Below are 251820 nucleotides of genomic sequence, written 5' to 3'. Positions count from 1 at the left end.
GAGCCTTTTCATTTTTACACATGTCTACTGTCTATGTGTTCAGGGATCTATTTCTCAAAACTGAAAGTTACAAGTTACAAGCGGAAGTCTCTTTTCAACTTGTCATGATATTATCAAATTGTAACTTGTAGTTTCGAGAAAGGGGGCCCCAGGTCTGCTACGCGATTGCTACACCGTAGCGCGTAGAATTGTTCCGCTTAGCCGTGTCAATAACAGTTTCAATATTTTATCGTAAACCATTATAAAAACAAAAAACCGTAATGTAATGAAACTCGCATACAGGTACTCCCACCGTGTAAATGGGCCCTTTATACTCTTGCATATTCGAACGGCAAAAAAGGGTTACGAAGTTTGCTTTGTAATTCATAATGTTTCCTCTCAGTAACATTGCACTCAGTTATCGTTGATTTATCCTATGCTGAAATAAAACTATGGAAACGAGTATATCGCGTGGAATGAATTTCGAACATCCCGACGTTTTACCTTTACAATCTCGACAGCGCTCATCATGGTCAATCCCATAGTTTTGTTTCATGAGTGAGAGTAACCGAAGACGATATTATCTTATCATATATTATTTAGGTTTATTTTATCGTCATCGTAGGTTTATTCGATTCTAATAGCGTACTAGAGTTTAAACCTGGTTAGATGGATTATCTTTCAGAATTTAGAAGGGCCCAAGAAGTAATAAACTCTACTACGCTAACTTCACGTACTTAATACTTATTCTAACAATATAAAAATCTTTGGTGTTTCGTGATGTTAACCCTACCTAGAATATTACAAACATACACCCAAGCATACATTTCACGTGATTTAAAAATTTACAAAATGATTAGTAATTTTTCGTACTTACTCCCCATGCCTTAAGAGCTATTAATCCTTAAACAATAGAATTCAACCTCGCACGAATTGGGAGCCGATTAATAGTAGGCATTTGTTTGATAGAACTCTCTAAAGTAGCATAAAATGCCATACGTATAGTAATGAAAATGCATGAAGAAATGCGACTATAGATTTAGTCATTTGCAAGTTCTCGTACTTACAACTTGCATATGCATATTAGTTTAGGCCAGCAAGATGCGATACCGTTTCGTCTAATAAAATGTTACGTAGATCAACGGAAATTAGAAGTGCCATTGATATCAGAGTTCGTTTCTAGAAGTCCCTGTTTACGTTTAGTGTTTACTCTTGAAAAGCTACCTTACCACATTTATTGCCAGTACTTCATAACTGAGAAATACCGATACTTCTTTGGTACTTTCCCGATATATGTAAACATTCGCTTTGATTACGTTAGATCGATAAAATATAGTTTTCTATGAGAGCGGCTTTTCCCTTATCTGCCCAAATGTAGCGCTTTAGGCAACTGCTTAATTTCCTTATTGTTGGACAACGATTGAACGGATCTATCAGAAGTAGGTAGGTACTTCATTGCAGAAACAATAGGAGCTTTTCAGCTGGTTAGGGTACATTGTGAGTCCAGCAGTTGACTACTGCCGTAATTTGACTAAAGAAGCGGGTATGCCATCTCGTAACTTATCTATCGGAAGTACTTCATGGCAGACACTAGCAAGAACTTCTCGATGAAGACATCAAAATCACGCAGCTCACCCGACCGGTGTGGGATAACGCATCTTGCAGATACCGGGTCTCTGATACCATTTTGGATTCATAAGGAGGTGAGACTAGTTCGACGTAACTTATCTATCGGAAATACTTCATAGCAGACACTAGCAGGAACTTCTCGATGAACAGATCAGAGTCGAGAGCGGCGATGTGTGCGGCTCGGCCGACTAATGCGCTAGCGGTGTGGGGCAATGCGTGTTGCACGTCGTACCGGACCACAGACACGGAAGACGCTCGCGAAGCCAGTGGAGAGACCATGTTGTGGACCTGAGGAGGCAAAAAAGCATAGTTGGATTAATTGCTACGGATGCATAGAAATCGGGCACGTATTGGAACAGCAGAACTATGACCACTTATGTGAGATAATGGTATGTAGTGTGGGTTAAACTATTGACTAACTCTTAATTTGACTTAGAAGGCTAAGTATAAAAAAGAGTAACAAAAATCGGAAAGTCATTATAAATATTCTCCGTAAGTTTGCCCAACAGTGATGCTCTTGTTCCGAAGCTGTTATCATAATGAGTTAATTACAGATGCATAAAACGTTACTGACGACGTCGAATCGACTGCTCGTGAGAAATATTAAAACCATCTTAGAAGTGAAACTTTTATCTTACCATTTCTCTGTACGCCTGTCCCAACAATGACGTATCCTTCGCCGCCGCTTTACAGAGCTCAAGCCGAGCTGAATGCAGAGGTACGTAGCGATCCTGTCCTGATCCGCAGAGTAGAATATGCTTGAATTGGTGAAGTTGACTGCGTTCGCTGAGACGGTAGAGGAACGAACGCCGCGGGTCGGATGCATCACGCAGTGATAGTTGGAGAAGGGAGCCTGACTTTTTCCATTTTTGCATAAACCACATGCCTGACGAAAAAAAAGAATGCAAACTCATTGTCAAGATATAAGTTGTTAACATCGATGTGTGTAGTTGAGAGTAGTATCTTACCTGCATTGACTAATCCACTGGAATTATACAGCGTTCCAAGATGAGGTCCGCTCAAAGACAAGAAAGTATGAAGCTTGCCAAGGAATGGCTTCATTTGCGGCCTGGCTAGAGCGGATCTGATGATAATTGTGCCCAAAGAGTGGCCTACGAAGCTTATTCGAGCTGGCTCGTTAGAGTTTTGTATATGCGTAATAATTTCTTGAACAAGCCTGGAAAGGACATAATTAGAAATTAGAGATGCAATAAGTATTTACTTAAAGTCGCCGTCAATAGAACTTGTGAACAATGTAAACAAACCTTTTAGTCAAAATGTTTTTAATTTTCATTCTTGCTCATCAGATACTGGCTAAATCCATGTGTTATTTAATCAATTCATATCACATTATGATCCTCAACCTTTAAAATAATGAAATTGTGCTAGAATATTGATATTTTATAGAACGGTTTGTTTACACTGTTGACAATTTCTATTGACGGCGATTTTAAACAGGACTCGGCAAAAGTTGCAAGCAGAAGAATCGACTAAGATCAGCTGGCCTAGCCGAACTAGGAATTGTTTATGTTATGTGGCGATCGAAACGCAGTCTGAATTCGTCGCGCCACTATAGAAGAGCGATGGGAGCAAAAAGCTTACGAAGTGTAAGTGATTGTGACGTTGGCTAGGTATTCTAATATGAAATCTATAGTAACGGAGATTAGAAGCCGTAATAAAAGGCAAAAAACTTTACCTGTCTGTCATGGTGTCGAAATCAGAGCACATTGGATTGTGATTAGGTATTCTAGCCGTAAAATAAACATTGGTTGAAGCCGTAATAAAAGGTTGTGAAATAATTTAAAACGATTAAAAACTTTACCTGTCTGTCATGGTGTCGAAATCAGAGAAGGTATCTCCTTGATTACGCTCAGACATGAGGAAATCTAATCTAGCTCCTGGTAAACCTAACTCTAGGTACGTCTTCACTAAGCGTAGGTCTGCTGCGTTACCGTCTAGGCCATGCACGCAGATTATTAAATGCAGTCCTGAAATATAACAATAGTATATCAATATGATGCAAGAGTTGAAACAGTACCTAAAGCCAAACCCAACATGGATTTTTTGCATGGGACTTACAGTTACTTGGAGTTATGACTTTTTTGTAAGTTGAAAGCACTGAATGCAATTTAAAGATGGATAAAAGAGATTTAGGGCCAGTTGCATCAACCACATTTGACACACAAATCATTGTCACGCAGTCTGCTGACGTCTATGGAACTTCCCATACAATACAATTTTACGAACGCTTTTTAACGATGACAGAGGGTTTGATGCAACCGGCCCTTAAAGACAAATGTTACCTTCTGGATTGAACATCCTGTATTCGTCACTAATATGGAAGTATGGCAGAGAGCCCTCGACTGGTAGCGTGAAGTCGGAGTAGATGGCACCTGGATACTTCACACTCTGTCTGAACTCTTCTCTGCACTTGACGAAGAGGCGCTCTGATTCCGCTAATCCAAAGATGCTGATGAAGTTGCTTTCACGTTGCTCTGAATTTTTAAGTTGTGGATTAATGAAGGAAGAAAAGGCAAGAAAGGTATGAAAAGTAGTGTTTGTCAATCTATAACTTATCGAGGAAACATTTTCTCCATGGGTGCTTCAATTTTTGTGCTTTTAAGTGATGAGTCTAAATTTTGACATAAAAAGCAGGCAGTGCTGCTCAAAAGCTAAATATTATAGTGTTAGTGCAATAAAGCGTACCTTTGTTATTTCCATTCTCATTTCGAGAGGCTAATTCGCCAGTACTCTGGCTTTTATTCAGCGTGCCACCAGAAGAAGTACCATTCGAGGTGACTGATTGGAGAGGTCTAAGTTTTCGGCGCTCTCTAATACCTGATGCGAAGCCGAAAATATTAGTTAGTAGCAGAAGCACACGAAATATACAAACATAGGTATTTACAATATTTTAAATAATATAATTGCAATAATACCTTCACAAACGTGGTACAATGGATTGTCTAATTCGAGGGTTGACGGTTGGACCGATTGTTTTCGAGGTGTTTTAGAAGGAGTAGACGATTTGCTGCTCTGTCTGCTTAATTTTGGTGACTTCGTTGTTGGTGGGTCCTGAAATTATGTTATCAGTATTAATATGGGATCGATGTTACTATATTTTTACAAATGACCTATTTGATTATTATGTTGCGAATACTAAGAAGACATTTACCTTAAATTCATCTGGAGGAGGTGGGGCATCTCTAAATTGCTGCGGTGGAGGTAAATGCTCGTAATCATTTTCAGCCTGAAAATGAGCGAGATCGATTTCAGACCTCGCTCTGTTATGATACTTTTGTACAGCCGCAGCTGATCCGTTTGATTTCTTGTGGCTTTTGCAATTACGGTCAACTGTCAGACTTCTGATTTCAGCTGCTATCAGTTTTTCAGTATATTCGATTCGGTCTTTTAATACTTTCTTCACTTGTGGATTACCTGACTTCACTGGCTCTTGTGACAGCTTTGGGGATATCTCCCGTCGTAAATATGGATGTAAATTATCACTGATTGTTTGTGATTTCTTTACCATCCCCTCATTTGATGTTTTAGGTGTGCAATTGTAAGATTTTCCTTGAATAGCACTAAAAGAATTATGTCTTTGGTTAGTTTTTCCCACGTTTGCTGGCATTTGCTGAAAACAGCTAGCCGTACATGTGTCTGAATTACAACCAGCATCTATTCCATTACTATGCATAAGTTTGTTATATTCACATTGGCTATCCGTGCAAATAGAGTCACTGCAAATTGTACACTCTTCACACACTTCTTTATCACAGCATTCAATTTTCTCATTTGGATTGGCCTGTGCTACTTTTACAGCTAACTTTAAAAGTCTTTCTCTAAGTTGATCACCGTTAAGAACTGTTCTTTTGAAATCACTGATAGTTTCACCTTCAACTTTTCTACCATCAACTTCATCATTGGTAACTTTAGAGGCAGTCGAACTCACAGGAGGAGGGAAATTTTGGTTTAATTGACAACTAGCGTTATCTGGAGTCGAAGGTCCAGAACTACGCCCACTAGATACCCATCCGCTCTGTTCACTTAAGCTTGATGTCGAGTTGCTTCTGCTTCTCTTTTCCTCTTTATTAGAAAAGTTTTCAGGCGGCAATATTTTGAAGTCCTTATCGGCGATGTCAAGTGGTGGTGATTCGAATGCTGGCGGTGGCGCTAAATTGGGTAATGATTCAGATCCAAACGTATTATTAATATTGGGTTCATCTAATACAGAAGCCGCACTTCTGCAGTGACGCAAAAGTTCGGGACCATGATCTAAACTGTAGGGCACACTTGCTGATGATTCCAGTCTTCTTAACTCGAACGGTATACTATCACTGCTGGAAGATGACGCGGCTTCAGACATTAGTTGGGTCATCTTTTCAGAAGGTTTATGCTTTGAACGCTTTTCTGGTTTCCCACTAGATCTTCCACTTTTAGGTGTGGCTATACCGGACTTAGGTGTTTGTCGTCCTGATTTTGGAGTTGCCAAACCAGATCTGGGGGTAATGGCTCCTGATTTGGGAGTTGCTTTACCTGACCTTGGTGTTCCTCGATCAGACTTCGGCGTGCTACGATCCGATTTACACTGTCGGTCTGACTTACCACTGTCTCTTGATCTAATAGAATGGTGACTGTTCAATGAATCACGACTTGAATTTACTTTTGAGTTTTCTTTCGTGCCATGATTCAATTTGGATTCTTTAGACCGGCTTTTCTTATGCCTTACTGATGGCATTGTCGAATGTGGTGTAGACGGTGGGGTTTTCGAGTAGGTTGATTTTGACGTTCCGTCACTGCTTCTGTCTAATGTCATTACAAATCCGCTATCATCACTACTTTTACTCGATTTCTTCTGGTAGTTCTGAATTAAACTGCCTGTGTTAAAATCGTAGCTCCAGTCGCCTTTTTGCAGGTAATAGTTCAATTCGTGTCGCAGTTGATTCCTAGCCGCTTCGATATCAATTTGCGGGTTCTCCATATTTTGATGAAAGACATGAGTAGAGTTAGACCTATGAACATGTTTGTTAGAAACTAAGCTAGTCTGATCAGTCACTTGGTTTTTACCACTAACCGGTGGATAAGAATTACGTGGAGGCAACATAGGACGGGGTAAATTTACACTATAGCCTCTTTGGAATTCTAAAGGATTACGAATTATATTATTCACTTGCGGAGTACCCTGATTACCGAAAGTATAACCGTACACTTGGTTATGATTAGTTCGACCGTCGTACTTATATCCTACGTTATGGAATACTTCATTGTTTATTCCGTGAGGTGGTTGTATATTAGGATTAAATGGATTTTTGTACTTTTCTCTGAATTCGCTTATATTTCTCCTATAGTCATCCCCTTTGGATCCACATCTGGTTGTGGTGCTGGTGGGATAAGCGGTGGTAGTGACGCTACGAGGTAAAGTGGTAGGTTTAATTTGTTGTGGCGGTAGGTATGGTTTGGGAGGATAGTTTACTGAGGTATTAGAGCTATTTCGTAAATTTTTCACAAGCATCTGTTGCGAATTATTAAGTGGTGCCATTTGTGCGACTCTCAACTGATCTAGTGACTTGCTGTGTCTTGCCGGGAGTGTACTGACGCCACTAGTGATTTCATGTTTCTGATGGAACACCTCGTTTGTGTCACTCTGCTCTTTTCCTTGTCGAGACGTGTTGTTATTTTTGGTTACATCTAGGAGAGTGGAAGTGGAGTATCTCGACATCTGTTGTCCCTGTTGAATGGAACAAGAGGCGAAAGCATTGTTAGGCGGCAGCTGGATCTCGCTTATTTGATTATTTTGCACAATGTATCTATTACGTCCAGTGATTTCTACTTGGGGCGTTTTGTTAATTTCGAGTACAGCTTGTTTCACTATGTTCCTCTTGGGCGATCCACTGGCTGATTTTTGGGGGGTAATGGTGAGCGTGGCTTGTACGACACTAGATCCAGCGCTACTGGACTTGGGTGATTTGAACTGCGGTTCTAGAACATCCATGATTGCCTTGGGTAGAGTGAGCGTAACACGAGATGCCTCTGATGAAGGCCTTCTTGAATCCATAAGTGAGCTTACACTACAACCACAGTCTTCACTTAGGGGATCTGTGCACAAAAATGGATCTGGAAGAGAAAAACATGCAATTTTTATATCGGTGTTCTGAAAAATCTACTTAATACTTATATCCTATTCAATGCTAAATACTATGAGTTCATAAATATAGCATAGTCATAGTAGTTTTATCTCGATATCCATAGAAAATAAACTTACCACTTCCAGATTTACTCGCATTCGAATTCAAAAATGAACGTCTCCTTGCAAACTCTGCGGTGTCCTGGTATCTGCAATTAAAATTATATTTTTTTATTTATTCCCGAAATTATCAAAACCAATTTTCTAAGTAGGCTGGTCATCTAAGTTAAGTAAATATTTTGCATTATATGCATTAGGTATCCGATTGATTCATTAATTTCATTATCATTATCAATGTCACACATCTACGTCGATCATAATACCCACCGAGTTTAATCACAGTTTGATTTGGACCTTAGATCGAATAAAGGACCTTCGCATTTCAAAGGTTCTGTAACTTACCGGTCTTCAAAAATGATGGGCATGATATGCGGGTCTCCATCCAACGCGATACAGTGCACAGGGAGGGGCGGCAGCAATGCTAGATAGCGGCTCCTTCGTGCCGCTTCACCCACGCTCTGGTACGATTGGTAGTTGCTGTCGTAGCAGCCAGCTAGCGAGTGCCGCGGGTTGTCCAGCACGAAGAAGCACTCCGAGAAGCGTTTGATTCTGAAATTGGGGGATTTGATTAGTTGGGCGCTTGTTTGACAGCAAATGGTTGTAACAAAATGTTCCTAGGGTAGTTTTGCATTTTCATGGTCTATTTGTACAGATTGAGTCTATAGCACAGCAGCGTATAAGATATTGCTGAGATCTGGGTACCTAGCCAATATCAAAACCCCTACATTTTGGAAGCGTTTTTGAGAACTAGCTCCCTAATGAGGTATGCCGCTTACCGTAAAGCGTGGTGGCGCGCAGCGAGCGCATGATGCACGTGGGGCCGGTCGGAGGTGTGATGCAAGAACGCGCGCCAGCGCAATGTCACTTCTGCGCAAAGTCGCGCGATGTCATGCGCTGCACCCATCGCCCATTCCTCTTCTTCACCCGCTTCTGACTTCTGAAAGGAAGAGTAACAAAATTTCATACAAAGTGCAACTGATTAAAATCACAAATGGGACTTAATCTTTATTTGGAGGTAAATTACCTTTCGAGGACGGCGTTGACCCGTGGTCTCGGAGAAGACTGGTTAAAGTAAACATCAACATCTTGTGCGAGTTTGTTAAACCTAATGTGTTAACCTGAACCCCGTTTGTAATTTTAATAATGGATAAAATTCGTTAAAATTATTAAAATCAACATGCAATGCCACTAATCTAAAAAATCAAAAACAATAGTGCAGAACAAAAGACTGAATGCCACAGCTTCAATTACCTTGCCAATATCGCTGAGGTCTTTAATCCGCTGAGCTACTTCGCCGACGATGGAGTTGGACGATGACTCCTCGGGAGTCAGCAGCGCGCCAGTGGAGCCGCAAATGGACAGTGCGTTTTGGAGCCCTTCCAAGGAACCCAGCAGAATGCCGCATACTTCCGCATGTACTTGTCTGGACAAAAAGTGACTGATTAGTTTTTGACTACGTCTATACTATATATTTGAATAAGATCCATCTAATACTGATAAGTAAGTACATATTGGTTTCAGCCTCCTAAAGACTAACCAAGTCCGAAATTTGTGTAGAGTCACGTCTATAAATATCTACACACATCGAAACTATAACTGGGGAAGAAGGTTCATAGTTGAATACGTGTACATATTTATGTAGCTGGCCGTACTCATAGAGGTCAGCCATTAATCAAAGTGTTTCCCACGTTGCTGATACTCCGAATGGAAGTAGGTCGAACGCGGCTACCGCATGCATCCGGGTACCTATCCGGAGTTTAGCGTAGCTATTAGCTACCAAGTGGATGCTGATAGAGGGGTGTGGGTGGATCAGGCTTAGACGGAAATGACGAAATGGCCTGGAAGTATTCCGCGGGAAGCAGTCAACTGAAGATTGTGAATTCAAGGGAAGAGGTCTTTATCCAGCAGTTACATACAATACAATACAATACAAATATTCTTTATTGTTCACCAATATAACAAGATTACATCACATAACTTTAATTAACTATGGTAGACAACAGGCGGTCTTATCGCTAAAGAGCGATCTCTTCCAGACAACCTTTGGGTAGTGGAGACAAGACACAAAAAACAACTGATTTGAGTAGGTGATGCAGTGAGTGATAGAAAACGTCAAATAATCTTAATACTAATAAACATACATAAATAGGAATTAAAATAAACCTAAATATACCGTACATATATAAATACTATAACAACACAGCTACGAATGTACATAGATCAAAAACAATGCGGCCAATAGCGATAAAGGAAAATGAAACAGGACCATCAATAAATATTGTATTATGGAATAGATAAATAATGCTCTTTTACTTGACTTTTAAAAATGTGAAGAGACTTAGCATGCCTTATGTCAATAGGTAATGAGTTCCACAACCGAACTGCCTGGAAAGTAAAGGAATCGTTGAAGAATTTAGAAGAAGATGACGGGACTTTAAGAAGATAATTTCGGGAAGATCTGATAGATTGAACAAAACTAAAGCGGTCTTTGAGATAGCGAGTAGTTGAAGGGTTAAACAGTATATTATAAAGGAGAGAAACTATATGAAGGTTACGTCTGCGACGAACGGGGAGCCACTTCAGCTGCGATCGAAAGCTAGACACATGATCGAATTTGCGCAAACCAAAAATGAAACGTATACAGACGTTCTGAATACGATCCAGCTTATTGAGTTGCTCTTCGGATAGATCAAGATAGGAAACATCAGCGTAATCCAAGATTGGAAGGAGCAACGCCTGAGTAAGCGCAATTTTTGTGGGGATAGGAAGAAAGTTGCGAAGTCTCCTCAGGGAAGCCACTGATCCAAACACCTTCCTGCTAATTTCACTAAGCTGGGGTACCCAGGAAAATGTACTGTCCATAATAATGCCTAGATTTTTCACGTGACCAGAGAAAGGAATTAAAACTCCGTTGAAGATTAGTGGTGGCAAAGTACCAAGGTCCAGTCGCGATATCAGCTTAGAGCTCCCAATAACGATGGCTTGAGTTTTACTAGGATTAACATTCAGTCCGTAACTGTTACTCCATTCACAAATTCGTTCTATCTGTTCAAAAAATATAAGGTTATTAGAAGACTCAAAAACTCAAAAATAAGCGGTCCAGAATTTGTGGCATACGTCGGTATCTACATTTGCTTTCGGTAAAAATTCCAGTGAAAATTCAGTAAAATTTACCTGGCAAAAGACTTAAACTCAAAGTAAAAAAGTCAGTGCACTGCGTGGGAGAGTAGCCTCATTTCACACTCTGGTGCTAAATGCAGTTTGACACAAAAATACCAAGGAACTGCATTTTTTCACAGTAAACACTCATTACGAGTATATTTACCTGGCGTGTGCAATCTTGCTGGAATTCCCGCCGGCGCATTTGGCACTGGAGCCAAATAGCATGTTCTCTAGGCTCCCTGACGCTGTGAAGTTTGAACCGGCGTTCTTCATTAGCTTACCCCATTGTTTGCTTGAGCGAGGAGTACTGAAAAGAAAATATATTACATTAATAAAAATGCTTGCATAAAACACTTTAAGTACTGTGACCACAATAATTTAGGTAATGAGAACCTTTCGATTCATGATTCATGTCGCTGAGTTTCTGAATTGGATCTTGAAGGCAAGGATACCAATGGAGGCAAGCATACCCGACCGTATGCTTTGTACGAAACCATTGTGGTAAATAAGTTACTTTTTACAAATGATTATTTATTATAATTGGCTTTTTTATTTCGTCAGTGATCGAAAATCTAATCAGCAAGTAAAAAAAACTTCTTACAACACAATAGAATACATTGTTCATTACTTCATAATATGTATTGTATACTTAAACTGTTAGTTTATAAAGTGAAACACCAAATATGATTGAATTTAAAACATAGTCAAAATGTCTTACCAGCTTTGAACATAATGCATGATGCTTTTCCTTCACGGGCAGACATGCAAAAAGGTAAAAGATTAACGTCTTGTTTCCCCATTTCTCGCAAATAGATATGCCAATAGAGACAGGTATCCCACCCCTAGTCAATACCTAAGTGTTATTCAAAGTTCCGCGCAGTTTCCGTTACTCACTTGATGTAAGGCTGATGTAACGCAACTAAGCTGGTATGGATGGTGATGGAAACAGCTGAGAGATGGAAGTAGTCGAACAGCACAGGCAGGTGGTAATGCAGGCCCTGCGCGGGTTGGAAGTGCAGCTTCAGCACTCGGCAGGAGACGGGGGCTAGGGTGCTGGACTGGGCGCCCTCGCTGCACCAGAGCTCTACGCCGAGGCTCCATTCTGCGCGTTCTAAGGAATCTTTTAGGTTGCGGCTGTCAACTGTAACAAAAAAGTTTCTGCTATAGTAAATGAACACGAACGGAAAACGACGCTTACAAGGGCGCATGAAGAGTAGCGTCGTCGTCAAGCATATACACGCTTTGATTACTTTGAAATGAAGCAGTTCTCATACGTTTGAGCTCCGAATGAGCGTCTTTTTTGCAATTTGGACACTGGATTAGGTGCTCGTAGGGCGCTTTTCACGAGAATCGTTTCTATGCATTATTTGGAAGACACATGAAGATGCTACTCCGTCGTTAAGAAATATGGGACAGTATAGTGCCATTACGACTTAGTGAAACTTGGAAAGGGGAATGAGACGAATTGACAAAGCAAACCTCGACAAGCAGCCAGCCTGCCGATGGAACTAGCGCTGGTAGCAGAGTAAAAATGGCGCATTTAAAGCTTAAAGAGGAAAAAGAAAAACTCACCAAGCAAATGCGCTCTAAAATGCACGATGTCTCGCAGTGTGACCTCCTCGTTCCTGTACATTATCTGAAGGCCCGTGACGCCGCCAGCCCGCCGATGAGGCTAGCGTTGGCGGCGGGCCGACCAGTGCGCGCGGCCCCATTGCCGCTTGAGACTGACGCCTCGATGTGGACTGGGATCTTTGGAGACACGCGGAGGCCCACGCGGACTTGGTACAACCTGGAAATTAAAAAAAAAAAACTGGTTAGAGATTGTATTCTCTCCTCAAAGATCTCCATAACGACCAGTCGCCAGCTGCCCTCAAATTATGAGTCTCAGAAGTCTTCAAAAAGAATCGGATGAGGATAGATATTATTTACAATATTTGGAGACTCATTCTGTATTTGTTCTTTATGTTGTGTTTGAATTTTGCCACCGGAATTGAAAGTTTTCATTTCAGACTTTCTCCAATAAAATCGGGGAAAGCCTGAAAAGAGGCCGAGTCAAGAGCAGCCTAAACCGGAAAGCGGGTACCTATGATGAATATTATGAAAACGAAAGCAGCGAAAAAGGAATGCCAGAATAGCAAATGGAAATCTGCCATCTGTGCCTGTTGTCAAACAATCGGCTATAACCGATTAATTTCGGTTACATCCCTAACACTATAGCAGGTATTTTTCGAGTAATATGCGCTGCCTGCTAACAATCTGGCCCACCAAGATACCGTATAGCGTTATCGATTCACTGGCGATGAATAAGTCGAACACAATACACCGGAATCATGCACTCTTTTGTACTCTCTCGTATGTTAGTAACATAATGAGGGGAGGTTTTGTGTATCCGAAGAGGACAAAGCGACATCCACCACCAGTGGAAATTCTTTTTGATTAACTAATTATTATAGTCGATATATTGTTTTGTGAGGTATGTCTTTAATAAATGATCATTAAAATGTTTTCTGGCATACTTTTATTACTGACTGTCCTTTCTCGCCTTTGCGTTGCTTATTTTATCAGGTAGGTACTCTTCGAGTTATTAACGAAAAACCGAAACTCGTGTTAATCTCAAATCTTCATCTGTCGAAGAGTTCCTTTGGCTATCTTTCGACTCCATCATCCGATATTTAGTATTGTCAACGCATTATGCTAAATTTCATCTCAATCAGCCAGGCAATCATGGTCGCGCGATAAATGATAAAACATCAGGCCGTTCCTATCGCACTATTTGTAAGTGCGATAGGGACGACCATGATTGTCTGGCTGATATTAGGAAGTGGTTCAAAACCACATTTGAAAAAAACGCAGTAAAGCTAAGTCAATAACAGCGTGTAAAAATGTCAAGCACTGCGGCATTTACATTTTCCAAAACGACCGAACCAATTAGAAATTCGTATAAAAATGTAGCACCAATTCAATTATTCCGCCTCCTCGATTGGCATCAGAAAACACGGCAAATACCACTAATAGATGGTAGTCCCCCGGGAAATCAAGTGCAGCGGCGTGTCAAGAGCCGCGATGAAATGCACCGTGCATAATTTATTTCTGCAGAAATGCAACTACCCTCCGCTCCCGAAATTGGAAATTTCGCTACATCATAATCTGACAGGCGGCGCTCGGAGCCGGGTTGGAAACGTTTACTTTAATAAAGCTCTTGTTGCCTTCATACTTTTATATGGATCATTTTCGTAATTGAAAATTGTTCTTTTTATACCGACAGTTTATGCATCGTTGTTTGCTTCGGGAAAAGCATTCATAAACTCCGTTGGTGCATGCATAATCGGATCGGGTAACTTATTAACCTTGTCCAGTGCAATTACACAAAACATACTCCTTGAATATACCGGACACTACACAAGTTTTTATTACAATATTAAATTTTAATTCGTAATCGTCTTGAACGTCAGCATCTTCCGTACCTCAAAAGTTTTGCGGAATCTTTTCTGTAATTAAACAGAAACAGTTTATTCTCCCCTCACTAGCTCGGAAACACGTGTTTTGTCCTTTAATACCACCTAAACGCATTTATCCACTAAGTGGGTAAAGTAATTTGACCAAATAACGTCAAATTAACTGCTTTAAAATTGACAAAAAGGTTCTTAAAAAGATGATTTACCACCTGTATGGAAATTGGTCTGAATAAAGATTTTTTTTTTTTCCTATAGTGAGGGGAAAAGTTTTGAACGTCAAATGTATTTTACTTCCGTAAAAAACTCAAAGTTCATGATTTTGCGGAATCTTTTCTATAATTAGACAGAAACAGTTTATTCGTTTGGCTCCTCAAATGAGTTACGCGCGACCTGCTACAACTCCCTTACCAAATCAGACATGAACTTCGTAGCTTGTCACATTGTGATGGGAACTTCTTACAAAGTTTCGCGCACATGACTCCGATACACAAAAGTTACTATGCAACTAGTTGTCTCAGAAATCCTTCGGGCGTCAAATTTACTGGTACTTGGCAACTGCGAGCAAGACGTTAACTTCGTAGTGCCTTTCCGGTGCCTATAACTTTACGACAGTGTCGTATTTGTAACTTGTAACGTGCTTGTAACAGTTGTAACAGTTATGAGCCCGTATAAACTTTGAGGCTTTTGATGTCCACTTTAGCCTAGTTGACAGTTAACCTGCCTATTAAGGCGGACTTTAAGGGGAAAGGGGACGACTTCTCCATGCAAATTCCCCATTATTTATTGTAAATTACACAGTACTTGTAGAATTCCATGGAGGAATATAGGGATTTCGTCTTACCTCGTGGGAACCTAGCCCTTTATATACTCCTCGCGTATTTTATTTTAGTTTCAGTAGACCCAGATACTTGTCTTATTATGTTTTTGTATAGATGGTTAGTTTGGTATAGCGAAACCGCACCCGTAGGTTAAGAAATAGGTTCACGTCAAACAAAAAAAAAAAAAAAACTAGAAAATACGACGGTAAAATGCATATGCCAAGAGCGGTTATATTCGCCCCACGTGTTTAATGCTAAGACGGATTACGCTGTCAGGGCAAACTGGGCTTACACAGGCTGACCTATTTGGTATTTCTATATAGGTCTGTGTAAACGTAGGCATAATATATCTTAAGCAGATAATAGTTTGGTTAGTGTAGGTACCAACTTGTATTTTATGACAAAAATATGCCGGTAAAATATAACAAAAAGGCATTATAATACAATCAATATATTTATCAGCTTTACCTTTATGTGGAAGGGGAAAGCGACCGAAGTGGGCGAGGAAAATCGAAGAAAAGGTAGATGGACTGTTTCAGCGATGATATGAACGAATGCAAGTGAATATTTAATGCCATCTCAATCATCTCATCCGATAGAGAGCATGGAAGAAAAAACATAACTTCGACCAAGTAGCGGGCCGCTAAACATTATTTTTTAGCAACTTTTGAGACTAGGTGGCAGTGATTTTTAATTACTAATTAAAACCGTCTTCTTCAAATGCGATGGTGGTAATAAGGTGGTTATAAATTAAATTATTGGTTTTGTGAGTATCTGATATGACAGGAAATCGTCTATTTTGGACCGATTTCTATATTGACTTGCATGGGGTTATAACATAATATAACAGTCATTGTGTTCGATCGCTTCACGATTTTTAAGTATGTAATAGAGTGATCGTTAATAACAGGTTAAAAGTAATTTGATTTTCTCTCGGCCCTTACTTTGAGAACCCCTGACTTGAGCTGCACGTGTTACTTTGACAGTGACAGCAGTTTGTTTACGTTTATTCCGTTCAATTCGTAATGGGAGTATAGGTATAATATACTTTCATATAAGTACAGTCAACCAGTTGGAACTCTAGGCCATTGTAGATTTATGTCACAGTGACGTTATAGATCAGATTGTAAGAATTCTCTTGCTGCTTGTCATTTTGACATGGTTGTAGTGTGGCCTAGGATTCCAAGTGATTGACTGTACCTAGCGTATCATATGACACCTAAGTTGTGGAAATCAAACGTCACATTGACAGCCGTAAATATAATTATCGAGATAGGTCAGTGATACTAAATCTATTTCAATCAGCTGTCGGTCGTCAACCTTTGGCAGGCACCGTCTCGTCTGTTGATAACCAAAACTAAAACTAACACAACAACCAAATAGTCTGACAATCAGTTAGAACTTAGAACTAAGATTGACAACCGTGGTTTTATCACTCAACTATCACTACAAATTATAAAACAAAGTCCCGTAAGTTTCAATATAATTATTTATACATTTTCATAGCCCAGAGGAATCTTTTTACGACATAGAGAATAATAATATTTATCAATTCACTACTACAAAATTACCAAATTCTAAATACATTATATTGTACATACAATCACGCCTGTATCCCATAAAGGGGTAGGCAGAGCACATGAAACAACTAAGGCTTCAGTGCCACTCTTGGCAAATAAGGGGTTGAAAGAAAACGAAACTGTGACATTGCAGTGACAGGTTGCCAGTCTCTCGCCTACGCCACAATTCCAACTTCTATCACTAGAGTACCCGATAAAAAATCTGTCCTAAAAAGTGTCCCGAATCCTGTCAGTCCGATTTTTCTAAACGCGTGAACAAATCAATTCTGGTGATATCTCAAAACGAAAATATTTCAGTACACAAAGCCTTTATTTTAATAAACTTCTCAAACCACCTGCGGCCGACAGCCGAGGTTTCCCGCAGCTTGCCGTAGTTGCATTGGCCCGACGTGCCAACGTTGACAGTGGTCATACATGTACATTCCCGAAAAGTTTATACATTTGGATCACGTCTCCGATTTTGATAAAAATTGGTACGCTGATTGAGTCCGTGATGCTGAGCAAGATCCATTAGGTTTCCCAAAATGTCCTATGTAGTTTGTATGAAACCTTCCTTTTTTGTTACCAGATTTCTATACATTTTCGGTAACAAAAAAGGAAAGTTTCATACAATCAACCTAATAGGACATTTTGGGAAACCTAGTGGATCTTGCTCAGCATCATGGACTATCAGCCTACCTACCAGTTTTTATCCAAATCGGAGACGTAATCCAAATGTACAAACTTATCGGGAATTGCTGACATATGCATACTGCATAGTGATACAAAGTATTACAAAGTAATACGAATTGTCTCATACTATATCAGGATTTATTTTATTTCATTCGACATGACATGATTTTGTTTGGTTCGGGTATTGCTTGTAAGCGTCGTAGGTATATTATCAAAAGAAAATATTCCTGAACACAAAGCCTTAGACGATACGGTAGGGGTAAATTCTCCGTACAAACGCTCTCGACTATTTCCTCCCTGGTTTTTGTTGAAGATAGAGCAATGATTTTTTCAACACAGATTGTTATTATTTTTATCTGTGTCGGACCGTTTTGATTTTTTTGATATTCTGCTTTTTAAAGACTCTAGAGCCAATCAAAAATTTCCAAAAACGGCCTTTTTCATTGTGGCGCAAAAAAAGGTGTGATACTCAAGATTGGTAACAATTAACCAAAAAAGCTAAACGGTCCCGTAGATTATTTCATTGTTATTCAGATTCTCATATTTCGTTCCGATTGATTAAGTGAACAGGCATCTTCTGGGCGAGCTCACTCCATCGTAGGCCACGTCTTTGCCTTTGGCTAGTCTGTGGTCAAAAAAAAAAAAGTTTTGAAGGAGGAAAGAGTCGAGAGCGGAACCTCGATTTTAAAGATTTTTTTGAAATATCTTTTGACTGAGTAGTTCTTAATGGACAATGTTTTTTCGATAAATCTAGTTAATAATACTTGTATATTTAACTAAAATTCCCAAGTTGAAAGGGGAGCCCCCTTTCCATTTTAGCATTCTCGCTACCGTATCCTCTTAATAAACCTTTCAAACCACATGCGGCCGACAGCCGAGGGTTTCCGCAATTTGCCGTTGGCCCAACTTGGCCACTATAAAGCAATACCAGGCCCCGTAGCCGAATGGCATTTCTCCGACGCCAAACGAAAGCGATACGCCGCTGGCTCTGTCGCGCCAATACGCAAGCGCGATAGAGATAGATATCTACTAGCGCTTCGTTTCGTGAGCGTTTCGTGAGCGATTGTGCCATTCGGCTAGCCACCCAGTTGTCATCGGTGTGCGTCACCTCGTGCTATGTCAGGTTTTATTTTATTTTTTTATTCGACATGAAATGATTTGGTTTAGTTCGGGTAGTGCTGTTACAAGGCTTCATAGCTACCTATATTATTTTAAAATATCTTTGTTTGAAAATTGGTCATAAATGTGGTTATATTAAAACAGTTTATTGCTTATACATTGTGATAGAGGTAAGTTCAGTGAGCTGAACAATTGCATGGAGAAATTATGAATGAATTCATCGACAAATTGGCCATGCAATTTTGCAGCTTACCTACATTGTATGTTATATAATTTTTTCACTGGCACCTTTTAATAAGTTACAAATGTAACATTGCTTTAACAACTCTAGTGAAGTTCCTTGCAAGTTACACTTGTAATGTACCTAAAAGTAGCGCTCATAATGTTTCTGGTATATAACCATTTGGTATGTTGTGTCAATAAATCACTGGCAACTTACTAGTTTAGTCAAAAAATAATATTGCTAGAACTTGCTAATTGCACGTCATGAGTAAGTAACTCGTGAATCGTTCGCACAACATTTCATAGGGATATTGCAGGGAAATTAATTTTTGTGGTTGATAAGGACGTCGCAAATACAAATGCACGCAAGGTGCTCTGCGAGCTGCGTGCGGACCGCAGCGAGCCTGGGCGGGCGGGCGGGCTCGCCCAGGCTCGCTGCTGTTCGTGTGCAGCTTAATAACTAGAAACAAATAAAGTCAAACTTTAAAAATACCACACACAAAAATCATTGATGTTTATAAAACAAAAACATGGATATACAGCCAACATAATTTATTTCATTTTTTTTCTTTTAACCCTTCAGACCAGAAAACCAGCACCATACTAATGTACAGTGATAATACTTATTTATACTAATGGTGTTACATATTTGAATTGACAATGACATATCTATTATAATACACACAAACACATTTTAAAACAGTGTGCGTGAATACTACTACTATTATTTAGTGCCTAAAAAATCGAAAAAATCAAGGTTTTGTTCTCCAAAACCTAACCAATCGTAATCAAATGTTAAAATCTGGATGATAATGATTGTCTGTGTCGGACTGTTTAGTTTTTTGGATAGTCGATGTCAGATTTGAATAGGTACCACGCTTATCTTTGCAGCTGTGTCAAAATAAAATCAAAAGAAGCAAAACAGTCAGACACAATATGAAGTATTGGTAAAAGGGGCATTCCACGAGAATGTCCTTAGCAAAATACAATTATTCTAATACTTCTGACAACGCTAAGAAAGCGATTTTGTGCCTGACCATCTTTCATGACTTAAGAGTATTTTCTCGAGCTTCACTGACTTGATTGGAGTAGCTGCCTTATATACGTATTTCGTAAAGGATATTCTCGTGGAATGCACTAAAAACCAAGCTCTAACTTAAAAAAAACCAATGAAAGATACAGTCGAGAATATTTGTATGAAGAAATGACTATTCCTGTTTCCTCTTAACTAATACGCACATAAGTTTTCATGAAAACATGTTTTTTAAATCATAAATACAAAATACAAACATTTATTCAGCAAGTAGGCCACAAGGGCTCTTATACACGTCACTAGCCACAGCACATGAAATATACATAATAATATGTTTAAACTTTCAGACTGAAATACATGATAAACATTTACATTACATTACATGAAAAACATTTAGATATAAATACAACAGCCAATACCTGGGTACACTTTAAATTTATAATAATCTTCAAAAATAAACCAAAAACAGAAATGTAGTCTCTGTACTTAATAATACTAATAAAAAGGGAGAGGTTGTAAATTCAGAAAGTTTACAGCTTTCTGAGACGATGTCGTTCAGATCTATCTCTGAATCAGAAACCTATAAATACCTTGGTATGTCACAGTCGTTGGGTATTGAGGATGTTGGCATTAGACAGTCGGTGAAGGAGCGCTTTTTCAGTCAGCTCACAAAAGTCCTTAACAGTCTTTTGTCAGGAGGCAACAAAGTGCGCGCCTTTAACGCCTGAGTAATGCCTCTACTCACTTACTCTTTTGGCATACTAAGGTGGACACAGACTGAGCTGGACGCCCTGGATCGGAGGGTCCGGTCACTGCTTATCACACACCGTATGTTACACCCGCGCTCGTCTGTTATGAGATTGTACATCCCACGGAAGTGCGGAGGTCGAGGCTTCCTAAACGCCAAAGATCTCCACAACCGTGAGGTGTACAATCTCAGGGATTACTTCCTTAACAACGAGTGCGGGATGTATCGTGATGTGGTGGCAGTAAACGGAAACCTCACGCCGCTCTCCTTGGCGAAAGAGAACTGGCGCAAACCTGTGGTACTAAGTACTGCGGACCGCAAGGCGGTATGGGAGAGCAAGCAGCTACACGGGCGATTCTACAAGGCCCTCACGGGACCCGATCCCGAATCTGCTCGCATCGGTGAACTGGTTACGATTCGGGGACCTCTTCGGAGAAACCGAGGGTTTTGCCTGTGCAATTGCGAACGAAGTTATGATGACGAACAACTACCGGAAATATATCCTGAAGGAGGGTACGGTCGACATTTGTCGGGCATGCCGCCGTCCCGGAGAGTCACTCAGGCATATCATTTCCGGTTGTTCTCATCTTGCTAACGGCGAGTACTTGCACAAACATAATCTCGTAGCCAGGATTATTCACCAGCAACTTGCTCTTCAATACGGCCTTGTGAACCGCGAAGTACCGTACTACAAGTACTTACCTGCGCCAGTTCTCGAAAATGGTCGTGCCACGCTCTATTGGGATCGATCTATTATCACTGACAGGACTATAGTAGCCAATAAGCCTGACATTGTGATAATAGATCGACCGCAACGCTGGGCAGTGCTCGTTGACATCAATATCCCCCTTGATGAGAATCTCGTGAAAGCCGAGAAGGACAAGTCCAGTAAGTACCTAGACTTGGCTCACGAGATAACCGCCATGTGGGATGTTGAATCAACGATCATTGTTCCGATAGTCGTTTCAGCGAACGGTCTCATAGCGAAGAGTCTCGACCAACATCTTAAGAGACTCTCGCTAGGTGGCTGGATCAAGGGGATGCAGAAGGCGGTGATCTTGGACACAGCACGGATAGTTTAACGGTTCCTCTCTCTGCGGCCCTAACCACCGGCAGCTTGGGCCCTGCCCCGCTGCTGGCGGCACCCTAGGTTAGGTTTTTTATAATATGTTTATATGTTTTTATTGTATATTGTTTTGTAAATGTTTTTATATTTTATTTTTATATACATATTGTAAAACACCTAACCTAAGAAAGAAAATAAATACTGAGAATAATAATAAAAATTAAATTGTTATGGGATGTGACAAGGGAAGGAAAACTTTGATCGTTACATGCTTATATCACAAAAGTGACGATTACAAGCTTATTAAATCGTAATAACCTAATAAGTATTGGCAACGTGCGTGACAGAGTGGCGCTGATTGTTATAAATACACGTCATCATGGGCTTGTCCAACATCAATGCCAGCAGCGGCCGTTGGATTGGAACTAACTTTAAACCATAGAATTTAATTTAATATGGAAAAGCCCACAAATTGAGAACAGCACCAGTCATGCACCTAGCGAATAGCTTTTTATACTACTTATAAGCTGCTCCTCCTTTGCTTACAAAAAAGTCTGCCGAAATTCACGGGGGTGAGAAAATAACACACGCAGAATAGTACATTACGATACAAGTGCGTAAAAAAGGAAGTACGAAACGAGTGGCGATAAATTAAAACACGACCGAAGGGAGTATTTTAAATCGACACGAGCTACGAATTTCCTTTTGGCACGTGTATCGTGCGACGTTTTTCAGTACAGATGGCCATCCGAAGTTTCGACCTCGCACTAGTGCGTATAAAAACACCATCTGTACTGAAAAAGATTTTTGTCAGTACACACGCACATTTTGATAAAAATATGACACATTATCCTGGTGAATATTATTAGTATAAACTCTATTATAATCGCAATTAAGTTAATTCTTAAAAATGATTGAAGTCTAGTCTCGATGGAGTTTTAATAAGCTTTATAGTCAGTGATCGGAATAGACAGAGTACATTTACCTACACTTGGTAGAACATATAAAAAGTAGACTTCCTTACGACATTTTTTTTGCGTAACTAACGTCCCGGGAACCTACCGTAATTAATATAGTTCTAAATAGGTCAAAATACACTGCAAACTGACCTAACTCGAAAATAAAATATTAAAAAAAACGTTGTTAAACTATTGTCCACTAACTTTTTAACAGATAAATAGTTAATTAAAGAAATTTAAAAACCATGACGAGTGGCGGAAAACAGGGTAGCACGCCCAACTTTTAACTGCCTGTCGGGGGAAATAATTCGTGTATAAGCGAATTTTGGCATAGTTGTAGAGAATGGTGTCTTAATTCACATACTCAAAGTACTCTTGGGTCGGGGTGGTAATGGTGGTATGGAGGGGAAAAGACGGACAATAATAGTTCATTGTACTAACGAGAGTAAGTTGGCTTGCTGGAGCGATTTAAAGAGTCGAGTTAGTAATATTCATACTTCCCGAGTTACGCACAATGTTTTTCATCACACTTGCATTATAAAAAAAAATCTTCTCTGTCCATCTTTTCCTCTCCATATTTCATGATCCCAGATAAAAAGTGAACATATTTTTTTTGTAGAGAATTTTCTGAAGATTACTTGTGTCTTGAAACATTTTTTTCTACGTGGCACAGTTTAAGAAGTATTCACGAAAAACTAAAAAAAGGGACTTTTTCCACCCCCCCCTACCCGTTATCTCCATCCAAACCCCCGAGTACTTTGAGAATGTGGATTTAGACACCATTCCCTACAATTATACCAAAATTCGCTTATACACGAATTAATTCCGATGAGGTAGGCTTCGTTGAGTGTGCTAGGGGAGGCCTTTGCCCAGCTGTGGGACACAATATAGGCTGTTAAAATAGTATATTATGATACAAGTGCGTAAAAAAGGAAGATCGAAACGAATGGCGATAAATTAAAACACGACCGAAGGGAGTGTTTTAAATCGACACGAGTTACGAATTTCCTTTTCGCACTTGTATCTTACGACGTTTTTCAGTACAGATGAGCCTCCGAACGAAACTTCGGAGTCCGAAGTTTCGACCTGGCATATAATGAACCACTTCTCGCACTAGTGCGTAAAAAAACCACCATCTGTACTGAAAAAATAGTTAATTGTTTTACAAGGGGGCAAAGTTATTGTTTAACTGCACGTGCCAATATTGATACTCGAGCAAGCGAAAGATTCCAATATGGCAAAATAGTACATTACGATACAAGTGCGTAAAAAGGAAGTTCGAAACGAGTAGCGATAAAAATCTTTAAATCGACACGAGTTACGAATTTCCTTTTCGCACGTGTATCGTACGACGTTTTTCAGTACAGATGAGCCTCCGAAGTTTCGACCTGGCGTATAATGAACCACTTCTCGCACTAGTGCGAAAAAATACCATCTGTACTGAAAAAATACTATCGCAAGGAAGTCATTTCGTTTAAAAATAAATATATCTACTCTGCCTATTCCGATTACTGCTTATAGTACAAGAACTTATTTAGTTAAAAATAGAATAACTAAGGAACTTATAAATTTGGTCTTCTAGAAAAATTTACCGTGTAACAACATGCACTGTCTAACACAGTCCGTTCTCTATTGGGAAAAAGTGAATTTTTGAGTAGAGCATTGGCGTTTAGTATGGGTATTATGTTCTGCAGGAAAACAAGAAAATTTGAGGAGAGAAGTGTGGGAGGGCAGCCGGGACAGTAACCTGCAGCTCCAACTCCAGGGAATTGGGCTGAATGAACGCACCAGCGATCGACAGCCCGCCTGTATCCGGCCAGGCGTCCCTACACTACATCTACATCTACATGGGTATTATACACGTCCTCCCGAGTCAAACAAGACCGGTAGCCACTTTGAACTCCGTGTCCGAAGGGGGAGAGGGGGTCAAAGTATGGAGCTCCTGCTGCTCAGAAAAAAATTCTGGCCGATTAGTTTGAGCTTTGAGTCAATTTTAGTGTCATTTTTATGTAACTACTTTTTTAGGGTTCCATAGCAAAATATAGCACAATATTTATTAATAATGAATTTTTAGTAGCCACGAAATGCAAACAAATCCTCATATTTCCGTATTTTTATACTAATCATGATTTTTAAAAAATATTTCTAAAAAGCCTATTTTATTAGTAATCTTTGATGATTCTAATATTTGATGTAAAAAATATTGAAAGTACTGCAACGATCGCCATCGCAGCATAGGGGACAGCATAAAGATTTTTAATAATCATTATACTGCGCCCCGAGTGTTACCCACGATCAAGAAGAAGCGACGTGTTAACTTAGGGTATATCGTACTTCCTCCATACTTAATTTTATAAATAATATTTGTTAAGGCACTTGGGCGTGGCGTGAGGAAGTAACAAACACGGTATGCTCACAAACTTTTGCCTTTATAATATTACTGTGATTTTTAATCTTCTTCAATTTAAAAACGAAGCGAACAGTTTAAAAATGACACCAAACTTGACTCGAAAGTTCAAAACTAATAGGCCAGAATTTTTTTTCTGAGTACCGGGAGCTCCATACTTTGACCCTTTCGGACACGGAGTTCAAAGTGGCTACCGGTCCTATTTGACTCAAAAGGATGTATATAATACTCATACCAAACACCATGTCTGTACTCCAATATATATATATATATACCTCTCTATACAAGCATGCCTAATAGAGAATGGACTAAACAGTACAAACTGACGTCTCTTGAGTTGGGTCTCAGCAGCATGTTGAAACCATTACATGTCTCGAAACTTTCCTCCGTTACATTTGGAAATGTCTGCCTTACAGCACCTGTAAAATTTATAAAATGTTAGAAAACCTTTAGATATATTACTAGTTTTTTAAAGGTGCGCGGGGCCCGAGGGCCCCGCGGTCTTTCTTGTTGCTTTTTTGTTTTTTTTTTTGCTTTGCTTGTTTGTTTTTTTGCTTTGCTTTTTTGCTTTTTTGTTTCTTTGCTTAGCTTGTTTGTTTTTTGCTTTACTTGTTTGCTTTTTTGCTTTAGCCTTTGTCTGCTTGGAAGCACTCTCTGCCCGCAGCTCGGCCTGCGGCCTTCGCGTGCTTGGGAGCCTGTCAGACACGCTCCGGGCCTTCGGCCCTCCGCGTAGTTACTGTGGGGGTTGTAGGGAAGTTGGAGCTTAAACACGACCCAATAGTACGACCCGTCGTTTCGCTTCTCTAAGACACTTTTACTATTGGGTCGTGTTTAAGCTCCAACTTCCCGGTCCGCCGGCGAGCCGATCAGGGACGCTCCGGGCCTTCGGCCCTACGCGGAGCTCGGCCTTCGGCCTTCGCTGGGTTTCGAAGCTCCGCGTCGGGCCTTCGGCCCGCCGCTTCGCTTGTTAAGATACTTTTTGTTATTGTTTTGCTTGGGAGCACAGTCTGTACGCAGCTCGGCCTGCGGCCTTCGCGTGCTTGGGAGCACTCTGCCCGCAGCTCGGCCTGCGGCCTTCGCGTGCTTGGGAGCCTGTCAGACACGCTCCGGGCCTTCGGCCCTCCGCGTAGTTTCTGTGGGGGTTGTAGGGAAGTTGGAGCTTAAACACGACCCAATAGTAAAAGTGTCTTGAGAAGCTCACGACGGGCCTGCGGCCTGCGGCCTCCGGCCCGTCGTTTCGCTTCTCTAAGACACTTTTACTATTGGGTCGTGTTTAAACTCCAACTTCCTGGTCCGCCGGCGAGCCGATCAGGGACGCTCCGGGCCTTCGGCCCTACGCGGAGCTCGGCCATCGGCCTTCGCTGGGTTTGGAAGCTCCGCGTCGGGCCTTTGGCCCGCCGCTTCGCTTATTTAGATACTTTTTGTTATTGTTTTCTTGGGAGCACAGTCTGCACGCAGCTCGGCCTGCGGCCTTCGCGTGCTTGGGAGCACTCTGCCCGCAGCTCGGCCTGCGGCCTTCGCATACTTGGGAGCCTGTCAGACACGCTCCGGGCCTTCGGCCCTCCGCGTAGTTACTGTGGGGATTGTAGGATTGGTAGGGAAGTTGGACCTCCGGCCTGCGGCCTCCGGCCCGCCGCGTCGCTTTTTAGACACTTTTACTTATATTTTCTTGCTTGGGAGCACTGTCTGTACGCAGCTCGGAACTTGGACCGGAGCAATGACCGTCGGGCTGTAGAACGCTCCCTCAGGCTGGTAGGGAAATTTGACTTTGTCCCCTCTCGCCGCCGTTTTTGACTTTTCCAAAAATTTTTTTTCTCATTTCTATTTTTGGCCCCCGCTCTTACCACGTGCCAAATTTGAACGCGCTCGGACCGAAAATAAAAAAAAAAAATTCAAAGTCGGCCATTTTGAAATTTTGTAAATGCCATTCGATGGACCTCAGATAACTGTACAACATTAGCTTAAGCACTATTAACCTTTTTCCTACCGTTACGGAGCTATGGGGATTTAAAAAAAAACCTCCATACAAACTGGTAGGGAAATTTGACTTTGTCCCCTCTCGCCACCGTTTTTGACTTTTCCAAATTTTTTTTTCTCATTTCTATTTTTGGCCCCCGTTCTTACCACGTGCCAAATTTGAACGCGCTCGGACCGAAAATAAAAAAAAAAATTTTCAAAGTCGGCCATTTTGAAATTTTGTAAATGCCATTCGATGGACCTCAGATAACTGTACAACATTAGTTCAAGCACTATTAACCTTTTCCCTACCGTTACGGAGCTATGGGGATTTAAAAAAAGGACCTCCATACAAATTTCAATTGGCCTTCAAAGGGCGCCATTTTGAATTTTTCAAAATTTTCTTTTTGTATACTAATCTTGGGGTGGCTGTCTACCCGTGTGCAAAATTTCAGCGCGCTCGGACCATTTTGAAATTTTTCAAAAAAAAAGTCGGCCATTTTGATTTTTTTTTAATGCCATTCGATGGACCTCGGGTGACTGTATAACATTTGTTTGAGCACTTTTCACTTCTTTGTACCGTTACGGAGCTATGGTAATTAAAAGAAAAACCTCCATTCAAATTTCAATTGGCCCTCAAAGGCCGCCATTTTGAATTTTTCAAAATTTTCTTTTTGAATACTAATCTTAGCGTGACCGTCCACCCGTGTGCCTAATCTCAGCGCGCTAGGACCATTTTGAAAATTTTCAAAAAAAAAAGTCGGCCATTTTGATTTTTTTTTAATGCAACTTTTTTCTACTCGGATACCTGTATGACATTTGGTCGAGCACACCCCGGCTATCTCTTACGGTTTAAAAGTTGCCATACAAAATAAAAGTGGCCAGTTTTCCCACATTTGTAGCACTTTTCAATTTTTTTTTATTTCATTCGAATCAAGGCCGCTTGGAGATTCTACGACCAAAATTTGAGCACTCCACGATAAATTTGAAAAATCGTCAAAAAAAAAAGTCGGCCATTTTGAAAAAAAAATGGCGGCGTCAAAAACTGCCCAGGGTCCTCTATGACATTTGGTCGAACACTCCCGGCTAACTCCAGCCGTTTGGCCAGGCCGTCCAACATTTTTTTACCCGGAACCGGTAGACCGACGGTCTGATCTATCCGGGGTCGCAGGACCAAACTCTATACGACCACACCAAACACTGCCACCTTCAAATCCCCCTTCTGCCCATTTTTGGAAAAATGTCAGTCGGGTTGTAGCTTTATATTATATAGATTTTAAATCAATTTGTACTAAACGCATATGAATAAGTCTTTTGCAAAAACATCATTTTTGGCACAAGCTTTTTTATCGCCGACTGTACCTTTCTTTCAACAGTTGTCTACTGCTCTCCGAGATGTTTCTAAAAACCCCTTTTACTCAATGGGGATACGACGTTTCATAACAAAGTTCCTATGACCACCTTTCTGCTCCATCATCAGATCAGCGCCATGATACCATAATATTGCATTGTCACATGATTTACATATGCATGCAAAATTTCAGCTCAATCGGAAACCGGGAAGTGGGTCAAATTTAGCTTCTACGTTTTGACCCAAACTAACACTAACACACTAACAAGGCAAGTTGAATAAAAGCTTGTAATAAAAGATGGACATTGCCCTTTATGAAAGGTTCATAAGTACTTACGTTTTAGAACATTCGTCAGTATTAGGGTAGATGATGAAATTGTTTTTCCCTGTCCAGAAGTCATCCCACAAGATTGGTTCCAGACAGCAATTGATGCAGTCCCGTTCCTTGCCTCCTTCTGTTTGCCTTAGCATATCCTAAAAAGAGAAAAGAGAGTCAGTGTTATTCAATCCATAATTACTTCAGCAGAAACGGGCGATTTACTACAGCAGGGGTCAATTCTCCATACAAAAGCTCTCGACTATTTCCTCCCTGGTTTTTTCAACACAGATTATTAATATTTATTATCATTTATATATGTGTCGGACTGTCGTAGGATAGTCAAAATGGGTCAACAATTAGCCAAAAAAACCAAACGGTATGACACAGATTATTTCATTATTATTCAAATCCTCAAATTTCATCCTGATTGATTAAGTTTTAGAGGAGGAAACAGTTGAGAGTGGAACCTCAATTTTTATTCTATAAATCTAGTTAATAACACAAACTAGTAAGAGATTTTTGCTATACCCTTTTCAGGGTCCAAATATGTACATATTGTAAAAATTATATGGTATGCAAATAAAAAACAATAGTATATTACCTAAGATTCCCTAATTGAAAGGGGGAGCTCCTTTCCATTTTAACATTTTCGCTCCTGTTGCCCTTCAATGCAGCCCGTGGAGCAGCCGTGACATACTCCATGTTATTATGAGCAAAAGTAACAAACTCATACCTAAAGCTGAAAATATAAAATTAGTTGAATAAATCAGCATCATTAATATATTTACACAAGTAGAAGTAGTTAGTTTCAATTAGATTTGAATGGTTTTCTCCTCATACCATAAAATTTATTCTATCTAATCTATCTCATATAATCTAATTAACAGGATAACGTTAGAGCGGGCAACATGTCCCACTGCTGCTGGCTTGATTAGGCCTAGATCAGCATACCTAGGGCATTTTATTTTTTAAATAACTAAAAACTAAACCAAACAAACAAACTCGACCTAAATCAATAAATAACCAGAACTGGCAGGCAAGCATGGTCGTGCGATAAATGATAAAACATTAGGCCATCCCATGCTTGCCTGCCTGGCGCTAAGAATAAAACACATGGACGCCTAACGCAAAGTGCAGTTAACTCGATAGAACTCATTTCATTCAAAGAATCCATACAAAACTTAAGAAACAAAATACTTACTATATGATCCTGGTCTGCATTCCGTGGGTTTCCACTCCGTTCTATATGTGTCATCCGACCATCTGCTCGTGGTTTCCCGCCACCTCGGCCACCCAGGCTAGGTCTCCACAGCAATACTAGGCGACCCCATTGATCGTCATCTCTGCGAAAAATATAGCCGGTCCATTCCCACTTGAGTTAATCCTTTTTGCAATGTCGGTAACTTTATTGCGTTGGCGAATATCCTCATTTCGAATTCTGTCTCGCAATGAAATTCCTGGCATCGCGCCCTGATAGCTCTTTGCGCCAGTCTGAATTGACGAATTCTTCCAACAGTCAGCGTCCATGTCTCCACGTGTCCACTAAAGTAACACAATTTGTAAAATACCAAAAATTACTTAAAAAACGGACGTCGGCAAAAACTAATTACAAAATTTACAAGTCAACAACCATCAAAAAGGTAAGAAAGATGGCGGACTGGTGGCGCACTCGCAGCGTCGCAGCGCATGTTCGTGGCGTCACAAGGGGCGTCAGGGTTACCAACTTAAATGTTTTACCACTACTTTTTTGTTTTCGCTACAATCCTTACAAAATTTTATAAAAGCAATACTTTGAGAACGAGGTATTTATTTCATTTATTTGTGTGGTATTAAATACGAAATTGCCTATTTTGATTTGATTTCCTAGTAATTAGTCTCATTTATTAGTAAGTATATTTAAAGAAGTATTCATTTACGTAAAATATGCATGCAATGCAATTAAGAAATAACTGACAAATAGTTTTGACCTACTTTAAATTTTTTCATATTTATTAATTTTTTTTAACACGGAGTTTGTACTAATGGTATCTCGAATAAAAGATAACATATTAAATGATAATGAAAGTTGGAATGCACTGCACTGCACATATTATGTGCTGAGCTGTGCAACAATAATAATTATATCAAATTCAAGCACATCTTATAAGACTGGGGCGCTTGGTATGAGCAACGATGGCAAGGCTATACGAGTACATTACATTTAGTTAGAAATTGAAACTTTCTGCCCGTACATGGAATATAATATAATACAATCTTATACTTTTAAACGAGCAATTCTTGTATATTTATTTATACTGACGATCTCGGAAACCGCTCTAACGATTTCGCTGAAATTTGTTATGTGGGGGTTTTTGGGGGTGAAAAATCGGTCTAACTTATCCTTACGTCCCGGAAAACGCGAATTTTCGAGTTTTCATGCGTTTTTCTTCGCGCGCCATCTCATGTGCAGTAGTTGTACTGTTAAGACAGAATTCTTTCGGTCGATGTAAGTACTATTTATTGCAAACACTAGATAGCGACACAGGTCAAGGCTAAAATGAATAGAAAAATACACTATTTGAGTTTTAGTGGCGAAACGCGCGCCATCTCGTGTGGAGTAGTTGTGTTGTTAAGACTGAGAATTCTTTCGCTCGATGTAGGTACTATTAATTTTTGAACTAGATGGCGACACATGTCAATGATACGAAACAAAACCGAGCGAAGCTCGGTCACCCAGATATTTATATTAATAAGTGACACATTTACACTTTGCTACACCCGTATCAGGGTCCATGTATGTACATATGTATGTGGGCCCATGGGTGTACAGAATGAATGAGGTATGCAAATAAATTCTCTATAATATTTTCAAGTTCCTATGGGTACAAAATATCGTGAGTGTTTTTTTTTTAATCTTATTCTTCACATAATAAAAAATTGTAACCGGTTATGAAATTTGGTCGGTTATTGCATTCCCTAGTCTTAAGCACGCCATAGACAGTCTGAGAAATTCATAATCTTAAAAAAGATTTGCATCCAACCTGTCAGTTCATACTGACAGAATTTTCAGATTGAACTGACAGGTTGCATACAAAAAAGGTTGCATAAAAACCTTTTTTTTCCACACTGTGGCGTGGTGTGCCTTAATTAATACGTGCAGCAGAATAGGCAGATTTCTAGCAAGTAGTTTTTTAAGCTGTCACTGTAGTATCTAAGTCATAAAAATAATGAGTTCAAGTTTAATTGGTTTTACATGAAAACTAGTGCCTGTGCTATGAATGCGCCACCTACAGAGCTGAATTTTTTTATTTTTATTTACAACATATCTGTTAAGGGTGCGCAGCTCGCCCACGGTCGTCGAAGTTGCTCGGCAACTTACGTATTTGTATGAAAAGTTGCGTCGCTTCGTGAGCGATCTCTCATCTGCATTTCTTATTAAACAGCGTCCATCAGCGACGCGTCGAATCGCATATGAGAACTCGATTCGACACAGTTCGATTCCGCCTTAAGCCTGGCATCCACTAAGGGCACTAAGAACGGCAACAGAGTCTGAAAGAGACAGTCTGAAAAAATCATAATCTGAAAAAAGATTTGTATGCTGACACTGACAAATCTGTCAGTGTACGTTTGAACTGTCAGTTATGCATACAGTCTTCATTTCATAATCTTAAAAAGTCATAATATTATCGCTAGGAGGTAGGGCATAGCGAATGATATTCCGCTTTCTGTGGTAGGGCACACGGATATCGTCTCGCTCGAATCTAGAGCAGAGCCCAACTGGGGAAGTACCTCCGCCTTACAGAAGACCGCAGCCAAATAGCACTAGACCCTACTCATAGTGTTGTGTTCCTGCCGGTGAGTAAGGCTCCCAGAGCTCAACGAGGGTGCGGGGTGCTGACGACGGGAGGACTTAAGGAAATAATTTGTTCCGTCTATTGTCCTTTGAGTCGTTGGCAACCCAAACCCTCCTTTGAACTTGTGCACTCCTTTTTGCTGTGTACTTATACTTAACACAGCAAAGGGGAGTGTACAAGTTTCTAATGGGGTGGCCACGCGCATGTGACACTCTTTGAGTTGCAGGCATCCATAGGTTACGGTAACCACTTTCCATCAGGCAGACCGTATGCTTGTTTGCCACAGACGTAGTATAAAAAAAATGAAATCAGATCGAGTGCAATGAAAATTCAGATTATTCGCAATCTGTCAGATCGATCTGAAAAAAAAAACATAATATTAAAAAATAACACGGACAGTTGCTAATTGTATGGAAATCCGTGCACTAGATCTGTCATACAAATCCAAATTCAGATTATGAATTTTTCAGACGGTGGACGCCAGCAGGCTTTCGAGACGGTCAATTTAAGTGTTATGGCTCCTCGATGATTCCGTTCATCCAACTTCAATGTTTAGGATACATTTTTCTACATTGCCGGCTTTTTTACTGCCGAGATTTGGTTGACCGTCTTTAAACAAAGAAAAATGTTTATAGTGAATTAATACTTTTAATTAATTAACGCTTTTATATCAGAAATGCACAGAACATTGAGAATATTTTGATATCTTTAATTCATGCATTCAGGTTTACCGAGCGGTTTAACTTCAAAAAATTAGAGACCTTTTCATAATCTCCGAAATTCTCCGATTGTATCTGATCTCCGCTAGAGGCTCAAATTCTCCGCAAATCGGAGAAAAATCTCTGAACTGACAACACTGGTCGTGCTATAATTACGTTACAGTGCTGTCAGCATAACAAAAACTCCTTGACGTTTCGTTTCGATTGACGAAATATGTGAAACCATATAACTCATTTTCAGATTTTACACTCTAGAATGTTAAAAAGTATTTAAAGTGCATATTTTACCATCACATTGTATTTAGTATCGATTCACTTTAAATGTATATTCTTTCTACAACAATTATTAATGACACAAAAATACTTTTTAAAATATATTATGAAATTTTATGTGGATCAAAACGTAACTCAAAATGTAGTGATTATACAGATCTGTCAGTGTCAGTTTGAATTGTCAGCCCTACATGAAGTGGAAAGAATCAAAGAACAAGAAGAAGACTTGTTTCAGTATTGGTAAATTCACCATTCTGGAAAGCTAAAGAAACACCTGTTTGTCCACCAAAGAAAACCTTATGTAAGTATAAACCATATTCTTTCTTTTAGTATGAATTGTTTATATTGCTAAATACCAGGGGCCCGTTTCTCGAAAGACGGGCCACAGGTCTAATAATATAATAATTATTTATTGTTAGTTAATCTACCTCTTCTATTTTACAGTGGATCCTCCCATCATTTGAAGGAAGCAAGTTCTGAGACAGAAGCAAGAGCACATAATTATAAAAGTACAAGTACAGAAGGCTCTGCACTGTCATCATCATCAACCTGTCAACGGACTGCATGCAACTTTGAGTTCTATTGTGCAGGGAGACGGTCATCAAACTCTAAGCCAGGACTTGCGGCTGCCGGAATGTATGAAAGAAAAGTTGAGTGAGCCTCCCCTGGCAAGAGTATATTTGTAATAATCAGGTAGAACCATCACAAGCAGAAGACTTCAAATTCAGTACCATCATTGTTCAACCACAGGATCTATACTAATTCTAAATATTTTATTAAATATATTTTAGTTTTATTTGTATAAAGGATTGCATCTCTAACATCTCTTCTAAAAGTTCTAAATATAGTGACTACTTTATGATTGAATGGCTTTCAATATCATTAAAAGCAACCTTATTTTCAACCTTATTGCACAAGTCGGGGACAGCCAGATCTAAAAAAATAAATATAGGACATTCTTACTCAGACTCACCGAGTCCCATGATAAGCTCAAGAAGGCTTGTGTTGTAGTGTAGGTACTTATATACAACTCTTATACACTTGGAAGACATCCAAGACTCAGGAACAAATATCTGTGCTTATCACACAAATAAATGCCCTTACCAGGATTCAAACCCAGGACTGTGGCTTAGCAGTCTAAGTTACTACCGACAGGTTGGTTGTTATTGTTACTTATGAGAATAAGGACATGTCGCAATATATTTGGCATTCACCAACAACTTGATAATGCTGTATTTAACCATGAATCATTGTCTCGTTTTTCTCTTTTTCTTTAATTTTTGAATCATAAATAACTTAGTCAATGAGGGACATGTGTTAGAAGGCCTTTATTTGTACATATAAAATATTTAGAAGAGGGAATTAAAGTAAAGTGGTAGTCATATATTATGTTGCCTATCCTAAGGACACCCCAGAGGTGCAGAGCCCCTACAAGATTCTTTCACGCCATTCTGTCTTGAGCAACCATCTGCTGCTGGGTGATGACGAAATATTAGTTGAATACTGGAATAGTATTTATAATACCTAAGAAAATTTCAAATAAATAGTAGTTGAAACAAAATTACTCGAACAAAATTTTTTGATGATTTGTTGTCGATGAAAAGTTTATCGGCGAAACAAGGGTACACTATGTGTGCCATGCCTAGGAATACCGCCTTCTCCATCTGACCTATTCATCAGGGTCTACAGAACCTAACTTCAAGTTGGGGAGTAGTACTCCCCAGTCGGACCCCTTTTAAACCCATATTTCTGGTAAACTACATGTACAGTACATTTAATTTCCGACGAGGTACAAGAGGTACGTCAGAGGTACATTCCACCATGGTAATCTGAGCACAATAAAGCGAGGTGGTACGGCTGCAGAGTATCACGCCGTGGCTTCGGCTGATGAAAACATCCAGCGAGCCCGATTTCGATCGAACGTCCATGCGCTCAAGGCCACGTCCACGACCTTCGACCGATAGTTTGCACGGTTAAGTGTATATTCATTATCCAGATCCGCGTCCACGGTCGCGCGACGACGGACGTCCGCGTAGTATGTTCCTAGCTTTAATCTCAGAACAGAAAACTATTACAGCTAGGAACATACTACGCGGACGTCCGCCGTCGAGCGACCGCGACCGCGACCGATCAGTGTGCACGGTCTTCGGGACGTGGCTTCGGCTGACCAAAACATCCAGCGAGCCAGATTTCGATCGGACGTCCATGCGCTCAAGGCCACGTCTGCGACCGTCGACCGATAATTTGCACGGTTAAGTGTATATTCATTGTCCAGATCTGCGTCCGCCGTCTAGCGACCGCACCTAAAGAATAGGATGCATATAGTTTACTTTGTTCTTATTTATTGACAGACTTGTTTGACAGAGTAGGTATAGTTTAATCAAGAAATAACAATTTTGAATTTTCTCGAGAATAACCGAATGTGAAATCTCCAAAAGAGGAGTAGAAAAACAATGTAAAAAAATCTAGCTTAAACATTTACACTGTTTATAATTTACCGTAATGTTATGCCCTTATAAATAGACTCATTGAAAGAAAGCTAATTTTGTGATATCGCAGCAAAATTATAAAACGTATATTTAAAACGGTCAATGACTGTAATGTTGATGTTAAATGTTCAATAAACGTAAATATTACAAATTGGTGCAACATTGAGAAATGAATTCTTTAAAAAAAGCAATTGCTGTGACATTGTATTTATAATTACCTGTAATGTTACAAAATAAATATGCCGGTTATATCAAAAGGTTTTATTGAAGTAAATCTTAATTTGTGATATTGCAGCAACTGCATAAAACCAATATTTCAAGTGGTCAGTTGCAGTAATATTGATTTTGAACATTTGGGAAACTTTAAGTTTAGACATTGAAGTAACATTGAAAACTTGATGTTTAAAAGTTAATGTTGCTGTAACGTTGCATATGTAATATAGCTAATACCTTGTTGCAGCAATGTAATAAATGAACATTTAAATAACTTGTAATCAAAACATCCTTGCAATATTATAATATTAGTTTTCATTTGTCATGTTACAATAATATAGCACTACTAATTTTCTGAAAGTTTCAAATTACCAATAAGTTGAATGTTGTTGTCATATTTCTCCGACCTTACATTCTAAACTTACAAATGTGAGGTATGTAAACTTACTGCAAGTTATTGTAAGTTTCATGCTCAGTGGGTACTGTACCTACATGATAGTAATTGCGTATTTTTTCGACCGCAAGCTTTTATTCCAAAAACAAAAGTAATAGATTATTTGAAAAAAGAAAAGACAAAATTCTATAAAAAACACACAAGGAAGGCATAGCAAAGAAAGGCAGAGAAGCCCAGACTAGTTAAATTAATTAACATTATTTGAAAATAGCATAAATATTATTTAACTACCTACCTACAGCTTTCCTCAAATAAACTGTCGTCATATACGTAATAAATTGTTCTAGTATGAACCCATCACTGCCCTAAAATAGATACAATAGAGTATACAGAGTGTGTATTCCATACGGGCGAATACTTGAATAACGATTAGTATTGGACCTAAGGAGCCTACTACATGGTATTTTTATTGAATAGATGAGATTTTTTTTTTCATACATAATAATTCAGCACGCAATGTATTACGTCCACATCAATTAGCGTACCTACCTACGTAATGACATAAACGTCATTACGACATGACGTTTATGTCATGTTAAGTTAATATGGACGGCGTACATTGCTGCTTGGTCAGATTTAAAAAATAATTACTCTTAATTAATAACACTTTTTAATAAAATGATTATACTATATGATTTGTATGGTTAGATACTACAACTGGATACATTATTCGCCCGTATGGAATCCACAATTCCACACGCTGTAGATAGACGGACAATAAACTGTCTCCCCGCCTACTTGATGTAGGTCGAGAGGGCCAGGTAAATATATGTATACTCTCATATTATAATTATACGTGTAGATAATATGAGTGCCATGACGTCAGAGATTGTGTTTTGGGGCGCACTATCGGATATTAAGGAGGTGGTGGACAAAAAACACTCAAAAAGTCGTAAACAATAACCGATGGTTTCTAGCATAATTCATATGCCGATTTCGATTAGATACCTGAATGTTCTAAATATTTAGCGTTTTAGTTTTTCTCTTAATCTATCTATATGTTAATAATCAATGTAAATTTGAGTCGAAATTGCAAGAAAGTTTTTTATGATAAAAATGTAGTAAGGTTAATACGGCTAAGTGTGTCACAAGGGGAAGTGTACAGATTTGTCATTTGTGACATTATGACACACTTAGTCCGTTTTCACATTATCCGATCCGATATCAGATGGAAGGGTTTCAATGGAAAAAAAACAATATGGCGCGTGTAATGTATGGGATAATAGGCCCGACATCCGATATCGGATCGGGTAATGTGAAAACGCACTTAGGTACCCGTATCGACCTTACCTAAAACATACCTACCTAAATTAATCGAGTAAATGTAGTAAGATTTCAATTTAACTCAAGTAAATTATAAATTGAAATAGATATCATACACGAAAGAAAAAACGGGTCTTCAGCTTACGCGGCTAACGTCTTTACCACTAGACCACATGCCCGCCTGAAACGCGTCTAGTGGTAAAGACGTTAGCCGCGTAAGCTGAAGACCCGGGTTCGATTCCCGGCTCGGCCACCAGTGGGCCTTGCCGTTTTTTCTTTCGTGTATGATATCTATTTCAATTTATAATTTATATATAGTAGTGTGACTTCTTGAAAAAATAACAAATCAAAAATATTCAATAAAATAATTTGATTTGTTCCCTAGTTGTCACTCAAGTAAACTTATTTCTAATTCCACTGCATGAATTACAATAAATAAGGTAGCAAAAAAAAAAAACCGTGTGCAAGACCCTCGCTATACTTGACGTATAACGATAAATTTCAGTCCCAATTAAGGGGCTTACCTACATAATAGGAATTCATCATGATCAATTTGGGGTAAGGTCAACGACCTCTTAACTTGTTGGGGTTGAATCAAATTACTGTTTTCAATAGGAACTCGGAGTATTACTTATCTTAAAATCCTTCCTTAACTTAAAATTAGGAAGTCGTATTGATGACGAGTAATGCACTTTGACACACACTCATACACTTGACGAGTAACCGTTTAATTAAATTGAGATGAGTTAAGATCAGTTTAATTATCAAAAAGGCTTTTACCTACCTAGTTTACTAATAACAGTAATAACAATACAATGTGCGTTTCTCCAGAAACTTCCTGCCCCGAACAGTTAAACTGTAAAATGAATTGTCGCCTGCAGTATTTCCGGCCTGACCTTCAAGAAAAGAGCGTACACCCATCTTAAAGGCAGGCAACGACCTCCAAAACTTCTGGTGTTTCGGGTGTCCATGGGCGGCAGTGATCGCTTACCATCAGGCGACTTGCCTGCTCCTTGCCTCCTATTTCATAGAAAAAAATGTTTGGAAGGGTTGTCTCTCTTTGAATAGTTTACAAAAAAGTCCAGGAGCTATGGTGGATATCTTTGTCTTGTGTAGCTTTCTATGTTCAGTTTTGACGTACATAGAAAATGAGTACATAATTTATCTCGAAGCTTTATTTACGTAACTACACTTACGTAAGACAGAAAAATTGTGAGTACCTAAGTATTTAATTATTTTATTTTATTTTTAATATTGGGGACACCTTACACAGCTCAACTTAGCCCCACACTAAGCAAAGCTTGTACTATGGGTGCTAAGCGACGATATATGTACATACTTAAATTATTAATTCAATTTAATTATTCATTCGTTGTCCGTAACATGGTGAAGACTAAATAAAATATTATGAGGGTAAAAATATATAATATCAATCGGAATTTTCCTGAAAACTACAATCAGTAGGGGCTGTCGCCTATTCGTCCACACGTGTGAACCAGTGATGAATAATACATTAACCCGATATGTTTAATGCATGGCGGCCTGTTATTGTTTTTCCTGGTTCGATATACTCATTATTGGGTAGTTAGTAACTGTCACTAATTTCGTTAGTAGTTCGCTTCGTCACCATTTACTATTAAACGAATGTTTGTTTTTGTGCTAGACTACCATCGATCATGATGTCACGTGCATAATAGTTATTTGTTATACAAGGGGGCAAAGTTGTATTTTAACGCCGAGTGTGGAATTGAAAAACGAGCAAGTGAAAGGATGCTATAGTTGAACCACGAGCGAAGCGATCGAATAGAATCCTGAACTTGCGAGTTTTTTAACACACGTAAAATACATTTGCGTGTAACAAAACTTTTCCCCTCACTATAGCGAGCAAACTACAACGCAAAAAATGCGTTTACCACTGCTTCCAGTAGTTCCACAGGTGGTAAATCATCTTTATTACTAGATTCACCTACTTTTATCAATTTTAAAGTAATTAATTTGACTTTATTCAAGGTCAAATTACTTTACCCACTAGTGGATAAAATGCGTTTTTACCCGCTGGTATTAAAGGACAAAACACGTGTTTCCGTGCTAGTGAGGGGAAAAAGTATTTCATGTTTCATACTCGTAGCAAGTAAATGTTTCATAGCAAAAACTCATTTTATCCATGTTTTGTGAAACATGGATAAAATTATTAAATAATCTTACACAGATCGACCTAAGTACCCAAGTAACAGACATTTGCTGTATAACAGCTGAATAAATTGCTTAGGCTGTTTAAATTTCACTGAATGCTACTATGCAGCTGAAGGTTCCTCTGAACCCTCTTATAACAGTGCTAAAAGCGTAAAGCTCCGAATAGACCCTGATGTGTGCAGTTATACAGCTATCTGTGCTACTTGGGTAGCTGCCGGCCTAGCCAAAATGACATCGTTGACGTTAGACGCCGATCAAAATGCAGTCTGGCTCTGTCGCCTCAATACGGAAGAGCGATATAGATAGCTACGATAAGGTATTATCGTAAGAGTTTATGCTTTTGGCTACGTGCCCTGGAAAGAAATTCTTGTACTTTGTGTACTACTCGACAAAATATCCAAAACAATCTATGTTCAGCACACAAATAAACTGGTACTTATTACGGAAAGCAGAGTAAGTTTATTTGAGAAAGTAACTACATTTATGTAGAATTACCGAATGCTCGTCTAAAATATACATCGTCTCAGCGACTTACTGTCAGTACAACTTGTCCATGAAATAAAGCAGAAATCTCTAAATTTAACACAAAAACAATATGTTTGTTTTCACTGAAATTAGGTCACGGAACCGTGGCGTGTGCGCATCTTCGAGTTTCACGAGGAAATTATAGTTGAGAGGCGATTTTATTAAGTTGTTGAAATACAGTAAACATTGTAAAAATAGCCGTGACTGTGACACATTCACTCGATGTTCAGATGGTTCAATAAACTCGTGTGGAAATGCTTTTTTTACATAGCAGTGTATAATAATTTCAAAGTTTTTATATTTTTTAATGTGTATCTAGGTATTCTTTAATTCAAAATATAAATAAATAATTGCAGACCAATGTATCTCAATTTGGTACTTAGGCCATTTTTTCAAAGTTGTTTTTTTTGGATTTGGAAAGTTTATGTGGCTTCCACTCAGAATCGCGAGCTCTTTCAATCCTAATAGGAGAAAAAAAGTGTCCCAAGGTTTTTTCCAATTCCGTTAACATTTTTTCATACATTTTGTATGGTGGTAACGGAATGAAAGGTTTGAAAAATGTATGGAAATCTTGGAACAATTTTTTTCTCCTATCAGGATCGAAAGACCTCGCGATTCTGAGTATGAATCGCGTAAAAATACCCCTGTTACAAATACGTGTGGATGGACGGACAACTTTGAAAAAATGGCTTACTTACAAGAACTATAATTACTGTGATTGTATCAAATTCATATTATTCTTAGGAATGATTTGCTAACAAGGAAATATTTATACTCTCACTAAATATAGAAATATTTGACAACCTGTGATAGGTACTTTTGATTACAAGAAGTAAAACAAAACATACCTAGGTACCTATATTTTTTAAACCTGTAAATTAAATAATCTCATAATAAAAAGAAGTATATATCACTAACCCAAGGACTTATAAACTTGAAATAAAGCACGACCTTGTCTCTAACCAGTGTCTCCAAACTTTTACCCCGTAATCAGCATGACTGTCAAAACTTATCAACTTCCCGAGTGCGACTTATTTTGTTTTTCGCCTATATCACACCCTGTCTTCTATTACAGCGATGACTTGTCGCAATCTCATAGTTTTCTTAGAATTTCCTCTCTAAATTCAACCTAATTTCACTTTGCTGAGGTTCCTTGTACTTTAAAAATTTGAAGTGAGTTACGTCCTTTAAGCATTATTTTATGGCACCGCAGCATGTTTTTACGATAATACTTTATGGGCTGTGTTTTAAGAGCCCATCTTCCTTGATGGCTGGCCTGCTAATCCATGCGAGCGACATCTATCGGGTTTTAAACGAAATTACAATGTAAAGTAACCTTTAAAAAAATCGTATGGCTATATGATGCTGAGCAAGTTACCCGTCCGTCCGTCCGCGGATAATCTCAGTAACCGTAAGCACTAGAAAGCTGAAATTTGGTACCAATATATATATCAATCACGCCAACAAAGTGCAAAAATAAAAAATGGAAAAAAATGTTTTATTAGGGTACCCCCCCTACATGCAAAGTGGGGGCTGATATTTTTTTTCATTCCAACCCCAACGTGTGATATATTGTTGGATAGGTATTTAAAAATGAATAAGGGTTTACTAAGATCGTTTTTTGATAATATTAATATTTTCGGAAATAATCGCTCCTAAAGGGAAAAAAAGTGCGTCCCCCCCCCTCTAACTTTTGAGCCATATGTTTAAAAAATATGAAAAAAATCATCAAAGTAGAACTTTGTAAACACTTTCTAGGAAAATTGTTTTGAACTTGATAGGTTCAGTAGTTTTTGAGAAAAATACGAAAAACTACGGAACCCTACACTGAGCGTGGCCCGACACGCTCTTGGCCGGTTTTTTTGTTACCAGATTTCTATACATTTTCGGTAAGAAAGTAGGAAAGTTTCATACAATCAACCTAGGACATTTTGGGAAACCTAGTGAATCTTGCTCAGCATCATGGACTCTATCAGCCTACCAATTTTTATCAAAATCGAAGACGTGATCCAAATGTACAAACTTTTCGGGAATTGCTGACGTAGAGGATGATTGGAAAGAATTTCCTTGAATGATTTTCTGATATTCTGTGGGTCATTTGCAATTATTTGTGACCAGTAAATCAGGGGTATTAATTGTCAAGCGTTTGCTGTGACCACAACATAATAATATGTGAGCGTGTTTAGTAAAACTTCTCTCTTTGTCGTTTACCATTAAGGCGAGATTTACTTGTATCTTGTGGTTCTATACTACTTATTAATTTGACACATTACTAGGGATTAAACGATGCTCTGTCGAGCATGTAACACCATTTTCGTTCAGCTTTTCTATTATGATATTAATGATTATTAACCAAATCGATTTTAAAGTTTATTCAAGCTTCGTGCTTAAGTGCCGATAAAGGCAATGAAATACCTTTTAATAAATTATTCGTAAAAGAAGCTCGCATGCAATGCATGCAGCATGCAACCAGGGTAATTAACCTAAGTATTGCTCATAAAACGCTTTATTTCTTATTTACTGTAATATTTTGAGATTGTAAGAAAAATTAAGTTTATAGTCGAAGCTTTTGTTGCACTTTATTGTTTACACCATAAGACAAGCCGAGAAAATGGTGGATAGACTGAAAGTACTCAAATTGGAAAAAGGGGGCAAACGACCGGAGCAAAGTTTAAATAGTGTAAGAAAAATTGCCATTCCCTACCAGGGTGCCATGTGATCCCTTGTATCTGTACCTATGTAAACGACTTTGTATACCATGGTTTGCAATAAATGCTTATCTTATCTTATCAAATAAAAAGCACTGTAGAGGAGGCCAAGTCCCACAAAGGGTTGTAGCGCCACAGGATGTAAGTAATTAAGAAGTTATTGTTTACAAGCAGTACCTAAGGAATTTGGCAAAAAGATTGAAACGTTTTTTTTATGGGATAGGAGGCAAACGAGCAGACAGGTCGCCTGATGGTAAGCGATCACCGCCGCCCATGGACACGTCGGAGTGGGCTTAGTGATAAGGGCCAAGTTTCCCCCCTCGCTAGGGGAGGAAAAAGAAACTATGATTCCCACACATCATAGTGCTCGTAAATGTTCTCTGGTAAAAAGTACCTAAGTAAGTACAAAAAAAACATTCTTCGTTTCGCGTCAGTCGATTATTACTCGTACATATAATCTGACGCTTTCTCATTTACTGGTCGAGGTCTAAATTCCTATTATTTTTCCGTCCAAAGAAAGTGTAAGTGGCAACTCCGTTTAGCGCAGCTAACGAGTACCTACTTTAAAAAGAGTCCACTATCAGGTCGCCGGATTTCGCCGGACGATACCGTCCTGCTAATGAAAAGCACCTTTGGGACGGTTCCGCCAAGTATCAGCTGGCGGCCCTGGATGCGATAGAGCGTCGGGCGCATAGAATCTTCGGCGATGACCCTACTATTAAGGCTAAATTGCAGACCCTAGAACATCGCCGTCGAGTCGCTTGTCTGTCGATATTCTACCGGATACATTCTGGGGAGTGCGCTCAAGAACTGCACGACCTAATTCCTCCTTCTCCTTTCCATCTTCGGACGTCCAGGCGAGGGGAACGAATGCACCCGTATGTGGTTAGTGTTCCATTTATCCGCACAAAACGATTTGCCTCATCCTTTATAATGCGGACTGCAAAGGAATGGAATGCGCTCCCAGCATCGGTGTTCCCAGAAAAATACGACCTCGGTCTCTTTAAACGTAGAGTGAATAGGCTATTACTGAATCGGTGAGCTCCATCTTAGACTCTGTCTTCACTTCCCATCAGGTGTGACTAGGGTCAATCGCCGATCAGTCCATAAAAAAAAAAAAAGCAAAAAGTGACAGCGCCGAATTGACTGGCCTTTATCTTACAACGAATTGACATCAATCTGTGGGTCTCCCCATTCAATTCCTTTCTGTTTTGTGGCAGTAGTTGGGGAGTTTATTGAAAAACCTTAAATTTTTTGACCAAAGCATGAAACTTGGCACAGTTGTTCCTTATATCAAAATAAGCCGATTAAGATCGGGAGCCTTCGGGAGCCTCCCCCCTGGGGCCCGGGAGGGGGGGTCAAAGTACCGCTTCACCCGGCTTGGTTTGAAAAATTCTAACTTACCCCGTTTAGTTAATAGGTCATGTTTGGTATCGTTTTCGAGTAAATCAATAACGTAGAATTCGTTTTTAGTACTAAAATTATCATTTAATGGTAAATAAAATAAAAAAAAATTAAAAAATTTGAAATTTTCATCCATGATTTACAAATTCAAGTCATCATAAATGACAAACTGTTTGCTTTTTCTATAAATAAAAAATATGACATGATAGCCTATTTAATATAGATTATAAAAAATATAACTTTTATCCACCTTTACTAACGTTAAGTTCCACAAAAAAATTACTTTAAGACGCGCGGCGTCGGTACGCCGCGAGCGTAATTTTAAAATGCCTTTATTTTAGAAACTCTATTAGACCCCGTTTAGCTATTAGGTCATGTTTGATATCGTTTTCGAGTAAATCAATAACGTAGAATTCATTTTTGGTACTAAAATTATAATTTAATGGTAAGTAAAATTAAAAAAAAATTAAAAATTTGAAATTTTCATCCATGATTTACAAATTCAAGTCATCATAAATGACAAACTGTTTGCTTTTTCTATAAATAAAAAATATGATATGAAAGCCTATTTAATATAGATTATAAAAAATATAACTTTTATCCACCTTCACAAACGTTAAGTTCCACAAAAAAATTACTTTAAGACGCGCGGCGTCGGGACGCCGCCGAGCGTAATTTTAAAATACCTCTATTTTAAAAACTCTATTAGACCCGGTTTAGCTATTAGGTCATGTTTGATATAGTTTTCGAGTAAATTAATAACAAAGAATTTATTTTTGGTACTACAATTATAATTTAATGGTAAATAAAAAAAAAAAAAAATCATCTATAATTTTCAAAATTCAAGTCAACAAAAATGTCAACTGTTTGCTTTTTCTTTAAATAAAAATATGATGTAAAAGCCTATGCGTATGTCACCAAACACCCAGACAAGTTTGGTGGAAGCTTCCTTCACGAACTGCTTGGTGTCTGATGACCATGGTCCAAATGTTTCAAATGCAATTGCCGCAAATATGTAGTTGTTTTTTAAAAATGCATATTTGCGCGTTTAAACTGGGCGTTTTGCAGCAGCAGTCCCTGGTTTCTGGGCCGAGCGTTATTAGACGTTGGACGGAGCCAAGGTATCCACACAGGTCACGCCCCACGCCAAGGGTCGTCCCAGAAACCAAGGCAAAAGCGAGCAACCATCAGGCCGCTTTCCGTCTGCTGCTGACAAGCCGACAGTTTCGAGGGTTGTCGGTATGTTCGCTGTGCCGAGAGCCTTGCGGATTAAATCGTTAAGTGCAGCGTGTCACAAAATTCGGCCAGCAATAGACTGGCAGTGGAGTCCGTGGTGTCCTAATGCGTCGGCAGCAAGGGTGTGGTTGGCATGTCTTTAGCCCCAGTCTTAGACAAATGGCAGTATATGATGAAGTAAGGCAGCCTCGGAAGGAGGTATGTTCTCCAAGTGTCGATCTTTTCTAGTAAAGAGGTTCTTCCGGCACTCATTCACTGTTGCGTAAGGACCCTTGATCTGAAACAATATGTGCATTGTCATTTTATTTAAACAGATTCTGCAACTATCAAATTACAACATTTTGGTGGATCACCTTCACTATTACACACTTACCTATCATACAAAATAATTACAAACTTTAGTAGAATCTGATTAGCCTATCTATGATATTGCTCCATCTCGTAATAGTTTGAAGCCTTGGGTGGCCATGTTTCTCCCTTGTTGATCGTTTCAAGCTGCGTTTATCGTACCTAACCCATACTATGTCTAATCTAGAAACGTTTTCTTTTGGCTTTGAAGCTTAGCCAGGCCACTCAAGGTGTCAAACTATTACAAGATGGAGCAATATCAGAGGCAAATCAGATTCTACTAAAGTTTGTAATAATTTTGTATGATACGTAACGTAAGTGGGTAATACTGAAGGTTACGTGATCCACCAAAAAGTTGTAATTTGATAGTTGTAGACTCTAAAATGATAATGCACATATTGTTTCAGACCAAGTCGTTGCGCAACGGTGAATGAGTGGTCGAAGTACCTACCTCTTTAGGTACCAGAAAAGATCGACAATTGGAGAACATACCTCCTTCAGAGGCTGCCTTGCATCAGCATATACTGCGCACAGTGTACCAGGGGCCCATTTCTCGAAGCTACAAGTTACAATTTTCAACTGGTTGTCAATGTCTAATATGACAAGTTGGAAAGAGACTTCCGCTTGTAACTTGTAACTTTCAGTTTTGAGAAATGGGACTCAGGGCGTTCTTGTTTGGAGTCAGGCGTTGGTGCCACACCAAAATTTGCCAAGTCCGTCTTCTTGGGGATGGAAGGAAGAAGGAGACGAATGGGTACCACACTGGTCAGACAACACTGAAGTGGCCAGTATATGCTTAGAAGTTACAAGATGTAAATGTAAATCAGGTTGCAAAAACCGATGCAACTGCATAAAGAGGGTAGAGCCTTCTTTATGCAGTTCCATATGTACCCAGCTATGTTTCTGTGAAGGGAATGTATAGTATGAGTATGAGTATGAGTAATCTGTCAATTAGGACACCACAGACTAAACTATAAGTGCTAACTTTTCAGTGTTGGATACTCTATGGCAGTTCCGACTCAATTATAATAAGCTCATTATAATTGACTTTAGTTAACTATAATAATTTCAAAAATAGAACTTCATACAATTTCTATACTAATTTGCGATACCTGGCAAATTTTCCTGCATCTGAAACACATTTTTTTTATCTGTCGCGTTATCGGCCAATCAGAGACGGTTATTACAAACAATTGGTTGCTAGGTAATTCGATGTTGATACAATGGTGAACGACTCTATTGACATTAATTTTAACTTGCATGAATGGTGATATTTCCGTCCATTGATGATGAAGATGATGACTCGTAGAAAAAGTATTGTATACAATAGTGATATAATTAAGCTTTTCACTCTCGTACCGTACTACACATGGTACTCGACTGAAAAGTTTTGTATTATATCACGATTGTATAAAATACTATTATATAAATTTCTTTCAGGATTCACTACAATGAATAAATAACAGGTACAGTCGGTCTTTAGATCGTGTGGTCCGACCCGAGTGTTGCCGTTGTCGACACCGGAGTCAATAATAATGAATCTTTTTCTATTTATGCATTAACACACCTCTGACACTGGCGATCAAATATATGAAAGAGGCGCGTTCCCCGCACACAGTCTAAGCTCGCGTAGGTGAACGCGTACTATCCTTTGTGAATAGGCTTTAATATCATATTTTTATATTTATAGAAAAAGCAAACCGTTTGACATTTATGGTGACTTGAATTTGCAACTCACAGATTTTTTTTTTTTTAATTTCATTTAACATTAAATGGTCATTTTAGTACCAAAACTAAATTCTACGTTATTAATTTACTCGAAAACGATACTAAACATGACCTAATAGCTAAACTGGTTGTAATAGAGTTTTTTAAAATAAAGGCATTTTAAAATTACGCTCGCGCGTCCCGACGCCGCGCGGCTTAAAGTTTTTTTTATGAAACTTAACGTTAGTAAAGGTGGGTAAAAGTTATATTATTCATAATCTATATTAAATAGGCTTTCATATCATATTTTTTATTTGTAGAAAAAGCAAACAGTTTGACATTTATGATGACTTGAATTTGTAAATCATAGATGAAAATTTCAAACTTTTAATTTTTTTTTATTTTATTTACCATTAAATTATAATTTTAGTACCAAAAATGAATTCTACGTTATTGATTTACTCGAAAACGATACCAAACATGACCTATGAACTAAACGGGCTATGTTAGAATTTTTCAAAGCAAGCCGGGTGAAGCGGTACTTTGACCCCCCCTCCCGAGCCCCAGGGGGGAGGCTCCCGAAGGCTCCCGATCTTAATCGGCTTATTTTGATATAAGGAACAACTGTGCCAAGTTTCATGCTTTGGTCAAGAAAAAAAAGGTTTGGCCTTTTTTTGTCGATAAACGTCCCCACTATGTGGCCAGAAGGAGAAAAAATTATTCAGCAAATTATTCAAAAATAATCAATACAAACCCCTATTCAATTTCAAGTCGCCCCTAATTTGGACGATTTCAATAGGTGAACAAAACTGTATACAAAGATTTGCATACGTACGTTAAATCATGTAACCTAAAGAACGCCGTATACTTTTAAAGCGAGCTTCAATCTCCTTATCGAATCTTCGAAAAAAAAAACGTAAGAAGATTTGGCAATATTGCGGAGCGCAGGCTCTTCATTCCATTTGAAGTTAGACAGGACCCGGCGAGGGGTCTCTCAAACAATACCCTCGGCTCCAGAAATCTCCCTAACTAGTCTCGACAGTTCCACGTCATAACATGCTCTAAGGACCCATCAGACTGCATGTGTTTATTAATAGTTATGTAATTGCAGAACTAGGTTAACAAATGTGGACGCAGTTTATGCCGTGTTTTTCAATGTTATCGATTTGGTGTAGATAATAAGTCACTGTCAAGGTGTTTGATTATTTTTTTAGTACGCTGTTGCGGCCGAGTTTTAGCCTAATCCCAATTTTAGTTTTAACAACTAGGTACATTCAGCAATCAGGACTAATTGAGTTGTAAGACTTGTAAGTAAAGCAGTAAGAATGTGTTTTGTAAAGATAGGCAGGTATTACCTATCTGCTAGTGCTGTTAGTTAGCTATAGTTATAGTTTCATTAAAATTTAGTGTCTAGAAAAGGTTAAAGGTTGTATTCAGTTTGTAACTTGATTTTATATCATTCAGGAGCGGAACCTTTCTTTTTTTTTGTAGATATGCTTAAGGTTGAAAATGGTCCTCACCCTCTCTGAAAGAGGTCGACATTGTAGAACTTGTAGAGTTCCACGGAGAACTCGAAGGTGGCCTGCAGGTCGCTCATGGTGGGGAGTGGAGGGCGCGGGCGCGGGCGGCGCGGCGCGCCATATCGCCCGCTAGCACCGCATCCGGGCCCGCTCGGGCGTCACCACATGCACTGACACACCTGACACAGCACTTACGGGCGCGGCCCGGCCTCACGCGAAAATAACGAGCGCGAGCCGGCTACGACGGCCGAGCGGCACTCAGTGCCAGAGCCAGGAATTCATTTTTAATAGTGGGAAGGACGCATGCGCGGAGCGTGCAGACCGCGCCGCCGCGCCGGGGCTGCAGTGCCGCTCGGGCCCGACCCGCAGGTGCCGCGCTAATCCATCTAGGACTCACCGCTTACGGGCTCGAGCCGCCCTTTCGTAAAGGTTGCTTTACCGCCATTTTATGAATAGCCTTTATTGCGAGCTTAGCTTTAGGCCGCAAAAGCCCGACTCTCGGATTTGGTCGCGGATATTTTCAGATGTTTCCACGTGTGGCGATATTTTTAGATCAACACTTTCGCGCCCACGATCAAATTGAATGTTACACCAGCAAAGTCGTTTAGTAAACCTTAGAAATGTTAGTAAATTTGGGTATACGTAAATTTACGTATTTTATTTTTGGTCACAGCCATGACTCATGAAAGTCATGAAGCAAAACTGTAACAAACAATCCAAACGTTCATTGGCAAACACTTACGAATGCTATACCGTCTGAAAGTACAGTCGAGAAAATCTGTTGTTTAGCAGTTTGCAGTTCAATCATATATCGTCACTACTTTTAAAAAAACTTGTATCTTCGTCTGTCAATGAAAATAAAATTGTAGTAAGTATGTATGGAATGCATATAGACTTACTGCGTTTTAACTTTGAGGAACAGCGTGAGATACGAGGTTTTTTAAAAGTAGTGACGATATATCGTATTGCGTATACTTACGCTAGGAGACGTCCAATGTAAAGTGAACCGTGAACAACTAAATATTGAATTTCCTAATAAAGCAATATTGGAAATAGATTGATTGAGGGTCCTAAATCGTACGGCCCTTTATAAGTATTAAGCATTTAAGTACACAAATACAAAACGATTTCGACTTTATACCAAAAAAATAGCCGACGGGCTACTAACTAGGTAATAAGCAGACATTAAACGTCGATACGACTCTACATTATCCCAAAGTTTTCTTGAGAAGATGAGGAAGGTCTGGCGGCTCTGGGATTTTAGTCCAAAAGTACGCATTCGTTTTGTATTTGTGTGAATACTAAGGCGTGCATGTTAGGGGCTCAGTATAGTATATAAAAGTTGCGAAGCTCACTATACTTGTATTAATTGCCTATCGAAGCAATATCCTGCCAACAAAGGGTAAACAGTCGTCACCCCACGATTTGCGTAATCCCCAATAAGGCCGGCTACAAATACACCTATCGCCCACTTCTCTAATAATAGGAACATAATAGGAACAATACGATTAAACATGCTTGTTGAAGCGAACTGGGGTACATGTTTTACAATATAATACAGTACAAATACTCTTTATTGTACACCTCAATACAGGAAACAACATAGTAAGTATAAACAACAACTTAGAAGAGGTAAAACAAGAGGCGGTCTTATCGCTAACAAGCGATCTCTTCCAGACAACCTAGGTTTACCTATTTAGGTTTATGTACCTAATGATTAATGAAATTTCATTATATTCATCTATTTTTATTTAGGGTTAAGAATTTAAGATTGTCACCATTCGTTTTTCTTCCGTGATAAGGAGTAGGTATCGTAGAAGTTCATGGGATTTGGGTTCAATTGCCACTGACATTGCCTTGACAAAATTTCGTTTTCTTTCAATCCCTTAATGAAACTTGGGTATTTTTTGGGAACACGGGCATAAGATGTATCATCATCATCATTCGCTTATCCTTATCACAGTCATCAAGGGTCGGCGCAGCGAATCTTTTTCTTCCATACATCTCTAGTCGTCGTTTCATATCATCTCTCACACAGTTCGTTCACCTTTTCCTCGGTTTTCCTCTCCCGTTCCTTACTTCCTTCAACATTTATACCTAATACCTTTCACATCACCAGACAATCGGCAATGCGGCATCGCTTCACGGTTAGTATTCCAAAAATACGCACTATGCGTTTCGCTTCAACATTTATTTTGCGAACCGCCAAGGAGTGGAATGCTCTGCCTGAGTCTGTGTTTCCACATGAGTACAATCCAGGTCTCTTTAAAGCAAGAGTAAATAGGTATCTCATAGGTAAGCGTGCTCCACCGTAGACCGCATCATCACTTACCATCAGGTGTGATCGTGGTCAAACGTCTACCTATTCATACTAAAAAAAAAGAAAACATCACATGACTTTCACCCCTTCGTATCACATGTCCATGTATGTACCTACCTATTTATTTTACGACAAAAAACGTAAGTATTTACTTATGTAATTTTCTGACGATTTTTATATTTTAGTTTCCATTTGCCTGCCGCTATTTGGTCAAGGTATACCTCTACTAGATAGGTACTAAATACTTAGCGCAAACCGTACCTAAAAGGGTAATGAAACTTCAATGCCCCAAAGTTGGGTGAAAGGTCAGAGGTCATGCTCGAATAGGTCGATACAGAGCGTCAGTCAGCAGAATACCTTGAGTTTTCGTTGCATACTAACGAAGTCAGGTAGGTACTATTACTTATTCTGTGGCCAGTGTTGCGTAGAGAGCATTGGCATATATTACTTCGCTTCGTAAGGACATGCTATACAAGTATTCGAATGGTGCCGAAAGAGACGTAAAAATCGGAGAAATCCCTTTGGCGCCAAACGAGCTTTAGTCGTGTCGCAACTTACACAGTATGAGATGTCTAGTCCATATAAATGTATATCGATGGTAAAGTGTATACCGTGACCTTATTTTATTAAACACTAACATTTTTTTATTATTATTTATTGATTAATTTATTAACACAAAATGTACCTACATTTATCACAAAACATATGTCCCACAAAACGGTTTTTACAGTTTGACTGTGGGACATAACATAATACCTACTAACTATGTCCTTGTTAACTGACTTTCTATACAGTTTGTTCTTTCTCGATTAATTTTTTAACAGATAGGTAAGTACCTACTTTTAAACGTGAAAGTTTAAGGTAAATTATAATAATTTCTATAGTTTTATGTCATGTTTAATTTAGAATAACTTTTTTTCAATATCCTTTTTCAGATGCAGCTGCAAAAACGAAAAAGAATACGAGTATTAAAATGGTTTTCCAAACTACCAATGTTCTACAAAGCCTCGCTCATTCCAACTGCTTACCAAGAGCTTAGGGCCTATTGGGACTTTCGTAAATTGCGGTTATTTTTTTCTCTTATTACACCTCTGGTACATGATCAAGATTTTTTATATCAAGGACTGAAAGGGTAAACACTAGGTAAGTAGATAACTACCGTTGTTGGTGGCCGAGTATCATTTGCGAAACGAACGTCCACAGACTTCGATGTTTGAGTCACCTACACACCTATATTACCTATACATAGAATGGGAGCCGGTTGGGCTGTCAAGAGAGCGTTTTTGGGACTACCAACTGATTACCGTCGAATGGATCGACACGAATTTCGCTGGGAAGACAGTCTGTGTGGCGGCGGATCTGTTTCGGCTTCATGTTTGTAACTGGCAGGAGTTGCGCAGAATCGGGACAGGTGGCACGCTCGCCTTTCGGATGCCAATATTGGATCTTCAGAGTCAAAACAGTTCCATACAGGTCTTGAGTTCATATTAGGTTGGTCAGAGTTCTCGACTCTGCAACGATTGCAATACACGGCTGCTTGCCAGTAGTTCGCGGCCGTACAAAGTAACTGTGACAATGGCGCGCGACGACAATGCTGCTACGGCAGCTTACTATTCTATAAGTTTACCAGGCATTCGTCTCTGTTGTCCAGGGGACTCTAGATACTGATAATAAGGTAAGGTTAGCTTATAATTATGCCTACAGTCCTTTTGTAAAGACAATTATAGGTTAGTAGTTAATAGTAATTTAGCTTTCATATGGTATATATACGGTGCTCAGAAATCGTGAATAATCGTATATAAAATCTTATATGTGTTATATAGAGTACAAAAATATGACGTGGAAAATATTGCATAAAAGATCGAACCAGTCAGATACCAGGGTGGCTAGCCGAATGGCACAATCCCTCACGAAACGCTCACGAAACGAAGCGCTAGTAGATATCTATCTCTATCGCGCTTGCGTATTGGCACGACAGAGCCAGCGGCGTATCGCTTTCGTTTGGCGTCGGAGAAATGCCATTCGGCTACGGGGCCTGAAACTAACCTAGTTCGTTTGTTCCTTTCTATCACACTAATACATCGGAAAGGGACAAACGAACTTTATCGGCTTGATAACTTTAGTGAACGTTTATGAATAAGGGGATTAGTACCTACTGTATCTACTGATCTTAGAGAGCGAGAGAGTACTCAATTACAATAAATAAAATATGAATATTGGGGGATGCGTTACACATATAAATACTTAAGTAATTGTACCTTAAAATTATTTGCGACAATAAATGACTTTTTTTTTTATACAGATGTAGTGCGACTGCGAAAGACTTAAATACACTGTAATATTGTCTTCGGTTACCGCGATAGTTACTCTTGAAATAAAACTATGGAAACGGATTAAATCGCATATAATGAATTTATACGTCGGGATGAATGAATGAATTTATTCATCCCGACGTTTCGAACACTTTACAGCATTCTTGGTCAACGAGTGACTGAGGAAAAATTACAATGTGCAAAAGCTACCCACATACAAGAAATATTAACGAACCATGACCATAAATAATATAGATTTTTAAGGCAGGTCCACACACTATTAATAAAGATAGTTATACAATATTCAAAAAAATTACCATTAAGTACTATGTTAAAAAACAATTAATCAATTAATCTACACAAAATTGACAAAAACAAACTGCAAATGTCCAACACCATACAACATAAATGCCTCACAGTCTTCGTCGTGCTTGTTCCATTATCAGATGTACTACTGGATCCCAAGCCGGTGGTAAAGTAAAGCCATCTTCTCAATTAAAGTTTAGATATTTCTTGATCTCAATGGCCTCGCGCAACATTCTGGGTATATACCGCTTCTCCTTAGCAAGAACCAGAGGTTTGTCAAACTTTATAGCATGATTGACTTTATCCATGACATGTCCAGAGACTGCAGACCTTTGCCGACGGTGCTTGACGTCCGCTATGTGTTCCTTCACCCCGGATGAATTGTAAATTCATTATACGCGATTTAATCCGTTTTCATAGTTTTATTTCAAATACACTGTGTTTAGAATTACACTATAGGCTTCTTTTGTGGTAATGAGGTGAGTCGAATGCTCGGTATTCGATGGAATATGCCCTACACTCAGCATATTGCTGCGGCAAAAGAACAAAATGTTCCGTGGAACGTGATTTATGCCACCTAGATACTTAAGTACGTACGTACTAAAAGCATGGTACGTGAACACAATCATGTAACAGTCGATCCTACCGACTGCGCCATGTAATGTTCTGTAATTAATAGTTATTTGTTTTACTAGGGGCCAAAGTTGTTGATTAACCGCACGTGTCAATATTGATACCCGAGTAAGTGAAAGATTCTAATTTTTAATATATACAGTGAAATATTCCAATAGGTTGAACTTTTACGCAAGCACGAAAATATCTTCTGCAGTTTCATAGGTTCTATTTTATAGAAGTGGAGATAAATTTTTATTTCGCGTTTTGGGTGTTGGTCCCAGTAAAAGTTTCGTTCACCTGCATTTACGGGTTACAGTAAATGGTTTTCGTTAGTTTACATACTGTATAATATTGGTTCTAGAAGTGGAATCTTGAGCGTTGCGAAGGTTTCAAGGCGCGAAGGTTAAACAAACTTTGCCACCGAGTAAAACACAAAAAAAATCACCATACCAACATAAACAAAATACTGAGTATAAAACAATTAATTAAATCCATCAATTTATTAAGTATTTATGATTCAAAATTAATTATTTAAATATAAATTCTACCAACCAGTTTTAGACATCAAGTTAATATTTGTATGAATTTACCTGCACTCTTGTGGACAAAATGCAATTTCGCTATCTGTATTCTAAGAACAAAGAAAGCCTTTACCAGTTGGTGTGGCGAAAAAATATTAGTATTGCATTGAGTCTATTATATTATTTAGAAATAGGTACTTTTACAAGTTTACACATGTTACATTGAACAGTCATCATTCGCTTGCCCTTATCCCATTCATTTCGCTTCCATACCTGAGCATTTCTTTTTTTTTATAACAAATTAAATTATCCTCATAGAAAATAATTTAATTAGTATTTTTAGTAGACACACTACTATTTTTAACTATAAACTGAAATAAATGTCATATACAAAGAAAAAATGACCAAGGCCTCCAAGTGTCCAAAACTTCTTTTTCTATTTCTTTTTTTTTTGCCACTTTTATAAAGTGTGACATTTTTGAAAATAAATATGCTATTTCTACTCAGAATTACTAGCCTTTTCAATCCTAGTAGTTAAAAAAATTGTCCCATACGACTTTTTCTTATTTTGTTACCATTTTCCGTACATTTTGTATGGGGTAACAGAAGAGTCGTAACAAAAATGTATGGAAATTCTGGGACACTTTTTGTCTCCCAGTGAGATTTAAAGTACTCGTGATTCTGAGTACAATTGACCTAAAATTCCCTAAAACAATAAAAAAAAAATTATTGGCAAAGAAAAAAGAAATGCTCATGCTCACCTCCATATCATCCGTCATCTCATCATTCACTTGCTTTCGCACATTTTTTACATTGAACAGTATGGCCAAATAATATACAGACTCAGACGAAGGATACTATAGACTTGACGCAAGCGTACACCCGTAAGGGACAGATATAGAATAATGGAGCGAATTTAAGAATCACTTTAAAAATGGCTGACAGTTTACCATAAACAACCTACGTAATTTGGGCGGATAATAAGCTTGACAAGTCACGTCCTTATTGTTTGCCACAAACTCGTTTGTGGCAACGGCGGAAAAGTGAAACTATGACAAAGACAAAAAATAACATTTTGCTCTCTGTCACTCTTATTATAATTTGTATGTGACCATCTCGTTCGGTAGTGGTATTATTATTTGGCTGTCTAGTCTATAGTATCCTTTGTTTAAGTATACAGAAATAACCTTCTGTCATAAATATCATAATCGTATAATCCAACACATATTACGCACCCCACATATACACCCTGTTTTTATTGAATTCCGTTAACTTTAAGGGAAGGTTCTTTAGATATAATACAATTAATTTCTCTAAGGAACTAGCGTCTGAACTCTTACATTTATCGAGTTATTAAAAAATAAAGATAATTACTGAACACGTGTGTGACAGCCTTTACCAATTACTAGTGTTATTTGTTTTGACATGTGCCGTCAATCACTTGACACTAACTTAAATTTTATTCTTAAGGGTCTCTCACACTAATAAATTCATTCATTATGTATGAAAATGATGAATTTTTTTTTTGCGAATTTAACTAAAACTGTTATATAGGGTGGTTCCTGATAATGAACCTAGCTACGCGTCGAATTTAACGGAAAACAAAAAAAAAAACACGGTGTATATGTGTGCTTAAATAATTATATAGGTATATTCTGTAACGCGTAACGCGCTCGATTCCCTAGGTCCTGAGATGACGTCATGACGCCTACCTTTGGCATAACACTATAGGATGCCCTATTTTTAGACATGGTATATTTATTTGTGAGTAAATTTTAGGTAAGAGTTCTTTTTCTGGATTTCTATTTTGAATGAATACCTAGCGAGAGGTCTAAAATTAGAAGCTTTGATTTCATGAGTACTTCTACCTGACTACTTCTGTTATTATACAGAGTGGGGCCTGTAACAAAGGCGAAGAATTGAACTCTAGGTGTGACAGAACAAGCATTTGATTCGTGGTCTTGTTCTTGTTTTTTTTTTCTTAAATAATACTTACATTGTCAAGGCAACTGGAGACTTCTTTGCTCGACCCTTGGAAAGCATTCATCCAACGTTATTTCACTGGATATTTTAAGTAATTCACTGTGGTACTTGTCCGCATGTCTTATCATATTATCTCACATAAAATTCACTATTATTTGATGCAAAACAGGTTGGGAAAGTTTATTTACCAACAAGCTACGTTCACATGGACGGAATACTGACACTGACAGTTGACAACTGAGTGGCGTTCCAATATTGCATCTTGGTTTCAAATACAGGTCAGGAAAGTTGACAATGATTAATTTTGAACATAATTCCTGGGAAATATATTTAGAATGCAATATTTGATGTAACTTTTAGAAAGAAATTTGATATTTTACCACGGATTTGATATACAAAACTGGATTAAAACCTTTGATAAAGTAATATTTGTATATTTATATTTACCATAATATAAAATGTTTCCTTACGTACTAGAAATCAATAAAAGATATCTCCACCTTGCTCTAGAACACGTGCAATCATGCAGGTGTTACTGTTGAGAAGCAAAAACGTACATGCTGAGATGTCTTGGACATTAATGCCTAAGGCGTACGACTTAGTAAACAAAACAGTTACGACCTTTTTCTTATAAGTGTAATTTAGCGGCTATCCATTGTTATTTGTCGCCAGTAGCTCTTTTGTCACTCTTTTGTAGCCCTTTTGTAGCCCTTTTGTAGCTCTTTTGTCGCTCTTTTGTAGCCCTTTTGTCGCTCTTTTGTCGCTCTTTTGTAGCCCTTTTGTAGCCCTTTTGTCGCTCTTTTGTAGCCCTTTTGTAGCCCTTTTGTAGCTCTTTTGTCGCTCTTTTGTAGCCCTTTTGTCGCTCTTTTGTCGCTCTTTTGTAGCCCTTTTGTAGCCCTTTTGTCGCTCTTTTGTAGCTCTTTTGTCGCTCTTTTGTAGCCAGTCGCTCTTTTGTAGCCCTTTTGTCGCTCTTTTGTAGCCCTTTTGTAGCCCTTTTGTCGCTCTTTTGTAGCTCTTTTGTCGCTCATTTTTATCTATAAAAGGGCCGGGGCGAACCGTCGTAGGGCATTCTTCAAATATCAACGAGACTAACAGTGTCCCTGGCTATCGTGTATTATACTGGTGAGTGAAGTTATTCTGCTATTGTTTCTCTGTTTGTACTTACTTGGAAATTATTCTAAGTGATTGTAAACTTTGAAATTGTGTCTCTGTTTGGTTGTGCGAAGACAATATCTTTGTACAGTTGAACTTAGGCTTGTAGTGGAATTACTTTACTGTCAGTTGGGGGTTATTTTAGTGTTCTATTTATAGTGTAGTGTTACATTTTAATTAAGTGTAGAGTTATTTGTAGTTTAACGTGTATAGTGAAGTTTCTACGCTGTGATTTCCTAAGTGTCATTAAGCAATACAAAGACTGGGTCGATGTATGGCTGAGATTTGGGAAAGCATCTGTGTTTGATTTTATAGGAAGTGATTCTTGTAAAGTTAAGCCCAGATCATAGTAATTAAAGGAAATTTCACTTGTCGGTTTATTTAAGAGTTGTGTTAGTAAAATTGAATTTAGTTTTCTGTGGGGATATTTTGCTATTTTACTAAGCCAGGTCATTGCTTGGGCAGACAGTTTGCCCGACTAAGCGCTTCTTACCTAACGGTGCCAAAAAGGAGCGATTAGGAGTCTTTTGTTCCAAGTCTGAGGAGGCTTGGCGTCTTTTTTATACTTACAAAAGGCGAACATTCCTCCCTGGTCTCAAGGTCCAGCTGCTAGATGGAAGTGAGGACTTTCGCGATTGAAGGAAGACATTAGGAGTAATCCTTGCTCACTGAAGTCAGCAGTAATTGAGGCTAGGTCTTGTATTATATATATTTATTTACTCGGTGCTCTGGGTCACGATGGTGCTGGTTGCTGGGGATTTCGGTTGTGATTGATCCATACCTAAACGACAAAGTTTTGATCGCAGCTGGGTCTCCTCAAGTGACTGGTGTTGGTGTGTCCTAGAATACTGGATATATACACAGATAGGGCGGTCTACTCTCTGCTACCTAGTCTGCGGACGCAGAGGGGGATCAGAACACAAGCCTATAGGTTGCCTATCTCAGCTTCGCTGGCTGAACTGTACAGTTCTAGTAGGGATACACTTGTGCATATTCTGAACTCAAGATCTATGGTAAGTGATGATCTGTGGTTCAGATATGCTAGAGTAGGGAAATAGATAGGATTAGGGTAACGTCACACACTATTTCTATGAAATTAGGGTTGTTTTACGATTGGTCTTGAAGTATAATTGATAGGCGTGTATTTCTATGGATTAAATGGACTTTAAATGTGGTGTTTACTATCTTAAAATATGTGGTAAACTGGTAATTCATAAAATCTCTTAATACTTAATTTATCTGAGTGTAATTAATAATTGTGGTAGCAATTTCTGATCTCTCGGTGTAGCTGCGGAACGCTAAGTGTTGCTAACTGTTTATTCAAGGTAAATTCTATCTAATTGGCTAGGGAAACAAACTGTCTTTGGAATAAAAGGATTTGTTTGTTATAGGGCCCAGTGGCATGCGAGCGCCGTCCACTGATGGAAAGTCAAAAGCTAAAAAAAAAAGTTAGTAGACTTACTTAGTTCTCATAAAAGTTAGCGACTACTCGGTGTTTCGTTGAAACATTAGAAAGATCGAGAAGTTATGGTCTATTAGCAGTATTGGGGATAAGGGGGGTTTAGCTAGGGAAAAAGAAACAAAACAAAAAGGGGTTAGTTCGTAGATAGATAGCCCTTCAGGCTTATTTGCTTAGGATCCTGATAAAGTGGTTTGATCAGGTCAGGGGTCCCATACCGTATCGCAAGCCCTTGCCCAAGCCGGGACCACTAATAAGGCGTAGCGGATGATTACAAAAATATTTTAAATATTCATATCACAAGTGCTGCAATAAACTAGTTCAAAACCAAAATATTTACATTACATCATTATTCTTATTATAACTTCCTATTTCTGTAATGTTTTAAATTATATTATGCTCTAACAACAGGTTATTTATATTTATAAATTAAAAAATAACTAGAGTTCAAAATATAGTCGTTACTCATTAAAGGATCTGGGTTATCGCGGATCACATCGAAGGGTTCTACATACTCGCACTAGACGATGATGAAGGCCAAATTTACGGGGTATAATTAAAGGGAGGTTAACCATACTGATGGTTAGTCAAGTAAGTAAGTAAATAAGTAAGGTGAGCGGAAGTTTAGTTACATAGGCTATTCTCCTTATACTGATCAACATTTGTTCGGCGACTTTTAAAAATAACTTGTATTTTGATTTTTATCACCCTTGAAAGTTTTTTCTAAGAGTTTTGTCATAGATGTCATATATACCATAGATCAAGCAAATGTATCTACTTAGCGTGTCAAATGAACTCAGTGAAATCCACTGAGTTGTCCGTCTTTGATCGCAGCTTGCAGCTTTCGAGCGTAAATTTTTGTAAGTTTGTAGTGTAGTGTGACAACCCTGATGATATATAACTCATCTCATACAGAGTGACAACCCTATGCTCATGCAGCTGTGTGTTATGGATCATAGAGTTTTACGATGTAATTATAAGTAATCATAAAGTTTATGGTATAATTAAAGTAATGATTATGGGTCATAAAATATACAATAAAATGTAATGTCAAAACAGATGGGAATGACTATTGACCGTGACCAGGATAGTATATAAGCACGATTTTTATTGAATAAAAAAAGAGTATTGACTTGACTTTTGAGTTATCATTACACCCGAAGCACCCCACACTTCATGGCGATCCTGCCAGTCGGGCTGCTCGAGCACTAACCATCTGCTCGAGGCAGCCCACCCCGCCCGCGCACTCCGAACTACAACCGCGCCAGCTCAGCCTCCACGGCGCACGCTCTGAGACAGTATCACCCAGCTACCACGTCGCCCCAGCCTACCATGCGTAAGCCGAGCGCCGCTAAGTCACCAAGCCACGCTAAGCCTCGCCGCAGCTAGTATACCAGCAGCACCGACAACAAGGCGGCCGACGACAAGTGATTATGCGTGCCGAGCCAGTCCACCGCAGCATCGTCGACCCACGTCCCGCAGCGCAGCACCGCGCACCGTACCCGCTCCAGCCATGGACCACACGGTATAATATAATCTGTATTATTACGTCACCAGCGTACAATTTACACTAACAATGTTTCTTTTTTTTTTTCTCCTTATTAAGTTTTCTATATACTTTTTTAATAAGTTTTTATATTTAAATAAAAGTTTAATTTTGAACTGCAAAAAAAAAAACTATATTAATATATTATTATAATCTTAGTTAAGACCCTTTGAGTTATTTCAATTTAATGTCATGAAAAAATCGTTTCTTGGCATAACAATGTTCAGATTTTTTTTTCTAAGTTCAAATTGATTTAATATAATGCCATCCAGATTAAATTACCTAAGGTAATGGCGCCTATTAACGTGGTACTTAGGCAGATTTCAAAAGATACCAAAAAATTAAGGGTATCAAAGCTCATTAACGACCACAAATATTTTTTTTATGGAAGAGTATTTATTGAACTATTAGTTTTGAAGAGTTTTAGGATCATTTTAGTTTATTATATGTCATAAAATGATTATTGAAGCCAACATACCTAAATTTTCTATTACCGTGGTAATGAACAGGTTGCAGTTCTATTAACGCGAATTGAGATTTCATTACCGAGGGTATGAATGACAGTGTTTTTCTGCCATCGGTAAATAGAAACCCATCTCAAAATTCGGAGCTTAATACCGACGGTTGAATATACAAATTATGACAAATACATATACCTATACTATCCTCCTTTATGAATACCCACAGAAGACTCAGTTTCACCTAAGAAATCTGTACTTACGGTACACTAAATGTCATATTTTGATACAAGACTAATATGTCGCTCGGTAATAGATACTTCTATAGGAACCCATTACCGACCCAAACAAATATTGCATGGATCGGTAATAGATTCTTATATATTCTATTACCGAGGGTTATCTGATCGTACCATCGGTAATAGGCATAAATTGGAGTATTATAAAATCTAATTCCGACCCATAAAAACAAAGTCATACAGATGTATTTTCATTACAAATCAAAATAAAATATTGCAACCTTATATTAAAACCAAGTTTACATAACTGGTAAGTAAGCATCATACTTTATGTCAATGTTTAAAAAAATTGACAAATTAACGGTTTTCATAGAAACTACGAAATCAGTCATGAAGTTTTTGCTAAAAATTAAGGTTTTGTTGAATAATTTTCATACCGCGTAAATAGTTCTTTGATAGCGTGAATAGATCAAGATTGAAACAACTGTAAGACATTATATAACTGATCACATATACTTAAAATAAAGCAAAAAGAACTAATATCACTACTTTAACTATTACCGTGGTATACCACAGTAATAGAATCTACTCACGAAATGGCGCCTTTCACCGCTGTCTTTTAATTTCCACTTTAAACACATTTCCAGGCTAAACAATACGTAAAAAGTACTCAGAAGTCATGTAGAAAACTATAAACAATAATTTGAAATGCATAACTTTCACCTGTTTGCCATAATTATTACGTAAACTACTAAATGAGATTGGAGTTCACTTATGTTTAGCGTCACACGTCAGTATGATACAACCTCTTCTCGCGGCCCCGTGTTAAAAACTGTCAAATAGCGAGCGTCTTCTTTCATTCACACTCTCTATCGCCTATATGTGCGTTAGTCAACTAAACAGGCTTCCTTTGTGTGAGTAACTTTTTTTAAGAAATTGGTCGGTTTGCCTATAAAATGCGTATTTGCAAATGCGGCGGTAATGGACGTCGATTTCGATACCCGCGTTGATAGCCGCCGTTACCTTACTTAGTGTTTTGTAAACTAAGACAGACAGGATTTCCAAGAACGCTTAGCCTGATCCACTTTAAGTTTCTGAAATCTTCTTGTATATGGATGTTTTTGAATTAGGTATTTGTTTATGAAAGGAAAAAATGAAGGTAATTGATTAAAAATAGGTATGTCTATCGCACCATCGGTAGCCCGAGAGGCTTTGGGCGATACATAGGCAGGGTACGCCAGGATACAAGCAGGTACGATATCCTTGACGGCTGACCATGATTCGATCGAGAATCAATCGTGGAGACCTATGGACACACACAAATAGTATTGTGTGATGCGTTTAAAAGCAATGCCTGAATGTATGAAATATACTAGAGTATATTGTAATCGCCAGTGTGAGCGATAATTTTTTTTTTCTTGTATCCTGAGCAAATAAATATGTATTGAGCTGAGTAATAGCCATAAATGAAAATGCGCTGTGTACCCTTACCGTTTGTGATGCATTTAGTCTGCACCAAGGACGATTATAAAGGACCAGCAGAGTCCATACTAAATACCGTACCCCGTTGGCAGCCGTAAATCTATGTCACTAGATGTCACTAAGAGTGTCATTTGAATAAAAATGTCGTTTTTTTTTTAAATACGTACGCGGTAGTTCAACGGCATTACAAGTGATACAGTGAAAAGTATATAGATGACGCTAGGGGCCCGTGTCATGTTTCAGTCCCTGTTTACAACGCAAACCATCGTTCTTATTTTGAATTATGACAATCATGCAAAAGAGTACCATACTGTCAAATTTTCTATCTCTTTCATTTTGAGCGTGACGTCAATGATTAGTAATATTACTTTCAATATATTTAAAATTTAGATTTTAATGAGGCCATTTCGAACGGTGTTTATGATAGATATCATGTTGACAATCAATCTCCTGACCGTCTCGCTCATACCAATCTTATCCTATATTTGAACGAGTGCGACCGAAACAGTTGAGTATTATTGAAGATTTTTGAATGTCTAAAATCTTATTGGTACTTAGTTGTCGAAAACCCGCTTTTTCCATAAAGTGTTGGCGCGACGTCAAGTGGGTGATAGGCGTACGAGCAAGTACGCGTTGGATGGTCGACTATAAGCCATAAGTACGCATACCTGCTCGTATCGTACGTTTATCACCCACTTCAGACTGCGTTTCGATCGGCGTTTAGCGTCAATGATTATCAGCTCGGCTTCATGGCTTTACGAACCTTAGCTCGGACCATCGAATATGAAACTTATAAACTTCTTTATACACAAGGGTATAAAGAAGTTTATAACCAGGTGCTCCATGACACCATTGCACCAATCTGTCGCCAGCACCGCTACACTTCAACGGCCAAGTCACACAACATCCATACTAATATTATAAATGGGAAAGTGTGTGTGTCTGTTTGTTTGTCCATCTTTCACGGCAAAACGGAGCGACGTATTGACGTGATTTTTTAAGTGGAGATAGTTGACTGGATGGAAAGTGACATAGGCTACTTTTTGTCTCTTTTTATATCCCCCACTTCCTTAGAATGGAGGATGGAAGTTTGTGGAGAGATTTTCGAATTTAACGCGAGCGAAGCCGCGGGCAAAGGCTAGTTAACTATAATAATAAAGAAATCGCAGTAAGGAACTTTATGTAGATTTCATTACTTTTTAGAGATAAACAAGCAGCTCCATCGAGACGGCTATTTTTTACAGAATGTTTTTGGTGGGATATACATAGGCATAGGTATATAACACTAACAAGGTATCTATTGTCTTAGTCCGTTTTCACATTATCCGATCCGATATCGGATGTCGGAAGGATTTAAATGGAAAAAATCCAAGATAGCGCCTGTAATGTATGGGGTATCAGTCCTAAATCCGATATCGGATCGGATAATGTGAAAACGCATTTAGTCTCATTAATTATTACTTATATCAGAGTTTCACTAATTATTTCCTTTTATTCATTTATTATCTCAGTTTAGGTTTATACGAGTACCAAACGAGTATAGTATACGAGTAGAAAATATATTACCAAAACAATACAAACTATCATTAATTTATTATAAAAACGTAATCCAAAGTGCCACACCTGGCGGCCTAACTATCGGCGTTGTGTCCAAGACGAAGCCTGACCGACGAAGCTAGCAAGTCTCTCTACATGTTAGCTGAAATACTGTCAAACCATTCACTGTGATTACTCAGATTATTATAAGCAAAATGATCTTCGAATGAACTTTCTGGACAATTGAGATGCATGGGCGCAGTCGAAATCAGCTCGCCCCTTCAGCCGTGTCCCGTTGAAAATCGGAAAGATTCTTTTCCTTAGCACATTAAATTTAATGTTTACAAATTGGATTCGCCTTCTGTCACCTAAACTGGTAATTTTATGTATGAGGTCATTGGTCATACAATTATTAATTTATACAGTTATTAATTCTGTATCTCTACTCGCATTGCTGCTGCGATTCTAAAATATTTAATATCCATATATTATGAATATTCAATAAATCATACAATGACATTTGTGATGTGACATGGATGTCAGATGTCACTGGATGTCACAATGATTGCGTTTTGTTGAACGTATTTGAGCTCAACATATAGGTTTATTATCACTAAGTATATTATATTAATGAACAACGAAACGGATGTGACATTTTCCTAGTCCACCAACGTCATCTAGTCATTTTATTTGGCAATAGTTAGACAACATGCGAACAAACTTAGCCAGCGAAGCGATCACAACTACGTCGAGGCCGACCAAAAAATATAATTTGTAAAAATTATGTTTTGAGCCAATATTTTGATATTAAAATAAAGTTTTTTGATAGTTATTCATAGTATAATATAAAAACAAGTAAACATATGTGTGAAAATATGTTTTTTTCCACTCCCGGGTTACGAAGCAACGCCATCTAGTTTTAAAGCAAAAACTAAGCTTTTTTCAGGGGTACGCTTTTTTGTATGGGCTATATCAGTCTAGTATTAAATGGTCCTTGGTCTGCACACAAAAATACGGTTAAAATTGTTTTTATCCCTTTCAAATAAATACAGAAGTCAATATGACAGGCAAAGACAACAGATCTAATGGAAGATTGTAAAGTGTTTATGAATAATGTCATTAGTAAAATTGAAACATATTATGATCGGATGACACCATCCAAGTAAGGAATTGCTAAAAAAAAAGACAATCTCACCCAAGAATCTTATATACATACTGGATGTTGCACGCCGAACATTACTTTGAAGCCAGAAAATTTGACCTTGAATTACGTCACGCCGGTCTTGCATCTCTTTCTTTAGGGTGTCCATGATTAAGCATACATTAGGGATATCCCGCGGAATTTGACGTATTACATCTCTCGACACAGGCTTAAAACCTTTGAACCTCCGTTTTGACAATATTCTCAGCTTGATATGATATTGATATGTGTTAAAATGTCAAATATTAATATTAGCGCCATCTATCTGAGCGTACCTACCCCAAAGGTGTATCGCCATCTAGCTCACCGTACCTTTTTCTGTATGGTTTTGAGGTACGTTTTTTCTTAGACTTTATCTGTCTATACGGAGTTACATAAGTATTTGTCTTTTACTAACTGACACCTGTGTTTATTAAAGCATGCAATGGAATATATATTTTAGTGTTTTGGTCACTTTAAACCATCACAATAATATTTTGGTAGTAACTACTGGGAAAACTAATCCCAGTAGCTATCAACCCCCGGTGTGGTAATTAACAATGTGGGGAAATCCCAGTAGTTAGGACAGGTAAAATTTCTAAATTTCTTTCTGTGTCATAATCTTCAGGCTTAAAGTGCAAATCTGCAAATTGTCGAACGCTCTGAAACATTTCCTTTTATCGGTACAATCGACAGCCAACAGCCAATGCTGCCTCCTTCCTTCATCTTTTGGAACACTGAAAAGTTTAATATTATTCATGTTAATTGTAAAGACATAAATTATATAAAGTTGGTATTATTATACTGTGATATGAACTATGAACATAGAAACCGTACCAAGTTGATAGATTTAGCTCCATTCAATAAGAGTAAATACCATGCAAGAAAAAAGATTGGTCACCCTAGTCGTAAAACCACACATAGCATTATTTTTCTTTAAAGGTCATATTTATCGTTCTAAACCTATTCGTGGGAATTTTGATATAATTTGAGACAATGAAAACAATATAATGATAAGAAGTAACCAAGATTACAAGCAAAATAGAAGAAAATTTATTGCCAGTGAGGTTTATGAACATTTTGGTAAAATAAGTACTTACTTGTGAAATTTTACGTCGGATTTCGGTTTCCATTTACTTCCACAATGGTTCACTATGCAATATATAGCTCAGAACTTAAGTAAATCGTCGAAAAACGTTTATTTTGCAAAATAAATCTCTGAATCGGTGAATGAATTTTGACAATTCTGACATATCGGGCATATTTTTTTATTATTAGTGTTCCCATAGTACGCAGGAGGTAAATACCGGAGAAATAAGGTTTTTGATTGAGTTTTTTTTTGTATAATACAAAGAAAAGTAAGTCAATTTGATTGAAGAATGTTTTATACGTTTTTTTATTAACTTATCTGGCAATACATCACAGTGTTGGAATGAGATAGAACATAGGAGTAAAGGTGAATGAACCTGGCTTCAACTCATTGGTCGGCACGCACTATCCAGAGATATATATAAAATTCTTGTATTAAAAATGCCTCGTTACGTGATATTTAATTGATACAACACAAAAAAAAAACCGGCCAAGTGCGAGTCGGACTCGCCCACCGAGGGTTCCGTACAAACTTTCTTTCAAACTACCTAGTAAAAATAATCTCATATATTCATATAACTCTAACGACTTGACTAGAAGACAAAAGTATAGGCACTAATGAGTATTATAGTATATAGCGCCATCTCCCGGTCAATTTGCTAACTAATTTGCGCGACCTGGTTTTTCAGGGATAATTCTTTATAATGTTAACCGATTTAAACAGTTTTTACTTTATTGGACAGAAGATGGTTTACGTAACATCTCGTATTAATTTTAAGTACGATATATATCCGCAAGGGTGGGTAAATTGAAAGTAAAAATCTGAAAAGTTTTTTGTGAATTAAAAAAAAAGTATTCAAAACACGATTATATTTTTCCTGTAATATATAGCATAAAACCAATGTTTACTAAAATTTTCATAATTTTTCGTTGGTAAACTTCGGAGATAAGGGGGGGGAACGGTATTTTTTTTTACATTTTCCTTCAAAATTCTTTTTTTTTCCACAACAAAAAAATTATAAAAAATAGTTTATTTACGTTCAATTTGAGATCTTTCCAACGATACCCCACTTGACCTATTAACTTGAAATTTACAGTTTGCCCCCCTTTCATTTTGGCCATTTTCTACAATTAAAATTAATATATTAAAAAAAATTATACCTTCTATTTGTAGAGGTTTACAATGTTCACAACTATTCCAAATTTCAAGTTGATAGCATTAGTAGTTCTCGAGATATTTAGGAATGTGACAGACGGACAGACAGACGGACAGAGTCGCACCGTAAGAGTTGTACCTTTTTGGTACGGAACCCTAATTATGAACATTCAAGGGCCTGAGACATATTTAAAATCACAGGCAAGTAACAACTTCAGTACAAAATCTGACACGCTCGGCCGCCATACAAATAGATGAACTTGTTTCTTCGGTTTAGGTCATTTTCGTCTTGTTCCCTGTTCGTATATTAAGTCGTTTCCTAGTTCGTCGGTTTCCCCGTTCGACTTTTCCCCGTTCGTCTATTCCCCTTTCGCCTATTACCCCGTTAGTCCTTGTCCCCTTTCGTCTGCTCATCCCGGTTTCCCTGTTCGCCTGTTCCCCTTTCGTCTGCTCATCCCGGTTTCCCTGTTCGTCAGTTCCCCTTTCGTCTATTTTTTTTTAATACTACGTCGGTGGCAAACAAGCATACGGCCCGCCTGATGTAAAGCGGTCACCGTAACCTATGGACGCCTGCAACTCAAACAGTGTCACATGCGCGTTGCCACCCCATTAGAAACTTGTACATTTCCATTTGCTGTGATAAGTACACAGCAAAAAGGAGTGTACAAGTTCTAAGGAGGGTTCGGGTTGCCGACGACTCAAAGGACAATAGACGGAACAAGTTAGTTCCGTAAGTCCTCCCGTCATCAGCACACCGCACCCTCGTTGAGCTCTGGCAGCCTTACTCACTATTTGGCTGCGGTCTTCTGTAAGGCGGAGGTACTTCCCAGTTGGGCTCTGCTCTAGATTCGAGCGAGACGAACTATTGAAGTATTTCCCTTAGTTTATAAAAAAATCCTCCTGTAAGTATGTGTGTCTACGTTAATCGTTACACATAATTCGTGTATTATTGAAATCGGACCACGGGTCTCGGAGTAATCAGGTAACATACATAAAATGGGGTGGGGTGGGGTGAGGCATTGGCCGTTAGTCTGGACATCGCGAAAGCGTTTGATCGCGTTTGGCACAAAGCACTTCTTTCGAAGTTACCATCCTACGGGCTTCCCGAGAGATTATGTGTTTGGGTGGATAGCTTCCTGGCAGACAGAAGCATAAAGGTCTTAGTTGACGGTAAATGATCTGACTCCATGCCTGTGAATGCTGGTGTTCCCCAAGGTTGTGTGCCACCTACGCTATTCTTCTTGCATATCAATGACATGCTGCAAACCAGCGGCATTCATTGTTATGCGGATGATAGTACGGTTGATGCTACTTACACCGGCCGCACCAATATCTCTCGGGAAAACGTCATCGAGAGCCGGAACAAACATGTGTCTGAAATTGAGACCTCCTTGAAAGAAGTCTTTGAATGGGGTCGACTTAACTTAGTCCGATTTAACCCCACCAAGACACATATTTGCGCGTTTACCGCAAAAAAGTTAGAGTTTGGCGCATCACCCTTTTTTGAGAGCACTCCCCTCACTGCCACAGCCAGTATAGGAATTCTTGGCGTTGACATTTCGAGTTCAGTCCAGTTTCGCGGTCATTTAGAAGGTAAGGCCAACCTGGCCTCAAAAAAGCTGGGTGTGCTCAATAGATCGAGACAGTATTTCACTCCGGCCCACCGCCTTCAGCTCTTTAAGGCGCAGGAGTACTGTTCTCATCTATGGGCAGGGGCACCTCAGTACCAGCTTCTCCCTCTGGACCGCATCCAACGACGAGCGACTCGAATTGTCAACTGCCAGCATATCTCCGATCGGCTTGACCCCTTGGCGCTGCGTAGAGATGTGGCCTCGCTCTGCATTTTCTATCGCATGTATAACGGGGAGTGCTCCGAGGAATTGTTCGGATTAATCCCTACCGCTTCTTTCTGCCATCGCCCTACGCGACAACATTTCCATCGCCATCATTTAGATGGCTGGCAGTCCTCAACTGTGAGTTTCTCCAGAAACTACCTGCCCCGCACAGCTAAACTGTGGAATGAATTGTCGCCTGCGGTATTTCCGGACCGATGCGACCTTCAAATCTTCAAGAAAAGAGCGTACACCCATCTTAAAGGCCGGCAACGCACCTCCAACACCTCTGGTGTTTCGACCGTTACCGATTTTCACATACTTTGATTTATCATAGTAGGTGTTCAAAGTGACCACCGTTACAATATTCAGCAAGTTCACTTCATCTTTACAACAGTGTACAAAAATAGCTATAACACCGTTGAAGACCTAAAAGTAGCCATAGAGTCAACTTTAACGCAGATTCACCACATGAAGATACAAAATGCAATAGTAAGATCGTTACCTAGACGTGTTGAATATTGTATTGAAAAAGACGGTGGTCACTTTGAACACCTACTATGATAAATTAAAGTATGTGAAAAAAATGCATTTTATTCATTTTAGACATTATGTTTCTTAGAGATATTTACTGCTTAAGACCTACACAAACGATATCTGAATAGAAATAGTGTAAGTTTATTTTTTCAAAACAACCGGGTTCGATTCCCCAGCTGGGTACACTTTTTTTTTTTAATTGTATGAATGCAGTTTTTCTTTTTATCAAAATCGGTGACATGGTTCCTAAGAACAAATCTTCGTATGTCTTATAGTTTCAGACTTTCCCATACTGACCGATTTGAATGGGCCACCCTGTATACTTTATGATTAACTTAATGTCCCCCGTCACGATAACTCTTGACCAAAAAAATAATATATACATACAGTCAACCATACAGTAAACAGTAGGTCCGACATAAGTTCGGTACAAAGTTGGTGTAGGTACCGCCTGAACAATTCCGGTGCCCATGGAACCTGCGGGTGATGGATCGGGAGTCCCATCACTCGCCTAAACGAGGTTCCGAGCTGGAAGGCCCTCCCGTGTTCCGAGGTCCTTCAGCGGAGTAAGCTGCCTAAGCAGCCTTGGAGAAGGGCCCGCAAGGGCAACGCTGACGGGGTATCGGAGGCCTACAACCGAGTGCCCGAAACCCCGTCCAAACAGCGAGCGGCGGAACGCCCCAGGGGGTTTAGTCCGTGCGAGTCGGACATACCCACTGGCTCCTCCCGGGCCAGTGGGATCCATAGTGGATTCCCCTTGGGTCATAAAAAAAAGGTACCAACTTACACAGGACAGGATCATAATTTAATTTAATAAATTTAATAATTGTATTTGTTTGGTTATGGGAGGAGGTCACCCAAACTGCCCAAGACCGGAGTAAATGGAGAAATATGATTGAGTGACGTCACGGACGGTAACACGCACTGTCTCGCTCGCGGTACTTACTCTTATTAAATTAGTTATTGTGAGCTTTACCTGCTTCCGCAGTGATCGGTGTGTGTATTTGTGTACCCTTACGCTGTGTGAGTGTGCGCAGCCAGCGCGCGCATGTGATAGTGCAATAAAACTGATAACGACTGTTTGTATCACTAAGTGACTTTTTGTATGTGGTGGGTAGGTGTAGGTACTTATAACATAAGCATAAACAGTTCCATAATATATATATATTTCTCTTATAAAATCTGACGCTTAGAAATAAAACCTACAAACTTTTAGAACACCACTGATATAAAGTAGGTATAATCACGTATATAAATTTTATTGACACCGGACTGATATTCGCGCCATCTAGTGGCACCTGTTAGAACTTTTTAGAACACTTGCGATCGAGATCTATAGCGAGCGAAATGGTCGTGTGTGCCGCGTCTTGTGGTAAACCAGTGGCGCCAACTGGTGTGGCGAGATGCAGTTGTGGCTTATCTTACCACAAGAGCTGTGTAGGCATGGGGCTGAATGCGCGCGTTCCAAGTACGTGGTTGTGCCCGACGTGCAAAGCGGCGGCGCCTCGGCGGGACAACTCCGACAATACGCCGGTGAAGCCAAGTGGAGCCGGCGAGGAGGATGTGCCGCTGGATCAGCCGCTAGATGTCGCTGTACAGCTGAGCTTGCTGCGTGCTGACTTCGGCTCTGTGCGCGACGAAGTTGCAGGCCTACGCGTAGAGGTGGCGCGCTTCAATGATCTCCTTGGCAGTGTCACCGGCCGTCTAGATGTCTTGGAGGAGAAGGTTAGGCGGTTGGAGGAGCGACCGGTGGAGCCTGTTGTCGTAGAGGTAGGCGACAGCTCGCCATCCGCGGCTACGGTGGAGCTGCGGCAGACAGTGGAGCGCCTTCAGCTTGAGCTGAACGACCGCGACCAGGACGCTTTGCTGTCCGACCTCGACATAGGCCACGTCCCGGAAATAAAGGGAGAAAGCGTTGTCCACACAGTCACCGTCCTTGCGGCCAAGTTAGGTGTGACCTTGGAGCAACGGGACGTCGTATTCGCCGAACGAGTGGGTGCGGCGGACCGACGGGCCGGGGAGGGGGCCGAAGGCGAGGCCGGGGGCCGGCCGCGTCGCGTCGTCGTGAGGCTGGCGCGGCGGCAGCTGCGCGACGAACTGCTGCAAGCCGCCCGGGTGCGGCGCAACTTCACCTTCACCGACGACAGCCTGCCGGGGCCTCCGCGTCGTGTCTTCGTCAACGAGCGCCTCACACGCACCAACCGGCTATTATTTCATAAAGTGCGCGAGTTGTGTAGGCAGCACCAGTGGAGGTTCTCGTGGACGAAGAGGGGCCGCATTTATGCCCGGCAAGGAGAGGGAAAGCCGGCTTGCCCCATTCGCTCTGAAACGGACATAGAGCGTGTTTTTGGTACCAGCTCCGTCTGAGGTCTGGGTGGTTATTAATTTCAGTAGCTTTAGTTTTAGTCTAACTTGTTTCGCCTCTCTACTTTGGCACGGCAATTCTTTCTGTCATATCTTATATATATTTGTTATTCCTCATTTTATTATTATATTGAGCTCTTTCAGCTTAATGTCAATTATCTCTACTGTCAGGTGGTTTGATATTTATAGCCATAACAGGCAAAAATAAAACACTTAAAATTGGTTTGTATAATGCGGGTTCTCTTGGCACAAATCACGATAATTTTATAGCGGCTATTACTTGGCAAGACGTTGATGTGCTGGCGATCAACGAATCATGGTTAAGAGCGGGCGAAGAAGGGCGAGCACCAACTCTCCCTGATTATACTTTTCGGCATATTCCGAGACCACAGGGCGACCGGTCACGTGGTGGGGGTGTAGGATTTTATATCAAACGTCAGATTAACGCTCGGACCTGGCCCCATCCCGTCGACCCCTTGCATAGACTGGTAGAGCAGATGTGGATCACGTTTACTCTCAACGGAAGGAAGCTAGCTATTGGTACAGCATACCGTCCACCTTGGATGGATCTTCAACTGTTTTTGGATGCTATAAGTGATTCAATTAGTTCAATGCGTAACTACGACAACCTAGTTTTATTAGGCGATTTTAATATTAATTTATTGAATAATCCTGACACTAAAACTACTCAACTTATTAACTTTACCACTTCTTTTAGCTTAACGCAATTAGTGTCTCAGCCTACGCACTTCACTGAGACCAGTCAAACACTGATTGATATTGTATGTACAGACTTACAGGCTAAAAGTACAGCAATAGACCATGTAGGCTCTCTGTATGGGCATTGTCTTGTTGTGTGTAGTTTTAATGTCAAGCGTGAGAAACCTAAGCCTTACCATGTCACCTACAGGCCTTTTAAAAATATATGCGAAAAAGCTCTAGATGTGGACCTGCGGGGTGTGAGGTGGGACATTATATCTAAACATTGCAATGTTAATGACATGGTAACAGCCTTTAATCAACAAGTTCTTGATCTGTTTGATGTGCACGCTCCTCTTAAAACATCCTTGATTAAAGCGCAGTCCTATCCATGGATTACTGATACTGTCAAATTCATGATGAGGCTGCGTGACGGTGCTGCAACAGATTATCACAAAAATCGAACTGAGGTAACTAAAAAATACTATAAAGACCTTAAATCGGTTGTAAATAAAGCTTTATATTCTGAAAAGGTAGCTTACTTCAAACATAACATAAACAATAATATTAATAACCCTCAAACCTTGTGGAAAAACTTAAAAAACACTGTGTTGCCTAAAAAAAATAAAGAATTACCTACTTCATTTAATAGTCCCGGTATGATAAACAAACATTTTCTTGACCTGCCTGGAACTTCAGATGTTAATTTGTCGCAGCTGACCTTTTTTGAGTTTAATAGGTTCAATGAGTCTGTTTTCTATCTAGAAACTATTAGTTCTAACCAACTGATTAAAATTATTAAATGCATAAAGTCTAATGCTGAAGGTATTGATAAGATAAATCTAAACATGCTTATTTTAACTTTTCCATACACAATTGAGGTCATCACTAACCTAATCAATGCCTCCATACTTACAGCTACCTTCCCTGATATCTGGAAGCTAGCAGTTGTGACTCCCATACCCAAAGTATCTAATCCCTCCATGCTCACAGACCTAAGACCCATAAGTATACTACCTTGTATGTCCAAAATAATGGAAAAGGTTGTATGCACACAGTTAACCGCCTACTTAGAAAAGAACAATATTTTACCGGACGTCCAATCAGGCTTTCGAAAAGGTCGTAGCACCGTCACCGCCTTACTTGATGTCACCGACAACATCTTAGATGCTCAAGATAAAGGTTTGTGCACTATTTTAGTCCTTCTTGACTTCTCTAGGGCATTTGACTGTCTGAATATAAACCTTCTTCTATCCAAACTGAGCTACTATGGTTTTGACCACCATACTGTAAAATGGTTTGACAGTTATTTAAAAAACCGATCACAAATTGTAAAAGTGTGTGGTAATGATGGTTCCTCACTCTTTTCTGAAAAGGCGGAAGTAACTAGGGGAGTTCCGCAAGGATCGGTGCTCGGTCCGCTCCTGTTCATATTATACTCTGCTGATATAGGGTCACACATCACACACAGCAAATACCACATCTATGCAGATGACATCCAAGTGTATATATCATGCCGGCCAGCAGACATTGACAGTGCTATTGAGAAACTAAATCGAGATCTTGCAACTATCGCATCATGGGCCACAGATAACTGCCTACTGCTTAACCCGAACAAAACTAAATACATGGTATTTGGCAGCAGGCAACAATTGGCTAGTGTCACTATTCCACAAAATATTATGTTGTCAAACTTTCCAGTTGAGAGGGTGTATGAGGCCCGTAACTTGGGACTCCTGATGGACTGTGGACTGCGCTATGAGAAGCATGTCGCTGAATCCATCAGAAGTTGTTTTTACAAACTCAAGGTTCTATATAAAATTCGGCCTTATATAAGTGAAAACCTACGTTGTCAATTAGTTGAGTCACTTGTATTATCAAAATTGAATTATGTGGATGTAGTAATTGGACCTAGACTTCTTGCAAGAACAAAAAGACTCATTCAACGTGTTCAAAATGCCTGTGCTCGCTTCTGTTTTGATATTCCGTTGAGAGCACACGTGACTCCGTTTCTAAATAGCCATAAGATCCTCAAAATGCAGCATCGACGAAAACTTCACTTGGCCTGTTTGCTCTTTGGTGTACTGAAGTTTAAAACACCCCCGTATCTCTTCAGCAAGCTCTCTTGTATTAAGCTTCGCGAACGCCGTAACTGTGGGCTTCAATTGTTAACGCCGCGTCATGCTTCTGCAGCTTTTCGAGGAAGTTATCGCTATTCTGCCTCGCGCTGCTGGAATAATGTGCCTCCGCCATTGAGGAACCTGCAAAGTATTTATAGTTTTAAAACCAAGCTTAAGCAGTACTTATTAAACCACCAACTTAGTCAAGAAAACTTGAGACTTGACACGAGCTGTCTGTAGTTAATTACTCATTTAATATGTTTACCACTTGTTTTTCGCTCCTTCTGCAGCATGATTATTATGCCGTCGATGTTATTCAGTATTTTTTATCATCCTGTAAACTTATACATTTGATTTTTAGCTTTCACATAAAATTACGTATAAAATTACGTTTGTTATTGTCTTGTCAGAACCTGCCTTTTAGTTAGTGTAGCTACCGCTGGCGCTAGTTGCAACTAGCAATGGCCGCCTTAATGAACAGCCATAGTATGGTACGATCAAACGATGGAACGCTGTGTGTGCGATCTGGTGTATGACGCTTTCCTTTTTTCTTTTTATTAATTTAATGTGTTCTGTCCTGTTCTGTTTGTTATTATTATTTTGTATACTTAGATCTTTCTTATATCACAGCCTGTTGTTATTTTTCTTGTAATGTTTTCAATTTTATTCTTTTTAACTGTAGTCCATTCTTCTTGTATCACATATATTTTGCATTTCTTCTGTCTGTTACCCTCCGTGAATCTTTCTCACTTGATGGTCTCATCGGAAGATCAGCGCTGGAAGTCACCAGCAACACGCTGAGATGAGGCCATTTCGTGGCACTTCATTACTTTCTGTCTTGTTGTTATTATGTGTTCTTTGTCTTGTCTGTGTTCACGAATAAATGTTTATTCTATTCTATTCTATTCTATTCTATTCTATTCGAGCCCTACACCCCAGCAGAGGGTAACAGGATGCAAAGAAGAAGAAGAAGATACTCCTTTTTTGAAGAACCCATACTTACTGTAGTTCATTCCCCAGCCGGAGCGTCCGCGGGAGGAAATTCCTCTGAAACCGCACGGTGCGCGAGTGCGACCATTTAGGTTGCAAGGTGTGTGGATGATCGCCCTTTCGATGGCGAACTGCCCGGCAGGATAGCCCGTCATATTTAAGACAAAACAAAGAAAAGTAAGGGGCTAATCCCTCCTCCTCATCTCAGAAAAACCTACTTTTAAGACAATTATTTCGAAATTATATTTGTCAAAGTACCTCGACTGGAGCTTGGTCCGTTTCTTCTACGTAAATCTAATTCTGGTGAGTTAACTGTGCGGTCATAAAAAATCATGTAAACAGTCACTTTTTTAAGACTCTAAAACATCCATGTGATTTGACACCACGACAACGTCTTAATGAATAGGACAAACAATAATGGCGTCACATTGAAGCTAATATTGTATTTTGGACGAATGAAAAATTAAAACGAGGAATTAAAGAACTTCATAATTTTTAAAAGTCACTGAACAAATGTTGATCGAACTATAATTGGAGAATAGAAACGGACGAATGAAGTTCTGATTAGACTTCGCCTTTGTAACAGGTTTCTTCCCTACTTCTGTATTTGGAATGAGTCTATTTGTGACAGACAACGTCAATGCAACAATAATGCGTCATTGAAGCATTTATTTTGGAAAAATTTTTAAAGACTTCATTGTTTAAAAGTCACTTTTTCAGTTATATCTTTCAATATAAATATGAGACGCTGCTGCGTCAACAAGGTTTTCTATTGTAAGTATTTTTTTTTTACATCTTTAATATAAATAAGAGGTAATCTGTTACAAGTACGAGATAATACTGTGGTTTAGCATTACAGAAAGGTCCTTAAATTGAAATTGTAATGAGGCCAAATTTATCTATAACTTAACCACAAAATTAAAATTTTTGAAAAACCCCCGACTACGGCATAGTAGACCGATTTTCATGAAACATGGCTGAGAACACTCCCGACTAACTTAGCTTTCAGACAAGAAAAACTAAATCTAAATCGGTTCATCCGTTCGGGAGCTACAATGCCACAGACAGACAGACATACACGTCAAACTTATAACACCCCGTCGTTTTTGCGTCGGGGGTTAAAAATACTTACAAAAAAATGCGATGGTCTTAATTAATTACATCAGCAGTTCTCAAAAAGTTTGTACATAATTACATATCCACGTCAGAAAATTTTAAAACATTTAGTAATAGGTAGGTACAAGTGCGTTTTCACATTATCCGATCCGATATCGGATGTCGGATCGATATCCCATACATTACAGGCGCCATCTTGGATTTTTTCCATTGAAATCCTTCCGACATCCGATATCGGATCGGATAATGTGAAAACGGCTTAAGTCGACTTTCGTAAGATATATGTGTTACAGGATAATTGTTATAATTAAGAAAATATAGATACTAGAGAACTTTAATGACAAAATAAAACTAATAAATACCTCAATTCATCAAAAAACCTTGGTAACAAAATAGGAATAAAATAAAACAAATTTAACTTTTTCCTTAATTTTTGTACAAACTTATTGAGAACTACTGACCTCTATTTTGCTATCATGTAGATTTTTAAATAAATTCTCACTACAAATAGTAAGTATGTGCAAAACAAAATTTAAAAAATAAAATAGTGTCCATAATGGGACTCATTCATAGGCATTCAGAACATTTTCCTTTTTGAAACACCTAGTTTTCTGTAAATAAAAGTACAAGAGAGTTTTATCCTACTGTATTTTCTTTTCAGCTATATTCGGGACACGGCGCTCCATAAACAGTGCGAATGAATATTTAACAGGATAGCCTTGTACTGGTGGCAAACAAGCATATGCATATGCACTAAAGTCTATACAGGTATAACTATGTTTCATTATGCTTTGCGTATTATAATAGTAGAAAAAAAAAACTATGTAAGGCCAATTCAACTCAATATAATTGTCTAAAGTTATTCTCATTTTTAGGGTTCCGTAGTCAACTAGGAACCCTTATAGTTTCGCCATGTCTGTCTGTCCGTCCGTCCGTCCGTCCGTCCGCGGATAATCTCAGTAACCGTTAGCACTAGAAAGCTGAAATTTGGTGCAAAGTGCAAAAATAAAAAATGGATTTTTTTTTTATTAGGGAACCCACATATAAAGTGGGGGCTGATATTTTTTTCATTCCAACCCCAACATGTGATATATTGTTGGATAGGTATTTAAAAATGAATAAGGGTTTACTAAGATTGTTTTTTGATAATATTAATATTTTCGGAAATAGTCGCTCCTAAAGGAAGAAAAGTGCGTCCCCCCCCCTCTAACTTTTGAACCATATGTTTTAAAAATATGAAAAAAATCACAAAAGTAGAACTTTATAAAGACTTTCTAGGAAAATTGTTTTGAACTTCATAAGTTCAGTAGTTTTTGAGAAAAATGCGGAAAACTACGGAACCCTACACTGAGCGTGGCCCGACACGCTCTTGGCCGGTTTTGTTTACTGAAAACAAAGTTCCTCTTTAACATATTTTTGTAATATAAGAATGGAGAGTGCTGTCGATTATATTTATTCTAAGTAGGTATAACGAGGCAAAGCCCACTAGGATTTTTGAGATTTAGGATAATTAAGATCAGGACATTCAGAATACATCACAATCAGGACAAATAACAACGTTTTGTGAAAACGTCCCTTTATTGCGTCTGGGTGCAGATAGACCAAAAAGAAGATGATGCGACGACTTGAAATCATTTTATCCGAATTGGTGGGCAGTGCCGAAAGTGCCAGTGATAGGGTTGAGTGGAGGAAAAGAGGAGAGACCTTTGTCCAAGAGTGGGACACTAAAGCAAGCTAAAAAAAAAAAAACAGGTGCGTGGAGTCCCTCAAGAAGTGAAACTTCATAACATAATAACCTCAAAAACATGTTGCCAAGTGACTATCACGTTTTTGCGTTTAGTTACGTCACATACACATAACCAACCATTCCACTATTGAAAACCATTCTGGGCATTCTGTTCTGTCACTGACTGAGTGAATAAGCGAATGAATGGAATGAGTGAGTCGCGTTGAGCGAATGTTACGTGCACTGACAGAATGTTACGCGCTGAGTGAGCGGCATTTCACGCAAAGTAACAATGACTTGAGTGTTACGCGCTGTCAGTTGGAAGTCGCATTATGTTTCATTTCAAAAACAATTCTATCTATTGTAAATATTACATAATTAATAATGGTGAATATGTCCATTGTTTGTAATAAAGTGCATTAACGTAATACGATAGTGACGCAGGAGCTCAATAACGTAACACAAGCTCGTCACTGTAATAAGAGCGCATTGTTTCATTTTTGTAACGTAATATTCTTTATTGGTAATGAAACTTACAGGTCATAACTTTTACCATATTAGATACATATACCACATATTTATGTAATTACATCTAATACACATTATCTACATTTTATACATTTGTTCAATAACTATACATTTTTATATAGTCTGCGATTCTTTACATATAACATTATTATTTATTATCATTAATATTTGATTATTATTAAATTGGATTATTCATATACATTGTTAGTATTATCTTTATATTCAATGAATTCTTTATGACTGTAGAAACATTTTTCTATGAGCCATTTTTTTAACTTGTGCTTAAAACTTGGGAAACTAATATTAGCCTCTATTATAAACTAGTACTGTAAATACGCGCAAACCACCAGTATTAACTACGTTGCTAAATAAATATAAATACAGTATCTACAGGAATTGTACAAGAATGTCCTATAATACCCGCCCGTTGCAGGTTAACCTGTATAGGGCCATTTTTTCAAAGTTGTCCACCCCACTTTTTTGTAACATGGGTATTTTATACGCGTTTCATACTCAGAATCGCGAGGTCTTTCGATCATGATAAGAGAAGAGAAAAAAAAATGTCCCAAGATTTCCAGGACACATTTTTCAAACCTTCCATTCCGTTACCGCCATACAAAATGTATGAAAAAATGGTAACGGAATGGGAAAAAACCTTGGGACACTTTTTTCTCTTATTAGGATTGAAAGAGCTCGCGAGTCTGAGTGGAAACCACATAAAAAATTCCAAATCCAAGAAAAAGTGGTGTGGACAACTTTGAAAAAAAAAAAATAATGCCCTATAAGCGTGTTTTTTAGGTATTTGTTTATTTTTTTGCTTTAATTTTTTTTAAAGCAGTTTGGGATAATCTATGCACATAATCATAATAAAAACAGCGTACACAAATAAGTGTGTTTACCTATTAATATTCCCGGACAATACTTTCCAGTCGTAATCTTTTATTTTCTCTTCCGGTTAGGTATTTGCATGGCATTTGAATTTGAATAGTCCTTCTCGCACTCGGTTTTTTCATATATTACGAGTAATACAGAGTGGGGCCTGTAACACAGGCGAATAATTGAACTCTAGGCTATTCTCCTTATACTGATCAACATTTGTTCGGCGACTTTTAAAAATAACTTGTATTTTGATTTTTATCACCATTGAAAGTTTTTTCTAAAAGGTAATGTATTGCGAATTCTGTTAAGTCTAAAGTGTGACAGACAACGTCAATGACAACAATAATGGCGTACATTGAAGCTAATATTTATTTTGTATGAAAAATTAAAAATTTAAAGACTTCATAATTTTTAAAAGTCACTGAACAAATGTTGATCAGTATAAAAAGAATAGCCTACCGTTCAATTCTTCGCCTTTGTTACAGGCCCCACTCTGTATATTATCTACGAATTATAAGTAGGACATATTTAAAAACGCGTAAGGTACAATAATGGAAAAATTGTAAAGCATGGAAAAATTGATTAAATCGATTAAGTAATTGAAATTGACCTCAGTCGATTTGCCCCGTTGTTGTTAGCCTATTGTCCACAACGCAATCGAACCCAAATCACACAGTCAACTTCTATGACATCCACGGGAGGAAGCGGGGACGGACTAACCGTCACCAGACGGGCCAACAATTAGCAGAAACTTAACTTCTCATTAGCAGAAACGTCTACAATCGATGCCACTATAGGCTTACTCCCTTATTCATAAATTATCAAGTTGATAAAGTTCGTTTGTCCCTTTCTATCACACCAATACGTACGAAAGGGACAAACGAACTTTATCGGCTTGATAACTTTAGTGAACGTTTATGAATAAGGAGGTCTGAATATATTGTAACTAGTTTTTGCCCGCGGTTTCGCTCGCGTTAGAAAAAGACAAATACTGTTTGTCTGTGTTTGTAAGTGGAATGGAGACAAAAGTAGCTTATGTCACTTTCCGACCCTTCAACTCCATTCAATAAATTACGTCAATTTGTCGCTTCGTTTTGCCGTGAAAGACGGACAAACAAACAGACACACACACTTTCACATTTATAATATCAAGTATGGATTACCTAGGCAGGGTCAGGCAGAGTGTGGATTCTGATGGAAACACTAGTTGTTCACGTGGTGAGCAATATAATTAGAGTGACATGTTTACAAACACGAGAGTACAAAACTAAAATATTCAAACTGCTGTCATATAAGTAATAGATTTACTTTATGCCAACACTAGCTTTTGCCCGCGGCTTCGCTTGCGTTAGAAAGAGACAAAAAGTAGCCTGTATCACTTTCCATCCCTTCAACTATCTCCACTTAAAAAATCATGTCAATTCGTCGCTCCGTTTTGCCGTGAAAGACAAACAAACAGACACACACATTTCCCATTTATAATATTAATATGGATAGTACAAAAATATGCCACCTCCAATAGTAGGAAATGTCTGCCTTGATCCAGAGGCCGTGAGTTCAAGTCTCACTCGAGGCAGACATTTTCCACTTTTAAAATTAATTGTAGGTACTTTTGTTAAAATACGATTCCGGAACTCACGTTAAATCTACGGTCTAAAAGTCTTTCCACTACTCATATCGCAGCCTCGCATCTCTCTTTCCATTTTAATAAGAAATCGACTCTATAATAAATGTTGTAAGATATATTATTAAGTGTACAAAGAAATAGAATACGATATAAATGATGTTATTAGTGTCTTTTGTTGACAGAGGAAGCTGGAGGTTCTACGTCCGCGATAAATATGATTTAGGTGAGGTACAAAGCTCAGAACTGAGGTTATTCAGTTTATTTTATTTTAAAAGCAGTTTTTCGTAGTTCAAGTTTTGAAAGGAACATTCCAGTTAAAGCTACCTAATATTTAATAGGGTGCATTTGGGTAATTTAGAAGCACAGAAATGCTCGGGTAATTTCGAAAGGGGCGTGCATAAGAATTTACGTACTAGGCCGTAGCACACCGTAGCACGTAATATTTAATCATGACGGAATATTTCAATCATTTTACAAACTAGTCTGTAATATCTTACCTGTAATATCTTTGAATCCAGAATTATTAAGCTTAAAACATAAATTAAAGTTTTCTTTCAGTAATATAGGTCCGGGATAAGTGGCGTACGTGAAGGGAGGCCTATGCCCAACAGTGGGCGATTAATGGCTGAAATGATGATGATGATGATGAATATAGGTCCCCTATCTACAATATTTACGGTACTTTCCTTTCATATCACATAGGGAGAAGCCCTGTGTATTGGAAATTAATTTTTTCATTGAAAATTACCAAAGACAATTCGAGGTAAAGAGGGTCTGAATGAATTTAAACAAGCTTTGAACATGTACCTGATAGAAAAAGCCTACTATTCGATCAATGAATTTATTAATGAATGTAATGAATGATTGCACAATCTTATGTCTCTATTGTTGTTATTATTTTATTTTCAATTTAAATACTGTTATTGCTTGACATGATTATATAAAGTTACTTTTGATATTTGCAATTTGTTTATTTGTCAGTTTAGTTTAATTTTATGCATGTAAATGTGTTTAGCATAAGTATTTTTTTATATCGTACGCCGAAAGGCACACCATGGTCGGACTTATAATGTAAACTGACACCTATTGTAATGTAATGTAACCCATGATGACGAAATAAATGAATTGAATTGAATTGAATTGAAATTATTTGAACAATTTTAATTAGGTGCGCCCTTTCATTATTAGCTGTTTGTAATTGGTTAACATCTTTAAAATCTGAGTTTTGAATGATTCACGGTTATTTTCATTAGACTTATATTGACCGGGATATAGACCGTGATTACCTTTTTGATTTTTGTCGAGCTCCCGATATTTCGACGCAGTTGCATGCATCATGATGTAACTAAACCTCCGCTCACCTTACTTATTTACTTACTTACTTGACTAACCAACAGTATAGTTAACCCCCCTTTAAATATACCCCATAAATTTGGCCTTGTGATCGTCTAGCGTGAATAAGTAGAACCCTTCGATGTGAACCGCGATAACCTAGATCCTTTAATGAGTATCAGCTGTATTTTTGACTAATATTTAAAATTTTATTTATTTATATTTTAACGAAGAATAAAGGTTATTGTAGCATAATAATATAGTGTTATAGAAGAGTATTTTATCAGATTTAGGCCTAGAAAGTTATATGTGAGAAAATTAATAACGTGATGAAGAAATTTTAGAATAAAAGTTAGTGAGTGAAACATACATGCAATAAATATTAAAAAATATTTTGGTAATCATCGGCTACGCCTTATTAGTGGATTCGAGTTGCAGGACTGCCTTGCGTTGCCGTCTGAATCCCCTAACCTGATCAAACCACTTTATCAGGCATCCTAAGCAAGTAAGCCTGAAGGGCTATCTATCTACGAACTAACCCCCTTTTATTTTGTTTTGTTTCTTTTCCCTAGCTAATCCCCCCTTTTCCCCAATACTGTTAATAGACCATAACTTCTCGATCCTTCTAATGTATCATCAAGGCTCCGAGTAGTTGCTACCACTGAGAACGAAGTAAGTAAGTCTAGTAACTCCTTGAAGCTTTTGACTTGTCATCAGTGGACGGCGCTCGCATGCCACTGGGCCCTATAACAAACCTATGCTTTTTATTCCAAAGAATAGTTTGTTTCCCTAACCAACTTGATAGAATTTACCTTGAAAACTAGTTAGCAACACTCACTGGCTCGATGCTACATGAAGAATCAGAAATTGCTACCACAATTATTAATTTCACTCAGATAAATTAAGTAATAAGAGATTTTATAAATTACCAGTTTTACCACATATTTTAAGATAGTAAACACCACATTTAAAGTCCATTTAAACCATATAAATAGTAATAGTTAAATTATTTCTCCACAATACACGTTGACCAATTATATTTTAAGACCAATCATAATAGAACTCTACTTTCATAGAAATAGTGTGTGATTCTACCCTAATCCTATTGTTTTTCCCTACTCTAACATATCTGAAACACAGACCGTCACTTACCATAGATCTTGTGTTCAAAATATGCACAAGTGTATCCCTACAATAAGCTGTACAGTTCAGCCAGCGAAGCTGAGATAGGCAACCTATAGGCTTGTGTTCTTATCCCCCCCTCTGCTCTCGCCCGCAGGCCAGGGCAGCAGAGAGTAGATCGCCCTATCCGTGCATACATCCAGCATTCCAGGACACACCAGCACCAGCCACATGAGAGACCCAGCTGCGATCAACCTCACTCAGATGTGGATCGATCACAACCGAAATCCCCAGCGACCAACGCCAGCATGGACCAGAGCACCGAGTAAATAAATATAAATATATATAGGACCCCAGCCTCAAATACTGCCGACTTCTGTGAGCAAGGATTACTCCTAATGTCTTTCGTCAATCGTGAAAGTCCTCACTTCCATCTAACAGTTGGACTCTTTGAGACCGGTGAGAAAATACGCTTTTGTAAGTAAATAAAAGCGCCCAAGCCCTCCACTTGGAACAAAAAGACCCCTAAACGCCTTATGTTTAACACCGCGAGGTATAAAGCGCTTAGCCGAACAACAGTCTGTCACAAACAATGATCTGGCTTATAACTTTCACTAAATAACCCCTTAGAAAATTACTAAGTTCAATTTTACTGACCAACTAAACAAACGAATGAAGTTTCCTTTACGTGCTATAATCTAAGCTTAGTTTTGCAAGAATTTCTCCCTACAAAACCAAACACAGACTTATCTCCAAGCACCAGCCATACATCGACCCAGTCTTTGTATTGCTTGACGGCGCTCACGAAACAAAGCACAGAAAACTTCACTATACACATTAATTTAAATGTAACACTACACTATAAATAGAACACTAAAATAACCCCACAACTGACGGTAAAGCAATTCCACCACAGGTCTAAATTCAACTGTACGACGATATTGTCCCCGCACAATCAAACAGAGACACAATTTCAAAGTTTACAATCACTTAGAATAATTTCCAAGTAAAAACAAACAGAGAAATAATAGCAGAACAACTTCACTCACCAGTATAACACACGAAAGCCAGGGACACTGTTAGTCTTGTGGATATTGTAAGAATGACGCGCGTCGGCTCGCTCCGACCCTTTTATAGCCTTTAATCCAGACATAATACGGACTGCAGACGTTTTGCAGACAAACCGCAGACTGCAGACGTTTTGCAGACATAATGCAGACGTTTTACAGACATAGCGCGGACTGAAGACGTTTTGCAGACACAATGCAGATGTTTTACAGACATAACGCGGACTGCAGACGTTTTGCAGACACAATGCAGATGTTTTACAGACATAACGCGGACTGCAGACGTTTTGCAGACACAATGCAGATGTTTTACAGACATAACGCGGACTGCAGACGTTTTGCAGACACAATATCGACAGAAAGCCATTAACTTGCGCACATAAGAAAAAGATCACAAGTGCTTTGTTTACACTCATACGCTCTACGCAATAAAGTTCACGATCATCACGCGGATGTTTGCTTATTAACACGTGCAGATTGCAGCTGTTTTAGAGAGAGACAGAGCTATTGGTATTGATACCTATGTAGTCCAATAGTGGAGTGTTCCGTAAATATTTTTACGTAAATATTATTTTGTGAAAGACTGTTTAAATCAATTTAGTAAGTGACTTCGCAATGAAAGATCTCATTTGTTACTTAATATTACGTTAAATGATATACTCAAGGAGTATAATAATCAATATCAGTGATTATTACCTCTCTGACTTGTAATTGGAACCAAGACGCAATATCGGAACGCCATTCGTTTGACAGATCAGATTGTTAGTATCCACAATCCATTCATGTGAATATAGTTTGTAAATAAGTTTTTTTCAATAAGTTGTGCATCGAATTATAGTGATTTCTATGACTGATGACGTAACTAAACATGTGATTAACCATCACAGATATTATTTGTTAAAATATTCAATGAAATCCCGAAGGAATTATGCACCAAAAAGTTAGCCAAGGAAAAGTTGATTTGCCGTAAGTTTTATATGTAATAACGAGTCCATTTCCTCGTCATAGACGCTTGTTCTGTTACAATGATCACGGAAAACAAAAATCAAAAAGGTAATCACGGTCTATATCCCGGTCAATATAAGTCTAATCTTTAAAATCTTTATTAAATATATCTTTATTTTGTACTAGCTTTTGCCCGCGGCTTTGCTCGCGTTAAATTCGAAAATTTCAGAGTGCTCCATACAAATTTCCACCATCCCTCCATACAAAACCATACTAATATGGGTATTTTAGAGAAGTGTGGGGTTATAAAGGGACAATAACCTAACCACAAAATTAAAATTTTGAAAAAACCCCCGACCGCGATGCGAGTGGACCGATTTTCATGAAACATGGCTAAGAACACTCCCGACTAACACAGCTTTCAAATAAAAAAACTAAATCGAAATCGGTTCATCCGTTCAGGAGCTACGATGCCACAGACAGACACACATACACAGACAGACAAACAGACAGACAGACACATCAAGCTTATAACACCCCGTCGTTTTTGCGTCGGGGGTTAAAAAGCAGGCTATGTCATTCTCCATCTTTTCAACTATCACATAAAAAAATCACGTCTATTCGTCGCTCCGTTTTGCCGTTAAAGACGGACAAACAGACACACACATTTTCCCATTTATATGGATTTTCCAATGAATGAAACAAAAATAGAAATACGAATTCTTGGATATTCTTCTTATACCTTCCTAAGAACTAGAAAAAAAACCGGCCAAGAGCGTGTCGGGCCACGCTCAGTGTAGGGTTCCGTAGTTTTCCGTATTTTTCTCAAAAACTACTGAACCTATCAAGTTCAAAACAATTTTCCTAGAAAGTCTTTATAAAGTTCTACTTTTGTGATTTTTATTATATTTTTTAAACTTATGGTTCAAAAGTTAGAGGGGGGGGGGGGGACGCACTTTTTTTCCTTTAGGAGCGATTATTTCCGAAAATATTAATATTATCAAAAAACGATCTTAGTAAACCCTTATTTATTTTTAAATACCTATCCAACAATGTATCACACGTTGGGGTTGGAACGAAAAAAAAATCAGCCCCCACTTTACATGTAGGGGGGGTACCCTAATAAAACATTGTTTTCCATTTTTTATTTTTGCACTTTGTTGGCGTAGATAGATATACATATTGGTACCAAATTTCAATTTTCTAGAACGGTTACTGATTATCCGCGGACGGACGGACGGACGGACGGACGGACGGACAGACGACATGGCTAAACATAAGGGTTCAGTTGACTACGGAACCCTAAAAGGAACTAGAACGCCTAGAACTATGTAAGCAAGCTAGCGCTAAGCGTGCTCTCGAAATTCATCCCCACGTCGCCACTCAGGGCTCCGTGTTGGTACCTATAGTTGTATCCAGGTATAGCAGGCTTTAGGCAAAAGTGGACATACTGAATCTCCATACAGATCCAGACCTCATTTTCCTCCCTGAATGTCATTTCACTAAAAAAAACCATTATTAAATAAAAAGTGACAGACGACAAACTATCTACAGTGATGAATACCGACTTGTGTGACTTCTTAAAATACAAATATTTATATTTATATTTATTTAAAAATACTTAACAATACTATTTTGATGAAAACATCTACATTAGTCAACCTTAATCTTTAAATTTTTTGTATAAGATTTGTTGTTCATCATCCTCCTTGCGTTATCCCAGCATTTGCCAGGGCTGATGGGAGCCTGGGGTCCGCTCTGAGAACTAATTCCAAAATTTGGCCTAGGCACTAGTTTTACGAAAGCGACTGCCATCTGACCTTCCTACCCGATGGGTAACTAGACATTAGTCCGGTGTCTTCACGATGTTTTCCTTCACAGAAAAGCGACTGGCAAATATCAAAATAAGACATTTCGCACATAAGTTCCGAAAAAGTCATTGGTACGAGCCGGGGTTCGAACCCGCGACCTCCGGATCGAAAGTCACACGCTCTTACCGCTAGGCCACCAGCGCTTTATTTAAGCATTCGCTTCGTAAAATATTTGTTGTAACGTAATATAATTGAATGAAGTGACATAGCTACGTATGGTCGGTACACCTACATGGAATTATGTAGGTATTCTAGGTTGCTAATGCCCAAAGAGGAAAACCGGGGCTTTTTTATGGAGAACCGGTCATCCCCTTTCCGCTTAAGGGGAATAGTGCACCATTACCTGCGACCTAAAAAGGGAGTAAAAAGGGAGGTGTTGCCATCGCACTTCGGAAACATTTCGCTCTCGTGCCTGGGATGTTCGCCCGTCTACCATTCATGACTGTTACATGACATTCGTTGTACCTACTTTGGTATCATAAATTAAATCTGAGTAAATCGATGGCCCTACCAGACAAAAAAATCTTACAAAATTTTATACACGGTGAAATTTGACCGGTAAGCAGGAACCAATATTTTTTATTCAGTAATCGATGGCGATCACATTTATGTGGCACTTACACGGAATTAAGTAAGTTATTTTTGATCATATCTAATTTTCTTCATTGAATTTTATTGTCACCCTACCAGCGGTGTAGTTTTAAAGAATTCAAAACCTCTTTCGCAAGTAAATCATAACTAAAAAATCGATAGACTAATGAAAATAAGCTGTCAATTTGTGTCATTGTCAAATACATAAACATGAAGAATAGAGATAAAGGAGCAACCTCTTTATGTATCAGAAGTGCACAAGAAAAGATAGGTGGCGCTGCAATCGCAGGTGCATAACGGTTTGACAATCTCTTAGTCTTCTCGGTAGTGACCTAGTGACCCCGCCTACGGAGCAAGAGGTCCCGGGTTCAAATCCTGATGAGAGCTTTTTATTTTTTTGTACAGATATTTTTTCCTCAATCATTTAATTTTTTAATATCCAAAAATATTTTGTTTAGTATTGAGAAAATTAAAATACTAAAAAAACTCAAAAAATCGCTGTCAGGATCGAACCTGAGAACATCCGCATACGAAGCCAGCGCACTACCACGGGACTATGTCTTGACTTGCTCAGTCTGACGAAATCAGTCTAGAGTAAAGAACGTCTAATGTCATGTCACGTCTCTGAGTATTGAGCGAGACATGCGCTCCTATCGGAGAGATTTGTAACTGCAATTAATGCCTCAGCTGGTCATTTTTGCAACTGTTCTACTTCGACAGATTGTCCTCTTTACCTCTATTCTCCATGTACATAAAGCTGACGCGTCTGGCGGCCTAGCCGAAATGACAAACGTTGACGAAAAACGCCGCGCCGATCCAAACGCAGTCTGGCTCTGTCGCGCCAATACAGAAGAGCAATAGAGATAGCTAGCTACGATATCAATATTATCGTAAGCGTTTGTGCATTTGGCTACGTAACTTAGTCTGTCAAATTCCCCGCCAACGCGATGGTTCTTGACATACACTCTTTTAATAAATGTAGGGTGTCCATGTATCTAGTGGCTATTAATTTTAATGATATAATTAATTGTTATTTAATTAGATGGTGAAGTAAATGCCACCTCATGCATTGAAGACTCTACAGGAGCGAAAATGCTTGGCCCCTCTTGTATCGTCTTAAAATTCCTTAAAACCTACAAAACGACCGAAATCGAAAATCCGAACACAAAGAGTGAAAAGACTAGAGTAGAAAATTAGTGTGCATTTCATAATGTAGCAAAATGGCCGCCACGTAGCTGATCGCCTGGCTTCCTGCGCCGCCGGCTTATCAAGATAAGAGACTTGCTTTATGAGAGGACAGATTCCAAATATTTAAGTCTTTACTTCATAGGCCAATTCTTGTGCTCAGTTTATTATGATTATTAGCTTTTTCCCGCGGCTTCGCTCGCGTTAAATTCAGACATTGAGGAATAGTCCATATAAACGTCCCCCCCCCCCATTTTTAGAAAAGTGGGGGGTTAGATAAAGACAAAAATAGCCTATGTATCTCTCCATGGGAAAGTGTGTGTGTCTGTTTGTTTGTCCGTCTTTCACGGCAAAATGGAGCGACAAATTGACGTGATTTTTGTAGTAGAGATAGTTGAAAGGATGGAGAGTGACATAGGCTACTTTTTGTCTCTTTCTAACGCGAGCGAAGCCGCGGGTAAAAGCTAGTATCTAATAAATAGATACAGTGGTTATGCTCCTTATTCACATACCATAAACTCTGTTAAATTTTGTCTCTTTCTAAAACCACATTGTCACAATCGGCTTCTTAATTACATAATTAATGCAAAATAATTAAAGAGCGTCAGCATCATTAATAAATATAACAAATAGAACACGCGATTAAGTAAATAAAAAATAAAAAAAGGAATCGATGGACTACTCTTGAAAAAGCGCTGGTTAGCCTAGTGGTACTTATAAGAGCGTGCGACTTTCGATCCGGCGATAGCGGGTTCGAACCCCGGCTCGTACCAATGAGTTTTTCCGAACATATGTGCGAAATGTCATATGATATTAGCCAATCGCTTTTCAGTGAAGGAAAACATCGTGACGAAACCGGACTAGTTCCAATAAGGCCTAGTTACCCTTCGGGTTGGAAGATCAGATGGCAGTCGCTTTCGTAAAACTATTGCCTACCCCAAATCTTGGGATTAGTTGTCAAAGCGGACCCCAGGCTCCCATGAGCCGTGGCAAATACCGGGATAACGCAAGGAGGATGATGATGATGGACTACGCTTGTAAACACATACTTACATTTCAGGTAACGGATAATCATGGACAGTTTAAGATAAAATCTTGCCTATTTTTAATATTTCACCGATACATGTAACAATTCTACCGCTAAGTTAAAACTTGAATGTCTTGTCCTTCTTTTACATTTCAAGCATATTGCAGAATAGATACTCCTATTGGGTTCTTCATAGTTAACAAATTAAAAAGAGGTGTTTTTTCTCCAATCATGGACGCCAGTTCTCCAGTAATTATGAAATTACTTCGCACTCTCTTGTGGATAAAATGCAATTTCTATGTGTTTTCGAATAGCTGTTGGGGTGGTGAAAATATATTTACCTTATTTCTAGGTCCTTAGTTCTAGCTCCAAACCCGATATAATCCTTTTACGGGAATTCGACAATCTAGTAAAAATACGTTGTTCATCAGAATTGCTCCCAATAAAACTTGAGGCGTTTGAATTTTCATCGTTTACATCATCATTTTTTACCTAGTCCTAGCAGGAAATTATGGTCGCGCGATAATTGTTAAAACATCGGGCTGTCCCTATCGCACTATTTTTAGGTGCTATGGGGAAGGTGTAACAGAACAAGCGTCTATGACGAGGAAATGGACTCGTTATTACATATAAAACTTACGGCGAATCAACTTTTCCTTGACCAACTTTCTTGGTGCATATTTTCTTTGGGATTTCATTGGATATTTTGACAAATAATATCTTTGAAGCTTTATCACATGTATAGTCACGTCTTCACTCATAAAATTCACTGTTATTCGATGCAAAACAGGTTGGAAAAACATATTTATCAACAAACTACGTTCACATGGATGAAATACTGACACTGACAGTTGTCAACTGAGTAGCGTTCCAATATTATATCTTGATTTCAATTATAGGTCGTAAAAATTGATAATGATAAGTAGTGTATATATTTTCTGGATGTGTTTATTGTAGCATTTAGAAACAAAAATGATATTTTGCCTCAAATTTGATTTACAAAACTGGTTAAAAACCTTTGATAAAGTAATATTTGCATATTTATATTTACCACAATATAAAATGTTTCATTACGTACTAGGAATCAACAAAAGATATCTCCATCTCACTCTAAAACACGTGCAGTCATGCAGATGTTACTATTGAGAAGCAAAAACGTACGTGCTGAGATGTCTTGGATATTAATGCCTAAGGCGTACGACTTAGTAAACAAAACAGTTACGACCTTTTTCTTATAAGTGTAATTTAGCGGCTATCCATTGTTATTTGTCGCCAGTCGCCCTTTTGTCGCTCATTTGTCGCTCTTTTGTCGCTCTTTTGTAGCTCTTTTGTCGCTCTTTTGTCGCTCTTTTGTCGCTCTTTTGTCGCTCTTTTGTCGCTCTTTTGTCGCTCTTTTGTCGCTCTTTTGTCGCTCTTTTGTCGCTCTTTTGTCGCTCTTTTGTCGCTCTTTTGTCGCTCTTTTGTCGCTCTTTTGTAGCTCTTTTGTCGCTCTTTTGTCGCTCTTTTGTCGCTCTTTTGTCACTCATTTTGAATCTATAAAAGGGTCGGAGCGAGCCGACGCGCGTCATTCTTAAAATATCTACAAGACTAACAGTGTCTCTGGCTTTCGTGTGTTATACTGGTGAGTGAAGTTGTTCTGCTATTATTTCTCTGTTTGTTTTTACTTGGAAATTAGTGATTGTAAACTTTGAAATTGTGTCTCTGTTTGGTTGTGCGGGGACAATATCGTCGTACAGTTGAACTTGGACCTGTGGTGGAATTGCTTTACTGTCAGTTGTGGGGTTAATTTAGTGTTCTATTTATAGTGTAGTGTTACATTTAAATTGTTGTGTATAGTGAAGTTTTCTGTGCTTTGTTTCATGAGTGCCGTCAAGCAATACAAAGACTGGGTCGATGTATGGCTGGTGCTTGGAGATAAGTCTGTGTTTGGTTTTGTAGGGAGTAATTCTTGCAAAACTAAACTTAGATTATAGCACGTAAAGAAAACTTCACTCGTTTGTTTAGTTGGTCAGTAAAATTGAATTTAGTAATTTTCTATGGGGTTATATTGTGAAAGTTATAAGCCAGATCATTGTTTGTGACAGACTGTTGTCCGGCTAGGCGCTTCTTCCCTTACGGTGTCAAATAAGAGGCGTTTAGGGGTCTTTTTGTTCCAAGTGGAGGGCTTGGGCGCTTTTATTTACTTACAAAAGCGTATTTTCTCACCGGTCTCAAAGAGTCCAACTGTTAGATGGAAGTGAGGACTTTCACGATTGACGAAAGACATTAGGAGTAATCCTTGCTCACTGAAGTCGGCAGTATTTGAGGCTGGGGTCCTATATTTATATATATTTATTTACTCGGTGCTCTAGTCCATGCTGGCGTTGGTCGCTGGGGATTTCGGTTGTGATCGATCCACATCTAAGTAAAGTCTGATCGCAGCTGGGTCTTCCATGTGGCTGGTACTGGTGTGTCCTGGAATACTGGATATATACACGGATAGGGCGATCTACTCTCTGCTACGCCCGCGGGCAAAAGCAGAGGGGGGGATCAGAACTCAAGCCTATAGGTTGCCTATCTCAGCTTCGCTGGCTGAACTGTACAGCTTATGGTAGGGATACACTTGTGCATATTCTGAACTCAAGATCTATGGTAAGTGAAGGTCTGTGTTTCAGATATGCTAGAGTAGGGAAAACGATAGGACTAGGGTAAAGTCACACACTATTTCTATGAAAGTAGAGTTCTATTATGATTGGTCTTAAAATATAATTGGTCAACGTGTATTGTGGAGAAATAATTTAACTACTACTATTTATATGGTTTAAATGGACTTTAAATGTGGTGTTTACTATCTTAAAATATGTGGTAAAATTGGTAATTTATATAATCTCTTATTACTTAATTTATTTGAGTGAAATTAATAATTGTGGTAGCAATTTCTGATCTTTCGGTGTGGCTGTGGGACACTTAGTGTTGCTAACTAGTTTTTCAAGGTAAATTCTATCAAATTGGCTAGGGAAACAAACTGTCTTTGGAATAAAAGGATTTGTTTGTTATAGGGCCCAGTGGCATGCGAGCGCCGTCCACTGATGAAAAGTCTAAAGCTTAGAAAAGTTTGACTTACTTATTTCTTATAAAAGTTAGCGACTGCTCGGTGTTTCGATAAAACATTAGAAAGATCGAGAAGTTATGGTCTATTAGCAGTATTGGGGAAAAGGGGGGTTTAGCTAGGGAAAAAGAAAACAAAAATAAAAAAGGGGTTAGTTTGTAGATAGATAGCCCTTCAGGCTTACTTGCTTAGGATGCCCGATAATGTGGTTTGATTGGGCCTAAGGATTCCAGACGGTATCGCAAGTTCTCACCCCAAACCGGAATCGAAAATAGAGCGTAGCCGATGATTACCAAAATATTTTTTAATATTTATTTCATGTATATTTCACTCACTAACTTTTATTCTAAAATTTTCTTCATCACGTTATTAATTTTCTCACATATAACTTTCTAGGCCTAAATCTGATAAAATACTCTTCTATAACACTATATTATTTGCTACAATAACCTTTTTTCTTCTTTAAAATATAAATAAATAAAAATTTAAATATTAGTCAAAAATACAGCTGATACTCATTAAAGGATCTAGGTTATCGCGGTTCACATCGAAGGGTTCTACTTATTCACGCTAGACGATCACAAGGCCAAATTTAAGGGGTATATTTAAAGGGGGGTTAGCTATAATGTTGGTTAGTCAAGTAAGTAAGTAAGGTGAGCGGAGGTTTAGTTACAAAGGCCCGATGTTTTATCATTTATTGCGCGTCATGATTGTCCTGCTGGACTGTTAACGCCTAAAGGCTAAAACCCTAAAAATATCCTACCCTGAAAATAGCCCTGTAACAGAAGCAAAAAATTTCACTGTAGCATTCGCCACGGCTCAGGAGAGCCTGGGATCCGCTTTGACTACTAGCTTAAGATTTAGCATAATTAGGCACTAGTTTTACAAAAGCGACTGCCGTCTGATCTTCCAACCCGGAGGGTGTGTTTGGTTTCATTGGGACAAGTCCGGTTACCTAACGATGTTTGTTGTGACATTTCGCAAATAAGTTCCGAAAAACTCATTGGTCCGAGCCGAGGTTCGAACCCGCGACCTCCGAATTGAAAGTCGCCAGTGTTTTTTTTCTCACAATTATCCTATTTTATTTTCAATTATAAATGCTCATTGGTCATAGTTATTTCTTCTGCAATCGTGCGATAAATTAAGATTTCATGCAAATTGTAGGCTCATGAAATTTCACAGTTATGATTAAATCGACCTATTGTGCGCTTGTTGGAATTATCAAAGTCGAAAATTGTGTCTTAATATGTATACATCGACAGGCGTCCTTTGTACGGGGCACCGCTTTAAGATTTTAGTTCTACTTGGGATTATAGTGATTGGAAGTGGTTCTCTTATGGTGATTGTGTTTTATGGTGACTCGCTGCCTTATATCAAGCACTATGCAGAATATTATTCACTGTCGCATTACTTGCAATCTTCTATCGGACATCACAGCACGTTTTACACGGACGGCGAAATCCGCCAAATGGCATCCCAAATTAAAGATATGAAAAAATGCGATCCTCATGCCTTGCTTGGTTCTAATAAAACTCACATTTGGGTGAGAAAAGAAAATTTACCCTATTACAATCTAAGTAGCTATACTAGCATTGTTTGTTGTTATAAATCTTTTTACCGTCCAAAATCGATAAAAGACATCATGTCTCGTAAAATTGATGATCGAGTCAAATACAACAAATGTCGATTTTTTTCTGACTCTATAGCAGTTGAAGATGAATTTGTCAGAGTCAATTGTAGTCACGGAAAGGATTTATTTCAAAGTTTTTTTGTATACGCTCGTAAAAAGAAAATGTCAATCCAACCAAAGAATCGATACAATATATTGATACTAGGAATAGACGGGGTATCCAGATTAAATCTGCATCGAACCATGCCCAAAACTGTATCATTTTTGAACGATTTGGGAGCCGTAGAATTGTTGAGATACAATAAAGTAGGCGATAATACGTTTCCTAACCTGGTACCACTTTTACTTGGTAAACACGAGTCAGAGATGCAGGAGACATGTTGGCCAAACAAGAACTTGACGTTCGACAACTGTCCGTTCATATGGGAACGGTTCCAGCGGGCGGGCTTCTCCACCGCCTACGTGGAAGACTACGCCAAGATCGCGACCTTCAACTATCTGAAGCGAGGCTTCGCGGGCTATCCCACAGATTACTACCTTCGTACCTTCATCCATGAGGCTGAAGCCTATACCAGAACAAAAAACAAGGGAAAATTTTCAATTTGCTTGAATGAAAAATATATGTTCAAAATTATTCTGGATTATGTCGAAGACCTTACAGCTTTGTCAACAATAAGACTATTCGGTTTTTTTTGGGAAAACTCAATTACCCATGACAATTTAAACTATGCATCAGCAATGGACGAAGACTACTCAGCCATGTTTATGAGAATGCAAAGCTCTGGCTACTTAAATAAAAGTATTATTTTTGTATTGAGCGACCACGGCTTCAGATGGGGAAAATTTCGGAAAACTAGACAAGGATTTTTGGAAGATAGGCTACCTTTTATCTTAGTAGTTACGCCTCCATCATTTCGTACAAATTTTAATGAAGCGTACAAAAATCTTGTACAAAACGTTCATCGTCTAACTACACCGTTCGATGTGCACGAAACTTTGATCGACTTAGTGAATCTGTATAATATTGAAAATTCTAAGATATTATCCCGAACGTATGATTTTTACTCTAATCAAAGAAACATCAGTTTATTTTTACCGATTCCAGAGAACAGAACATGTGAATCAGCTGCCATTGACGCCCACTGGTGCGTCGATAACGGAAATACTAAAGAAGATTTAAATAGTACTTTAGCGAGGGAGGCAGTAAAATACGCAATGTCGCATTTAAATGGTCTTCTGAAGAAAAACCCAGAGTGTGCCGAGCTAACTCTAGATAAGGTGTTGCTTGCGACTCGACTTATATATGATAGTTCCAAAGAGAAAATAAAGAAATCAGTTGAGTTGACGGTAGCTTTCAGAACGAATCCCGGAGGAGGGGAGTTTGAAGCGACACTGGGCAGACAAGGCGGCCCCGGCAGCCCCTGGCTCCTGCTGGGCTCCGCAAGCCGAGTCAACGCCTACGGCAACCAAAGCCACTGCATCCAAGACCAACAGCACGACGCTCAGTTAAAGCTATACTGTTATTGCATTCATGTGTAAAAAGCATCATTTAGAAACATGTCCGAGCAGCATATTACAATAGATATACCTTCCGACAGAGTGTAGGATTGAAAGAGACTGAGACATAATTTAAAAAAAGAGCAAATTAGTTTTATGAATACGAGTATCATTTGTCTGTTATTTGAATCTCATATTAATTAATACATCTAAAATCGAATAAAAATGTCTTATTAAATTATGTTACATTTTATTTAAGTAAGTACCTAAGTAAATTAAAAAAAAATAGACTCAACTGTCATAATCATTCTAAAATGTAAATCAATAATTAACTACGAGTAATAAGATACATTTGCAGGCTTAAATATAAATATTCCTTTACTTAATAACTTTCGGGGAAAATTTGAATTAAGCAATCGGAATCCAAAATAAATGACGGGGACCTTCATGGTGCTACCCGCATACTTTTCTCGAACGACTTGGCGGCCCCAGATTCACAGGACACTTTATCAGCCTTCGACAGTAAACATCCACCTGCCCCATCAATTTGTAACTTCCCAGATCCCTCAGGCTCAGACACCGCTTTGCCCGGCCTTGTCGCTACCGAAGATGCCGTCTACGCCATGTTGTTCAATAGCGCCTCGGCTGATGGCTGAGACGGGATTACTCCCCAACACCTGAAGGAGCTGCTCGCCAACAACAACACTGGCGAACTGCTCACGGATAGTAAACTTAATGCTCAGTGGAAAGGTGAACGAAAGTGTTTGCGGTGTTTCTGAGTGAGTGGTGTGAAAGTGTTTGTACGCGTGCGTAGACAACATAAAGGTAATCGGTCTCAACAGCCTAACAGTTATAACAATAATTATTGCACAATTTTATTGAGCAATAAAATTGTGTACCTAAATGACAAATTTATTTTATTTTTACTACAATTAATTATAATTCCGTATAAATTTTCTGTCATTAAATTTGGTAAATCACATAAAATAGGAGTCGATTATTGTTCAAAAATCCCAAATGTTTGACTTGGCAGAAAACCAGGCATCTGAAACTCTGATCATATGTTGAAAATTAAAAAAAAATATTAAAAAGTCAGTTGGCGGGAATTGGTTATGTATTATGTTCTTTCGATTTACGACAATTTCGTGGTGTAAATTGCCGTGAAAAATATAATTAATTTCCTCGCAATCGAAATAAAGCTAGGAACAAATTATGGGACGCGTCACATGGACGCGGCTGATGACTTCGACTGATAAGTGTGCACAGTCTTAAAACATCCAGAATGCCAGATGACATCCTGACGTCCGTGCGCTCAAGGCCACGTCCACGGCTTACGTCCGCTAGTTTGCATATCATTCAGTGTATATATGAATATAAATAATGATACTTATCTATAGTTTGTACTTTTGGTTGTTGAAAAAAGTGTAAACAAACCGAAGCTATCAAATTTGACAGATCCAGGTGTAGTGAACCTTTTAAGGCCAGATTGAAGAACAAAATAGGTGGCTGCTTGGACTTCCGGTTCGGGTGCCATCTTAGCGGGATCGTGTCGTGAATAATTTCTCCTTCTTTTGCTCATTAATGTTGCTTAAAGTGTAATATCGATAGCTTATTATGCAGTAAACTAATGTTATAGTGAAAAGCTGATGAAGAATTAATCTCGAAACGCGTTTAGCCCCTTTTTTGTCATCGACGGCCGATAGTCCACGTGCCCTTGTAAAATCTAGCTATCAATTTACAAGTGCCAACTACCTGAAAATAAAAGGAGTGTAGGTACAAGTTTCTAATAGGTCGGTACCTATCAAATATTACTGAATCAACTAAACTACCATCTAGTATAAAAAAAACATAAGTAGGTATAACAATCACCATCTCATACGGAGAAATGGAAGCTCGAAAACAGCAATATCGAACTCGAAATAGATGATGATGATGATGATTGACACCAAGCATCAAACAGATAAAATTAAAAATCGCGTAAGGGTTTAGTACCTTTATATGTGAGTTTATTTAGATATTTAGATATTTTATTCAAGCTGGCAAAATTACGCACATGACAGGGTTGAGTGGAAGAAGCGAGGGGAGGCCTTTGCCCAGCAGTGGGACACTACAGTAGGCTAATAATAAAAAAATATATGTGAGTGTGCACAGGAAAACGTCCCACTTTGTCGATTGCTATAAAGCCGCTTTGTCAGTTTATTCATAAAAAGATACAAGTACCTAAATCTCGCCTTAATGGTAACCGACAAAGTGGGACGTTTCACTAAACACACTCACATATTTTAGTACTGTTACACCTAGATTAAAATGCAACCATGAGTTGTAAACCTCTGCAAAATTGGGTACTTTTTGGTAGATGATTCCCAGAAGAGAAGAATAATGTTCATTAAATGCAATGAAGATATGTTTGTATTGAAGTTGTTAGATGATGCTAGATGTGAGGGTGTATATGTTTCGTCAAATTAAACAAAATTAGGTGTTAGTGGAATAAAATGGAAAATAGTAGTGAGCTTGATATATTATATTAGCAATAGCTTTCTATCTAATATAATACAATACAATAAAAACAAATACTATATTTACAGATTTATAAAACCTCATTATGTTTAAAGATTGTGTCATAGTAACATTTCAGAATTGTAAAGTACCCTGATTATTAGTATCACGATTTGGTTACTTGGACGTTGATGTTTCAGTTCAGTGTTTATTATTCCTAGCTATAATTGAATTGTATTTTACTATAATGTAATCTAAGAAAACAAATATCTTATGTGATTTGAATTTTCGTAAATATAATTGTGATCATAATGTATTGTCCATCTATTTAAAAGATGGTTAACTGATAACGATGATAACTGGTCATACTGGCAAGTAATGTTTTAAAAGGCCAGTTGCTCAGTAGCTCAGTTGTCAGACAGTTTGTTCTGGTTAAGGCTGCTTTAAAAAAAAAACGTCATAATAATGTAAAAATGATAGTTTTAGTCGGTGAAATACTACACTTTCCGTTATTCAATAGATTTGTTTAATTCAAATTTCAGTTAGAGCATCTTATTATCTTGATTTTTATAAGACTGGATTTTTGAAAACCAAGTCACTAAATTAATTATGAATTTTTCTCTAATGCACGTTTAGAAAAACTCACGTATAGAGCTGAATTAGTCGATCTTATTTGTAAAATTTGGACAATTTTGATTACTAAAACAGGTAAATTTATGATTTGTATACCCTGTACTACAAACTTCTCAGACTACATTTTTATTATAAGGTTTTAAAAAAGAGTAGGTAAACGAGGCTAAGACGAATTCAATTTTTTTCAGAAATTACCTAAAATTAAGTGACAATTTCTTTGAAAATCTACATCACATCGAAATAATTTTTGTACTTAATTAATCTGCAACGTTTACTTAAATTGCTGTTATGCCTTAGTGATTATAAATTGCTATTATTTATTTTTGGCAATTTTTTGAAAACGAGCCTTCACCGGTACAATTATTACCACTTTTGGACATTTTCTCATATTTTGTTAGACCAAGTAGAAAAAGTCAGGTCCTATAATGTGATATATATTTGTAAACTACTCGCAAAGCCCTTTAATTTGATACTACACACGGTATGATCAAGTGCTCGGTTGCGATTTCACTGTTTTTCACACGAAAGCCCTCCTTTAAGCGACAAGACAACAAGAGGTACGATCATGCTTCATTTTATTGATTTCTATATTGCTGTGATTTAAATGAAATGAAATTATTTTTATAGTAGATATTGATTTGCTATTTATTCACATATTGGTTTATTGCTTAGTAAAGAAAATAATAATATTTAATCCATACTTTATAGCACTTATTTTTATCATATAACTAACAAGCTCAATTATTTTTAAATAAGGAAAAAAAAATCAGGAACCAAACGTTATTTTTAAACAACCCTCAAATTTGACAGCTCAGGTTTGTTTACACTTGGTTTACACCACGGAAGTATAACTAAGTTTACACTTTTTTCAACTGCCAAGAGTACAAGCTATAGATTGCGGCAGTGGACGCGCGTCCGCGGACGCGTCCTATAATTTGTTCCTAGCTTAAAAGCAGAGTGTACAACAAGGGCATAAATGTCAATTTTTACCTCGTCTACTATTTTGGTATTCGCTTCGCTAAGACCAAACAATTTCCTCGGGTAAAATGGTTCGCTTTATGCCCTGAATTTAGCCGTTAGTGTGTGTTTTATCAGCAAAATAACAAGTGACTTGCAGGAAATGGTAGAAATAATGCCCTGCCGAACCATCCCGTGTGTGTGGTCTATCACATCCTTGGCTGTTTTCTTTAGTATCGTAATAACCATTAACTATAATTGGATATACTTTGGTGAACGTTTAACTCTAGTAGTAGATTAATGAGTAAGTAACTGAAACGTTCAACTGTAAAGTGTGGCTATATTACGTTAACATTTTTCGCTTCACATATTAAAAAAATATGAAGCAATTGAGTGGATATGGTGCCCTACTTCAATAACCTGCTTTTCTTAAGCCTGCTTGTGCTTGGCTGTGCGTCGTTTCTGTGTATAATGTTGTACGGAGACCCAAGGAATTATATTAAAAAATATGGAAGAATATATCAGCACCGCAAATATAATCAAGACATTCAACAACCCAAGATAGTACACAGCGCAAACGCTACTTCTAAAATATTTTACTCTGACGATGAAATTCGAAAAATGGAGAAATCTGAGGCTGTGAAAAAATGCCCCGCTCACCCTTTTCTAGGGTCGAATTCAAGTCATATTTGGATTGAAAAAGATAATTTACCCTATTACAATTTAAGTACCTCCACACCTGTTGTTTGCTGTTATAAGTCCTTCTACCGTCCTAAGAGGATAGACGATATCACGGCTTTCAGACTTGACAATCGAGTGAAGTATAACCCCTGTCGTGACTTTTCAAACTATATTGCAGTTGAAGATGAGTTTGTGAGAGTTAATTGTAGTTGCGAGAAGAAAATATCCGACTACTTTTTTTTATTTGCTCGTTACAAACCAATCTCAGTCAAACCAAGGACAGATTTACCGTATAACATATTGGTTCTAGGAATAGATTCGGTGTCTAGATTAAATCTCCACAGGACCATGCCTAAAACTGTAAAACTGTTGAGGAAATTGGGTGCTGTCGAAATGTTACGATATAATAAAGTAGGCGAAAACACTTTTCCCAACGTGGTACCACTTTTGGTTGGTAAACACGTGTCAGAGCTACCGGAAACATGTTGGTCCAGCAAGAAAGTGACGTTTGACAACTGTCCGTTTATATGGTACCGGTTCCAGCAGGAGGGCTTCACCACCGCTTACATTGAGGACTACACAAAGATCGGGACATTTAACTACATGAGGCGCGGCTTCGCGGGATTCCCCACCGACTACTACTTGCGCACTTTCTTGTTCGAAGCCGAGACATACGCCAGGGGTAAAAAAAATAAACCAAGTCCCTGCATAAATGAAAAATATACGTTTAAGATTGTTCTGGACTACGTCGAAGCCCTTACTTCTTTGTCTAAAATAAATCGACTATTCGGATTTTTTTGGGAAAACACAATGACCCATGACTTTTTGAATTATCCTTCAGTAATGGACAATGATTATACCGCGTTTTTTGAAAAACTGCACAGGTCTGGTTATTTAAATAATAGTATTGTTTTCTTATTGAGCGACCATGGTATGAGATGGGGACAATTTCGGAAAACTAAGCAGGGATTCTTGGAGGCGAGGTTACCTTTCGTATTTGCATTAATGCCTCCGTCGTTTCGCAAAAAATTTAGCGAGGCGTACAAAAATCTAGTACAAAACGTTCATCGTCTAACTACACCGTTCGACATGCACGCAACTTTGATCGACTTGGTTAATTTGTATATTATTGAAAATTCTAAGATATCATCCCGAACGTATGACTCTAATCAAAGAAGCATCAGTTTATTTTTACCAATTCCGGAGAACCGAACATGCGAATCAGCAGCCATTGATGGCCACTGGTGCGTCGATCACGGAAATACTAAAGTAGATTCAAATAGTACTGTAGCGAGGGAGGCAGTAGAATACGCAATGTCGCATTTGAATGACCTTCTGAAGGAATACTCACAGTGTGCCGGGCTCACTCTTGACAAGGTGTTGATTGCGACTCGATTGTTATATGATAACACCAAAGGCAATATAAAGAAATCAGTTGAGCTGACGGTTACGTTTAGGACGAATCCCGGAGGAGGTGAGTTTGAAGCTACACTAGGGAGACAAGGAGGTCCTGGCAGTCACTGGTTTCTGCTAGGCTCCGTAAGCCGAATTAACCTCTATGGAAACCAAAGCTACTGCATTAAAGATCACGGAGACGTCCAGTTATTGCTTTACTGTTATTGTATTATTTCAAGGCGATGAAACCTTTGATTGACAGAGTGTTAGTGATAATAAAAAACGTGACACCTGTGATGAAGCTGAGTGTGTTATTTTTATGTGATGCTCTCCAGCAACCCCACTTTGCGTTTTGGTTTTTTTTTATTATTTTTATGTCAGAATTGATGTACTAATTACAAGGTACCTAGATACGTTTGGGTGTGTTACTATAATTTGATATTAATTTATGACCTGTGGCTTTGTTTTAGGATTACTGTAACAAAAAGAACGTAGTATATTTTAATCGTTTATTATACTTCTATTTCCACAGTTATCTCTATGGTAACTAACTATATTATCACTATATACCTAAGTTTGACTATGGACTCGAGGTCCCATTGAACCGAAGATTATTCCAAATATCACAACTCTATTTTCAAATGTACAATATTTTAACGAACATTAAAATTGGTAGATGTACATTTATATCATATGTATTGTATATGTTTATGTATATCATAATTATGTACATATTCATTTCTCTAAGATCAAAACGACAAATATTTCTGCTAAATATATGGTGTCACTTTCTCGCACTAGAAGTAGTACTTTGAATTTTCCTATGTCGAAAATTCAAAAAGCCATAATATCCTACAGAAAAATTTCGTACAATACACGAAAATGAAGAAAATGCTTTATATGTCAGATTGGGCCTTATACATACCGGACTAAGGCGGGTCAAAGGTTAATAAGGCTAAGTATATATTGATTGAAATGCAAGTTAGTGATATTTAAGACAATCTTGAAGCTCAAAAGATAATGTGGCAGTGATCGTTTGAATTACTTTCATCCAAAAACTACATTAATAAATAACCAAACACTAATTCTACGTCGTAATTTTACTACTGACCGAACTAATCCTTTAAACATCTACACTTAGAACTTGTCTGTAATTTTTACAGTACCTTAGTTACAAATGGTAACTTCAACAATTGGTAACTTTAAAAAAATATGAACAAATACCAAGTGAGAAAAACTAGTTATTAAATTTATTATCGTATACTTGGTTGTAAAAAAGCGGTCTAGTAATTATCAGTAATCGGAACTATGGGAGCGAAACTTTAACAAAACTTGCTAAGTGGACATTTTAGAGTACGTGCCATGACAATATTAATATCCTTGTAGTAATGTATTAGAAATCTTGGATTCAGGTATATGTAGAATCAAATTTAACACTGACCTGAAAATAAAAATATTGGTTTTATTTAAAGTTTATGTCAGCTCTAAGGTTTTGTTAAAGTTTTGCTCCCATAGTTCCGATCACTGGTAGGTAATTAATAATTATACAATTTTGTACGGTCAACCAATTTGAATCCTAAGCCACTCTAGAACCCTGTCTCATTTAAACCATGTTCTATTTGCCATAAGAAGTCACATTGACGTTTACTGTGCAAAGGTTCTACAGTGGCCTAGGATTCAAATTAGTTGACTGTACATGTGTACCAGTGCCGCGCATTCTGCTTCTGATTATGAAATATAACATTATTATTGAGTTTCGAACAATAAAAAATGATTAAATTGTATACTATTCAGTCATCAACAATTTTTTGACAGACTTTCGGGCGGAATTAAGCGGGATATCTTTGATTTCATTTCGTATTCGCACAGATCAGAGGGCCTACTGCCAACATGGAATATCTAAGTGTTATCTGTCTCTCTTGTTATCGTCATCAAATATGTGTTATTATATGGATAAAGGAACCTTATTGTCTATGGCGCTTACGGCGTTATGAGCAATGTTCGTGTACAAATACGCCCAAATAAGGTCCTTTTACCCAGATAACGTCACATATATCGCACCTGTCATAATTACTCTCATAAAAATTGGCACAATATCTTGTCAAGAAGTTAGAGTATTCCGATATTGCTCACAAAATTTATTAGTGATAGCTTCGGCAATTTCGATATATCTGATGGAAACTGTACGCTCGTTATAGAGAGGCAGATAAAGAAATTACAAAACCGTACACCGATTTAATCTGATCGAACTTCGCAAATGAAGAACGTCTCAAAAGAGCAAGGTGAGTCGTTCCACTTGAGTCCCTTGTCGTCTCTGTTCCAGAGTTCGAGGCAGTTCTCCTCCTCTCCGTTCTCGTAGCGGAAGTTGTTGGGCTCCCCTGCGTTCCAGTTGACGAAGGTCAATGGCCGCCCGTTGGCCATCCAGAAGAAGTTGCCCTCCTCGGCCAGGTCTGTGCCTGACGTCCAGAAGTGCTCGCGGCCGTAACCTGGAATATTATTAAAACTTTCGGTTAGTTTGGTTAAGTGTGAAGAAGAATTTTCCTACAAAATATGCAGTGGATGGTAAACAATCCTGTGATCATATACAGGTTATCCATGGCAGGCAATAGGCAAGACGACTAAAAAAAACTAATTAGTCCATCAGTTAGATTATCAAAAAGTATTTTAGACACGTATTTTTTCTTTTTTCTTGTAAACGAAAAATGGCGACGGTACCTACAGTGTGTTGAAGTTTCATGTGACGTCACGCCTAGGTACAAGTTTTACTTAGAAGTGACGTCACAAGCCCCCACTCCGGAACTTTGATGCATTATATCTTTGTATTTTTTCATTAATTAGAAAAAGCGAAAAATATGTGTTCAGTATTTGTGGACGATCTAACTAACGGACTAAGCAGAATCCCATTTTTATGTAGGCGTCACGTCATCCCTAATAGAGTACGGCTAATTGCTGTGGCAGTTATGTATTACCCCACTTCAGTTAAACAGTAGAGATCCAAGGCCAATATTCCGAGCGCCATCGCCTAGTCAATTCTATTCTCATAAGTGCCAATTTTTCCGATTTTGAATTTGCAACTTTCTTTTATTTCTATAAGAGTTCATAACTCGAATTTAATTTGTACTTATACAAGTACGTGGGGCTGGGGACTTAGAAGGCTATGGCTCCTGATCGATGCAACGTTTGGTGAAACTTGTGTGCATAATTAAAATAAAATACTTGAGTCTCACGTATTTCTTGAAGAAGTCGTTAGCCTTCTGCGAGGCATAAAAGCTAAAACCAGTCTAAAGGTATCAGTAAGAGAAACCTGAGTCCTTGACGTACTTGTCAAGCTGGTCGTTCTCCTTTTGCTCTTTGAACCAGTTAGAAGATGTCAGTATGGGACCCTACCTGAGTCTTTATCTTACTGCTATGCTATGGAGACTAGATACATATAATAAAAGTATAGTAAGAGATTATTTTTCGAGCCGGTCCTTTTCCTTTTGTGAGCCGATGGAGACTAGGTACATGCATAGAGGCTGGACGCATAGAACCATCATTTGAGATTACCTGAGTCTTTGACGTATTTTTCGAGCTGATCATTCTCCTGCTGTGAGGCGATGGAGGCGAGGTGCATGCCGTGGAACCGGCAGTACTGCTGCGCCTTGAACCAGTTCGCCTGAAATCAATAATGACATATTTAGTAAGACATCCAATAATAGGCGAGACGACTAAAAAAGAACTAATTAGTCCGTCAGTTACATTATCAAAGAATTTTAGATACGTATTTTTTCTTTTTTCTCGTAAACGAAAAATGACGACGGTACAGTGCGTTGAAGTTTCGCGTGACGTCACGCCTAGGTACAATTTTTACTTAGAAGTGACGACACAAGCCCCCACTCCGGAACTTTGATGCTCTATATCTTTGTATTTTTTTCATTAATTAGAAAAAGCGAAAAATGTGTGTTCAGTATCTTTGGACGATCTAACTGACGGACTAAACAGAATGCATTTTTATATGTAGTCGTCATCCCTATTGTAAGGTTTAATGAAATAGGGCATTGATACCCCTGTGGCCTATTTCAGAATAGTGACAATTGTCGCTCGACAGTGACACTTCGCCTTTCATTACTTGTTCAACAAGAAAATATTGACGCTGAGAACCTAACAGTTACTCATCAACCCAGAAATAGGCACAGAAGTGTCAGTGTCAAATGTCAATGTCATTGTGGTGAAGTAGCAAGTAGCCTACTGTTTGTTTTTAAATCTTCTTGATTTATCTTGCGTTAATAGTAGTAGTAGTAGTAGTAATCACTTTATTGTGTACAACAGTTTATATACAATTTGTAGGAATAGAGATACAAAGGCGAGCTTATCCCTATAAGTTAATAATTTCTAAGGTTTTGATCAATCGATAGATGGCTTTTGATTTGGTCCTTATTCGTTTTGTGCTATTTGGAATAAAATATGAACAATGTAGGTAAGGTACAGCGGGGCAGATCTCGACTAGGGGGAGGGGGGGGGGGGGGGAGGCAAATATAACTGGTCCATTTTTTCCATGTTTACAATGTTTGCATTAATAAATAGAGTGTCCACCGGTTATATATGGTAGGCGTGTTCAGTGGATACATGTAGAACTCAACGTCATAGTGAAAATAATGGAAAAAATGGATTAGTTACAATTTTCCCCTAGTCGAGATTTACCCCGCTGTACCTTACCCTGTTAGCACCATCAACTTTAGTTCAAAAAATAGCCTTCATTAGGTATAGCCTCAAATTTAGGAGATTATTTTCTGAAACTCATGAGTACCTGTGACTAATTGCAGGCCCAATCTTAATTAATCCACGAGAATGGTTATTGAATGCCAATTTTAATTACATAATTACAAACATGTAGGTTTATGTGGCGATTTGTGAGACCTGTCCATATAATTGTTGATAACAAACCAGTTTCTAGAAGTTTTTAGCAGCGACCCTTTCATTTATCGGGACTAAACACATTTCACAGCGATTTTTTCTACTGTGTCATGAGTTATGATGACTCACTAAGTGAATGTTTATTTCGGTAGGTATAATAATATTTTATTTTTAACATGGAAAAAATTCCCGGGTTATTCCATGTATGTACAATGTAAAGGACTAAACATTTTATTTTTAACTAAAAATTGTCGTTGTTATACAGAGTGGGGCCTAGTTTCTAGAAGTTTTTAGCAGCGACCCTTCATTTATCGGGACTAAACACATTTCACAGCGATTTTTTCTACTGTGTCATGAGTTATGATGACTCACTAAGTGAATGTTTATTTCGGTAGGTATAATAATATTTTATTTTTAACATGGAAAAAATTCCCGGGTTATTCCATGTATGTACAATGTAAAGGACTAAACATTTTATTTTTAACTAAAAATTGTCGTTGTTATACAGAGTGGGGCCTGTAACAAAGGCGAAGAATTGAACTGTAGGCTATTCTCCTTATACTGATCAACATTTGTTCAGTGACTTTTGAAAAATTATGATGTCTTTAAATTTTCAATTTTTCATACAAAATAAATATTAGCTTCAATGTACGCCATTATTGTTGTCATTGACGTTGTCTGTCACACTTTATGCTTTAGACTTAACAGAATTCGCAATACTACACAATGATACAATACAACAATGATAAAAATCAAAATACAAGTTATTTTTAAAAGTCGCCGAACAAATGTTGATCAGTATAAGGAGAATAGCCTAGAGTTCAATTGTTCGCCTTTGTTACAGGCCCCACTCTGTATATGTGATGTAGCTAAGTAATGAGGAGGCATGTCACTGTCATCATTCATATGTGATAGAGAAAAAAAAATATTCTCGCTCTCACGTATGATATTTCTTTATCTGTGCAATGGACTAATAAGGTGGCGCCATCTGTCATAATCTTTGAGTGTGCCTCTTCATTGAGTACATAGGGGTGAACTGAAAACAAATGTATGTAACACAGCAAGTTTAAATCTTAATAGTAGACGTTATGCTCCTTCTATCTCATATCTACTTGTTAGTTGTTTGTTTGTCGCAATAATGTTTTTTTTTAAGAATTCACCACCCCCTTTCTTACCATGGGTGACGTAAAAGTTGACTGTGGGATATGGATTAAACTGTGGCTTAGGCAAGGTGCAAGACGTGGATTTCGTTATTGCCAAATTAAAGTGGAGTTGGGCGGGTCATGTTGCTAGGCAGAGTGATGGCAGGTGGACTAAAATGTTTACGGAGTGGTGGCCGCTTACAATTGTAAGGAATGCCTGGCATCCGTTGGGTCGTTGGGTTGATGACATCCGGAAACCGGTCACAACTCACAACTGGATGAGACTAGCCCAGGACCGGGAAAAGTGGCGTACTAGAAGAGAGGCCTATGCTCAGCAGTGGGCGATAAAGGGCTGATATGATGATGATGATAGGCGAGAGGCTGGCAACCTGTCACTGCAATGTCTCAATTTCGTTTTCTTTCAACCCCTTAATTGAGACTTGAGTAGTTTCATGTCCTCTGCCTACTCCTTTATGGGGTATCCGCCTGTATAGGCGTGATTGTATGTAGGTATGTACGTTATTTTTTATACTATTCTTATTACGCTGATTCCATATTTCCGACCGCTATAGACGCAGACATCTCTCGGCGTCACTTTCTCCGCGGCCGTCCCGTCCGGCCGGTGTTACGCAACCATAATGTTGCACTTTATTCGCATGCTCGCGGATGCAATGTCAAGTTTGGCTTTCGGATTCCTCTGTTACGTGAGGCCTTGCGGATGCTGTTTATAGGTAGATAAGGCGGCATGTAGACAAGTGGGCACGGCAGTACCGGATCAAGACTTTTGCGAGGAGGCAAAAACTAAAAAAAAGACAAATATGGCGCCCGCCCCTTGGACGTGACGAAGGACGAATTTGGCGCCCCTCTTGGACTTGGCGCCCGGAGCAAGAGCCCCGGTTCGCACTACATCTGTAGGTATATTTAAACGGTAAGTAAATTGATAAGTATTCATAAAATAGATAGAACAGTAAAAAGGACAAGTTACAACTAAATTACATATCGGAATCTAATCTGAATAAAAAAATATTCAAGATTTACAACTTCAAAATGACTCCAAGACGCCACGATAGGATAAAACGTGTTATTGCCAAAAATGATGACACGAATTCGTGTACCTTTTATCAAGTCTCCGACCCCTCGATTCCGTCCGCAAACATCATCTTTACACCGATAGAATAAATCTCCCATTCACGAATCGAAAATGAGCATTTCAATGCAACTGAGGCTTAGTGTCAAGCAAGGGGCGATGTTAGTGATGTACCGTTTAAAAAAATGCCGGTAGTAAAAACGCTAAAATATTTGGGAATGTTTGATACACTCAGGTATACGATTTTTTTTTAAATTGAGTCATTCCCATGGCCTAAATATACATCGTATTAACATCTCGTGTGAATGGCCGGACCAAATTTTTTTGTAAATATTGGAATAAAAATACATGATGCGCATTATATAAAAATAAAACATAAATGTACCTATCTACCTAGGTGAAATTAAGTCGCCAGGACATCATGTATCATCACTACATAGTATAAAACAAAGTCGCTTTCTCTGTCCCTATGTCCCTATGTATGCTTAAATCTTTAAAACTACGCAACGGATTTTGATGCGGTTTTTTTTAATAGATAGAGTGATTGTAGAGGAAGGTTTATATGTAGGTATAGTACCCGTGCGAAGCCGGGGCGGGTCGCTAGTCTACGATATGTAGCTATAGCTAAAGAGACGAATACAAAAGTTGTATGTCATACTTATATTTTCGGTCTTGTTTTACCTTTCTATAAACAAAGTCTAACTACTCTAACTAGCCTAAAATTGTCTGAGCTCTGTTTTAATCACAATAAAAGTCGCAAGGTACAGTTTTTCCGTAAAAAATAAGTTGTTCGCTGTCAACTTTCGGGACAACCACCACGTTTCCCATAATAAGGTTTTTAACCCCCGACGCAAATACGAAGGGGTGTTATAAGTTTGACGTGTCTGTTTGTCTGTCTGTCTGTTTGTCTGTTTGTCTGTTTGTCTGTCTGTTTGTCTGTCTGTGGCATCGTAGCTCCCGAACGGAACCGATTTAGACTTAGTTTTTTTTGTCCGAAAGCGGAAGTTAGCCGGGAGTGTTCTTAGCCATGTTTCATGAAAATCGGTGAACTATTTCGCAGTCGGGGCTTTTTCAAAATTTTAATTTTGTTAGAATATCTATCGTTTTTAGTTTTTTCTATTGCTATATCCTGCGCACATCACTTGAGTCGTAATCCTCAACCCGTTGCGTCGCTGAAAGACTAATTCGCCACTCAGTCGAGACCCGCGGATTATCTTGTACCTACCTACCGGAGGTAAGTACTTTTGTTATGTGCACAATATATATCGCTCTATATCGCTCTGTTTAACTGAATAACCTAACCACAAAACTAAACTTTTGAAAAATCCCCGACATAGTGGACCCATTTTCATGAAACATGCACTGAGAGAAAATACAACTAGTTTTCATGTTCGTTCAACAAGTTTTTTGGTTAAAATAGCGCCTACGTGCTCTTTGGTTCAAACAACAAGCTACTTGTCATTTGAATCGGCAATATATTTGAATCAACAAGTCGATTTTATAAAAACAACCTGACACATATTGTTTTAAACATACGTTTGGCTGATTCAAACGGATAAACGGCAACAAGTCTAGTTAAATTCACAATGCAAATTTCTCTCAGTGTGGCTAAGAACACTCCCGACTAACTCAGCTTTTATACAGAAACAAACTAAATCTAAATCGGTTCATCCGTTCGGGAGCTGCGATGCCACAGACAGACGCACACACAGACAGACAGACAAACAGACAGACAGACAGACACGTCAAACTTATAACACCCCATCGTTTTTGCGTCGGGGGTTAAAAATGGGAACATTTCAAAAAAACATCACCGATTAAGTATTACTATTTTTACTTTATTAGGACAATACCTACATAGGATCGGTATGAAATGTATTAATTTTTATTAATCATTGAAGTATTTAAAGCGTTCGTGTTGGATTTCAAATTAAACTAATAAAGTAACCCAATTTACCCGTTGATCATATTGATAGACTTGGCTGATTTATCATAACATAATGTTGCGCCTAAGATGGCCCCGGTGTTTAAGCTTTCCTACTTTCAAAATTTCATACTTTTGTAAATGTGAATGAGCTTCAATATGATTTGACCACATTCGTTAAAACCATAAACTTCAAGTTTTTTTAATCACAAAAATTAACAATAAAAATAAGTACCTATAGGTCACCTTATAAAAATCATTTTTAAAGCTTATTTAAACGCTCATATTTTATTGGGTATTTATTTTATATCTTAGGCTAGGCTGTTTATAATATGGATATAAAAGTAAAATACAAAAACACATACAAAACAATATAAAAAAACATATAAACACATTATAAAAAACCTAACCTAGGGTGCCGCCAGCAGCGGGGCAGGGCCCAAGCTGCCGGTGGTTAGGGCCGCAGAGAGAGGAACCGTCGGACTATCCGCGCCGTGTCCAAGATCACCGCCTTCTGCATCTGGCCCTTGATCCAGCCACCTAGCGAGAGTCTCTTAAGATGTTGGTCGAGACTCTTCGCTATGAGACCGTTCGCTGAAACGACTATCGGAACAATGATCGTTGAATCAACATCCCACATGGTAAAAACGCTCATTATTATTAGGCGGACAATGTGCAAATATCAAATTAATTTTAAAACAAACATAAGTACCTACTCGTTTTCTAAGATCCTTAGTACGGTGTCGGGATTATTTTACAGCCCCCGTAATTAAGGATCAAAGGCCTTCTGCGGTGGATCTTCAATTTAACTGATTCATTTACCGAATGACTCAATTGTGAATTATGAACCTGCAGAGGTTTTCGGAAAAGTTTGTACTTAATATCATTTCACCTATTAATAAATACTAGACAAAGAAAATAGTACAACAAGTGTGCAACAAGGGGAGGAAGTTGAATATTACTGACGAGAGTAAGTTAAATCGCGACGGCTTGCCAGGAGCGATTTTTTTAAAGACTCGAGTTAGTAATATTCATACTCCCCGAGTTACCCACAATGTTTTTCATCACACTCGCAATGTAAAAAATATGTAAATAGATGTAAAAAAAGTTAGGTACGGTACAAGAAATTTCATTATTCCCTTGGGAGAACGATTTTTCTATAACTCACGCTCCGCCTGCGTGCAATAGCACATTTTAAGTGCGGGTGTGATGAAAACGTACATATCATTAGATTATTATATTATAGTGTAAGCTGTAAGCCCTTTCAAAAGTAATATAAACTATAAATAAAAGTTACGTAACATTATTAACCTTGTAAAATTTGACGTTATGATTGATTCGAGCTGTTAATGTACAATAAATTGAGATGATACTCGTATGACTAATAGATAGGTATAATAAACCTGATCTTGTTTCTATAAAAGAAAGTGGGTCATGCTAACGGTGATAGAAGTTTAAACTTTATCTATATATGGAGATAAAGTCGGTATGTATATTCATTAGGTACAATATGAGTAAGAATAAGGAAGTTTGAATTTGTCTGTAATAATTATATGCAACTGTAATTGCATTAGGTAATTAGTGTTAAAAGGAATTTCTTCAATAATAAAAAAAGTGTAAATAGTGATTAGTTTCATTTGATTAGGAGGAGCGAAGGATAAGTATAGTTGTGTGGCTTAACTTTCAACTCGGGTAAATTCATGATGCTTTAAGGTTGATTATCTTTCATATTACAGATTACGGAAGCGCTGGTGGCCTAGCGTTAAGAGCACCTGTGGATTAAAAGTCGCACGACTTTCAATCCAGAGGTCGCGGGTTCGAACCCCGGCTCGTACCAATGAGTTTTTAGGAACTTATGTGCGAAATGTCATTTGATATTTGCCAGTTGCTTTTCGGTGAAGGAAAACATCGTGAGGAAACCGGACTTATTCCAATAAGGCCTAGTTACCCTTTGGGTTGGAAGGTCAGATGGCAATCGCTTTCGTAAAACTAGTGCCTACGCCAAATCTTGAGATTAGCTGTCACAGCGGACCCCAGGCTCCCATGAGCCGCGGCAAATGCCGGGATAACGCAAGGAGGATGATGATGGTATCTTTCAGATTACAGGACACTCATCTATAGCTGAGTGACAATACTATTGAAGGTAACACTCGGTTCTCGCCGTTATTTCACTCGTTTCTAGTTTATCGTTCTACTCGTTTATCGCTAATCGCCAGTAGTGGAGTAAGTGCTCTAATATAAGGCACTAATCCCACCGAAGCTAGTAAGCTATGAGCTATCGGCTATAAAAACGAACAAAAAGACTATAACGAACAAAAAGGCTATAAAGACGATCGGTCTGGCGCAGTCGGTAGTGACCCTGCCTGCTACGCCGCGGTCCCGGGTTCGAATCCCGGTAAGGGCATTTATTTGTGTGATGAGCACAGATATTTGTTCCTGAGTCATGGATGTTTTCTATGTAGGTATATAAGTATTTATATATTATATATATCGTTGTCTGAGTACCCACAACACAAGCCTTCTTGAGCTTACCGTGGGCCTCAGTCAATCTGTGTAAGAATGTCCTATAATATAAAAGATAAGCACCCCCGTGCAAATAAAAGAGACACGGCGATATTAATCGCGCACCGCTGGGCGAGTAACTATAAACATCGCCGTGCCTCTTTTATTTACATGGGAGTGATTATCTTTTATTCGTTTCTATAGCCGATAGCTCATAGCTTACTTGATCGCAGCGGTAATATAAGAATAAATTTGGATTAGAATTGTAATAAAAAGTTTTGATCTTCTTCTGATTTTGAAAATGTATAGGTATTACAGAATTTAATGAACTTACATAAGCTCTTATCGCTCAAATAGATTTTACGATATGTACGAAAAAACTTGCTTGTCATAATCTCTCCAAATTCTTAAGACGCTTGGCATTTAAAATGGTAATTTGCTATTGTTTCGTGTAGATTCTTGCATTGTACTGCATTCTGAAGTTGGATCATATTTATTATATTGTTAGGTAATGTAAATCTAGACAAGGTGTGGCATAAGATGATAGTTTATACTAAGTTATATAAGTTTAGAATAGAGTTTATTTTAATGTATCTTTTTTTTGAGGGACTTTCAAGACTTTCTAGTGGGATGTATGTAATTAAAAAAAAGGCGTAAGGATTATAGGGGCATTTTCAGAATTTGGGTCCCCCCAATTAGCATAAAGTTGGTAACAAAAATTAGGGGGGGGGGGGGTGGTCTCAAATACTGAAAATGCGCATAAGATTTGAATTGGTTTATTTTTGTTATGTCTTTTAACAAAATTCGATGTATTAGAACGTTGTTTAAGTATCACGACGACTACAACTCCTGTTACAATTTAATGTTATGTTTTAAAGTCGTATCAACTCATCTGAAACCAAAGAAAACATTAAATATTGTATACCCGTTAAACCAGCATGCTCTTTTAGGCATTAGCGTGTTTTTCAATTGGGTTTATTTGTTTAGTTTTTCAATTGGGAACCTTTTGTTACTTTATACAAGTAAAATTTTTTGGAACGTGTACAAAAGTTTGTACACGAGAACTAAGGTGAATATGTACCAATAAAAGTTTTAATACATATAATATAATAAATATCATAATATGTACCTACATAATTGTCACCCATTTTCCGGAAAAGTCATATAAGATCATTAGATCACAGATCAGAAGAGCTATTCAAACTTAAAGTCCCTAATTGTTATAATTGTCTGCGGTGCTTAAGTAACTTCCAAATAGTTCCACAATACAAGGCATATCTTGGTTAAAATGTAGCAAGTACGAACAATGAACTAATATAGTGGCATTAACAGTAATCTCTGGCAATGGAGCGTATAATATTAAGGAGAAGCCATTTCAATGTCCAGCCTCTTGAGACCCAGAAGAATTTATTTTGTTTTTGAATTTGGAACTCTTTGTTATTCAATAGAAGTTCAAATTAGATTGTGGAATATGTGCTAAAAATTGTACAGACAATTTGGCACATATTCTTAACTATCTGTTAAAATTGACAAATAATAAATTAGCGCCATCTAGCCGACAATCGACCAAAGCTGTAGAGCCTTCTAGACGACCGTAACGTTTTTAGAAGTTACCTTTTTTTCTTAGACTTTAGCTGTATACACGGAGTTATACATGTATGTTTTATGTGAGTTAATTGTAATTATTTATTTATCGTATGGCAATTAAGACTACAATACACTGTATATACACTAGTATATATACTAGTCTTAATTGTAATAACTAAGGGTCACTTGCACTACCGAAAATGGAGGGTTAACCCGAGGTTAACCCACCATTTTATATGGAATTTGACAGTTGACAGCCCACTAACCTTGAGTCAAGCGGGTGGTGAAAGTGGCCCTAAATGTTTGTATGTACAAGTGTAATTGGTAAACCGTTCTTGTATCTAAATAAATAAATAACTTTCCATTGAAAGTCAAGTTTTTCATAGAACTTCCCCAAAACTCTTCTCCCTGGTAAAATATTTTCTGACCGACGTGGTAAGACCTAGGTTTTACCAAATCAATGTCGGTAAAAGCCCGAAGTAATCAACAAATATTTCTCATATTGAGCTTTTTACCTAAAACCTAGAATTGGGTGCGTAACATAATGAGTACAAACTTTTGGCATATTCTCAATTTACAAACGCTCAAAAAGTATACTTTTTTTTATGTTAATGCACAAAAGGTATAATTTCAATTTGTATAAGATACAAATAATATAACATACAATATACATACTACCGTATACTATAATATACATATTAACTATTTAGATTTACTATATCTTTAATAATATATAAATATTAAAAAATATAACAACATGTCATATAAATCACAAAATTAGGTTGGGAACCCCACAGAAACGAACCCTGTCAAAAAGTAGGTTTAGGTTAGGTTTGAACTGTGACCCCACAGAAAGGAATCTTGTCAAAAAAGTAGGTTTAGGTTAGGTTTGAACTGTGACCCCACAGAAACGAATCCTGTCAAAAGTAGGTTTAGGTTAGGTTTGAACTGTGACCCCACAGAAACGAATCCTGTCAAAAAAGTAGGTTTAGGTTAGGTTTGAACTGTGACCCCACAGAAACTAATCCTGTCACAATAGTAAGTTTAGGTTAGGTTTGAACTGTGACCCCACAGAAACGAATCCTGTCAAAAAAGTAGGTTTAGGTTAGGTTTGAACTGTGACCCCACAGAAACGAATCCTGTCATAAAAGTAGGTTTAGGTTAGGTTTGAACTGTGACCCCACAGAAACGAATCCTGTCAAAAAAGTAGGTATAGGTTAGGTTTGAACTGTGACCCCACAGAAACGAATCCTGTCAAAAAAGTAGGTTTAGGTTAGGTTTGAACTGTGACCCCACAGAAACGAATCCTGTCAAAAAAGTAGGTTTAGGTTAGGTTTGAACTGTGACCCCCACATAAACTAATCCTATCACAATAGTAGGTTTAGGTTAGGTTTGAATTGTGACCCCACAGAAACGAATCCTGTCAAAAGAGCGAGGAGCGAGAGAGAGAAAACAGCAGGCGCTTATATCACCTGTATGGTATTCGTTTTGTATATTCTATTACTTCAACGTTATACCACATTATACTTATAGGAAACAATATTATATGTAACAAAAATTATATAATTTGAATTTATGCTATCTAAAATGATATATAACAGCAATTATACTAATTGAAATTATACCTTCTACCGAATATACCATACGTTTGTATACGTTCAATAGAAGTAATAACTTACCCCCTAGAATTTACCGTACTTCGGGCTTTTACAGTAACATATACCTACTTATAGAGAACTTTATTGCTTGTACAGTCACTGACTTAAATAAGTGATGATTTCTGTACAATGGGCCAAGAAAATGGTCTACCAGTTATCGTTAGAGCTCACAGAAACTTTTGTAAAAACTGGTAGACCATTAAGGTTGCCTTGACACAAGGCATGACGTAAACATCATATATAGACAGAGCGATTGTCACTGACATAATATTATTGCGAGCGGAAATCAACCTTGTCATGACGTTTAAACGAACCTCACCCGTAGGGTGGTAAACCACATTTTTGGTCGACTGTACCTTGTCGCTTTAAATTGTTTGACAATTTCGCTTGACATTTCAAACAAGACGTTAATGTGACAAGGTAATCAAGGTATAGAAATCATCACATATTTATGCCGGTGACTGTACATCAAGGGTCGTCTATACATCTTATCTTTTGGCACTTTGTCTGTATCTTTGTTCCTGGCTGTATAGTCAACCAATTGGAACCCTAGGCCACTCTACAACCATGTCAAAGTGACAAGCAGTAAGAGATTTCTTACAATCTCATTTATAACGTCACTATGACATAGTTCTACAGTGGCCTAGGGTTCCAATTGGTTGACTGTACATGGCCGTGGCCCCGTTAGTTCCAGGACATTGGCGACGGAACTAATTCCCTGGAATGGAAGTGACGAGTTGTGTGGGAATTCATGAGGCTGTTTTTGCGGTTTATCGCTTTCGTTGACTTTAAAGGTGTTGGTTTAAGGTTATAGGGTTATAACGTGTTATACAAGGTGCTCGCGAGGAACCCATATAACTTTAACGGCATATTCTTGGTCACATTTTAAGACTAAAATGTCATATAAACTTTTCTAGATTTCGTCTAGTTTCAGAGTTATTGCCAATTAAAAAAAAACATTTCGGTATTGTTACTCAGTAGAAAAGGTCTTCTTAACGACGCTGATGCGCAATTGTGGAGCATAGTCTCACAGTAGTCATTGATAAATGTCAAAATGTGACAAGCAAAACTTTCAAAAAATTTGGTTTTTAGAATAAATTATTAAGGAACTAATTTTAATTGCCAACTTTATGCCTAAAAATTGCTTTTTATGTGAAAATACGTCCAAAAAAGTTGAAAAAAAAAAATAATTTTCTTTACGAAAAATTTTAAAATTCATATAACATTTTTTCTTTCTTTTGGCCTCAGAAACGCGTGTTTCAAGTTATGCGGGTTCCTCGCGAGCACCTTGTATAGAGGAATTATCTAAGACGTATAAAGGAAACGTTAACATTTGTATGAAATTACTCTGCTCTTGTGGATAAAATACAATTTTGCTATCTGTTTTCGAATAGCAAAGTAAGCCTTTATTAGTTGGTGTGGTAAAAACATATTTATAAAAATTAAATATAAACAAAATAATGATTTAATGTGTTAACGTTCCGGAAGATGAAAATCTCGACAAGTTTTAATTCAATAAAGTAAAGCACGCTCCGCCGTGCAAAGTTCGGAGTTTAAAAATGCAGGTACCAATTTGCCGCCGGCGCCGGTGGCGGGGAGCCAATTCTGATTTTAAAAACTGTTATATTTATCTTGTTTCGATACGACCTCTACCCTTAGTGCGTTTTCACATTATCCGATCCCATATTGGATGTAGGACCGATATCCCGTACATTACAGGCGCCATTTTGGATTTGGAGGCGATGTCGCATTGGATAATTCTTTATTCTTTATTCTTTATTTATAAATTCCTTAAAATTAACACTAACAGACAAGCTATACATGTTAATAGGAGGGTAGTTTTAGAGACTCATACAATAGGGTACACACTTAAGGTCTTATGATTGATTCATAATCAGTAGCTAATGGAACTTGGATTCGTATTAGCTTCCAGGTATCGGCTACTAATCGAAAGGAATTGCGATTCCGTGCTGTAAAACATGTCCAGATTGCTGTCACTGGCCAGTATTTCAGTTAATGCATGGTGTAGCGGAGAGTGTGATAGGGCATGAGTTCGTGCTGTCGGGATAGCGAATAGAGTTTGTGGACGGGGGCGAAGTTCTATGCCAGTAATAGGGCGAACTTTTAATGAAATCAGAGATAGCATGGTAGGGTTAGTAATTTGGCCGCGTATTAAACGTAAGAAGAACTTTATGAGAGCTATATTTCTTCACTCTAGGGAAGTGTAATTTACCATCCCAAGGACGTAAAGAGTGGGATACAGGTGCGGATAGTACCCATGGAGTTTACGGAAAAGAAAGCGTATAAAAGTTGTTTTGCACCCTCTCCAACATAAGAGTGTACTGCTGTTCATGGGGGCACCATACAATCGCATTAGATTCTAGCCGACTTCGCACATATGCATTGTATAATATGCTAAGTGCATTTTGCGAGTCCAGAAATTTGCATTGGCGGATTACAAAGCCCAACGACTTTCTAGCAGCATTACATGTAGCAACAATATGATCATTGAAAGTGAGATTTGGATCAAACCAGGTGCCTAGGTCACGAGCAGATGAGACTTGTTGAAGAGGCTGGTTGTCAATCGTGTAATTGTAATGGAGGCGATGGAAAGCACGAGTGAATGTCATGATTGAGAATTTATCTTCATTAAGGGATAAATTATTTTGAATGCTCCACGCACTGACATTGCGGATGTCCTCTTGTAACTTAATACAATCTTGGTGGGTACTAATTGACTTGACTAACTTTAGATCATCAGCAAACAGCAAGCACGTGGAGTGTTTAATGGATGTTGGGAGGTCGTTGATGAGAATGACAAATAATGTGAAAACGAACTTAGGGTGGAATCAAAGTTTATTAGCATCGCGCTGCGTTTTTAGGGTTCCGTAGTCAACTAGGAACCCTTATAGTTTCACCATGTCTGTCTGTCCGTCCGTCCGTCCGTCCGTCCGTCCGTCCGTCCGTCCGTCCGTCCGTCCGTCGGCGGATAATCTCAGTAACCGTAAGTACCAGAAAGCTGAAATTTGGTACCAATATGTATATCAATCACGCCAACGAAGTGCAAAAATAAAAAATGGAAAAAAATGTTTTATTAGGGTACCTCCCCTACATGTAAAGTGGGGGCGGATTTTTTTTTCATTCCAACCCCAACGTGTGATATATTGTTGGATAGGTATTTAAAAATGAATAAGGGTTTACTAAGATCGTTTTTTGATAATATTAATATTTTCGGAAATAATCGCTCCTAAAGGAAAAAAAACCGGCCAAGTGCGAGTCGGGCTCGCGCACAAAGGGTTCCGTAGCAGCAAATATAATAAACTTATTATGTCAATTTATACACCTGCCAAAATTACAGTTAAATCAACCTATCTCAAAAACTATAAGAGATACTTTGATCAAACCAAAAATCGTTGAAAGAGTTAATTAGCATGCATCACCTCTATTTTTTTTAGAATTTTATACCCCGTAGTTATAAAAATAGAGGGGGGGGGACATACTTTTTACGACTTTGAGAGCTGATATCTCAAAAACCGTTCACTTTAAGAAAAATGTTTTTTAGAAAACTTTATATCATTTTAAAAGACCTTTCCATTGATACCCCACACGGGTATGTACATCGAAAAAAAAATTTTCATCCCTCAGTTACATGTATGGGGGCCCCACCCCCAATTCTTTTTTTTACTATTTAGTGTCATAATTTTGTAGCGGTTCATACAACACATATTCCCATCAAATTTCATCACTGTAGTACTTATAGTTTCCGAGTAAATCGGCTGTGACAGACGGACAGACGGACAGACGGACAGACGGACAGACGGACATGACGAAACTATAAGGGTTCCGTTTTTGCCATTTTGGCTACGGAACCCTAAAAAGTGCGTCCCCCCCCCTCTAACTTTTGAACCATATGTTTAAAAAATATGAAAAAAATCACAAAAGTAGAACTTTATAAAGAATTTCTAGGAAAATTGTTTTGAACTTGATAGGTTTAGTAGTTTTTGAGAAAAATACGGAAAACTACGGAACCCTACACTGAGCGTGGCCCGACACGCTCTTGGCCGGTTTTTGAATCAGAAATCGCTCATTAGTATGAACATGCTTTCGAGAGGACCAATCAGGCAAGTCTAATTGGCGGCACCATAGTCAAATCGCAATGTGCTCAGTATCAAAATGTAGTACAGTTGGGATAGCCGAAATGACAAGCGTTAACGCGAGACGCAGGTCGAAAATTCGAAACGCAGTTTAGATCTGTCGCGCGAAACCTATTTCTGGATCGCTAGGCCCTATTTGGCAGCCATTGCAAATTAGTGGCCCACGCTGATTGAGCCCAGCGTGCGTAGCCGAAGGCACAAACGCTCACGATACGAAACGCTCGTAGATATCTATCTCTATCGCTCTTGTGTATTGGCGCGACAGAGCTAGACTACCTTTCGCGGCGTTTCGTTTTCGTTTCGCGTCGCAGAAATGCCATTCGGCTACGGGGCCAGAACATGACACAAGATCAAGGTCGTATCAAAACCGGATGGAAACTATACCAAATCGTAAAGCCCGAATCTGTGTCAGGTTCGCGCGATTGGATTAACCGTCCATCAGGCTACTGAATTTGATTAAATCCCGTGGAAAATCGATGCCAACGCGCCGGATTTCATGCGAAAAAATCTCATGGCAACAACTGAAAACTCTGTTTGACGGATAGGTATGAGAATTTTAAATCTGAGTCAATCATATTTTTGAAGTTAACAGATTTTTCCCTTAAGAGGAGTCAACGACCGCTTCTTTTAGAACGGCATAAGCATTTCTTAACTAAACTAACTACCTAACTATTATGGCTCAGTGATCCAAAGTGAATTTTGGCCTCCGAAACGAGAGATCGCCACCTGTCCCGATCCTGCGCAGCCTCTTGCCAGTCACTGTCTTGAAGCCGACGCAGATCCGCCACCACACTGTCCTCCCAGCGGTATCTGGGTCGACCCGCCGGACGGCCACCAGCCGGTCGACCCAAGAACGCTCTCTTGACAGCCCGATCGTTACCCATTCTAAGTAAGTGACCGAACCAGCGAAAAATAATATTATTATTATTATAGGTAGGTACATCATTTGAATAAATACCTTAGATATAAATATCTCAGAACTCCCTTAACCGTTTCGTAAGTAACAAACCGAGATTGGACGATCTATTTAGGGCAATGCTTTAAGCTCGCCCAAAAAAAAGGTTGAACTATCAGCACTTACTTTTCATTTCAATGGATACCTCACGCAACGCTACTTATTACGAAAGTTATCTCTAACAGATGTTCGTCATACTACAACGAAAGGTGCTTTAAATACTCACGATTCATTCTCACTTACGACATTATAAAATTATATTAGTGTATTGGGGAAAAAGTAGTAAACATCCGGACAATACGAAAGCGAAATGAGTCACGTACACTTGTACAGTTGCACTCAAATCGGAGCTGTCAAAGCTCTCACAAACATCGGAATACGCCTCTAATTGTCAAGACGTCAATGCGTTTTCATATTATCGATCCGATATCCTATATATTAAAGGCGCCATCTTTGATTTTTACCTTTGATATCCTTCCTACATCAGATATCGGATCGCATAATGTGAAAACACTCTTAGAGTGTGTGTTCCTATATTTGAGAGAACTTTGGTAGCTCAGATATATTTGATGGCAACTCTATAACACTTATTGGCGCTGCACCTAGCGGTCACGAATGATTGATGATTTTTATTTTCATTGCTTGAAATTAGTATGTAAGGCGCTAGCCTGAATACAAAATGCCTACTTAGAAACTAAATGTCTTGTTTATTACTTATTCGAAACTAGTATTTAGACATACTTCAACAGGCTAGTTGATAACTACTTAGTCAAAGCAGTTAAAGGCGGACCACGGTACCTATGTTTTTATGACAAGTGTCTGAAGTGCCGTTTTGTACAAAGTTATGTTGAGAGAATGATCTGAGTTTATGTACCCTTTATAACGCCAATTATTATTATTATTTTATTATTTAGAGCCCAATGTGTCCCACTGCTGGGCAAAGGCTTCATAAAGCCAAAAATATGAAAAATAACACAAGTAAAAGCATGATGAATCCAGATCTATTTTATTTGAAGGTGTTTCTGCTTTTCACTCTACTCGTAAACTCTAAATAAGGTCCAGCGGGGAATTTTGTAAGCTGGGGATAAATCTCGGCGGGATAAATCCCGACTGGGGGCCAAATGTAACTGGTCCATTTTTACCATGTTTTACAATGATTGCCTTATTAAATAAAGTGTGCGCCGGTTGTATAATATGGTAGGCGTGTTCAGTGGATACATGTAGAACTCAACATCATATTTAGTGCAATAATGGAAAAAATGGATAAGTTACAATTGCCCCCCAGTCGAGATTTATCCCGCCGAGATTTATCCCCAACTTACAAAATCCTGTAAAACAGGATTTTGTAGTCTACAACAAATTAAAATTACAAATTCAGTGTTTCAAACTAGACTGCTTGCCGTGCGGAGTGAGTTACTGCACTTGAACTGGTAACAAGTGCAACTGGTATAATCGAGAAAATTAATAATGAATCGACTAACATTGAACTCGAACGAGGTTGGGAGTAAGTTCATTTTATTGCGGAAAAGGCTGATAATGATAGCCTACCTTATTTTAAGTTAGATTTATCATTTTGAAGGTTTTTGAAAGTCTGCTGTAACTATGAGTTGCTGTAAAGTTGTGCAAGTAAAAAAACAAAGAAAGGCATTTCCCTCAGTTTTTCATAAATTCTCAAAGTTTTTGGAAATGCATGCAATATTAATTTAATAACTTCTGGCCCCGTAGCCGAATGGCATTTCTACGACGCGAAACGAAAAGGAAACGCCGCAGAAAGGAAGTGTGGCTCTGTCGCGCCAATACGCAAGAGCGATAGAGATAGATAGCTACGAAAGATATATCGTGAGCGTTTTTGCATTCGGCTACGCATACAGGTTTATTATCGCGTTGTGACTGCTTTGTCGTCATATTTCCACAAATATTTAAGACCTAAAAAATATGCGGCATTCGACTACCTAAGACTACTTTCATGATCTAATGACCTTTAATATTCAAATACCTATCAATATTATACGATTTATATAAATAGATTTACATTAATTGGAAGAATAGTTTAAAACATCAAGACACCAGTAATCGATTAGACGATTACAAACAACGTCATCGAATCGCAAAGACCATTATGTAGACACCAGAAAATACCCGAGGAATTCCAAGACCGCACATGGCGCAGACTAAATAATTTCATAAGAATTCATTGTGATACCGCAATAGCCCACATCACCAAACCGCGGGCTTAAATTGGCTGTGGCATTTGCGGTTGTCAACGATAATGAAAACTCCACATTCTTATGTCGAGTTACGAAGTCTATTACGAACTATTTTTAAAAATATTTACGTTAGATCAGAGAGATTGGACGTTCAGCTACCACATTTGTTCTAGAAACGTCATTGTATGGAACAAATGAGTAAATATTTTAAAATTTTGAGTGTTGAAATAAATCATTATGTGAAGCTAGTCAAGCCATACCTACTCGTATTCTAAATCGGGCAAACGCATATGAATATTAGATCGCTCAATATAAAATATTCACGCTAAGAAGGTCGTTTTAGTAAACTTCTGTTAAGATGTTTCATTTGAGCATTACTCGTACCCACAGATGTCATGTACCGGTATTTTATCTAACACTCCAAATGAAACCTTGTTGAGTCGCAAGAAAATTACTTACTATAAAACTGTAACGTAACCACGCGCGTCTATAGACGTCTTTGGCAGCCAAAGGGTCAACCATAAATTATTACCTCTTTTACTACAAACATGAATGTGTTGACACATATCACACAATGGAGGTTGAAAGGTTAAGCACCATGTCTTAATGCAGCGGAAACTATAAAATTTGACAATTTCACCAAGTAACATTGTGTAAGTCACCAATGTGCATGACAAAACCAAACAGTTTGATTTTTTTACGTATTCGCTAGCTGTATGACTGGTGCCCTAACTTTATAGGTTTTTTTACTGAGTTAAATAACTTAGTCACAATGCCAGTCGCTAGTCGCCACTATCATCAATGTCTGATAATGTTCATAAGATATTAAGATTACTGGTATTTGTGACAATCAGCGCCACTCCTTCAGTAAAATACTTGAAAAGGCAATCTTTCGATATCAAGGAAACTCGTATCAAAATATTACCCGAGTATAATGTATTCTCCATTATGTAAAAGTATACTCATTATGCAAATTTATGGAAAATACTCGTGTATTTATTTCGTATTATTATCATCATAAATGCATGTCTATGCAAGCGCATATGCATCTCTTATTATATAGCTTTCGATTTTGAGTTATATAATGAGTTATAATGTAACAGCATAACTCAAATTAATCGAATAGTACACTGAGAGAAATTTGCATTGTGAATTTAACAAGTTCGACTTGTTGCGGTTTATCCGTTTGAATCAGCCAAACGTATGTTTAAAACAATATGTGTCAGATTGTTTTTATAAAATCGACTTGTTGATTCAAATATATTGCCGATTCAAATGACAAGTAGCTTGTTTGAACCAAAGAGCATGTAGGCGCTATTTTAACCAAAAAACTTGTTGAACGAACATGAAAACTGGTTGTATTTTCTCTCAGTGTACACTTGTGTACAAACTTTGACACTATCGACTTGGTATAAGGCTAGTAAGTAAGGTCAAAATGGGTGTGTGTGTGATAAGGAGAAGTGTGTCTGGCCTTCACATTTGGCCTGTTTAAACCAATGATCAGTGTTTATTGAGAGTTCATATGTTTACAACTAATCGTGAGTAGCAAGTAGTACTGTTGTGCCGACGTAAAGATTCCAAAATTCTGAATTGTTCACATAGGAAAAGTTCGGAAATTTCCATACTTTGTATGGACAATTGTTTGGATGGAAATTTTCCATTTCATAAATTTAAATTCTTCGTGAAAGTTTCGTAAATTTTTCAAGAAATTTAAGAGTTTTTTTTTTAGTTTCCGCAACTTGCACATCACTAGCAAGTAGCAAAAGCAACTACGATAATGAGTAAAAAGGTCAAATGTGGAGGCCAGGCATGCTTCCCCTTATGACACACTTATCCGTATTGACCTTACCTACTTTTCATGCCTTATATGCTACGAGGTGTGCTAGTAGGTGCAATTTTTGACATAGCGTTGACCATTGATAACACTTTATTTCTTCATAGACGTAACAGCGAAAAGGTTAATATATTAAAAATAGAATTCTAAATTACACAGATGTTTCCCAAAATATAGCTATAATAAGACATATCTTAATGATTCAACTTCATGATTTATATGTTGCTTTCTCTAGCACACCCACTACGTTCGCGCATTGTTCGATTATATTTAAATGAATACACTTTCTATCGCTTCCAACAGGTGTCGCTACCAAACAAATTGCAGTGTCATTGTCTCCGTTGGCTCGCCCACTAATTACTAGACTTGTTCTGAGACAATTCTGCGCGGGCGCTGTTTATATAACAGCCTTTGTTAGTTTGCTTGCAGTGTTATGGATGATTTTCACTACCATCAATTACTATTTCGGCTCATTGTACTTATACTTGAATTATTGCCATACTTCCTACTTATGCACGTTCGGCCCGCCTTTTCGCTTCTCTGAGACACTTTTGATATTGGGTCGCGTTTAAGCTTCAACTTCTTACGCCAGCGCGCTTCTCATGTGACGCTTTGTGCCTTCGAGCTTACTCGGAGCTCTAGGCCTTCGCTGGGTTTCGAAGCTCACCGTCGGGCCTTAGGTACTCACTACATATTAAATTTTGCATGTAGACATGTTGGTGGCAAACGTAATAGGCGAGATGAGTTTATTATACATACATAAACGACAGACGTGTTCAATAGTCTCAATTGAAATAATTAATAAAATTTTAATTGCAGTGTAATTTGACCGGTACTTCAAATATGTAATTTCCGTTTGTCATTTCATTTCGCCGATGGATAGCTGGAAATTGATTCGCTTCTCATTAATTAGGATTTTACTGCTTTAATTAAAATTATTGCAAATTGACTGCAAAACTCAGTTCCTGCTCTACCTTTGGCAAAGTGCGATGAAAACTCGTGCCTACCGGCGAGCCGGACCTGGGTTCGAATCCCGGTTTGTATAGTAATAATTAAAGTAGATGTTCACACTGTTTACCTTAAAGAATATTCCTAGATAGTATCTCTTCTCCCCTGTTTTGAGCAGCGGCATGGTCCACCGCGTTACTCCAAGCTCGTCTTCGCTACAGCTTGAGCATTCTGTGGACAAACGAAAGTGATTTTAGTAAAACAATACTAAACTTTATTACATATACATAAAGCTCGGCCACACATCCGCGTTTTGAAAGCGCAGCGTCATCGTAGCGCAATGATGGCGGCTTTTTTCTATGTTTTACTTTGCATTATTAAATAGAGTGTCCAACGGTTAATTATGGTAGGCGTGTTCCGTGGATGCATCATAGTGTAATAATGAAAAACAATTGATTAGTTACAATGGCCCCCCTGTCGAGATTTGCTTTGTGCTATCAATAATCACTGACCAAGTATATTATCCCAAAATTACTGCCATAACTAATAAAATGAGTTTTTTGTGTAGGAAAAATTTACAAAGGTATTTCGATCATAAAAATGTACACAGCAATACCAAGGTCGTCAAATTCATACATGCATGATGTAATACTAAGTATTGGACGCTTGGCATCTTTTATTAATGATGCAGCTCAAAAAATCCAGGCTACACCAGTTCAAAGCAGAATTCCACAGCAAAAATACATCATTAAGAATTTACGCTCTCCGACTCTGACCAAAGCTTTCAAAATGGATTCTTAAATTCACTTTGACTGCAGTTTTCTGAATATTCGCGAGACAATAAAGCGAAAACTCTGTTAACGAGAAGCCAAATGGTATCAAAATAAATGTAAACATTTTAAAAGTGGAATGTTCAGCCGACGAACGTCTTGCTTTTACCACTTGACCTGGCAACGCAGTTTTATGGAAAAATTATAAGAAACTTGCATTTAAAAGTTAAAAGGACCGACCGCAATTGCTTGTCGTCCAACATGCAATGCTTGTTTATGAGGATCGATTATCCATACAAACGTAGTATTTTTTCCCCTCGATCAGATTATGCAGTTTACGGAAATGATTTTTACAGAATTTATTGCCATTGCTAACACACTAACGAGGTGGGACGCAATGACTGACAAAATTTTCGAATGGCCCGCGGTCGAAGGTACCGTTCTTAACGTTTGATTGTTTTGCATTTACTAGATATAGATGAAATTTTTGATAAAATCAGTCCTAATCAATCCTAATTTCTAAAAGCATAAAAAAAAGGTAAAGCTACTATCAAAGAACGACAATTGTGTAAAAAAATCCAATTATGTTAAGATCTAGAGAGGAAAATGGGGACATACATTTGTATGAAAAGCCGTTTCCGGATTTTCGAAGCGGTTGCCTCTTTCGTATCAAGTGACAACGCGTTTTCAAGTATTTGTTTACGAGCCGCAAATAAACATAAATGGCGTTTTAAAGAAACTTATATTTTGGTTCTCCGCCGATAAGATCGCTTTAGGCACTCAATAAATATGAGAGAACAGGCTACTTATATTTACATTAGTTGTTGTGCATTTATTTTGTTTTCTTCATTGACTCTGTGGTGAAATAAATAAAAACAATTGGCATATTTATTGTAATGCAAGTACTTGATAATGTAGGTACTTTTATCATGTAGACGTTCTGAGGAAGTACGTTTTTTTTAAATGAAGTGTTAAGATGCTTTTAATACGGATTTGTATAAATAAAAATAATTATCCTTTTTTATTATAAATGGGCTTACTTTTGTTTTGGCCACAGACTAGCCAAAGGCATAGACAATACTTTAATACATTATGTATTAAATAAAAACCATTCAATTACTAGTCAGATATTTATTTATAATCATTGATAAAAAATACTGATAAACGTAAACTGACTCCAAACACATAATTGTCAGTATTTTAGTTGAGTAAGTATTTATTTCCTATAATTCATTCAACGTGATTGAGTATTTGTAATTAATAGTTATTTGTTATACAAGGGGGCAAAGTTGTATTTTAACGCCGAGTGTGGAATTGAAAAACGAGCAAGTGAAAGGATTCTATAGTTGAACCACGAGCGAAGCGAGTACCCAAGTTCGAGAATAGAATCCTGAACTTGCGAGTTTTTTAACACACGAGAAGTAAAATACATTTGCACCCGAGTGTAACACAAAACTTTTCCCCTCACTACAGCGAGGAAACTACAACGCAAAAAATGCGTTTATCACTGCTTCCAGTAGTTGCACAGGTGGTAAATCATCTTTATTACTAGATTCACCTACTTTTATCAATTTTAAAGCAGTTTATTTGACTTTATTCAAGGTCAAATTACTTTACCCACTAGTGGATAAAATGCGTTTTTACCCGCTGGTATTAAAGGACAAAACACGTGTTTCCGAGCTAGTGAGGGGAAATAGTTATTTGTTTTACAAGGGGGCAAAGTAGTTGTTTAACCGCACGTGCCAATATTGATACCAGAGCAAGCGAAAGATTCCAATATTGAACCGCGAGCGTAGCGAGTGGTTCACAAAGTGGAATCTTGAGCGTTGCGAGGGTATCAAGGCGCGAAGGTTAAACAAACTTTGCCACCGAGTGAAACACAAAATTTTTCACCACACCAACACTATGAAAATATGAACTGTAAAACATCAAAATAAATAAAATACTTCAATTTATTTAACGTTTATGATTCAAAATCATCATTTATACGTGAATTCCAACACCCAGGTTTAGACATCAAGTTAAAATTTGTATGAAATTACTTTGCACTCTTGTGAATAAAATGCAATTTTGCTATCTGTTTTCGAATAGCAAAGAAAGCATTTATCAGTTGGTGTGGTGAAAAAATATTTTTTGCTGTTTTTAGGTCATAATTAAATATGGTAATATTTTATTTCGGTTAATTGGACAGTACTTAATCATATAAGACAGACTTTAAAAAAGGGTCAAGTAGCCCATTGTGTGCGCCAAGTTTAGGTTGGCAGTCTCTGTACCAGTCGAATATGCAAGTGATAGTGTCCGAATGTAACGTAATTTCTACTTTTGTGTTTCACAGTACACCCTTATCATTCAGTGTTTATCCTGTTTCAATACATATGTTTGGTTGGGTATTGAAATATGTAGGTATTACTCGTATGTGCGATTAATATCTTTTTTTTAAGTTTACTAAGCCAGATCAAAAATCAGGTACAATAAGCAGACACGCACTGTCGCCATTTAAATAAGACGAAGAATTAACAGGAATTATTCATGCCATTAATGATTGATGTCACAACAGCATTCCACAAGACAATGTTAGTAAGAATTTATGTTTTTTTAACTTGCAAAAATAATTATACTTTTTACTGATATGCAAATTATTTTTTCGCCAGCTATCTGTGCGTCAATACTCGTGTGAAATATTAACAGCTTTTCAACACAACTCTTTAAAGTTGTCATTGACTTAAAGGTATTATCAGCAGAATAACTTCAGGATCGCCCACACAAATAAGTGACATTTTTGTGAATCTTATGACCACCGCATAAGTCACACAGCTGATCAGAGATAAAAGGTACTTTATAATTGAATGTTGGGGCTGACTGTGTGACCTTTCAGAGTAGATCTACTTTCGTAAACGATGACATTTCCGTGTTATGTAGTTTACTTTTTAATTTCTGTCTTTTTACGGATCTGGCCGATTCACGGCCGCAAAAAGTTTTGTCCTGGTACCTATTTACTTCAGTTATAGCAAATACCACTATATGTCGGCACCCAGAATTTATTCCTTTAACGGGCAAGGCCCAAGAAAACCCATCGACATCCTCTAGTCCTAAAAATTCTGTACAAGAAAAAATTACAAAATGATAATCTTACAATGGTGGTCTTTTTTGAGTCGATTGAACTTTAAAAGGTTAAAAGATTAACTAGGCACGTATTTTCTAAAATTCAAGATATCAAAATAAATAAAATAACAGGTAATTAAATTCTGAAACAAATAAGGCCGAAAAAAAATGGTACCACTACAACTGAACCATTACTTATAATGTACAATAGACATTTCAACAATCTTCAAAAAGTACCTAGTACTACTTTGTTTCTTATTACCAACCATTTAAACGTTTATTGCGCGTAACATAACTCCTTCAGACATCAACATAAACAAAATCCCGGTACCCTCGACGTGAATCTACTGCATCATTATTTTTCCAGGTCAGTAACATTAAGGCATCAGCAGCAAAAATCTGTTTTACGCTCCTCTAATAAGGGCCAAGGCCTGGAACGCCTGGCTTTGGTGAAGCGTGACTAGTAAATCAAACGAGCATACGATAACAAGACGGTTGCAGGTGTTCGTATCAGCGGGAGAAATCAGGTGAGTCGGACGTTAGACGTTCCAGTAAGAATGAAAAACATAACTAAAATCCTTTAAAAAGAAAAAAATAATAATTCGTTTTTTGAACTACAAGCGCATTAAATAAGTAAGATTCAAAATTCGACGCAGCAAAAATAAGTATTAGTCTTAGGCAAATATGGTGACAAACAGGACAAAGAAAAAGTTAAGAAAGGTCAGAATAAGTGAAATGGTAAAAATGTTTCAGGTTGGTGCACATTTGCTCGTGGTGTAGGTACGAACTAAGAAGGAATACTCGTATTACGATCACCACTACTAAAATCAAAATTTGAACATGCGACAAAATTTATATTTATACTGATTCACAAAATTGGAGAAGCATCTTGTAGTAGGTAACACGTAACATTATTTTCATGAAACTCTAAACAAAAAATCGTATATATTTGTCGATGTTTTTGCATTTTTCCATAAACGTCTGCCCCGCCTACATTTAGTTCATTTAGCAATAGTACTTAAACGAACAGTTTTAGTAGAAGCTGTTTAATCACCCTAGTTTCCTGTGTATGTCTTAAGTATTCGCGAGTATTTTTGTTACACAAGCACTGAATTTAGCAATTTTTTACAGCCGCTAAAATTACTAAAGTCATACCTAAATGAAGCTTAATGTCGCTAAATAACCCTCTGTCTGTGTCTATGTGGAAACTGTAGGAGAAAAACGAAGAAAAAATATGTACTCATATTAGTTAAGGGAACTTGCCTGTGCCTACTTCAAATAAAAATGTTTTATACCATGCATGAAATAAAGCATCACATAAAAAAACATGGACCTGTAGATATTTTTAAACCCAGTTTTTATTTAAAGTAAATAAGCTGACGGTGACGTCATTCACCTCGATTTCATATAAATTCCATATTAGTAAATCGTTCCAATTGGTTTTGACAGTACTTCTAACCTAACCACAAAATTTTGAAAAAACCCCCGACCTGTTAGTGGACCGATTTTCATGAAACATAGCTAAAACACTCCCGACTAACTCAGCTTTCAAACAAAAAACTAAATCGAAATCGGTTCATCCGTTCGGGAGCTACGATGCCACAGACAGACACACACACAGACAGACATACAGACACGTCAAACTTGTAACACCCCGTCGTTTTTGCGTCGGGGGTTAAAAAATAACCTATTGTAACGTGGAAGCCTAGCCAAGAAGACGCTATCGTTTGTAGAAACTTAAACGAATCGCTAGGATAAAGTCATAAACTCATATACATAAAATATAGAATAAAGGTGCGAGAATCCATAAATGAGTTTTTTTTTTAAATTTATTTATCTAAAAACACTTATATACTATTTTTTTTACATTTGAACAGCGAGCGAAAACTGCTAACGGTTTATCTGCCGCCGTTGTCGCTCGTTTACATTGTAGGTATTTTTATTCACTAAGGGCCACTTGCACCAATGAAAATGGAGGATTAACCCAGGAGTTAACCCACCATTTTATATGGAATTTGACAGATGACAGCCCACTAGCCCTGAGTTAGTGGTTGGTGCAAGAGGGCCTAAAGGTATTATATTCATCTACATTTATATCTAAGTAGGTATTTAAACAGTTCTTATCTAATTAATAAGGAAAGAAGCATTTAGTTTAGCCGGTTGTTTGTAAACAACCCGGGTGCGCACTTGTACTTGGCGTGTGATATTTCATCGATCGGGTAAATTGGTTATAACTCAATAGTCCACAGTAGTAACTGATGGGCTTAACTAATCGAAGTATTTTTGACCACCGGTCTGGCCTAGCGGGTAATGACCCTGCCTGTTAAACCGCGCTCCTGGGTTCGAGTTCCGATAAGAGTATTTATTTGTGTTGAGCACAGATAAATACCCTTACCGGAGCGTTCTTCTGAGTCATGGTCATGGATGTTTTCTATGTCTTTAAGTATTTTCATGTTATATATATACCTCTATCGTTGCCTTCTTGAGCTTACCGTGGGACTCAGTCAATCTGTGTAAAATTATTAGTTTTTATTTTACTATGGCGCTAGCACATATGTTAGTATGTACCTTTGTATGTTAGTAGGTAGTACCTTTAAGCTAAATCTTATAGATCTACTGGCGCCATCTATGGAAACTTTTACAGTAGAGAGTTCCAACATTTATTTACAAATTTAAAAAATGTAGTTTCTACTGTCAAAAACTCACTCAGATAATGAATTTTGATATCAGGTGCCGTAGCCGACAGAATGCCATTTTCTTTGCGTCGCGAAAAATACGAAAATACGAAACGCGCGCTGGCTCTGAAAGCGTAGTCTGGCTTGTGGTAGACGTACGCGAAACGAAAACGAAACGCCGCGAAAGGTAGTCTGGCTTGTGGTAGACGTAGCGAAAGGTAGTTTGTGCCACTCGGATACGTACCCAGTACGTGTATCTTATTGTAGTGAAACTAGCCCAGTTAATTTATTTTTAATCACTGGTTTTATTTCAGATAGTAACGTGATTCCGGTTTGTTGATATAATTATATAAATCTGTATTTAATAACAATAATTACGTTTGCATAGCTAATGTATAAGAATTGTAAAACTATCGCTTGGTCTCGTCATACTGTCTGGTTAGATTTAATATTAGGTGCTTATATTTTTTGTAAAAAAATGTAAAATTTAAAATAAAATATATATTGTCACGAAATATTTTTATAAAACACAGGTTTAAGTCAAGAATAAATTCTCTCTCTAGAGAGATATTCCATTTTATATGAATAATATAAAATATGTACCTACTTCTTGTAGTTACTAGGTATGTTCAATGCGTCCCACACGAACTCACTACGTCATCATTGAAAGAAGAATTGACTGACCAGTACAACATTGGTATCGCACTTTATAACCTGGGGGCCGATTTTTGAATCTCACTTTCACTAAAACACCGGTTGAAAACGGTGACTTGCCTATTATTTTCAGTGCCAATTTTCTGAATTCGAACGCGTGAGACTCAAAAATCGGCCCGCTGTATCAACTTCGTATCAAATCACAATAATATCAACTGTCACACACGCATACTCCATCACATGATGAAACTAGGGATTATTCTAAAGGTTAAACCAATGTAACACATCATTCAATGGTTACCAAACGACTTTTGGTCCATTATGAGTTAGCCTTTATGACTGGATGTGACTTGTGTTGTAATAATTTAATTGTAATTAAGTACTTATTGATGTAAAGTTTATGGACGTAGTAGACATCTGAGCTTACCTACCTATACGAGTATGTATTTAAAAATAAGACACACTAATCCACACTTAATATCCATCTTGCTTATCCATACTACTTACTATTAATACTATAATGGGTAAGTGTGTGTGACTTTCCCATTTACAGTATTAGTCTGTTTGTTTGTTTCGTTCTTCACGACAAAACGGAGAGACGAATTGACGTGATTTTTTAAGTGGAAATATTTAGTTGAAGGGATGGAGAGCGACATAGGCTACTTTCTGCCTCTTTCTAAACCCCCACTTCCATAAATTGGGGGGTGGAAGTTTGTAAGGAGCATTCCGCAATTTTCAAATTTAACGCAAGTGAAGCCGCAGGCGAAAGCTGGTAAGTTAAATGCTCGATAAAGGATATCTAACAAATATTAATTTATTAAAGGTATATTTATTTAGAGTACCTAAAGTTTTGTTTTGTTAGGTAGGTATGTACAGTCAGCAGCAGAAGTTCCGTAGCGGGCAAGGTGTTCAAAATGAACTTGACAAGATCTTATTTTTAAGACAATAAGAGCGTGTTCGTCATTTTGTGTCAACACCTCGCCCGTTACGGAACTTCTGCTGCTGACTGTATATACGCTGCTTATGTATCAAATAAGGTTAATCGAGCAGCTTTTAAGCTATTTGCTATTTTTTAACAAGACTAAATTGACCGCAACTATGGGAACAAATCAAATTATTTTAACAAATACAATGCGAGGTGGCCTAGGAGTTCATGGCGTTTGGCCCGGATTGCTAAAAGACGCCGGTTCGAATCGGGCCTTCACCACTGGTGGTGCTCGTCATTTTTTCTTTAATATATGACATCTTATTTCGATTTTTAAGACTAAATTGAGTTTTTTATACTTTTAATTATGTAATTAAAATATACCTTTTAACAATATTAACATAGAAATGGTGATTATATTTTGAAAGTCATCAAAGGTGATTCCTAATTACATTTCAGAGATCACCAAAAGTTAAGTAGGTTAGGCCATTTGTAGGCTACTGTTTGCATAATAATCATCATCATAATACCAGCCTTTTATCGCCCACTGATGAGCATAGGCCTCTTTTCTAGTACGCCACTTGTCCCGGTCCTGAGCTAGTCTCATCCAGTTGTAATCCGCAACCTTCCGGTTGTCGATATTGTCCACCCAGCGAGCCAACGGATGTACAACTGTAAGCGGCCACCATCCAGGGTGCACTGAGAGAAATTTGCATTGTGAATTTAACAAGTTCGACTTGTTGCGGTTTATCCGTTTGAATCAGCCAAACGCAATATGTGTCAGGTTGTTTTTATAAAATCGACTTGTTGATTCAAATATATTGCTGATTCAAATGACAAGTAGCTTGTTGTTTGAACCAAAGAGCACGTAGGCGCTATTTTAACCAAAAAACTTGTTGAACGAACATGAAAACTGGTTGTATTTTCTCTCACGTAGCCGAATGGCAAACGCTCGCAGACGGCACCAGCATGCGTAGCCGAATGGCATTTCTCAACGCCAAACGAAAACGAAACGCGGCTCTGTCGCGCCAATACGCACGAGCGATAGAGATAGATATCTACGAGCGTTTTGTGAGCGTCTGTGCCATTCGGCTACGTACCCAGTTATCATTTTAGTCCACCTGACATCACTCAGCCTAGCTGTTTGTGTAAATGTTCCAAGCATACTTATAAACACATTATTTTTTTATGTATTCCATGAAGACGCTATTTTTGGCATAAAAGTGGCATACAAATCCATGGGAATTCTGCGATCGTATTACACGTATCGATTACATGATTCGAAAATGACATAATATGCGATTACTCATTGTAATTTAAAATTCGGCGCGCGATTTTATGCCGGTTTATTTATATATGTTTCGACATAAATAAAAGACTGTTTTTGTTTTCCTTAAAAGTTTAAACTGATTTATCCGTTTTAGAAAAAAGTGGTTGTAAATCTTCATATGTTGTTGACCTTTACTCTTAAATTGTTATCCAGTGTGTCAGCACCATGCGGGCTTTTATTAAAGCATATAATAATACGATACATTGGCAATCGTTAGCGTATATTAGCAAATCTTAGTCATTTAAATTAACTGCAAAATTAATTTTCCGAAATCCGTACATTCTATGTACTGCGTGCACTTCGTAAATATCATTACTCACATCTCTATGAGCCGTCATTACCCTTACTTGACGTGTCTTGAAATGTCTGTGCTGTACATTGCTGGCAATTTATGCTTTGTTTGAAAGTTTAAAGTCATATTTTTTACTTATTTATTAAGTATATTAAATTAAGTTAAATAACTAAGATTACGATCCTTAAAAAAACCCGCTTGTTGGTAAAACACTGTATATTATTATACATATATACTAAACAGAAAAAGGTGATAGGTAAGCGGTAATATATTATGTATCATGATGACGTTATATTGGTGTCTCGCGGTCATAGGAGTTAAGCAATAGATGAAACATAACATGCAAATGCGAATGAAAATTGGCGTCCAATTATTAAAACACAATTATTCATCCAATTAAGTTAATAACATTAAAAATGCTTATGCAGCTTGTGAATTGAAAGTATTAAATCCTCCGCCACACATGCGCGTTTTGATAGCGTAGCGGAATGCGCGCGCGTTCCGCTTGCAATCCGCGCTCGTTAGTTTTCGCCGGCGTCCGTTGGGCGCAACGCCAGCGTTCGTCTGGCGCACCGCTATCATTGCGCTCTCCTCTAACGCTCCGCCTACGCTCTCAAAACGCGCATGTGTGGCCGAGCTTTAAGAGTCCGCAGGAAGCTCGGACAAGATTACCTTAAGGCACTGGTCCCATCGCGAGCTAGTAAGCTATGAGCTATCGGCTACAAAAACGAACAAAAGATAAGCACTCCCGTGCAAATAAAAGAGACACGGCGATTTTGATAGCTCACCGCTGGGCGAGTAACTATAAACATCGCCGTGTCTCTTTTTTTACACGGGAGTGATTATCTTTTGTTCGTTTTTATAGCCGATAGCTCATAGCTTACTAGCTCGCGGTGGGACCAGTGCCTTAACCCTTAATTGAGCATTAGAATGTCATAGTCTATTTTGTAATCTGTCAAAGATAACAGTTTAGAATAGGATGGAGAAATAATATACTCCTAAATAAAGGGTTAAATACCCTTAAACGTGTGATTTACCAAAATGATAGTCCCGAATTCAGAGTCAAACCTTTCATTGCAAGCCGATTCTGACTTATAGTTTGTATATGGTTCGATTTTGTTTTGAAGCGACTTCGATATGATACGTATAATGCTAACATGTTTGTTTTATTTTTGTACACTGAATGTAAAGTACGTGTAAGCTGGTTTTGCAGCCATTATAAATATTATATTAATACACCGTGTCACACAAAACTTAATTAAAATATTTACCTGATTTCCCAAGTCCCAGCGACGCCTGATAATTCGCTGTTTTCGTGTCCGCTATCCAACTCATCAGCACAATAAGCATACAACACAGAAACTGTCTTTGGCACATTTTTAACACTTTTTATCCACTAAGTGTCGAAATAGAAGCTTTTTTCCGCACTGTTTTAGTCCGAAGTGCAGTGATATTTTTAGCTGCTGCTGTATAGATTTTTATTCAGAAAGTCCTAAGGATAGTTATAATAGATTTTATTTATCCTAAATTTGTGTGTCCTAGGTAAAAGAAACTCTAGTTTATTCCTAGGTGTCTCGAGAAGAAGGTTTGCGCGTGAACTGACTTCAACGCATCGGTAAGTTCTAAACTTGAATGGCAGGTTGCGTCTGGTTTCCTAATGAGGCGACGTGTAGATGACCATTAATTATATGAAATTTATTTATATATTTATGTGGTTAAGTTTCTGTAGTGTCGTCGGTGACAGATTTGATGGTATATCTGTAAGGGACACAAGGGTTGATGAGATAAAGTAAAAACCAATGCTCAACACGATAATGCTCAATAGATGACATCCTGCTGTCCCATTTATTGACAAATATTTAAGATTGAAAGTAATTAGCAACTACTGGGTCATTGTCGAATTAAATTATGCTTCTCTATTCGACTTCAAAAGATATCCAGTGCGGCGATAGAATACTATAAGGATCCGATTTTATAAAAATAATGTGTTACATAATCAAACTTCGGTTCTTATTACTGTCAAAATAATAGTTTCATAAGCAACATTTTAATTTCCTGAATCATCTTTTGCGTTCGTGGGAAAAATATGTAGACAGAAAAACCTACAAAACATACATGTGAAGATTTTTTTGTAAGCAATCTATAATTTTAGCCCAATTATCCATGATAGGTGCAACATGATAAGCATCATATAATTATTTCCAAAATTAGGTAAGTAGAGCCGAGAGTATGAGAATCTGTATGACTTTTATGACAACGCGAAATAAATATAATTATTACCAATGAACGGACACTGATACGAGTACAATGTATTCTGGAAGCTTTTATTTAACTTGCAAGGTGTGTATGTACCTAGTTATTTTGGAATTAGTGTAACATGTATTCTATCATCTGCAAAAGTGTATGGCGAATTTATCAATGAATTCATTCATAATTTCTCCATGCAATTTTGCAGCTGATAATACCTATGTTTGAACGAGTTAAAATATTATGTTAAAAAAAATGCCTAACAGTCAGCTATTAAAGCATGATCGATGACGAAAAACTTATTTCAGTAATCTAGTGTAATATAATATTAATATTTACGGTCAATATCCCGGTAGATGCGTGTCTAGATAAAAATAAAGTGGTCGTATTATGATTATGTTATTAATTGGTTCGCTAATTTTCTCACTTTTAATAAAACATGATATAAATCGCTACATTGCAATAAAGTTACAACACAATAATCTGTACCGTTATAAACGATTAAGCCTAAGTAGTTCAAACGAGTATATTAGTCTAACATACCATCAATATGCACTTATGTTGCAAAACAAATGATCCCACTCACGCGCATCGTAATTAGTGTCATCGAACAATGATTGAAACAAAACGGGTGGTGACGAAATGATTAACTGCGATGGTTAAATGAAAGTACGGATTAAGCGTAGGTACCTATCATGGACAGTGTACCTATAAGTGACGACAATGTATAGCACGTTTGGTTTTTTTTTTTTTTATGTATGTGTGTATGTGTGATCGTTGTGTGTAACTGGCATTCGATTTAAACAATTTTTTTCTATATTAATACGATAAATACGAAAAATACTTTGTCAAAATCGTTGTAAGGCTGTGGGTGAGTAAGAGTACCTTTTAATTTTTCTTCTTATTCATTTTTGTAATAGGTATGTGGTTGGAGGTAAAATTGTAGATGAAGTAATAGTCATTAAAAAATAATTCTAAATTTTGGTAATGAGATTTTAATTACTTTGTAATGGAGACATACCGTTGCAAGTTGCAAGTATAAAGGCGGTAATTGATCATTGTCACACAAAGTTAAATTTTTTACAAACATCATACAAATTTAAATTTTTAATATTTTTTCCTACTCAAAATAGTACATTACGATAAAAGTGCGTAAAAAAGGAAGTTCGAAAAAGTGGCGATAAATTAGAACACGACCGAAGGGAGTGTTTTAAATCGACACGAGTCACACATTTCCTTTTCGTATCGTACGACGTTTTTCAGTACAGATGGCCATCCGAAGTTTCGTCCTGACATATAATGAACCACTTCTCGCACTAGTGCGTAAAAAAACACCATCTGTACTGAAAATATTATTTCTAGCAATTCATCCTCGAGTGTTTTATAATGTGACCTTTTAAAATGCACATTATGATTTCAAGAATGTCAGATTATACATTTGAGTGCAGTCCATAAAAAATGTTTTATTAACATGCGAAGTCAAGGTTATTCAATTATTCTTGCTAGTATGCATGCAAAATCTATTTTATTTACATAGAATACGTTTTTCATTTTTATGTATGTGTATAAATAATACAAAAGATTGTATAGGTACCTTTTATGTACATATGATATGAGTAGTAAATATTTAAATGCCTGTTTCCTATCCTTTTGCTATCCTTGTAAAGAATTACAGATTCTGACAATGTTAAACGCATTATAATCAATGTTGTAAACGAAAGGTTAACGTATCGTTTCAAGGGTCCCCGGAAAATATTTATTAGTACGTAATTAGTATTTTCCTGGCTTAGGAAATTGATTGCTTTGGTGTTTCATCCTCAGATGTATGTAATGAGCCTATTTATGATGATAGTTATTAAACATTAAAACATTTATTTATCTACACAAATTCAACATTCATCATAAAAGGAAGAAATTAAGCTAAACAATACAGAATTTGGGAGAACATCGCTTGTGCTTTCCCTTATAACGTTGAACTGGTTCCTACACTAGGCGAGGCCTGTGCTGTAGGTAACCAGCTTACATCCGAGTTACGGTTTTCGAAGCGAACCATATCAAAATCAAAATTCGTACTCCCATCTAAATGGCTTCCAACTCCACTGGTATTGAAGGTGTATCTAAAAGTAGGTATGGGCACTGGGCACTTAGGGCCAGTTTCACTAACCACAGCAAAGCTAAGCCAACATCACGCAAAGTTCTATAGTAATAATCCCCATACAAAAACTTTGCGTATGCAAAATTCCGTAATAAACGGTTTGGTGCAACTGACCCACTGTCAGGTGACCCGTCTGCTCTGCCTCTTAAGGGTCTCCCCAAACCCATCGACGCGGAATCGGCTCTAGCCGACCAAAAATCGCTCTTTAGTATGAAGCGTCGTGAAGCATGCATGAGGCTGAAGCCAACAGCACAGAGGCCCTTTAAGACATTTTAATCTAAAGGCAAGGGATACGTGGATATACGATATAGATACGTGGCGGATACCATCTCCGAGCGCACAATGTGATACACCCGAAGATGGTCCCCGCCAGGTGCAAAGACTATTGCAGTGCAACACTTTTGTATTGCGATGGGAACTAAGGTCATAAGGCTATTGTTTTGCAAATTGGATGGACTGGTTAATGGGCTATGACTCTTACGCGTCGTTGTCGCTGAATGCTTCCGTACGCATGTTATTAATTCATTATACTAATGAGCGATTTTGGTGGACGAAAGCATCAATACGTTTGGGGAGACCTTAAATAGTTAAAAAGAAATCGCATACCTAAATACCAATGGTTTATGAATGTTGCAAACAAATTCCAGAGAGTTATAGCAACATTTCAAGGGCCCAGGAAAGTATTTAGTTGTGCAATTAATTAGTGCTTCCCGGAGACGTCCGGTTTCGTGCCGCAGGAAATTGCATCGAGCCGCTGAAATGCACACCGGCAGCACCGGCTACTCCCATGACTTACAGAACGACTCAAGTGTAATTGACTTTTTATAGATAAGTATAGAGAATCAAGAGCTACTATTTTTTTTATGCGATAAAAGACAAACGACGACGGTGTTTGACGGCATTCATTTTAAAGTACGATTCGCACCGTTACCAATCGTTCGGCAGGTTAGACTCGACAAAATGCGTCATGGTGATTGTGTCGTGTTAAGTACGTGTGATCAAAATGCCTTATGGAGCCGACTACAGGTGAGCAAGCACTGTCGGCACGGTTTTCGCACTTTCTGTAGTCTGTAATCACACTAGTGTGCTAGGCCCGCAGGGTATGTTAAGTTGCCAAATGTAAAAACGCTTATTTTAGCTAATTTGATTACTATAATCGCTCTTCCGTATTGGTGCGACAGAACCAGACCCAAACCATAGATAGTTCTCTTTATTATATTGTGCCCAAACTGCGTTTCGATCGGCTTGATATCTACGATTGTAATTTCGGCTAGGACGGCAGTTGAACTTCATATACATCCCAACTCAATCAATGTATGAAAATGAGACAGGATCGGACTAAACTTACGGCCTTCATGCCAAGTTCTAGTAGAAATCTCTTGACTAAATCTAAATATATAAAAGAAGAAGCTGACTGACTGACTGACTGACTGACTGACTGACTGACTGACTGACTGACTGACATATCAACGCACAGCCGAAACCGCTGGTCCTAGAGATTTCAAATTTGGCACGTAGGTTCCTTATATAGTGTAGAGGAGCACTAAGACAGGATTTTCCAAAATTCACCTCTTAAGGGGGTGAAATGGGGGTTCAAAGTTTGTATGGGGAAACAAGATTAGTTTGACTATTTTATTCGAAACTTCGCAGGAAGATTCCTTAAGACATATGACTGAATACGTGTTTCAGGTTTTTTGAAAATTTAACCCCTAAAAGGGTGAAAAAGGGGTGATAAAGTAAAAAAATCAATATGGGTATCGTTTTTATGGTTTATCGGGTCGCTGATCACGATAAATACAACGTTTTTAAAATCTAATGAAGCGGAAGTGAAATACCTTCTCCCCTGTTGTGGTGCAATGGGGTTTCAATATCAAAACAATATATAAAAGAAGATATTGACTGACTGACTAACATATCAACGCACAGCCGAAGCCGCTGGTCCTAGAGATATCAAATTTGGCACGTAGGTTCCTTATATGGTGTAGAGGAGCACTAAGAAAGGATTTTTCAAAATTCGCCTCCTAAGGGGGTCAAATGGGGGTTCAAAGTTTGTATGGGGAAACAATGTTAGTTTCACTGTTTTATTCGAAACTTCACAGGAGGGATCCTAAAAACATATGACTAAAGACGTGTTTCAGGTTTTTGAAAATCTAACCCCTAAAAGGGTGAAAAAGGGGTGATAAAGTCAAAAAACTAATATGGGTATCGTTTTTACGGTTTATTGGGTCGCTGATCACGATAAATACAACGTTTTTAAAATCTAACGAGGCGGAAGTGACCTTCTCCCCTGTTGTAGTGCAATGGGGTTTAAATATCAAAAAATATATAAAAGAAGAAACTGACTGACTGACTAACTGACATAATATATCAACACACAGCCGAAACCGCTGGTCCTAGAGATTTCAAATTTGGCACATAGGTTCGTTATATGGCGTAGAGGAGCACTAAGAAAGGATTATTCAAAATTCTCCTCTTAAAAGGGTGAAATGGGGGTTCAAAGTTTGTATGGGGAAACAAGATTAGTTTGACTATTTTATTCGAAACTTCATAGGAGGATTCCTAAAGACATATTACTAAATACATGTTTCAGGTTTTTTGAAAATTTGACCCTAAAGGGGTGCAAAGGGGGTAAAGTCAAAAACACAATATGGGTATCGTTTTTATGGTTTATCGGGTCGCTGAACACGATAAATACAACGATTTTAAAATCTAATGAGGTGGAAAAGAAATTTTCTCCCCTGTTGTTGTGCAATGGGGTTAAAATATCCAAAATAGCCATAAGTATAGGTTTAGTTTTTATATTTACTTCTGGTTCAAGAGATTTCAAATTGACACGGATGTTCCTTAGAGGACCACTAAGAAAGGATTTTTCAAAGTTCACCTCCTAGCATGATAATTTGACAGGGACAGGGACAGGGACAGGGACAGGTACAGGGACAGGAACGGGATAGGGTTAGGGTTAGGGATAGGGATAGGGATAGGGAAGGGATAGGGATAGGGATAGGGATAGGGATAGGGATAGGGATAGGGATAGGGATAGGGATAGGGATAGGGATAGGGATAGGGATAGGGATAGGGATAGGGATAGGGATAGGGATAGGGATAGGGATAGGGATAGGGATAGGGATAGGGATAGGGATAGGGATAGGGATAGGGATAGGGATAGGGATAGGGGGATAGGGGATAGGGATATAGGGATAGGGATAGGATAGGGATAGGGATAGGGATAGGGATAGGGATAGGGATAGGGATAGGGATAGGGATAGGGATAGGGATAGGGATAGGGATAGGGATAGGGATAGGATAGGGATAGGGATAGGGATAGGGATAGGGATAGGGATAGGGATAGGGATAGGGATAGGGATAGGGATAGGGATAGGGATAGGGATAGGGATAGGGATAGGGATAGGGATAGGGATAGGGATAGGGATAGGGATAGGGATAGGGATAGGGATAGGGATAGGGATAGGGATAGGGATAGGGATAGGGATAGGGATAGGGATAGGGATAGGGATAGGGATAGGGATAGGGATAGGGATAGGGATAGGGATAGGGATAGGGATAGGGATAGGGATAGGGATAGGGATAGGGATAGGGATAGGGATAGGGATAGGGATAGGGATAGGGATAGGGATAGGGATAGGGATAGGGATAGGGATAGGGATAGGGATAGGGATAGGGATAGGGATAGGGATAGGGATAGGGATAGGGATAGGGATAGGGATAGGGATAGGGATAGGGATAGGGATAGGGATAGGGATAGGGATAGGGATAGGGATAGGGATAGGGATAGGGATAGGGATAGGGATAGGGATAGGGATAGGGATAGGGATAGGGATAGGGATAGGGATAGCGATACGGATGTGGATACGGATAGGGATAGGGATAGGGATACGGATAGGGATAGGGATAGGGATAGGGATAGGGATAGGGATAGGGATAGGGATAGGGATAGGAATAGGGGACAGAGACGGGGATAGGGATAGGGGAGGGACGGGGACAGGGATGGGACGGGGACGGGGACGGGGACAAGGATAGAGATAGGGACGGGGATAAGAATAGGGATTGGGGTCGGACTAATCGGTCGGCAATCGATATCTAGGCAGTGTAAAATGCAGGTGGCTCAGTGCGAAGGGATTAGTAAGTAGGCATCGGCGAGTATCCTGCATCCGTAATAACTATTACATTCAATGTGCTGTAAGAAGATCGTTGTTTGCTTGCCTTTTATATGTTTACGTTTGCAATAAGTATAAGCAAAATGGAAAAAATTGTAAGCGATAATGCAAGGAAGTACTTTTTACCCTACCGACAATAGCGTCGAGATACGGCTATGTGGGTTGTATGAATTTCCCCCACAGATGTCATATATACCATAGATCAAGCAAACGTATCTACTTAGCGTGTCAAATGAACTCAGTGAAATCCACTGAGTTGTCCGTCTTTACTCGCAGCTTGCATCTTTCGGGCGTCAATTTTTGTAAGTTGAAGTCAATCAAAACATAAAAAATGCCTCGTTACGTGATATTCAATTGCAACAACACAAAAATTATGAACAATCAAGAGCCTGAGACATATTTAAAATTACAGGCAAGAATCAACTTCAGTACAAAATTTGACACGCTCGGCCCCTATACAAATATATGAATTTGTTTCTTCTATCTAAATTAAGTTCTGTGATTTCCCCAGTATAAATATTTATATAGGTAAAATACAAACATATTCGTACCTACTACCTACGCTGTGGTCGCTGTGTAACAATTCTACAATCATTGCAAGAATTTCTTTTAAAACAATAGTAATATGTGTAAGTACTACAGTCAGCCAAATAAGTGGTTTACCACTTTTCGATCAATAGAGTCGAAAAGTGGTAAACCACTTTCTTGGCTGACCGTACAGCAAATAGATCAGTTACAATGGCCCCCCAGTCGAGAATTGCCCCGCTTTACCTTAATCGAAGTAATCGCGGACAGATGTACCTACAAAGAAACCTACGGATCCAAATGAAAATCTAATTTTTTGTAAACGTTTCAATAAGAATACTTTTATTACGCGGGCGAAGCCGCGGGTAAAAGCTAGTTAATTATGTACGAAGGAGTGCATAAAATTATATCGCTCTCCTGACAAATTGTCCACGACTTTTTGCCAGCCACTGACCTGTGGTAAGTGTTAATAAGGTTATTTAGTCACGACTGTGACTGGCTAGCTTCATCTAGCATTCAATCTGAAGGCCAATCTGAGATCATGATGGCAACCTCAATCAATTGTAATAATTTAATGAGTAACAAATACCTAGTTAATAAAATTGTTACTATTTCAATTCTACATATTTGCTTACTCGTATTAAATACCCACAGTGCGGTACAGTTCTTTGCGTTAAACCAGCAGTTTGCTTCATAGGAACCACATGGGTCCGGTGCCGGTTGTCAACGAATCCCAAAAAGGAAACGGATGTACTAACACAGCAAAAAGGAGTGTACAAGTTTCTAATGGGTTGGCTACGCGCATGTGACACTCCTTGAGTTGCAGGCGTCCATAGTTTACGGTGACCGCTTTCCATCAGGCGGACCGTACGCTAGTTTGTCACCGACGTAGTATAAAAAAGAATCCCAGGCTGACAGTTAAAAAGTGACAATGTCAGTCTTACACATTCAAAATTCGTCGTACCTATTTCATTTCTGTTAGTATTTCATTTCTGACGGTATCGGATGTCGGACCGTAATCTCATATATATTTACGCCGCGATCTTTGATTGTTTCCTTGGGAAACCTTCCTGTCGATCGGATAATGTGAAAACGTACTTAGCCTAATTAAAGTAATTTTTACGAGACTAAGAGTGACTTTCCCAATCCGACTTCCGATTCCTCAAAGAGCGGCCATAACATTAACAAGTGTTGATGACAGGCATGGTGACAGCCATCAATATCTGCCACCCACAGATCCCGCCCCATGCCCGGGCCATAAAACTGGCTTTAAAAATTCACGCTTTTTCATCTCCCATAAAAATATATAGATGTTTGCATCGAAATGGGCCGTTGAAAAGTCCGAGGAAAGAAAATGGTAAAGCCAATTTGAAACATTTGAATTTTGATGCGATGATCAATGAAACTTAGTACCTAATAAGGTTACATCCAGTAAGGATCTACTTAAATAAATATAAATTCTCAATATATCATATTTTCCTAAAACGGATGAAGGTGCCCCAGTAATTGACAGCTAGTCCCAGTTATGGACAGCTCACGCTAATACTCCTCCATTGGTATGAAATAAGCATTGAAAGTGTCAATTGCATTATTTGATTTATTTGTAATGCTAAAGAGTTATTCGTATGAGGTTTAATTTAAATACAAAATGTTGTAATATTTGGTTTTACCTACTTGAAAATCAGTAAATAATTATCTGTAAGTTAGTGTCGCTATATGTAGACTTTCTTAATAAAGTATTACGTCACAAAATTTAAATCAACTTAGATAGAATCATTAAATAATTAGCATTGAAGTTTACATCCTATTAGATGACAGCTCTATTCAGAACTTGTCAAAAACCGGTACCAGCGCTATGTCACTAAAACTAGACATAGGCCAAATAACCTACGTAAGTAAACATATCATGAATATTTTAAATTAGGTAATTTATAATATCTTATTTTGGCAGGCATACAAAACGAATTAAGTGTTTTATTACAAATATTTTACAAAGCAAACAAATCAGAGAATCTCTTGGTGCTAAACAATTTTCGTTGCCAATGGAAACTTGCAATACCAACGGAGTTGTAACTGTTTATAATGTTCGTTACTCGGTAGAATTAGAAAATACCTACGGGAGAATGAAGCCTCTTTTCAAAAGAACAAAATTGAATTTAAATTTGAACCATCTTTATTGAAGGTCACAATTTATAGATAAAATTTAAATTCAATGGATATTGGCATTAGCTCGTATTTTGAAGTAGACTTGCATTTTATCTTGCCAAACTGTTTAATAATGAGTTAATTATACCATATTGATTTCAGTTTGAGCCACAAATATATCAAAAAGAGTCAAATTTGATGACATCCTATTGAGCATTTTTGAACACTTATACAAGTTACACAACAAGTTAAAATAAAACGCGTGCGAAAAATTTAAAGTGAAAGCTTTTTGTCGCCCGTAATTGTGAGTAATAATTGTCGCGTCGCGTTTCAAAATTTTAATCACATGCGAATAATTAGTGTTATTAAATACATGTACCTAACTGGGTGCGTAGCCGAATGGCACAAACGCTCACGAAACGCTCACGAAACGAAACGCTAGTAGATATCTATCCCTATCGCTCTTGCGTATTGGCGCGACAGAGTGGGACTACGTTTCGTTTTCGTTTGGCGTCGGAGAAATGCCATTCGGCTTCGGGGCACAATTTAATTTGAAAAAGTTCCGAACATAGTGGACCGATTTTCAATTAAAACACTCAAACTCAGTGAAATCGGTTCATCCGTTCGGGACACGATGCCACAAATAGACACACACACAGACAGACAGACAAACAGACAGACAGACAAACAGACACACAGACAGACAGACACATCAAACTTATAACACCCCGTCGTTTTTGCGTCGGGGGTTAAAAATAGTTAACACCAGACAAGATTTACGAAGTAGCTTGGAAGAAACTGAAATTATAATAAAACTTCAATACGGTATAACTAGTTTCAATACAAGCCACAAGTATCAACTGGCTGCCAAGGTCACGAGAGAGTGGACAAATAAATTCAATATTATAATAAATTATACAATATTATTCACATGAACATAGAAAGAAACATTAAAGTTTAACGAAAGTAGACAAAAACACGCAAAACAGGCTTCCGATCTATCGGTCATCTAACGCAACATTACATAACTAACATAACAGATAGTAAAACCCCTCACACCGTTTTTCCGTCAAAAACACTGTGTCAACCTCATTAGGCACTCGAAACGCGCGAGAAAAAAGCGCCAAAAAAGTTAGAAATCTTTGGCAAAAAATTTGCGCGATCGAACCGCGCGTGCGCGAGCGCGTTGAAGTTTCTACTAAGCGGTCGACGTTGAGATTGAATCGAGCTTTATGCAACCTTCGTCGAAAGCAGCATTCCTGCGGTCAAGCGCGTTGGCTAACGCATCTGCCGCGAAGTGACCTTTGCAAGGATTTCAAATGGTGGGTGTCGTGGAATTGATTCTAATCCGACAGTATACCTATAGGTAGTTGTCACAAAAGTGCACCCTTGAGTTGGTCGTCAATTGATTCTGAACCCTATGGGAAATAATATAGACTTGAATTTTGTTATGCTCTTTGGTTTGAGTTTACTTTGTGTTATATTCCTACCTAACACCTAAGTATCATAATATTTCATTTAAATTGCTAAACATAATCCTATGTTGTTTAGAATGCATAGTTCTAATGCATTTTTTACTTCCTCATTATAATCACTGAGATTGTTAGTTAATAGTGTCAGGTATTGTGAATTTCCGTTAGAGTAGAAAGAAAATAGCTATTATTTATTATAATAAAAAAAACACTGGTATGACTGCGATATCATCTACAATTGTACATATCTGATTTTCTAAGTTATCTATTCTTAAAATAAATAACGAGACAAGCAGTTTAATAAAATGCTAGTTGAATTGTTTAAATATCAATGGATCTTAGCAAATATTTCATTTTGGATTTTTTTCAAGCATTCAGAACTGTTTGCGTAGCCGAATGCCCAAACGTTTCACGATTCGTGAGCGTTTCGCACAAGCAGACATTAAAAAAAAATGTTTTAGGTTACCAATAAAAAACTCTGACCATCGAACGACAAAATTGTACAAAACATGCACATTAGTATACATGAGATGATGAGACGTCTTCATCAGACTCTTGCAGGTAACACAAGCAGCTAATTACAATTTAAAAATAAACCAAGCAATGCCTGGAGATCTACGGCTAACGACCGACAAAGGGCAAGGTAAACCATAGACCTACACTTTTTTCTCACCTTTAGATGGTAATCCATCTGGTTTATGCATATTGGAGAATTTGGAGATGGCAGAACAATGTACCACTATTTTTAATGAAAGATCTTTGGCTTCAGAATATGGAGAAAATTAAAGGTTCTTATTTGGCGTAGAAAAGAAAAAGTAAATGAGTTTTTATAAAACATTCTGGTCATATTTATAGTTATGATCTGTTTAACCTCATATTTTTATATTATAAATATTGATACTAAATAAAATGCAGCGCGAGTTATTGTTGTAAGATACAAATATATTTCTGCGGATTAAAGCAAAGTATGTAAAAATAAATAATTAGGTCCTTGACTGTCTAATAAAGTTGGGTTCGATTAGTTATTAAAATAAATAAAAAATTACAAATAACCAATCGAACCGAATTACTTCATACAAGTCAATTTATCACTGACAAATCAGAATTTACAATTAATACATAGGTACTTTAAGGTTTTCGCCTTTTGTACTTTAAGGTTTTCTTTTGTGCTATAAAGGTTAAATAAATAGGTAAGGTAAGGCAGGGGAACATTGAAGGGTTTTTTTTGCGGGGTAAGATAGAACGCCGCCCGTGCTGCATCAGCGGGCCGATTTTTGAGTCTCACGCATTCGAATTCAGAAAATTGTCACTGAAAATAATAATTAAGTCACCGTTTTCAACCGGTATTTTAGTGACAAAATCCCGTATGCGAGATTCAAAAATCGCCCTGATTATACGGAAGATATTTCATCTCATCCCTCAAGAAAAGCCCTTCAGTCTTTCCCCGCCTTACCTTACTGGTACAATTCATGTTGTAACTTTTTGTAACTTTTTTATCTGTATTTCTTCATGTAGTATGCACTAAAAAATTTTTGTTAAATCCATGTTGAATCATAAATCATTTTGATTTTTTACAAAAGCGTTTACAAACGTTTTGCTAAATTGCTTGTAAAAAACCTATTCTAAACTATCAAACTCTTTTTGTAGTGTTTGTATCAACATTTCGTAATCATAAGTAGCTTATGTTTTTTGCCATCAACCACATTTGTACTTAGTTGTGTACTCATCCTTGACTTTTATCACTTGAGACTTGTAAGGTAATAATTACAGAGGCACATATGTTGGATTACACAACTCTATTATTCTATCTATGGGTTCGTTTTGTAACATTCGGCTTTTACAGAGTTTGAAATGCATTGCATTACGTTGTTGCTTTTTTATTTATTATTTGGTACTATTTTTTAGTTATTTTGTTAGTAATTGTAGTTTATTTTTGGAATTAAAATTGTTCATACAAGCAGCACTGGGATCGTGCTACATATATTTTTTTGCTTTACTTAAAACCGTTCTTGTTACGTTGTTATTGTCTTTTCATTTCTTATTTGCTTGTTTAAAGTGTTGCTAAAGTACGAAGTGCTTCTGGTTTTGTTGATATCTGTATTTTTAAATGTTACGCTAATGCACTAACCTACATTATTTCCTACATATTTCAAAAACTTTGACTAAAGTTACTTCAAATGGGCGGAGTCTAACTACTGAGTTACAATGTGTAAAAAAAAAGTAAAAAATTCTTAAGTGTTTTGGAGCATCCTATAACTAATTTGAGTCAATAAGTAGTATTTCACCTGCAGGAAAATTCTTCACCGTAAAATGAATACTGATGCTCATCAATCAATTATCAGCCAGTCATCAGTCAAGTGCCATAAAGAACTTTTTTTAAATACTTTTTAAATGTTTCTGAATGAATTTAACATGAAGTAGGTACTTTATACTTGTTTATTGATGAAAAATGACAAATTTTAATAACTGGTTTAAGGTAGACGCCCTTACTGCTCTTTGTCGTAGGACATGGTCAACTTTAAGCTTGTCATTGTATAGGTGACAGTAGGATATAAAGAACTTGCAAATAAAGAACTTGAGGGTGACATCTACTGGACAAAACAGAATATTTGCTTTTAAAAAAAAGACAAAAAGTCATTTATATAACACATTCCGTGATATTTATAATATTTTGGATTTAAAAATATCCAAAAAAACACCCAATGATTATAATTTTTTTTTATAAAAAAAATTATTACAGAATTTTATATTAATAATAATTCTCTATTTTTAAGAGGATGCAATAGTATAGATACTTCTTTTAATTAATATATGTATGTATTTTACATCGTAGTTTCGTAACTTGAAATATACCTGTTTAATTTACCATTTAATCTGTTACTTCATACCTGAAGTAACAATAACTTCATAATTAGTGCCACTGTCTCATTATAGGTCTTAGTATTGTTAAATGCACTCAGGCGAAACCTAACCTAGTATCTATCGGATTTCATCTTAACACATATCATGTTTTAAAGAAACGAACTGTTTGTCATAAAACCTATATAAAGCTACGTAAAATTTAGTATTTATGTATAACTTGAGTCAATGAGAACAGCAACTACTTAACGTAGGAACTACGCCTACTTAACGTAGGAACTACGCCTACTCATCGTAGGAACTATGCCAATCTATGTAGATTTATCTTTTTTATAATCATTTGTTTATTTTTTTTGCTGTTGTGCCAATAAAGCCTATCTATCTATCTATGTAATTTCCAGATCATCTTTTTATTTTTTTTTCTGTTAGCCTTACTGTTAAGTTTGTTAAGTTTTTGAGCGTTGATAGTCTGATCTTTTGCCACTAATTTTACTAATAGCACAACAAACAAATTATCAGCGAACCTTATTCCATTGAAAGGTGGTAACATGCCAGCTAATTCTGCAGAAGATGGTATCAATTTGCAAGCCAAAATTCCCAATATTATGTAGGTACCTATACACGACCTTACGTACATAATATGTATACACTTTTTTTTAAACAAAAAAAGACAATGTACACAAACATATCATTAAAGTTTCGCCAAACTGTAAAACAGTTTGTTGGCGATGCGCTTCACGCTTTTGATACGTTGACTTGTATATATGTTTATGCATTCGACCGTACAGAACAGATCGTGAACCGGCCTTGATAAATGTAGCTCAAATGTCAGACCGCATAGCGATGACCACTCGCACTGACTAGCCCATCATTATTGTCTCGCATTATTATTTTATGGCAGCCTTATTTTATTAGGTTTCGCGTGAGAACCTTTACAACAAGTACGTGGCTGTGGCCTTATGGCTGTTTAAATAACAGGATATTTACGGATTCTTAAATTGTATTGATTTTCAGAATTTAATTACTACTATGTAACTTTCGAAGGAATACGAATAAGAGGATCAGATTTTCAAGCTTCATCGAAATATTATAAAGCTTTCTGAACGCTTTTTTTCTAAAAAAAATGCATGTCAAATCATTATCTGCCTGTGCTCTGTCAAATGCAACTTCATGTAAGTTTATCACAACATAGTTAATTAGTTATAACAAAAAAAGTTGACTCTTTGAACAAAAATAACGCCCTCTACTAAGTACCTACGTTGTTTGTTTCCTTCAAATGTTAAAAAGGGCATGACATTGTTATAGAATCCGTTTCTATAAAGAAATAAGTTTGTTACCCGTATTTTTAGCAAAAACACGAAAAAACAGCCCAGTTCGCAAAAACAAAAAATACGCAGTCCTTAAATAACAAATTAATTAGCCATCAGAATCCATTTTGTGCAATAATTAAGCTAAAAGCTAAAAGAGTGGATGACCCTTTTCAGGGAAAAGTTTTCGATTCATTAAGAAGAGTGATAGCATTGAATTACTGTCTACATAACTGATGTAGGTACAGTCAAGCGTAAAATATTTTTTAAGAAAAAAAAACCGCCTTCCTTTGGGGTTCTGGTGATAAATACTTTCAAATGTTGGATTATGTTATCAATTCGTCTGTATATTTTTTAATGTTAGTTATTCGATATCTCCGTCATTTCTGAACCAATTTTGAAATTTGGATGATTCTGAAGTACTTACAGATGAGAATGATTATCAGAACGGAACTCTAACCAGGGGCGGCTCACTCTTCATCAGCAGTTCTACTGCACCAAATGTCACTGTTCTGGACGTAAGTGCATGCTGTTCTTATAAAAATACCAAAGTCACTATAAGTGTGCCGTTCAGATTTGAGGAGTTCCGTTCTGACCATCATTAGCAGTTCCACTGCACCAAATGTCACTGTTCTGGACGTAAGTGCATGCTGTTCTTATAAAAATACCAAAGTCGCTATAAGTGTGCCGTTCAGATTTGAGGAGTTCCATTCTGACCATCATCAGGAGTTCCACTGCACCAAATGTCACTGTTCCGTACGTAAATGTATGCTGTTCCTTTAAAAACACAAAAATCACTATATGTATGCCTTTCAGATTTGAGGAGTTCCCTCGATTTCTCCAGGATCCCACCACCAGAACTGGGTTCTGAAATGGGACCAATCTGTATGCATATACATTCAATCAAAAAAAATATTTTAAAATCGGTCCAGTAACGACGGAGATATCGAGAAACAAACATTAAAAAAAAAAAAACAGACGAATTGAGAACCCCTTCTTTTGAGATTTGGAAGGCCGTTAAAAATACGCCCCATTACTCCATAACTCTTAATTCGTCTACATGAGAGCTATGGGATATATTTTAGAGCAAATTTTGTACACCCATATTTTTACTAAAATAAAATATTTTATACCATGCACGAAATAAAGCATCAGGTAATTATAAGAAAAACAGGGACAGAAGTTATTTTTAACTCCAATTTATATTTTATAAAATCAGATAGAAATATGTATAGTAAATCAGTTGACCGTGACGTCACTCAATTCGATTTCATATTAATTCCATATTAACAAGTCGTTCAAAATCGTTTTGACAGTTCTTAAAAAGAAACTGCTTTGACTAGGAGTAAAGTAGCCTATTATATAGGTACCTGTATATTATAAATAATACCTATATTATACCTTTAGGCAACATATAATTTCATATTTATCGAATAGGTATGAATTGTGTAAATTTGCAGAAGAATAGATAAGTAGCAGACCACACCCAAGTACTTACAATTAGTTTCATCTCACCTGTCACTGTATTTATAATAATACTAATAAGTAAATATCATCTAAATAATATTTGAACCTATTCTTAAAAACTAATCAAATAAAGCGCTGAAAAAGTTACCACTTCACTATAGAGTGTGAGTGTGACTCAATGCATTAGGTACATTAATTCTAAGGTAACGACACCAGTCATGGACACAAACTGACAGGGAACTGGTGAAGAACACTTAATTCTTCATTAAATATAGTCAAGTACGTTATTGATTGAGTGTTGCAATTAAGCTTACCTAGTTAAAACATTAACCTTTTTATTATAGGAACTAGAAATGTCCATCACTAGGTCCTTGTCCATCATTGGTGCAACGCGAGCAGAATGTATGTTTTATAAGCAGTAAAATAAGGTCCCGCTTACGACTTGCATCCGACTCTGCTTCGAATGGGGGGCCGAAGTACTTTTTACTCCTACCTGTAACAAAAAGAAACAAATCTTAAAAAAGCTATTTATTTATCAAGCAGAAATATCTGCAAGCGTTACTACAACTTTTTTTTCTATTAAAGGAAAAAATAATAATTTTTCTCCAAAAAAGAAAACAAAGCTACACTATTTTAGATCAAAAATCGAAGTAAAAAGCTACCTATTTAAAACTTTTCGATATATTTAAAGACCTTTGATGACAGTAAAAATAGAATCTCATCCATGATAGGTTATTGCCCATTATCGCAGCGGGAAAGGTTAGATCGGATAACATGTTCTTAAATTAATGGCCAATTTAAAAATGCGACGTTGACATGTTTCACTACTATTATTTGTTCGTAGGACATTACACCGGTCTTTAACCTTAGAGGAATAAACTCTTGAAGGTTGAATTGGCTGTATGAGCTATTTTTGATCCAGTTTGTTGAGAAAAAGTTCGTTTTCTTTTTTAATTGCTGCGGCTTAAATAGCTTCGATCCGGAGGGTGATTAACTTGCTCTTATTTTAGCATGATCAAGCTTTCATTATAATATTTTTTGCAAATAGCGTAGGTACCTATTTACTTGGGCGATTTTTTTAAAAGCTGTCCACCACACTTTTTTTTATTTGGATTTTTTGTGTAGTTTCCACTCAGAATCGCGAGCTTTTTCAATCCTAATAGGAGAAAAAAACCGGCCAAGAGCGTGTCGGGCCACGCTGAGTGTAGGGTTCCGTAGTTTTCGGGTTAAAGAAATTTATTATCTCATAAGAAATTTTACATTTCACTTAATGAGTATTAGATACATATCTTAGTTAATTCACTAGTAGGCAGCAAGGTTCACATTTCTTAATGATAAAATTCAAAGTTCATAAATCATAATTTACACAATGTAAAAAAACAATTGTAATATTAGACTGGTACAGTAGGTGTTTATGACTCTAAAAATCAGGTAGAATGATAATTGAACGCATTCCTCTGGTCGCAACTGATGCTCGACAACACAGTCATGTTGTGCGCAGTACAGGTCCGTATTCAGGCAACTGGAATATTTTGAATGATGTGGTCTTTGAGCTTCTTTTTGAAACTAAACAAAGTAGTTGCTTCCTTTACTGTTTTTGGTAAATTATTGAAAATACGTGCTCCTTCATAAGTGATGTTTTTATTACCAAATTTTTTTGTGCGCGGTGGTGGCAGATATAAGTTATCAGCATTTCGAAGAATTCGTTTGCCTTTTTCTCTGTTTGTGACGAAAGTTAGTTGAGTACGTATACTTTTGGTTAGTATTTTTTTTATAAGTATGCATATTTTGTATATATACAACTGATGAACGCTCATAAGTTTTGTTTCAGAATATATTTTATTTGTTGGAGTGAGATAATCATAATGAAACAGTGTTTTGACTATTTTGTTTTGCGTGATTTGGAGATCTTTAAGAGTCGACTTCGTTGCGCTCCCCCAAATCTCAATAAGGTAATCCAATAAGGTTTTCCGTATTTTTCTCAAAAACTACTAAACCTATCAAGCTGATAGGTTCAACTACTTAAGTGCTACTTTTGTGATTTTTTCATATTTTTCTAACATATGGTTCAAAAGCTAGAGGGGTGGGGGGCACTTTTTTTTCCTTTAGAAGTGATTATTTTTTTAAATTTTAATATGTACTATCAAAAAACGATTTTATTAAACACTTATTCATTTTTAAATACCTATCCAACGATATATCACACGTTGGGGTTGGAATGAAAAAAAAAAACAGTCCCCACTTTACATGTAGGGGGGGTACCCTAACAAAACATTTTTTTTCACTTTTTATTTTACCACTTTGTCGAGTTGATTGGTATACGGAAACGCTCGTAGATATCTATTTCTATCGCTCTTGCGTATTGGCGCGACAGAGCCAGACTACATTTCACGGTGTTTCGTTTTCGTTTCGCGTCGCCAGCCATTCGGCTGCGGCACCAGGATTGAAAGACCTCGCGATTCTGAGTATGAACTATGAATCGCTTAAAAAATGCCCATGTTACAAAAAAAGTGAGAAAAAAAAGTCAGACATTTTAGATAGGTCTTCTTCGCCCGTGCTTCTACAAAGGTAACCGTTATTATAACCTTAAAGTCCGTTTTTACCGTCCGAGTCCTTTGATCTTTAATGCAGTACATATTTCAAAATTGAAGGGAGTCTGTTAGTAACAAAACAAATAAAGAACTGAAGCTATTTAATATAAAAGGAGTGACCTCTAAAAAAATAACAAATAGCACATAACAACCTTGTAAAAATACATAATTAAGATAATGTGTTCTATTTGAAATATGTTATGATTTATTCTTTAGTCCATTACTTGAGCATATTGAGCATTGTACGGTATTTAAGGACTGTATCGTTAATTATAGGGACACAACAAACCTCGTCTAAATGTTGACATGTGCATAATTTTGTATTATTATGGTCCGAGAGTATGATCTGAAGGTATTGGTAAGTACTATTTGATATAAGAAGGTCTGATATTTTTTTTATTTTAGGGACTTTATGGTACTTTCATTAAGGTCTAGCAAATACATTTCGGACAACCCCTAATCTGGCTTAATTTGAGAATATCTCAAAGACTTTTTGTACGATTTCGACAAACAAAGGTTAATATGCTGCCAAAATATATTTTTTTAAGAGTCCTCTTCATGGTTGTTCAATTGGGCACTTGCAGAATAAATGCGGTGAATTTATATAATTTAAAAAAACGCATTTTTGAGCAACGTTCCGGTTTGCCGTAAATTTTTGATACAAGCAGGATGAGAGAAATAGATAAAAAAAATTAGGCATAGGCCAATGTCTAATAGACATTCATGGTGTTTGAACAGTGCCTAAACCAGATCGATATAAACAGTGTATGATAGTTAAATTCGACATCAAAGTCGGAGTTAGCGTAAGCACCATGCCACATTCTCTAAATGGCCGCCATACACAGATCATGAACTTTATTTTTTTTAAATAACAGTGGCTAGACTATGTCTAGATATTCTGCTTTGTGGATCATGTGTCGTTGAGGTTCGCACTGTACAATTTTTTTTCGCAATTGTGTCGTCTTGTACGCACTTTGTGAATTTTCTAGTAGCATTTGTCCGAAATCGTAATTGGTACTCGGGAGGATTAAGTCAATGCTGTAACCGTAAACCACATGCTTTACGTCGAGTTTCTAGGACAAAATGCGTACCTTATTATGTGACTTATTAAGCCCATGTCTTGTTATAAGAAAAAAATATAATAGCAAATAAATACGGCTACTCAAAGTTGTCCCCATATTTAACGATACAGTCCTTATCTATGTGCGTTTGCATTATTGCACAAACTAAAGCTTTTGTATCAAGGACTATTGCAATAAAAACTGTATGCCTACTGTGTTGGTACGCACAGTTGATTAAAATTTAATATTTACTCATTTAAATTTAATTTGACACAGGTTTAGTGACAGTGAATAATTCTTCGCTAGGTAAAAAACATAAAAATGATGTTATTTTTTACATTTCAATTTAACATATTTAAAAAGTCGCTGGTCAACTCAAGGCGGTCGTCTGACGTCGTTAAGGTTGATGACATTATTTAAAAATGTACTTAATATGTAATCAAGTTGTACTGAATAAAAATAAATAGGTATTCAGGACGCCACTATAACAGTGTACGACGTACTCACCACTTTTCATATTCTGAATTAATGTTAGATTTCTACGCAGAATCACTTCGTTGTTGTATAATAGTTATTTGTTATACAAGGGGGCAAAGTTGTATTTTAACGCCGAGTGTGGAATTGAAAAACGAGCAAGTGAAAGGATTCTATAGTTGAACCACGAGCGAAGCGAGTGGTTCGAGAATAGAATCAAAAATTATTTGTGTTTTATAATGTACGTTGAACTTAAAATGAGTGTAATTTTTAACTTCCTTCGATTCTGATTCTTGTAATGAAGAACGCCAAGATCGCGAAAGGTCATCAAGTCATCATTCATCGTGTAACCTTAATAGAGTCGGTTTAACTTAATTATACTGTATAGATGCTATACTAATTTATAAGTTTATTAAACGAATAAATTATAAAACTTTTGGTTAATTTAAATTCGGGAAAATGCCGAGTGTGACAATAGAGAAGAGACAACCCTCACCAAAGGACTTGTAAATCATTTTCACAAAATTTTACACAAAAGTATCTGAATTTGAAATTTCAGCTAAATCGCTTGATTTTGATGAGATTAGGTACTTTTGTCATGCGTCATTTTAGGTCGTACATTTTTGACAGTTGACCCATGCATAAATACGAAGACTTGCCATTAGCTTCATTGAAATCATTGACGTGACTCCGACTATAATCTACTATATTTGCTTATGAATATTGCAACGGCATGCGTTACTCCATTCACGGCGACACACAAACAGTTAAACATTGGCAAGCTCTCGTGAAAGTCAACATCTGGTAATTAAAAGGTAAACATCAAATAGGTGCAAACGTATGACAAATGTTAGTCAAACCCAGATTTGGTGCAAACGCGAAGCAGCTCTTTGTTTTTCGTAAGTCATGTCTGTAACATTTACATTGGTGTCGAGATTTAACCGCAAATGTTAAATCTTAGGTCAAGAGGCTTGATCTTGACTCAAGATGGTGGACCGTAGAGACGTATTGTTATTACCTGCCTACCAATGATTGGTGGGCAACAATAATTAATCCGACTAAATTAAGCACGTTATTTCGGTTGATTTCCTTACAAATACTAAATATTATATACAGGAAGATGACCATTTCGTAATAACGGAACAAGATGAAAGTTAATATCCATACTAATATTATAAATGGCAAAACGGAGCGACGAAATGACGTGATTTTTTAAGTGGAGATAGTCGAAGAGATGGAAAGTTACATAGGCTCCTTTCTGTCTCTTTCTAACCTCCCACCTTCTTAAAATGGGGGGTAGAAGTTTATATGGAGACTTCCACAATTTTCGAAATTAACGCGACCGAAGCCACGGGCAAAAGCTAGTAAACTATAAATGCAATACATGCCTTCTTCAGGATAGATGGAGTCAATCTGCTCGCTCTCAACGCTCTGCAAGTTATCATCCTCAGGCAAGTCCTGGTTATCCTGCAGCACGTCTCCATCGTGCCCCAACTCCCTTATAGGCCTCGCTTCTGTCTGCTTCGGCACAGGAAGAATATCCCGTATAGATGGCGCTCTAACATTGTGCCGTGCCAGCCCCAACTTCTTCTGAATAAACGCTTCGAGAATCTGCTTCGTGATCTTGTTCTGACGCGATAGCTCTTCGAAATCTGTGGAGAAAGGAGAAAGATAGATAAAAATGACTGCGCGAATGAAGTGGGCTCACGACCATCGACAGATAAAGCGACATTGTTAAGGGTGAAGTCATATCTATCAGCATCGAGCCGCATTTTGTGTATGAGAAACCGCTCGTCAGTATGAACATGCGTACGCATGCTTTCAGCTTTCCGATGCGTAAGCGTCTTACTAACGAGCGATTTCCCATACATAAAATGCTGCTCGGTGCTGATAGATGTGTTTTCATCCTAAGAATTCACATGTCACTTTATACATCGATGGAAAAGAAATGAAGAAGACCCAAAGTAGGAAAGGGAGGCCAATTGAAACCGATGTCATTTTTATCGTTTCTCCTCACTCCATGCAAACAAATTAATAATCTTCCCTATTTTGAGTAAACTCATCAATTAAATTAAACTCTCAAGCTTTGCCTCTTGCTGAAGAAAAGTTAAAAAGACAGAGATTTTTAGTGAAGACAGATTTTTTGGCAGCGTAGAATGCTCCACTTCTTGCTAACTGATGACATTTAGATGGACTGTAGGCAGTAGCCTAAAATATGTCGTCCAAGGTCGATTATGTAACTAGAGATGAATGCTCAGTAAGCAGCAAGATAATCGATCATGTTGTAGGTTGATAGAGAAATTATAGAGTTAGAAGAATTGCTGACTGGCAAGTTATAAATCAATTTGTACTATTGTTTCTAGCTTTATCAACATAATTTGATTTCCAATTACATTGAACTGGTGGAACATCTCGTCCTCCATTGTTAACATACTCCGCATATCAGACAATAGCGTTATCTTCCGATTGGTCTCAAACCACCTGGTGAATGCGAGGATGTTTCGTAACCAAATAATTAAGGTAAAGGATATGTTAATTTTAACCACAAACTTGTACTTGTATTGTATAAGCAAACGCTTCCGTAGGAAGTTGGACTGTTTGAAGACAGAAACCTATTACTGCTTAGGGCCATCTATGATGCCCTTCGCATCAAAATTGTATGGCGGGATAATTAATAAAGCTGGTTTATGATTAATTGCAACATCGTGTTGATGGGACGAATTGATAAGGTCTTTAGCTGCGTCAGCGACCTTAGCATTCATATTTGTATCGCATTCATGCACGACGTTTTTTATGTGTGTGTGTGTGATTGATTTTAATTAGTTTGATATTCATCTGATTCTACCGATATTCATTTGTCATGTCGTGTATGCTCCGGAGCGAACAAAGCGGAAGTTGTTATCGCTCAAAGGTGAGACCTTAACTGTAAAGGGCAAACACTATGCTTGGAATTTAATATTTAAAATAAAACAATGTTCTTAAGATTTTGACATTACTTCAATAACGTTTTTATATTGAGGTGTAGTGGTAAAATTGTCATCAAGATATCTAAATATAGTTATCTACCCATTTTCAATACTCGATACTAGGCAACGTTAAAATAGAAATCTTTGACCTTAAGACGCATGCAAAAGATATGGAACAGTAACAATGAAAGAAAAAAGTATGACAAAAAATATCAGACACGAAAGGCGTTGGAAATTGAAAATGTTGCATAAGGTAATAAAGTATTCAAAGGCAGAAATCGTCGAATAACGATAACTTTCTTATTATTTATTTACCTTGTTAATATTGTGGAAAACGTATTTTTTGCAAATATTAGGTTAGTCCATTTGCAAAAGTTAACATTAATAAATTTACTTCAACGCTCATTTAAGTACTATGTTTATACCTTGCACTTTTGGCACTTGAAAAAAGTGTAAACAAACCGGAGCCGTCAAATTTGACAGATCCAGGGATAGTGAACCTTTTAAGGCCAGAAACCTTTTCCTATAAAATTTAGCTTAAAACCAATATTTCGTAAAAAGTCATAATTTTTCGTTGATAAAGTTCGGAAGGTAAGGGGATAGTATTTCATTTTTTACATTTCCTTCATAATTCTTTGTATTTTCCACTACAAAAAAATTATAAAAAATAGTTTTGATATGTACAATTTGAGCTCTTTCTAATGATACCCACCCCACTTGACCTAGTAACTTGACATTTACAGTTTGCCCCTTTCCATTTTGGCTATTTTCTATAATTAATATTAATATATTTTTAAAAATAATAGTTTCAGCTTGTAGAGGTTTAAAATGTTCATAACTGTTCCAAATTTCAAATCGATAGCGTAAGTAGTTCTCGAGATATTTAGAAATGTGACAGACATACAGACAGACGGACAAAGCGTCGCCATAAGGGTTCCTTTTGTACCTTTTATATTTATGTTTTTTAGGGTTCCGTACCCTAAAAAACATAAATTTATTATTATTATTATTTCGTTTTAGACAGGCAGCTGATGCTGGTACGTCTAAATCATAGTTCACTTTGCACGATTTCACTACTTAGATAGTTTGTCTAGTCTATTTTTAAATTGATTAACACTGGTAGAGTTCACAACTTCAGAGGGTAATTTGTTCCAAGCTTGCACTATTCTGTTTGTAATGAAGTTTTTACCGATATTTGTTTTGTGCTTTGTTGTTACAAGTTTTATGTTGTGTCCTCTTCTGCGCGTGTTTGAATTTCGAGTGAACAAGTCGACTAGTTCTGGACAGTCATAGTACCCTTGAATGATTTTAAAGGTCTCGATCAAATCTCCACGTTCACGCCTCTTTTGCAGTGACGTCAGGCCCAGCTTCACTAATCTTTCTTCGTAGGAGAGTGACTTTAGTTGTGCGGGAATTTTAGTACATCTACGCTGCACTCGCTCGATCATATCAATGTCTTTTTTGAAGTACGGATTCCATACTTGAAAACCGTATTCCAGAATAGGTCTTATATAGGTCTTGTATATTTTTAGCATTGTTTCAGGAGTAAGGATACGAAAAGCTCTTCTAATGATGTAAACTATCGAGTTGGCCTTTTTACCATTTTGGAAATATGCGGTTCCCACTTCAGGTCGTTAGACATAATAACTCCCAGGTCTTGTTGGGTCGCAGTATCTGATAACTGTACATTATTTAAAGTATAGGGCATATTTGGGTTCTTTTTGTGCATGTGCAGAACTGTGCATTTTGTTTCGTTCAAATTTATAAGCCATGTGAGGCACCAGTCCTTAATTCTGTCCAGGTCTAACTGTAGCTTGCTGTGGTCTATCAGTGGGTTAACAAACAGCTTGGAGTCGTCCGCGAAGAAGCTGAAGTTGGACTTGATGACGGTTTGTAAGTCAGTCACAAATATATTGAACAAGGTGGTTGAGATCACCGATCCTTGCGGAACACCACTCCAGACATCAAATTCGTCAGATACGCTGTCAGCTATTCGCACCCTGAATTTTTTGTCTTTTAGAAATGATTCTATCCATTGTAGAAGCTTTCCCCTTATGCCGAAGTGTTCCAACTTAGCCAGGAGTCTGCGATGAGGCACTCTATCAAAGGCTTTTTCATAGTCTAGGTATATCACGTCGATTGGTTCCGCGTTATCGTGGTGAGACCAGATTTTGACACATGCTAATAGGTTGGTGACGGTGGATCTCCTTTTCATGAATCCATGTTGTTGATCGACGATGATATGGTTACTATCTAGGAATTGTCTTATTTCGTCGTTTATAATCGCTTCCATTAGTTTAACGGCTAGACAAGTTAGACTGATAGGTCTATAGTTATTGGGGTTGAGCTTGTCTCCTTTTTTGTAAATAGGTGTCACTATGGCGTTCCTCCACTTCTACGGCACGGTTGATGTGTTGAATGATTCTTTCATAATGTGCGTCAGTGGTGGCAGAATAGCTTTACATTTCTTTAGTAGGATCGCTGGAATTCCGTCGGGGCCCATGGAAGTGTCATCGCGCAGCTTTTTCAGTTTGTTCCAGACTAAGTCTTCTGTAATGGTAATGTTACATAAAGATTCCTGAATGCGAGGGCACGCAACTAGAGGTACTGGGTCATTTGACTCCTTAACATAATTACTTTCAAATCGTTTGGCGAGGGCATTTGCTATGTCAACCTCGCATGTTACTGTATTGTCTCCGTCGCGCATAACTCGGGGAACTGAAACTTTAGTAGATAGCTGTTTTCTAATGTACGCGTAAAAAGCTTTAGGTCCGAGGTTTACTATACGGCTTTCATATTCAGTTCTAGATCGCCTAGTTATATTTAGAAGTGAGTTATTAAGTGTCCTGTAGTGCTTGTAATCGTCTTTGCTTCCCGTAAGTAGGTATTTGTCCCATGCTTTTCGTTTTTCCCGTATTTTTAGTTTTATGTCCTTGTCGATCCAAGGTTTAAGTGGTGGCTTGCGTGGTGGTCTCATGTTTGGTGTGTGCTTGTTTGCTACTTCGAGTATGGTGGATTCAAATGTTTCCCACTTACAGTTTGTTGTATTACGCGTTTTTACTAAGTCTAAAATATTGCTTTCATACAAAGCCAAGTCTATACTTCCCGTGTCAGATTTAAATATAACAATCATCAACACAAATATCGAACTCGGAACAGATGATGATGATGATGATGATTGATAACAAGCAATGGCAAATGTCAGACAGATAAAATTTATATTTTAATGGAGTTAGGTGCGTTTTCACATTATCTGATCCGATATCGGATGTAGGACCGATATCCCATACAATACAGGCGCCATCTTGGATTTTTCCATCGAAATCCTTCCGACATCCGATATCGGATCGGATAATGTGAAACCGGAGTTACACCCAGATAAAAATGCAACCATGAGTTTTAAACCTCTGCAAAATTAGGTACTTTTTGGTTGATGATTCCCTGAAGAAAATAATAATATTCATTAAATGTTAATGACGATATGTTTGTATTCGTGAAGGTGTATACGTTTCGTCAAATTAAACGAAATTACATGTTAGTGGAATGAAATGGAAAATAGTAGTGACCTCAATTATTATTAAATAGAGAAAAAAATTCAGGAACCAAACGTTACCTAATAAACAACCCTCAAATTTGACAGCTCAGGTTTGTTTACACTTTTTTCAAGTGCCAAAAGTACAAGGTATACATATAAGTTACATTTAAGTACTATGTTTACATGTAAGTTTGACGACCGGTCTGGCTCAGTCGGTAGTGACCCTGCCTGCTGAGCTGCGGTCCCAGGTTCGAATCCCGCTAAGGGCATTTATTTGTGTGATGAGCACAGATATTTGTTCCTGAGTCATGGATGTTTTCTATGTAGGTATATAAGTATTTATATATTATATATATCGTTGTCTGAGTACCCACAACACAAGTGCCTCAGTCAATCTGAGTAAGAATGTCCCATAATATTTATTTATTTATTATTTATTTATTTATAAGTAAGCATAAATAGTTTTCTTGCTGCAAATATATTCCTGTCATGTATTATGATTCCAGAAGGATGCAAGTCTTAATATTTTAGGTATTTTTAAAGTACAGTAGGTAATAGTAAATCCAAGAACATAAAATACCTTAAACAATAACTTGAGCTTAATGAAATAAAATACCCCATCAAGTCATTTCCATAAAAGGGGTAAATCCTCCACAAATCATATCCAGTTGCAATTAAAGTCCCTGCATGGTACTTGTGTGGTTAAAATGTTAATTTTAGTAACATGGAACCAGATTTGAAGTGCCACATAATTTCTTAAAGCCCTTTTGCGAACAAAATAAGGAAATGAAATCTTAAATAATTTGTTTTCCGTCAAGATGCTCCTTGATTGAGACATTGAATTCTTGAGGGCCTATTCGCGTGCTTGTGACGTGAAATCAAGTTTTCCTGGTAGCAAGAGGCTAATTTTACTCAACACTCTAAATTTCACACATTGTTAGGTATGTATCCTTCTCGAGTATGGAATATTTTATGTACAAAAAATCATCTTATCAGATCAGCCTATTATTACGTGAATGTCACGCCCTCTCCAGACAAGGAATGAAGAACTTTGGGTCAAGCTATCTGGAACCTAAGGCATTCAACATGCTACCTATAAGTGTAGGTAAATTCTTGGTAAAATAATTTCAGTCTCTTGTAGATTTCAGAAGAGCCCGCCTCGTTCAGAATAGTCTATCAATATTGCATGTTTTTACGCCAGTTTCTCGATAAGCTAGATGTAGCTAGTTTCAAAAAAGATCATCATCATCCTCCTTGCGTTATCCCGGCATTTGCCACGGCTCATGGGAGCCTGGGGTCCGCTGTGACAACTAATACCAAGATTTGGCGTAGGCACTAGTTTTACGAAAGCAACTGCCATCTGACCTTCCAACCCAAAGGGTAACAGGCCTTATTAGAATTAGTCCGGTTTCCTCACTATGTTTTCCTTCACCGAAAAGCGACTGGCAAATATCAAATGACATTTCGCACATAAGTTCCGAAAAACTCATTGGTACGAGCCGGCGTTCGAACCCGCGACCTCCGGATTGAAAGTCGCACGCTCTTACCGCTAGGCCACCTAAAAAAGATAGTGTAATAAAATGGTTCTAACATATGTCCAATGAATCATATAATTTTTGAAGCTGCTCAAGTGAGACGATATTCAATTAAAAACAACTTCATACATCACTTTACACGCACCAACACTTCGTGACTTCCGATAATAAACAGTGAGTCGCGCCCAGTTCGTTACGTTAATAGTATTTTCGTCACTATCACCTGACAATTATATCTACCAACTTATCTGACGGTCGAATGAACGAACAAACGCCCTTATTCCACTTTGATGTAGACTTATCCATGTTTCTGATAACTTGGTGTTCATATGGTTGTGTTTGATCCGTTAATTTATTGCTTTCGTGCCCGGCGAATGCTTTATGACATAACGAATGACCGGTGTGATAGGTAAGGTCAATAGTGCTTCATTTCAAGTGCTCCATTCATTTGTGAGTTCACGTCGTGATATGAATTTTGGAGTTATTGACATTGACATTCGTGGCAGTGACGTTATAGCACTTATTGGAGACCCACCGAGAAGTGACAATCGGTGATGATAAGTGGCGAACGAAACGCAGTCTGGCTCTGTCGCGCCACTGAAGAGCGATAGGGAGAGATAGCTATAGCTACGAAGCGTAAGCGATTATGACTTTGACTTGCTACTTCTATGCTTATTCTTCTTGACATATGCTTTTCTAATACGTGAAAGTAGTCTTTATCGGGCTAGGAAAACGTCTTACGCCGTGTTTTGCGTGGGCGACGGTCGCCCGACCGTCGCCGTCGCGTCTCATACTTCCATATCGATAAGATTTGATTTCGTATGCGTCGCATCGCTGTCGCGCGACCATCGCGCGACCGTCGCCCATGCAAGCCACGGCGTTAGCTAGTTCTTCTCGTATTGCATTCGAATACCTGCGATCTCTTAAAAGATTTTGGTCCTGCTAGGCTCCCTTCACCAAATCTTTTACTATCTAGAAAACTGACTATAATCATTATCTTAAAGTCTTATCGTAGTAGCTTGAGCTGTCGGCTATAAAAACGAACAAAATATGTTTGAAAATAAAAGAGAATGATTTTTAGCTCACCGCTGGGCGAGTAACTATAAACATCGCCGTGTCTCTTTTATTTACACGGGATATATCTTGTGTTCATTTTAATATATCTGTATCGCGGTGGGACTAGGTCCTTATCGTGTAGCTTTTAAATTTGTTTAGAATCTTGTTATAATCGAAAAACATCATTAAAATATAACATCTAATACTGTACACCAAAAAACTGGCACATAATAAATTAATCTAAAAAGGTGTTAAGTTATATTTAGACATTCTTATATAAATAAAAGATAAGAGTTTTGAATGATTCACGGTTATTTTCATTAGACTTATATTGACCGGGATATAGACCGTGATTACCTTTTTGATTTTTGTCGAGCTCCCGATATTTCGACGCAGTTGCATGCATCATGATCACGGAAAACTGACGAAGGCGGGTGGATGTTAAAGTTGTATAGACAGCGCGCGATCTACCCTCCATTCATCTATTCTATCTAGTTTTCCGTGATCATGATGCATGCAACTGCGTCGAAATATCGGGAGCTCGACAAAAATCAAAAAGGTAATCACGGTCTATATCCCGGTCAATATAAGTCTAATAAATAAAAGATGGTTTGTCAAGTGATTGAGAAGATAATAACTTCGCTTAAACTATAACAAAAATGTTGTTACCTATTTGTGAATTTTCACACATTTTATTTAACTAGCTATCAGGGTACGAAGCCAAATGCACAAACGTTATAATATCTGTTTCGTAGCTATCTATATATCTCTAATATTTTAATTATTTGAAATCTTTCCTTGACTTCTACAATAAATTACACGAAGAAAAGAAGTACCTACAGAACTTAATATTTTGTATCGTATTGTTTTACAACAATAAAGCGGTGTTTTACTAGGAATTCAGGCCAAGTGCAAGAACTTTTCCCAATCGCTATAAATACGTAACCGTTGTCATTGAGCTTATGACGTAATGCATTACCTAGTCTCAGTGAAATCTTATTACCTACTTGAAATAACTGCATATTGTTAAATGTCTACTAATGTAAGTTTAGTATCGAATTACGTATCGTCTCCTACCGTACAGCCGAGTTCATTAATATGTGTACACATTTCTTCACCTTAACTCGTTGAAATAAGGTGAAAAAAAAATGTACACAGTCATATATATGACCTCGACTGTAACATACTCGTATGCAAGATCCTACTCGTTATTAAAATATTTTTAAACATAGTCATAATAACAAGCACACTTTTACCGAATTTCCATCTTTATATGTATAAATATAGATAATTTTGAGCTAAATATTTCAAACGTTTAAATTTTAAGCACTTTATTTAGATCCTCATTTATAACTAAATATAATTGTACTGATAATTTTGCTGCTTACACACTTTTTAAAGACCACTTTAATTATGAACATCCAAATGATACAAACATGAGCAAAAACAAGATAAAGTTCACTGGTTCACAAAAACTTATATTGCTACAGGCTACAGTATGCACTTAATTTAACAACCATATCAATTACTTCGAAACATCGAATCGGTACAAGAGGCCGATTCCAACTTATAAAATGTAGTTAATTTTAATGTGTTTTGACATTAATTTATAATTTGGTAAGTATTTTTCTTACGCTGGTACTAGCAACCAATAGAAACGGATAAATATAAGAAAAGTATGTTTATTTAAATACATGAACATATAATAAAGTATATTAAAGTCATGCCAAGCTGAGTTGGCAGCCATGTTGACAGCCCCGTTGTGGTACAAGTGTTATTTTAAACGTCAAACTTCTATGAAATTATGACGTTTACTTAACCCGTGTACAGACCAGCTATCAAAATCACTGACAAGTTAAATAGTTAAGTCTGTGTCTAAAGAAATTTAGTCATTGAGATTCCAATTTGTAAGAACTACAGTCTAAGCTATAGAAGTCTCTGGAATTTCTGTTATTTCACAATTAACATTAAAAAAAAATGATTACCTATAATATTTATAATTTTCGAATATCGCTCAACGATTGTATCGACTCGCACAACACCGATAACGAGTATCGTTGACGCTGAGGATCGATTAACTCATCGATTCGTGTTGATTGTCGTTCGGTAAAATATTGCATCTGATTATATCGATGGATTTACGTTTTGCAGAAATTGTTTTGCCGATGGCTGACATTCAATATGGTCATGTTCACATAAACTTGTACGATTAAGCATAACTTACATGTACTCGTAAGTTACAGGTTGTAAAATCAATCTGTCAAATTTGTAAATATTGTTTTTACGTACACTTACAGACATACAAAAACGTAGTAGTCGAATAGCCTAATATAGTTTCATTGGTGTTACATAAAAAAATCGTCTGTTGTTTGTTTTAAACCCTCCACGCATAAACGACGGGGTGTTTATAAGTTTGACGTGTCTGTCTGACTGTCTGTCTCTGTGTGTGTGTGTGTGTGTGTGTGTGTGTTTTTTTTTTTTTTATAGAGGTAGAAAAATACATTTAGATTTAGATTTAGATTTTATTTATTACTTTGTAGGAGGAGGATTTAGTAAAACAGTTGTACCAGTCTTGTCAATAAATGAGTAGAGTCAATCAAAGCTAAGATGTCACGATTCTGATAGTGCAAGTCTGTGCAAGGGTTAATTAAACATTATAATTTCATTTAAGTTGAATGTTTTAAATAACATTTGCATCGAGGCTGTCGAAATTGTTGGCAGCCCTGCTTGGTATGACTCTAAGATTTTTTTTTTAATAAGAAACTCGAAAGGCATAGTTCACTCTAGACATAAATCTGTTTGATCTGTAGGTACCACGGCAGTGCAATATTCTAACAACTCTAAACACGACTCTATTACTATAGTGCTAACGGTGATAAAATATAACTGAAGACAGATATTTGGCGACTCATTTCGAAACTTTGCGTCATCGAACTTGACCCCCTAGCCTTGGTATTAAACAAATTGACCGACGAACACCTTATTTAGACGGTACACGCTAACGACAAAATGGATATTTTATGGCCTATTAAATAATAGTAAGACATCTGGGAATGTTGCTAGGAATTCATAAATTAATTCTCTGTTTTATGTACAAATTTGAGTACCTACTTATTAATTTAAATTTCAATTACAACCGCTTTTAGATATATTACAATGTACAAGAAAGATCAAGTTGTAAATTTAAATAGATATCATACACGAAAGAAAAAACGACAAGGCCCACTGGTGGCCGAGCCGGGAATCGAACCCGGGTCTTCAGCTTACGCGGCTAACGTCTTCACCACTAGACCACCCGCCCGCCCCGCCTAGTCTAGTCCGCCGCGTCTAGTGGTGAAGACGTTAGCCGCGTAAGCTGAAGACCCGGGTTCGATTCCCGGCTCGGCCACCAGTGGGCCTTGTCGTTTTTTCTTTCGTGTATGATATGTATTTAAATTTATAATTTATATATAGTAGTGTGACTACTTGAAAAAAAGAACAAATCAAAAAATATTCAATAAAATAATTTGATTTGTTCCCTAGTTGTAAAGATCAAGTTGCTTAAAAAATCTAACTTCATTCACTGTTATGTTTCAAAAAAAGATGATTGGTTTAGATATTTGTTTGTTTAGATACTTTAGAAGTTTAGACCTACATTTCTGTACAATTTTATTATTTTTATATAGTAATTCTTATTTCTCTATATCAAAACCAACACTTGCTAAACTTGCTTATTCAGTATCGTTTATTTTATAAATATTATTGCCTACACGGAAATTGCGTTTATTTTTCGACCAGTTACTTGTAACCTCATTGTTTATGAGCTACGGTGGTTGCTTACCATCAGGCGATCCGTCTGATCATTTCGTCGTCCCAAAAGCAAAGTCACCTATCTGCCAAATACACATTTTACAGGAGACGGGTTATAGGTAACAAACAAATAATTACCTTTTTTTTACAAGTCATAGTTGTAGTTGAAGTTTTATTTTTAATGCGTAAGGGGTTTTAAATCTATCTACTATATTTATCTATTTTTCAGATATATATACTTTGTTCGAATCTGAGTTGTAGTACTTTCGCATTTTTCTGACCCCATACATAGAAGAAAAAGGTAGACAAATTTTGTCTACTAAGACATAAGAAAAACTATCACGTGCCGGACGCCGGACGGCATATCCATATCACTGTTTCTACTTGATATCCCGTGGTGTAGCATCCAAATCCCCGATCACTGCTGTTATTTCTTAATAATTGCGTGATTACATAAATGCATTATAATATTTCCACTTAAAAAATCGAGTCAACTTTGCCTTGTTTTGCCGTGACAGACGGACAAACAAACAGACACACACTTTCCCATTTATAATATTAGTATGGATGTTATTAGATTATTACATACAAGTCTTCAAATACATTTTTTTAAATTAGATATACATACAATTTCTTGGTAACTAAAGACATATTGAGTACCTAACGCCAGAGACAATCAAAACAAAACTGTCGGTCAAAGGGTTGATTCGCCCTCGAATTTAAAAAATACCTGTTTGTCTAATAATATCTACATAGAATGTCGTAACATACATACAGTAAATTTATAGAGTACAAATTTCGGCTAAAAAAATAAGCATCTGCAAAGAGACACGGCGATGTTTATAGCTACTCGCCCAGCGGTGAGCTAACAATATCGCCGTAACGGGGATGCTTATCTTTTGTTCATTTTTATAGCCGATAGCAATAACACTCTAGAACAATGGGTAACACGAGACTGGCAGTGTTTTTGGCAGCGTGTCGTTACGTCAGCGACACGAGATCCCCGGCCCAGATACTTCCTAATTACGGCTAAGTGTACGTACGGATGTAGGTGAATGGAGGATAGGGAGAGAGCATAGAGTAGCGAGATATAAGTATTATGAAAATTGGAGAAAAGTACAGTGGGCCAAACCCCGTCTGGGGGGCCAACGTAACTGGTCCATTTTTTCCATGTTTTACAATGTTTGCATTATTAAATAGAGTGTCCATGTTTATATGGTGGGCGTGTTCAGTGGATACATGTAGAACTCAACGTCATCCATACTAATATTATAAATGGGAAAGTGTGTGTGTCTCTTTGTTTGTCCGTCTTTCACGGCAAAACGGAGCTACGAATTGACGTGATTTTTTAAGTGGAGATAGTTGAAGGAATGGAGAGGGACATAGGCTACTTTTTGTCTCTTTCTAAAGCGAGCGAAGCCGCGGGCAAAAACTAGTAGTGTAATAATAAAAAAAATGGATCAGTTACAATTGTCCCCAGTCGAGATTTTCCTGTATCTTACCTACTTTATTAACAAAGGTGAAAAATTTAGGTACAATAAACGACTAAACAATCTGAATGAATAGGAGATCCAAGAAGATAAATCTCATAAACTGATTTTCAATTGTATTTATATGGCTTTATAAGTATCTAATGTTGCAAATTCAGATGACGAAATTCATATATTACAGCCATAGCTGTCCAGCAGCAATTATGCATACATCTAGACAAGATTGAGGATAATAGTTTCAGAACAAGAAATTTTAAATCATGATCGGACTACTTATTGCATTAGCTGCGTAGTATTAAAATTTTAAAAAGTGTGAAAATCTCGAAAACCAGGCGACTTTTACTACCTTAAAGTCGATTTTCTGGACCAGTATAAGGTGCCCTCTTGGTGGTCAAAAGGTTGTCCATATAACACATAACTTTTGCTTAAGATCTTGCCACATGGAGGAAGTACATAGTAAAGATGAAAAAAACTTCAAATAAGTAGGCTAAAATAAACGAGAAAAAAAAATAGTTTCTAAGGCTTAGTCGCGTCTTCCGTCACTAAAGCCGGAGGGTGAGATTGCAGGCTGGACGAGCGCCAATGTCCGCGAGATAACGGATTGGGGGCGCCCACCCTTCCGGCCATTGTCCCACATTATTTATACACACGCTTTTAAAAGCTTTTACCAAGATCTTAGCGAAACTTGGAGATAGTTAGATGAGGCACTTGGGAAATTAGTGTAAGTAATGTTTTGACCTAGAATTTGTTATATAAAAATCGAAAGAGTTGATATAGTTTAGACTGTGATCAATACGGAAAATAATTAGATATAATATTACTTTGTGCGAAGTTTCCTAAATTCTCCTTTATTTGCTGAGTAGAAAACAAAACGAAGTTAAGTATTAAGAAATTAAATAATTAGCTTAATTAAAGAGACAACACTGTAATTTTGTATTTGTTAGATGTGTCAGTTTCATGTGCTCTGCCTACCCTTTATATGGTACAGGTTTGTATACAGGTTGTATGTATGTACGTATAACGTAGTAGGTACCCCTGTGTGGTGACGGGTTAAGAATTTCACCACCCCCTTTCTTCCCGTGGGTGTCGTAGAAGGCGACTATGGGATATGGGTTAAATTGTGGCGAAGGCGAGAGGCTGGCAACCTGTCACTGCAATGTCACAGTTTCGTTTTCTTTCAACCCCTTATTTGCCAGGAGTTGCACTGAAGCTTTGGTAGTTTCGTGTGCTCTGCCTACCCCTTTATGGGATACAGGCGCGATTGTATGTATGTATGTGTATGTAGGCTCCTCGTTTAAGCTTATTGTTCTGATATCGCTACTGCTAGTAATTTTCGACGGTACATAATTACATCAGGTATAAGCAATATAGGGAGGCTAGCCGAATGGCACAATCGCTCACGAAACGAAGCGCTAGTAGATATCTATCTCTATCGCGCTTGCGTATTGGCACGACAGAGCCAGCGGCGTATCGCTTTCGTTTGGCGTCGGAGAAATGCCATTCGGCTACGGGGCTAGGTATATCTTACTGTATTACAATGTTGTAGCTTTACTCAATACCTAATAGTCACTGAATTGGCTAATATTCATTATTAGACAGATTAATGTACAAATTACGAGCATGCTAACTGCGTGTCAAATTTTATGATATGATTTGTTACTTAGTTTCGAAGTCTAGAATTTAGAAATATCATAACGTTGAAAACTACCTTGTAACTATTCAAACTATTCATTTTATTGACTCATTTTGCACTAAAGCGATAAAACGAAATGAAAGAATGGATGAAGACACTAAAATATAACTAGTTTATTTTAACACAATATTCTAACTATAAAGAGACGTTAGTAATTAAATTCAGACATAATACGTTACGACATTTTAAACATAGTCATATTTACATAAAAACGATACCTTGCATCAACTAGTAATATAAAAAAATAATGTCTGTAATTTTCGAAGGAAAATTATCTTCAGTTATGAAAAATAAAAATTGCTGGCATTTGAAGTACCTATAGGTAGGTACTTCAAATGCCAGCAAGTTTGGGTAGGAGGTAGGGCATAGCGAATGATATTCCGCTTTGTGTGGTAGGGCACAGCACAGCGGATATCGTCTCGTTCGAATCTAGAGCAGAGCCCAACTGGGGTAGTACCTCCGCCTTACAGAAGACCGCAGCCAAATAGCACTAGACCCTACTCATAGTGTTGTGTTCCTGTCGGTGAGTAAGGTTGCCAGAGCTCAACGAGGGTGCGGTGTGCTGATGACGGGAGGACTTACGGAACTAACTTGTTCCGTTTATTGTCCTTTGAGTCGTCGGCAACCCGAACCCTCCTTGGAACTTGTACACTCCTTTTTGCTGTGTACTTAACACAGCAAAAGGGAATGTACAAGTTTCTAATGGGGTGGCAACGCGCATGTGACACTGTTTGAGTTGCAGGCGTCCATAGGTTACAGTGACCGCTTTACATCAGGCGGGCCGTATACTTGTTTGCCACCGACGTAGTATAAAAAAAAAAGGTACTATCAATTTCTAAATAACCTAACTTGACCTTTCGATAACTTACATCTATATACTAACCAATATTAAATAAATATCACGAAACATTGCCAATACTTTGTATACGTACCGCATTTTCAAAACCTTGAACAAGGTGACATGCATTAGGATGTTGACGAACAAGACTATCTAGTAGGCCAAGGCCTGCGAAATTGGTGCCAATTTAGATGACAATACTCGTACCGTTTTGTTACCGCTAATTCAAAATGTACAACCTATCAAAGAGCTTGACACAATTGTGAACTCTGTAGGCTTGCAAATTAGGGCGATAACTTTTCTTTCTTTCTGTAGACTGTACACTTGTACAGGGTACCTAGTCAACGTTACATCGCTTCGTAACCATATTGTAGCAAGCTTTACTTATCGTTCGTGGAGGTGCAAGAGAGGCAGATTGCGTTTCGCTTTGCTTCGATTCGATTGTCACTTTGACTAGGCTTCTGAATGATGAAGCTTAAGCTAATGGTGCCTGTCTGATAAGATCGTCATTGTATGTTTAAGTAGATATTGCTGTCATTGAAACAGATTTAAATTAGACTAGTTAAATGCTACTAGACAGTATTATTAAGTATTGTTTAGCACTTGTAAAATCTTTCGGTATGATAATATCTAACGATTACTAATACTCTAGCGAATCTAACAAGACTAATAAAAGCAGGTATATGATCGGATATATATTTTATGAAGAAAAGTTGTAGATAAATTAGAAAGGCTCCATTAGATTTGGGGTAGGACTTTGGATTATTTTATGAAGTCGGTAGGTTATTTCGATTTTCACATTAATGTTTACTAGTAGACCATCGCAGATCAATGTGCCATAAATGCTCATGCACTGATGAGTCGAAAACAAAGTAAAATTAATAGCGCTTTCTCTGTCGAATAAATAAATTGCTCGTCATTGTACATGGAACATATACCAGAGGTCCAATCCGAACTTTCAAATACATCAAAAACTAGCCCAAGATATAATATGGATCGGATGTGTTAGTAGAAAAAGTACCGTTCTGTTTGAATCGAGCCGTAGCTCGACTAATCATGTTGTCTACGTAATCCGATACCCCCATTAGGAGGCGGAACTAAAAGCATATTCGCCGCGGGCGTCCATACTTTGGACCATGAACATATTTGAAAATTTACTATGAACCATACTGTTATGGTATAAATTTCATTTTTGTTTGAGATTTTTACTGGAGATACGATGGATGTAAAGCCTATGTACTTAGCCAACATCAATTCTCCCTCGTTCTTCTGTAATGGCGCGACAGAACAAGACTGCGTTTCGATAGCCACGCAACGTCAACGATTGTCACTTGGCTAGGCCAACAGAAACGCAGGCGTGAGGGCGCGTGATCGCACCCCTGTCTGAAGTCGAGTGGATGTGCGACGGAATATAATAGATATCAATATGTATTGCAAGCCTATTTTAAATCAAAGATGAAATTTCAAAGAATGAGTGTTCTGAGTACCTACTGGTTTATAGGTATTAACAAAGAAAATGATCCTAAGATCTAAATGGGCTGGTTGATACGAGTGGTACCAAAACTTGAACAGTTTCATATGCTATGTCTCTCTAACACTTTTGAGAATACAGACGTGAGTTTATGTATGTATGTATTTATATTTACCTATGTGTTCATGTAAAAAATGATCCATATTAAGTTGTTAGCTCCACTTACCATAAATTACTGCAATAGAGAAGAATTCCTAGGGATAACATGCAGTACATACACGATGTAAACTTTCACAACACTATACAGGGTGGGGCCTGTAACAAAAGCAAAAAATTAAACTGTAGGCTATACTCCTTAAACTGACCAACATTTGTTCAGTGACTTTTAAAAATTATGAAGTCTTTAAATTTTTAATTTTTCATACTAAATAAATATTAGCTTCAATGTAGGTACGCCATTATTGTTGTCATTGACGTTGTCTGTCACACTTTAGACTTAACAGAATTCGCAATACATTACCTCTTAGAAAAAACTTTCAAGGGTAATAAAAATCAAAATACAAGTTATTTTTAAAAGTCGCTGAACAAATGTTGATCAGTATAAGGAGAATAGCCCACAGTTTAATTTTTTGCTTTTGTTACAGGCCCCACTCTGTATAAGAAAGGTAACACTATTTTAGGTAATTTCACAACTTGGTAGTTCTCAATATTAAGCGAATAATGTTATATACCATTCTTTTTACAGAGGTAAATATGCACTGAACAGTCATAATTCATAATTCATTTACACTAACTTTATTTACTTTATTTCTCAATAAAAAATAAAATGGACTTCAGTATCTAAATTGTCAAAAGCTGTAAAATATATAAAACGTTTAGTATAATACGATTAATACCATCTAGTACTTACATCATAGACTAAATTCTATTATCTTTGACCTACATAATTCAAAAATGATTCAAAACGCAAGAGGTTTATTCAATTTAAACCTTAGAGGTTTTACTCTAAACCAAACCCGAAACCCCTCTTTCTAATATGAACAACGAATATTTATTAGGTTAATTCAATAAAATTATTTTCCCCTCACTAGCTCGGAAACACGTGTTTTGTCCTTTAATACTAGCGGGTAAAAACGCATTTTATCCACTAGTGGGTAAAGTAATTTGACCTTGAATAAAGTCAAACTGCTTTAAAATTGATAAAAGTAAGTGAATCTAGTAATAAAGATGATTTACCACCTGTGGAACTACTGGAAGCAGTGATAAACGCATTTATTGCGTTTTAGTTTCCTCGTGAGGGGAAAAGTTTTGTGTTACACTCGGGTGCAAATGTATTTTACTTCTCGTGTGTTAAAAAACCCGCAAGTTCAAGATTCCATTCACGAACTACTCGCTTCGCTCGTGGTTCAACTATAGAATCCTTTCACTTGCTCGTTTTTTCACACTCGGCGTTAAAATACAACTTTGCCTACTTGTATAACAAATAACTAGTAATACCTAATAATGGCTTTATTTGCTCTAGCCTAGACAGGATTACGTGAAAGCTATTAATATAGCACCTCTCACATCACACCTCAGTTTGCACACATAATTAATTATCCAATGTTTATATCTAACGCTATTCTTCGTATCTTGACACTCCTTTTCGCTTAGTTCAACTTTCTATTTGTTGACTACACTTAGCAAAGTGCAGTTTCTTTAATTTCGTCATAGAAGAACGAAGTAGACCATTACAGGAATTGCAGAGCAGTATTTTGGCTGGTGTAAACAGCCACCCAGACATTTCTATGTCCACGCAGAGTAAATATATCACAGAAAGTTCTCTCATGGCAGGGCTGGATAGAATTTCTCATTGACCACAAGGTTAAGGCAATCTGGTTTTGTTTTTAAGATGCAGATAAATTTAAAGGGCTCCTGAAACTACCAAAGTGCTATACCAAGTGTAGCTTGAATTGCATGTTTTCTTTCATTATGTAAACGCCCTTGGAGTGGCGTCTAGCAACATCTCATCATCCTCCTTGCGTTATCCCGGCATTTGCCACGGCTCATGGGAGCCTGGGGTCCGCTTTGACAACTAATCCCAAGATTTGGCGTAGGCACTAGTTTTTACGAAAGCGACTGCCATCTGACCTTCCAACCCGGAGGGTAACTAGGCCTTATTAGGATTAGTCCGGTTTCCTCACGATGTTTTCCTTCACCGAAAAGCGACTGGCAAATATCAAATGACATTTCGCACATAAGTTCCGAAAAACTCATTGGTACGAGCCAGGGTTCGAACCCGCGACCTCCGGATCGAAAGTCGCACGCTCTTACCGCTAGGCCACCAGCGCTTAGGCGTCTAGCAACATCTATCGACAGACAATTACATATTGTAACGGCACCAGCATCTCATGTTGTATTGAGAATTCACCAGTAGGTAACAATGTGCTACTACATACTAAATTTATTGTTTTCTGTGTATATTATTTTGAAAACAACTCAAATTTAAAGTAAATACCAGGTGATTAACTATTTTTTGCCGAACATTAAATAATTACAATTAAACAACTTCCAGAAAGCCGAGATTTGAAATTTATCTAAAAAAAAAGTCCCGATTGGTCAGTGGTAGACTTGTATTCTTGGTCATCCTAGGTTTCAAGGTCTTATTTTAAGAAGCAGTCACCATTTGACTGCCGCCTGACTGTTCAATCTGTGCCTGGTGACCCTATTGGGCCTTAGCGCAAATATGACACAAAGAACTATCTGTCCCTTCGTTGGCTGTGTGACAGAGGGAGACAGAGTAAAGCGATTTTCGGCACGCATTCTCGCTGGCTCGACGCCAACACGCTACGTGTCCCAACTTTGGACAAGGGAGCACATTCTGATTTCAAAACATGACTTGATAATATTACTTGTTAATACCATTGAACTACTATGTACTACGTACTAGAAAAAATGACAACTCGAACATATTCTGTGCGCCGACCGGCAGCGGCGGCAGCGCGAGGCGCATGCGCGTGAAGCGAACCGTGTCATAGAGTAAGACTTGACCACCTAGACGCGACACTTTTAGTGTAGACCTTGGTTTTATACTTTGTGTGTGAAATACTAAGTAGTGTACTTTTAGCACTATTATACATTGTGTTATATTTAATTTCTACTTAAATTAAGTTAGATCAAAATAGCTTGTCTACTAACCGATGAAATGTGACACCGTCACTTTTATTAGATTTTCTCGTATGGCTTCAACAGTATCTTATAGCACAGGAAGGCATTTTTTCATTTTATTTGTGTGCAGTCAGAAACAACCTCCTCCCACCACGCGCAGAGACTGACTGAGGCAACATAAGTCCACTGGACTTATGTTCGTGGCGCAAACTTTTTGTTCGCCGTGTCCTCTTTAGTACATTATACCTCAATGGTTAATACTATGTAATAAATATGCCATATCGTCACTACTTTTAATAAAAAACTTGTATCTTCGTCTGTCAATGAAAAGAAAATTGTAGTAAGTATTATATGGGATGCATATAGACTTACTGCGTTTTAACTTTGAGGAGCAGCGTGAGATACGAGATTTTTTCAAAGTAGTGACGATATGTAATATATAATAATAGGCACTAGGCCTATGCCAAATCTTGGGATTAGTTGTCAAAGGGGACACCAGGCTCCCATGAGCCGTGGCAAATGCCGGGATAACGCAAGGAGGATGATGACTATGTAATAAATATACTTTCATTCAAGTGTAAGGCCCTGCTTCACGCTCATATTTGGCGTGGAGCGGGGCGAGCCTTGCAGCGTGCATGTTAAACAGTTGAAGCTCATACAAGTATCCTGAGTTGTCACTGCATGGGGTGGCATGCGCGGATCCAGGGGGTGGGGTCATGGGGGTCATGACCACCCTGGAGCCTAAGTTGGCCATACAAATAGACCACGTGACCCCCCTGGGGCCCCGGGCCTTTACCACGTGACCCTCCCCCCCCCGTGGGCACGAAGCTGGATCCGCGCTTGTGGGGTGGACGCACGCTCCGCTCCTGCCGTCCTCTCAGGCCTTACACTAAATACCTAAAGCTTGACCAGAAATATATGACTATTCTCAAGAGGGCGCTGGTATTCTGATGTATGCGGTGACAGTTCAGTTGACGACCGGTCTGGCTCAGTCGGTAGTGACCCTGCCTGCTGAGCCGCGGTCCTGGGTTCGAATCCCGGTAAGGGCATTTATTTGTGTGATGAGCACAGATATTTGTTCCTGAGTCATGGATGTTTTCTGTGTATATAAGTATGTATTTATCTATTTAAGTATGTATATCGTCGCTTAGCACCCATAGTACAAGCTATGCTTAGTTTGGGGCTAAGCGTAGGTGTCCCCAATATTTATTTATTTATTTAAAAGTATGAAGAAAATCAAATTCCTCAACATGGCTCATAGTCATCATATTGTATTTCTTTGGCTTTAGATTTCTTTTGCTTCAATTATTAATCGAAGCGGTATCTATAAATGCGTAGACAAGACAAGTAGCAAATCGATCACCCATCTAAGCGTATCGTAGATATCCCTCTCTACTCGTACTCTCTTCGTATTGGTGCGACAGAGCTAGGGTTTCTGATTTCTCGACCTATTTGATGTCTCTCGAAGTACTCTCGAGTACCTGTCATTTGTTTATCGTCTCGAATGAAGCTGAAATTCTCGAGAATTCTCGAGTTCGAGAGTCTCGACCCTAGACAGAGCCAGTTGCGTTTCTTCTGGTACGGAGCGATACTTTTCTAAATAATTGTGATTGTGAGTTAGGCTAGGTCGGCTGGTTATCAATAGCAAGCTATATTTCTACTCGACTTTTGGTATGAGAAATATTTTTGAACATTGTATCATATATTAAAAATCTGAATACGGCTCCAGCGAGGCATGCAATTTACGGATTGATTTTACGGAAAATTTCGGGTTTGGCTGAAAATTTTTATGCATACAGTATTTTACGTACCTACTTGGCGCCTTGGTACCTACCAAGTACCTACTCAACTGTTTTCAATAGTTGTGATATGCAAACGATGCAAACTTTTTACTCGGTCGGAAATGTCAAATTTTGCATATTTAAAAATAATGACTGCTGATTTAACATTATGGAAACGTCATCCCACTTATTTATGAGAAATCTCAGAAATATTTTATCAACGCGTAAGATGGAAAAACATTCAAATAATAGGAACAATATTTCAGCCGATAGTTTAGAGGAAAATTTCAAAAACAAAACTTCAATTGTGGATACCGTTTCAGACGATAATGTTGAAACAGTGGTCGTGCCGTTCTACGAAAAAGACGTTGTCATGAAGGTACCGAAGAATATAAAACGTATAAAACCAGAAAAAAATAAACCGAAAACAAAGCTAAAGAAAGAACTACCGACTTCTTCGAGCTATCTTGTTAACAAAAATGTACACAGCAAACGCTCAGGAACATATTTGGAGAAATTCCGAAATCAGTTCCTCCCAAATTATGTAGAAAATAAATATAATGAACCAGAGATCCGTTCTATCTCACCTGAAGTCGGAGACACGGACAGAGGCAACATTAGCTTTGGAGACGAGAAGCGGGGAATCCTGTACAAGAATTTCAAGACACAGAAGCGTACAATGAAATATATTACGAAAATCTTATCCAGCGGGAGATAGCGAACTATTCAGATACTTCTTCAGGTTGAAGTTTTCAATGACGATTTAGAAAACAAGTGTCCTGATGACAACCTTAAAAGCGTTTCTGAAGTTTCGCAACCTCGACGACCGCTCAGGCGCGTTACACTGGAACCTAATGTCAATGTCAAGCTTGGAGGTCTCGGCCCCGATCTAGAAGCGATCAGACCGCAGATGATGAGAACTAGAAGTCTCCAAAGATACTCTGACCGGGTGAGAGCAGCAAATAGGGTCAGCATTTATAAGAAGACCGTTACAGAAAATAAACAGGGCGATGTTGAATGTGAACCAAATTTAGAAATGAAATCCTCTCATAATACACCAAGACGAAAGGTAACAGAGGAAAAAGTGTCGTATTTAGTCAATAAATCGTCAGAGAAAACTGTCCAAGTGTTGCGTAAAAGCCATGTTTCTAAGTCAGCTAATACAAGGAAGACAAGTGAGGTACAGACAGCCGATGCTGAGCATTCAAAAATAAAGTCAGCAGGCAAGAACGCCTTGGAAAAGGTAAGACGCAAGAACAAACCTGCACAAGTTGCCAACGATGATAAAAGAACCAAAAATGATTCAATAGAAGTGAGAGTCAAAAGTGGGAATAAAACTATTAAAACAGAAATAAAACCGAACAACAACGAGGTGCCTCCAATTCATATCAGCTTTCTGGTTAATGTGGAGAATAGCACTGGAAATGCCTTGAAGAACCTCGAGGAGAAACACCGGCGGTATCAGGAAATGGTTAAACAGTATGTAAACGATTATTCTTAATTTCATTTGAATGATTGCATTAATAGTTGGTTTTATAATTATTGCTGTTCAAATTAAATAAAAATAAAGTTTACTGCGTTTCACGGATATTCGTTTATGTTGAGTTAGCGTGCTACTATGTACCTACTTCTTATATTTTGCAATTCAACAGCCTACCTACAAGTGTTGGTGGTGCAAGGCAAAGCGCAGAAATCAGGACTTACATGGTAAGCAAAGCATGTCTCATTAAATATCAACTAGGTATACCTATTTAGTTTTTTAGGTCGTTCCTGGGCCGAAAATTACATGCAGTGATTTGAGGTTTTCTCATTTACTGGCCAAGGTGTGTATTGTATATACCTAGTATACCTAAATACCTACTATTTTGCTGTTTGACGGAGCAGGGAAGCGGTTCAAATTCAAATTCAATCTGTTATGTCAAACAAAACATGTAAAAAATATTAACTTCGTTTAGCACAGCGGTGTGTGACGCTTTCCGACCGGAGGACAGAAAATAAATTTCAGCTTTCTTCAATACCTACACGCGTACTAAAATCGATTATGATTTTAATTACACTACAAATCCAGGACAGCATGACAGCGATGTTGCGAGTCAATCACAGCACAATGCTTTCCATTAGCGTCTCATTTAGGCTTTAATTACCTGACTTTCTACCCATTAATATACATTTTAACGTCGGATGAAAAGGGTAACATATTGATTATTACTCGTAGGTACCTAAAGTTTTAACATGTAAAAGCAGCAGTGTTCAAAAGCAAACTACTAATACCTATTTTATTATCATAAAATGCTTGTATGCTCCCCTCATCTGTATTCCCGGGCGAATACAATCTGGGTGAATTCAAGTCAAGAGTGAATAGGCTGTTGCTGTTACTGAACCAGTGAGTTACAACCTCGGCCTTGTCGTCACTTTCCATCAGGTGCGACTAAGGTCAATTTACTGGCCAGTTTATAAATAAAAAAATCAGGAGTTACAGGTTCACTACTGAATAACGAGTTCAGGCTACTGAATAACGATGTTAATGAGACACTTTAAACGCTTGCATGTGTTACCTCTTACTATGTAAATACTTAGCTATTTGCTAAAATCTATCTATGCTACCTATCAGTTTAATTAATTATTTAATTAAGTAGGTAATAAATCCATTCGATCGATTGAGAAAGTCCATCTACATTGACCACAATAGGTATGTACTTACCGCAACAGCTGGTCTCTATAATATTTCTTTTAATCATAGATAACATCCTCCAGAGACCGCATTACAACGCTATCCATTAAGATGTTTATTAATTCAAACGACTGATAGAACTGTAGGTAGTATTGGAGCGTGAAGCGTCAAAAAAACGTAGTCTAGAGCAGTTGAGGAATTCAATTTAATTGTAATACCTACTTACAAGGAAACAGTTATAGGATCACATTTTCATACTAATTGATGTTTAATATTAAAATAACAAACGTATCTAATAGCTACTATAATAGTGGACGCCATTAAGGTTAAAGAAATTAAAGTTTTTTTATGGGTTTTGCAAAACTTAAGTGACAGTCATTAAGAAGCAGAACATGTTAATATGATTATTATTACGACAAAATACCTATGTCTATCCAGTTTAAAATGAGCTAGAAGTGGCTCAACAATAATTGAAATTCGTAACCGTACATTTTGTACTTCAAAAGCTTTTGATCCATCTAGTAGGCTGTTATGATATGATGTGGTACCTATGTGTAAATGATACGTAAAGCAATTCCGGTCCCGATCACCAGTGAAAGTGATGGCCGGCGCATCTGTTCATTCCGAACATCAAAATATTTGTATCGTTTTTCACCGGACAACAATATATTAATTTACAGTATATAAGTTTTGATGGTAGGCCGTTACGATGGACGGAATGGACGATAATATTATCTTTGGATAAGATTTTGGATAAGATTTAATCCTTTTTATTATACATTTGAAGAAAAGTCGCATTTCCCATAAGATTCCTTCGCATTCACTTAAGTTGAAATTCTGACTTTTATATTGTCGACAAGACGTTGTAGTTACATATCGTCACTACTGTAAAAATATCACGTATCTCACGCTGTTCCTCAAAGTTAAAACGCAGTAAGTCTATATGCATTCCATACATACTTACTACAATTTTCTTTTCATTGACAGACGAAGATACAACTTTTTTTTAAAATAGTGACGATAAGCCTGCGGTCCTAGAACACTAGTAGCGTAAAAAACTTTATCACGTCAGGCCGTCTTTTTCGCACTTTTCGTAAGTGCGACAAGGACACACCGATGCGATAAAGTTACGCTAGTATGCTAGGCCCGATGGAAAAAGGTTATTACTCGTACATATACATACATACACACACACACACCTAGATTCATAATTTCAAATGATGTCAAGTTATTTAGTACCTACATAAATAGTATGCTTCTAAAGCGTTTAAGGTCAGTTTAAAACTCGTTATACCTGATGCACGAATCTTCTCACTACCGTGTACCCAATATTTGAATTCGCATTTACATGTAACGTAAAGAACGTAATATTGTAAGCTTTTCGGCTTTTCCTGTGAACTTACAGTTAGGTCTAAGAGTAGTCTAGAGTAGGACTAAAATCGTTGACAATCGTTGATAGAAAACGCAAATAGAACTCTAAGGCCAGTGTGGGGAAGACCGTCTACCCGGAAAGACCGTCTATTGACAATAACTTTTGTGTTTATATATCTACGCCTCTCACACCTCCGAAGGTATACCAGTTTTTCATCCTTAAGCCATTGGTCTTGAATACATATCCATAGGACGAACACTAGTTAACAATAAACTTGATTCGTGTTTCGAACTCGAGCATCGAGTTCAACATGGTTCCGCAAAAAATTAAAATAAAATAGAAGCAGTCGGAATATTTGTATATCATATATGTAACGTAGTCATTTAATAACCGTTCTTTCTGACTAGTACTATTAATCTACTCAAAACGCGTTCAATTTCTTGTTTTATGTTCTGAAAAATGTAACTTAGAAATTGTGCCTACTCAGAAAGTCCGGCATAAAAGAGAAAGGCAAGACCGGCATACGATAAACAAGGAGTTGCCAACCTTTTTTAGGCTTTATTGGAAATAAGTCAAGTGTAAACAATATCAATATATAAGTACGCGTTTTTTGCTTATGATAGTTGTACCACTTGTACCGTTTTTGATTTTAACTTCGAAATACAGTTTTGGTAATGATTCGTATGGTGTTAGTAATATCATTCGAAAGTATTAAATAAAAATGACATAGTTGTGAAGAATTATAAGTGGTGAACAGAACTAAGCCATATTTGATAAAGGTTGTTCGTCAGACGGCAGAAACTGAACCCTGGAGGCACAGAGGGTCATATCGAAACTATGACTAGTGGCACAAACTGTGCACTTCTCAAGCAAAATCATTTCGTCTTCCTCGTCGATATATACGCTGGCGTTAGGAAGTGCATCAAAAAAAGATTCTATCAATACATTCTTCGGAAGATGTATAGACATGACTTGTATATTGTTTGCTATTTTTAATAACTGAAACAAATATTTAAGTAATAAGTATACAAATATTTATGTAAATATTTATGTATTAATGACATCTGAATCTCTACTGAGTTTTTGAAGTCGTAATCGAGCAAAATGAGGCAAAGGGTGTTTATTGAATCCTGAACGAAGTAAAGGAATCTCTAATCTCGCTACGCTCGGGATTCAAAATTAGAATCCTGAGCGTAATGAGGGATTCAAGTATTAACGCTCAAGGTGGAAATAATCTTGTTTTTTAATGCATGTTATTTAATGCATGTTAGTTATAAGATGTAATGTTTTGAAAAGAAGTTGCCCGCCGAGTTTCTTGCCGGTCCCATAGTGGATACCCCCCTCCCAACTGAGGGGGGACTGAAATCTTCTCGAGGCTGAGGCGTAGGGTTAGAGCCGGCGTAGCTTTATTTGACGTTCATATGCGCATTGTAATATGCCTACTTGAAAAATAAATATTTCATTTTCATTTTCATTTTCATTGCTACCATGTGACATATACAATTTTTCACGTCACCAATGAGGAAATTACCAAAATATTAATAATGAATATACCTACTGCAAATCAGTAGTACGAACTTAATCTACAACAATTTATAAACGATCATGAAATATAATGTCAAAACTCTTTTCATTGAATTAATATGTTATACTGGCAACATAAAATCCTTGAACAGAAAAGAACCACTCAGCTCCTCCAAGAGTCGAGTTTGTAATATTCATACTCCCCGAGTTACACTCAATGTTTTTCATCACACTTGCAACATAAAAATATGTAAAAAGATAAAAAAAATTAATACGGTACTAGAAATTTCATAACTCCCTTGGGAGAACGATTTTTCTATAACTCACGCTCCGCTTGCGTGTAAAATCACATTTAGTGTGCGAGTGTGATGAAAAAAAATTACGCATTCATTCATACTGTAGTGACTATAGCAAAACCAAGCATTGCTAAGAAATATTACCAAACTAATTCACGTATCTTAATATCCTATTACGTTTTCTTAATTAACATAGTTTCAAAAACAGATTAGTAGTTGGATTTATATAAGCCTGTAATATCGTGACTAAATTGTATTCGCAGGTGTTCGTTGGAAAAACAGTATTATGCAATATCTGGACCTGAACAGAAAAGGCTATGAACCCCATCTAAGGGACATATGCCGGTCTTGCCTTATAAATAGAAAAATGCTTATATGTTCAAAATTTCAACGTTATTTTAATAGTTATCTAGCACATTCTGCCCCGTTATTACGTAAAAAAACAATGATCATGATTTTGGAACCTAGTCTCATATGAAATTACGCGACAACAAGCACTAGACGGTCTTTCTGTGCTCATCGCGGGAGGACGGTCAACCCGCCGAGCCTTAAAAAAGTGATTTTTATCACTTAAAAGTACCTTACTTTACCAAAATACTGTAAAAGCTTTGTAAAATATAATATTTTCTATCCCATAGGACCATGCGCATTACGCCAGACTGCATTAATTATAGAGTTTTATCCACTCAAACTTTATTTCAAATAAACTATGCCGGTCTTGCCCGCACTGACCTTACATAAATAATGTAGGTACCTACTAGAATATAGGCACGTACATTTTCGTAATATTAGTAAAGTTGCCGTCAATAGAATTTGTGAACAATGTAAAGAAACCTTGTAGTCAAAAGGTCTTTAATTTCCATTCTAACTCATCAGATACCTACTAGCTAAATTCATGTGTTGTTTAATCAATTCATATCACATTATGATCCTCAATCTTTAAAATAATAAAATTGTGCTAAAATATTGATATTTTATATAATGGTTTGTTTACATTGTTGACAATTTCTATTGACAGCCATTTTAATTTCGTTACCTTGCGCACAATGTCTACGCCTGGGTGGCTAGCCGAATGGCACAAACGCTCACGAAACGCTCACGAAACGAAGCGCTAGTAGATATCTATCTCTATCGCGCTTGCGTATTGGCGCGACAGAGCCAGCGGCGTATCGCTTTCGTTTGGCGTCGGAGAAATGCCATTCGGCTACGGGGCCTGAGATGCCAATTCGAACCCCTGACTCTCGTGCTAAAATCCCGAGATAACGCAAGAAGTCATTTAGATTCTTCTTTTAATTCGTTTGCCATCAATTTGGAACTTTAAAGGATGAGCCGAACTAGCGGACTGTACGTAAACATCCAAAATTGTTGGCAGAAAAATAATTTAATTTAAAAGCATAATGTCCCATTTCCGCACGTGTGCCATAAAAGGAGACAATGGAGCATGTCCCAAACGTCTATAACTTTCCCAGCCATGGCCTCTCTAAAGTCACCCGAGCATAAAGTATCATGGCATGGCCGATAAAGCGAAAACACGAGCGTGCCATGCCGGAAACTGACGACAGTGTGGCTGTAAAGCTAGCACAATCCGTAACACTGTGTTATGAGACAAATCAAAATACATACATACATATGTTTCAAAGAGGATCGCGTATTATTGAGAGTTACTGTCAAAGTAAAATGTGTAATCATAGTGCATAGACTGCCATCTCTTGACACAAGCTTAAAACTTTTGAACCTCAATTTGACATATTGTTAGCTTGATATGTGTTAAAATGTCAAATATTAATATTAGCGCCATCTATCCGAGCGTTCCCTAAGAGCGTTTTCACATTATCCGATCCGATATCGGATGTCGGAACAATTTTAAAGCCAAAAATCAAAGACGGCGGGTTAAATGTATGATATCAGTCCTACGTCCGATATCGGATCGGATAATATGAAAACGCACAAACTTACGGTGTAACGCCATCTAGGCCACCGTACAACGCACCTGTTTTTCTAGGTCTTTGAGGTACGTTTTTTTCGTAGACTTTATTCGACTATACGGAACGGAGTTACATAATTATGTCTTTGATACGTATACATATACATATTGGGGGACACCTTACAAAAATCAACCCAACCCCAAAGTAAGCAAAGCTTTGTAATGGGTGCTAGGCGACGATATACATAGGTACTTATATAGATAAATACATATTTACATAAAAAAACACATCCATACTTAGGAACAAATATAATTTATGTTCATCACACAAATAAACGCCTTACCGGAATTCGAACCCAGGATCGCGGCTTAGCAGGCAGGTCACTAGGTCAAAATAATCAAAATATACAGTACATTACAATTATGTATGATGTATATTACGACTGTTTGTGTTCTAAATAAATAAAATAAAATAAAATAAAATATTACGAGTGCGGAAAAGAGGAAACTAGAAACGAGTGGCAGACACACTGGTTCGGTTAGGTCAAGTGGGTATTTCTATCCCTTTATCCGTAATGGATAATGGGAAAATGATAATGTAAAAAGAGCGTTTTCACATTATCCGATCCGATATCGAATGTAGAAAGGATGTTAAAGGCAAATGTCAAAGATAGCGCCTATAATATAATAATATAGGATATCGATACATCGAACCGGATAATGTGAAAACACACTTATATTGGTTCATAATGTTCATATGCTCTGCCTACCCCTTATGGGAATACAATTGTTAGTGTATAAATTTTAGAATATCCAGCACTAAATTGCATTTAGTACACTTGGAATTATCTAATCATATATAATTACAATAATACTTAACATAATCTAATTCATTTGTAATTTGGCCTAGATGCGGAAGTGTGGGCATAATTTCATTCTGAATGATGTAATATGTATTCATAATAATCTTGTAATGGCAGCAATATGCATAATTTTATTTAACACATTTGGTAAATTGTTTTTCTCTCAGAAAGTAGGCTTTAACAAATGTATGTATGTATGTATCTAATGTGTTCAACTGGGCAATAAGAATGCATATAGATATAGCACCTAGACCCAAACAGACAAGAGTAGTTCCTTAGAGCCACTTGTGTTCATGGTTTATTATTGTGAGCACCATTCCCGCTTAGACACATGTCAGAATATACTAAATAAGCCTGCGACAACTACTTAGATATTATATTAGCGACATAAAAGTTTTATCCCCTTATATTCATAAACGTACTCTAAACTTATCAAGTTTGTTTTGTCCTTTTCCATCACACCGATACGTCGGAAAGGAACAAACGAAATTTATCGGCTTAATAACTTTAGAGTAGAGTAAACTCGCCTCACTCGGTGACACGCCTAATAAAATTCGGTGATACAAGCTTTGAAGCACTATTCCGAAAGACGATTTTTGGTTGTTTCACCGAATTAGGCGTGTCACCGAATGAGGCGAGTTTACCGTACGTTTGTGAATAAGGCGGTTTTAGTGTCTGTGCACGATTTCCTATCACCGGTATAGAAAAAAAACCCATCAAGATTAATGTATGGGATTTGGGATATCGGCCCTGCATCCGACATCTGATTGGATAATGTGAAAACGTACAGTCAACCAATTGGAACCCTAGGCCACTGTAGAACTATGTCATAGTGACGATATAAATCAGATTGTAAGAAATCTCTTACTGCTTGAGTAATTTTGACATAGTTGTAAAGTGGTCTGGGTTCCCATTGGTTGACTGTACTTACGGTGAATGAATTAATAATTTCGCCGTAATTAGGTAAAATGGGCAGTGTCAGTCCTCAAAGGTCAAAACTACAGCTTAATTAAAAAACTGGATTCCCGTTATCACAGAATCCATAAAAGGTTGCAAGATTTCATAATGTGCGTTTTACAAGTTAAAAGTCAGAATGTGGGTTAAAATTAAAATGAGCCTGGTGGCGCTACTTTTACTGTCCTTGGTGTCCTTGAATCAAGTGACGTCATTATTATTGTACCAGGCAACTTTTTTTTTAAATTATAAATAGGCTTACTCTTGGCCACAGACTAGCCGAAGGCAAAGACGCCGTGGCCTACGATGGAGTGAGCTCGCCCAGAAGATGCCTGTTCACTCTTGATTTGAAGGTTGCTGGGTTATATGAGCTCGGAAATATAGCCGCCGGCAAGGAATTCCACTCCTTGGCAGTGCGCATAAGAAAAGAAGAAGCAAAGCGCTTCATGCGAATTTGCGGAATATCTACCAAGTAAGAATGGAAACTGGCCGTGCGTGTAAGAGTCCGATAGTAGAATGGGGACGGTGGAATAAGCTCGTGTAGCACTTGAGCACACTCCCCGAAGTGCAACCTGTAAAACACCGATAGACTGGCGACTTTCCGCCGATGGGCCAAAGTAGCTAAAGTAAGCCAACTGTAGCTTGGGCTTTAGCTTCTTGTCGCCAATCATCCTCTTGGCTTTGCGCTCCACTGAGTCTAAGGCAGCGAGTTGGTATTTAGCTGAGCCGTCCCACAAGTGGCTGCAATACTCCATACAGGATCGGCCTTAAGCTTTGTAGAGTGTTAGATGCTGTCCAGGTTTTACATAATTTTTGTGCTAGAGTCAAACCAAGTGAACTCTTTCAAGCGAGCAACGTCAATTAAAAAAAAGTAGTCAACGCTTATGTGGTCTAGATAGACGTTGCGTTGCTCGGTTGAAAGGGTTAACTTGATTTTGCAGACACAACGAATGTGGAGAGGTAGGTTTTGCGCGTCGTATATTGATAGAAGTATTGTGACAAAATTAACCCTTGAGCAATCTGTTATACTAGACTTAAATTATGTATGCATAGGTACCTAATACATAAAAAGATGATTTCAGGAAGCATACGTTTTGGTAATTACTTTCTTGGAGACAAACTAAAACTAGTTAGCCTTCTAGAACAGCTAAACAACAGGATTCGCAATACCAATTAATAATGTATATATTTAAATAAGATAAGTAGGCGTGACTAACACGTTAAATTATGAATACTAAATCTGTAATACATATGTAGGTACCTATAACGTTTTGAATGTTAGCACTTGAATTGATTGGCTTTACTGACCTAATATTTTGCAAATTATTAAATAAGACGTATGGCAGGTCCTTCACTACTTATATTTTGTTATTTTACCATTGGAAACTCGCATTTTTATACCGTTTATATTGGTGGTGCTAGTTTTAATTAAAAATATCGTACTTTTATCGCTCGTTTAACTCTAACCACCACTAAAATTTACTTAAGCGCTTTTAACGCGGTGTTTATCGCATTATAAAACAAGCGGATTTCAAAACGATGTGAGAGGAGTTATCAATCTCCCCATATAATATACGACTCTTCTCTTTTCAAACAGATTCTTTATTTACATATTTGTACAAAGTCAAGTACAGTCAACCACAAAGAGATGTATCCATGTTAGTCTTACAAAGTGAAGGAACTTTTAGTAAGTACTTATGCAAAAAAAATTTACCCTTGCTTCGTGACATTTCTGGTAGCAATCAAACCTAAACTTTTTTTAAGTACCTATCAGTGAATAGCGTGTACACACGCTAGATCGTAGTGTATACTCGTACGACAGTACGCCGCAGTCTATTCATATGATAGCGTATAGCGTCCTTGGCCCGTTGATTCCATCAATAGATGACCGGGTTGCGAACTCGGCTCGATCTCTGAGCTAACTTATTCAGCTTAGAGCCAGTCCGGTTTGCTTAATACTTACTCTCTAGTCGTAAATCTAGGTTTCAATAAATCTTTGGCTGTGTAACGATTTGTTAACATAGTCGTTAAATATAAACTGCTAGATGACATTTAGATTTTAAAATATTGAGGAATCACCGTTAAATTTGCGTCCGTGTTAGTTATAGGGCAAAATACTTAAAACGCTCTGTTTTACACTTGTGGCTTTTCATTCCAAAATGTTCCTTATGCTTTTATTTCAACGGGGTCCTTTTCATGCGAAATACCCAACAAAACTTTTGAAAAATGACTCTTGAAACAATGACTTTTAGACATACATAATACGTACACATATAATATAAACATGTACATGACTAATCAAACTTTTATGAAATATTGGTCCTGTTATAAGTTTTATTAAAAAGTTCCATACTGAATAGTAACATTCGTACATACGGCATGCATGTAGCTATTCCTTCCATGTTAACAAGTTTGACCTCCTTTATCTGTTATATCAATAACTATTGCTACGATTCGCCACAATTCTGCAAATTCCTTTGATCGGGCATTCCATCCGTTCGTTTCGTTCATTCCACGTTTCTAGATACTTAAAGGTAATATGAGTGTTACTTACTAATAAGGCATCTATTTGAAAAATATTTCCACAAATTATGTGCCATATAGTAACACCAATTTGGAAAACATGGTGATTAATAGATAACATTTTTACTAAGAAGCCTAAAATAGTGCAAAATATTTCCACAAATTATGTTCCATAAATAATAGTAATCAACGGTTCTGTGAATTTGGAAAAATTTTCATATAACATTTCATTTTGGAAACTTTTCACAACTACATAAATCGGATATTTTCAATCAATTTTGTATTTGGAATCTGAACAGGGTTAGCATATCAAATCGCTCACTGAAACGCTCACGAAACGAAATGTTCAGTAACATTTCTCATTTTCTGAAACTTTTCACAACTTTCACATACTTAATGTACCTGTATGTTTATCAATTTTGCGACGGATTTGGTAATCTGAACTCTCATAACTGAACCATTTTATAGCATGCACTGTTTGTGAGTGAGCTGTGATACTTAATTTTCGGTTATACCTACAACTCTGTACAGGATCTTATGCTTATCTAGGTAGTCCTTACTCTTAGTTCCCTTGTTTAACACTATTACAGAATATCATTGCATGTGTGTTGCATTAATTGTTGAATCACACATAAGAGCTATTCCTATACATATTAACAACTAAACTGTGATTTTGTCTAAGGCGAACCGATTTTTGATTACTCACAGTTGTTTCCAGTCTCAAGATCATTTTACGCTGGGTATTCTTTCAGAACGCCTACGTGCGTTGACCAACATACAAATATTATATGACCACATAAAAAAAAAACATAACAGTACACTTCCGGACTTTCCGGTCCCAGTTACAACTATTTCATAAAGCCATTATTATAACATACTCATCTTTATGCAATAGGCTCAGCTCATGTTGATCTGCTTTCGGCGGCCATTGTGGCGGGAAAGTGGAGCGTGTAGATATTAGATATGCTAATATAACCTTATGGGCCGGTTTGGGACTTGGTACAGTCGCCAAGATTTACCGGAGCCACAGTATAATAAAGAGTACTATCGTATAGTGTGGCCACTCGCGCTCCCCGCTGAAAGTGCCACCGCAGTTACCTCGTCTCAAACGCGACCAGTCGAACCGTCACATCTCAGTAACGCCGTGTCAGGCCGTGTCTTGCGTGGGCGACGGTCGCGCGACCGTCGCCGTCGCGTCGTCTACTTCCATATCGATAAGGTTTGATTTCGAATGCGTCGCATCGCCGTCGCGCGACCATCGCGCGACCGTCGCCCACGCAAGCCACGGCGTAATACAAGCATGGTACGCGTTCACCTACACGAGCTTAGACTGTGTGCGTAGGAACGCGCCTCCTTCATATATTTGATCGCCATTGTCCGAGGTGTGTCGAAGCGGCTAATCGCTAAAGTGTTCACAAATATGTGAAAACGCCTTTATTGTCTAGACTTTTGAGTACGTGTTTAGATTTTTGAGCACCTCCGGCGTTCCGATATTTTTGATGGCGACTGTACCATCGTTGGCACGGGTACCTACCCAATTGTACACCCTATTTCAACAGTTTAGTCGTTGAAGTATCAGTTTACAATCTGTAACATATAGGTATTATAGGTGAATCATATATCATTTGATTGATTGGTCGATGTTTGAATTTTGGAATGAATTTTAAACATTTATTTCTGAGTCGTTATCAAATATCGAGTGAGAGACAATGTGCTAGTTTAGATGTTTCGTAAAGATTTCAAAGAAAAATATTTACTTAAGTAAAATTTTGAAAGTAAAAGATACAGGTAACCATTAACCCTTAACTCTTACTAAAAAATACTTTTACTATTTTTCTTTTTGGCATTGACTGTCCTGTTAAAACAACTTCAATTGATGTTGACAACCTGGAGTATCTCTGACATTTGTATAGTAGGTACCTAGTTCATGCGCAAGAGTTCCCACGTCTACTCGTGATTTATGACACCAACTTTGATCATTATGACTTATTTAAAACTTCCTTTAGTATTAAAATATAATATGTATGAGAATCCATACTTCCATACTATTAATCCATACTAATATTATAAATGGGAAAGTGTGTGTGTCTGTTTGTTTGTCCGTCTTTCACGGCAAAACGAAGTGACGAATTGACGTGATTTTTTAAGTGGAGATAGTTGAAGGGATGGAGAGTGATATAGGCTACGTTTTGTCTCTTTGTAATGCGAGCGAAGCCGCGGGCAAAAGCTAGTTTAGAAATAAAGCCTTTGAGCCCGTCGACCCGTGGCCTTGAAATAAAATAAATAGTCATAGCAGTTAAGTTTTTAAGTTGAAATTGCAGTGCCTTACAGAGTTTCATAGCTGACCAAACATAATGATGTCTAAATGTGATGGACATCATAGTACGGCCCGCGGCCCGCGGGCCATACCCGGCCCGCGAAAGGATCCGGCTCTCGAATTGTTGTTTAAAGTAGTGTATGCACTGTAATAAATGCATTAATTATTGGTGTAAATCTGATCCTTCTCTAAATTTCCTTCAAATTTTGGCCCCTGATGACAAAAGTTTGCCCAGCACTAAATAATGCTTCTGACTCACATCTTACTCACCCTGTATGCAACTATTACTCAAAAGCAAAGTATGTATCCATGTTTGTCTCTTGCATAATGCCCCATTGTCATAAAACGCCACCACTTGGATTACGCTATTTAGGATCGAATCAAGATAACTCTGTTTATGGTAATGACAGCAAATTATTTAGGTTTATGACTTACCTACGTTTTTATAGTTAGGTAGGTACTTACAGCGGCACTGGCACATAGCTTTTCTGTAACTTGTGCAAATATTATAGAAGAGAGAATATTATTTTAAGAAGAAGTACCTACATATAATAGTGCAGTGCAATAATAATAATATAAACACAAAGTTTTTAGTATAAAATCGTTGAATGGAACCTTAAGATTTTTTGCGATTTCTGATTTCTTAGAATTATGCCTCATATTCATATCGTCAGCACTACTTTGAAAAAATGTATCTCACACGGCTTCTCAAAGTCAAAATGCAGGAAGTCTATATGAATTCCATGCAAACTTATTACAATTTCTTTTCATTGATACAATAAGATACAATTTTTTTCAAAGTAGTGACGATATCTCGTCCGGGTGCGTATCGATCGATATAACTTTTTTTTATATATTTTAGTCGTTATAACGATCATTTGATATAATCATTGAATCATATAAATCGTCCGAATCTTTAGATTCGCGGAGGCAAACTCAAAAGCAGTTATGGACGCCTTGCAACTCCAGTGTGCGCAGCCGAATGCACAAACGCTCACGATAATATCTCTTTAGTAGCTATCTATCTCTATCGCTCTTGCGTATTGGCGCGACAGAGCCATACTATACCTTTCTGCGGCATTTCAATTTCGTTTCGCGTCGCAGAAATGCCATTCAGCTACAGGGCCTGAGGAGTTACAAGCGTGCTACGGACCTTGAGTGGAAACCTATCAGCAGCAAGTGATGTTAAGTATGAGAAAACGCTCGTTAATATGAAAAAGAGCGACTAGTTTAGGGCTCAGGACACTATTCCAAGGATATATTTAGGTACATTAACTCCATTATTCGTATGTACTTTTAGCAACCTAAATAAAGCATTTTTCATTTAATTTTCACTTATCATTCATAATTTGCGGCTCAATGCTAGATATGTGTTTCCACCCTAAAACTCCAGTCCGCACCCTAAGTGATCTCAAACAGTGTACCTAATGTTAAAGACCTAATAATACTCTGGCAAGCCTTTTTAGAACAGTCTAGAATGCAACAATGCGACAACACGGTGGGAACCGTGTCCAGCGGGCCGAAGATAAGTGTGCTCCAGTTAGGGCTTATGAGGAAAGTGGACGGACCTCGCGATATCGCCTTTTCATACAAACCTGGACATTATTTTCCTCCCTGGAAATTATTATAAGTGTGCTCCAGTTAGGGCTTATGAGGAAAGTGGGCGGACCTCGCGATATCGCCTTTTCATACAAACCTGGACATTATTTTCCTCCCTGGGTTATTAACATTATTGCAATTATTTTGACATGATTAAATGTATAATCAACCATGCCCTCCGAGACCATGCCCTGATGCTTGATATTTAATCGAATTTATGTTTCGTCTCTAATGCCTAAAAAATAATAATATATTCGCACGTCTATCGTAAGACATGATTGATGATGACCGCACGCGGTCCGCAACCTGTGTAAGTGTGTATTTTCGCGTCCCTTGCCAGGTCATGGGTCCACCTGGTACATAACTAGCAAAGACATATATTATGTAACTCCGTATAGACAGCTACAGTCTCAGAAGAAAACGTACCTCAGAACCATAGAAGAAAAGGTACGGTGGCCTAGATGGCATTACACCTTTGGGGGACGCTCGGCTAGATGGCATTTTAACACATATCAAGCTAAGAATATAGGCCAAATTGTCAAAACTGCATGAGGTTCAAAAGTTTTAAGCCTGTGTCGAGAGATGGCAGATGGATGCACTGTGATTACATATTTTTCTTCGACAGTAACTGTCTATAATACTTGATCCTCTTTGATAACTAGTAAAATACTTTACATTATGTCAATATTAAGAGAGGAAAATGAGGACTAGACGTTTCTATGGAGATGCGGCCGTTCCCTTTCCTCTTATTTCACAACTTACAATGCTCTCTCTTCCTACCGCGAGCTAGGATGTAAACGACCGTGCTTTGATCGTAACATAAACAAACTTTCAATTAAAACTAGTAGATGTTGTCCACGTTTATAACTAGCCTAGCTTTTTCACTGGTTCTGTAAAGTATGATTTATAGAAACTGCGTTTGATTGTATTTAGATAACTTACCTTACCCAAGAAGGACGATATAATACTGGACAGACAAAGCCCATACAAAAAAGCGTACCCCTGAAATGTATGGGCCTTTTAGGCTTAAAACTAGATGGCGCTGTTTCGCAGCCTGGAAGTGGCCAAAATCATATTTTCCCCAAATAGTTTTGCGTGTTTTTATTTTTATATAAGAAGAAATGGCATGCTTCTTCACTCGTGCCTATTTTATATATCATGATAATTATCACGTCAATACATATTTTGAAAAAAGTAAATTTGTAGGCATCATCAGTGTAGTTATGATAGTATTTAATAGGTGGCGCTGAAAAATTGAGGTACGATTCTTAGTATGAAGATTGTAAATCCTATACACCGTGTTTTTATTGAATTCCGTTAACTTCGGCATATAGTTAGGTCCATTACAGGAAACAGAATAGCATAGTTAGTTTTTTTAAATACGTAACTTTTTTCTGAACAACACCATACACCTGCGACAGATGTTACATCAATTGTTATTAGGAAACGGGCTTTGTGTGTTCGACATGCGATTAACATATCATAGTTTTAGACACTTAATAGTGTGAGTTAATTGTAAAGCCCGTTTCTCAATCAGCAATTAAAGTAACATTTGTGTATGGTTTGTTTTTTTTTTTTAGAAAAAAAATACGAATTTAAGAAAATTAACTATGTCATTCTGTTTCCTATAATGGACCTAACTATATGCCGAAGATAACGAAATTGAATAAAAACACGGTGTATAAATCATCCTTGCTCAAGAGATAATACTTAGCTCGTTTCAAAGCTTTTTCGAAAAAAGAGAGACTAAATGATTCTATCCAATGACGCTTGTGAATAATAAAATCATTATTAAATTCTACGTCATTCAATTATACGACCTAGTCAAGGAGAATATGCTTCTAATAGTTTCTAGGATAGAATGTTCACTAGTTTTTTGTTCTAGAAGTATGTGTAATATTTTTAAATGTCAAAGATGGTTAAGACATCATTATTATCGGCTTATTTTAGCGTTGATATTTAAATTGCATTAAGACCGGAAAATAATGACAACAAGTTTTATAAATAATCAACACTCAATACCTACTATACGTAAAATAGATAGGTACCTACCTACTTTTATGGAATAATTATAAATTGATTTTATTCTGCTTGAATTAAGTTAGAAATCCAAATGGTTACCATAAGCTGAAAAAGGTGAACAGGTAAAATTAAAATTGCTCGGTTTTAATTTGTGGTGTAAAAAATTAACTAGGACTTACCCCGATTTAGGACTAGATTAGATACCTACTTACATTAGTTTGCTGTAAATGCAGAAGGATTTATGGCCAGTTGCATCAAACCGTCTGTCACCGTTAAAGCGTTCGTTAAATTTTATTGTATGGGAAGTCCCGTAGACGTCTGCTGCGTGACGATGATGTGTCTGTCAAATGTGGTTGAAGCAACTGACCCTAAATGACATAAACTTCAAAGCCTACGTCCGTTTTCACATTATCCGATCCGATATCGGATGTCGGGAGGATTTCAATGGAAAAAATCCAAAATGGCGCCTGTAAATGTATGGGATATCGGTCCAACATCCGATATCGGTTCGGATAATGTGAAAACGAACTAAGTAGGATAAACTCCGTTCTACTAGATTTAATAATAAACTGTCATATGAAATACCTACTAATTCTGTTAAAAACGTCCTTATGCGATTTTGGAAATCATTTGCATATCTTATACTTTTAAACGAGCAATTCTTGTATATTTATTTATTTATTTATATATATATTTATTTACACTGACGATCTCGGAAACCGCTCTAACGATTTCGCAGAAATTTGTTATGTGGGGGTTTTTGGGGGTGAAAAATCGGTCTAACTTATCCTTAGGTCCCGGAAAACGCGAATTTTCGAGTTTTGATGAGTTTTTCTTCGCGCGCCATCTCGTGTGCAGTAGTTGTACTGTTAAGACATAATTCTTTCGGTTGATGTAAGTACTATTTATTGCAAACACTAGATGGCGACACAGGTCAAGGCTAAAACGAATAGAAAAATACACTATTTGAGTTTTTGTGGCGAAATGCGCGCCATCTCGTGTGGAGTAGTTGTGTTGTTAAGGCTGAGAATTCTTTCGCTCGATGTAGGTACTATTCATTTTTGAACTAGATGGCGACACATGTCAAGGATACGAAACAGAACCGAGCGAAGCTCGGTTGCCCAGATATTTAATGTTAATGTACGATATGTAGTGCGAAAAGAGTTTCCTTCGTATTTTTCCGGAAACATTCGTATTTGTCATGCTAGTTCAGTCAATGTCAGTACATCTTGTACTGAGACTGACTGAAATAGCATGACACGTTCGTACGTTTCCGTAACAATACGAAGACAAATCTTTTCGCATTACATCTGTACTACGTTTAACAACATTCATGTCACAGTTCAGAGAATAATATTGTGCCACGAATTCTTCCGAGCTATAAACATGCAAATCTGTAAAGGCACCGGCGAATAAAAATTGCACGAAATCGATGCGGAATCGCACAGAAATGTCATAAAACGCTTTACCCGCTTCGAGGGGTGCCTACATTCTGTTATTTCTGATCGTACAATGCGTCGCATGGTTAAGGGCCTCCACAGACGGGAGACAAAACTGTTTTGTCTCCGTCGTATTTGTATGAAAAGTTGCGTCGCCTCGTGTGCGCACCTTCATACTAGCCCATAGACCGAGCGACGGAGACAAAACAGTTTTGTCTCCCGTCTGTGGGGGCCCTTAGTCAAAGAGGATCGAGTATTATAGAGAGTTACTGTCAAAGTAAAATGTGTAATCACAGTGCATAGACTGCCATCTCTCGACACAAGCTTAAAACTTTTGAACCTCAGTTTTGACAATTTGGCCCATATTGTTAGCATGATATGTGTTAAAATGTCAAATATTAATATAGCGCCATCTAGCCGAGCGTTCCCCAAAGGTGTAACGCCATCTAGGCCACCGTACCTTTTTCTCTAGGGCTTTGAGGTACGTTTTTTTCTTAGACTATCCGTCTATACGGAGTTACATATGTCTTTGGTTTAGTCAACCAGTGGATCAACTATCACTGGCAAAATAGTCCCACCAATGGACTGAGGCCATTTAATTTTAAGAGCGTTATAACATTTCGGCGTCGGGCGAAATTAGGTATTTTACCCGCCGCGCGAGCCCAATATGCCGACCCTTTCTAGCACGTCTTATCACTCGCTCGCACTACAATAATGGACAAAACAATCTTGATCCTTCCTATGGAATTTTGATAACAACCACAATCTACTATCTCGATATAAACTTTTGATTTCTAATAAACATTATTTTGTATGAAAAGACTAGAATATAGCGCAAAATATTATTAATTACGTTAAAATTTATTTAAAAATTTAAAGTAATAATTATAAACTGTGATCATATTTAAGTAGATCCCATCCCAAATGTTTGCTTTTGTTATATGATAAGTATTAGAGTAAAGTATATATTAATATGATGATAAAATAAGTCAAATATAATTCTAATTACTTCAAGGTGTTACTCAGGGTCTGATGATGAAGAGAGATTGTGGTCACCAAAAATCAACTCGCATATTTGAATAACATAAAAAAACGAAGAGGTTCAGTTACATGGGTTTATTGGTACCGGTGACCACCATCTGGCTCCAACATCGAGACCCTCAGTACCACCTCTTGTCAAAGGTCTTATTAAGAAGAAGTAAGAACCCAATGAGCCTGATTACTAAATGGTTTAGTTACATGGATCACTGGTACTGGTGACCACCATCTGGCTCCATCATCAGACCCTGAGTACCACCTCTTGTCAAAGGTCTTATTGAGACGATCCCAATGAGCCTAAAGACGATGTGGTTTAGTCATATGGTTCATTGGTACTGGTAACAACCATCTGTCTCCATCATCAGACCCTGAGTACCACCTCTTGTCGACGGTCTTGTTGAGACGATTTCAATGAGCCTACATACGAAGTGGTTTATTTCCATGGTTCATTGGTACTGGTGACCACCATCTGGTCCCATCATCAGACCCTGAGTACCACCTCTTGTTAAAGGTCTTATTGAGATGAACCCAATAAGGCTAAACACAAAGTGGTTTAGTCATATGGTTCATTGGTACTGGTGACAACCATCTGTCTCCATCATCAGACCCTGAGTACCACCTCTTGTCAAAGGTCTTGTTGAGACGAACCCAACGAGCCTAAACACGAAGTCGTTTACTTACATGGTTCACTGGTACTGGTGACCACCTTCTGGCTCCATCATCAGATCCCGAGTACCACCTCTTGTCAAAGGTCTTATTGAGACGATCCCATTGAGCCTAAATACGAAGTGGTTTAGTCATATGGTTCATTGGTACTGGTGACCACCATCTGGCTCCATCATCAGACCCTGAGTACCACCTCTTGTCAAAGGTCTTGTTGAGACGAACCAAACGAGCCTAAACACGAAGTCGTTTACTTACATGGTTCACTGGTACTGGTGACCACCTTCTGACTCCATCATCAGATCCCGAGTACCATCTTGATGTGTCTTATCATCTTGACCGTATTGTAATTTTCGCATATTTATCATCATAACGTTGTAATACTTTAACATTCAAACATAACAAAATATTACAAAAGCAAATATTTACGGATCTAGGATCAAATTCGTTGGTCGCTGTTTACACACACACAATGCGAGGATAGCCCGTGTATAAACAAGGCGTCCGACCCACACAACGATAAATATTCTCGACGTTTGCGATGAAAACTCGGAGAGCGAAGCGACATACGTCTCACCTCCTCGAGCTCCGGCGCGGCACTGAAATCGCAGGCGTCCGTCGCCGGTAAAATAGCGACAGGAAGGCTAGTTTTCAAAAAATTGGCAAAAAATCATGATAAAATATTATAACGACAAATGGATAACAGCAATTTAAGCACACTGTGCAGATTATTTATATACTAAAATAACTTCGATAACATGTAGATTTTCGGAGAAATGATCACTTGTTTCGATGTATTTTCAAGACAAAATTGAGTTCGTTTTACTTTCAATTTCTCAATTTCAAAGGATTAAATGATAAATATTGTTTAATGGGCCTAAAGTACTAGATATTAGAAATTTAAATTTACCGCATTTATGAGAGTGAGCTTATCAAATTGTACATAATAAGAGCTCCGAAATCTGTGCTTCGCGCGGTTTTTCCTAAACGAGCATCAGAAAAAAAATCATTACTAATTGAAAAAGCTTTTTCTTCCATATCTTTTTTAATGAACCGACAGTTAATTAGATTTTCTAACTGAAACAAGTACTTTTACTGTCTTTTAGTATGAGTAAAGTGTACAATTTTGCCGATAAATATTGTACATTTTACAATATATCGCCTTTTTTTGTCATAGCGCTCTTAAAAATTCAATTCAATTCAACTCCGTCTACGAATGTTGACTAAATATTTTTCAGTTTTCGTTCTCCAAGCATGTCGCGAAGGCCTACAGCTCCCAGAGCCACTATTTGACACGAATGACACGGAATATCAACCCTGGTATTTATTTGACTATTTTGTATAGAGCCGTCGACTCGCACCCGCTCTGTAAGCATCACGAATACGCGTGGTGATATTCACCCAACTCAAATCGACGTTACCACTTAATCTTCAATTTCTCGCTCATACAAACGAGGTTAATTTTGAAATAGCATTTGGTAATGTTATCTCAGATATAAGTCGATTTACGTTGTCGTACCTGTTGGTAATGGTACCTACCCTCTACCTTACTTAAATAGGACATCAGATATTTTAATCCAATGATTCCTGTTGCGTCATATGTCATATCTACTCGTACCTAAGTCTATGTGTGAATTTCCATCACAAAAATACAATATGTTTCAAGAGTAAAAAGGTTCTTTCCACCTGAACTTACAAGAAACCTTATAAAAACGCTCTATTTGCACATGATGCATGAGGGCCCTTTTCTAAAGGATAGCCAAATCTACTCTTTTCTTAGTAATTATATTATATGGTATATTTTTCTTTGCTGCCTACGTGTTTTCGAGAAAACGCCTTCTTGGAAAACCTTATATGACTACGAGAGACCTGATTTCTAAATGACATAATACGCCATTCGTTATGCGTCTTAGCCGCCATTAGGAGAAATGGAGGTAAACGTCCCATTAATATACCTTTTAACGCTGCATTTTCTTTCATATAAGTTCGTTGACCTTCTAGAAAAACTCATTATTTTTTTTAAAGTCTTCTAGGAGTTTAGACACTAAAATAGTTTTGAGAACATTATAATGATGAGTGAAAGTCTGGTGCAAAGAATACAATTACTCACTAGTCTGGTGCTAGTTATGTTTTATCAGGAATCTAAAAGCCGATAAAGGTTTGCTGCCCAAAACTGACCATAATATTTCATCAGCCTGTCCCTTTTGTCCCTATGTATGTATATTCAAACTTTTAATTCCAATAATTTTCCCTTCGATTGTCAACATTATTAGTTTTAATAACAAAAATAAAATATTGAAGTTAAGTACCTTATGAATAATTTTATTTAGGGTAAACTCGCCTCATTCGATGACACGCCTAATTTGGTGAAGCAACCAAAAATCTTCTTTCGGAATAGTGCTTCAAAGCTTATATCTTGGTACCTTTTCTACCTATAGTGGTTATAGCTATGTTAGCTCAATTTACAGTTACCTCCGAAATGGCGACATTTTGTAACTTCAAAATTTACTAGCTGTGCGTCAGCGATACCTTTCCCATGTAGCCTCTTATTTGAAAATAATGACGTAAGCTACATTCTACCAAATAAATATGGCCATAAATAATTTTGTCTTGTGAAGTTTGTGTTCTGATTGTAAGTACCAAGTTAATATGAGTTTTGTTTTGTCTCTTACAACATTGTTATATTAAAATTCGTTAGTGCGGCAGTAAATCTCCTATGAGTAACGTAGCACTAGTTCTAGTCACGAAGTACTCGTACATTATACCGATCGGATCTCTCTTGAACCAGAATGCGTTGGTTACACAGATCATGTTTTGAACTAGATGTAGACACATGATGTACTTATTTGGGTAGTTACCTATAGGTCAATTTAATTGAACTGGTTGGCGCAAGATTTATAACTGAGGTGTTAGAATTGGCTCTTTATTTTACATAGAATGTTTTTTTTCTTAAGTTATTAAAGCATAGGTAGGTATATGAAAAGTACATTATGGCATCTATCACGAAATGAATATAGCATTAAAAATAAGTTTACTTTAGAAGAATAAAGCCTGCATCAGCTTTATGGATCAAACTATCGTTATAACTAAATGTAGTCAGAGATAAATGATTGACATCAATAACACAGATTCACACATAACGTACCACAAGAGTGAGCAAATGATATTCTAATGTTACTCATACTTGATCAATTTTGGATTTCCTTTCAATCCGAAAATAGATCATTATAATTATACAACATGACACATTTACCCTGAAGGGCATAATTATCTAAGTATACTATAATACCTACTTGTATTTGATATTTGCCAGTTGCTTTTCGGTGAAGGAAAACATCGTGAGGAAACCGGACTAATTCCAATAAGGTCTAGTTACCCTTCGGTTGGAAGGTCAGATGGCAGTCGCTTTCGTAAAACTGTGCCTACGCCAAATCTTGGGATTAGTTGTCAAAGCGGACCCCAGGTTCCCATGAGCCGTGGCAAATGCCGGGATAACGCAAGGAGGATGATGATGACTATAATACCTAGGTACTTGTAATTTCACTACACTACCTAACCTACATCACAGTATAATAAAGAGTACTATCGTACAGTATGGCCACTCCCGCTCCCCGCTGAAAGAGCCGCCCACCCCCTCTCGGTTACCTTACAGTTACCGCCTGTCAAAAACGCGAACAGTCGACCTGTCATATTTCACTCATACTAGCATGGTGCGCGTTCACCTACACGAGCTTAGACTGTGTGCTGGAACGCGCCTCTTTCATATATTTGACCGTCAGTGTCCGAGGTGTGACACTACCTAACCTACATCTAGTGTACTTATGATCTATGGTATGCTAGAATAATTAACATTACATCTTTCGACGGTTTGCGAAAGGGACTGTCTAGTGACAGCAGGCAGCGATAAAGCTTCTGAGAAACCTTACTTCTAAAACATAATTACCTACAATCATTTGATCAGCTTACTTCACCCTTTACTTCCTTTCTTGTTCAGATATCGCCAAAGTCGATTATTTATACTGGTCATTTACTTTTATTAGCAGGAGGTAAGCTATTTTCATATTGCATTAAGACGCTACAGGAGCGAAAAGGCTAAAATGGAATTGAGCCCCCCTTTCAATTTGGGAATTTTAACGAAAAAAAATTGTCCATTCAGAACAACTCAGTTAAAAGATATTGCGAAAAAAATCTTTAAAATCGAGGTTCCGCTCTCGACTGTTTCCTCCTTCAAAACTTAATAAATCGTAACGTAATTTGAGAATCTGAATAACAATGAAATAATCTGTGTCAGACCGTTTAGTTTTTTTGGCTAATTGTTACCAATTTTGAATAAATACCACACTTTTTTTTGCGCCATAATCAATAAGGCCGTTTTTGGAAATTTTTGATGGGCTCTAGCGTCTTTAAAAATAAGAATATCAAAAAATAAAAACGGTCCGACACAGATAAAAATAATAGTAATCTGTTGAAAAAATCATTGCTCTATCTTCAAAAACCAGGGAGGAAATAGTCGAGAGCGTATGTATGGAGAATTGACCCCTCCTGTATCGTACCGATAACGATATATAGCGTGTGTATTCCATACGGGCGAATATCTTAATAACGATTAGTATCGGACCTAAGGAGACTAACTATACAGTTATTTTTTTGAATAGATGACTTATTTTTGTTCATAAATAATAATTCAGCATGCAATGTATTATGTCCATATGAATTAGCGTACCTACCTGAAACGTCATTACGATATGACGTTTATGTCATGTAAAATAAAGTTGGACGTCGTACATTGCTGCTTAGTCAGATTTATAAAATAATTACTCTTAATTAATAACACTTTAAAAAAAATGATTATCCTATACGATTCGTATGATCAGATACTATAACTGTATACATTATTCGCCCGTATGGAATCCACACGCTGTAGATGCCCAATAGAGTTCTTGGGGTAAAGAAGAATCACAGAATGTATCATCCTCCTTGCATTATCCCGGCATTTGCCACTGCTCATGGGAGCCTGGGTTCCGCTTTGACAACAAAATGGCTTATTGGCTCATACATACACGGTGTAACATGAGGAAACCGAATAATTTTAACAGCGTATTCCTCATCATATTAAAAGAGCTATTGTCTTTCTGGTACCTTGTTGTACATGTTGCTGCATTTGTCACCCTCATCTCTTTTTATCCTCTCATTCACTCAAAGGTTAACTGGAAGAAATCCCTTAAAGGGATAAGTTCGCCTTTGTACTGTTCTTTACTATATATACTGTTTTTTGTTATTAATTGTATAATAAAGAGTTTACTACTACTATATTTTTTTTGGATTTCGCCTAGTTTCAGAGTTATAAGCATTTAAAAAATAACAATTTCTTATTATTTCTCAGAACAAAACGCTATTATACGTTATCGGACGTATAATCTAACTATCCTTGTTGATAGATGTCAAAAAATAACTAGTAACTCATCGCAAAAAAGTATTTTTTTTAGAAAAAAATGTATATTTTATTTTAAGGGCCAGTTTTACGAATAACATTTACTTTTTATGTGAAAATACATCCAAAAAAAACAAAAAAATACAAATATTTTTTTTTATCTTTATTTTGCCCTCAGAAATGCGTACCTACCTATTTAAAATCTTTCGGTTCCCTTATGTTACACCGTGTATATATTATCATTTTACGAACATTAAATTATTCAAATTAACCAAGTAGGCATCATTGCCATTGCAGTTAATACCAATCTTACCCTATACATATTTATATCTTATCATCCCTTTATTATGAATCCCCACACATTGGTTAAGTACAAATTGTTTGATATGCAATAATTCAAGTTTTGGTGTTAGTCCATTATTGATACCGATATAGATATTAACCAAATACTTACATATTATTAAAACAACAAAACTTAATGAATAAATAACTATACGTACTTTTAAAACAGTATACACCGGTGTTCTTAAAATTTCATTATTATTTTAAAGCAAATATAATTATACTTAAACACGTCTAAAGATGGTAAGGACAAGGTAATCAGGATGCCACCAAAATTTCAATAATTATTCGATTCCATACCAGACATTGTACACATACAATACGAGTAATAATGACATTGATATCCCAAAAAGGTGTTCTTTCCGATATTTTATAAAGTGTGTCTTATTATAATTATTGGAACACAAAAGCAAAAAGGCGTTCATATGTTTTTTTCTGGGTGTGTTGTATTTAAAAGGGGTATTTACACGTAGTATCGTAATAGTACATTACGATACAAGTGCGTAAAAAAGGAAGTTCGAAACGAGTGGCGATAAATCAAAACAAAAAAAAAACGGCCAAGAGCGTGTCGGGCCACGCTTAGTGCAGGGTTCCGTAGTTTTTCGTATTTTTCTCAAAAACTACTGAACCTATCAAGTTCAAAACAATTTTCCTAGAAAGTGTTTATAAAGTTCTACTTTTGTGCGAGTGGTTTGATTTTTTTTCATATTTTTTAAACATATGTTAGAGGGGGGACGCACTTTTGTCCTTTCGGAGCGATTATTTCCGAAAATATTATTATTATCAAAAAACGATCTTAGCAAACCCTTATTCGTTTTTTAATACCTATCCGACAATATATCACACGTTGGGGTTTGAATAAAAAAAAATATCAGCCCCCACTTTACATGTAGGGGGGGTACCCTAATAAAACATTTATTTCCATTTTTTATGTTTGCACTTTGTTGGCGTGATTGATATACATATTGGTACCAAATTTCAGCTTTCTAGTGCTTACGGTTACTGAGATTATCCGCGGACGGACGGACGGACGGACGGACGGACGGACGGACGGACGGACAGACATGGCGAAACTATAAGGGTTCCTAGTTGACTACGGAACCCTAAAAAGGAAGTTCGAAACGATTGGCGATAAAATAAAATACGACCGAAGGGAGTGTTTTAAATCGACACGAGTTACGAATTTCCTTTTTGCACGTGTATCGTACGACGTTTTTCAGTACAGATGAGCCTTCCAAGTTTCGACCTGGCATATAATGAACCACTTCTCGCACTAGTGCGTAAAAATCTGTGGCGTAAAAAAACACCATCTGTACTGAAAAATACATTGTGTTTCGCAGTTTGAAATCTGATTCTGATTACTTATGCTTCTTTTTAGGGTTCCGTAGTCAACTAGGAACCCTTATAGTTTCGCCATGTCTGTCTGTCCGTCCGTCCGACCGTCCGTCCGTCCGCGGATAATCTCAGTAACCGTTAGCACTAGAAAGCTCAAATTTGGTACTAATATGTATTTCAATCACGCCGACAAAGTGCAAAAATAAAAAATGGAAAAAAATGTTTTATTAGGGTACCCCCCCTACATGTAAAGTGGGGGCTGAATTTTTTTTTTCATTCCAACCCCAACGTGTGATATATTGTTGGATAGGTATTTAAAAATGAATAAGGGTTTACTAAGATGGTTTTTTGATAATATTAGTATTTTCGGAAATAATCGCTCCTAAAGGAAAAAAAAGTGCGTCCCCCCCCTCTAACTTTTGAACCGTATGTTTAAAAAATATGAAAAAAATCACAAAAGTAGAACTTTATAAAGACTTTCTAGGAAAATTGTTTTGAACTTGATAGGTTCAGTAGTTTTTGAGAAAAATACATAAAACTACGGAACCCTACACAGCGTGGCCCGACACGCTCTTGGCCGGTTTTTTATGATCTTAAAATATTAAATGTTCACACGAAACATCAGAATGGTAACGTGCCCTCAAGTTTGAAAGTATGATGTTGCATATTCATCATTTCCTTTTTGAGATAATGCATTATAATGTGGCCAGTGGCTGCTTTTGTATTATTACCTGACTAGCTTTTAAAAAAAGACTGTGCAATAAAGTTTTATAACACCCTTTACTGGATTATGATGACTAACATAGAACATACCTATAAGGAATAATTAACAACATAACTAATTATCTGACACCAATGTCTATTTCCAGCTATTTATAAAGAGAGATAGGTACTTTAATAGTACATTATGATACAAGTGCTTAAAAAAGGAAGTTCGAAACGAGTGGCGATAAATTATAACACGACCGAAGGGAGTGTTTTAAATCGACATGAGTTTCGAATTTCCTTTTCGCACGAGTATCGTACGACGTTTTTCAGTACAGATGGCCATCCGAAGTTTCGACCTGACATATAATGAACCACTTCTCGCACTAGTGCGTAAAAAAACACCATCTGTACTGAAAAAGCCTTATCGATTTGCCAGCTGCAAAGATGGTTGAACCTTTACATTGATACAATGCATTGCATGGGATGCAGAGCTGGGTTCAATGAACTAATTAGTTTACCTACAGTTTTTTTATCTGTTAGCTTTATATAGTTACCCCCTTATTCATAAACGTTCCCTAAAGTTATCAAGCCGATGAAAACCGTTTGTCCCTTTCTATCACACCAACACGTCGGAAAAGGACAAACGATTTATATCATATCGGCTTGATAACTTCAGTAAACGTTTATGAATAAGGGGGGGTTAGTGTTTACCTGTAATTGTTACATTAGTATAACATGTTACGTGTAATATGTATGTTATGTACGAAGATATTTCTAAATCAACTGCACCCTGCACGAGAAGTAAGTGATCTAGTAAAAAGCACTGTTTTTCTGCCACTCCATATCTCTATTTAAAATCTAAGCTTCATCAGTATTCCGTTTAAGCCCACATTTAACTGCTCGCATGTCAGAAAAGAGGCTAAACCTGCTTAATAATCAATTACCACACGATAATCTCTGGGCGCGAATAAGTGAAAAGTAGCACGTGTGCTTCTCATATGTAGAAATACTCTAAAGATACTGATGTAGTTCTTGGCTGTAAGTCAGAAGTGGAAAGCGTTTTAAGATTTTTCTTATTCGAATTTTCTATGGGACTATATTGTCCATAAAAAGTTTAAATCAGTTCTTAACTTCATAAGTTGTATTTTGTTGAATCAATGAGTTCACGTTGTTATTACAAAAGCTATTAGAGCGTGTTAAATTAGGTACATTAAATCTACAGATACAGGATGTGGCTGACTGACTGCCCATATTATTACCTTATCAAATCATCTACTTATCACTTTAGTGAAATACATATTACACACTAAAAGAGTAACATAAGTACGAGTAAGTATTAGATATAGGTACGTACGTATAAATATGATGTAAGCAATATGTAAAGTATTATAATTTGGATATAATAGTTACCTACTTGGTTTATTGATCGTTTATCTAGATTGATTGATTTTTAGATTGATCAATATATTGCGTAACGTATCTAAATGAAGACTTATCATAAGTAGTGCATTATTAAGCAACGAGGCATGATTACACCTTTGTCAGGGTTGATTTCAGCTTGTCTAAAAGGTATTTAGCCATTTGTTGCAAATATATTTTAACAAGCACGGATTTTGACATATACATAGACATAGAACGGCTTTATTTAATATCACATTTTCGATACACAACGTCTGATATTACAAAACACATCATTTATTTTTACGTATTTTTAGGTGCTTGTCATGTCAAATAATTAAACAAAAATAATAATATTAATAGTTTCTGTGATAGTTATACCTATACGTAGTTAGTTAGGCAATAATAAAAATAAACATGATTTTCAGTGGACTCTACTACTTATGCAGTAAAATGAAGGTGATATCACCTGGTAGCTACAATTGTCAAAAGCAATTGAGGGCTTAGATATTACATATTTTATATCAAACAAACCGTTGAACCACAGACTGCCGACTCTTTAGGTTCCCGGCAGTTGAAACTACCTATTCACATGTGGAGTTTCACTTCATTCGCAACCTGCTGGAAAACCCGCTATCGCTTATGACTTTCACCATCGTTACAGTTTCAATATTACATATAAAGTTTGCCTTGAAAAGTGCAGCTCGGTGCACTAGATGCTCGGTTAATTGCAACTGATTCTGCAACTCGGTTTTGAATACGATAAATGCGTATGAAATATCGTTGAAATAAGTGTTTTAAAATTTAATAAACTTGTCATGGTCGAAACATTTTATTTCGCGTACCTACGTATAAACTTTTTGCCACTTGTTGCTATGGGTACGGTCGCCTGGGTCACACGTTGAAACTAACCAGGGTGGCTAGCCGAATGGCACAAGCGCTCACGAAACGCTCACGAAACGAAGCGCTAGTAGATATCTATCTCTATCGCGCTTGCGTATTGGCGCGACAGAGCCAGCGGCGTATCGCTTTCGTTTGGCGTCGGAGAAATGCCATTCGGCTACGGGGCCAGGCCCCGTATATCAAACATTACGGGGCCAGGCCCCGTAGCCGAATGGCATTTCTCCGACGCCAAACGAAAGCGATACGCCGCTGGCTCTGTCGCGCCAATACGCAAGCGCGATAGAGATAGATATCTACTAGCGCTTCGTTTCGTGAGCGTTTCGTGAGCGATTGTGCCATTCGGCTAGCCACCCAGTTATACTTCCGTGAACTAACCAAACAACATTCTGACAAATTATGCTGACGGGACAGAATAAAAACAAAATAAGGTACAGTGGGTCAATTTCTACTGGGGGCAAATGCAGCTGATCCATTGTTTTACGATATTTGCATTATTAATTAGACTGTCCAGTCTGTCCACTGGTTATATATGGCACGAGTGTTCAGTGCACAGATCATATAATACTAGTACAGATACCTAATCCTATGGCACAGATCATATAATGTTCAGTGGATACATGTGGAACTCAACTTAAAACTTAATAGTGTAATAATGGAAAAAATGGATCAGTTACAATTGCCCCTCAATCAGGAATTGCCCCGCTGTACCTTACCTATATTTTATTAATCTAGGTAGGTACTACTATTGGTCAATATTTACAATAAATATACCTACAGCCTAGGTTTCCTTGGTCGATGCCGTTGGGTATATTTGAGTTCACAAGCGTGTTTGCAAGTCGACATATTAATTTTATTTAGGAATTCAATGGGTTATAAAAATGTGAAAATCGCCCATTATCTCGAACAATTTAATAAAACAGTTAAATCAGTTAATCGCTTTACGATACGGCTAGTAATTAATTTTACTTAATTTCGGAAGTTTTGAAGTAAAGATGGCTATCTAAACAGGGTGGCTAGCCGAATGGCACAATCGCTCACGAAACGCTCACGAAACGAAGCGCTAGTAGATATCTATCTCTATCGCGCTTGCGTATTGGCGCGACAGAGCCAGCGGCGTATCGCTTTCGTTTGGCGTCGGAGAAATGCCATTCGGCTACGGGGCCAGGACTTACATGAAACTATATTTGTTCAGAATACGAAAATGTTAAGACAGCTAATACAAAGCTTGTGGGAGAAAAACAATGGTCCATAATCATAATTATAGCATGTGTAACAATGTAGGAACACACATTTAAAGTAATAATGAATGTATTTTGCCTGCAGAGTGGATACTTATAAAAAAAACCGGCAAAGTGCGAGTCAGACTCGCCCACTGAGGGTTCCGTACAAACTTTCAGTAGTTAAAATCTCATATTTCTCAGATAACTCTAAGGACTGTATACAGTATGTACTATTTAGTAACTAATGTGTATTTAATACAATAAATCCTTAATTACTAACAATTACACATAATTCCACCAACTAAATAAATTAAAAATTACAAATAATACTAGGAATAACCTAACCTACTTACTAACTAAATCCACTCCGAGTCCCTCCCGACGCAAAGGAGCCCAACACGCTCGCCGCGTTGCCACGTTGAACCGCGATGGACAACCTTTGCAACAGGAACGACCCGGAGCGAGGGTCGTGACCACGCTCGCACAGCCTCCCGCCCAATTCCCCAATAAAAGCTTTGGCCTCTGCGCACCAGCAGCCAGTGGTCTCCACGGCAAGAGGAACAAACACATAGTTTGAGAGGACCGCGTACTTTTCCCGCTTTCGAGCCGCCGCCGCTTCAGCCGCCGCCCCCGCCGAACGTACGGTGCGGCTAATGTGGGAAGCAGCAAAAGTGCTGACGCACGTAGCGTCCCACAACAGGCACCTGCCCCTCTCCCACGGGACCAAAGTCAACCCGTCGGGCCTCTTCCCGTCCGATCGGCTAAGACCCGGTGGCTCCAGCACGCACGGTATATTCGCCGAGACCAGCGCCCTACGCACGATATCGTTAAGCGCGTGGTGACGAGGGTGTCTCCCTGCACACCGACAGCAACTCAACGCGTGATGGCCGTCTCTCTCCACCCTAGAACCGCAGATGCATACATGGGGTTCACACACATCGCAGCCCAGGCGGAGAGCCACGGCCACCCGCATCGAATCATTGTCAAGCAGGGTACCCACGTAAGGAGATGGGAGAGCCTGAAGCCACGCTCCGGATTCAGGTTTTGAAATCGCGCTGAGCCTTGCCCTGTCCACCCCAACAGCATTCTCCAGCAAACCGTCAAACACGCGCCTCACCCCTACATCGTCCCAAGAGCGCTGGCGTTGACGAACCAGCAACTCCGGCATCGGCGCACCCGGGTTGAGAGCCGACCACGCCGCCAAAGCGTCCGCAGCATAAGGTATGGCTACCTCGTCACCATTCGAGGATAATATTTGAGTGACGAGGCCGCCAACTCCCGCTGCCGACGCCAAGAAGGCCGGCAGGCTCACATCCCGCGCGCGCCGGACACCTAGACCCCCGGACCGAATGGGGAGCGAGGCCAAACCCCACTGACACTGATCAAGGGAAACGTTCAATAAAAGCTCCAATGACTCCTTCAACACCATATCAAAGGAATCCAGCTCTTCGGGGAAAAGCCAAGTAGGTACGGTGCGCAAAAAGTAGGTCAACTTGGGAACCGCAAAACACACCCGCAACAACACAAGAGATACGTGTGCAGAAAGTTGCTTAAGCCTTGTCCTGGCGGTCAAGAGAAGCTGCCTACGCACCTCAAAGGCCTCAGGAATGCCATCAAAGAAAATGGGAGATCCAAGGAGATGGAAGTTAAGGGGAGAAAGCTCCTTAAGCCCGGGAAGAAAGTCAAATAACGAGGGTGAAAAACGCCGAGCCCCGTCGCTGCAGGAAAACAACTCGCATTTACCCGAGTTTATCTCAAGACCCAGCTCTCGAAAACGAGGCATCAGGGTGATAAGATCCCGCTCCACCACTTCAGGCCTACCCCCAATGGTACCGTCGTCCAAGTACCAAACATTCAACGGGGATTTAAGCGCTGAGATCGCCTTATGAATAGAAAGGCTAAAAACAAGAGGACCAAGCGGGTCTCCCTGCTGGGCGCCGACCTGGGAAGATATGAGGGACCCATTGTAAAAAAGATTAGAGGGGGAAGCATACACCTGAAAAAGAAACGGATACAAAGAGGGTACCTTCTCCCTGACCTCAGCCAACAGGACATCCCGCTCGACGGTATTAAAGGCGTTTTTGACGTCCAGCTTGACAATCACACACCCATCGTTGCTCGGGTCCGACACAAACGCCCTTGTGGCGTGAATGGCGGCCTCGCAACCTAAGCTCGTGCCAAAACCCAACTGAAGAGGACAGAGGTATGCGGCCATTTCCTCCTTCACAGCACGACACCCCAGTTTCGCTGTCAGGCGACGAAAAGTGCTGCCTATCGCGATTGGCCTTATACCTCCATCCTTCTTCGACAGGGCGCACAATGAAGCTCCATACAAAAACGGACAAACAACCGGGTTCAACTGACCACTGAGCAAGAAGTTGCAAAGTCTCGTTAGGGACTCAAATAGCCGCACACCATTATCACCCGCAGCTCCAGCCGTAAGCTCCTTTAGGTGAGCCGGACGAATGCCGTCCAAGCCAGCGGCCGAACCGGGGTAGAAGGAGCCGAGGGCCAGAACCACGTCCCTTACCTCTACCGATAAAGGAGCAAAGGATATGTCCGGCTCCTGTGGGAAAATTAGAGGTCGAGAAGGGGCCGGGTGCTTCGACTGCAAGGCGGCGAGTGTTTCAGAAGACGATGAAGCTATGACGTCCTCCGACATTAGTACCCGCACTGCCCCTCTAAGATCACCTTCGAATACTTTGGACTCAATAGCTTTAAATACAGAGGATGAACTGGGAGCCCTTGTATCCATCTCCAAATCGTCTAAACAACCGAATCCCATCGCAGAATCTATATTCCGCTTCACTTTAGCGGTCAGGTTACCAGCAGTAGAAGCGTCCGGCACTCGCAAAGCAGAATACGCAAAAGATAACAAGGCAAACCATTCACTCTCACCATTCGTACTGACACAACTGTCGATCAGGCCACTCAATTTGCCCGCCGCCAGGCTCCGAGCTCCCTTAGGAATGTGGCGAAGCACACGCACCGACTTCTTAAAAGAGGCCAGGTCATCCCATCTTACAGCACTAGGGATGTCCGAACGAACAGTCTGTTGCACGGCCTGCAAGGGCCCGTCAGAACCTGCACGGGGCGAGCTTATTTTATGCTTGTGCCCAATGTGGACCGCCAGCCCATGAGCAGTTCTTGTCGACGTAGGGCAATGTGGGCATAGGAAGCGCGATAACGAGGGGTCACTCATGGCTACTACTAAAAAGAAAACGCTCTAATTACAGTAATTACCAAAACAAAAAAAAAAAACAATTATAAATCTCAATAGTAGCTACACTGCATAAAGTCCCAAAAAACATGTAGATAGAATTAACATTACAATGTCAAATAATTCATTAAAATAAAAATAATACACAATGCAAAAACAAAAAAAAACACTTAAAAGTCAAAGCTAAAATACCATTTTACAATTAGTTTATTACATGTATATGGGTGGGTGGGACAGTACTCTCTACCTCTGGCTTGCCTTGGCTGGCCGCCCAGAGTGGAGTCGTTAGGGCTATATGCCCCAGGGGTGGAAGTGAAAATTTGCATAAGACGCGAGTTGGTGCAGTGGCTTTACAGCCACTGGGCAGAAAGCGGTGTACACCTCTCGACACCCTTGAGTTCTCACACCGGTGTTGCCCTTGAGCCATCTTGGATGTCGCTTTTTGTGGGGGCCCATCTTGTGGGGACGAGTCACCGTCTGCCGGAAATAAAATTGGATACCGTTTTATTAGGCAGGCGTCCGGTTTTTTATCCATAGCCCAGTATTTAGTCCATCACTTTCATCAAAATAGACCAGTTCATTTTAGATTCCATTAACTCTCAAATAGTCCTTACACCCTGGCGGGTGTTGCCTCTGCGTGTGTCCCATGATACGGGCAAGGGCAACATCCGCTCGGTGTACCCCTTACATTTCATTAAAGTGTCGAAAGGGCCTCTACGTGTTGGCTTCGGCCCCGCGCACGCCTCCCAAAGGTCCGGAATACCATTGTTCCGTGATGGGAAAGACATACAAATAATGATTTATAATAATGATTTTATTTTTCCACAAAACCAACAAGGGGGGGGACGGTATTTTTTTTTCTTAATTTTCCTTGACCTAGTAACTTGACATTTATAGTTTGGCCCCCTTTCATTTCTGCTATTTTCTTTTCATATTAATAAATTCAAAAAAATTATATCTTCAAATTGTAGAGATTAATAATGTTCATAACTATTCCAAATTTCAAATCAATGGCATAAGTTAGTTCTCGAGATATTTAGCAATGTGACAGACTCATTGTCCTCGCAGGGTTCCTTTTGTACCTTTTTGGTACGGAACCCTAAAAACGATTTTAAATTTGCCCAGTAAAAAAATATTCTATGTACGTACGAGTATATAAATAGGTATACCTACCTACCATCGAAATACTGACATACCAGCCTAGCCAAGTTGGCACAGCCAATGACCAGTTTATATTACGACCAATTTGCATAATATGTTATTCAATAGTGTCTACAGAAGAATCTATAATATTCAAATAGCTTAAATGAAAGTATTTTGTCGTAGGTCAAATAACCTATTATTAGAATTAAATAAGAAAAGAGACTCAGGGACATAAGTAATATGACCTCTGTGTGTATCCGTCGGTCACCTTTAATGTTGACCTAAGACCTTTTTAGCAAGGCTATTCTTTAATTACCCAGTAGTATTAAAATACTCATCACTTTCATACTAGATAGAACACGTAGGTGTTGAATCACAAGACCAGAGTTTTTTTTTCATCAAATCTATTTTTTTGATATTAATATATTTTTATTCTGACGTAATTAAAAGTAAAGTAATTAATACTTATAGGTAAAATAAAATTAAACTAAATAAATCTAAAAACTGCTCTGCGGCATAGTACCGAAGACGCTGGCAGCGTTTCCTCGCTGGATTGTCAAGGTAATACGCTGAGCGAGGAAGCTGCCAGCTCTTCGGTCTCCGGTGGCGTCTCTTAGGGCCGGTTGCATCAAACCGTCACCCTTAAAGCATCCGTTAAATTTTATTGTATGAGAAGTTCCATAGATCTCTGCTGCGTGTCGATAATGTGTCTGTCAAAAAATATGGTTGATGCAACTGGTCCTTAGTCTCTTTTTTTTTCAGTTAACGAAGTGGCTTAGGCTCTAGGTACCTACTCTTCGCAAAAGCGTAATCTTCGACCATGGGCGGGCGTAGTCTATGAATCAAACACACACCGTCAGACCGTCCCTAATAAAATATCCGAGGTGGTCAACCCTTTGCCTCGGGCTCCGATCTAGTTTTACTGCCATTGTCGGTCTGTTATTGGTAGAGAAAGTGCCTTTCTAAGTACTTATACACTAATACTTCCTATTACCACTTTGGTTGTAGTCTATTTGCCTAAGGTGAAATACGTAATAAATTACGTCTATGTTAATTTTAAGCTGATCTTGATTATTATGTAAAACGAGTTGAGGAATTAATCCGCGTATAGATATGAATTTTGTTTCATAAAGCTTATAAAAATAATGTTCAAGGGCATTTTCAGAATTTGGGAACCCCCCATTAGCTTAAGTTGTTAACAAAAATTAACTCGCTGTCAGTTTAATAACGACAATTAAGCATACAATATGTCTAAAAATTTACTTTTTCACATTCTGAATGTACCTAGATTATCGCTTAATGTTCATGTAGTTAACACAAACGCAATATTTTTTTAGAAATTACATGCTTAATTATCGTCACAAAACTGACAGTGAGTTAATTTTTGTTAAAAACTTACGCTAATTGGGGGCCCCAAATTCTGAAAATGCCCACAAATACGATTCCTGTCAGTTGGCCTTCCAGGCTTAATAACATAGTAAAAAAATCAGTAATAAAGATATATGCCACTAGCCACAAGTTGCTGAGTTAGCTAACTAAAACATAACCCCGTTTTTAGTGTGTATTTGTCATAATACATGTAATTAACTTGCACAATAGTTTAAGTTACCTACGATTCTAATGGATTTTTAAGTGGTATCTTTTTCTTAGACTTTAGCAACTAAATTACTCAACTAGTTAGTTCTAGGTATCGCGTGTGACAGGTTAATGATTGATTTAAATAAATGATTGAATGCTCATTTTGTAAGAAACAAAACAAACTTATTTATTGCAAAAAATATATTTCTCAGACATTTACTTTGTCTTCAAGGAGACAAGTGAACAGATAGATAGACCATCTATAAGTAGTTAAATTTAAATGTTATTTAATTTGACACGCAAATGTTGTGTTCATGTATGAAGCGCCAAACACAAAGCAGGCGATCAAATTAAATATTAGGACATTTAAAGTTAAATTATTAGGACATTTAAGTTCCTCAAAAATATTGTTCTTGTATATTTATTTTATTTTTTAGGGTTCCGTACTAAAAAGGTACAAAAAGAACCCTTATGGCGACGCTCTGTCCGTCTGTCTGTCTGTCTGTCACATTTCTAAATATCTCGAGAACTACTTATACTATCGACTTGAAATTTGAAATATTTATGAACATGGTGAACCTGATCTACAATGTGAAAGCATTTCTATTTTTAATTTAATAATATTAATTATAGAAAATGACCAAAATGAAAGGGGGGCTAACTATAAATGTCACGTTACTAGGTCAAGTGGGGTATCGTTAGAATGAGCTCAAACTATACATATCAAAACTATTTTTTATAATTTTTTAAAACCCCCCCCCCCCCCCTATCTCCGAAGTTTACTAACGAAAATTCATGAAATTTTCACCAAATATGGCTATTATAATAAATATTACAGGAAAAATAAAATCGTGCACGTATCTTGAAAACTTTTTTTTTAATTTATAAAAAACTTTTCAGATTTTCATTTTCAATTTCATCACCCTTGCGGGTGTTTATTGTACCTGTAATGTTTACGGAATAATAATAAAATTACCTGCTTTCAAATAGAGGAAAAATGATTAAAATCGGTTCATGCAATAAATAATTATCCCATAAAAATAATCTTCCATACTTTAAGTTCACGCACATTAGTTTACTCAATTTGCCGGTAGATGTCGCTGTACGTTGAGCGCTCATTTCCTACATCGCGTTTTTCCTGATACATTATAATGGGGTCGGGTCAGAATCAGGAGCGTCCTGACGACAATGTTGTAACGTAAACTATTGAAGTCGAATTGTCTTGATTTTCTTTAGATGTTGTTTAGTAATAAAATTGTATATTCAATATTACTGGTTATGTGGGAAATTGAGTCTTAAGGGATATAGTCAAGTCTGTAGAGTTTTAAGAATATGTTATGTTATGTAATTTATATATGTCAAAAGGGTCATCAATACAAATCAGGTAGGTCATAAACGGCCGGTTTTTTATTATAAATGGGCTTACTCTTGGCCACAGACTAGCCAAAGTCAAAGACGTGGCCTACGATGGAATGAGCTAGCCCAGAAGATGCCTGTTCACCCCAGATTTGAAAGTTGCCGGTTATATGAGCTCGGTAATATAACCGCCGGCAAGGAATTCAATTCGTGCAGTGCGCATAAAAAAAGAAGGAGCAAAGCGTTTCGTACGAATTCGCGGACTATCTACCAAGTAAGGTCGGAAACCGGCCGTGTCTCTAAAGAATCCGATTGTAGAATGAGGATGATGGAATAAGCTCGTGTAAATTATAGCTCTTGTCTTGAGCACACTCCCCGAAATGCATAAATTTAAGTACGCATTGTAGACATTGTAGTATTGGCAGGTTTCCACAACTACCAATTTGGCTGCTCATTTTCGCAACGTACAGTATACAATTGTATTTTCCTAGCATTCTGTGTTTGTTTGCATAGTAATTTAAATGAATGACGTCATCGATTTAATCGATGGAATGCGTTATAGGAAAGGTCTCAAGTTTTAAGGGTTTAGGTAATTTTATAACAAATTTAGAGATTGACTTTACAAAATATCGAACATATGGTACTAACTGCCCCATACAAAAAGCTGACCTAATCTAATTGAATAATAATGGTTCTCCCACACGTGTTGTACGAAGGTGCATCGAATTGAGCCGCGTGTCCATAAAAGGTCGGAGGGCAAGGTCGAGTAATAGTAAGGCGTTTGTTTCAAGTATTAGGTGTTTTATGGAGGGGCTATTGGCAACGTATGTGACGGAGTGGTGCTGATTGTCACTAACGTCATCTTATGGGCATTATGTCCAACATGAATGCTAGCGCCGGCCTACTTTGACACCATAAAATACCTATAGTACTAGTCGTGAACAGAACAAAAAGTCAGGAACAGAATGTAGGGAAAATGGCATAACGCTGCAGTATGCGTTGTAACAGAACAAGCGTCTATGACGAGGAAATGGACTCGTTATTACATATAAAACTTACGGCGAATCAACTTTTCCTTGACCAACTATTTGGTGCATATTTTCTTTGGGATTTCATTGGATATTTTAACAAATAATATCTGTGATGTTTAATCACATGTATAGTCACGTCTTCACTCATAAAATTCACTATTATTTGATGCAAAACAGGTTGGAAAAACGTATTTATCAACAAACTACGTTCACATGGACGGAATACTGACACTGACAGTTGTCAGCTGCGTAACGTTCCGATATTATGTCTTGATTTCAATCACAGGTCATAAAAGTTCATAATGATTAGTAGTATACTTTCTGGATGTGTTTAATGTAGCATTTAGAAACAAAAATGATATTTTACTGCGTATTTGATCTACAAGTCTAATTAAAACCCTTTAACAAAAAAATATCTGCATACCTATACTAACCGCAATACATAACTCTTCGTCGCTTAACTAGGTATCAATAAAATTATTCCTATATCACTTTGGAACACGTGCAGTCATGCAGATGTTACTATTGAGAAGCAAAAACGTACGTGCTGAGCTGTCTTGGACAATAATGCCTAAGGCATACGGCTTAGTAAACAAAACAGTTATGATCTTTTTCTTATGTGCGCAAGTTAATGGCTTTCTGTCGATATTGTGTCTGCGGTACGTCTGCAGTCCGCGTTATGTCTGTAAAACATCTGCATTGTGTCTGCGGTACGTCTGCAGTCCGCATTATGTCTGTAAAACATCTGCATTGTGTCTGCAAAACGTCTGCAGTCCGCATTATGTCTGTAAAACATCTGCATTGTGTCTGCAAAACGTCTGCAGTCCGCGCTATGTCTGTTTAACGTTTATTGCCAAACGTTAAATAGTTACTATAATGATTCACTGTGGCGAACTTTAAAGAGTCTATGGGTAACCTTTACTGGAGATAAATTAAACTTTAAATGTCCGATATTAACTCTGTATTTAATCCGACTTTATGTGATCAGAAGGTTACAATTATAAGTACACAAAACTATGTGAGGGCCAGGCGGTGCCGCGGTACGACTACTAGTTTGTGTGCGCGCTGTATGCCTCGCGCTCAGTGACTGACTGACTGTTAGCTAAAGCTCCAAAGTAATAAGTTCATATTTGCTGACTCTAATGCATGCGTCACCGCCGTGCCCCTACATCATTCCCCCCTTTTCTTTTTTTCAAAAAGAAAAGAAAAGGTCCAAATTAATACAACATCATACAAAAAATAATCAAAGCTAATAATAGCCAAGTATTTGCTAACAATGTAACACAAACCTTACAGTGCTAAAGGTTCAAGGAACGCTTACCAAGCTAACGTTCATATGGTAAACAAGAGTTGCGAAATCATATCCGCTCTAGTTACATTACATTACATTACACAAACACTGTTTCATTTATAATAACATACATCTAGTTCTGAGAACTTAAAACTTAATAACACAAGCTAAACATGTTTCTTCACATAATGACACTTATTGTTAATACACTTGTTGTGGGTTAGCAGGAACAGTATGAACTTTGATCGCTGTGGGTGGTATGTTCTCCACAGTTCTCTGTACCCACGATCTTGCACATTGCTTACATTTCGTTCTTACAATGTAACACATTGCCAAAAACAAAATTATTCCCAAAACGATGAGTCCAATTCCGACATAATTTAGTTTTGATTCCACTTGATTAGACAAATTTTCTACTTTTGCTATAGCTATAGCACTGTGAGAGTTACTATCGTCCTGCTTTCCTTGAGATAATCCCATTGTTACACAATCAAGATGTTCTGACACTATGTGATACTCTAACGTCTAATACGTTTCGAGATGAATTTGAATTTAATACATGTATTTAAAAAAACATCTGTTTAAATATGCTACAACAATCATGAATCAGTATATTACTACTTATGACATATCACGTACCACCTTGATACGCATACTTAGCAATTAAACATCGTCACAGTACCTACGCGACCTGCCGTACTTTAACTCTAAACTAAGTTGCGGAACTCTTATATAGAGCCCGACTTGAAACTGAAAAACTTTAGCAATAAGTAATTATGTTTGAATGTAGCCATCCACCCGGTGGAGTGACTAACGTCCTACTTTAGGGGATTTCCATCCCCAGGGTCCAGTCTCCATCCAGGAGATACTAAGTTAAAAGACAAATGTAGTGGACCCGGGTTTCCTGCACTTAGGAAAACCTGAATTAAGAAATGATCACTTGCGGGAAACCCTCCGCGCAAGTAACTTTACTCCTCAGCTCTCGACATCGATATTCTTAAAGTCACTGTACTCCCATATATTGACTGTGGTACTACCTGTATGTGGCAACTATCCATCAAGCAAAAATCTAACTGGCCTATTTATAACTCGCCCGCTCCGCGTGGTACGAGTCACAGGTGTCGGCGTTTGTTGCACTAAAGGCTGTTTAGGCTCATTTGTGCTCAAACCTGTATTACTATTACCTGTCTTTTCAGAGGAACTTTCTACTTCTGGCCGTTCATTTAACAAAAATGCTGGTTTTAACCTATCTATGGATATCTCTACTTGTCTGTTAGGTAACTGAATTTTATAAGTCTTAGGCCTTCTATTCAATACTAAATATGGTCCGTCATAATTAGGAGTAAGCGGTTTACGTACCATATCATTCCTTACAAAAACATGAGAACATGACTCTAACTCTTTATGCACAAATAATTTTCTTGACTCGCTATTCGCTCGTGACGCGGGACGTAGACTCTCGACTACCGATCTAAGTCTTTCTACATATGAAAATGGGTCGTCGGAATTTTTTGTGATTGAACGTAAAAATCACCCGGTAATCTCAATACATGACCGTATAGCATCTCAGCTGCACTTACCTCATTGTCTGACCTGCACGCTGCTCGGAGTCCTAGTAGAACCGTTGGAAGCTCGTCCGTCCAGGATGCGTTGTCTGCTAACCTGGCTGTTAGAGCACTTTTAGCTACCCGATGCCAACGTTCGACGATCCCGTTGCTCTGAGGGTGATAAGGCGTTGTACGTACCTTCTGAACGCCTAGAAATTTCATCAAACCCCTAAATAGATCGCTTTCAAATTGTCTACCTCGATCCGTTGTAATTAAACTTGGACAACCGAATCTACAAATCCAATTTTCATAAATAACTTTAGATACTGTTTCCGCTGTCATGTCAACTATTGGTATGGCTTCCGGCCATCTAGTGCGACGATCTATCATAGTAACTATGTACCTAAAACCTTGAGCTGTCGTGGGTAAAGGTCCCACGATGTCCACATGAATATGCTTAAACCTTTCCGCGTCCTGAAATTTACCTAACTTCGATATCGTGTGCCTATTTACCTTTGCCCTTTGGCACTGTACGCACGCCCTTGCCCATGTGCCTACATCTTTATTCATGCCTGGCCAAAAATATCTTTGGGCTACCATCTTACGCGTGGTCCTAATCCCAGGATGACTAACATTATGTACTGACTCGAACGCTATCTTCCTGAATTGTTCTGGTAAATACGGTCGAGCCACGTCACCTGATATTTCACAATATAACCTTACGTTTGAATTTGGCATGCCTAACAATTTATACTTTGTTCTATCTGTTGTAAACAGGTCCGCGAACTGCTTATCTGCTTCCTGTGCTTGCGCAATTTCTTCGAAATCGCTTGCTACAGGGCACGCTATTGTTTCTACACGTGATAGCGCGTCAGCAACTATATTCTGAGAGCCGCTAATGTGTTCTATTTCGCTCGTAAATTCGCTTATAAACATTAGCTGTCTCGCTCGCCTAGGTGTTTCTTTCGCTGAGCCTACTTTTGTTAACGCTACCGTGAGGGGCTTATGGTCCGTATACACTATCAACCTCCGGCCTTCTACCATGTTTCTAAAATGTACTATAGCCATGTATATTGCAGTCAATTCCCTATCATATGTACTGTACTTTTTCTGAGCCTCTGAAAATGCTTTTGAGAAATACCCAAGGGGTCTCCAAACGTTATTCGTGCGTTGCTGTAGCACGCCACCTGCACAAGTTCCAGACGCGTCGGTCATAAGAGCTAGTGGAACGTCCGGTACCGGGAATGACAATGTAACGGCGCTTTTAAGGCTTTCCTTACACTGCTCGAACGCGGTCTCTGCCTCGGCGTCCCACTCAATTTTCGTCTGATCTTTTTTCTTCGAGTTGTGCAAAAACTTATTTAAATGATTCTGTATCTCCGCGGCTTTACCTAGATGTGCTCTATAAAAGTTAACCATTCCTAAGAAACGCCTAAGTTGCTCAACGGTCTCGGGTCTCGGATAGTTAATAATAGCCTTTACTTTGTCGTCGCGTGGTCGTAATCCGTTTTCTGAAACTGTATAACCTAAAAAATCTACCTGCGATAATCCAAACTGACATTTACTCAAATTAATCGTTAAACCGACTTTTTCGAAACGCTCAAAAATTTTTGCAAGATGTTCCCTATGCACACTATCGTTCTCTGAAGCTACTATTATATCATCTATGTAACAAAATAATGAAGACTTTGCGCCTAGGTTATCAGTGATCGCCTCGATGTCCTGTAATTCAGCGTTCATGAAACGCTGAAACGTTTGTGCTGCGTTACGTAATCCAAAACATAACCTTGGGAACTCAAATAATCCGAAAGGCGTAATTATTGCCGTTTTCTCGATGTCCTCAGGTGCGACTTCTATGGCATGATATGCTCGATTGATATCTAAAGTGGAAAATAGTGACTTACCCGATAATCCGTATGTGAAGTCTTGTAACCTGGGAATCGGGTACCTGTCCGGCTTCGTGACAGCGTTCAGCCTCCTATAGTCTCCGCACGGTCTGATCTGCCCGTCCTTCTTCGGAACTATGTGTAGAGGGCTGGCCCAAGGACTCTTACTCGGCCTGCAAATACCTAAAGCTTGCATGTTACGAAATTCCTGCTTTGCCTGCTCATATCTATCTCGCGGTAACGGCCTAGCTCGCGCATATACCGGAGGACCTGATGTCTCTATGTAGTGCTTTACACTGTGTTTAGCAGGTTCTTTAAACGATACGGGGTTTGCTACGTCCATGTAACGCATCAAGATGTCACGGTATGGGTTATCATCCCGAATACATTTTATGGACACATGTTCACAATGCTCAATAGACCCTACGCATCTAAAGTTTGTCACTTTATCAACTAATATTCTACTGTCCAAATCTACCATTAACTTATGAGTCCTTAAGAAATCTGCACCGATGATGGCTCGAGTCACGTCACACAATATAAATGTCCACCGAAACGCTCTCCGCAGTCCTAAATTGAGCTCTAGCGACACTGTACCGAAAGTTTTAATTTCCGTGTTATTAGCTGCGTACAATTTTAAACCACACTCGCGACGCACTGTGGCACTGAATCTACTAGCTGGTACGATGGATACGTCTGCTCCGGTGTCTACGAGAAAATTAATACCACTATTGAAGTCTAAAACACACAAGCGGTGGCTTTCCGATCTCGGCTCCACGCACCCCCCAGCCGCTCCAGGGTGCACCGCGTCTAGTTTCCCTGCGGTGGCTGCCAGCTGAACGCGGTCGGCGGCTCCGCGCCTGCCGACTGCTGCTGCCAGGTATATGCTGTCGGCGGCGCTACGCCTGCCGACGGCTGCTGCCTGCCCCAGGCACACGGCTGGGTACAGCTCCGTGCATTTTCCCGGAACTTGAAGTGGTATCTACACAACCAATTCGGATTCCTGTCCGTGCCGCGCGACCTTGAACGCGACCGGTTCCTGTTCCGACGGAAATCTCTCGTCGGAGGCCTTGACCTGAGTTCGTTCACTTCAGTCCTAAGTTGCCTTATTTCCAAAGCCATATCTCGGAACCCACTTATCAGGTCAGCATTTATCGCCGTGGTCAACTGGCTCTCCGGGGTTGCTACAGCTGCTATCACCCCCGAGCCCATGGACTCCTGCACCTTGTCGGCCATCGCTGCCAGATCCTCCAACTTTGCGCTCTCTGGTACCATTGCGAGGAGCGCTCTCGATGCTGTCGGGAGTCTCTGCAACCATAACCTCCGGACAGTCTCTTCTGCGACGTTAGCGTCTCTGGCCGCTTCAGCCATTCTTCTGTAAAGCTGCGACGGCTTCTGTTCCCCTAAGTCCATTTCTTTCACTAGCTTGTTAAACTGCCGGTCGGCGCTTTCCTGAAACGCCTTGATGAGCCTAGCTTTCAGGGTGTCGTAATTCCTTTCCGTATTATCTAATATGTCTCCTATCGTGGTCAGCTCTTCTCGGCCTAATTTGCCCACTACCAGGTCGAACTTTGCCTCTTTGGACATCTTCTGGGGACCCACGATCGCCTCGAACTGGTTGAACCATTGCTTAGGCATATCCTTCCAGAAAGGATATATCCTAGCTGACACTGTAATCGCGGCTAGTTCACTCTCCATGGTCGCTGTTTTCTGTTCAGTTGTCCCTGTAGGCTGCTGTTCCAACCTCTCGGCGCTGGATACTGGACGCTCTGGCGGTATCTGTCCTTGCACGGTCACTGGCACTGGCACGCCCGCTAGAACTGGCACGCCCACTGGTCTGGATCTTTGATCGCTCATCTAAGCACTTGTCACTGCCCGGAATGTCACTCTCATTCACTAAAGTCCTCACAACTTCGCAGCCCGCCTGGCTCCTCTGACAATTAGATCACGTCGGGGTCACCACTTTAACGTTTATTGCCAAACGTTAAATAGTTACTATAATGATTCACTGTGGCGAACTTTAAAGAGTCTATGGGTAACCTTTACTGGAGATAAATTAAACTTTAAATGTCCGATATTAACTCTGTATTTAATCCGACTTTATGTGATCAGAAGGTTACAATTATAAGTACACAAAACTATGTGAGGGCCAGGCGGTGCCGCGGTACGACTACTAGTTTGTGTGCGCGCTGTATGCCTCGCGCTCAGTGACTGACTGACTGTTAGCTAAAGCTCCAAAGTAATAAGTTCATATTTGCTGACTCTAATGCATGCGTCACCGCCGTGCCCCTACATCTGTAAAACGTCTGCATTATGTCTGCAGTCTGCGGTTTGTCTGCAAAACGTCTGCAGTCCGTATTATGTCTGGATTAAAGGCTATAAAAGGGTCGGGGCGAGCCGACGCGCGTCATTCTTAAAATATCTATAAGACTAACAGTGTCTCTGGCTTTCGTGTGTTATACTGGTGAGTGAAGTTGTTCTGATATTATTTCTCTGTTTGTTTTTACTTGGAAGTTATTCTGGGTGATTGTAAACTTTGAAATTGTGTCTCTGTTTGATTGTGCGGGGACAATATCGTCGTACAGTTGAATTTAGACCTGTGGTGGAATTGCTTTACTGTCAGTTGTGGGGTTATTTTAGTGTTCTATTTATAGTGTAGTGTTACATTTAAATTGATGTGTATAGTGAAGTTTTCTGTGCTTTGTTTCATGAGTGCCGTTAAGCAATACAAAGACTGGGTCGATGTATGGCTGGTGCTTGGAGATAAGTCTGTGTTTGGTTTTGTAGGGAGTAATTCTTGCAAAACTAAGCTTAGATTATAGCACGTAAAGGAAACTTCATTCGTTTGTTTAGTTGGTCAGTAAAATTGAACTTAGTAATTTTCTATGGGGTTATTTTGTGAAAGTTATAAGCCAGATCATTGTTTGTGACAGACTGTTGTCCGGCTAAGCGCTTTATACCTCGCGGTGTTAAACATAAGGCGTTTAGGGGTCTTTTTGTTCCAAGTGGAGGCTTGGACGCTTTTTTATACTTACAAAAGCGTACTTTCTCACCGGTCTCAAAGAGTCCAACTGTTAGATGGAAGTGAGGACTTTCACGATTGACGAAAGACATTAGGAGTAATCCTTGCTCACTGAAGTCGACAGTATTTGAGGCTGGGGTCCTATATATATTTATATTTATTTACTCGGTGCTCTAGTCCATGCTGGCGTTGGTCGCTGGGGATTTCGGTTGTGATCGATCCACATCTAAGTAAAGTTGATCGCAGCTGGCTCTCTCATGTGGCTGGTACTGGTGTGTCCTAGAATACTGGATATATACACGGATAGGGCGATCTACTCTCTGCTACCCTAGCCCGCGGGCAAGAGCAGAGGGGGGGATAAGAACACAAGCCTATAGGTTGCCTATCTCAGCTTCGCTGGCTGAACTGTACAGCTTATGGTAGGGATACACTTGTGCATATTTTGAACACAAGATCTATGGTAAGTGACGGTCTGTGTTTCAGATATGTTAGAGTAGGAAAAACGATAGGACTAGGGTAAAGTCAGACACTATTTCTATGAAAGTAGAGTTCTTTTATGATTGGTCTTGGAATATAATTGGTCAACGTGTATTGTGGAGAAATAATTTAACTACTACTATTTATATGGTTTAAATGGACTTTAAATGTGGTGTTTACTATCTTAAAATATGTGGTAAAACTGGTAATTTATAAAATCTCTTATTACTTAATTTATTTGAGTGAAATTAATAATTGTGGTAGCAATTTCTGATTTTTCGGTGTGGCTGCGGGACACTTAGTGTTGCTAACTGGTTTTTCAAGGTAAATTCTATCAAGTTGGTTAGGGAAACAAACTATTCTTTGGAATAAAAAGTATAGGTTTGTTATAGGGCCCAGTGGCATGCGAGCGCCGTCCACTGATGGAAAGTCAAAAGCTTAGAAAAGTTAGACTTGCTTAGTTCTTATAAAAGTTAGCGACTGCTCGGTGTTTCGATAAAACATTAGAAAGATCGAGAAGTTATGGTCTATTAGCAGTATTGGGGAAAAGGGGGGATTAGCTAGGGAAAAGAAACAAAACAAAATAAAAGGGGGGTTAGTTAGTAGATAGATAGCCCTTCTGGCTTGGCATAGGACTCTCAATAAAGCAGTTTGATTGAGATTAAGGATCCTATTCCGCAACGCAAGTTCGTACCCAAGCCAGGATCACTAATAGAGCGTAGCGGTTGTTTTCCAAAATATTTTTTAATATTTATTACATGTATGTTTCACTCACTAACTTTTATTTTAAAATTTCTTCATTACGTCATTAATTTTCTCACATATAACTTTCTAGGCCTAAATCTGATAAAATACTCTTCTATAACACTATATTATTATGCTACAATAACCTTTATTCTTCTTTAAAATATAAATAAATAAAATTTTAAAAATTAGTCAAAAATACAGCTGATACTCATTAAAGGATCTAGGTTATCGCGGTTCACATCGAAAGGTTCTATTTATTCACGCTAGACGATCACAAGGCCAAATTTACGGGGTATTTTTAAAGGGGGGTTAGTAATACTAATGGTTAGTCAAGTAAGTAAGTAAAAAAGAAAGTTGTGCGGAGTTTTAGTTACAGCGTCTAACTATACTTTTTAAGTTGTAGAGACGCAATAACAAAAAAATGCAATGGCAATGGCGGCACTTTTTTAAAGTGATTAATGATAATCGGTAAAAAAGTCACATACAGTACCTACTTAAATACATTCTTATTTAATCTAAATTTTTAGAAATAGAAATATTTTTATTCATGGCAAAATGAAAAAAAAACTACACATAGATACAAATCAACAGCAGAAAATTATTTACACAACATCACAAAAAGGTTTTTAGATATGGACATTTCCTTAGACTTCTCTGCTGCGTGAATAGGCTGTAGTTTTCTACTAGTCAAATCAGCTTCTTTTTAAGAACTGCCAAAACGATTTGCTAATATGGAATTACTAGAATAGAATAGAATAGAATAGAATAGAATAGAATAGAATAGAATAGAATAGAATAGAATAGAATAGAATAGAATAGAATAGAATCGTTTTATTTGTTTAAAAAACGGTATACATTGATGTTACATTATATTTTAACCAGCCTTAATTTACCATAATACATGGCGATTATTTGTAATTAACCTATTTATCACCTAACATGACATTTGTATCATCAAATTTACATAAAAAGATAATAATGATAAAAAACAATAATTTTCCAATAATTAATAAATATAAAATATTGCAATATCAGTATAAATTACAATTAGAAATTATTATTATTAACTTTATTAAATTACAATAAGTCTAACAATATTACTTTAATATCAATAATTTAATACACAATAAAATTTCAAATTATTCTATGTCATTTCTATGATTAATTTATTAATAAATAGTTATAAAATCTCACAGTTTACATGTTGTGTATTATGAAATACTAAGGAGTGACGTCACGGTCAATTCATTTACTTTATATCTTTCTCTGTAAACATAACTACTGTCCATATTTTTCTACTAATTACGTGGTGCTTTATTTCGTGCACTGCATAAAATATTTTATTTTAAGTATAGAAACTAGCCTATTTTAAATATCTGCTTAGCCGCTTAGTGTAAAATGAGTTACATCCGTAAATTAAATGCGATCAACACACGTCTAATTGCGATCAAGTTGACATAAATTACAAATCTAGATGCATTACTTTTGCAATGTTAGTTGCTAATTTGCTTAAATAACCGCTGTCAAATTATAGTTGCATTAATCTTAGACCTTTTTTTAATAAAATAAGCATACGAAAACATACCTATCTGCTTGAGTAAGAAGATTCAAAATGTTTTACCGATTCTGTAAATTACGTACGTTTCCATTACTTCGTTTAGGTACTCATACTGTATAATGTATAATTACATATGTTACATGTAACATGAATGTGACACTCTAGTTGGCTTATAAATGTGTTGCAAACATTGAGGTATATGTACTACGTACTAGAGGCGACGTTGAAAAGCGAAAACACTGCACATGCTGACAAATGCGCGGGGTGGGGGGAGCGGCAATTTACGCATAGAGTAGGTCCACCATCAGATGTGACACATTATTATTATATTCTGCCTAACGGAAATTTTATATTTTAAAATACGGCTAGTCTAGTCAAAATGATTTATTTATTTACAACTTAAACAATACAAATTAATATAATTGTGCTGTACTTATCTTCTTCTTTAAAATACAATGAATGAACATATATATGTGTTGGACAAAGCGTATCCATTGTTCCCTTTTTTCATGATCAGATCAAAGAAAACTGCAAAAAGTGAGCGTGCTAAAAATACAATTTCACTCAAAAAATATTAACAATCAATAAAGAAATAAACTTTTTTATATTATAGTAACATAATTCATGACGTAGTAATTAGTTACCTAATCATTTTCCAAATAGAAATATATATATTTCGCAAATATATTAGAGGTGAAACACATTAGTAGGAACAATGTAAATGGCACATCTGCGCGGTTAGTCTTTGATTGCGTCACCAAAATGGCGGCAGTCCCGCTCCCGCTCGCGTATTTGTAGAATATTCAATCTTAAAATATTATAGACGAGTTTTTTGTTTAATTTACCGATGAAATGTCACACCTTGACTTTTATTTGATTTTTTCGAGTGATTAGAACAATTTTTAAGCACACAAGAACGCATTATTCACGTGGAAAGTAAATGCATCACGGCACGTCACTGCACTGCAAGGGCCTGGTGACGACTGACAACGTTGCGGTCCATGGACCGCAGTGGGGTGTGTAAAAAATTCTCTTAGCAGCGTCGCCTCTAGTACGTAGTACATATACCTCAATGGTTGCAAACCTTCAATCGGGTGCGAGAATTTGTAGCTTATACATTTTTTTTAATTTATTTACCAAACAAGTTTAGGTACCTACATATACACATAATATAAACTACGACTAAGTATAATACCTAGCTTACATTTAAAATAGGCCCTTGAGGACATTTTTTTTACATGGAGAAACATCTGACATCTGGAAACCATATGGTAGAAGAATTCACTGGTTGGGTCTCGATGGCTCAGGTGGCACTAGCGATCCAGAGGTAATTACTTCAAGGCAAGATTTTTTTCTAGTTCTTAAAATATGTGCTTTAGAATCTTTATAAATTATTTTCAATTCAGGATCTTGACCTTCTCATATCTTAATCCATAGACTTATTTAAGTATTTAAACTCTGTGTACAGTCACGTAGGGTCTCAAAACTGTACGCTATGTTGATTTTAAACCTGCAAGACCCTTTGATGAAAGCTATTATACAATATTACAACACAATACGTTGTACCTACTTTATGATTGACTATCTCATTTCAGCGCCATCTCATCTCATGATACAATCATTAATGTACGCGGTGGTAACTACCGAAAGTTATTACAATTGTTAATCAGATGTGATTCAGATCTTATCGCAAAGATATGTGAACTTCCTGTCACGCTTAATGTAAGTTGTAAGTTTATAATTTTATTTTTATTTAGCATTACCATTCAGCTCGTCATTCAAGCAATTACTTTAATGCATGTTGAGATTACCTTTCAAGTACGTTTCAGGACATATATATTTAATACAAGGTGTAATGTTTATATTATATAATATAAACATTACACCTTGTATTAAATATATATGTCCACTTGAAAGGTAATCTCAACATGCATGGAAGTAATTGTAATAACCGGCAATATTTTAGATGATGATGATATTTTATTACTTTTTTACACAGCCAGCCCATAATATTCAGAAAATATTACCGGTTATAAAAATTACATCCTGTATAACAGACAACACACTTTAACATGTATAATACCTGTTTACAAAGACTAAATAGAAATTATCTTGAAATTTGCAACTCTTGAAGACCAACTTGCATTTATTCTGTATCTATACACTTATTTACATCACGACCTTACTTGTAATAACAGAATCGATACTACCTTGTCTCTTTAAAAGTGCATATTGTGTACAGCTCAAAAACAAATTCACTATCTATAAGTAAGTTATTATAACACTATCGCTTTCATTTCCACCGTCGACGAACGGGATGCGTTTTTTACTCATCTCAAATATCTTGGCCAGCCGGCGGCCGAACCGTCAAATTAATATGTGTATAATAATTATATAGTCAGAGGTGAGACAACTTTCACCATCTCACTTTCGCGCTCGACGCTACCTGCTGCCTTGGAGTCCAAATATGTCATAATTTGTTACATATTATGTTATATGACAAATTAATGTTTAAGAATAGCGTAATAACTATTAGCTCTAAAGACTCTGACGTAGGTAAGAGTATGTGTTATTATAAAAGTTATTTTATGTACTTAAACAATTTGGGTACAAACACAAACGTATCCTCAGACACATTCTTGACATTATTTACTTACTTATTTGTTAAGAAATGATTCTTGTTTACGACGCGACAGGCATTTGAAAAACGCCAGAAGGGTTTTTTTAACTGCTTTAACTGTTTTAACCTTAGGTATGCCTAACTGATTGGTTTCGCAGTAGGTCAGAAAACTCAGAAATGAAGTGGTTCTATCTGTGTGCCGGTTCGTGTGTGTTCGACGCCACTTGATTACCTACATGTGTGTGTAAAGTTATAAATGTTTTCTTTTTATTGTAATTAAATAAGTAAGTAGGTACCTAATTATATTGTGAGTACAACCAAATAAGTATTTTCAACGCATACAATATTTTTAATAAGCTATCTTCATATAACTATCTTTTCGGCACAGTTTTCATCCTCTTTTTATTTTTGACTACGACTACTTTCTTATTTTATTTGCATAGTTTTTATTGACTTAAAGATGAATTATTAAAATAATCACAATATAATTCGGAATAGTGGATATTCCGAATTATGTAACTATTATAAAGAAGTGCCATGCTGTAGGATTGATAAATTAGCGTTTATATGACAAATTACAAAAGAAAGTTGTTACTTACCAAATTTCAAGATGTATTTTGCAAAAATGCATATGGAAGTAATTAACAAATAAATATAGGCATTAACTTTCTAAAAATACTGACGATTATATTGTTTTTTAACCAGTAGTTATTATATAGGCCTAATGTGTTTTTTAACGAGTTAATTGTTTTCTGTTTTTGAATGTTTTACTGTAGGTATATGTAGAAAAATAAGCTTCTAATTGCAGTTTTAGTAATTTGCATAATCTAGGTAGGTATGCGATAAGTGAAGCCAATTTAACTTCATAAAATAGTTTGAGAGAAATCTCAGTTGGACATGTCAGTTGTCAGAAAAAAGTAAAAGTAGGAACGAGATAACCGAAATGAAACCGATGAAACGTTTACTTACAAGCACATTTCAGATTTCGTCTACGGGCACGGGCATATTATTCTCCAAATATACTAAACGAAAAAAAAGTATCTCTCTAGAGCCTTGGACATACGTGTAAAGTAATAAACGTAATACGGGCGATAAATGAAGAGAGAGAAGAGAGGTGTTTTTGAGCTACTCTTAATTTTCAGCCCGTGATGAATTTTTGAAAAAAATCCAGCAGCAATGTACCTATTGTAAAAGTGGTTGCGATGCACAGACCAACCCCTATAGACATCTATTACAAGACGACTCGCGGTGGCCAGCCTTCCTAGTATTTGCACTAATATAAGCGCGGGCGCTCGCCGTGCCCGATCAGTATCGACCAAGTAACAGACCCGAAAGCAGCGCGTGTTTTTCGCACAAAAAAATTGGAAAAGGGTATTTTGATGCCTTAAAGATGTCCACCTGTAGTGTGGAAAGGTAACAAGAAGCTCAAATTTAAAAACAGACGGCATTACATTCCACAAATAAGTCATATTTATAATTTATTCAGAGCCGGCATAGGTCAACTTACATTGGCCACTTACGCGTCAGTAGAGGGACAGTCATACTTCTGTCCCTTTTCATCTGGCGCGACTGCCCGCCGTCCTTGAAACGGCCAATCACAGCGCGCTTAACACATTCCCCGCCCGCTCCTCGCACCCCAAACACTGGTGACTCGTATCGCGAACCAAATATACAAGACTGCCACTCTATAGGAGGTTCTCTGTGTTGCGATGACAATCAATGACAACTGTCAACGAGCGTTTAACGCGTGTTTATTGCATATTGTATATTTATACATAATAATTCGGCCCGCAATGTAATTAAAAATATTTCAATTTTAAGTATTAGTAATGTAATTACATTTCTTATGTATATAACTTGCCACCGTTAAGAATTTCGCCCGTATTAGATTTACACCCTGTATAAAATGTTTTTGTTGAATTGGCTGGTTATTAAAATTAATCTAGGTGTTTATAAATTCAAAGAACTTTGAATACCTACTTAATTATTATAATTTTGTGTTGATTAACATGGCAGACGAGTTTTTTTCATATAAAAATTAAACGATGACGTCTGAAAGATATTTTCGATATAAATGTACCTATGTATACATAATTTAAAATATCCATTAAATATATTTTTTATACCAAACAAATGTTTCTAGAAAAGTTAAAACGAGTTATTTAAACTTAAGTATCTTAGCTACTTTAAATTAAATATTTTAATAACTTTAATAGATCGATTTGACTAGAGATTAAGGCAAATTTGAATAAAATAGGTAAATAAAAAGTGATGCAAATATGGAAACTGAAATACCTGGATAGCTACTTGTAGGTACTTTTATAATATGAAACACTAAACTACATACCTATTTTATTTTTTTCGAAGCTTAATAGCATTCACCGACGTTTCTGCGTGTTAAAAAATAAGTGTAGATTATGTTTACTTATAATACCTACTACAAATATTAACTTATTTTGATTGCTTAGTATTTATAATTGTATGAATTGTATTATATTACTATTGTATTGCTTGTTGTACCACAACTTGTACCTAATAATACTGTATTGACGTGTACCTGTATGTTACCAATAAAGATTATCTTCTCTTATCTTATCTTATCTTATCTTAAATGATATGGTCAAAACTGTTTCATCGATGAAAAAAAAATTGCATTTTATAAATGTTATAAGTCTAGGACACACTGCAGCTATAATGTACGGATCTAGTTCATAGTTGACATGATTTATCTTTGTCTAGTCGCATTCACTATTGTCTTGGCAACATAAAGTAACGACAGCGACACTGTACTTAATTACAATGTTTATGTTAGTAGTAGCTTGATTAGAATCGTGCTTTATTTGACGTCTAGGCAGGACCATGCATAGTTAAAATAGACAATTATAAGCTTTATTAAATAAACTCGTCTCTATTCAGGACTGTGCGTTGACTTAATACGGATTATTTTTATTAACCCCCGACGCTAAATCGACGGGGTGCTATGTTTGACGTGTCTGTCTGTCTGTAGCATCGTAGCTTTCGAACGGATGAACCGATTTAGATTTGTTTTTTTTGTTTGAAAGCTGAATTAGTCGGGAGTGTTCTTAGGCTTGTTTGATGAAAATCGGTTCACGATGTCGGGTTTTTTATTTCAAAATTTAAATTTTGGTAACGTCGTTATCATTATTACGGATTATTTTCTTGAATATGATGATGTCTGTAATTAGGAAGATAATGGGATACTGAAACGCACTGTACAGTTTTATGAACATATTATCAGTGGATTCCAGTAGTTGTGCTTGTAGGTACAATGTTGTAAGTAGTACTTAGGCATATTTTTTTTTTAATACAGTGATGTTTTGTTGCAATAGTATGTTAATTTAGAATAAAACCAGTGGAACAAAAACAGATTAATAGTTATTTAAAATTAGGGTAAGCTTTTAAAGCATTACAACTTACCCAGGTCTCTGTGCAGGTTATTTGAAGATCTTTGAGCATTTGCCAGTAAAACCAGCGACATCAAAACCACACTGGGAATATTATGACCAAAGAGAAACTTCATTTTTACACTTTACTTTTTAAATTAAAAAAAAACGATAAAATAAACTAGACACTGTCAACAATTAAAAAAATAATTCGGAATGAATATTTGAATTTAGAAGCTCGTTTTCATTTTCGCGCGGATTTCAACGGACGCGTTTGAGGCGCGTGCGGCGCGGCCTTTAGCAGTCAGACTGAGAAGCTGCGCGCGCAGGTGGAGCAAAAAGAACGCGACCGGTCGATGTCATCAAACTATCCATGAGGTTACTTTCACAGACGCCTATCCCACTCATCTTCAAATTAGGAACACAACCTTGCTTCTCGCGTCATAAGTTTCGTTTTCGTTGAAACGCGATGGGATAACACACTTGCTGCAAATTTTATCATGCGATTCACTATATTGGATGTAACAGGTAGGATCGAATTCTTGCGGTTTAGCCTTCGAGGGTCGGTTAGTTGACTAGAAAGGTAGGTCTTTGGCACTATTTAAATATATTCCTGACGCTTGGGAATGTACCGTAATATAAAGAAGATCTATTTTCACGAACATGGGTATCACTTATCTATATTGTAATCAGAATGATACAAAAAGTTAATTAATAATTTTTCAGGAATACTCATTTCCGTTTCAATGCGTAGAATTATTTGGTCCTAAGGTTCTCACACAACGTAGTATTTTGCCTACTCGTAGGTACCTTACCCTCAATACAAGGCTCTAATAACAAGCCAGACAATGTTAAACGAGTAACATATTATTGCAGGTGACTGTACCGTAAAGCTAACAAACTAAATGCTTAAAAAAATACAGCGTGTGGATTCCATACGGGCGAATAATGTATCCAGTTATAGTATCTAACCATACAAATCATATAGTATAATCATTTTATTAAAAAGTGTTATTAATTAAGAGTAATTATTTTTTTTAAATCTGACCAAGCAGCAATGTACACCGTCCATATTAACTTGACATGACATAAACGTCATTAGCTGGGGAGTTTATTGAAAAACCTTAAATTTTTTGACCAAAGCATGAAACTTGGCACAGTTGTTCCTTATATCAAAATAAGCCGATTAAGATCGGGAGCCTTCGGGAGCCTCCCCCCTGGGGCCCGGGAGGGGGGGTCAAAGTTCCGCTTCACCCGGCTTGGTTTGAAAAATTCTAACTTACCCCGTTTAGTTAATAGGTCATGTTTGGTATCGTTTTCGAGTAAATCAATAACGTAGAATTCGTTTTCAGTACTAAAATTATCATTTAATGGTAAATAAAATAAAAAAAAATTAAAAATTTGAAATTTTCATCCATGATTTACAAATTCAAGTCATCATAAATGACAAACTGTTTGCTTTTTCTATAAATAAAAAATATGATAAGAAAGCCTATTTAATATAGATTATAAAAAATATAACTTTTATCCACCTTTACTAACGTTAAGTTCCACAAAAAAATTACTTTAAGACGCGCGGCGTCGGTACGCCGCGAGCGTAATTTTAAAATGCCTTTATTTTAGAAACTCTATTAGACCCCGTTTAGCTATTAGGTCATGTTTGATATCGTTTTCGAGTAAATCAATAACGTAGAATTCATTTTTGGTACTAAAATTATAATTTAATGGTAAGTAAAATTAAAAAAAATTAAAACATTTGAAATTTTCATCCATGATTTACAAATTCAAGTCATCATAAATGACAAACTGTTTGCTTTTTCTATAAATAAAAAATATGATAAGAAAGCCTATTTAATATAGATTATAAAAAATATAACTTTTATTCACCTTCACAAACGTTAAGTTCCACTAAAAAAATACTTTAAGACGCGCGGCGTCGGGACGCCGCGAGCGTAATTTTAAAATACCTCTATTTTAAAAACTCTATTAGACCCGGTTTAGCTATTAGGTCATGTTTGATATAGTTTTCGAGTAAATTAATAACAAAGAATTTATTTTTGGCACTACAATTATAATTTAATTGTAAATAAATTAAAAAAAAAATCATCTATAATTTGCAAATTCAAGTCAACAAAAATGTCAACCGTTTGCTTTTTCTCTTATGTCACCAAACACCCAGACAAGTTTGGTGGAAACTTCCATCACGAACTGCTTGGTGTCTGATGACCATGGTCCAAATGTTTCAAATGCAATTGCCGTAAATATGTAGTTGTTTTTTAAAAATGCATATTTGCGCGTTTAAACTGGGCGTTTTGCAGCAGCAGTCTCTGGTTTCTGGGCCGAGCGTTAGACGTTGGACGGAGCCAAGGTATCCACACAGGTCACGCCCCACGCCAAGGGTCGTCCCAGAAACCAAGGCAAAAGCAAGCAACCATCAGGCCGCTTTCCGTCTGCTGCTGACAAGCCGACAGGTTCGAGGGTTGTCGGCATGTTCGCTGTGCCGAGAGCCTTGCGGATTAAATCGTTAAGTGCAGTGTGTCACAAAATTCGGCCAGCAATAGACTGGCAGTGGAGTCCGTGGTGTCCTAATGCGTCGGCAGCAAGGGTGTGGTTGGCATGTCTTTAGCCCTAGTCTTAGACAAATGGCAGTATATGATGAAGTAAGGCAGCCTCGGAAGGAGGTATGTTCTCCAAGTGTCGATCTTTTCTAGTAAAGAGGTTCTTCCGGCACTCATTCACTGTTGCGTAAGGACCCTTGATCTGAAACAATATGTGCATTGTCATTTTATTTAAACAGATTCTGCAACTATCAAATTACAACATTTTGGTGGATCACCTTCACTATTACACACTTACCTATCATACAAGATAATTACAAACTTTAGTAGAATCTGATTAGCCTATCTATGATATTGCTCCATCTCGTAATAGTTTGAAGCCTTGGGTGGCCATGTTTCTCCCTTGTTGATCGTTTCAAGCTGCGTTTATCGTACCTGTCCCATACTATGTCTAATCTAGAAACGTTTTCTTTTGGCTTTGAAGCTTAGCTAGGCCACTCAAGGTGTCAAACTATTACAAGATGGAGCAATATCAGAGGCAAATCAGATTCTACTAAAGTTTGTAATAATTTTCTATGATACGTAACGTAAGTGGGTAGTACTGAAGGTTACGTGATCCACCAAAAAGTTGTAATTTGATAGTTGTAGACTCTAAAATGATAATGCACATATTGTTTCAGACCAAGTCGTTGCGCAACGGTGAATGAGTGGTCGAAGTACCTACCTCTTTAGGTACCAGAAAAGATCGACAATTGGAGAACATACCTCCTTCAGAGGCTGCCTTGGATCAGCATATACTGCGCACAGTGTACCAGGGGCCCATTTCTCGAAGCTACAAGTTACAATTTACAAGTGGTTTTCAATGTCTAATACGACAAGTTGGAAAGAGACTTCCGCTTGTAACTTGTAACTTTCAGTTTTGAGAAATGGGACTCAGGGCGTTCTTGTTTGGAGTCAGGCGTTGGCGTTGGTGCCAAACAAAAATTTGCCAAGTCCGTCTTCTTGGGGATGGAAGGAAGAAGGAGACGAATGGGTACCACACTGGTCAGACAACACTGAAGTGGCCAGTATATGCTTAGAAGTTACAAGATGTAAATGTAAATCAGGTTGCAAAAACCGATGCAACTGCATAAAGAGGGTAGAGCCTTTTTTATGCAGTTCCATATGTACCCAGCTATGTTTTTGTGAAGGGAATGTATAGTATGAGTATGAGTATGAGTAATCTGTCAATTAGGACACCACAGACTAAACTATAAGTGCTAACTTTTCAGTGTTGGATACTCTATGGCAGTTCCGACTCAATTATAATAAGCTCATTATAATTGACTTTAGTTAACTATAATAATTTCGAAAATAGAACTTGATACAATTTCTATACTAATTTGCGATACCTGGCAAATTTTCCTGCATCTGAAACACATTTTTTTTATCTGTCGCGTTATCGGCCAATCAGAGACGGTTATTACAAACAATTGGTTGCTAGGTAATTCGATGTTGATACAACGGTGAACGACTCTATTGACATTAATTTTAACTTGCATGAATGGTGATATTTCCGTCCATTGATGATGAAGATGATGACTCGTAGAAAAAGTATTGTATACAATAGTGATATAATTAAGCTTTTCACTCTCGTACCGTACTACACATGGTACTCGACTGAAAAGTTTTGTATTATATCACGATTGTATAAAATACTGTTATATAAATTTCTTTCAGGATTCACTACAATGAATAAATAACAGGTACAGTCGGTCTTTAGATCGTGTGGTCCGACCCGAGTGTTGCCGTTGTCGACACGTCAATAATAATGAATCTTTTTCTATTTATGCATTAACACACCTCTGACACTGGCGATCAAATATATGAAAGAGGCGCGTTCCCCGCAGACAGTCTAAGCTCGCGTAGGTGAACGCGTACTATCCTTTGTGAATAGGCTTTAATATCATATTTTTATATTTATAGAAAAGGCAAACCGTTTGACATTTATCGTGACTTGAATTTGCAACTCACAGAAAATTTTTATTTTTTATTTTTATTTCATTTAACATTAAATGGTCATTTTAGTACCAAAACTAAATTCTACGTTATTAATTTACTCGAAAACGATACTAAATATGACCTAATAGCTAAACGGGTTCTAATAGAGTTTTTTAAAATAAAGGTATGTTAAAATTACGCTCGCGGCGTCCCGACGCCGCGCGGCTTAAAGTTTTTTTTATGAAACTTAACGTTAGTAAAGGTGGGTAAAAGTTATATTATTCATAATCTATATTAAATAGGCTTTCATATCATATTTTTTATTTGTAGAAAAAGCAAACAGTTTGACATTTATGATGACTTGAATTTGTAAATCGTAGATGAAAATTTCAAACTTTTAATTTTTTTTTTTTTTTTTACCATTAAATCATAATTTTAGTACCAAAAATGAATTCTACGTTATTGATTTACTCGAAAACGATACCAAACATGACCTATGAACTAAACGGGCTATGTTAGAATTTTTCAAAGCAAGCCGGGTGAAGCGGTACTTTGACCCCCCCTCCCGAGCCCCAGGGGGGAGGCTCCCGAAGGCTCCCGATCTTAATCGGCTTATTTTGATATAAGGAACAACTGTGCCAAGTTTCATGCTTTGGTCAAGAAAAAGAAGGTTTGGCCTCTTTTTGTCGATAAACGTCCCCACTACATGTCGTAATGACGTTTAGGTAGGTACGCTAATTGATGTGGACGTAATATATTGCGTGCTGAATTATTATGTATGAAAAAAAATATCTCATCTATTCAATAAAAAACCGGCCAAGAGCGTGTCGGGCCACGCTCAGTGTAGGGTTCCGTAGTTTTCCGTATTTTTCTCAAAAACTACTGAACCTATCAAGTTCAAAACAATTTTCCCAGAAATTCTTTATAAAGTTCTACTTTTGTGATTTTTTTCATATTTTTTAAACATATGGTTCAAAAGTTAGAGGGGGGGGACGCACTTTTTTTTCCTTTAGGAGCGATTATTTCCGAAAATATTAATATTATCAAAAAACGATCTTAGTAAACCCTTATTCATTTTTAAATACCTATCCAAAAATATATCACACGTTGGGGTTGGAATGAAAAAAAAAATCAGCCCCCACTTTACATGTAGGGAGGGTACCCTAATAAAACATTTTTTCCATTTTTTATTTTTGCACTTTGTTAGCGTGATTGATATACATATTGATACCAAATTTCAGCTTTCTAGTGCTTACGGTTACTGAGATTATCCGCGGACGGACGGACGGACGGACGGACGGACGGACGGACGGACAGACAGACATGGCGAAACTATAAGGGTTCCTAGTTGACTACGGAACCCTAAAAAACCATGTAGTTAGGCTCCTTAGGTCCAATACTAATCGTTATTCAAATATTCGCCCGTATGGAATACACACGCTGTATATGTGACGCGCACAAAATGGCTCCACAATTAAAATCGTCTCATGAAATTCATGAATATAGTGTCAAATGATTTTGTTGTGTACTTAAGATAGGTACCAAAGACATATATAACTCCGTATAGACAGATAAAGTCTAAGAAAAAAACGTACCTCAGTACCATACAGAAAAAGGTACGGTGGCCTAGATGGCATTACACCTTTGGGGTACGCTCAGCTAGATGGCGCTAATATTAATATTTGACATTTTAAAACATATCAAGCTAAGAATATGGGCCAAATTGTCAAAACTGCGGTTCAAAAGTTTTAAACCTGTGTCAAGAGATGGCAGTATATGCACTGTGGTTACACATTTTACTTCGACAGTAACATACTCGATCCTCTTTGATAGGTACTAAGTTTTCTACCTCTATAAAACAGTTGATAACTTTTTGGTGATTTTTGGGTTCGAACAAAAAGTTTAGTGAGCATTTTCAGAATTTGGGATCTAATTAGCGTAAGGCCGTTTTCACATTATCCGATCCGATATCGGATGTCGGAAGAATTTCAATAGAAAAAATCCAAGATGGTAATGTGAAAACGCACTAAGTTGTTAACAAAAATTAACTCGCTGTCAGTTTTTCAAGCATGAAATTTCTATAAAAATATTGTTTTTGTGTTAATAACATAACACTTTAAGCGATATCTGTGGAAACTTGTTATTGGCTCATTGTTTTTATGTCATAAGCCTTATTGTAACTTTAGCTGTAAGTTTTCCTAACAAATAAAATAAATAATCTACATTCAGAATGTGAAAAAAGTAAATTTTTAGACAGATTTTATCCTTAATTGTCGTCACAAAACTGACAGCAAGTTAATTTTTGTTAACAACTTACGCTAATTGGGGGGTCTCTAATTCTGAAAATACCCTAGTATACTCTACATAATCACTCCGTTCATAATATGCTATACTTGAGTAGTCCATACACAAGATAATCGCCTTGTATGTGCAGTTCGTGCCGGCATACTGTGTGGCCATACCTTTCGTGACACATTTTCATTTAAACTTCCTACAAACGAGATGTGTGCATTTAAACGCACAGCACGTAATACTAATCTGCAACACCGACTCTCACTTGACCGGTTTCTTAAAAACTGGATTCTTACTGGTGAGCAACTTGTGGCGGATGCAACAATGGGAATAAAATGCATATTAATATCATTTAGAAATAAATAAAATGAGTATTATTTTGGGTCAATTTAGTCACTACTGCAGTACCTTGAATCGCATCGCGCCCAAGGGTGGTTTTTTACTCAATTTAATCATCATCCTCCTTGCGTTATCCCGTCCCGGCATTTGCCGCGGCTCATAGGAGCCTGAGTCCGCTGTGAAAACTAATCCCAAGATTTGGCGTAGGCACTAGTTTTACGAAAGCGACTGCCATCTGACCTTCCAACCCGAAGGGTAACTAGGTCTTATTGGAATTAGTCCGGTTTCCTCACGATGTTTTCCTTCACCGAAAAGCGACTGGCAAATATCAAATGACATTTCGCACATCAGTTCAGAAAAACTCATTGGTACGAGCTAGGCTTCGAACCCGCGACCTCCGGATTGAAAGTCGCACGCTCTTAGGCCACCAGCGCTCCATTTAGTCCATTTAATGTGAGAGATAAAGATCGATATTGGTTCTTAATTTGAGAACTTTGGTGTTCGGGGTAAACCCCCTGGTTACTGCAGCTGCGTGTGGTTGAAAAACAAAATAGTATCTACCTACCACCTACCCCAGCAAAAGAACCTACGCCCGTAAAAAACGGGACTAAACTATTAAGGTTTATTGTACATACCGGAAAAGACCTGTATAAATTTAAATGAAAAGTCTTATTATAATAGCAGATTTTTTGGATGATGATACAATACAATGTAATTTTATAGTACATCTGATCATAAATATTATAAATAAGCAAACTGTATAATTACTAGTATTAGTTAGTACCTAAGTGACACATTTGTACTTTGCTACGCCCTTATCAGGGTCCATGTAAGTATGTAATACATATGTATCGTATGTGGTATGCAAATAAATTCTCTCTCTCTCTCTCAAACCTTTGAAATAGATAATGTCATCCATAATACTTAATACTAATATTATAAATGGGAAAGTGTTTGTGTCTGTTTGTTTGTCCGTCTTTCACGACAAAACCGAGCGACCGATTGACGTGATTTTTTTAGTGGAGATAGTTGAAGGGATGGAGAGTGACTTAGGCTACTTTTTGTCTCTTTCTAACACCCCTCTCCCCTAAAATGGGGGGTGGAATTTTGTATGCATCATGCCGAATATTTGGATTTAACGCGATAGCGAAGCCGTGGGCAAAAGCTAGTTAAATATACAGGGTGGCCCATTCAAATCGGTCAGTATGGGAAAGTCTGAAACTGTAAGACATACGAAGATTTGTTCTTAGGAACCATGTCACCGATTTTGATAAAAAGAAAAACTGCATTCATACAATTAAAAAAAAAAGTGTACCCAGCTGGGGAATCGAACCCGGTTGTTTTGAAAAAATAAACTTACACTATTTCTATTCAGATATCGTTTGTACACAACATACAATGTCTACATACATAATGTCTAAAATGAATAAAATGCATTTTATTCATTTTAGACATTATGTTTCTTAGAGATATTTACTGCTTAAGACCTACACAAACGATACCTGAATAGAAATAGTGTAAGTTTATTTTTTCAAAACAACCGGGTTCGATTCCCCAGCTGGGTACACTTTTTTTTTTAATTGTATGAATGCAGTTTTTATTTTTATCAAAATCGGTGACATGGTTCCTAAGAACAAATCTTCGTATGTCTTATAGTTTCAGACTTTCCCATACTGACCGATTTGAATGGGCCACCCTGTATACATCTTCGTCTTTGATTTCTGTCTAAAGCAGAGTTCTACTGTGGAAGTAGTCTTAATGTTGTATTCCTGCCGGTAAAGTAAGGTTATCAGAGCTCAAGAGTAAAGGTGCGAAGTATCAGAGTCGGAAACGCGCATGTAACACTGGAACTGCAGGCGTCCACAAGGCGGCGGTGACTGTTTACCATAGATAAATCAAGAAAGATTGGTAACTCAGTACA

The 251820-nt window shown here is 37.7% G+C and overlaps 5 protein-coding genes and 2 long non-coding RNA genes across 8 annotated transcripts; 4 read left to right on the top strand and 3 right to left on the bottom strand.

The window, feature by feature from the left end:
* Positions 1-1323: 1323 nt before the first annotated feature.
* On the bottom strand, positions 1324-49847 carry LOC125231650. The gene is given in 18 exon segments (XM_048137144.1): positions 1324-1896; positions 2247-2494; positions 2577-2785; positions 3431-3596; positions 3912-4103; positions 4315-4446; positions 4545-4680; positions 4781-7719; positions 7868-7938; positions 8192-8398; positions 8626-8786; positions 9101-9272; positions 11175-11318; positions 11730-11759; positions 11906-12152; positions 12584-12655; positions 12658-12800; positions 49602-49847. Coding segments are annotated over 18 exon segments (5535 nt in total). The 5' UTR covers positions 49679-49847; the 3' UTR covers positions 1324-1707.
* LOC125231652 lies at positions 24889-30387 on the bottom strand. The gene is made up of 4 exons (XR_007177652.1): positions 29918-30387; positions 29318-29455; positions 28735-28871; positions 24889-25509 (listed from the first exon to the last, which is right to left on the bottom strand). It is a non-coding gene; the product is annotated as an uncharacterized LOC125231652 (long non-coding RNA).
* LOC125231651 lies at positions 32931-34403 on the top strand. Its single transcript, XR_007177651.1, has 2 exons — positions 32931-33842; positions 33986-34403. It is a non-coding gene; the product is annotated as an uncharacterized LOC125231651 (long non-coding RNA).
* Positions 49848-72767: 22920 nt separating the features above from the next.
* On the top strand, positions 72768-73691 carry LOC125231979. Its single transcript, XM_048137586.1, has one exon. It carries the CDS (start codon positions 72768-72770, stop codon positions 73689-73691), a length of 924 nt encoding a protein of 307 aa, XP_047993543.1.
* A 23145-nt stretch (positions 73692-96836) lies between these two features.
* On the top strand, positions 96837-98791 carry LOC125231994. The gene has a single exon (XM_048137601.1). It carries the CDS (start codon positions 96848-96850, stop codon positions 98768-98770), a length of 1923 nt encoding a protein of 640 aa, XP_047993558.1. The 5' UTR covers positions 96837-96847; the 3' UTR covers positions 98771-98791.
* Positions 98792-102555: 3764 nt separating this feature from the next.
* LOC125232126 lies at positions 102556-106384 on the top strand. Its single transcript, XM_048137748.1, has one exon. It carries the CDS (start codon positions 103214-103216, stop codon positions 105134-105136), a length of 1923 nt encoding a protein of 640 aa, XP_047993705.1. The 5' UTR covers positions 102556-103213; the 3' UTR covers positions 105137-106384.
* An 80-nt stretch (positions 106385-106464) lies between these two features.
* On the bottom strand, positions 106465-243032 carry LOC125231664 (macrophage mannose receptor 1). 2 transcript variants are annotated; one of them, XM_048137166.1, is made up of 6 exons: positions 242765-243032; positions 163396-163659; positions 158321-158374; positions 129912-130012; positions 108437-108545; positions 106465-107376 (listed from the first exon to the last, which is right to left on the bottom strand). In XM_048137166.1, the coding sequence occupies exons 1-6, from the start codon at positions 242865-242867 to the stop codon at positions 107126-107128; spliced, it is 882 nt and encodes a 293-aa protein (XP_047993123.1). In that variant the 5' UTR covers positions 242868-243032; the 3' UTR covers positions 106465-107125. The 2 variants fall into 2 exon arrangements, with proteins under 2 accessions (XP_047993123.1, XP_047993122.1); XM_048137165.1 differs by lacking the exon at positions 158321-158374.
* Positions 243033-251820: the final 8788 nt, after the last annotated feature.

The sequence above is a fragment of the Leguminivora glycinivorella genome, chromosome 12 (genome assembly GCF_023078275.1).
Source record: "Leguminivora glycinivorella isolate SPB_JAAS2020 chromosome 12, LegGlyc_1.1, whole genome shotgun sequence".
Classification (NCBI taxonomy): domain Eukaryota; kingdom Metazoa; phylum Arthropoda; class Insecta; order Lepidoptera; family Tortricidae; genus Leguminivora; species Leguminivora glycinivorella.
The sequence above is the reverse complement of the archived record's forward strand: the minus strand, read 5'-3'. Positions and strand labels throughout refer to the sequence as shown.

Coding starts and splice junctions, on each gene's coding strand:
- LOC125231979 (XM_048137586.1), top strand. CDS start 72,768: ATGGGGCTGAATGCGCGCGTTCCAAGTACGTGGTTGTGCCCGACGTGC.
- LOC125231994 (XM_048137601.1), top strand. CDS start 96,848: ATGTATACATCGACAGGCGTCCTTTGTACGGGGCACCGCTTTAAGATT.
- LOC125232126 (XM_048137748.1), top strand. CDS start 103,214: ATGGTGCCCTACTTCAATAACCTGCTTTTCTTAAGCCTGCTTGTGCTT.
- LOC125231664 (XM_048137166.1), bottom strand. CDS start 242,867: ATGAAGTTTCTCTTTGGTCATAATATTCCCAGTGTGGTTTTGATGTCG. Junction 158,375..163,395: donor CTCCATCTATCCTGAAGAAG/GCATGTATTGCA, acceptor TTTTTGTTACAG/GTAGGAGTAAAAAGTACTTC. Junction 107,377..108,436: donor AAAATACGTCAAAGACTCAG/GTAATCTCAAAT, acceptor ATAATATTCCAG/GTTACGGCCGCGAGCACTTC.